This window comes from Neofelis nebulosa, chromosome 1, assembly GCF_028018385.1.
Source record: "Neofelis nebulosa isolate mNeoNeb1 chromosome 1, mNeoNeb1.pri, whole genome shotgun sequence".
NCBI classification, from domain to species: domain Eukaryota; kingdom Metazoa; phylum Chordata; class Mammalia; order Carnivora; family Felidae; genus Neofelis; species Neofelis nebulosa.
Genome location: NC_080782.1, coordinates 158776075 through 159064432, shown reverse-complemented (window position 1 = coordinate 159064432; position 288358 = coordinate 158776075). Strand labels below are relative to the sequence as shown.

At 50.3% G+C, this 288358-nt stretch overlaps 2 protein-coding genes and 2 long non-coding RNA genes across 6 annotated transcripts in view; 1 reads left to right on the top strand and 3 right to left on the bottom strand.

The window, feature by feature from the left end:
• LOC131518900 (uncharacterized) overlaps positions 1-50992 on the bottom strand; it is a 67341-nt gene extending 16349 nt beyond the window's left edge. For both annotated transcript variants that reach the window (XR_009265333.1, XR_009265334.1), the window contains exon 1: positions 49977-50992. This is a non-coding gene — a long non-coding RNA (uncharacterized LOC131518900). The remainder of the gene's footprint in view (positions 1-49976) is intronic.
• LOC131518876 (serine/threonine-protein kinase MARK2-like) lies at positions 31666-82230 on the bottom strand. 2 transcript variants are annotated; one of them, XM_058741351.1, is made up of 2 exons: positions 81770-82230; positions 31666-32790 (listed from the first exon to the last, which is right to left on the bottom strand). In XM_058741351.1, exon 2 carries the CDS (start codon positions 32686-32688, stop codon positions 31684-31686), a length of 1005 nt encoding a protein of 334 aa, XP_058597334.1. In that variant the 5' UTR covers positions 32689-32790; positions 81770-82230; the 3' UTR covers positions 31666-31683. The 2 variants fall into 2 exon arrangements, with proteins under 2 accessions (XP_058597334.1, XP_058597328.1); XM_058741345.1 differs by lacking the exon at positions 81770-82230 and adding an exon at positions 32827-33314.
• Positions 82231-155007: 72777 nt separating this feature from the next.
• Positions 155008-216483, bottom strand: LOC131488270 (nuclear pore membrane glycoprotein 210-like). The gene is given in 33 exon segments (XM_058689912.1): positions 155008-155090; positions 155455-155503; positions 156670-156854; positions 159024-159089; positions 162913-162985; positions 163088-163173; positions 163384-163505; positions 164610-164806; positions 164838-165069; positions 168211-168236; positions 176849-177048; positions 178822-179038; positions 180026-180276; positions 181833-181979; positions 183002-183119; positions 185917-186053; positions 187278-187498; positions 189481-189656; positions 191076-191250; positions 192866-192957; positions 196026-196184; positions 197297-197428; positions 198502-198582; positions 201625-201804; positions 201972-202034; positions 203637-203772; positions 203862-203989; positions 205071-205135; positions 205138-205198; positions 213327-213428; positions 213511-213615; positions 215383-215489; positions 216019-216483. Coding segments are annotated over 33 exon segments (4539 nt in total). The 5' UTR covers positions 216386-216483.
• Positions 216484-218622: 2139 nt separating this feature from the next.
• Positions 218623-257397, top strand: LOC131518871 (uncharacterized). Its single transcript, XR_009265315.1, has 6 exons — positions 218623-218746; positions 232243-232373; positions 235646-235792; positions 241184-241291; positions 248961-249066; positions 255351-257397. It is a non-coding gene; the product is annotated as an uncharacterized LOC131518871 (long non-coding RNA).
• The last annotated feature ends 30961 nt before the right edge of the window (positions 257398-288358 follow it).

Genomic DNA, 288358 nt, shown 5'->3' with positions numbered 1-288358 from the left:
CGACGCTGTCCAGAGCCTGCGATGACGCTGCTTTCCAGGGTGGCTTTTCTGCCTTTGGCACGGAGTCGTGCAAGCCATGGAGTGCAACAGGCTGGCGCCCTGGAGTCAGGCCCACCGGTTCCAAGGCTGGCTTTGACCCCTAAGGGCCTCCAGGCTGTGGACAAGCCACTTCCCTTCTGGGAGCCTCTCGGCTGATGCTATCGTGAAATGGGATCATAATGGCTACGTCACAGGGGTCCAGGAGGGCTTGTCACACACAGTAGCTGCACAGATGCATAGCTGTTATGATGTGTGCTGGCCATGTCCTGGAGCTAGGGAGAATTTCTGCTGTAGCTGTGGAGCCCATTCGTTCCTTCACCACTCACTCACTCATTTACTGTTTCTGGACTGGCAGCTCAGTGATGAATAAGGCGATGCTCTCATGGTGTTCACCTCTTAAGAGGGAAACAGGAAATCAACATGCAGTCACATGTATAATTTTACATGGTAAAGAGGAGGACAAAAAGTAAAGCCGAAGAGGTAGAAGGGAGGGGGACAGCAGGAAAGAAGGAGGAAGCCATCTACATCAGATGGGGTGCTCAGGGAAGGCCTCTCTAAGAGGGCACGTGTGGGCTGAATAATGGAAGATCCCCGGAAGGAGCATTCCAGGCAGAGGCAAAAGCTAGTGTCAAGGCCCTGAGGCAGGAAGGAGCGGAGTGTGTTTGAGCAACACTGAGGAGGCCAGAGTGGCTGCAAGTGGTGAGCCACAGGGATGTGAGGGTGAGAAGGCCTACATCCACCCTCTCCCCTCCAGATTTTCTCTTTCACGCGCACATCTCTGTCTTCTTGTCTGATGCTTCACTGATCAGAGTCTGTTTGCTCGTCTGTAAATCAGGAATCCAAAATCTATCTCGTATACGTACACACCTATAATTCTTATTTCCATTATAATCTTTACGACGTCAATGAGGTATAAGATTATCATCGTATTCTCCGGGGAGAAAACTAAGCCAGAGGTTTAGCAGCTGGCCCAGAGCCACAGAGCTGGTGAGTGGTATGCCAGGGGAGTCTGGCTCTGGAGTCCTGGCTGTTAAGCACCTGCAAATCTTCCTCTTTGGGAAGATCACATGAGACAATGGCTGTGAAAAGCCCACCCACCCTGGGCAGCTGTGAGGGCCATTCCCTTTTTCCTATTCTCTCTGGATTCTCAGACTCACTGAAGTTACGGGAAGGAGGGATCCTGCATCCTTAAGTTTTGTTCCTTCCTTTGGACAGTAGACAAAATGGAGCCCAGAGAGGGTGAGTGATGTGCCTGAAGTTGCACAGCACTGGGTGGCAGAAGTGGGACTGGGACCCAGTTCCTCTGGCTCCATGTCCCTTATGGGGCCAGGGTAGAGCGGAGCATCTGAGTGACTGGTAAATGGCATCAGAACAGCACGATGCTTCCTGATTCACCCTCCTATAACAAATCTTTGAATGACCAAGCTTCCTACACCGGGGGCTTCCCTCCCTGAGAATAATGCAGTCGTGGACATAATTGGTATTTCTGTGGACTTAACATGTTACAGATCCCCCTCCCCCCCCCCCCCCCCCGTCTCTCCTGGAGTTGGACAAGTTCTTTTGTTTTTTATTTTCGGACAAGACTTTAATAAGAATACAAACATAGCAGCAGCTACAACCACGAGGGCTTCAGGAGGATCATTTTGCTTCAGATCTGATCTGATGTTTAGTGAATTCGTAGAGGCACTGTACAAAGTAGGTTGATTTCCCCTCCTACGCAGAGAGGTCTCACCTCTACACAGCAGCAGAGCAGACTCGAAGCCACCTCTCTGTGACTCCCAAGCCTGGGCCCTAGCAACTCCCCGCATGGCCTCCTCCACATGGGGATTATTTTATCACCCCCATCTTCCAGAAGAGGAAACTGAGGCTCAAAGCCCAGGCAGGCCCTGATTGCAGTGCCGGCACCAGCATCCTTTTCCTGGGTTTCCTCTCCTGCCCCAGTGCCCCAGGGAGCCTCTCCGGGGTGGGGGGCAGGACACCCCTCTGCATATTAACTGCTGTTTGGCATTTTCTCCTTATAAACAAACTTGCATGTCTGTTTCTTGTATGTTACGCCGTTATTTCAAAATAGGGCACATTGCTAAAACATGGCATTCGGAAGCAAACGCCAAGAGCGTAGGCACCTGGGCTGTGTTTACACAGCCTCGTGGATCCAAGGCCCGGCAGGGAATTGACGTTGGGACAGCTGCAGCCGCCACTCACTCTCAAGGCCCCTCTGGAAATGCCTGCACACACAACCCGCCCCCCCAACACACACCCACACCTTGTACCTGTCTGTGGCCCCCTGCAAGCAACCCAGACTAGAATGAGAAAGTGGCTGACAAAGAGCAGGTGGGGAAATGTTCCACACCCAGGACTCCCCTCCTGGCCTGGAAAATTCCAACCTGCAGGCTGACAGGCAGATTCACGCAGGGAATGTCTGGCTCCTGCACCCTGCTGCCCATGTGCCCCCATCTGTCCCCAGCATGAAAGGAGGCACAACGGCATTTGGAAAGAGGCAGGACAGAAAGGGCTGGAACACAGAGTCCACAGATCCCCAGGCCACAGCACCTTTCAGGCTGGCAGCCCGGGAGTCCCAGAGATTGAACCTCTTCCACGGGGGCAGGATGGAGCTCCAGTCCTTGTCCTCAAGCCACCAACCGTTCTAGCCGTGGAAACACAGAACTGTCAACATTCTGCCTCTTCAAAGCTCAGAATCACAAATCCTTCAAATCCTGGATTTTTTTTTTCCCTTTTTAGCGTAAGCTTCACATTGGAAAGAAACAGAACCTTAATTGCACAAATAATCTGAAAATCTCTTCTCTTTCAACACAATGAAGTCCCCTTCACCGCACCCCTACATCTCACTCCCTTTGCCCACCTCCATAGAGGTAACTGCTGTCCTCTGTTTGGAGCACATGCTTCCAGAACTTAGCGAAGTCTCTAGCTAGCTACATTTATATGCCTATAGAAAATATGAAGAATTACATGGACGGACCTTAAAAAATGGCATCATATTAAGTTATGAAAGTTTTAAAACTTTAAATACACCAAAAGTCATAAAGAGAGATACAGTGGGGCACCTGGGTGGCTCAGTCGGTTAAGCGTCTGACTTCAGCTCAGGTCATGATCTCACGGTTCATGAGTTCGAGACCTCATCGGGCTCTGTGCTGACGGCTCAGAGCCTGGAGCCTGCTTTGGATTCTGTGTCTCCCTCTCTCTCTGCCCCTCCCCCGCTCGTGCTCTACCTGTCTCTCTCTCAAAAGTAAAATACTGAAAAAAGAGAGAGAGAGAGAGAGACAGTAAACTCTGTTGTCCGCAGGGCCTCCTACAAGAATCAGACCATCACGAAGCTGATGGAAGCCACGTCGCTGCCTCTCTTCTGCCTCCTCCCCAGCCCTTCCCTCTTCACATTTACACAGTGAGTTCACTGCAGAGTGAATCATGCCTATACAGCGTTCCTACTCAGACAGGTGCCCACAAAGGGCAGGGATGCTTGCACATGTTTTTAAACTTCCCACAAACAGAATCACACTGCACGTCGCTTTCTGCGATCCTCTTTCCCCAGTCAACATTCCACTCGGGGCACCGACTGATGGAATCTCTAAACCAGACTCTTCTTTGCTGAGTGGCCAAATCCTAGGCTTTTCTGATCACAGCCGTGGGCTGGGCTCTTGTTGCTGAGAGGGGCCTGGCAGGCTCCTGCACAGGCCTCATTTGGTTCTGAAACCGCCTCCCCCCACCCCCGCCCCCGTCCCACCCCTGCTCCTCACGTGCAGGCAGCGGAGGAAGGGAGGAGGCAGCTGCCTCCTACTGCAAGTATCTCTGGAAACGCGTGTGGACTCCTGGAAGCTTGGCAGACACCCTCTCTGCACTGCACCAAAATACCAAGGTGCCCTGTCCCCTGTACTTGGGGAGAAGACAAGACCCTGGCCCCTGGACGGCTGCAGGAGGGGGTCCCTGACATGCCGCTGGAATGCAATGGCTGCTGCTTCTCAGGGCCATTTGGAGCCCCGACCGATGGAGATTTGGAAGCCCACAGGGCTGGCATCAGTCTCTGCCCTCCCACTGCTGTGCCAGGCTTGCCAAGGACGGCCCTGGTCTCCGGAGCTGGCTGAGGCCCGTGAGAAGCGAGGGGGCTGTGGCCAGGAGGACGCTGCCTGCAGAAGCTCCTGCTCCATCTGGGCCGTGCTGGTGCAGGAAAGGGGGTGCGGGAGAGGGGTGCTGCTCCGTGTGTCCGCTTCTGCAGGGGCTGAGCCTCTGTGTCCCGCTCACCTGGAGGGCGAGAACTAGCAGGAGCAGAGGGTGCTGGGAACAGCCCCTGCCTTTCTGAGCCTCCACTCGTGAGCCTCCGAGAGCCCCCCAGCGTGATGGAGGGCTGGCGTGGCTGTGAACGAGAGGCACCACTGGTCAAGTGCAGGCGTCCTGAGGCCCGTGTAGGATGAACCAGCCACAGACACTAAGCCAGAGCTGATGGGTCTGAGTGTGCCTTGGGGTGTAGGCTCCCTCCCTCTCCTAACATACTGCCTCTCCACTCTCCCCCACCCAAGAACCTGCACCTGCTCAGCAGGCAACGTAGCCTGGTAGTCCAGGCTGGGAGCCACCTCTGCCACCAGCCATGTGACTCTGGGCGGGTGACCCAAGGTCAGCCTCTGCATCTATGCACTGAGGCTCACAGGGCATCTCCTTCTGCCTCCAGGCAAGGTCTAAACGAGTTACTGTGGGCAAAGCCCTTAGACCAAGGCCTGGTACTGCCTCCTTGTCCCAGAAGTGTCAACCAGGCTGGTTATTGTTCTCGAGCTGGCCGGGATGCTGGAAAGTTCACAGAACTGAAATTCGCAGGGAACTGGAGCTAGAAGATGGGGGTGACACCTCCCCACCACCCCAGCTGAGATGAGAGCCTGCGGTGTACCCCAAACCAACCTCACAGCACCTCCCGTTTCTCACCCTCCTGACGAATTTGACTAATAGTTTTCTTAAATCTAAAAATAGTTTTTATTTAAAAGCGAAACTTCCTGTCACTGTGGTAAATCGTGTACTTGATGGGCTAGTTACACCACAAATAAATACTCAGATAAATAGGGCTATAAAAGAAAAATTGCTCGCCTGAAGCCCTCCCTTGGCCTCAGGGGTCTGAATGTCCCTGGCTGGAAAACCCCGGGCTGATGCTGGGGACACCAGGCAGGGTGGGCACAGGGCAGACGTCGGGGCGGGCAGCGGGGATGGCCCTGCTCGTAAGCTCGGTCAGAAACGACCAGGGATACGTGTGGCAGTGTTGGGGAAGGTCACAGGGCTATCCGTGGTCACTGTGGGGGTGGCGACTCACTTTCCTGTTCAGGAATCCGTCTCGCTTGCCTCAGCTGTGGGGTTCTGTGTGCCTGTGTGTGTGTGTATCCACCTGTGTGTGTGTGTGTCAGTGTCTATTTTTGGTGATTGGCATCGCTCCTCGGAAACAGAGTGGAAAGGCCTCAGGCCCATATGAAGGGGACAGCAGTCCTCTATGGCCACCTTATGTCATTGCCACAGGCTGGTCTCCTGGGTGGTCTCCTCCTGGGTCTTCATGGGAATCTGCGAAGTCATGCTGGGCTGTGTGTGTGGCTGGGGACCAGCAAGTGTGCCCAGCCCCCAGCTCACAGGGCCATGAGCATTTCCTGACCACAGAGCAGCACTAATTCTCTATTTGCTTGTATCTCCATCCATAGAATGCTGACTACTTCTTGCTTTGGGCCTGGCCCAGTCTAGGCAGTGGGGGTACAAGGTGAGATAAAAAGCCATGTGTCCTGCCCGGAGGAAGGGAACACATCTTGAGGCCTTGACAGCCAACACCTCTCCCTGCCCAGCTGCCTCCCCTCCTGGCAATCACCCCTGCATCCCTCTCAGTGTCTGGGGCTCAGGTGGGCCTGACTCTGCTCCCAAGAACAGGCATGGCACTCAAGCTGGGCCCAGGAGAGGCAGGCCCAGACTTCACTGACACTGTCACGCGAGAGAAGCTCTGAACTTGAATTCAAACTTAAATCTGAAAGGGATGAGCCAGCACTTTCCGTCGGGCCCCTTGAGGAGGAAGCCAATGCAGGGGGAAGCTAGACTCAGAGCAGAAGAGGGACAGGTCCAGGGTCAGGACTGGAACTTCTGGATCTAGCCATGCCTGAAGCTTTGGGGATATGTGAGAATCTCATTTCATTTAGGCCAGTTTGAAGTGGGCACTCTGTCACCTGCAACCAAAAGTCCTAATCCATGTACCTTCTAATAGTTATAATTCTGAATGAATATTTTAATATTGAGTGATTGTTTCAATAGAAGGGTACACAGAAAACTGTATGGTATGAGGGAAGGAGGGGCAAGTTCTTTGAGAAAAGGGATATAGGAAGGAAAAATGGAAGTTTCCATTTCCAGGATGTTGAAGCTGAGTCTAAAAGGATGACTAACAGCTTGTCAGGCAGACAGTGCATGGAAAGGCATTACATCCATATGGAACAGCATGTGTAAAGGCGTGGAGGTGAGAAGCACAACAGCGAGTGTCAACTAACTGAAGGGCTTGGGCTTCTTCGGAAGGATGCTGAGGAGGGACATGAAACTAAATAAATCCCTTTGCGGGGTATGGGTTCAAGGGGGAGAGGTTAGAGGCAGGGGGACAGTGCCTCTGGAGAAAGGGAAGTGGAGCAGGTCTGGAGGCCTGTGGTGGACAGTCGGTACTTCTCTCTGCCCTGTATACAGCAAGGGGTGGGATGGGAGAGAAGAATGTGTTGGGGAGACGTATGGGTGAGGTGTGACGGCGACGCAGGGTCAAAGTCAACACCCAGGTTCCTAGCTTGGGCATTGGATGGATGGTAGTGCCATTTACCTACCTGGGGACCCAAGAAGAGGTACAGGGTGTAAGGAGAGACGACCCGGCCCCTTTTGGATGTGCTGGGGTACGGAGCCTCGGGGATGCTCAGGAGAAGCATCCAGGGGGCTATAAGAATCTGGCTGGAGGCCCGGCTCCAGGAGGGAGAGAGTGGGTTGAGGAGGGAAGGCCGGGCAGAGCCCTGGGCATGTGGATATTTATGGGCAGAAGCAAAGGCCAGCAAAGGAGAGGGAGAAGGAGCCGCTGGAGCAGTGGGAAGAGGCCTGGCGAGCTCCCTGCCCACAGCTGCAAGCTGCGTTCCGCAGCCCCTCCCCTGCAGGTCCTTCCTGGGGATCCGCCATCTGCCCTGTGCTGCCACAGTGAGTTAGGACCTGCTCCTGCCTCCCCGAGGACCTGAGATAACATAAGAATGGCATTTCATAGCAAAAAGGAATTCCAAATGAGCACCAAGCTTCATGTCCAAAGATGTTCATCGCAGCATTAAATATGAGAACAATGAGCAAACCAAAACTCCAAACAAATATTGAGGTAAATGTCCAACATTGGGAGTAGTCAGCATTCTATGGATGAAGATACAAGCGAATAGAGAATTAGTGCTGCTCTGTGTTCAGGAAATGCTCATGGCCCTGTGAGCTGGGGGCTGGGCACACACAGTTCGTGTGGGGCTCTGTGCTGACCACTCAGAGCCTGGAGCCTGCTTCGGATTCTGTGTCTCCTTCTTTCTCTGCCCGTCTCCTGCTCATGTTCTGTTTCTCTCTGTCTCTCAAAAAATAAATAAATGCTAAAAAAGAAATTAAAAAAAAAAAAGTAGGTTCTCAAAGTATATATGTAGTATGAGCCCTGTAATGTGAGCGTAACACGCAGCTAGAAAAATGCCCAGGAGCGCCTGGGTGGCTCAGTCCATTAAGCGTCTGACTTCGGCTCAGGTCATGATCCCTCACAGTTTGTGGGTTCAAGCCCCACATCAGGCTCTGCGCTGACAGCCGGGAGCCTGGAGCTTGCTTCGGATTCTGTCTCCCTCCCTCTGCCACTCTACCGTTCACGCTCTGTCTGTGTCTCTCAAAAGTAAACATTAAAAAAATTTTTTTAAAGAAAAAGAAAAATGACTGGAAGGACACATGCCAACCTGTCACCATTAATAGTTGCCACCTCTGAGTGTTGGAAGTACAGGCCAACTTTATTTCCCTTTTCGTTTTGTTTTTCACAATTTCTACAACATGCTTAAATATAATAAGGGAAAATACTGTTTTCTGCAGGGGCCAGCACGTAGGTTCGGAGTCACATGTACGTTTGAATCCAGCTCCCTGCCCTGCCTCGGCGCTGGGCGCCTTCTAGCTCCTTCCAGTCCGGTTTTCCCTCCAAAGGTTCATCCCAGCCCCTCGCACAGGCCTACGTGGGTACCAGACGGGTGGACGTGGGCAGCGTGCCAGGAAGAGGGGGTGCGCCAGACAGGTGTTGCACAAAGATGACCAGCATCCTCAGAGGTCACAAAATGAGGATGCTGTGAAGGCGACCCTTTGGGCACAATGTGTAACTGGCTGGGCGCTGGCCGCATCCTGAGTGGGTCCCGCTGAACCGAGCGTCCGACATGCACAAAAGTGCCACCTTCAGAGTCCCTGATACAGTTTTCAAAGTGGTGTTGTGGACGGTACCCTGGAAGCCTGGGAGGCAGACCCTGTGTTACCGATGGGGACTGAGGCTGGACATGAAGCCCCGAGGCCACGTCTGGAGCCTCCCTATGAAACTCGTTCCTGGGCTGAAGGGCGTGTGGGAGCCTGGGCCTAGAGTGAGGCTCCACTGGGCTCCAGAAGGTGGGAGCAGCTGTCCTAGTTTTTTCTGTCGGGCCCCAGACCCGGAGGCCAGGCAGGGCCTGAGGACAGGACCACTGACAAGGCTGACCCTGGGAGCCCGGGCCCTGCGGTCTCCTCTCCCCATGTCTCCAGGTGGCTCTGGGCCTGAGTTTTCCTGTCTGTCACCCGCTTGTCCTTACCATAGAGGGGATTTGGAAGGTGATTCTTCTCTGGGCTGGCTGGGGCTGATCTGGCCAGTGAGCTGGGCTGCCAGTGGGGCCCTTGTGGGAGGGCTGGGGTCTGGAGTCACCCCGCCCAGAGAGACATAGTCTGTCTGGTCTGATGAGGGCTGTTCCCAGGGCAGACTGGGCTGGGGCAGGCTGGGGGCACAGCAGACACAGACTCTGTTCTCAGGCCTCAGTTCCTCAGTTCAGGTCTCCACCAACCGCTTACCTGCTGTGTGACCTTGGGCAAGCGACTGCCCATCTCTGTGCCTCAGTTCCTACCCTGGAAAATGGGAAAAGCAGACCCCCACTGGGAACAGACACAAGAAGGGTTACAGGAGATGTGCCTGCCACAGCACACACTAGGAGAAGCCTGGGCTCAGGGAGGGCATGCAAAATAGTAGTCCTCGGCCTTGAGAGGTCTGTCTCTGTCTCCATGCTGGTTCAGCCTCGGGAGAGGGGTCTGGAGGAGGCTAGATGCGCAGAGACACCCCCAGGAGTGAGAACCAGAGGGGATCTCTTCTGGGAGGGTCAGGATCTTTCTCTACCCTAGTCGGGGTTACTGCCAACTCAGACTGTGGCACATCATCTCGCACAAACACAAATCACATCTGTCCTTCTCTAGCTTCCCATGGCACTCAGAATGGAATCCACATGCCTGGCTTGGCATCACGGCTCTGCCAGTCTCATTCATCCCTTCGCCCGCTCTGTTCCATGCCAACCTGTTCCTGCCTCAGAGCCTTTGCACATGATATTCCCCTTGTCAGAACACCCCCCCCCCCCCCCCCGCCCAGATCTCTGCACGGCTCACTCTCTAGGTCTCAGCTCAGAGATTACCTCTTTGGAAGGCATTTCCTGAGCACCCTTGGTGAAATGTTCCTCACTCCCTGCCCTGGGCCCATTTTATTTCGTCCAGAGTATTTTAAATCAATCTGTTTAGTTGGTTTTTTTCTTCTTCTTCTTTTTCAACATCTGTCTGCCATCAAGAGAATGTTGGGTCCCCAGGAACAGAGTCACCACCTGTCTTGGTCATCACAGCATCTCCCAGTGCACTGATGTGGCCCGGCATACAGTAGGTGCCTAATAAATGCTCACCAGCTGAAAACATAAATGGATGATCTCAAGCCACACTACCTGGCTCATCCCCACCGGATCCGAGGGAACATGGGTACCACCCCGTAGCTTCTCATTATTTCCACATGTCACAACCTCTGTGCGTTTGGTAAAAATCCCAGCCCAGACGAACGTTCTTCCCACAGTCTAAATCTGCACAGGGCAATTACTTGCGCATCCGCACCAATAATAGGTCTTATGATTATAGTTTATTTGCTGCGATTTTAGTTAATAGACCGGATGGAATATTTGCATGTGGAAAGTTGCTCCCAAATTCACCGCTCATGGGAGAAAAGGCTCTTGGTGCAGAAGGAGCCTCAAGTGCACGCAGGAGGCCTGGAGGCAAGCCCTTTACCTCCCTCAGTCTCCAGTTCCTCATCTGTAAAGTGGGGTGATAACACCTACCTCTCTGGGAAGGAGTCCATGAGCCATGGTGGCCTCTGCCACCATGAACACTGTGCCCTTTGCACCAGTATCCACGTAATGGCTCACTTTAAGCTGATTTTTTTTTTTAACTTGGATGTTTTTGTTTGTTTGTCTTAAATTTTTTTAACGTTTATTTATTTTTGAGACAGAGAGAGACAGAGCATGAACAGGGGAGGGGCAGAGAGAGAGGGAGACACAGAGTCTGAAGCAGGCTCCAGGCTCTGAGCGGTCAGCACAGAGCCCAACGCAGGGCTCGAACTCACGCACCGTGAGATCATGACCTGAGCCGAAGTCGGACGCTTAACCGACCGAGCCACCCAGGCACCCCTGTTTGTTTGTTTTTTAAGTAGGCTCCACACCCAGCATGGAGCCCAGCATGGGGCTTGAACTCACCACCCTGGAGATCAAGACCTGAGCTGAGATCAAGAGTCGGATGCTTGACTAACTAAGCCACCCAGCCGCCCCTTGAATGCATTTAAAAGGGAAACTTTGTTTCCCACCAGAGTCCCACCAACAGGGAGGCTGAAGGGTCCAAAGGAGCTGGCCACCCATGCATATGTTCATTCCAAGAGCACCTACTATGTGCCAGCACCTACTAGGTGCTGGGATACAGCAGTAAATGAGACTATGTCTTTTCTGTTCCCCTCTCCTTCCTCATCTCCTCACCCGGCTCCTCCTTGTCTCCGTGTCCCTGGCCTCTTATGTCTGCACTCACCCCCTGGTAGTCTCATCCAGACTCCTGGCTTTGTAAACCACCCAGACGCTGGCCACACCCATGTTTACACTTCCAACCTCTACCTCTCTGTTGATTCCAGACCCAAGGTCCAGGAAGGACTCCTAGGACACGGTAAGCTCAACATGTCCGGCGAGGTACATCCCATCTCTCCCCAAACCCTGCTCCTCTTGCGATCTCGTTTTCTCGGCAAGGCAACCTTACCCTGTCATTTCCTCTCTCCTTCTTGTACCCCCCACCCCACACACCTGCTCTCGCTACTCCGCACCTCCATATCCCACCCTGGTCCCGGCCTCCCTCTGAGCTCCGGATGACCGTAAGCCTCCCTGTTCCCCGGGTTGGCTCTCAATAGCCTATCTACAGAAGCAGCCAGATTGTATTTTTGGGCTAAAAGTAAGCAAGGCACGTTGACTGCTCTGCTCAGCACCCTCCAGGGCTCCCGGCCCATTCAGAGGAAAAGCCGAAGTCCTTGCAATGACCCACAAGGCCCTGAGTGATCCCCCTGACCTGTCTCCCACCCCTCTCCCCCTCATTCACTCTGCCCCAAGCGTAGGGTCTCTTCTTCCCTCCAGCCTGCCCAGCCCTCTCCTGCCCCAGGGCTTTTGCATGTGCTGTGGACTTCGCCCAGGGGAATATTAAAACAAGGGCACTGACCCTGAGCACTCAGAAACACCTCCTGCTCTGCTAAGTACTAACTCCTTTGTTGCAAGTCCTGGGGATGTGTGAGGGGGCCACTAGTGGGGCTGGACAGCACAGCAGCAGCATGGGGACGTTCTAGGGGCTCAGGCATGGTCTTCAACTCACTGGCATGAAAGTATTTTAATATTTTAACAAAGGTACGTACCTGCTGAACATCAGCCCTGCCTTGGCCCGGACGCTCCTCTCCCAACTATCTGCTTGTATCTTTGTCTCCTTTGGGCCTTTGCTCAGGGCCCCATCCTCAGTGAGGCCCTGCCGTATGCCCTCCTCAGTCCACACTGCCAGACCCCATCCTTGCCTTTTCTCCTTAGCGCGTATCATCATCAAAACTCTCCCTAGCCCCAAAGTGGAAACAACTCAAACATCCATCAACAGGTGAATGGAGAAAGAAACGGCCTGTCCATGCGATGGAATATTATGTGGCCATAAAAAAGGAAGGGCTGACATGGTACAATGTGGATGAACCTTGAAAACATTGTGCTTAGTGAAAGAAGCCACAGAAGACCACGGATTGTGTGCTTCTACTTATATGAAAGGTCTAGAATAAGTAAATCCATAGGGACAGAGTAGGTCAGTGACTGCCAGGAGCTTGGGGCCCGGGGAGGGTGAGGAGTGAGTTCATGGGTACAGGGTTTCTGTTTGGGGTGATGAGGATGTTCTAAAATTGATTGTGGCGATGGTCATGCAACTCAGTGATTATGGTATAAACCATTGAGGGGCGCCTGGGTGGCTCAGTCGGTTGAGCGTCCGACTTCAGCTCAGGTCTGATCTCACTGTTCGTGAGTTCGAGCTCCACGTCGGGCTCTGTGCTGTCAGCTCAGAGCCTGGAGCCTACTTTGGATTCTCTGTCTCCCTCTCGCTCTGCCTTTCCTCTGCTCACACTCCTTCTCTCTCTGTCTCTCTCTCAAAAATGAATAAACATTAAAAAAAAATTTAAACCACTTAATTGTACACCTTAACAAAATTCATGTATTTTTAGTTATGGATTCTAGTGTCTGGCCTGTCCCCTCCTCCCATTACTGTGTCAACTCCACGCAGATAAGGTTTCTATCTGTTTGGTTGACTGCTATATTCCCAGTGGTCGTGACACAGTAGATGCTCAACAAAACACTGAATGAGCGAGGGGATGAAATTTGAGCTCACGGCACAGCTCCATGGTGGTCCCACCATTCAGGCACATCCCCCACATTGTCCCTCACATTGTCCCGCTCTGTGTCGGCATCTGCCTCCCCTGCTGGCTGTGAGCTCTCTCTGCAGGTCATGCCCATGAGGCGTGGAGGGTGAGGACGCCACAAGCCTCTCGCAGGGTAGGTCCTGGCCCAGACCACAGGTCCTCCTCTGGCCCACACCCCCTCCCCATACCACTGCAAGGGGCACCTTTGCTCAACACGCATCTCCTGGGCACCTGCTGGGCATTTGGCGATACAGGGCAGAACCTCACACCCAGAGACCAGGAGAGTCTCAATGGAGAGCTCGGATCTGGAACCCTGGGCCCACGAGGTTCACCTCCCCCCCTCCCCCTGCTACGCTTGCTTGGTTGATGACCCCCGGGGCAGAAGGGCTGGGACTATACCCACCATCCCCCTGGCTGCCTTGACCAAGAAGCCAGGCTGCAAGGGCAGCACGTGGATGATACTGTCCTTCCCCTTCTCACAGCCCAGGTTTCTACCTCCTGGGCCTGACACCTACTGCCTTCCTCCCAGGTGGTTTTTATATAAGATTTAACAGAGGGGGTGTGGCAGGCCAATGATCTGCATCAAGGGAGTTCCCTCCTGGCTGAGTGAATGACCCAGACGAGGACCTCTGGCGGGGACGGGGTGGGGGACCGCGGTCACCCACACCAGCCAGGAGCCAACTGCGTTTCTGGAATCAAGCTTCAGCTATCACTTCCAGGGACTGCTGAGGGCTGGTCTGGATGACTTGGTGCAGTTTGCTCACGTTAGCTCTTTTCTTATTCTTTTTTTTTTTTTTTGTTAAAATGTTTTTTTTTTTTTAACATTTGTTTTTGAGAGAGAGCGAGCGAGCACGAGTGGGGGAGGGGCAGAGAGAGGGACACAGAGGATCCGAAGCAGGCTCAGCACTGTGAGTGCAGAGCCCGACGCGGGGCTCGAACTCACGAACCAGGAGATCATGACCTTAGCCGAAACTGAGAGTCAGCCACTGGACCGACTGAGCCACCCAGGCGCCCCCACATTTGCTCTCTAACACTGCACTTGCATGGTGTATTTGCAGGATTCAAAACCACAAAATATGAAAGGTTTATACTGAAAAGTCTGGTCCCCACCTCTCCTCCTCCCTTCTCAGCTCTGTGGCTCCTATTCATCAAGGCATTAAGTTTTCTGCAGGCTTCCTGTGCAGGAAGTCGCTTTGTTTTCACAAACAAGCAAATACGGGGCAAAGACTCTGAACGGACATTTCTCCAAAGAGAGGTCCGAACGGCCAAGAGGCGCACGAAAAGGTGCTCGGCTTCGGCCCTCGTTAGAAAAACGCAAATCTAAGCCACGATGAGAAACTAGTTCACACCCACCAGGACACTCAGACGAAAACTGGATGGCGACAAGTGTTGACGAGGAGGTGGAGAAGCAGGAACCCTCGCGCACTGCTGGTGGGAACGTGCACGGTGCAGCCACTGTGGCAGGCGGTCTGGCAGTTCCTCAAAGTATGAAACATGGAGCTGTCACCGGACCCGTGACTCCACCCCTAGTGCGCACAAGAAGCGGAGACGTGTGCACGGAGAAAGCTGTGCACGGATGCTCGCAGCAACGTTACCCAGAATCGCCCCAAAGTGGGAAAGACCCAAATGTCCACCGACTGACGAGTGCATCAACAAACTGTGTCACATACATCCAATGGCACGTGACTTTGCCGCACAAAGGAGTGAGGGGCTGACACATGTTACAAGGCGGACGAGCCTTGAAAATGTGACGTTCAGTGAAAAGAAGCCGGTCACAGAAGGCCACAGATTGTAAGATGCCGTTTACGTGAGATGTCCAGAAGAGGCCAATCCATAGAGATCGAGGGTAGATCGGTGGTTGCCGGGGGCTGAGGGGAGAGCGGGGTGAGGGAGACGGCTAGCGGATATGGGGTTTCTTTTTTAAAATAAACTTACTGTTGGGGTGCTCAGTTGGTTAAACGTCCGACTTGGACTCAGGCCACGATCTCACGATTCGTGGGTTCGAGCCCCGCGTCGGGCTCTGTGCCGACAGCTCGGAGCCTGGAGCCTGCTTCGGATTCTGTGTCTCCCTCTCTCTCTGCCCCTTCCCTGTTCACGCTCTTTCTCTCTCAAAAGTAAAGAAACATTAATTTTTTTAAAAACATTATTATTGAAGTATAGTTGAGGTGCAATGTTCTGTTTCAGGTGTGCAACACAGTGATTTGACACTTCTTGCATTACACGATGCTCGCCGTGATAAATGTAGTGACCATCTGTCGCCAGACAACGTTAATTCAAGACTCGAACCGTATCCCCAGTGTCGCACTTTTCATCCCTGTGACTTATTCTATAACCGGAAGTCTGTACCTCTTAATGTCCTATTTCACACCCCCCACCTCCTCCCCTCTGGCCACCACCAGTTTGTTCTTCGTACTTAACATTTTCTCTTCTCCAGCTTACTTTATTGCGAGAATACAGCATAAAGTGCGTGTAACACACAAGATGTGTCAACTGCCTGTGTATGCTACCAGTAAGGCTTCTGGTCAACAGGCGGTGATTAGTAGTTAAGTGTTTGGGGAGTCAAGAGTTACATGTGGATTTCTGACGACACAGGGAGCCCTGGCCCTCAAGCTGTTCAAGGATCGACCGTGTACCTAGTACATTGCCCTGGATTCTCACCCGGCCCGTTCTTCTCAGCATGTAGGTGTCTTCTCACAGGGGCTTTTCCTGCCCACCTGTCCCCTGACGTCATCCACCCCGTCACCCTCAAGCCACTATCTTCGGAGCACTTACCACTTTCTGAGAGCATCCCATTTGTTTGCTGACTGTCTCCCTCATTCAGGTATAGACTCCGTAAAGGGGAGGGGATTCTGCTTGTTTTACTCACTGGTATAGACTCAAGCCTCGGGACCGCGCCTGGCACATAGTAGGCACGCCTCACAGGCAGTGTGGGTTTGGCTCCAGGCCATGACGATAAAGCCGGTGTCGCAATAAAATCAAACGAATGTTTTGGTTTGTGCGTATAACAGTGCATCTAAAAGTTACGTTTAGGGGCGCCTGGGTGGCGCAGTCGGTTAAGCGTCCGACTTCAGCCAGGTCACGATCTCGCGGTCCGTGAGTTCGAGCCCCGCGTCAGGCTCTGGGCTGATGGCTCGGAGCCTGGAGCCTGTTTCCGATTCTGTGTCTCCCTCTCTCTCTGCCCCTCCCCCGTTCATGCTCTGTCTCTCTCTGTCCCAAAAAATGAATAAAAAACGTTGAAAAAAAAATTTTTTTTAAATAAAAAAAAAAATAAATAAATAAAAGTTACGTTTACACGCCACGGTTGACTCTCGAACAATGTGGGCGTTAGGGGCTCTGACCCCCATGCCGTTCGAAATCTGCGCCTACATTTTGACTCCCCCTAAACTTAACTGCTAATAGCCTCCCGCGGACCAGAGCCTTACCGGTAACATAAACGGTCGGTTAACCCATACGTTGTGTGTTGTATCTATTATGCACTGTATTCTTACAGCTCTAGCTGTAAGCAAACTATAGGAAAAAAAACTTTATTAAGAAAATGATAAAGAAGGGAAAATACATTTATAGTACTGTAAAAACTCCACACATACGTGGACCCACACAGTTTGAACACGTGTAGTTCAAAGATCAGTCACACTGTTGTCTATCGAGGGTGCGATTGTGTTGTGTCCAAAAAAGCAATATACATACCTTAACTTAAAAATACTTTGGGGGTGCCTGGGTGGCTCAGTCGGTTAAGCGTCCAACTTCGGCTCAGGTCGTGATCTCGCGGTCCGTGAGTTTGAGCCCCTCATCGGGCTCTGTGCTGACAGCTCAGAGCCTGGAGCCTGCTTCGGATTCTGTGTCTCCCTCTCTCTGCCCCTCCCCTGCTCACACTCTGTCTGTCTCTCTCTCAAAAATAAATAAAACATTAAGAAGAAATTTTAAAAAAAGTAGACAATACTGCATTGATTGACGCTTCCTTTCACAAGCCATTTCTCTGTAGCCTGCAATGCTGTTCAAGAGCATTTCACCCACAGGAGAACTGCGTTCAAAATTGAAATCAATCCTTGCAAACCCGGCCGCTGCTTTATCAATTAAGTTTATGTAATATTGTAAACCCTCGGCTGTCATTTCAACAATCTTCACGGCATCTCCACCACGAGTTCATTCCATCTCAGGAAACCACTTTCTTGGCTCATCAGTCGGAAGCAACTTCTCATCTGTTCAAGATTGGTCATGAGATTCCGATAATTCAGTCCCATCTTCAGGCTCCACTTCTAATTCTGGTTCTCTTGCTCTTCCCGCCACAGCTGCAGTGACATCCTCCCCTCAAGTCCCGAACCCTTAAAGTCCTCTGTGAGGGTTGGACTCAGCTTCTTCCAAATTCCTGTGAAGGTTGATATTTTTGCCCCTTCCCACGAATCACGAATGTTCTTAATGGCACCTAGAATGGCGAATCCTTTCCAGAAGGTTTTCCATTTACTTTGCCCAGCGCCATCAAAGGAATCAGGACCTATGGCAGCTATAGCCTTAGGAAATGTATTTCTGAAACAATAAGACTTGAAAGTTGAGGGGCGCCTGGGTGGCTGAGTTGGTTGAGTGTCCCAACTCTTGATTTTGGCTCAGGTCACAATCTCGCGGTTCGTGAGATCGAGCCCCACGTCAGGCTCTGCACTGACAGAGCAGAGACTACTTGGGATTCTCTCTCTTCCTCTCTCTCTGCCCCTCCCCAACTTGTGCTGTGCTGTCTCTCTCTCACAGTAAATAAATTAAAAAATTTGTAAATGTTTATTTATTTTTGAGAGAGGGAGAGAGAGAGAGAGAGAGAGAGAGCGTGAACAAGTGGGGGAGGGGCAGAGAGAGAGGGAGACACAGAATCCGAAGCAGGCTCCAGGCTCTGAGCTGTCAGCACAGAGCCCGACATGGGGCTAGAACCCAACAAACCGTGAGATCATGACCTGAGCTGAAGTTGGATGCCCAACCGACTGAGTCACCTAGGCACCCCAATAAATTAATTAACATATATATATATATATACACACACACACACACACACATATGTAGGGGCGCCTGGGTGGCTGAGTCACCCAGGCACCCCAATAAATAAATAAACATATATATATTATATATATATGTTAACAATATATAACAATAAATAAATTTACATATATTAATATATATATTATATATAATATATATAATATACATAACAATATATATAACAATAAATAAAACAATAATACATTAATAAAATAAATTAATAAAAAATAAAATAAATTAATAAATAAATAACATATAACAATAAATAAATTAATTAATTAACATATATATACACACACACACACACACGTAGGGGCGCCTGGGTGGCTGAGTCACCCAGGCACCCCAATAAATAAATTAATTAACATATATATATATATATATATGTATAGGGGCGCCTGGGTGGCTCGGTCAGTTGGGCATCCAACTTCAGCTCAGGTCATGATCTCACGGTTTGTGGGTTCAAGCCCCACGTCGGGATCTGTGCTGACCGCTCAGAGCCTGGAGCCTGCTTCGGATTCTGGTTCTCCCTCTCTCTCTCTGCCCTTCCCTGCTCACGTTCTACCACATTCTCTCTCAAAAATCAATAAACATTACAAACATATTTAAAAATATATAAAAGGAATCTTTTTGTGGGCTTAAAATATTCGGCAATCCACGTTGTACACGGATGTGCTGTCATTCAGGCCTGGTTGTTGCACGTAGAGAGCATTGGCAGGGTAGATAAAGCGTAACTGTCAAGGGCCCCGGGGTTTTCTGCATGGTAAGTGAGCACTGGCTTCGACTTAAAGTCACCAGCTGCATTAGCCCCTCACCAGAGAGGCAGCCTGTCCTTTGACGCTTTGAAGCCAGGCACTGACTTTGCTTCTCTCGTTACGAAAATCCGAGACGGCATCTTCTCCCAACAGAAGGCTGTTTCATCTACACTGGAAATCTGGTTCGTGAACCCACCTTCATTCGCGTCTCAGCCTGACCTTCTGGAAAACTCGCTGCGGCTTCTACATCAGCACTTGCTGCTTCACCTTGTCCTCGTATGTTGGGGAGACAGCTTCTCTCCTTAAACCTCACGAACCAATCTCCGCTAGCTTCAGACGTTTCTTCTGCGGCTTTCCCACCTCTCTCAGCCTTCACAGAATTGAAGAGAGTCAGGGCCTCGCTCTGGATTAGACTTTGGCTTAAGAGAATGTTGCGGCTGGTTCGATCTCTTATCCAGACCACGAAAACCTTCTCCATCTCTGCGTTCAGGCTGCGTGACTTTCTTACCGTTTTTGTGTTCACTGGCGGAGCACTTTGAATTTCCTTCCAGAACTTTTCCTTCGCATTCGCATCACAGCCACGTTCCTTGGCTATTTGTTGCACAAGGCCTGGCTTGGGGCCTTTCTCGGTTTTTGACACGCTTGCCTCACTAGGCGGAATCACTTCTACCTTTTCACGTAAAGTGAGAGCCGTGGGAGTCCTCATTTCACTCGAACGCGTAGAGGCCACTGTAGGCCTCTTCACTGGCCTGATTTCAATATTATTGTGTCTTGGGGAACAGGGAGGCCCGAGGAGAGGAAGGGGGGAAGGGGAGGGGCTGGTCGCTGGAGCCGTCAGAACACGCACATCTTTCGATTAAATTCCCCATCTTTTATGGACGCGGTTCACGGCACCTCAAATCAGTTACAGCAGCAACATTCAACAATCTCTTCACGGATCACCAGAACAAATAGATTAACAATGAAAAAATTTGAAATACTGCGAGAATTACCAAGATGTGACACAGGGACGTGAAGCGAGCAAATGCTGCAGAAGAAAGGGCGCCGAGCGACTTGCTTAAAGCAGGGTCACCACGAACCTTCGATTGGTAAAAAAAATAAATAAATAAACATGCAGTATCTGCAAAGCGCAATAAGGTAAGGTGTGCTTGTACTCAAAACATATTTGAGGAACGAGCAAATGAACGAGTCTGCTTACATGATGACGGATAAAGTCGCTGGGCTTTTTACTCAAGTGATCGGTCCTCTTCCTTCACCACCAAGCCTGCCAACTTCCCCCTCCCCTCTCCTTTCTCCTTGGCCTCCCTGAGAATACCCTCCTTTGTGGCTCCTGCAGGAGCAGGAACTTGGGCGAGGAAGGTCCTGAGAGCCCCCTGTGGGACCTGCCCATGATGCTCCAGAGAAGTCCCAGCTCCCGGCTGTGCTGCGGCCTCACCCTGGCTGGCCTCTCTGAGCCGGCCCCTCACCCCTTTGTCCATATCCAGCCATTCCTCAACTCCTGGCCCATTGTCAGCCTCCCTTTGGATCCAGGGACACTGAGCATCTCTGGCATAGAAACAAAGACACAGGCACGTCTGAGAGATCTGCAGGGATTTTCCTGAGAAAGCCTTACCCTCCAGGGGAGGGGGCAGTGCTCAGCTGTTCGGAGCTCCTGCCAGGTCTCTTTGGTCTGGAGCTCCCCCATGAAAGATGAACAGGCATAAGGCAGCTTGTGTAGGGCTAGGGTGGGCAGGGCCTGGAGGAACCGGACAGCCTGGTCTGGAGCAGGGCAGCCTGGTGGAGGGCAGCTCAGCACTCCCAGGCTCTACAGGCAGTCCTGAAACCCAGAGAGCAGAGATGACACCAGGAGGGAGCCAACTGCAACGCCTTCTGTGGCCAAGCTGATCCGCGCTGTGCAGGGTTGAAGCTGACTGCAAAAAGGGGTGAGCTCCCCGTCTCCGTGACTAAGAAAGCAAGGGTCTGTCAGGGGTAGAAGAAGGCCTTGGGAGCCTCTGCCAGCCCTGAGGACTCTGGATCCCAGGGATGTCCCCATGAAGTTCTCAGGGAAGTCCTGGTGTTGCCCCAAGCCCAATGTCATGGGGTGTAATACTACGATGTCCCAGCAGAGGGCAGCATGTGGCTGCCACACAGTCCTGGAAAGAGTTGCTGGCAAAACCCCAAACCTCTGGGACTCAAGGAGGTCCAGAGAGGCTCAACAGACCTGGCTCCCTCCCAGGCCTGCCCATGAGACCACTCGCCACCTCCACACCCACGCCAGTCCCTACATCTTGTTTCTAGATTGGATCCTTTTGGCAACATCTCCGTGCGTGGGATTGTTTTAGCCCCACCCAGGTCCAAAGTCACCCCTCAGTGGTCTCACCCATGCACTAAGTCAGACTTGAAGGTCCCACTCAGATACTGTCACTTCTCAGTGACCCACCCAGGTGCTAAGTCACACGGTGTCCCTCGGCAGTCTGCCCTGAGAGCCCGGGGAGGTGGGCCGGGCTGTGCCTGGTCAGCTGCCATATCCTGCCTTGAGGACACTAATTTCGCATTTATCAATTTCCACTGTCCGTTTTTCTTATGTATTTTAATCCAAGGCATTTTGAGTCCTGCCTCCCACAGCCCTGTGAGGAGCTTATAGGCCTGGCCCTGCCCTGCCTGTGCTCAGGAAGATCCTCACCCCGGCTCTGACACCAGGTTCAGGGTGAGCACAGCCCGCACACGGTCTCCCAGGAGGCCAGGAGCCTCTCAAAGCAGCTTCCAGAGGAGGAGCGATGTCTCAGGGAGGGGACTGCACTGTGTGACCCTGGGGACTGCCTCACCCTGACCCTCAGGCTCCTCGTCTCTCAGGTTTGCCATAAGGAGGTGGTGGCAGAGAAGCAGCCACGTCCACTGATGGGGGGTTGAGCGTGAGTGGTCACAGCAGCCTCTTTCGTCTCCTCAGGCCCATAGAACAGAAGTAGCAACTGAGGACAGTGAAGCTCGGGGACTGTCTCTCCCCACACGGCTGAGCAGAGGGGCCCACGAGCCAAACCCAGGCCAACTGATTCCAGCAACCACATGTTCGCGAGGGCCTTCTCTCAGTCAGTCCTACACCTGCTAAGCTGTGTGACCTGGGGTAGAGTGCATGCCCTCTCTGGGCTTCTACTGGAAATTCAGGGAGGGTGGGAGTTCAGTTCGATCATTACGTCCCCGGAAAGCAGAGGAGCACATTCAGATTATTCACGAACAAAGACTTCACTGATGTCAAATCAGACCCTAAGCGAGGTAGGTGTTCTGTACTTGGCGCACGGTTGGGGTTCAGAGGGGCCACTGCTGCTGTTTCACCATGGTAGTGACCATGGTCATCAGTGAGCTGGCACCAGTCAGATCTTGCTCTCTGAGCACCCTCCCTCTTCCTCACCTTGCTCTAGGCTTACTGCACAGGCGAATGAGCCAGAGACTGCCACCATCCCTGTCCGTGGGGTCCCCTGGGCTGCGTGTGACCCGGTCCAGATGGTCACTGCCTTCCCCAGAGGCGAGCCCAGCTGGGCAGGGTCTCGCCCTTCCTGAAGCCTCCTCATGGTTCCCCTAACCAAAGCATCAAATGTCCACCCCAGGCTTCTTGAACCAGAACCCCGGGGCAGGTCCAGCCCTCGGGGTGTTAACAGCCTTCCCGCCGCCGACATCCTTGCAGCCCCATTAGGAAGACACTATCTCTCGAGAGGCAGGAACACAGGCTTTGGCAGCTGATGGAACAAAGGATATTGTAATGCATGCCCTGCACTTCCCAGAGGCCAAGCTCCCTTCCTGCTCCGTCACCCCTCCCTCCCCAGCCATCTGGGGCTTTTTCTGCCACTCCAAGTCTCCAGGTAGGCCCCAATGGGGATGCTGAGGACACAATCACCAGCCTTTTAGGAACGTGTGTTTGTGAATGAAGCCTGCACGTCTTCTTGCAGAGAATGCTGAGTGAGCCTTTCGGGGCTGGCAATTTGCAGAGCAGTCCAGATGTGGCAGGACAATGGGGGTCTGATTGGCAGGGGAGCAGGAAGGGCCAGCAGCTGCAGAGCAAGGAAAGGTAGGGTGTAGGAGGGGGGCGGCGCACAGGAAAATCTGCAGGGAGGTAGGAGTCCTGCAAAGGCATGGGGCGGGCCAGGTCTCATTCTACAGCCCCAAATAAAAGTGCTGACCCAGCTGTACCGGAGAAAGGCCTGGGCAGGAGGCAGAGGGACTGGCGTGAGAGAGGAAGGAGGCAGCAGGCTTCTCCTGAGAACTCTGTAATTCATTCATTTATCTGTGTACTCATTAAGTCACTCATGCATGCATGAACGCCTTTGGAAGGCATCATCATGAAATGGCAACAGCTCTCAAGGGCCATTCAGACTCTGTGGTTTAAATTCTGGCTCCTGCACATATCTGGGTCCTTCTGCCCCAGTACCCACATCTGCGCCATGAGCTTGGCATGACGCTAAAAAAAGGATCATACAGGTGAAAATGCTCAGCACCACCCTTGACTCTTAGTAGGTGCTTACTAAGCATGGGCTCAGCTTTCCCGTCTCCTCTTTTCCCTCTCGGTCATTCTGACATCTTTTGAGTAGCTAGTATGTATCAAGAACGGACCTGGCCAGTGGGAGACAGACAAAGGCAAGACCCCTAGACCGGGCTCTGGCTCTTGAGAAGTTCACAGTCATGGAGGCAAAGGATGGCGAGGGACAGGCCTCTAAGTGACATCAGGGAAGGGGTAAATGGCCATTCATTTATTTGCTCATCCCTTTAGTTATTCATCCAATTAAAGGTATTATGTCACCGCCTGAGGCGGCACAAAGCAAGGCCCTTCCCACAAGGGATTCACAATCTAGCAAGAATCCAGTACGTTTGGAACACAGAAGTCAAGCAACTGACAGTACTGGGAAGGCAGCACAGAGGAGGTGCCGTATGAGCTAGGTTTTGAAGGATGCGTAAGAGTTCCCTAGGGGAAGGAGACAAGAAAGCACACTCCCAGACAAGAAACAGGACAAGCAAAAGCATAGCAGGCTTCTGGTACTTGGAAAGACTGTCCTAGCAGAGGGCAAACCTGCTTGGCTCTAGACTCAAAATACATCCTCATGCCCTCTGGAGACACGGAAGAAACACCAGCTGTGGTCTGTGACCGGTTCTGGGCCTTCAGAGATAGTTCTCATTTACTGAGCATCTATCCTCTGCCTAAAGTCTCCCAGGCCTTCGTATACGTGGCCTCCTTCCATGTTGCAAACCTTTGAGAGTGGTCTGGTTTTCTCCTGGCTCAGGAGGAAGTTGAGGCTCCAAGACAGAAAGCAACTTACCCGCTAATACCACTGGTCGGGAGAAGAGCTGGGATTTGAATCCAGATCTGCCTAACTCCAAAGCAACGGTCTTCCCCTGCCCTGCATTTGGACCTAGATCCGCTGTCCTCGGTCACTAAGTCCTCCACATGGGATCTTCGTTCTGTCTGCTGGCATGTTATGCAAGCTCCGCCCCCCCCTTTCACCCCCCTCCTGGGCTGGGGGCTCGAGCCTCTGGCCATGCTCCTGGGCTGGCATGAACCCTTCTGGATTTCACACCATCGCCCTTCACCTTTGAGGATCTGACCTCAGCCCCTCCCTCTGTGAAATGGAGCCTGGCCCCTCAGCTCTGCCATTCCTGACACCCCTCTCCCCACCCTTTGCCTCCGCATCTGCAAAACCCTGATAAACCATCTCTGGGCCTTTAAGGGCTTTTTATTTCTCCAGCCACGCTTTTCTCTACATTTTAATAAGCTGCCTGCAAAATTGGTGATTGATGAGTAAGAATGAGGAGGATGTGGGGCTGAACATTTTTTTCCTCGGAATCGCTTCTGGCTGCGCACTCGACTTTAAATCGATTAATAACGTGCGGGTCCAACATTAATTATCAGCCATTTGTCACCGGGGAAGGCTGAGGCCTGAGCCCTGCTTGCAGACCTTGTCCTCATGGCCAGCTCCATGGCACTGTGCGAGATGCCCAGCTGCCCTTCGTGGGCACCGAAGGCCCCGGACACTTAAGGCCCTTGCTGAGCTCGGCCCCTGGAACCCTGAGCACTGTGGCGGCATCTAGAGGCCAAAACTGAGCATCCCAGGGTGATAGCGCTCCTGATGCGTGCCTGCCCCCAGGTGGCCCTTGGCCTCACCAGACCCTAGGCTGGCTCTGAGTAAGGTTAAAAGGATCCCAGAAGACCCTGGAATTTCTTCATTCAACCAACACAGAGCAGCTATTACATGCAGCCATTTTTGGGGGCACTGAGCAGTGAGCGAGACAAGGTCCCTGACTTTTGGGGAGGCTGGTAACAGAATCATAGGGAAGTGCAGCGATGTCAGGGAGTGGGGGGAAGCTAAGATCTCTGAAGGAAAGCAAAGCTGGTAAGGTTGGAAGGGCCAGGAAGAGGACGAGAATTACCCATTTAAATAGGGGTTGGGGAAGCCCTTGCTGAGGAGCGGAGTGAAGGAAGGAGCCGCAGAGGTATCTGAGGAAGAACATTCACGGCAAAGGGAGCAGCAGTGCAAAGGCCCTGAGGTAGGGGGAAATGGATGATTAGAAATAACACTTTGCTCCATGAACGAAGTCGGTCACAAAAGACCACAGAGCGCATGGTCCCGTTTATAGGAATATTCAGGACAGGCGAGTCCACAGAGACAGGAAATGGGTAAGTGGTTGCCAGGGGCTTGGAAGACGGGGGTAATAACGGGGAATGACTATTAATGGGTATAGGTTTATGGGTGATGCAAACATCACAAAATTAGACAGTGGTGATGGTTGCACAACTCTGAATATACTAAAACCGTGGCCTTGCATGCTTTAAGCGGGTGGGCTTTCTATATGTAAATTACCTACCGAGGAAGCTGTTGCACAATGACTATGTCACATGTCAGGTAGCCAACAGTGCCCTGAAGGAGAAGGAACTGGGATAAGATGGGGAGGGGGGTTAGGAGGCGACACTTGAGCAGAGACCTGAGTGGAGTTTCAGGTCCAGGAATGGGTGCAGCTGGACTAGGCTGCCTGTGTCTGCCACCTGGGGAAGTTGATGCCGGAGTTGGGCACGTGGGCGTGTCAGACTCCGGCCTGGGGGTGCTGACAAGTACTCGGTGGGGTGGGAGGGGAAGCCGCTTCAGGTGTGCTGGATGGCATTTCATGAGAATCCGACATTTTAAAACCACTAAGACTTGCATCCTCTCAGAGCCAGTGGGACAAAGACTTCTCAGGCTCAGGTCCCTCGGGTGGTCACGGAGGTCACTACCGTCCTCTGTTCAGAAAGAGCGGAGGCGGCACCAGGCGGGGCTTACGGGTAGTGGCCATTCTGTGCCTGAGTGCTGGCCCAGGCATCCGTAGCCCTTAGAGGCCCCGCTTAAGTCACATCACTGGCAGAGCTCGATCTTTTGGGAAGCCACAGTCAGTATTTACAGGAATGAAGCAGGCCAAGGTAAATGGGACTTCTCCCAGATCACCCTGGGGCTCCAGCTCTGGGAGGGCTTCTTGGCCCTACGTTTTAGGAAAATAGCCATCAGTGTTCCCCAAAAGGTCTCCCTTGGGGCAGCTTTAGATACCAGGAAAGCCCCCTCAACCTCAAAGTGCTCCCTGTTCGTGCCCAATTCACCTTGTCTCCCTATACAAGCAGAACCAGCAAGGAAGGAGGTGGTTCTGGGCAGAGGGCTCAGCACGTGCAAAGGCCCTGAGTGAGGTAGGAGTGTGCCTGGTGTGTTCCAGGATCAGCGAGGAGGCCGCTGTGCTGGTGCAGAGGGAGTGATGGGGACAGTTGAGGAGGGGTGGTCAGAGGACTGGCTGGTGCAGGCTTTGGATGGCCTTGGCCTTTACTCTAAGGTGGGAGCCTTGGGAGGGCCCCTCTGGCTTTGTGCTGAGAACAGTTAGCAGGGTGGCAAGGGCAGGAACAGGGAGGGCAGGGAGGAGGCTGGTACAAGGGGCCATGGGAGAAGACTTCCCCATGACCTTGAGTGAAGCTCCACCGACTCCTCCTTAGCATAGAGTGGTGGGGGAGATCCAATGAGGCAGATGAAGACCATAGTCCTCCTTCCAAAATGAGGTTTGGCTGGCTCTTTCCTCTTCTGTCTTTATACAAGGCTCTTCCTACATCTAGGCCTTTGCACACACTGTTCCCTCTGCCCAGGACACTCTTCCCTCTCTCCTCATCTGCCTGGTGAAACTTCATCCTCAAGTCCTAACCCCTTGGGTGTTGGGGTGGTTTCCTCTGCTGGGGTTGGCAGCCCAGGGGGAGGCATTTCCCCTCAACACACACAGAGGGCTTGGACTTTCAGTGCAGACCGGCCTCCAGGACATCCCCTTGAGGCCCGCCCTCCGAGCTGGGACAGAGCCAGGGGCTGAGGACACCACAGGGTTACCTATCCTCAGGTCAGTGGTTTGGGACTGGTGGAGGGGGTGGCGGGCAGACCCAGCACAATGCCACCAAGTGAGGGTAAATCCAGCAAAGCCCAGGATTCCGGGCCAAGTCAGGTTGTGTCTCCGGCTGAATTTTTGCAAAGCCTCACACTCTGTTCATTGATTAATTGTACAAATGTTTACCAAACCCTGGCCTAGGCCCTGGGGATTGGGTGGTAAGTAGGAAAGACAGTTCCTGCTACCATGGGGGTAGGGATAGACGGGAAGCTTGTGCACAGGTGCACACTCAATACTTGGAGAGGGCACTACGCGCCGTGAAGGTGTCTGGGGATGGTCCGGGAGTGTTTCCCAAGGAGGTGACCTGTGAGCTGTGACCTGGATAGTGACAAGGCACCAGTCATGCAAAGACCTGGGATACTAGTGGTTCAGACAGGGAGTGGCCAGTGCAAAGTCCCTGAGGCCAGAGAACACCCTGTGTACTTGAAGAGCTGCAAGGGGAACGGAGTGTCTGAAGGGGAGTGCCCCTTCAGGGGAGGTAGAGGGGGAGGCAGGGCAGGTGTGATGGGGAATCTAGATTTTGGGCAAAGTGCAAAGCATCGGGTGTTCCAAACCAGCAACATGATGTGGTTTGTGCTTATAAAAGCTCCCCCTGCTGAGACAGTAGAAAGGAAACGGAGACCCAGGAGGCCCTTGGGTGGATGGGCAGTGTGATGCCTGAAGGGCCACTGGTGCTAAAAAGCCTGGAATTGGGGGGGAGGCGGTGGAGATATAGGCTGGAGATAAAAATTTAGAGGCCATCTTTCAGTTTCATTGTTTCAGAGATAAACCCTTATAAAGTCCAGCGATCAATAAGCAGACTAACACTGGCCATCTTCCCCACCCAAATCCTGAGAGAGCATTTCACGACTAAGTGCTTTCAAATTGACTCTGGTCTAGGGAGGGAAGGAAGGGGTGTGGTGAGACAGGAGACCAGGCACCAGCCGGAGCTTGATAAAGTCTGCCCACGCCTCAATGGCATCCACTCACCAGGGGCAGTGTGAACAGTCACCTGCCTACATTCTAGACCATCGCAGCCCAAGATGGGCCGGGGCTGCTGAGCCAGGCCCTGGGCCCAGCCCTGCTGTGATAGTGCGGGGACACCAAAGGAATACAGCCACGCCCGCTCCATGAGCTGTGGCAAAGCACTGCACTGGAGGCTCGGTTTCCTAGCTGTGTGGCCTTCAGCCCTGGCCAAGCGTCTCTGAGCTTTACTTTGTTTATCTGTGTAACGGGCATAAAATTACGTGTATGCCGCAGGGACTCCGTGAAAAGGAAACGAGCAGATCCACATCACTGGTTCTCCGCAATGGTGCCGCAGTCCCCTGGGGGTGTGGGGATCTGAAATCTGGGGGGTATTTGTGGATTGCCACGGTGATGTCTATTCACATCCCAGGCTACTGTTGCCAACTGCAGGCCACCGGGTCCTCCCCCCTCAAGGCCTTTGCACAGGCAGTTCTCCCTGAAACTGTATCTGCTCATTGTGTGTGGCACCCACTAGAGTGTGAGCTCCAGGAGGGCTGAGACCTGGGCCAGGGTGTTTACTCCCGTGTACCCAGCACTGAGGACGGGATTTGTCACAACCCACTTAACCTGACAATAATACCAGGGGTCAGGAGTTTCCAGATGAGGAAACTGAGGCAGGATAGGAGCTCCTCTGATGAGGACCCCAAGCAGAAACGCAGCGGGCTCCCCAGCTCTGAGCCAGAATCAGTACCCCAGGGCCCCACCGGGAGGCTGTGGGCACCTCCTCGGCCCTTCCCCGACCCATGTTCCCAGTGCACCTGGGACCGATCAGCTCAGGGAAGGGGCCACATCGATTCCTGCCACCTGCCTGTGCCGGAGCTGTCTGCACGCTCAGAAACCATCAGCTTCCCATTAGGCAGATCGATAGCTTCCACTGGTTTCCAATTTGTGTTTCCAGAAATTCATCTCCCAGCCACCTTTTTAATTAACCCCCCTCCACCACACCTGGGGCACAGATACATCACCCGCCCTGGGCCGCCTCTGCAGACCACAGACCACGAGGCTCCGCGGGCCACAGGGGAGCTGCAGGTGTGTTTAAAGCTGACCAGCTGCTTCCCGGTCACCGCAGGAGCTGACCCTGCTGGCTGGATGCCATCCACTCTGTCCCCTGCTCCTCGCTGAACCCCTGTGGAAGGGGCTGGGTCCTCCCTCACAGAAAGAAAGCAGGTGATGAGAGGCCAAGGCAGTGTCCTGAGGTCCCCCAGCTGGCAAGAGCTAGGACAAGTGCACCTTTGAGGCAGGCAATTGGCAAAGCGCTCCCCAGATGCCGCAGGACAATGGGGTCTGGCTGGCAGGTGAGCAGGAGGGGCCAGCAGCTGTAGGTTCAGGGCAAGGAAAGGTGGAGGGAGTGTGATCCCCAGGAGCCTCTGCTTTCCCACACCTGGGGTCTCCTGGGTATTCTGCACTGCTCACCTGTCTACCCCTCCGGGGCCTACTGCTGCATCCCTGGTGCCTGGCACATAGTAGGTGCTCAGTAATGGCCGCCAAATGAGCAGTAAATACTTGCCGCACTTTGCCCTGGGCAGTGTTCCCAGAGCTTCTCTAAATGACCTTATTTCAATTTCACAGCTGTCCTCGAGGCGGGCATCACTAGCGTATGCATTTTATAGGTGGGAAGACTGAGGCCCCGAGAGGTTAAGTGACTTCCCCAAGGTCACACGGCGAGTCAGTGGTAGAGCTGCGATCTGAACCTGACTCTGGAACTGCACTCCACGCTCCCTTACCTATTCTCGGTGGCCTCAGCTCTGAAGGGCAGGAACTGGGTCCTGTGCCCCATGGAACCTCCACCATATATACCATCATGTAAACGTGTTTGTTGAGTGAATAAATGAGTGAATTATGCACTCCTTGTCCTTTAAAACACAGTACAGTCAACCAGTCTGCTGGCACAAATCTGGAGTGTTTCTGGTCGGGGATGAAGGGGAGAGAGGAGTGAATCTCCTGGGGCACCCAGAGGTGACAAGCCTCTCAGTAGTTACAACTCGGGGGCCATTACTAGGGACCTCTCTGATCTCACCCCACCTCCTTCCTCACCAGTCTGTTATATTGGGGTTCTCTGTCATGTATACAGAGGGCACAGAGCCATGATTTGGTTTTATGTGGTGTCTTAAGACTTTCCAGTGAGATAAGTGGATTACTGTTGGCCCAACATCTGGGCAAAAAGAGCCTGCTATGCGTGGTCATCCAAGTCAGCTTCTGGAGGTGGCCAAAGTGAGACATGAAAGGAAGGGGGCCATGATGGACCCTGCACCTGTGGCCAGTGAGAGCAGGTGAGTCCGGAGCCAGGGCAGAAGGGAGGAGGGGGACAGCAGGGGGGAGGGTGGGGTAGGGAGAGCTGGGACATCCACCGGCTGAGGTCTGGTCCCCAGTGGGTGCACAGGAAAGAGAGGGTGATATCCAGAGTGTTTGCACCCAGCTCATTCCTTCCCCACCAGGTGGGCAGTCCCTGGAAGGGGACCCGGGGCTCCCGCTGCCCACACCCCATTGTGACCCATCCCCTGGACTCCCGCTGCCCACACCCCATTGTGACCCACCCCAGGGGCTCCTGCTGCCCACACACCATTGTGACCCATCCCCTGGACTCCTGCTGCCCATACCCCATTGTGACCCACCCCCGGGGCCCCCGCTGCCCACACGCCATTATGACAAATAAAGACAAATCTACTTCATCCTAACCCCCGCAGCATATATGCTGGCAATCATCCTCCACGCTTATGGCCTGCCCAGATCCATCTAAAGGGTCTCATGGCTGAGGTTTCATTAAACGGCAAGAAATGGCGTTTTCCTGGCAACAGCTAGCCCCTCAAGGTCCTGGAACCTTGAGTCCTAGAGTAAGTCTGGCTCTCTCCCTAACCCCCTCCCAACCTGAGGGTATATAATGAGCTACCCGTCACGACGCCAGTGCAGCTCTCCCTGCCCATGGACCTGTCCCCGTGCTTTAATAAAATCACCTTTTTGCACCAAAGACTTCTTCACGAATTCTTCCTTGGCCATCGGCTCCAGACCCACGAACCCCCCATCACTCCAAAACTTCACCACCTCCACCTTGTGCTTCCTACAACTCCACATCCAGCAGGTCACTAGCCCACCGACACTCCTCCAGCCTGTGAAGCTGTTCTGGATCTGGTCCCACCCGTCGCCCTGGCCAATCTCCTGTGCCATGTCCCCAGGCTTCCTGGAGCTCAGCATCGTTCCCTGCACTTAAAATGCAGGGACGGGGCTCCTGGGTGGGCCTCAGTGGCTCAAGCGTCCCACTCTTGGTCTTGCTCAGGTCGCCATCTCACAGTTTTGTGAGCTGGAGCCCCGCGTCGGGCTCCGAGCTTATAGCACAGAGTAGACTTGGGATTCTCTCTCTGTCCCTCCCCCACTCGCACTGTCCCTTCTCTTTCAAAACAAACATTTAAGTTCCTTTAAAGTTAAAAAACAAAATAAAATAAAGGCACGGACACGTGGCTCTCATGGCTCTCATTTATTTACATTTTTTTAGGGTTGTATTTTGTTATTTTTTTTAAATACATTTTTTAATTTATTGAGAGGTTTGAGAACCTGATTTTTTGGCTCTAGGGACATCCTCCCTGGCTGCCTGTATTCACTGCTGGTGTCGGAGTTTGTGGCTGGCAAGTTGCATCTGGGCCCGCTAATCGTGGTCCCTATGCTGGTCCCTTCGGAGGTCAGACTACTCCGCTCTGAGGACAGGCCTGTGCTGGAACAGGTTGCGAGGGAGCTCCAGCAGCGGACTGTGGTTGGTGTGTTGATCGTGGGCTGGATAGTTGTCAACGTGTACCACATGTTTTCACTCTCCAGGGACATGAAAACCAGAGCACTGTGCTCCCTGTTTTCGATATTTCGTTCCGCGTCCCAGAAGACTTCCCCCTCAAACGGCTCCAACCCGGTGGCCAAGCAGTACCAAACCACCCCCAGGTTCCAAGCGCTTGCAGAAGGGGTGTCCTCCCTTTGCTGCAGGAAGAGTCGCGGGGCAGAATAAGGGGGGCTGTCCCAGAAAGTGTGGAGTTTGTAGCCAGCAAACTGGATGCTCAGTCCAACCCCCGTGCGTTTTACCTTCAGCTTCTTGCCAAAAAGCAGTGTCTCCAGCTTCAGATACCCGCCTATCATACCTTGTTGGTGGCAGTACTCCACCACCGATAACAGCCGGCAGAATGTGTCTGGAACCTCCTCCGTCACTTGGCCATGGTGCGTAAAATCGTCACGCAGGTTGTCTCTGCTTACGTATTCTGAAAGGAGAACCAACGTTTCCTTGGTGTTGATCACCTCAAGTGACTTGACAACACTTGGGTGACTTGAGGTCTTCATATTCTGGGCTTCACGACAAAGTCCCTGGAGGCCAGCGGGGTCCTTCTGGGTTTTCTTGATGAACGTCACATCAGACTGCTTCCTGGGGGGGACGCTGCCCTCACTGGTGATCTCGGGGATCTCATAAATACAGAAGTCCTCCTCACCAGCGGTAATGGCCTTACGCCCCTGAAGCATGGTGACCTACTAACTATACTAACGCTAAATAATGCTAATTACACGGACTATGCTAACCAACAATAACAACCTACAAAATTTGCCAATACTAACAATACTATGCTTATGAACTATACTAACAACGTGAACTATACTAACGATATGAACTATACTAACAATATGAACTATACTAACTGTACTAAAACGCTAACACACAAAAAAAAAAAACAAATGAAAAACACACACGCGCACACACACACACACACACACACACACAAAGAAAATGAAGCGAGGAAACGAAGAAAAGTTGAGAAAAAGAAAAACTAAAAAAGGAGAAAAAAAAGAAAAAAGTAAAAACAGAAAAAGGCAAAAAAAAGTTGGGAGAGAAAAGGAGTAGAGAAAAAAGAAAAATTAAAATAAAAAAATAAACAAAATGAAAAAAAGAGAATCGAAATCAAACTAGCTAGGGTCAAAGGCCGACAGGTCACCAAGGCTTCCTGGGCTGTAAAGACCAAACACCCAGCCGAGCCAGGGTCTTATATAGACAGGTCTTGCCATGACTTCACCATGGGGCTTTGTGAGGGCACAGCAAGAAATGGGCCAATTATGCAATCATGGCTGGGGATGTCTGAGACCACAGTGGTTTCCTCACTTTTTACTCCTAAAACCCCTTTACTCAATAAAAAAAAAAAAAAGACCCCCAATGGGCTTTTTGTTTGTTTGTGTGGGCTTTTCAAGATTGATATTTACTTTGTTAGAAATCAAAATCTATAAGATGGTTCAGTGGCCTTTTCACTTCAAGTTTAGAAAACTGTAATTTTGGCTTGTATAGACCTCGTAATGTCTACACTTAAAATACTCAGTTCCTGGTCTCAAAATGGTGCTACAACGTATAAGGAAACGTTGTGTTGTGTAAAACACGATAAGGCTCATTATTAACATCTATAAAGCTCAGAGGAACATTGCTTTTCATCATATTTTCACTGATAAGGTTGTGAGGAGATTTCTCATCAGAAACCTTGGAGGCTAGAAGGCATGGGTTGATGTGTTGAAAGCATTGAAGGAAAAAAGCTGTCAACCAAGATTCCTACATTTGGGAAAACTGTCCTTCAAAAATGAGGAAGAAATGAAAACATTCCCAGATCAACCAAAGCTGAAAGCCTTGCCCTGATGACTAGACCGGCCCTGCAGTGAAGGGGGTCCTTCAGGTTGAAATGAAAGGGCACTGAACAAGTAACTCGAAGCCTTCTGAAGAAATAATCTCCGGTAAAAGTAAGCAGACAGACAATTATGAACGCTAGTATTGTTATGACTTTGGTCTGTAGCTCTACTTTTGGTTCTCTATGTTAAGAGACTGATATATTTAAAAACCTAATTATTCATCTATGCTTTTGGACACAAGATGCATAAAGATGTAATTTTGTGACATTAACAACTGAAAGAAGGTGGGGTCAGGGCTGTAAAGTAGCTGAGTTTTCATGTGTTATTGAGGTTAAGCTGGTATAAATTGACATTACAATGTTGTAACTTTAGGATGTTAAAAGCAATCCCACGGTAACCACACACAACCACACACACACACACACACACACACACACACACGCCACAGAACATACACAAAAGGAAATGAGAAGGGAATTAAAATGTTTCACTACAAAAAAAATCAACTAAATGCAAAAGAAGATAGTCATGCAGAAAATTTGAGACCGAAAGCAATTAAGGCATATAGAAAACAAAGAGCAAACCACAGAAGGAATTCCTTCCTTATCAGTGATGACTTTAAATGTAAGCAGATTAAACAGATTAGTGAAATGGATAAAAACATAGGATCCAACTATGTGTTACCTACAAGGGACTCAGATCCAAAGACACAAAAAAGTTGAACATGAAAGGAAGGAAAAAGATAATCCATGCAAATAGTAACCAAAAGAAAGGGTGGAGTGGCTGTAATAATACCAGACAAAACAGACGTTAAATCAGAAAATGTTACAAGAGACAAAGAAGGACATTTTATATGAATTAAGAGGTTCAGTACAGCAAGAAGAAAAAATGATAAACATTTACACACATAATGAGAGGCCATTATCGACAGAACTGAAGGGAAAAATAGTTCTATAATAATCATTGGAGCCTTCAATATCCCACTGTCGATAATGGACAGAACAACCAGACAGAAGGTAAGTAAGGACACAGAGGATTTGAAGAACACGATAGCCCAGCCAGATCTAACAGACGGGCACGGGACCCCACCCAACAATAACGGCACGAGGGACCTTCTCTGAGACAGACTTTGCATTAGGTCACGAGTTAAGTCTCAGTAGATTTTACAAGATAGCTATCATACAAAGTATCTTTTCCAACCACAAGAAGATGAAGTCAGAAATCGGTAACAGAAGGAAGAGTGGAAAATTTAAAAAGCTGTGAAAACTGAAAACACACTCTCAAAGAACCAATGTGTCCAAGAAGAAATCACAGTGGAATGCGAAAATACGTAGAGGTGAAGGGAAATGAAACACGACGCGTCAAAACTCCTGGAAAACAACAAAGCAGTGGTGAGGGGGAAATTTATAGCTGTAAACGCTCACAGTAAACATCAAGACAGATCTTAAATCAACACCATAGACGTGCAACTTAAGAAACTAGAAAAAGCCAAAGGTAGCAAAGGGAAGGAAATAATAAGGATTAGAGCAGAGATACATGAAACAGAGGGTCTTTCTACTCCTTACAGATGTAGAAAGGGTTAGAGTGCTATCAACAAGTGTATTCCAGCTCATTGGAGAATCCAGATACAATGGACAAATCTCTAGACCTAGGAAACCTACCAAGACTAAATCACAAAGAAAGAGAAAATCGGAAGAGATTCGTACATAACTAGGGAGGAGATTGAGGCTGTAATCGAAGACCACCTGACAAAAAAAAGCCCCGGATCTGACAGCCTCACTGGTGAGTTCTACCAAACATTGGAAGAATTGACACCAATCTTCTCAAACTCTTCCAAAAACTTCAGGAGAAAGAACACTTCCTAACTAATTCTATCAGGCCGGCATTGCTTTGATGCACCCTAAATATCTCTGGGCCACCTTCCAGACAGTCACCAGAGGAGTTTTCTAAAATATCCAGCCACATGAGTTATTTTCTCAGCGACAAAAGAGACCTTTCTCTTGTCTGTGGAAAGAGAGGACCAGTAGTGTCTCCAGAATCAGGCTGAACATCTATGGACCTCTTCTGAGAGCCTCCGTCCACAACGGATGGGCCACACCGCAGACTGGACACAGCTGAAGCGGGGCAGGGGGTGGGGTGGGGAGGGGAAAATTCACGGAGGTAACCTGGGCTTCAATTGGTCTGTCAGCTGCTTTGACTGCTTTGGGCATCTGTGAATACAACAAGCCATGTCCTCGTTGGACGCTGGGAAAGGACAATCTATCTGCACATCCAGCCCTATGGGCTGGAGTCTCCCAAACGAGGCCATCGTTTGTTTTTGGCAACTCTGCTCCACCACAATATTCATCAGACTCCTGAGAAAGACAACCGATGAAGGGATCCATAAATGGTAAGACCATCTTGCACTTAGCTGTGTTTTGGAAAAGGGAGATATTAGGCAACTGGGCCTTTAAGGTTTTGCTTGCACCCTGTTTGTGGAATGGTACGTGTGTTTATGTATGTTGTAAATGTGAGATAGTTTCTCTATCTCCGGGTGGTAGTTGTGAAAATTAATTTGTAAAAGTGCTCTACTTAGCTGGTTTGAAGGCAAGTGCTTGTAAGAACTGGGTGTTCTAGGGGTGCCTGGGTGGCTCGGTCGGTTAAGCGTCTGACTTCAGCTCAGGTCATGATCTTGTGGTCTGTGGGTTCATGCCCCACGTAGGGCTCTGTGCTGAGGGTTCAGAGCCTGGAGCCTGCTTGAGATTCTGTGTCTCCCTCTCTCTCTAATCCTCCCCCATTCACGCTCTGTCTCTCTCTGTCTGTCTCTCTCTCTCTCTCAAAAGTAAATAAACATTAAAACAATGAAAAGAAAACAAAGAACTGGGCGTTCTAAAACTCAGAAAGATAGAAACTAACCCCAGGTGTCTTTCAAGTTCAAGTGATCTTGGATAATATTTGGTATGAAAGCTAATGTAACGTTGTTCGTTTAGTTCAAATGGACATAAGTCTTTAGAATTGCCAACAATAAATATGATAGTTTCACTCTGCTTGTGTTTATTGTAAGTCAGACCAGCTGTTGGCGTTGTGACTGTCACAAAATGTGATGGAAAAGAAAAAGACGTTAGAGCCCTGTCCAATGGCTTCTGAAGCCTTATGGGCAAGCGAAGGACAGAAAGACAGATGTAAATAATTTTAATAAATGTAATTAATGCTACTTGAAAAAATAAGGGAAAAAATTCTGTATTTAATGAAAGTGAGACTGGTTATTCAAAGAGGGAAAACTTGGGGTACCTGGGTGGCTCAGTCTGTTGAGCATCCCACTCCTGACCTCTGCGCAAGTCATAATCCCAGAGTTGTGGGATTGAGCCCCGTGTCAGGCTCCAAGTGGAGCCTGCTTGAGATTCTCTCTCTGAGTGTCTCTCTGTGTCTCTCTCTCCCCCCCTCCCCCGCTTGTGCTCTCTCTCTCTCAAACAAAATTTAAAAAAAAATAAAGAGGGGAAAACGTAGGACAAAATCTGAAGGAATGCGAAAGGGAAAATTGCAGAAGGTTTGCGAGAAGGGAATCTTTCGAAAGAAATGCTGTGCATGGTCGGGACCGAGATTCTGGAGTTTCGCATGTAAGAAACAAGTTTATGAGGGCAGCGATCGACCCCTGGGGAAGAGAAGGGGGAGGCAGAGAACGATGTCAGGCAGAAGTTGAGCAGTGACACTTCAACGGAAGCCTTAGCCGACTCTCTGAGCAGTCTCGAAAGTTGGACTGCCCTTCGGAAGCATCCAAACTTAGGAGAAAGGGGCTGGCTCTTCGTTAGCGTCTTTGGACGTGACCACCTGGGCAGCGGGCAATGCCCTTGGCAAGGTCGCTGTGTACAGTCACGGTGATCCCTGATGATGTCTGAGCGTCGAAGGCTGTAGGCAGCATTGCTATGGCTGGGAGACCTTGGTTCCTGCCAGAGATTCTGGTCAGCACATCCCAACACCCGTCACAAGAACTCAGACCAATGCAGTGCCCTGGATGTCCTTGTCCAAATAAGTATGTATCAACGTGGGAGGTGACACGGAGGAAGAGAAGAAGGGACTGCATATCTTTTTAAAAATTCATCTTGTTGCAACGAATGAGTTTTAGTATCCAAAGTACTGCGGTATAAGACTGGAATTTGGGTTTTCTCGCTGTTAATGTGACAGAGGCTTCTTAGATGATGGGTCAAAATTATCAACAGAGGTTTTTCTTTACCTTTAATCTGCCTAGAAAAACAAAGTTTCTATGTCTTGTCTTTGTTAGGTCTTTGCTTACTTAAGGAAGTTGAATCTGCTCCGTGTTAAGAGAGCTAAGGTTTGCTCACAGCTCCATTTACCTTGCTGTCTGCATTTACCTTGAGAATCTCTTCTTGCCATCCTGGCTATATAAGTATCCCGTTTTGTAACGATCTGTAATCCTATTTAGGCACGTGTTTTGAAACCTTCTGGTATTTCCCCAACTTCCAAAAACCCAGCTTGTGAATGGAAGTCTTTTTGACGAATTAGGCTTATTCCCTGGTGTGTCAAAGGACATGGGAGGCATCATCAAATAAGCGATGAGGAACCTTCTTAGGCTTTGTTGTATGGGTGATTGCTCTAAGTGTCCTAGAGATTTTATAAGATTCCTAAGGTTTTGATATGTCCTGGTATAGCGTCATCGCTTGTAATACGAACTACTGAAGTATCGTGTGTCACAGAATCTCCTTGCCAGCTGCACTGCATTGACAAATACAGCTCTCTGATCCCTTCAGGATCATAAAGCTAAGCTTAGTAAGAATTCCCAGAACTAATGGGGAAACTGCTTTCAAACAGACACTTGTGTAAACATTGCTGGTCCTCTAATGTTTGCTCTTCTAAATTTAAGTCTGCCTATGACATTTGGTAGACGTTTGGTAAATAAGTTCCTCATAAACAGATAGGAAACATTTATCCCTTTCTCCCTACCTGGTACCACCAGAATTCAAAACTCTCAGGGAGTATTCTCGTATTTTCACGGCAGTGTATTTATTTGCAGAAGTTCGATACGAATCCGTTCTCCTTGCAACAGGACGCCACTGGAAACATTGGTCATGTTGCCAAGGCTTTGACTGGAGTGTCATAGTTGAGGGAGATATGCCTAGACTCAGCTACAATCAGAGAGCTTTAAGGAACTAATTAAGGTTGACTTTGCCGAGCCAATGAAGCCCCTTGGAAAACTTGCCTCGTACCTTGCGTACAAAGTTTCCAGCAGCCCTACCAGGTGAATAAGGAAGGTTGTCACTTCCTGGCAGGTGCAGGAACCTCAGGGTATTTGGGGGATCTCGAGAAGAGAGGGAGCCACCCACATCTATAGGTATGGCAGGCAAAGGCTGGTGGCCAGTATTTGGCTTGGCTTCTTGAGCCTGACAAGGCTGTTAAAAGTTCAATCTGACATTCCTTACGAAAAGTTCCAGCGAAGCAGATTGAAAAAACCAAACACTTATGTGACCAATCACCGTTGTGATGGCGCTTGTGTAAACAGGCCCAGCTTCAACTGGACAATTTTACAAACAAATGTGTCCTAATTTGGCGATCTTTGGTGGAGATGAGGGTGGTTTCAGAGAGAGAGAGATTGTTACAGTAACACACCTGTGAAAATGTAAGATCATAGTTCCGATGAACCGTCTTTGAGAGTTCGTTGGTTGTCTATACACCTGGGCTGGGTCCTGAATTCTTCTGGTTTCCTTGAATGTCTGACCCTGACTCTCCAAACTAAGGTTTCCAGTTTTCTCCCACTGTGTTGACTGGAAGCACTGAGAACGAAAACTGCTTTTCCCTGAAGCCCCGCAAACCGAAGCCAGACCACCCGAGGTACACGTGACAGAAAAGTGGCCCGGTGATCTAAGGGCCACTCAGAAAGATCACCAGAGACACACGGATAGCTGAACAAGCTGATCGCAGCCTTCCCGACTGGACAAGCTGCCATCGGATCATCCAGACGTGGACGTGTTCACGGATGGGGACAGTTTCACGGGTCAAAGACAAGGAAGAGCTGGGTGCAGTGGTGACCCATCAGCTATCGTCTGCTGCGGAAGATGCCACAAAGTGGACTGACTGCCCAAGGGAACCATGCTGGCAGCCCGTCAAAGACTCCAAGACCCTCTGGAAGAGCTTTAGTGCCAAAGATAGACTTAACTACATATCAACCCCAACGTCCCTTGGAGGACCAAAGAGGAGTTAAGTAAGGAGTGGGGGTTTGGACACCGTGCTGGCATTGATACTGGCTGGAAATAGAATGAATCCTTACCCTAGAGCATCTGATGAAAGAAATAATTAGCCACATTCCTCGAAGCACCCGTTATGGGAAAGATGCCACTCTCCAGTGGATCCAGAAGTATACTGTGGGCTCCGATTTCAGCGAAATGCTACAAAAGGCAACGCTTGTGCTAAAAACAATCCTAAGACTGGGTGCCCACAAGTTCTCAAGGGTATACAACTGAGAGGCCCCAAACCTGGGGAAGACCGGCAGGCAGCCTTTCCCGGAATGCAAAGAACAACGGGAAATTCTCGGGGTTTGCTTGTATCTGCAGACACCTTTATCAACGGGGTTGAGGTTCCTCCCTGCTGTTCAGAGAAGGCCTCAGGAGTTGTCAAAATGCTTTTAAGCGAGACCATTTCTAGGTTTGGACTGCCGCTAATAATTCAGAGTGACAATGGAGTGACAACCACAGCGTCCAAGGCCTTGGGCATTCAGTGGAAATCACACGCTTCCTGGAGACATCGAGAGAGTGGAAAAAGGGAAAAAAATGAACTTTGGCAAAGCTCTGCCAAGAAACCCACTTCACTTGGGAACAACCCGTGCCATCTGCCCTGCTTTGGGAAAGAGTGGTCCCTAGAAGAGGGCTTGGTTTAAGCCCCTGTGGAATGTTATATGGAAGACTTTCTATGTCCTTTTCGTGACCTAGGAGTTGCTGGCGGGGCTGCCACCAGCGATTTGGATACTATCAGGTACATCCAGTGCCTGAGTTTGCTTCCGGCAGGCTGATGTACCTCTCAGATGTGTCTTCACGCTGCCTGAATCCCTTAGTGACATCCAAAGGTGTGACTAAAGATGTCAGTAAAGACCTGAAGAGCGGGAGCCCAGAGGACCAGCTCCAGCCTCACTGGACAGGTCAGACCCTGCGAGGTGCTGTTGACCCCTCACTCCTCCAAAACTACAGGGAATTGAGCCGTGGATTCACACTTGAATGACAAGAATCCACAGGTTCCCTACACCCTGTCAGCAGGGAGGAGGTCGAAAGGGACCCGGCTCAGACCAGTGAGCCTCTGCCGGACCTGAACCTCCGACTCGGGGTAACTGGTCCAAGGGAATCAAGCCATGAGTACAACATACTACCTGTTGTTCTCTAGTACCCCTAAAACCCTAGACACAACATGGTCCAGGAACTATTGACCAAAGTACAAAAATCCTGGTAATGCAGAACATTCCTTTCCACCCCAAAGTTTCCACTTGTCTAACCCCAGTCTTCACCCCACCTCAGCAGGAAGTAACGGCCGCGGCCGGGTCGTGGTCCCAATACCCACAAGAATGAGGACGGATCAAAAGACCCTGGGGACTGAAAAGGGTAACCAAAGGGTTAGCAGCCGCAACTTTGTACCCTGACCTTTTTCCTTTGCCACTAAGTACCCCTGACTCTCCTCCTCTAGGGAGGTGGATGTGAGGCTCGCCCTCCTGCCTCTGGAATAAACTCTTGCTTTGCTTCATACTCCATGTCTCAGTGATGGTCTTTATGCACATCAGGCAGATGAACTTGGGTTCACTACACACGGCAGGCACTCAGTAAAGACCGCTGAACCCACGTGGACTCTGACGCTTGGAGAGTTAAGTGTCTGGTGCGTGGTGACACAGGGTAGGACGAGGAGAAGGCTTTGATTTCAGAACTGTAGTGCCTCTACTCCTATCCACAGTGCTAAGAAGTTTCTGTTCTCCTCCCAAGACCACCTGTTCAGCCCTCGGCACAGCACCTCCGTGGCCCCAGCCCCTGTCCCTGCTTTGGAGCCAGCTCCCCATTCTGACCTGGAGGTGACAGACAGCTCAGCCCTATTTACCCAGCTCCACCAACATCCCAGCCTCATCTGCCAACCTTGGCAATTTTCATACCACCTCGCACACAAAATAAATTGCACGCTCCCATTTTGGGTTTGGGGGGAGAAAAGGCCCAGTCAGTTAATTACAAAGGCTGCCTCGCCTTGGCACGGAGTGGTGGGAGATGTTCACAGGAAAACGGATTAATTTGGACTCATTGCTTTCCCTTCCACGTCCTCGTGCCAATTAAGACAACACTTGTAATCAAGCCCACCTTCTTCAGAAGCAGCCCCCACACTCCCCAAACAAGCAGTCCTCAGGTTTCACTGGCTGGCTGCTCAGGGTCCCGAGAAGCTTGCTGGGACCTTTGGAAAATGCCAGTCAGGGTTTTAGGATTCTTCTGCCAGGGGTGGGGTGTGGGGGGACCTTCAGGAACTGCTTGGTTCGGTGTTTCTGAGCTCACACTGGTGAGCTGGGCACAGCCAAATACTGGACGCTGGCCTGCTTGGACAGAGGCTGGGTGTCCAGGTTGCCTGCTGGAATCACGCGGGAAGGGGGCAAAATTCAGAGTCTCGGGTCCCGCCCCCCGACCCTACCGAGTCAGACACGTCAAGGACAGGGCCTGGAAATCTGTACCTTCCACAGGCACCAAGGACAGGACCTGGAAAGGCTTTGGGTGGGAAGTCTCAGATCTGCATTTGAAAGCCGTGTTATCTAGGGAAGCTGTTCAGCATTTCTCTACCCCAGTCTCCCAGAGCTCAAACACTGGGGTGCACCATAACCCTCTTGAACGGGTGGGGTTGGTTGTACAGGTGCGGTGAGGCCCCGACCCATGGCGGACACTCATTACGTGGTACTGATTCCTATCAGTGAACATGACTGAGTTCATTTCAAGGGGTTGATGAGAAGCAAAAGTGATGCTTTGGTGCTGCGGAAAGTCCTTGTGCCTTAACTACGGCATCAGCACTGGCCCCGGGCCCTCCACGCAGCTAATCATTCCTTCAGACTCCAAACTCTGCATCACTCTTCTTGTCCCACCTCCCCCCACCACCCCCACCCCGAACCCCCTGAAACCAGTAAATCATTATCATTAGAAGGTTCAAAGTTGGGAGCCTCCACAGGCTCCTTCGGAATGGAGTGAAAACCAGATACACACCCCCCGGCAACAAGGGAGCCAAGTCCTAGGTCTGCAACATGGTCAAAACCGAGTCGTTTCATTTGTGGAAAATGAATACATCTGACTTTGCACCTGTCTCGCCCGGGGGAAAAGTAGCGCGCGCGCCATCGCAAACGGGCGTCTCCCGGCAAAACCCGTTCCCTGCTGCTCGGGGAGGCTCAGACTGCCAGAAAGGCTGCGGCCTTCAAAACCTGTTTCATGTGGTTTGTCCATTTTTGGGGTGTTTCAGCTGTCCCATTCTGTTGGAAGCCTGGGTTTGAACATCAAATGGGTTTTGTTTCTCCAGCAAATTTCAGGGAACGCCAGGGGATCCTGGAACTGGATCCCACATTACAAGCAGATGCTCCCTTCACACCTGAATCTCCTCCCCATGACCCCAGAAAGTGTGGGTCACCCCTCTGCTCTCTGAATACAAAAACGGGGAGGGGGTTGGAGCTCTTTTGAGAGATAAGAAAATGACACGTGTTTCTCTTGATGTCAACATTGCCGTGGCCAATGAACTTGCAGTGCAGGGGTAACACTAGGAATGTCTAACCAGATGGGCCCTTTAGCACCTGTTGTGACCAGAGGGCTGTGGCAATGGAGGAAAGGCTGGAGGAGCCGTCCTAGCTGGCCAGCAGCCTTGCAACGGCCTCCCACTCTGTCCAGGCTGTTGCAAGCATGGATTCAGAACATGTACCCAGATGATGGAGCTGGAATTTGCGGGAAGCTAACTTCCTGTCAGTGTGAAATGTCTCAGGCAGTGATGAGCCCCCATCCCCGGAAAGGTGCAAGCAGGAGCTGATCCTCTAGCAGGGATGTAACAGGAGATGCTCAACTACACGGTGCGCTCTGCCTCTTCCATGTGGTACAGATCTCACGACCACGTGCTGGGAGTGAGAAGCCCACTTCGTGGACTCACAGACCCTTCTCCCTTCTGGGAGTGCATTTCCACAGAAATGCCGTGCTCAGACCTGCGGCACCTCCCTGCATTGTCCCCGTGGTCCTGGGTGGCTACCACCCACGCCAGGCCTGGCACACACTGCCTCAGTGAGGGGACCGGGCCATGCCTCACTCAGTCCGTTACATAACTGGCCGCTTCTGAAAAGGCGCTGTACCGAGTCACAAGGGTTAGCAAACTAGTTCAAGGTAATTTATGACTCTGGGATGCTCGGATTTCTAAATTCAACAGACCTCTACAAACTGCAAAAGCTTCAAGCTCTCTCCCCAAGGGAGACTGCCCGGCCCAGCCCGGGGCAATGGTGCTGATGCCAGGTTGGCAGGACGAGCTGGCACACTAGCAGGCCTGGCTGGCTTAACTCACTATGAGCCCCAGGGAGGCACTCCTGGAGGCCTCCTGAAGACGGCTCCCCTCCCCCCCCCCCGCCCCCGCACCGCCGCCATTCTTCCCTCCCTTGTCTCTGGTATGCATGAGAAGGTGATGAAGATTTTTCTCGTGTGCTGTGATGGCACCGAAACCACAGCGCATTCGGGGTTGCTACATCCTAGTTGGCTTGTTTCTCTTTTTTAATGCTAATAATATTGATTTTGGGTACAGTGGATCTCAGGCAAGGGAAACTACAGTAAACGAAAGCTGACTCTAGTCAAACGTGGCTAATGTTTCTTTTTTCCTCGGGGGTGGCAGGCAGGTTCAGGGACAAAGCTCTTCTGCACTCCGTGAGGGGTCCCATGGCAGACCCATCCCAGAGTCCTGGACCAGTCACCAGGAGGGAGAGCTAGGGCCTGGTTGGGGTCCAAAGGGACCATGCAGTCTCATGGTAAAGAGTGTGGAGTCTGGAACCAGACCGCCTGGGATCAAATCGCAGCTCACTCCATCACTGACCTGCTGAGTGACCCCAGGCAAGCCTCATAAGGGCTCTGAGCCTCAGCTTCCACATCTATAAGATGAGTGTAAAAACAGTGTCTCCTCACAGGGTGTTGAGGACCCCACGGAATGCTCAGGCCGGGCCCTGGCACATCACAAATGCTGCAGAAGTGAGTTGTCATCCACATCATCAGAGGCCATGACTCTGCATCACTCAGACCAAGGGTGGAGCCTTCCCGGCAAGGATTCGACTCTGTTCCAGGTTTGAGGGTGCTGGGGTACTGCTCCCAGGGCTCTCCCTCCCCTTACTGGGCAAGGAGCCGGTGGGGAGTGAGAGGCAGGAGTTAAAGCTCAGCTGCTTCATCATCAAAAGGACAGCAGGAGGGATGAGGCAGGAGTGAGAAGCAGAGGTGGCAGGAGGTTTTCAGGCCCCCAGGAACAATGTGCCCAAATGGCTTTCACACCAGCTCAGGGGAGCCCATGAGACGGAAATGGAAAGGCAGGCTGTCATGTCTGATCTCTCCACCCCAGGGTCCTGGGTCCCAACCCACCAGCCCTACTGTGCACAGCCAGACACCAAGAGGAAGGAACACAGAACCCGCCTTCAGAGAATCGGAGACAGACTCCACGTTGGGGTCACCCAACACGGTCGTTGTGTGGCCATTACAAACTCAACCTTCCTCTGTGCTCCTGTTTCCTCATCCTCACAAAAACATCCATGGATGGGGCGCCTGGGTCCGTCGGTTAAGCGTCTGACTCTTGCCGTCAGCCCAGGTCACGATCTCACAGTCAGGGGACCGAGCCCCACATCGGGCTCTGCGCCGACAGCATGGAGCCTGCTTAGGATTTTCTCTGTCCTTGCCCCTTCCCCACTCTCTCTCTCCTTCTCAAAAAACGATAAAGAAAGAAACATAGAAAAAAAAATCCATAGATGGCTGCACAGGGCCTCCTGGGGCACCTGCACGTACCAGGGATCGCAATGGTAAAAAGAGGGAGAGGGGAGAACACGCGGACAGCAGGCATGAATGACTGCAGGTGTGCTACAAATGATCAGAGATCTGAAGAGCTCAATACTTAGGAGTTTTAAAAAGGCTTCTTGACATGTGACTGGAGAAAGGCCGCCCAGTTAGTAAACGGTGCTGGGACATCGTAACCAATTCCAGACACATTAAAAATCTATATTTGAAAGAGAGAAGTTGAAGAGGGGGATATTTTGGGGGAATATCTTTCCAAACTTGGGGTTGGGAACAATTTCTTTAACAAGGTGTTAAAAGCTCGGTAAGCATAAAAAAAAATCGATAGGTTTGACTGCAGTAAAGTGTAAATTTCCTTTCACCAAATGACGGGTGAAAAGACAAATCACTAAAAGCAGAAGACCTCTGGCATATGTACAACTAGCAAAGGATCAGTATCCAGAATACATAAAGAAGTCCTACAAATCCACAGGAAGAAGAGAGGCAATGAGCAAAAAGACCACAGCAGGCATGTCGTAGAGGAGGAAACGGAGTGCACAGATGAACACGGGAAAAGCTGCCCGATGTCACGAGGATGCAGGGAAGTGCAAGGTAAGGTCCCCGTGAGAGATTTCACATCCATCAGGCTCACAGTGAGGAAGACATGTGACATCTGACAGCACCGAGGGTCTGAGAGGATGTAGATCAGCTGGCACCCACGGTTGATGAGCGTGAAACCTGGTCTGGCCACACTGAAAACCACTTTGGCCTTTTCTTGTTAGGTTGACCAGTCCCATAGCTTAGAATCCTGCAAATCCACTCCCAGGAGTCACACAAGGCACACCCAAGAAGAGTTCGTCGCAGCACTGTTAGCAAGAGGAGGGGGAGAAAGGAAATGACCCAGATACTCATTGACAGAGCAGTGCAAAAAGAAATTGTAGCACAGTCACACAATTTCTTTCCACACTGGTGACAGCAAACTCCAGCTACACAGCAGCACAGCTCAAGCGTAGAGACAGGGAAATGTTGAGTACAAAAATGCAAATTTTAGAGATCTACATACAGAGAGCAAGTTTTTAGAGCTTGAGAACAAAGAAGCAATCTAATGTTTAGGCTTATTCAGTCGGCCTGTGAGCAAGAGAATGGCAAACAAACAAACACCAAATTGCAGAGAGGGGTGACCTCCAGGCAAGGAGAAGATGGAAGTGACTGGGAATGTTCTAGTTCTGGAGTTGAGCTGCGGGCCCACGGATGTTCATTGTCCCACCATCCTTCATAATGCACGAAACACACGAAGTATTAAAACAGAACAGAGGCAAAGGAGAAAAGCAAGAAGAGAAACATGGTGTGGGTCCAGACACATCCAGTATGATTTCCTTGTCACACACATAGTTGACTGTTTTCACGTGGTGTCACGGGGGATACCAAGAGTTCCGTCGAGAGGCCAGAGCGGGAAGTGAAAGGACAGGCAATTGGACGAGGGCATTCTTCCCTCTGGGCCTCAGTTTCTCCATATGCAAAATAAGGGGGTGTACCAGGAGTGGCAAATGGCTGGCGTGCATAACCCAGGTCTCCCCTTCCTCACCCGCTGCGGACACTACTCATGGATTGCAGCACTGTTTCACATGGAACACAGACACGCAGCGTTGGGCTCCGCAGCTGGGCCCTGCAGGCTGTCAGGGGTGCCAGTCTGAGAGGGCACACTAAGTGATACCTACGTGCTGATCTGGAGAGAGTCCCTCCAGCTGTGGCCTGGAAGGTTCTGAAGCCTCACCAGCAGGCACTAGCTAGTCTGAGAGGCAGGGGCCCTAGGGAGGAGCCGACTGGCTTTGGAACTGACCCTAGCTGGATCCTGGCAGTGTGCAGCCTCAGCTTCTACACTGCCCACGCCTGTGGCCTCCGGTCCGCCGCGGCGGGGGGGGGGGACCCTGCCCCCACATCATCTGACCAGAGCCCGTGCTCCCATCCGTCGGGTGGGCAGGCTCATGTCTATGCTCTGCGGGTGAGCTCTGCTGGACCTGAAAACGGCAAGACGGGCAGAGGGCCGGGCAGGAGCTCAGCATCACCCTCGAGCCCAGAGAGTCGTGGAAGCGGCCCCGTTGTGCCAGATTCAACCAGCTCTCTGAGGCAGGAGGATGGCATTCCTTTCACCACCGCCTAGGCCTGCCTGGGCCTGCAGGCCTTTGCTCCTGTGCTCCCCTCCATACCTGCCCCCCCTGCCCCCGCCTGTCCCCTCTTCCTCCCCTTATGGTCCCAGCTCACAAGACTCCTCCTTGGTTGTGCTATTCCATCTACCTCCCACCCCCACCCCCCCAGTGAGCGCTGACGTCCCTTCCTCTAGACAACCACCACACAGAGGTCAGCTTTTCCGAGGAGAGCTTGTGTGCTGGGTCTGGTCCAGTTTCTGTGGGTGTCTGTCCCCTCCAGTATGGAGAGCCCAGCAGGGTCCACCTCACAACCCGCATGAAAATAATACCATCAAACAGCCACAATTCCTTGGAATCAATGGGCTTCTCCGAGAACTGTCCACCTACTGCCTAAGCCGCACAGCCAGTGAGGTTGGCAGTCGGGGATTGGTACCTCCCTCCCTATTCCAACAGTGAGAAACTCAAGGGCCACAGAGGGGGGTGACTTCTCCAGCATCACTGCCCACCCTCCAACCTTCTGGGAGGCTAAGAAGCTTTTCTGTCATGTCCCATTAGGGCCCTCAAACCCCAGGAAACACCTCATTTCCCCAGAGCAGGGGCCTGCTGAGTGACCACAGCCCCTAATCATGGAGAATCTGGTTTCATCCGTGTCCCTGCGGATTCTTGTAATAACAAGATCATGTGGAGAGACATCATACCCAGGGACGTGATGCTTCGGCGATTCGTGTCTCTTTCATTTTGTTCACCTGATACACGTTTTAAATGACTACTGGGCTGTGGACACAGGAAGCCTTGATTCACTAGAAAGAACCGTGGTGGGTTTTCTTAGAAGACAAAGTCAGGCATTTAAGGCATCCAGACGTGTCCAATGAGCAGAGTGGAGACAAAGATGTCTCTCCCGCTGCTGTGTCCGGGAACACAGCTGCCCACACACGCCCACCACACCCTCGGATCAGAGCCTGTCACTGATATCCACGGTGTGAAAGGGCTTGGAACCCACTGTCATCTTTATCACCATCCCTCGACCCCAAGAAGCAAACACCATGAGCTTGCAAAGGCACTCCAACAGGAATGCTCACTTGTGTTCCCAAGAATACACACAGACGCCAGATATTTACTTTTGGTTCCCACTTCTCCTGGGTTCATCCTCTTTCAAGTCCTGGAAACTCAGGGCACCACTTCTTGCCCTACAATCCCTCCATCAGATCCCCCCAACGCCCACTCTCCCAGGAAGCTCCCCCCACCTGGACACCTCCAAATCCTCCTCAAAGCCATCTCTGACTCCCCCTCTTCCTTGCCTTCTTGCTGGCCTCTTTACACTAATTTCCTGCTAGAACGATCATAATGGGTTCAAATGCTGCTGCTTGCACACCTATCTCCCCCATCACCGGGCAGGTTGTGGGAGCAGGGCGCAGGGCTGATGTACCCCCGTTACCTCCAGCCCCTCAGCATGGGCCCGGGCACATTGGTGGGGGGTGGAGTAGGGCCTCAAAGAAGCATGATCTAAATCCCTGGGCTCTGTTTTCCTCAAACTTAGAGTGTAGTGAAAGAGCTCTAATGACAAAGAAGGTAAATTCTAGGTATTCTGAACAGAGACCAGGCAATCCTTTCCTGAGTATTTCACAGTGAAGCCAAGACCTCGTTGGTGAGTAACTGTCAACTGCCCAACAATGGGAGTGAAGAACTTTCCCAGGAGAGAAAGAGTCACAGACAAATGTTGTAAGGAGGGAGGGAGCAACTTGAGTAAGGACCAAAAGGCCAGTGGTGCCTCAGCAAAGCAATGGGGCGATGGGCAATAGTTATGGATTATGCGTATCGGCTAGGTTAGGATGGGTTATGCTGCATAACACACAATTCTCTATATCTCAGTGGCCTACAATAAAGTTTCTTTATGTCTCAGACTATATGCACATGTGGCTCTCCTTCGTCTCCTCTCCCCTCTGGACTCAGGTTGACAGAGCAGTCTGTCTCTATGTGGAATATTGCCATTGTCGTGGAAAAAGGAAAAGAAAAGTGGTAAAGTACTCACTGGTTCTTAACGCGTGTGCTCACATCTGTTTTCACTGTTCAGCAGCCCCTCTGCCATGCCTGAGGATAACATGGGCCGTGCTGTATAATCCTCCAACCGAGCAGGGCACTTCGATACAGGGCACCGAATATGGGGGAGTGGTAATCCAGTTCCACACCGTGCTTATGATTTTGACGTCTTTCCTAGGATCAGTGAAATCTGTTGAATAAACTGTTCATTTCTAAAAATCCCTCTGGCTGTAGTGAGAGACACAGACTGGAAATGGGCAAGGGTGGGATTCGGGAGAAAATTCAGGAGGCTGCCTCAGTTTCCCCAGGCAATAAAAAAAAAGAAAAGTCCTTTACACTAGGGTCATGGCAGTGGAAATGGAGAGAAGCCAAGAGATTTAAAAGATGGAAGGGTCTAGTGATGTACAAAGAAGAGCAGAGGTGAGTGAATGTGTGACCCCAGAATGGCAAAAAGGTACAGCAGGCTTGGCTTCTCATGTCTTAAACAGTTGCTGGCTCCCATCTTTGGGGAGGACCAGCTACTCTATTCTCTACTTGTCCATGGGCTCTCTATGTTCTCCTAAGAAATCTCCCTTCTTGCTTGAAAAAAAAAAAAAAGGCTGAGCTAAATCAAGATGGGAAGACATGGATGTGGTGAGCAGCCGAGTGAGCTGACAAATGAGTGACACAATGACCAGGGGAATTAATTCATGTCTCCAAGTGTTCAAAGAGTGAAGAGAAACTAGACCCAAGCGGAAGAAAAAGAAAGTCCTCCCACTGGGCATGCCTCAAAAGGATCCCTCGCCTCCCTACTGACACATCAGGCATCTTTCTTCTCCCACGGGGCTATGACCAATTTCGGCTATAACAGAGAAAGGGGAGTGGGTGAGAGAAGAAGAAGGGAGGGACAGGGAGGCAGAGGAAGGATGGGCTCCATGGACATATAGCAACCTCTATAGAATCCTCTCGTCTCTTCCATGTGGCCTCCCTCCCTATGCTTTCTTTTCAGAGTTCCAGACTTGACTTTCAGTGGTGGGAGGCCTTGGGATTCACAAACACCTCAAAAGAGAATTTCTGTAGCAGCACCATTAGGCCACCTTACAGGAATTTAGAGCCTTGGGGTCCACAGAGGCACAGAGAAAGCCGCGGGGTCTCCTCTGCCCTGGGTGTTCTCAATAGCCAAGAAGAGGAAGGTTCAGACACAGAACTGTATGGTTGTGGACTCAGTTCAGGGCACCCACGGGGACAGCAAACAAGATGCTCCCTGTGGCAGCAGAGGGAGTGTTGTGGTCACTGTCCATGGTGCTTACAGGCTGACTCAGCTGGAGAGGCTTGTTCTAAGACCCAGCCACACAGGATGTCAGAGCTGAGAGGGCTCCAGGATTTCAACTTTCCTAGTGCCTCATTTTGCAGATAAGAAAGCACAAGTCCAGAGAGGGGAAAGACTTCCCTCGGGGCCACACAGTGGGTGGCACCGAGGGACTGGAAGCTAGCCTCTAGATGCTTGCTCAGACAAAACTCATTTCCTTGGAAGGCTCCTGGGATTTGCCCCCAGACACCCAGAATAATTAGACCCTGAAAACTTACGGGAGCACATAGTAGGTACTCAGTGGACACTGGTTGACTGAATAAACGATTATACCGGGGCGCAAAAAAACAAATCTTGAAGCTGGGCGTGGGCCCTGGATCCTGAATTCAAACAGGAAGTCGTGTTCCTTTTTGGTATGGGTGAAATGGTACAGAAGAAAGCAGTGGGGGAAGGGAAGAAGTGCTGCCACGAAGACAGTGGGGTGGCGGGAAGAGGATAAGAGCAGTTGCAACCCAGGATATTAAGCACAGAGGAGGGCAGCAACTGGACACTAACCTCTGTTCTCTCAGGTTCACTCCCACCCTGGAAATCAAGTTGAACGGCTCAGGAGTTTTTCCTTAGGGAGGGTGGTCACACGACCTCAATCTGGCCATCCTCCCTGGCCACAGTGATTGGCTCAGCACTGGGTACGTGCCAGTCAGGTCCCAGTGGGTCCAGACCTTAGGGCTGGAATCATAGGGAATGAGGGGTTCTTTTTCTGTTGGGAGGCTGAAGGTGACTGTTGGGGGCCATCTTGCTTTCCTAACAGAAAAGCCCAGCTGAGAATGACACCAGCACAGAGGAAAGTAAGCAAGGCCAAGAGGTCGGGAAAGATGATTGCTACTGATGTCATCAAGCACCCAGGTACGGCCTTGCCTAAAACTGTCTGCCCTTAGCCTTCTTAGGTACATAAATCATTCTCTCCTGCCTCGTTTGATTGCTTGTTTAGGCCTCTTTGGTTTTTCTGTCACTCAGTGGCTATCAAAAAACAACAACAACAACAACAACAACAACAACAACAACAACTCCAATTGCTCCTTGAAGTTGTCTAAATGGAACATCCTGGAATTGTGACAGTATGGATTTAGGCTAGGTTCAAGGGGGACTTTGAGATAACAGTGCAAAACTCCACAGTATAACCTGGAGAGCCAAATGGATTCAAACCGTATCTGTTGGCGGCCTGCTATAGGCTGGGCCAGTCACATTACCCAAATTAATCTTCATAGGACCGACCCTGTTAAGGTAGCAACTGATGACCCCATTTTAGAGGACGTGGCGGAGGCTCAGAGAAAGGAGGTGACAGGGCTATAGCTCGGAAGTGTGGAGCCCAGATTGCACACCCGGATTCTGCTGTGTGCAGCCTGAGAAGCCTCATGGTACGGCCTGTCCATGTGTCAGGGCACCCGGCCCCACACCTGGCATTCTGTGGGTGCCTGAGACTTGGTAACTGTCATGTGCCTGTTACAAGACTCAAAAAAGCAATGTGCACTGAAGGCAGGCAGGAACCTTCTTTCCCCAGCACTAACACAACTTCCCAGTTCCCCGAGGACTAGAATCCCTCTCTTTCCCTTGCTTTCCTTGGCAGAGTCCTGCTCATGTGACCACAGGGCAGTCCCCCATTCACAGCCGGCATTGGGAGCTGCTACAAGGGAAGCCAAGAGCCTTCACCTCTCGAACACCATGCCTGGGGACATCACTTTCCTTGGAGCCTTGGGGAACCTGACGCCCGACTTGCACACCCGAGGTCTTTTCCAGAACATGCCAAGAGTCTCACTCGGTTTGGAATGGGATGTATCCATCACTGCACTTTCCATGTCTCACTCGTGCACTCCTTTCTGTGCACGGTGGCCTCCCGTGCCTGCCACAGGAGAGGCCAAGATGACAAGAAATCAACAGCTTAGCACTTGAAGGGACACACTAGGCAAGAGCTGACAGCTGGAAAGCTCTATTTAGAAAAGACCTCACGTGGGGCGCCTGGGTGGCTCAGTCGGTTAAGCGTCCGACTTCGGCTCAGGTCACGATCTCGAGGTCCGCGGGTTCGAGCCCCGCGTCGGGCTCTGGGCTGATGGCTCAGAGCCTGGAGCCTGCTTCCTATTCTGTGTTTCCCTCTCTCTCTGCCCCTCCCCCGTTCATGCTGTGTCTCTCTCTGTCTGAAAAATAAATAAACGTTAAAAAATAATTAAAAAAAAAAAAAAAGACCTCACGCTTTACACTGAAGAGGCTGTCGAAGCCCTCGGGGTCCGGAAGCAGTGCTTGGGCCAAAGTGAACTGGAAGGCTTCATGATGGCTTGAGGCTCTGGCCATGATGGGGGAGGAGAGGATGTGGTGAGGTCCCTGGGGTGACCCGAAGGCCCACTGCATGCAGGCTCAGGTTGGCCAGAGAGGAAAAGGCAGAGGCTTGTCCCAGAGGTGTTCACAGACCAAACATGAATGGGCCAACCAGACAGACAGAGCACCGTAGCTCATGGGTGTAGAGTACAGGGACAGGGGCAGAGATCCAAGTCTCCTGGGGAACTAGTTAAGAACAGAGAAATTTTAACCGACACTAGAAGGCTGTATCAGTTGGATGTGTTTGGCTGAAGTGACAGAAAACCCTACCAAGAGTGGCTTAAACTCTGAAGGCATCTAACATTGAATGTTTAATGACGATGTGAGAGATAGGAGGTCCAGAGGTGGTCTGGTGGCTCACAATGTCATCAGTGACCCAGGTGCCACCTGCCTCTCCGTTCTACTGTTAACAGAATATTGGTGTCACTGGTTCACGGTTGCCATGTGGCTGCCTCCACTCCGGCCATCACATCTGCATAGTTAGCACTCAAGTCGGAAGCAAGGGGGCACCTTCTTGAACCCTGCCCACCTCTACTCAGGAAGGAGAATCTCTCACAGAAGCCCCCAAAGACTTCCTCTAATACCTCATTGGCCAGAACTGGGTCCCGAGCCCCTTCCCCAGCCAGTCACCAGCTGCAGGAAAAGTGGTTGCCGTGACTGGCTTGGACCAACCCTGATTCCTCCAAGTGGAGCATCCACAGGAAGAAGGCAGGGCGGGCTGGACAAAGGCTACTATGTGAGCATCTGACACCATCCAGCTCTAAGGGACAAGTGGATAAGGGAGCCGAGGGCTCAAAGCACAGGGAATGGAGAGCCGAAGGAATGGCACAGAGGTGCAGAGGTGTGGGGACAGTTTGGGTGCTCGGGATTACTGCTGGTTCGTTACCGTGGGAACACAGCACAGGTGGGAAAGGTGGGCAGGCCCTCATTTTCCAGTTTAGGCCTGGAGTGGGGCAGGCCTTAGGCTATGGGGAGCTCCTAGGAGACGCTGAGCATGAGAGTGAGTGCGGGAGCAGAGCGGAAATCGCAGTTTTGTACGGGCACTTTAGGAACGGAGTAGAGCCATTCTGTGACAGCCAATAATGTCGCTAATAAACTCTGGTGGCCTCTATTCAAACGGATGATTATAATTGACAAGAGAGAGCAAACATGACCTTAACTCATACATTTGGTAGTGGCAGCTACCTGTTTCTGGATATTAGAACACACACCCTCAGCCTGGTCCTTTAGACAGCTACTGTGTCACATCCGCGACCCTGTGGCCCCCACCGGTCCTACCTGCCCTCAGCCTGGCTTCCAGCCGGAGGCTCCAGGGGCCCTGAAATGACTCTGTGCCCAGTGTTGTCATGTACACAGGATGCCCCCAGCTCGAGGGTGGGGCTGACTGTGTCCCACTCTCCAGAAAAGACAGCAGAGGCTGGAAGTGAGTGGGGGTTTGCTGTGAGGTGTGGGGTAGGGTGTGACCCCAGAGCCTCTGCCTTTCCCCGTCCACCATGCTATGTATGACTTCAGGACTTCAGGAAGTTTGCTTATTGGCTAAACAAACCCAAGGGGGGCTCAGAACTCCTGCTCACTCCAGCGCTCCACCAGGGGGGTGCAGAGGATGGGAAGGGAGAGGACATGGGGAGGGGAGGGAGGAGGGCTCTGCTCTGTGCCATGCTCACCCATGCAGAGGGGCACACATGTCACCCCATAAACGTGTCATCCATCCGTTATGCCCTGGGGCCCTCCGAGCCGAGTGTGAAGAATGCCCTGCTCTTGCAGGGACCACACGGTCCGGGGGTGCCCAGGTGGGCAGGTGCACCGCGGGGGAGGCCCTCACAGTCCAGCCCGTGTCTGAGAGGGCAGCAGCCCTAATGAAGGCCCTCTGTTCCAGGAAATCACATCCTGGGATGGACAGGTGTCTGGGTTGCCAGGTCAGCCAATTCTGGCCTTAAAGGGCAAGCTGGTATCATCCAGGGGGCTGATTTTTTTTTTTTAATTAAATGGCACATTGAGAACCCACTAGTCAAGCCCCAATCCTGCTCTCTTGTAGCCCTCAGCCTCAGCTTTGATTTCTTCTGGGGCCACAGCTTCTGGGCTTCAAGTTGAGTCCCATTATGCACATCAATTTCGATCCCTTCCTGCATTGACTTTAGTGTTAAGAGGCCACCCCAATAAACTCCCCCTCGCACACAGGCCAGCAGGCCTCTTTTCATGCAGTTCTGTAAAACGTTGAGCTGAGGGTTTAGAATCATAAGGCTGGGAGGGGCCTGTCTGACCAAGCAGGGCGGGTGGGTGGGCACCAAGGATTCACCCAGAAAACCTCAGCCAGCAAAGTGTCAGGCCGCCAGGACAGCTGCCGCCAGGGATTGAGTGGGTTTAGAGGAAATCGATTAAGTGGATTCGTCCAGCTGCCTCCGGGACGGCAGGCCCCAGAGGGGGGCTGTATGTGTGAAAGATGGAGTGTCCCAGCCGCCTGGACCCGCCCCTTCTCCAAACCAGGTGGCGAGACACGGCTTTGAAATAGGAACACTGGCATTCAAAGCTGGCTCCATCACTTAGTCATCAAAAGGAAAACGAGCCTCAGTTTTCTTCTCTGTAAACTGGGACTCTTGAAAGACCTCCCTCTTAGGGTGGGGTGGGGGGGGATTAAGCGAGGTAACACCGGGTTAGCTCGGAAGCTGGTTGGGGCTGAGTGTGCTCCCAGACACGCTATCATTATTGTCATGATCCCTGTCTTCCAGGGAGGGTCGGAATGCTTTCTCCATAAACCATTTTACTCTGCCTTTGTGTCTGCCACAACTCCTCAGCTCTGCTGTTCTGGTGCAAAACAAACCTTAGCCATAGGTAGTCTGCACTCTCCAGCTCTGCTTTCTGGGTGATGGGGGTTCAGGCACCTGGGACCCGCCATGTGTCACAGTCGCATTTTAAGCAGTGGGCAGGGCTGTTTTCCCAACAAGTTGCACTTGGCCTTGGATCGCTAACCCTGTTCTAGGAGGCTGGCTGGGCATGAGTCCCCTGGAGTCCCCTAAAGTCCCCGGGCAGAGGCTCATGTGCCCTGGAATCCATACCTCCCGGCCCCCAAGCAGTGGGGCAATTAGTAAATCGTGCCCCTGGGGGCCTTGCAGCTAAGACCCGAGTGAGTGGCGCTCTGTCCCTTATTCAAACTACCAGGAAACCCAGTCGTGGGAGACGGGGGATTTGCCCAGGTCACACAAACTCAGTTCAGACTTCCTGGGGCACTGTGATCTGCTCTTCATCACTGTCAGTGACAAGGGAAAGGCCTCAGGTGGGAGGGGTGTGTGGGCAAGAGGACCTGTTGGGTCACGCTAGCCCCGCCTGTCAAGGAGCAGCTCTGGGTGACACATGGCCCACGTGTGTCACCTTTCAGCTCATAAGAGAAGGTCCCTTTGGAAGCACTGGCTTCTGTCCTTCGATGGAGAGCCGACTGCGTGCCAAGCACAGCAACCCTACGAGTCAGGTTGGGAAAGCCGGGCACAGAGAGGTCAGGGCAGTTTCCAGGTCACACAGCAGGTAGGGGCAGAGCTGGGGTCTGATGCAGACCTGATGCCCAGGCCCACACTCTCTACTTCCCCAGGAGCCATCATGACACATGCCAGTGTCCCTCGGAGAGGTACCAGCTATCAGCCCCGGGAGCCATCCCTGCCCAACAACCAGGCAGTCATAAAAGGGGGGAAGGACAGGGACGTCTCCTGGGTGCCAGGCTGGGTTTGAATCCTGGCTCTGTCTCCGGGTGAGTCGCCAAGTCCTCCTGTCCCCATGGTGCTGAAATCAGCAACTACTTTTTAAAAAAATTTTTCTAATTAACGTTTTTTTATTTAGTTTTGAGAGAGAGAGAGAGAGAGAGAGAGAGAGACAGAGCGTGAGCGAGGGAAGGGCCAGAGAGAGAGGGAGACACGGAATCCGAAGCCAGCTCCAGGCAGTGAGGCGGCTCTGCGAGTGAGGCGGAGACCTAGCGGCCTGCAGGCCACCGCACCCTGCCCAGGAGGCTGATTTTGGGGTGGTGGTGGTGGTGAAGGGGTGCCCCTGCATTTCCACAAGGAGGCCACCAGGTGGGGGCACAGGGGCTGCGCATATCCTGAATCTGGACCCTGTCTCGGGGCTCCTCGCCCTCAGCCCATCTCTAGTCAAGCGACTTTAACCAAGGGCCAGGAACTAGGCCGCAGGGGCCAAATCCAGACTTTGAAAGAATTAATTTTCACATTCAACATTGGGAGAGTTCAGATGGAAACCCAGGTGTGGCGATTTTAGTGGTGGCTGTGTGATCTGACATGAGAAGGTCTAGCTGGGGAGGAGCCAACAGGGAGGGAGAGCGTGCAAGTTGTTTTTGCATCTTGCATCCATGAAATACAGCCAGATCAACTCCAAACCATCCTGCACACCTAGAAAACTGATTTGAGTATTAACACAACAACATGCACAACCTGAACCACAGAACTCAGCAGGTACACGACACGGAGAGGCGAACTGGGGGAGAGAGAAGCCGCGGAGGGCAGGGAGCTGTTTTTGCATGTAGAGAGAGGATGGAGACGCGGGTGGGGGGGTGAGGTATGGGAAAAGCACTCCCCCCCCCAAAAGCATTTGGAGAGAAAGTGAAAAAGTGGAAACAGCCACAGTGACTGAACTAAAAAGGGAGAAAGGAGAAAGGAGAGGGCTTAAATTCCATTAAGATGCTATAAACAGGTGGAACACAGAGCCTGGAAGTCCGCAGCTCAATACCTGGCAGTGCTCTGGTGGGAAGGGCAAATCCCCAGGAGGAGAGTGAAGTCCAGAGGGTCTTCGAGCCACAGGGGAGAGGCGGTTCCCCTGCTGGGAGGACATCTGGTAGAGGCGGTGCGGCCCCCACAGAGGCAAAGAGGTACCATCAGACCCTGGAGAACAACCATATTCGCCGGTGCTGGAACAAGGTTGTCAAGGGTGAAGCCTGGTGCCAGAATTGTGTCGTGATTTTGCATAATCCCTGAAATGCTGCCGCTATATGATTGCGTGAACTTTTTCTGGGGCGGGCTGGCACCCGGTCGCAGTCTCTGCGCATCAGCAGCAGCACGGTCCTGTGAACGTTCCTGGGTGCGGTTGGCACCTGGCCATTGCTCAGTGAGACTCTCCTGAGGAAAGTCTCAGCGGGTCAAAGCCACAGACCCTCAGAAGTGAGGGGTTGGGAAACACCGCTGCATCTGAGATAAAACTCAGGAGGGAGGTGCCGCCTGGCAACCTGACGGCTTGGTCACAGACAGTGTAAAAGCAGGCAGTGAATGGAAGCCGGAGACAAAGGACAGGTGTGCGACTGCTGGTTGGGGAGAGCAGAGTTCCCATACTAGAGACTGGGTAGCCGGGAGTTGCCATTTTCACCCCTCCCGCTCATGAGCATACATACCTACAAGCGCCACAACAATCCACCCCAGTAAGCTAAGCAGCGCCATCTAGTGGAGAATGGAGCCGTTACACTAAGCCCCGCCCAACTGGGCCAACCTCGCTCTTCAGGAACACCACAAGTCTCTGCTTGCTTAGTTTATGGACTATAAAGTGCTTCATAGTTTGACTTCTAGGGAAAAAGGATGTAATTTCAACCATATTTCAGGCTGTTTGCTGGTCCATCTATTCCATTTTCTTTTTCTTTTTTTGTTTCTTTTCTTTTTCTTGACTACAGGAAGAGAAAAAATTTTTTTATTTTCAATTTTTATTAAAAATATTTTTCTTTAATTTTTCTTTCTACTATACTTTTTACTTTTTTGTAAATTTTCAAATTCTATTTTACTTCCATCATTTTATTTTATTCTATATTTTTTTCATTCTATATTCATTTTTTTCAAATTTTCCAATGTTTCCCCCCCCCCCTTTTTTTCCCTCCAATCTATCAATCTCATTTCAAGAAACAGAACAAAACACACCTAGGATCTAGCATCATTTATTTGATTTGTGTGTGTGTGTGTGTTTAATTTTTAATTTTATATTTTTTACATGATTAATTCCTCTTCTTCCTTGAAAATGACAAGACGAAGTTATTCACCCCAAAAGAAAGAGCAGGAAGAAACGACAGCCAGGGACTTTAACCGACACAGACCCAATCAAGATGTCTGAATCAGAATTTAGAATCACGATAATAAGAATACTACCTGGAGTCGAAAAGAGATTAGAACCCCTTTCTGCACAGATAACAGAAGTTAAATCTAGTCAGGATGAAATGAAAAATGCTATACTGAGCTGCAATCTTGAAAGGTGCCATGGTGGCAAGGATGGATGAGGCAGAGAAGTGATTCAGGGATACAGAGGACAAACTTATGGAGAATAATGAAGCAGAAAAATAGAGGGAGACCAAGGCAAAAGAGCACGATTTAAGAATTAGAGAAATCAGTGACTCATTAAAAAGGAACAACATCAGAATCATAGGGGTCTCAGGAGATGAAGAGAGAGAGAAAGGGGTAGAAGGTTTAAGTGAGCAAATCACAGAAGAAAAGTGTCCTAATCTGGAGAAAGACACAGACATCAAAATCCAGGAGGTACAGAGGACTCCCATTAGATTCAACAAAAACTGACCATCAACAAGGCATCTCATAGTCAAATTCACAAAATACTCAGGCGAGGAAAGAATCATGAAAGCAGCAAGGGAAACAAGTCCTTAACCTACAAGGGAAGACAGGTCAGGTTTTCAGCAGACCTATCACCAGAAACTTGGCAGGTCAGAAAGGAGTGGCAGAATATATTCAATGTGCTGAATTGGAAAAATATGCAGCCCCAAATTCTTTATCCAGCAAGGCTGCCATTCAAAATAGAAGGAAAGATTAAAAGTTTCTTAGACAAACAAAAATTAAAGGAGTTTGTGACTGCTAAACCAGTCCTGCAAGGAAGTTTAAGGGGGACTCTCTTGAGGGGGGAAAGGATGGAAAAAAAAAAAGAGAGAGAGAGAGAGACCAAAAGCAACAAAGACTAGAAAGGACAAGAGAACACCACCAGAAACTCCAACTCCACAAGAAACATAATGGCAATAAATTTATATCTTTCAGTACTCACTCTAAATGTCAATGGACTAAATGCTCCAACCAAAAGACATAGGGTAACAGAATGGATAAGAAGACAAGATCCATGTATATGCTGTTTACAAGAGATCCACTTTAGAACTAAAGATATCTTCAGATTCACAGTAAGGGGATGGAGTACCATCTATCATGCTAATGGCTGACAAAAGAAAGCCAGAGTAGCCATACGTATATCAGACCATCTAGACTTTAAAATAAAGACTGTAACAAGAGATGAAGAAGAGCATTATATCATAATGAAGGGTCTATCCACCAAGAAGACCTAACAGTTGTAAAGATTTATGCTCCAAATGTAGGAGGACCCAAATATATAAGTCAATTAATCACAAACAGAAAGAAACTCATTGATAATAATACCATCATAGTAGGGGACTTCAACACCCCACTTACAACAATGGACAGATCATCTAAACAGAAAACCAAGAAGTAAACAATGGCTTTGAATGACACACTGGACCAGATGGACTTAACAGATATCTTCAGAAAATTAAATCCTAAAGCAACACGGGGTGCCTGGGTGGCTCAGTCAGTTATGCGTCCGACTTCGGCTCAGGTCATGATCTCGTGGTCCGAGAGTTCGAGCCCCACGTCGGGCTCTGTGCTGACAGCTCAGAGCCTGGAGCCTGCTTCAGATTCTGTGTCTCCCTCTCTCTCTAATCCTCCCCCATTCATGCTCTGCCTCTCTCTGTCTCAAAAATAAAGAAACGTTAAAAAAATTTAAATCCTAAAGCAACGGAATATACATTCTTCTCCAGTGCGCTCAGAATTTGCTCCAGAAGAGATCATGTACTGGAACACAAATAAACCCTCAACAAACACAAAAAGATCGAGATCATATCATGGATAGTTTCAGACCACAATGCTGGGAAACTCAAAATCAATCACAAGAAAAAAATGTGGAAAGATAACAAATACTTGGAGACTAAAGAACATCCTACTAAAGAATGAATGGGCCAACCAAGAAGCTGAAGAGGAAATTTAAAAGTACATGGAAGCCAATGAAAATAACACCACAGCCCAAAACCTCTGGGACACTGCAAAGGCGGTCATAAGAGGGAAGGATATAGCAATCCAGGCCTTCTGACAGAAGGAGGAAAGGTATCAGATACACAACCTAACCTTACACCTTGAAGAGCTGGAAAAAGGACAGCAAGGAAAACCCAACACCAGCAGAAGACAGGAAATAATAAAGATTAGAGCAGAAATCAATGCCATGGAAACCAAAAAACAAAACAAAACAAAACAAAAACCCAGTAGAACAGATCAATGAAACCAGAAGCTGGTTCTTTGAAAGCATTAACACAATTGATAAACCACTAGCCAGTTTGACCAAAAAGAAAAAGGAAAGGACGCAAATAAATAAAATCAGGAATGAAACAGGAGAGATCACAACCAACACAGCAGAAATAAAAACAATAAGAGATTATTATGAACAATTATACACCAATAAAATGGGCACTCTCGAAGAAACGGACAAATTCCCAGAAACATATAAATACCAAATCTGAAACAGGAAGAAATGGAAAATTTGAACAGACCCATAACCAGTAAAGAAATCTAAATAGTAATCAAAAATCTCCCCCAAAACAAGAGTCCAGGGCCAGATGGCTTTCCAGAGGAATTCTACCAAACATTTAAGGAAGAGTTAACACTTATTCTCTTGAAGCTGTTCCAAAAAAATAGAGGAGTGGAAGGAAAACTTCCTTTCTATGAGGCCAGCATTACCTGGATTCCAAAACCAGATAGAGACCCCACTAAAAAGGAGAACTATAGACCAATTTCCCTGCTGAACATGGATGCAAAAGTCCTCAACAAGGTATTAGCCAACAGGACCCAACAATACATTAAAAAAATTATTCACCACGACCAGGTGGCATTTATACCGGGGATGCAGGGCTGGTTCAATATCTGCAAACAATAGATAGGATTCATCACCTCAATAAAAGAAAGGACAAGAACCACATGATCCTCTCAATAGATGCAGAGAAAGCATTTGACAGCATCCTTTCTTGATAAAAACCATCAAGAGAGTAGGGATAGAAGGATCACCTTGAGATCATAAAAGCCATATATGAAAGACCCAATGCTAATATCATCCTCAATGGGGAAAAACTGAGAGCTTTCCCCCTAAGGTCAGGAACAGGGCAGGGATGTCCACTCTCACCATTTTTATTCAACATAGTATTCAGAGTCTTAGCCTCAGCAATCAGACCACACAAAGAAATAAAAGGTATCCAAATCAGCCAGGAGGAGGTCAAACTTTCACTCCTTGCAGATGACATGATACTCCATATGGAAAACCCAAAAGATTCCAACAAAAAACTGCTAGAACTGACCCATGAGTTCAGCAAAGTCACAGGATATAAAATGAATGCACAGAAATCAGTTGCATTCCTATACACCAACAATGAAGCAACAGAAAGAGAAATCAAGGAATCGATCCCATTTACAACTGCACCAAAAACCATGAAACACCTAGGGATAAATCTAACCAAAGAGGTGAAAAATCTATACACTGAAAACTATAGAAAGCTTATGAAAGAATTTGAAGAAGACACAAAGAAATGGAAAAATATTCCATAGTCCTGGATAGGAAGAACAAATATTGCTAAAATGTCAATGCTATCCAAAGCAATCTACATAGTCAATGCATTCCCTATCAAAATAACACCAGCATTCTTCCTAGAGCTAGGACAAAGAATCTTAAAATTTGTATGGAACCACAAAAGACCCCGAAGAGCCAAAGCAATCTTGAAAAAGAAAACCAAAGCGGGAGGCATCACAATCCCAGACTTCAAACTTTATTACAAAGCTGTAATCATCAAGACAGTATGGTACTGGCACAAAAACAGACCCTCAGATCAACGGAACACAATAGAGAACCCAGAAATGGAGCCACAAATGTATGGCCAACTAATCTTTGACAAAGCAGGAAAGAATACCCAATGGAATAAAGACGGTCCCTTCAGCAATTGGTGCTGGGAAAACTGGACAGCGACATGCAGAAAAATGAACCTGGCCCACTTTCTTACACCATACACAAAATTAAACTCAAAATGGATGAAAGACCTAAACTTAAGACAGGAAGCCATCAAAATCCTCCAGGAGCAAGCAGGCAAAAATCTCTTTGATCTTGGCCACAGCAACTTCGTACTCAGCACGTCTCCGGAGGCAAGGAAACAAAAAGCAAAAATGAACTACTGGGGCCTCATCAAAAGGAAAATTCTGCACAGCGAAGGAAACAATCGGCAAGACTTAAAGGCAACCAACAGAATCGGAGAAGATATTTGCAAATATAAATACGCCATTACGTATCACATAAAGGGTTAGTATCCAAAACCTATAAAGAACTTATCCAACTCAACACCCAAAAATCAAACAATCCAGTGAAGAAATGGGCAAAAGACATGAATAGACACTTCTCCAAAGAAGACATCCAGATGGCCAACAGAAACATGATAAAATGCTCAACATCACTCATCATCAGGGGAATACAAATCAAAACCACAATGAGAGAACACCTTGTATATACCTGTCAGAATGGCTAACCTTAACAACTCAGGCAACAACAGATGTTGGCGAGGATGCGGAGAAAGAGGATCTCTTTTGCATTGTTGGTGGCAATGCAAGTTGCTGCAGCCACTCTGGAAAACAGTATGGAGTTTCCTCAAAAAATTAAAAATAGAACTACCCTACGACCCAGCCATTGCACTACTAGATATTTATCCAAGGGATACAGGTATGCTGTTCTGAAGGGACACATGCACGCCAATGTTTACAGCAGCACTGCCGACAATAGCCAAAGTATGGAAAGAGCCCAAATGTCCATCTCTGGATGAATGGATAAAGATGTGGTATATATATACAATGGAGTATTACTCGGCAATCAAAAAGAATGAAATCTTGCCATTTGCAACTACGTGGATGGAACTAGAGGGTATTATGCTAAGTGAAGTTAGTCAGTCAGAGAAAGACAAATTCCTATAACTTCACTCCTATGAGGACTTTCAGATACAAAACAGAGGGAAGGGAAGCAAAAATAATATAAATACAGGGAGAGAGACAAAACATAAGAGACTCTTACACCTGGAGAACAAACAGAGGGTTACTGGAGGGGTTGTGGGAGGGGGGATGGGCTAAATGTGTAAGGGGCATTAAGGAATCTATATTGTTGCACTATATGCTAACTAACTTGCATATAAAGTCAAAAAAATAAATATAAACAGAAAAAGAAGATCCAGACGCTTGGGGGACATTCCCTCCGGACCTCTCTCTTCTGGGGCTGAGCTGGAGCCATCCTGTGGACAGAGCTTGTCCCCCTCCACAGTCCCCACTGCTCCCTAAGCTCCCCCTGCCTCTCCAGACTCGGCCCCTGGAGTCATCTGAGTCTGCTGTCCTCCCTGCTGCCTCATGGAGCTTCACTTCCTCATCTGGGCATGAACCACAGCCATGTCAGCCTGCCCCAGTCCCTGGCCAGGGGTCTCAATGGGCTGAGAAGGTAGCCCTCAAGGCCGGCCCTGCAGAAGCAGCTGAGAAGGGGAGGAGGTGGGCCAGGAGTTGGGAACAAGGGCTCTGGGAAGTGTCCCCAAGGTATGCCACGGCTTCTGACTTCCCAAGATCCACCCTAACAGTCCCTCATACGGCCCTCCATCAGTCATTTGCAGACCCCAGCCAGAGGGTGTCTGTGGTCCCAAGGTCAACACTGAGGGCACACAGCAGCAGACGCCCGGCCCAGCGCTCCAGTTCTGGCATGTATAGCTCATGTATGGCACATGTGCTCATGTATAGCACAGCATCCTGTGAGGTGGCTGTGGCCAGGCCCACTTGCAGGGAGACAAGGGGCTTGCCCGAGGTCATGCACACTAATAGGGGTTAGAACCTCAGTCTGCCAGTCTATAAAGCTGCCCCTCAAAAAGCAGACCATGTCCCCAGGAGACTGGTCATCAGGCAGTTACAATCAGGTGATTTGAGTATAGATGGGGTGAGTGTGTCAGGGCGGGGGGTGGGCAGTGGGCAGGCAGGGTCGGAAGAGCAGAGTCCTGAAGGGGGAGGGGCTTTGCTAGGTGCTGAGGACCCAGCTTGTGCAAAGGCCCAGGGGTGGGATGCAATGGGGGCGACAGGGCTCGCATGCTAAGGCAGGAGCAGCGGGGTGGGACAGAAGGTGACGCTGGGCGCACTCGCCCCCATGTGTGGAAGCCCCCAGATTCCCCCCTCCTCCCGGCTCCACCCACGTCCTGGCAGCCCTGTCTCCACGTCTCCATCTGTCTCCTGCCCTGAGGCCCGGCCCCCTAGCCGTCTCCTCAGCGTCCTGAGCTTCCACACTGTCCTGTCTTGGCTCAGACACAACAGATGGATTCCCGCCCTTGAAGTGATAATTAGTTTCTCATTACCGAGAGGTACCATTCTGACATGTCCTCAAAGTTTAAAATAAATTAAAATTGGAAAAAAAAATCCAGACTCTTAATGGTGTAAATGAGCACGGGAGTAAGAGAAGGTCCCTCGGCTCCTATTAATGATGGAGCCCTTCTGGTCCTAGAGAGAGGGAGGAGGTGGGCTTGACCCACAGGTGGCCTGTGTCTATTCAGTATTCTATCTATCGTCACATTTTTCTCAGCCCGTTTCTGCACCTGGCCCAGAGCCCTTAGAGAGCTCACGGACTGGAGAGGAACCAGGGTGATCACAGCCCTGTGCCGGAGGGGTCTCGGTGAGGCCAGAGGGGGCTGTGGAAGGCGGTGGGAATCAAGAAGGGCTTCGAGGAGGAGGGTCTCCCAGGATGAGCCATCATCTGGCCACAGGGAAGCAATGGGAATACATGATGAATGAGTAAGTGAATGAATGAATGAACGAATGAACAAATGGGTGCCCATCCAACAGAGAGCAAGAAGGAGCAGCCAGCCCAGGCCCGGGTGGAAACGCAAGGCACCCTGAGTGGGAGAGCTGTAGTGTGATAACTGCCACACACCTGTCCTTATGGCCCTCTCGCTGCCACACCTAGCCTGAGCTGGCTGCATGGGAGCCCTGCTCTGTCTTCTGCTCCGGGACACTGCTCATCATTCCTAGCAACATCCCCCAGGGTGGTCTCAGTATCCCCACGTGTACTTGTACCTGCCCCCTGGGGTTGGCTGAGTTCAACAGATTGATAACGCAGACTCGGGTTAATTAGCTAGAAAGGTGAAACCAAGGAGTACCGAACGCACAAAATACAGACTCGAGACAAAGCTAAGATTCCACACTAATAATTAAGACACGGGCATCCCGCTGCAGCCTCAGGGCCTTTGCACTTGCTCTTCTCGCAACCTGGAACTCTGCCCAGTGCATCACTTGCTCCCGAAACACCTTTAGGAACTGCGTCCAACATCCTTCCTGATTTTATTTTTCTCCACTCTATATGCCGCCACCTGACTTTGCGTACACGTCACTTCTGTTTTTTTCGTCTCTCCCACTAGACCGTTGGCTACATGAGAATGGAGACCCCTGCTGGCTTGAGCCGCCACTGTGCCCTGGTGTCTGGAACCAGCCTGGCATGCGAGGGCCTCAGTGAATGTGCCCCAGGTGAGTGAATGTTGTAGACCACAAACCAGAATGTCCTGGGTAGTGCTGAGGGCTGTTTATTCACCTTTTGACCCCCTACGTGTGCCTGGCACCGACCTAGGTGTAGACACAGCAATGAATGAGACAAAACAAACAAACAAACAACAACCCCCAGATACCTCTGTGCCCTGCTCCTGAGGCAAAGACACTGTGGAGGGCAGACAGTGAGCACACTGTGTTAGAAGGGGCATGCGTGTCAGAGGAAAGGCAGGAGTCAGGAGGCTCAGAAGCGCCAGGGTGGGGCTGGAGGAGGCTGGGGGCCAGCCACGGCTGGGGCGTGGGGGAACAATCATGGGAGAAGAGATTGCACAGGACCTGGTGCCCTTGTGCATGAGGACTCTTTCTCCAGATGGGGGAGCCGTGCCTGGGTGCTCGAGCAGGGGTGGAGCCCTGAATGCCCCGAAGGGATGAAGTTGGTAATGGCAAGGGAGACTAGGGGTGGGGGACGCTGTGACTGGGGGTTGGGTAGGCGGGGATGGTTCCTCCGAGAAGGTGACATGTAAGATGAGGCCGGTGTGCGTGCATCTGTCTGCCTGACAGGTCGCGTGCTGAGTCACTTTGACTTGACCTCTCTGGCTTGTCACCACCCCCTCCCACCCCCAGGAAGAATCCTCCTTCTAGGGCCCCACTCGCCAAATAGAAATGACCAACGCAGAGCCCACACCCCCCCACCTCCTTTCAGGCTGTCAGACTCTCCGACCCCGGGCCACTGTCTACCTGGCGTCATCACCCCCGGGCCAGGTACCAGATCATTCGGGACAGCCCCCACCCAGGCCCCAGGGTCCTGAAATTATCCACACTAGCCAATCCTAAGCGTGTCACCTGCCTTGCTTGTTGCCTCCTGCAGAAACCACAAGGAAGGCGCCTGTCACAATTGTCCCTCCTCCTGGGGTTTCTTCACGTGGCCCTGCACGGTGTGGCGTGCCCCTTCCTCCTGGGAACCGTGAGTAACAAACTCTTCTCAAAGGCATCGTCTCCTGATCTGTAGGCCTTACTGAACCTCAGATTTTCTCTAGATACACTTTATTTTAAAGCGGCACTACCAGACCCTTTGCAGACAATTAAGAGTAACAAACAAATGGACTGTATACGTTGTCATGACATCTTCAGCAAAGTTAATGTTATTAGAAGTCCTTCCCCCCCATAAGATGCAGGTTCCGTAAGAGCGGAGGGCATATAGGAAATGACCCTGAGCAGACCAGGCACCTGTGAAGTCCTCGGTATCTGTCTCCCCAGACTGAGAGCTCAGGCCCAGTCGTCCTCAAGTCCTGGACTCCACCTTCCTACCGTGCTTGCTGTTTGGTCGGTTCGTCAAATTCAGCTTTTAGGCTTGTCAGCTTCGCAGGGAACTTGTCAGCTCCAAACTCATCTTTCGAGCAATAATCAAGTCACACCGTGCGCGAGATGGCCTGTTCCCGGAGTTATTTAATTAGAATCCGCAGCTATTAGCGGGGCGAGAGTCAGCACAGCCTATTTCAAAGCCAGCTACCTCTCTGGCGGAGGGTGGGAATGCACCGTGTGGGAGGGAAGAGGATGAAGTCCCTGAAGATACGAGGTGGACTCCTTACGTTGGGAGCGTGGAGCCTCTTGTATTTCCAGGGAAGCCCCTGAAGAGGGGAGGGCTAGAGCCGAGCTTGGCTGTTCACCCCACGGAAGGAAGGGCCGAGAATTTCGGAGGGCTTTGGTTCTGGGAGCAGCCTGCCCCAAAGGAAGCACACGGAAAAGCCTGCCCCAAGACTGCTGTCCTGGTTACGACAAGCTTCAGCTGCTGTCACGGAGGTGCCCCGCATGAGTTTGCATCTCTCTCCGGCTCGGTCTACAGGCAGACGGTCCAGGGCTGGCCTGGCAGGGCTGCCCCAGGAAGCTCCTCTCCCCAAAGCCCTGTCATCCCAGAGGAGCCGCCCTGGGGCCAGGGTGGGAGTTTGCGTTCCCAGCAGCAGGACAGGGAGAGAAGCAGAAAGGGCCTGGTTCTCTGCTAGGAGACACCCCAGAAGGACAAATCGCTTCCCGTCCCATCCAGTGGGGAGAGTCTGGTCACTCAACCGGCCCTGCCGCAGACGATGCCGGGAACCCTAGGGTCTTGGGCGGCCACACGCGCAGTTCAAAGTCCGGTGTCTGGTTACTCCGAGTAGTGGATAATGCCACCGGGAGCCACATGGACACGTCTGCCACATCCCCTTTAATGTCCTCTCTCGGCACTGACCACTCTCTACCCTGAGTTCATGTTTTACGAGAGACTGTTCATCACACAAGCTGCATGAAGTAATTTCATAATTCAGGAAGCAGGTGAGAACCCACCAGGGGTGTCAAATCGCTGAGGGACGCAATGACTGTCTCTGAAGCTCCCCAGCCAGAGCCCACTGTGCACCTGCAGCCAAAGGTGTCTTGAGTCGCGGAAGTGGTCACGTTGGTCCCCACTCTTTAGAACATGAAGACTGTCCCCGAAAACCCGCTTGGACTAAGGAGACCAGAGGCAGCCAGGGGCCCTGAGCTCACAGGAGAAAGTCTCATTGGTGGAGCATCCCATGCTCCCAGCAGACTGCTTCCCAGGCCCTGAGCTAGGGGACATTCAAGTCTGGGGATGCAGAGCAAAATGCACTAGTGGGCGTGGTCCCGGAAATAAGGGGTGCTGCTCCAAACGCCCACCCTTGCCTGCCTCCCCCACCTCTGTCCTGTATGTGCACAGCTTCCTTTGGTGTGAAAACCCTCCAGGTTCCTGTGGTGGGGGGCGGGGGGGATCCCTCCCCATGCGGGACATGGAAAAGCTAGACTCCTGCATTACAGTGGAGACTCAGCTGCAACGTTTGGGACCCCTAAGCTACTTTGGGGGCCCACCCCACGCCATTTCCACTCCCACACAGGCTGGTTCTCAGGACTTTGTTACCCTGTTGTGAACTCTTGGTCATAAGCAACATAGGCCACAGGACCTAAATGTTCCCCTTGGCCCTTCTGAAAATGTGGGGCAATGTTAGTGTAGGAAGGTAGGATACAATCTCTACATTGCTTTCTTTTTTTTTTTTTTTAATTTTTAGTGTTTATTTATTTCTGAGAGACAGAGAGAGACAGAGCATGAGCACGGGAGGGACAGAGAGAGGGGGAAGAGACAGAATCCGAAGCAGGCTCCAGGGTCCGAGCTGTCAGCACAGAGCCCGACGCGGGGCTCAAACCCACAAACTGCAAGTCACGACCTGAGCTAAATTGGGACACCTAAACAACTGAGCCACCCAGGCGCCCCACAATCTCTACATTTCTGTAAAAAAAAAATTTTGTTATAACATTTCTTTATTTTTGAGAGAGACAGAGACAGAGTGAGAGCTGGGGAGGGGCAGAGAGAGAGGGAGACACAGGATCTGAAGCAGGCTCCGGGCTCCAAGCCGTCAGCACAGGGCCTGATGAGGAACTCGGACCCAGGAACTGCAAGATCGTGACCTGAGCCGAAGTCGGCCATTCACCGACTGAGCCACCCAGGCGCCTCCAAGGTCTGCATTTCTGCCCTGCAATACTCCCACGACAAGTCCCTTAGGTGATTTTTCCATTTAGTTGTTCTGGTGAATTCCCTAGGACTGCATCACTCCACACTCCTCCGACCGGGACATGCGCGGCCCCAATTCTGTGCGGCGAGGATGCAAACAGAGTATCTGTGATACACCTTTCTGCGGCATCAACTTCATTACAAGATTTGGAATAACGGCCTCCCTCCTCCCCACACAAAAAACACAAGAGCAGGGGAGGAGAGAGATGCCTCAGGAAAAGCAGCCCAGTCTCTAAAGCTTCACCCAGCTGGGGACAGAAGGACAGACCCGCAGCTAGGGTGGCCTCTCCTCTTGTAGGCCGCGGACACGAGATACCCTCTTGATGGGAATCCACTGCAGAGAACTCTGAGGGGTGTGCACATTCCCGTTGTCCACGGGACCGTATCTGCTTGCCCAGGCCACTGTGTCCACACGGTGCGCGCACGTTGCATCACACACACCTGCGTGGGTTTGGGTCCGATTCCTGGCCAGTGTCCTGCACCTGTCCCGGGGCTTCCTGGAGCTCAGCATCTTTCGCTGCACTTAAAATGCAGGGACGGGGAACCTGGGTGGGCCTCAGTCCCTCGGCATCCCACACGTGGTTTTGCTCAGGTCGTGATCTCACAGTTTTGTGAGTTGGAGCCCCACATCGGGCTCTGAGCTGATAGCACAGAGGCTGCTTGGGTTCTCTCTCTGCCCCTCCAGCACTCGTCCTGTCCCTCTCCTTCAAAACAGGTATTTATTGAAGTTGCTTTAAACTTCGAAAATGAAACAAAACAAAACAAAATAAAATGGAGGCATGGAGCCGTGGCTCTCTCATTTGGGTTTTATTTTACTTTACTGTTTTGAAAAATCTTCTTTTTCAATCTGTATGCAGTTTCTACACAGCGGTTTTCTGGCTCTAGGGACGTGCTCCCTGGCTCCCAGCGTTCGCCGTGCGTGTCTGAGTCTGTGGTGAATGGGTCACACCTGGCCGGGCTAATGGTTCTCATGATGCTGGTTCCTACAGAAGTCAAAAGGCTCTGCTTTGAGAATATGCTGGAGCTGCAGAAGGCTGGAATGAGGCTCCGGGAGAGGGCTGGGCTCTAGGCTGGTGGGAGACTGCCTGGACATTTTGCCTTCTGCTCTGTCATTACCTGAGGCAGCCGGGGGTCCTCGGTGTCATGGCCTGGCTCCACATAAGGACTGAGTCCTTCCTCCTGCCCTATATTTTCCCATCGGTCCTTCATAACGGCTTTGAACTCTGCTCTCTTGCTTGGGTGGACGCTCATCAATTTCCTCCAAAGGTTTTCTCATTTGAGGGTCGCAAATACTAGAATATAGTTGCATTCCCTGCTCGGTATTTGTCCTGGCGCCTCCCAAAAGACCCCCCCCCCCACGCCCCAGATGGCTGGAACTTGGATTGGGGAAGGGCTGTGGCTCATGGAGTCAGCAAAAAGGAAGGGCCTCACCATGATGGTGTGGCCCTCCACCTTGTGCTTCCTACAACTCCACATCCAGCAGGTCACTATCCCACCGACACTCCTCCAGCCTGTGAAGCTGTTCTGGATCTGGTCCCACCCATCGCCCTGACCAATCTCCTGTGCCATGTCCCCGGGCTTCCTGGAGCTCAGCATCGTTCCCTGCACTTAAAACGCAGGGTCGGGGCTCCCGGGTGGGCCTCAGTGGCTCAAGCGTCCCACTCTTGGTCTTGCTCAGGTCGCCATCTCACAGTTTTGTGAGCTGGAGCCCCGCGTCGGGCTCCGAGCTGATAGCACAGAGTAGACTTGGGATTCTCCCTCTGTCCCTCCCCTACTCGCACTGTCCCTCTCTAAGTAAATATTCATTTAAGTTTTTTGAAACGGTATCCCTTCCCACGTGCTATGTGTTCAGGGGTGTATATTTCTTCTCTTGACGTGGGCACTCGCCCAATGGGACAGGATCCCGTCCTTGGTCTTATCTCTGGGGCTCTTTTTTAGGAGTTGGGGGGAGAGGGGAGACCCAGGAAATGGGAATTGACCTAAGCAGGGGCTGGCATGGCTGGCTGCCCAGCCTTCTACCCAGATCCATTCCTGGCATTAGAACTTCTGTTCCCAGGGAAAGTGGTCTCCTCTGCCCCACCCCTGGGCCCCACTGTGCGACGCTGTGTCTGTATATGGTATACAAAGGTACTTGTCTTTTCACTTTGTAAAGTACAATGGGCATGGATTAAACCAATATAAACAGATAAAAAGAATAATCAAATACAATAAAACCCAGGTAAAGTGAAAGAACAAAATAAAGACATGGACTGTGGCTCAGCTGCTTCCTTCGGTGCAGCTTCCTGACTTCCTTCAGTGTAGGTTTCAAATGGTGTTATTTGATGATATTTATAAAGGTCAAAGGGGTACGATTTTATTCCCTTTTGTAGGTGTCACATAGCAAAACGCTGTTACTAAGAATCTGAATAACCTTCGTACCGGTCCCTTTTGGCTCGTGTTACCAAATCGGGATCCTGGGGTCATTGTCCATGGGTCCCGGTATTCACTACTGGCGGTGGACCTTGTTCCCCATGACAGAGGCTGGGTCCCGTCGGTTCCCTCTGGGGCTCAGCTTAGTGCTGGGGGTGTTGCTGCCAGATGATGTGCCCGAGCTCCAGTGGGGGGGGGGGGCGGGGCTGAACTGGAGCTGGAGGAGAAGGCTCCAGGGCTCCGCTAGGGGGCTGGGCTCCCTTTGGGGATCCTGGACTCTAGGCTGGCTGGGAGACTGCCTGGCACTTTTTCCTTGTGCTCTGTCTCCTGGTGCCCTTCGGGCCTCGGTTTCTCTTTGAAGGGTTCGGCAGGTATAGCGGGCTCACCGGCAGTCTTTTGTCCTGCCACTGACCTGTTGTACCTCCTGGTTTGGGGAAGGACTGTGGCTGTGGGAGTCGGCAAAACGGGAGGGCCTTACCATGATGGTGTGCCCTGTGATGAGGGAGCATAAGGAAGGCTGAGGGCAAAATACAGGCCGGTACTGCACCCCTCCCGCCCCCCTGGTTGGAATATGTTTGATAACCCCAGACAGTCCTGGCTACCCAAGAAGAAAGGAAAGGGGTTTATGGGCTTGCCATGGTGATGTGTGGAAAGTAAGGCCAGTGGAAAATAAATCCCCTTACTGCCTACAGCCCATTGACAAGTCCTTGAAACAGGCAGAGCAGCCTCCCTGGGGGAGCTCAGCTGCCCCGAGAATGACATTTTGGTGGGGGACAAAAGAGAACCTTAGCTTCACATGATCCCAACCTCGAGGATCCTCGAGGATCCTTCCTTCGAGGAAGTCTGCTTCCTTTCTCTCAAGTCCCCCAAGATAGAAGCTGGCAATCATCCTGCAAGCTTCTACTTTTCTCTTTTCCTCCTTTACTCTCATTTCAGGGGCTTTTCGGGGAGTGTGGTCTTACGGGAACACTCTCCTGTCGATTGAGCAGGCTGCCACCCTCTAGCCCCGGCCACTCTGTGGGGAGGAGAGCGCCTGCCCTTTGGCTGCAAGTTGGGACCCTGGCCGGGATGGTAATGAGATCCAGAAACTTGATGTCCTGTCTTCACTCCTGTCCTTAGACAACGTTGTCTGCGTAGGGCACGGGACAGCCACCTAAGCCACGAAGCCTAACACTGCCAAGTGAGGTTTCCTCGTCAGGGGTCTAATGCGATCCCCTCCACCACTCTGGACTAGCCACCTCTGGCCGCAACAGCTCCACTGGGAGACGGCAGGAACCAGTACCTGAGTGAATTAAAACCCAACTGGGGACCGTTCCCTAGGGGAGTTGCTTGTGAAGACTCTATGGGTGGGACTGTCACTTGGACCATGATGGATTTCCACCTGTGCTGCTTTCTGTCAATGTCCTCTACTAACTACTACTGAAATTACAAAACTGGGCAATTGATTCCCCCTTGTGAAACTTTTCTAGTGTTTTCCGTGGGTTACAAACAGCAGGTTCTTCAAGAACCTGGAGCCTGGCCTCTGTGGAACGCTCTTCAAAGACCAGGGAATCAGGACATGACCATCAGGGCCCTTTTCAGGCACGGCCTTCGGGGTAAGGTATTTCGGTCCATTCGCCAGGCTCCCGTCTGCAGTCTAGAATGCAATGGGGAAGTGGGGGGATGCTAGCATCCCTCCTTCAGGAGCCCTTAGCCGGCCAGTTGGTGGCCATGGAGATTTTATTCGAGGGACGCCTGGGGCACCAGGAAGCTCTGACATACCGTGTGCATGGGGTGCCACCCAGGAGTCGGGGGCACGGTCAGCGGCAACGGAGCCTCTCTCTCTTTTCTTTCGACTTTTCTCTCTGGGAGGAGCATGGGGGCTTCTCCTCAGTCTCCAAAGATTCTCCCTTGGGATGCCTTTGTAACCCACTGGCAACAACTGGGCTTGCAAAATGCAGAAAGGACTGATCCTATAACACTGTGTGGCCTTAGTAAACGGACAGAGGTACCCACCTCCAGGCCTTCATGGCTACCCGGACCCTGGGGCCCCTTGGGGAACGTGCTCAGGAACCAGGTCAGGAAACTCCCTCCTGATATACCGGATGATAATTGTCTCAACAGGCCTCCTTCCTCCTAAGAGAACCCAGGTTAAGGGAGGAAACACAGGCCATCCCTGACAAAGGGGACGCGGACCCTTTCTCTCTGTTCCTCCTCCTACTAGATGTGAGGGCTTCTCCCTCATTTATTTCCCGGCTTCACAGCTATGATTAGAGCCACGTGTGCTTAGTCTTCCTTGGGATGGGGACTTGAAGGAATATTCCCGAGCAGCTGCTAAAACTCCATTTGTTTTCCCCTCTTCTCTGGCCTGACCCAGATCGCCCATTTCCACTTTGGGGGAACAGAAAACATGGCATCTGTGCCTCTGACAGAGCTGATGAGGTTGGAACCAGGAAATTGTCCTTGTCTGCCTTCTGCTGGCACCTCACCTCTTCTGCCTTCCCCTCCCCCTCCTCCTGTTTCTGCACCACCTTGGGTGTGGCCTGAGTACCTGGTTCCTATCCCATCCTCAGTGCCTCGGGCCCCGCCGGCTCCTTCTCCTACCCTCCAGGTCAAGGAGCCCAGAGCACCCCTGGGACCACCCGCCCCAGATCCCTCCCCACTGGCATCCCGGGAGAACAAACGGATTTTCTTTTTTTAAGTGGACGCAGGTGAAACAATTCAGTGTTGAAACTCACCTAAGTTTGGCGGACCTGTCTTTAGACTTATCAGCATTAAATAGAAAACGTTTTTTCTACCAAGGTTTACCAAACGTCAGAGAAGCTCATTTTATCTCGGTTGCAATTTGTTAGCACAAAGATGACTTAAAATAATGGTTAGTTGTGCCTGGTTCAAAGTTGTCACAGGTTAAGATAGCTTTCAAAGTCTTTGGTAACATGAAACTTTAAGGTTTCGTTGTTGCTGTTTTTTTGTTTTTGTTTTTTTTTAACATTTATGCACTTTTGAAAGAGAGCAAACGGGGGAGGGCTAGAGAGAGAGGGAGGCACAGAGTCCGAAGCAGGCTCCGGGCTCCGAGCTGTCAGCGCAGAGCCTGACATGAGGCTCGAACTCACGGACCGGGAGGTCATGCCCTGAGCCCAAGTCCGAAGCTCAACCCACTGAGCCACCCAGGCGCCTCAGTAACCTGAAACTTTAAAGTTTTCTTTCAAGTCTGCATGACAAAGGAGATGAAGTTCATTGGACATCTAGGTGTTTTTTTTTTTTCCAAATAGGACCAAGTGCTCAAGCATTGATTCCTAAACATAAGGTTTGTCTGCTTGGGAAACAAGGTTCATTTTCTCAGTTGTCTGCCAGGAGAACCAAAGCTTTCTAAAGATCAGGTCTCTGATGACCTCAAGTGAAAATGTGTCCTTGGTAAAGGAGCTAGGCTTTGCTAACAGCTCTATGATGCTACACGTTTGCCTGTAGGATCTCTCATTGCCACCTTCAACCTTGGTTGAATAAATAAAGTTGTAAGGTTTGTAATGACCTGCAATCCTATTTGGGACAGGCTTCATAACCTTCTAAGGTTTTAGCAGACTTTCCCAAGATTTCAATTGTAAATGAAGTCTTTCTGACCAGGTAGGCCTTTTCATTTGGTATGTTAAGTTACTCAGAAAAGCTCTATCAAATGATGGTAAACCTTGGGCTGTACTGCACGGGTAAATGTTGCAACTACCCCCACTCTACACGCGATTCCTAAAGTTTTCAGTGTTTTGGCATAAGGTCGTCAGTTGATAGTCCGATTATTGAAGTGTTATGTGTCGCAGAAATAACTGAGTTTCCTCGTCAGCTGCATCCTTAAGGACCTCTCAATTCGGAAAAAGGGCTCTGTGGACAAACACGGGTATTTGATGTCTTTAAGATGAACATGAAAACGGGTAAGAATGTCCAGAGTTCAGAATGAAAAAGACGCAATCAAACTGAACAAGAGTTGGGAACGTGGGACTGAACGAACTGAGGAAGATCAGAGTTTTGGGACTCTTGTCAGAGACACTGCTGGTTTTCCGATGTTTGCTCTTTCTGGTGAAGGAAACTTCCTCTTAAGATAGCTATGATCTACAGAAATGTCATCAAGCATTCCTTTGGGAGCGGAAGGATTTATCTTTTCTCTCTACCTAAACCCTCTGACATTCACACACTCCCAGTGAGTATCCTTTCTCTCGTGACAATCGTACTCATTTGCGTTAAGTCCTTGGAATGGGACACCATTGGAAATACTGGTTATTTTTACCAAGGCTTTGACTGGGACGTCCTATTTGAGAGCCATGCACAGACTCAGAGGTGTGAGCGTGTAGCTCCAAGGGACCAAGGTTGACTTTGGGAAACATGGAGCCATACAGCCCCTTGGAAATGTTGACCCGATACCTTGCTTCCAGAGTTCCCAGTAGCCTCCCCAGGTGAGTCAAGAATGTCACTTCCTGGCAGGTGCAGGAACCTCAGGATATCTCGGGGACTTCGTGAAGAGGAATTCGCCCAATTCCACAGATACTGCAGGCCTGTCTGACACAAGTAACTGTGGCAAGTAACTGTGGCCTCTGGCCCGGAGAGGCTACAAAAAGTTCAGTCTGGAGATTCCTGATAAAAGGTTCTGGCAGAGCAGACTTGAAAAGATCCTTATGATCCATCGCTATTCTTGCTGAACTTATGGAAACAATTGGGCCAAGGTTGTTAAAGCTGGACTTGTCCTACGAGCGAATTAGTCTCGATTTGGCCATCTCTGGAAATGAGGGTTTTTACAGAGACAAACTATGTTTCAAGAACGCATCGTTAGGGATGGTAAATCCTAGTTATGATTGTCTTTAAAAGTTTGTTGTTTGCCTAAGCTAGACAACTCGAGGTAAACTTTGTCACAGTAGCACAGGTATGGACAATCTTCTTGCTTGTTATTCTGCGGGAATAATAACCCCATGGGTATATGATTTAAATGACTGGAAGATGGGATGGATTCACCTATCAATAGACAAAGAGGCTAGTGGTTTATTCATCCTTCACTTGAGGCTGGGTTAATTCATAAATCTCTAAGCATGCAAACATGTCCCTCCTAAACCTGATCTGACAGTTACTAGAAACCTACCCCATAGAAACCCAAAAGACCTGGTTTATTCAAAGGATGGAAAGTCGAATACAACAGGGGATTTGACTCCAAAATAAAAGGGCTGCAGTCAAGTTACAGGGGCATTTTTCACGGGCTCCCGTATCTAAATGAAACCTGTACCCCCTTTCGCAGGAAATCCATGAGCACACGAATGTGCCTTCTTCTTCCTGTGAACCTGTGGAACACTTGTTCACACCTCTTATGATGATGGCAACTTTCTTTTTCATTCTTTCTTTTTCATTCTCTTTCCCCAAGTTCTACTAACAAGTCCTTCTTACAATGGGCCATTCAAAAGGACCACCACAGACATTTGAGGTACAAACCAGAAAGACCAACCTCATTCCTGCTGCCTCTTCCCACTCTCCTCTGAGGATGCTTCCCGCCCGACATCTAACATCTCACTGGCAGCACTGGGAAACACTAAGTTTGTGATTTGCTCTAACCAGTCACCCCTGTTTTTCTCGGTTCCAGAAGAGTACCTCTGATTAATTAGCTGATTGCTTACTGAACCAAACAGAGTCTACAGGATGGCTGTACATACATCACCTGTTACACAGTTAAGGACTTAAATGACTCTCAACATACCATTATACTGTTAAATATGAACATAACTCGAATGCAGAAAACAGTTCTACAAAATAGAACGGCCTATGTGCTAACTGCTGCACAAGGTGTAACTTGTACTCTCATCAAAACAAAATGCAGTGTGTACATTCCAGATGACCACAGAAACATTTCTGGATTTCTCACTGACATGAGTACTCCAACTTGGCACTTTAAACAATCCCTTTCCTGTAATGATTGGTTAAACTGGACTGGAGGAGGTGCGTCAGCTACCAAAGGACTTCCACTTGGGCTGATCTTTCTAGTGGTTCTCATTCTGTTCTGCTTTTTCTCCCATGTCTCTCTGCCTGGTACCAAGACTCCATCACTGCAATCACTTCAAGCCAACACACGATCCTTTTTACTCAAGGAGGTTCATACACATTGCCCACGGTGGATTCAGCTGCCTCTGCCTTTTATAACTCCCCTCTATGTTCCCTGACTGACCCATATTGACCGAGATAGGTGGGGACAACTCTATGCCCTTGCTCAGCAGAAAGAAGCTACAGAAGATGAGACCTTCCGCCTGCAGCAACCCTAAAGATTCCAGGGTCAAAACTGCTCAGGGGGCAGGGGGATATGATGAGGGAGCATAAGGCAGGCTCAGGGCTAAATCCAGGCTGGCACCGTCCCTCCCAGGTGGAATGTGTGTGTTAGTCCTTGGACACTCCTGGCTCCCCAAGAACAAAAGAAAGGGGTTTAAATGCTTGCCGTGGTCATGTGGGAAACTAAGGCAAATGAAAACTTAAATTCCCTTACTGCCTGCAGCCCATTCACAAGTCCATGAATCAGGCAGAGTGACCTCCCTCTAGGAGCTCAGCTGCCTGACAGTATGACATTTTGGTGGGGGCAAAAGAGAACCTTAGCTTCACATGATCCCAACCTCGAGGACCCTGCAAATCTACTTCATCTCAACCCCCGCAACATATATGCTGGCAATCATCCTCCACGCTTATGGCCTGCCCAGATCCATCTAAAGGGTCTCATGGCTGAGGTTTCATTAAACGGCAAGAAATGGCGTTTTCCTGGCAACAGCTAGCCCCTCAAGGTCCTGGAACCTTGAGTCCTAGAGTAAGTCTGGCTCTCTCCCTAACCCCCTCCCAACCTGAGGGTATATAATGAGCTACCCGTCACGACGCCAGTGCAGCTCTCCCTGCCCATGGACCTGTCCCCGTGCTTTAATACAATCACCTTTTTGCACCAAAGACTTCTTCACGAATTCTTCCTTGGCCATCGGCTCCAGACCCACGAACCCCCCATCACTCCAAAACTTCACCACCTCCACCTTGTGCTTCCTACAACTCCACATCCAGCAGGTCACTAGCCCACCGACACTCCTCCAGCCTGTGAAGCTGTTCTGGATCTGGTCCCACCCGTCGCCCTGGCCAATCTCCTGTGCCATGTCCCCGGGCTTCCTGGAGCTCAGCATCGTTCCCTGCACTTAAAACGCAGGGACAGGGCTCCTGGGTGGGCCTCAGTGGCTCAAGCGTCCCACTCTTGGTCTTGCTCAGGTCGCCATCTCACAGTTTTGTGAGCTGGAGCCGCACGTCTCGGGCTCCGAGCTTATAGCACAGAGTAGACTTGGGATTCTCTCTCTGTCCCTCCCCCACTCGCACTGTCCCTTCTCTTTCAGAACAAACATTTAAGTTCCTTTAAAGTTAAAAAACAAAATAAAATAAAGGCACGGACACGTGGCTCTCATGGCTCTCATTTATTGGCATTTTTTTGGGGTTGTATTTTGTTATTTTTTTTAAATACATTTTTTAATTTATTGAGAGGTTTGAGAACCTGATTTTTTGGCTCTAGGGACATCCTCCCTGGCTGCCTGTATTCACTGCTGGTGTCGGAGTTTGTGGCTGGCAAGTTGCATCTGGGCCCGCTAATCGTGGTCCCTATGCTGGTCCCTTCGGAGGTCAGACTACTCCGCTCTGAGGACAGGCCTGTGCTGGAACAGGTTGCGAGGGAGCTCCAGCAGCGGACTGTGGTTGGTGTGCTGATCGTGGGCTGGATAGTTGTCAACGTGTACCACATGTTTTCACTCTCCAGGGACATGAAAACCAGAGCACTGTGCTCCCTGTTTTCGATATTTCGTTCCGCGTCCCAGAAGACTTGCCCCTCAAACGGCTCCAACCCGGTGGCCAAGCAGTACCAAACCACCCCCAGGTTCCAAGCATTTGCAGAAGGGGTGTCCTCCCTTTGCTGCAGGAAGAGTCGCGGGGCAGAATAAGGGGGGCTGTCCCAGAAAGTGTGGAGTTTGTAGCCAGCAAACTGGATGCTCAGTCCAACCCCCGTGCGTTTTACCTTCAGCTTCTTGCCAAAAAGCAGTGTCTCCAGCTTCAGATACCCGCCTATCATACCTTGTTGGTGGCAGTACTCCACCACCGATAACAGCCGGCAGAATGTGTCTGGAACCTCCTCCGTCACTTGGCCATGGTGCGTAAAATCGTCACGCAGGTTGTCTCTGCTTACGTATTCTGAAAGGAGAACCAACGTTTCCTTGGTGTTGATCACCTCAAGTGACTTGACAACACTTGGGTGACTTGAGGTCTTCATATTCTGGGCTTCACGACAAAGTCCCTGGAGGCCAGCGGGGTCCTTCTGGGTTTTCTTGATGAACGTCACATCAGACTGCTTCCTGGGGGGGACGCTGCCCTCACTGGTGATCTCGGGGATCTCGTAAATACAGAAGTCCTCCTCACCAGTGGTAATGGCCTTACGCCCCTGAAGCATGGTGACCAACTAACTATACTAACGCTAAATAATGCTAATTACACGGACTATGCTAACCAACAATACCAACCTACAAAATACTAACAATACTATGCTTATGAACTATACTAACAACATGAACTATACTAACAATATGAACTATACTAACAATATGAACTATACTAACTGTACTAAAACGCTAACACAAAAAAAAAACAAATGAAAAACACACACGCGCACACACACATGTGCACACACACACTCACACACACACACACACACACACAAAGAAAATGAAGGGAGGAAACGAAGAAAAATTGAGAAAAAGAAAAACTAAAAAAGGAGAAAAAAAAAGAAAAAAGTAAAAACAGAAAAAGGCAAAAAAAATTGGGAGAGAAAAGGAGTAGAGAAAAAAGAAAAATGAAAATAAAAAAACAATAAACAAAATGAAAAAAAGAGAAGTCGAAATCAAACTAGCTAGGGTCAAAGGCCGACAGGTCACCAAAGCTTCCTGGGCTGTAAAGACCAAACACCCAGCCGAGCCAGGGTCTTATATAGACAGGTCTTGCCATGACTTCACCATGGGGCTTTGTGAGGGCACAGCAAGAAAGGGTCCAATTATGCAATCATGGCTGGGGATGTCTGAGACCACAGTGGTTTCCTCACTTTTTACTCCCAAAACCCCTTTACTCAATAAAAAAAAAAAAGACCCCCAATGGGCTTTTTGTTTGTTTGTGTGGGCTTTTCAAGATTGATATTTACTTTGTTAGAAATCAAAATCTATAAGATGGTTCAGTGGCCTTTTCACTTCAAGTTTAGAAAACTGTAATTTTGGCTTGTATAGACCTCGTAATGTCTACACTTAAAACACTCAGTTCCTGGTCTCAAAATGGTGCTACAACGTATAAGGAAACGTTGTGTTGTGTAAAACACGATAAGGCTCATTATTAACATCTATAAAGCTCAGAGGAACATTGCTTTTCATCATATTTTCACTGATAAGGTTGTGAGGAGATTTCTCATCAGAAACCTTGGAGGCTAGAAGGCATGGGTTGATGTGTTGAAAGCATTGAAGGAAAAAAGCTGTGAACCAAGAATCCTACATTTGGGAAAACTGTCCTTCAAAAATGAGGAAGAAATGAAGACATTCCCAGATCAACCAAAGCTGAAAGCCTTGCCCTGATGACTAGACCGGCCCTGCAGTGAAGGGGGTCCTTCAGGTTGAGATGAAAGGGCACTGAACAAGTAACTCAAAGCCTTCTGAAGAAATAATCTCCGGTAAAAGTAAGCAGACAGACAATTATGAACGCTAGTACTGTTATGACTTTGGTCTGTAGCTCTACTTTTGGTTCTCTATGTTAAGAGACTGATATATTTAAAAACCTAATTATTCATCTATGCTTTTGGACACAAGATGCATAAAGATGTAATTTTGTGACATTAACAACTGAAAGAAGGTGGGGTCAGGGCTGTAAAGTAGCTGAGTTTTCATGTGTTATTGAGGTTAAGCTGGTATAAATTGACATTACAATGTTGTAACTTTAGGATGTTAAAAGCAATCCCACGGTAACCACACACAACCACACACACACACACACACACACGCCACAGAACATACACAAAAGGAAATGAGAAGGGAATTAAAATGTTTCACTACAAAAAAAATCAACTAAATGCAAAAGAAGATAGTCATGCAGAAAATTTGAGACCGAAAGCAATTAAGGCATATAGAAAACAAAGAGCAAACCACAGAAGGAATTCCTTCCTTATCAGTGATGACTTTAAATGTAAGCAGATTAAACAGATTAGTGAAATGGATAAAAACATAGGATCCAACTATGTGTTACCTACAAGGGACTCAGATCCAAAGACACAAAAAAGTTGAACATGAAAGGAAGGAAAAAGATAATCCATGCAAATAGTAACCAAAAGAAAGGGTGGAGTGGCTGTAATAATACCAGACAAAACAGACGTTAAATCAGAAAATGTTACAAGAGACAAAGAAGGACATTTTATATGAATTAAGAGGTTCAGTACAGCAAGAAGAAAAAATGATAAACATTTACACACATAATGAGAGGCCATTATCGACAGAACTGAAGGGAAAAATAGTTCTATAATAATCATTGGAGCCTTCAATATCCCACTGTCGATAATGGACAGAACAACCAGACAGAAGGTAAGTAAGGACACAGAGGATTTGAAGAACACGATAGCCCAGCCAGATCTAACAGACGAGCACGGGACCCCACCCAACAATAACGGCACGAGGGACCTTCTCTGAGACAGACTTTGCATTAGGTCACGAGTTAAGTCTCAGTAGATTTTACAAGATAGCTATCACACAAAGTATCTTTTCCAACCACAAGAAGATGAAGTCAGAAATCGGTAACAGAAGGAAGAGTGGAAAATTTAAAAAGCTGTGAAAACTGAAAACACACTCTCAAAGAACCAATGTGTCCAAGAAGAAATCACAGTGGAATGCGAAAATACGTAGAGGTGAAGGGAAATGAAACACGACGCGTCAAAACTCCTGGAAAACAACAAAGCAGTGGTGAGGGGGAAATTTATAGCTGTAAACGCTCACAGTAAACATCAAGACAGATCTTAAATCAACACCATAGACGTGCAACTTAAGAAACTAGAAAAAGCCAAAGGTAGCAAAGGGAAGGAAATAATAAAGATTAGAGCAGAGATACATGAAACAGAGGGTCTTTCTACTCCTTACAGACGTAGAAAGGGTTAGAGTGCTATCAACAAGTGTATTCCAGCTCATTGGAGAATCCAGATACAATGGACAAATCTCTAGACCTAGGAAACCTACCAAGACTAAATCACAAAGAAAGAGAAAATCGGAAGAGATTCGTACATAACTAGGGAGGAGATTGAGACTGTAATCGAAGACCACCTGACAAAAAAAAGCCCCGGATCTGACAGCCTCACTGGTGAGTTCTACCAAACATTGGAAGAATTGACACCAATCTTCTCAAACTCTTCCAAAAACTTCAGGAGAAAGAACACTTCCTAACTAATTCTATCAGGCCGGCATTGCTTTGATGCACCCTAAATATCTCTGGGCCACCTTCCAGACAGTCACCAGAGGAGTTTTCTAAAATATCCAGCCACATGAGTTATTTTCTCAACGACAAAAGAGACCTTTCTCTTGTCTGTGGAAAGAGAGGACCAGGACCAGTAGTGTCTCCAGAATCAGGCTGAACATCTATGGACCTCTTCTGAGAGCCTCCGTCCACAACGGATGGGCCACACCGCAGACTGGACACAGCTGAAGCGGGGCAGGGGGTGGGGTGGGGAGGGGAAAATTCACGGAGGTAACCTGGGCTTCAACTGGTCTGTCAGCTGCTTTGACTGCTTTGGGCATCTGTGAATACAACAAGCTATGTCCTCGTTGGACGCTGGGAAAGGACAATCTATCTGCACATCCAGCCCTATGGGCTGGAGTCTCCCAAACGAGGCCATCGTTTGTTTTTGGCAACTCTGCTCCACCACAATATTCATCAGACTCCTGAGAAAGACGACCGATGAAGGGATCCATAAATGGTAAGACCATCTTGCACTTAGCTGTGTTTTGGAAAAGGGAGATATTAGGCAACTGGGCCTTTAAGGTTTTGCTTGCACCCTGTTTGTGGAATGGTACGTGTGTCTATGTATGTTGTAAATGTGAGATAGTTTCTCTACCTCCGGGTGGTGGTTGTGAAAATTAATTTGTAAAAGTGCTCTACTTAGCTGGTTTGAAGGCAAGTGCTTGTAAGAACTGGGTGTTCTAGGGGCGCCTGGGTGGCTCGGTCGGTTAAGCGTCTGACTTCAGCTCAGGTCATGATCTTGTGGTCTGTGGGTTCGTGCCCCACATAGGGCTCTGTGCTGAGGGCTCAGAGCCTGGAGCCTGCTTGAGATTTGTGTCTCCCTCTCTCTCTAATCCTCCCCCATTCACGCTCTGTCTCTCTCTCTCTCTCTCTCAAAAGTAAATAAACATTAAAACAATTAAAAGAAAACAAAGAACTGGGCGTTCTAAAACTCAGAAAGATAGAAACTAACCCCAGGTGTCTTTCAAGTTCAAGTGATCTTGGATAATATTTGGTATGAAAGCTAATGTAACGTTGTTCGTTTCAGTTCAAATGGACATAAGTCTTTAGAATTGCCAACATTAAATATGATAGTTTCACTCTGCTTGTGTTTACCTAAGTCAAACCAGCTGTTGGCGTTGTGACTGTCACAAAATGTGATGGAAAAGAAAAAGACGTTAGAGCCCTGTCCAATGGCTTCTGAAGCTTTATGGGCAAGCGAAGGACAGACAGACAGATGTAAATAATTTTAATAAATGTAATTAAGCCTACTTGAAAAAATAAGCGAAAAAATTCTGTATTTAATGAAAGTGAGACTGGTTATTCAAAGAGGGAAAACTTGGGGTACCTGGGTGGCTCAGTCTGTTGAGCATCCCACTCCTGACCTCTGCGTAAGTCATAATCCCAGAGTTGTGGGATTGAGCCCCGTGTCAGGCTCCAAGTGGAGCCTGCTTGAGATTCTCTCTCTGAGTGTCTCTCTGTGTCTCTCTCTCTCCCCCCCTCCCCTGCTTGTGCTCTCTCTCAAACAAAATTTAAAAAAAAATAAAGAGGGGAAAACGTAGGACAAAATCTGAAGGAATGTGAAAGGGAAAATTGCAGAAGGTTTGCAAGAAGGGAATCTTTCGAAAGAAATGCTATGCATGGTTGGGAACGAGATTCTGGAGCTTCGCATGTAAGAAACAAGTTTATGAGGGCAGCGATCGACCCCCGGGGAAGAGAAGGGGGAGGCAGAGAACGATGTCAGGCAGAAGCTGAGCAGTGACACTTCAACGGAAGCCTTAGCCGACTCTCTGAGCAGTCCCGAAAGTTGGACTGCCCTTCGGAAGCATCCAACCTTAGGCGAAAGGGGCTGGCTCTTCGTAAGCGTCTTTGGATGTGACCACCTGGGCAGCGGGTAATGCCCTTGGCAAGGCCGCTGTGTACAGTCACGGCAATCCCTGATGATGTCTGAGCGTCGAAGGCTGTAGGCAGCATTGCTATGGCTGGGAGACCTTGGTTCCTGCCAGAGATTCTGGTCAGCACATCCCAACACCCGTCACAAGAACTCAGACCCATGCAGTGCCCTGGATGTCCTTGTCCAAATAAGTATGTATCAACGTGGGAGGTGACACGGAGGAAGAAAGAAGGGACTGCATGTCTTTTTAAAAATTCATCTTGGGGCGCCTGCGTGGCGCAGTCAGTTAAGCATCCGACTTCAGCCAGGTCACGATCTTGCGGTCCCTGAGTTCGAGCCCCGCGTCGGGCTCTGGGCTGATGGCTCGGAGCCTGGAGCCTGTTTCCGATTCTGTGTCTCCTTCTCTCTCTGCCCCTCCCCTGTTCATGCTCTGTCTCTCTCTGTCCCAAAAATAAATAAAAAAACGTTGAAAAAAAATTAAAAAAATAAATAAATAAAAATAAAAATTCATCTTGTTGCAACGAATGAGTTTTAATATCCAAATTACAGCAGTATAAGACTGGAATTTGGGTTTTCTCGCTTTTAATGTGACAGAGGCTTCTTAGATGATGGGTCTAAATTATCAACAGAGGTTTTTCTTTACCTTTAATCTGCCTAGAAAAACAAAGTTTCTATGTCTTGTCTTTGTTAGGTCTTTGCTTACTTAAGAAAGTTGAATCTGCTCAGTGTTAAGAGAGCTAAGGTTTGCTCACAGCTCCATTTACCTTGCTGTCTGCATTTACCTTGAGAATCTCTTCTTGCCATCCTGGCTAAATAAGTATCCCGTTTTGTAACGATCTGTAATCCTATTTAGGCACGTGTTTTGAAACCTTCTGGTATTTCACCAACTTGCAAAAACCCAGCTTGTGAATGGAAGTCTTTTTGACGAATTAGGCTTATTCCCTGGTGTGTCAAAGGACATGGGAGGCATCATCAAATAAGCGATGAGGAACCTTCTTAGGGTTTGTTGTATGGGTGATTGCTCTAAGTGTCCTAGAGATTTTATAAGATTCCTAAGGTTTTGATATGTCCTGGTATAGCGTCATCGCTTGTAATACGAACTACTGAAGTATCGTGTGTCACAGTATCTCCTTGCCAGCTGCACTGCATTGACAAATACAGCTCTCTGATCCCTTCAGGATCATAAAGCTAAGCTTAGTAAGAATTCCCAGAACTAATGGGGAAACTGCTTTCAAACAGACACTTGTGTAAACATTGCTGGTCCTCTAATGTTTGCTCTTCTAAATTTAATCTGCCTATGACATTTGGTAGACGTTTGGTAAATAATTTCTTCATAAACAGATAGGAAACATTTATCCCTTTCTCCCTACCTGGTACCACCAGAATTCAAAACTCTCAGGGAGTATTCTCGTATTTTCATGGCAGTGAATTTATTTGCAGAAGTTCGATACAAATCCGTTCTCCTTGCAACAGGACGCCACTGGAAACATTGGTCATGTTGCCAAGGCTTTGACTGGAATGTCACAGTTGAGGGAGATATGCCTAGTCTCAGCTACAATCAGAGAGCTTTAAGGAACTAATTAAGGTTGACTTTGCCGAGCCAGTGAAGCCCCTTGGAAAACTTGCCTCGTACCTTGCTTACAAAGTTTCCAGCAGCCCTACCAGGTGAATAAGGAAGGTTGTCACTTCCTGGCAGGTGCAGGAACCTCAGGGTATTTGGGGGATCTCGAGAAGACAGGGAGCCACCCACATCTATAGGTATGGCAGGCAAAGGCTGGTGGCCAGTGGCTTCTTGAGCCTGACAAGGCTGTTCAAAGTTCAATCTGACATTCCTTACGAAAAGTTCCAGCGAAGCAGATTGAAAAAACCAAACACCTATATGACCAATCACCGTTGTGATGGCGCTTGTGTAAACAGGCCCAGCTCCAACTGGACAGTTTTACAAACAAATGTGTCCTAATTTGGCGATCTTTGGTGGAGATGAGGGTGGTTTCAGAGAGAGAGATTGTTCCAGTAACACACCTGTGAAAATGTAAGATCATAGTTCCGATGAACCGTCTTTGAGGGTTTGTTGGTTGTCTATACACCTGGGCTGGGTCCTGAATTCTTCTGGTTTCCTTGAATGTCTGACCCTGACTCTCCAAACTAAGGTTTCCAGTTTTCTCCCACTGTGTTGACTGGAAGCACTGAGAACGAAAATTGCTTTTCCCTGAAGCCCCGCAAACCGAAGCCAGACCACCCGAGGTACACGTGACAGAAAAGTGGCCCGGTGATCTAAGGGCCACTCAGAAAGATCACCAGAGACACACGGATAGCTGAACAAGCTGATCGCAGCCTTCCCGACTGGACAAGCTGCCATCGGATCACCCAGACATGGACGTGTTCACGGATGGGGACAGTTTCACGGGTCAAAGACAAGGAAGAGCTGGGTGCAGTGGTGACCCATCAGCTATCGTCTGCTGCGGAAGATGCCACAAAGTGGACCGACTGCCCAAGGGAACCATGCTGGCAGCCCGTCGAAGACTCCAAGACCCTCTGGAAGAGCTTTAGTGCCAAAGATAGACTTAACTACATATCAACCCCAACGTCCCTTGGAGGACCAAAGAGGAGTTAAGTAAGGAGTGGGGGTTTGGACACCGTGCTGGCATTGACACCGGCTGGAAATAGAATGAATCCTTACCCTAGAGCATCTGATGAAAGAAATAATTAGCCACATTCTTCGAAGCACCCTTTATGGGAAAGATGCCACTCTCCAGTGGATCCAGAAGTATACTGCGGGATCCGATTTCAGCGAAATGCTACAAAAGGCAACGCTTGTGCTAAAAACAATCCTAAGACTGGGTGCCCACAAGTTCTCAAGGGTATACAACTGAGAGTCCCTAAACCTGGGGAAGACCGGCAGGCAGCCTTTCCCGGAATGCAAAGAACAATGGGAAATTCTCGGGGTTTGCTTGTATCTGCAGACACCTTTATCAATGGGGTTGAGGTTCCTCCCTGCTGTTCAGAGAAGGCCTTGGGAGTTGTCAAGTTCGTTTCAAGGGGTTGATGAGAAGCAAAAGGTGATGCTTTGGTGCTGCGGAAAGTCCTTGTGCCTTAACTACAGCATCAGCACTGGCCCCGGGCCCTCCACGCAGCTAATCATTCCTTCAGACTCCAAACTCTGCATCACTCTTCTTGTCCCACCTCCCCCCGCCACCCCCACCCCGAACCCCCTGAAACCAGTAAATCATTATCATTAGAAGGTTCAAAGTTGGGAGACTCCACAGGCTCCTTCGGAATGGAGTGAAAACCAGACACACACCCCCCGGGAACAAGGGAGCCAAGTCCTAGGTCTGCAACATGGTCAAAACCGAGTCGTTTCGTTTGTGGAAAATGAATACATGTGACTTTGCACCTGTCTCGCCCGGGGGAAAAGTAGCGCGCGCGCCATCGCAAACGGGCGTCTCCCGGCAAAACCCGTTCCCTGCTGCTCGGGGAGGCTCAGACTGCCAGAAAGGCTGTAGCTCACATCCTCTGAGTGGAAAGAAAAAAACCCTCACCAAGCAGGGACCCCAGGGTAGGGGTGGGGTAAGGAGGGTCTTTCAGGGTTAATTTCCTTAACATTTAGCAAAGATCATCCGCTCTTGGTGTCCATCCAGACCTTGGCCAGTATAATGAAAGCCAGATGTCACCTTTTCTGAGTTCAGACATGGTCCCTTCTGCCCCCTGTGTTTGGTGTTTGTTGTGGAAGGGAGATGAAGCAGGGGAGAGGAAGGGGTCTCCACTGAGCAGGGCAGATGGTCCACTTATTTTTCCCTTCCAGTTCACAGCCTGAAAATATTTATGAGTTCCGAATCCAATTAAGCAAACATTAATTTGCGCCAGTTCTGTGGGCAAGGCATTGTGCCCAGGGTGCCCGGCGAGACCAAGGTGAACTCATTCCACTATGGCCCGGCCTGTTGGGGCCTGCCCTGTGCTCTGTGCTCTGTGTCGGGAGACAACCCGGGGCTTCATGCAGGCTCCTTACTCTGCCTGGGGCTAAGTGTTCAAGTCACTAGGACAGAAATCAAAGTGAACATGGATATCAGAAGCAAGCACAAGAAGCCAAAGAGGGCAAGCAGGGCCAGGGCACTTCAGCCATGACCCCCCTCAAAGCTTCAGTGGGGCCACGGCTTGAGGTTCTCACAGAGGTGTGGGTCTGCTGAACACAGGGGGCACAGGAAACAGCACTAGTCCCACAGACAAGCTGGAAGACAGGCAGGGAACCCATGGACGCACCTGGAACCAGAGGGAAGCACTGCTGGGCAGCCGCGCAAGGTGCCCCGGGGGGACAGGAGCAGGAAACTGGGCCGCACACGAGAGAGGCGGCCGGCTCACGGGGCCTCAGTGAGAGCCACAGCTAGAGAGTGTTGGGCAAAGGGGCTCCATGGAGGGCAAAGCAGGGAGGGTCACAGTCAGACTTGACTTTTAGACCAGTCCTTCTGGTGGGCGGGCCCCTGGGGGAACACTCAGCAGAAGATCAGGCTCCCTTTAGGAAGGGACCTCATGGTCCTTCTTCCCTGGGAAACAGATTTTGCAGCTGTCTGGGGATAGTGACCTGAATCGTGAAGAGTGGGTCAGATCTGAACCGTCCGGAGGGCTTCCTGGCCTGTGCCCCTGTGCCTACCTGTGTTGACCAGAGGGTGTGACATGTGACCAAGGTCTGACCCCCACCGTGACAGTTCCCTGAGGGCAAAACACGTGCCTGGCACAGGATAGAGACTCAGTCAACGCCTGACCCCAGCATCCTAAAGTCCCAGCAAGGTCTTCTACCACGACTCCTATAGGTGTCTGGGGCTGTCCCCGAGAGTCAGCACAGCAGAGTAGAAGTCGTTATGGGGTTGGGTTTTTGAGCCTCAGAAAAATCTCAGATGCAGCCTTCTCTGCCTGGACTCACATCAGTTTTCTTCCCTGCCTGGCTCCTCACCTCTAGGAGTCCTGCTGACAACCAGTTGGCTCCAGCTGGGGACACAGGTTCCAGTCTCCACACGGTCCCCACCCCCACGCCAGCCCCGGGCCCCATTCCGAGGCCATTCCTTATTCTCTCACCAAGCAGGTCCTTGGTGTTCCTGTCCCCACCACTGAAATGTCTTTCCCACCCTTCCTCAGAACAGAGAACTGCTCTCCTGCTTCACCTGGTCTGCAAAATCAGGTTCCTGACAGCCCACAGCAGGGACCCCTGAGGCAGGGGGTGGGTGGGGTTGGGCAGGGCTAAACAGCCACCCTACACACATCTCCCGGCACTTACAGGTGAAAGCCCACTGGTCTCAGGAGATCTCGGTGAAGGGCGCCCTGTCATCAGCCAGGGGCTGATTCTTCTGGGGGAGTGTATCAGACGGAGCAGGGAGGGCTCAGATCCTGGGGCTGAAGGCACCTCTCTTTCCTATTCCCCCTATGAATCCCCTTCCAATGTCTGTGCATACCCCAGGAACGGGATGCTCACTACCCCTCAGCAACCCTCCCTGTCCTCAGATAGCTCTTCATTTTTTTTTAAATGTTTTTTTTTTTTTAATTTAATCTTGAGAGAGAGAAAGAACATGAGTGAGGGAGGGGCAAGCGAGAGAGGGACACAGAATCCGAAGCAGGCTCCAGGCTCCGAGCCGTCAGCACATAGCCCGACGCGGGGATCGAACTCACAACTGCAAGATCATGACCTGAGCCGAAGTCAGATGCTGAACTGACTGAGCCACCCAGGCGCCCCGGTAAATCTTCATTTTTAACAAGTTTTCTGGACAGGTAATACATGTTGCATGGGTCCGAGCTGAAGCGACAGCATGGTGCACACTACGAGGAGGCTCACAGCCACTCTTATCTCTGCCTGCCCGGCTCCTTACCTCCCAAGGGATCGTTTGAACAGCTGTTCGGGTCTCCTGCCATTGCTTATGCATGCAAACGTTATAAGCAAGAAACCACATTCTTCCATGCAACTTTTCTTACCCCAAATGTAACGTGAGATACATGCTCTCCCGCACCTTGCCTTGCTCAGGAAACGGCGCACCTGGAGCCTTTCCCCATCAGTCCATGGAGGGCACCTTCACTTTGCCTTCACGGCTGCACATATTCAGAGGGGCCATGGCTCCAGAATGCGCAGCTGCCCCTCCTCCCGCATCTCCTGGCCTGGGCCATTCTCCGTCTCTCAGGGCATCTCCTCTCCCCTCTCAGGCCCGGGGGGCCACCTGGCCCTCACGCCATCCGTAGACCCTGTAGGACACTCCTCCATCCCCTCACCCCGCGTGTGCCTCTGCTTCCTGCTGGGACCCTGCCGGACTCAGGGTCTATAGACCCAGCCCTCCCAGTGCCCCCTATTCTGCCTTCCTGGCTTGGGACCACCACTCACGTGTCCCGGGTTGCGCCCAAGCCGAGTGCGCGGGTATACACTAGGGCCTCGCCACGCTGATTCCTGGAGCCTCCCCACGATGCAGCCTACCTGTCACCCATCTGCACTTCTCTCTCTGTAGGCTGCCCAGAGGACCCCACCCAAGCCCGAAACTCCCAGCTCCAGGCTCAGGATGCACAATTTGTGTTGTGCCCAGTCACGGAGCGATTTCAGAAATCTGAAATCTGCTGCCAGTGGGGCTGGACGTCCCTGTGGCCCTTAAAGTGCCTCCATGCTCCTCCTCTTCTCCCCCACCCTCATCACCAGCCCGCTGTCTCCCATCCCTCATGGCCGTCCTGGTCCCCCAACTCAAACCTTGAGACCTGCCTGGCCCCAGCCCCCTGGGCTGAGGCACTAGCACCCTGGGATTCTGGTTCCTAGCTGCCCCTCCCTTCATCCAGTCAGGAGCCCCAGCTGTGACCCAACTCCATGCCGAACCCCTCCACTCCACTGGTGGGGGTGAGGAGAGGCAGGGGTCTCAACTGCAGGCATCGTGTTCTCCACGGGCCACGGAGACACCGCATCATTCAAGGCTGCTAGGAGCCCGCCCCTCCACCAAACAGCCCAGAGATTTGCCCCATCTGGCCCCAGGGACTGCCTGAGCTGAGAAGCTTCTGGTCGTAGATATGTCACAGCCTAGGACACCGCCGCTGCCCTTGAGGGGATGGAACTACCACCAAGCCAGGTGACCCCCCACGAAGGTCACTCTAGAACCGAGTAAGCCCGCACAGTAAACCGGTGCTCTCTCTCCAGGACACCAAGCCAGCAGACGGCAGGGCCACAGTCCCCAGGTGGCGGGCCAGGGCCAGGCTCTGACCTGGTGCGACCTCATCACAGAGACACCAAAGCGCAAAGTTTCATTGAAGCCACCCGCTCCCAGGACCCAGACGCACAAACAGAGGCCGATGACACACATACCTGACATTCCGGGAGCTCTCACCTTCAGACCTGCAACGATAGAGAACACAAACTTAGGATGCAAGTACCTTCCACTATGGGAGATCCACTGGAGCACATGAGCTGTGGGGACATGTGAGGTCCCCAGCTCCCCTGGGATCCCTTCTGCAGTCTCGGCAGACTGTCCCCAGGCCCAGCCCCCAAGGTGTCACATTGCTGGTCTTCTGACCTGGAATCCCACCCTGAAAGCCACGTCCTCCCAGAAGTTGGGCAGCAACCCCAGAGGGGGGTTCCAGAACTCTGTGCCCTGGGCCCTGTGAGGCAGCAACGGAAGGAAAGAGTGAGTGGGGATAGTGTAGCTGGCCTCACTGCATCCTCTACTTGGTATTTCCAGCATCTCTCCCCACTGCCGGCTCTATTTTCAAGGACCCAGAAATCAATTACACCACTTTACGAAGGAGACAAGCCTGAATGTCAAGAAACTGGACAATTAGATCCTATCGCACACACTTGAACTTTCAATGGAGACTGTGAAATACCCGGCAGCCAAATACAAGACAGCGATGTCTTGCCGCTCTGTAAACCAAAGGAAAGGGGCTTGGGGATTAAAATGCATGCAGCTAAGGGCTTAAAGCCACAGCTGGGCTTCCTGAGTCTGAAGGAGCAAAGGACTGTGAGCAAGCACATTTGGGAAGCTAATCCCTGGACGTCCCCAATTGGATTTTATTGCCAGCGAGCTACAGAAATAAAAACACACTTAACTCAAAGTCTTTTTTGTACTTTTTTTTTTCTTCTGCAAATTGCCTTTTTCAGTAACTGTGCAGACTAACTGCATCGCCCCATGAGCACTCAAGCCCAGGGGACAGCTCCTCCCACAGAGCCACCCTCGCTGGTCTTAGGAGAGCACCCCGTGCCCTTTCCTATGTCCGCTGTGTCAATGACAGATTTTACCCCGGTTGTCTTTCAAGCTAATTGACAGCCCAGCCCAGGAAAGTTTCTCCAGGATGCCCTACAGGATCTTAAACACCAACTGTCCGCTGTCTGGAAGGCTCCCGTTGTCCCCAGCTCTCACGGCAGCTACACAACGCAGGCCAGTGCCATTGGCCACTTCCGGGCTCAGCCAGTGCAAAACCGGAAATAAAGGTCAACGACGATGATGATGATGAGAGACGCCCCTTTCTCAGCCTTTACTAGGTGCCAAGCCCAGAGCCGGGCCCTGACACAGGCTATTGATGATTTTCACAGCAACCTGGCAGGCCCAGCATGGCCCTCGCTGTGCCCAAGAGGGACCAAGGCTCCCGGAGGCTGTGTCCGCACACGGTCGCATGAGTGGTCAGCATCGAGGTGCTCTCCTGCCACACCTCGGCAGCCAGAGAGCAAACCAGACCCCATCCAGTCAGGATGGAGGTCACTTGGGTGAGTGACAGAAGGGGGCCCTGGGGGCTTGCAGGTGCTGCTCACGTTTAGTTCCCGATCCAGGTCCTGGTTACCCAGGTGCAAGATCGTGATTAATACAAAGGGCAGATTTGGCCATTCAGATTCCAAAATGTATTCCTCCTATCCATTTGGTCTTTGTCCACAGTTCCTGGCGCACACAGCACCCCGAACCCTTGGGATTTTCTGAGCAAAAAAGAGCAACGGGAACATCTTCTGTTATCATATTTGGTTGCATGTCCTCCGCCCCTGAAATCACTTCAGAGCCACGACGGGGGCAGGAAATGTTCCACCACACCCGGGATCGTGTCAATGCGGTGACTCTCGGAGAGCACCTAAGGATGCGAACTCACGGTCCCGCCCCCTGAAATCAATCACCAAAAGCCAATGATTCGATCAGTCGGGTCTAGGTGATGAAGCCTCCGTAAAAAACCCGAAAGGACGGGGTTCAGATTGCTTCCGGTTGGGACGGACAGTGTTTCCCCGGGAAGGTCAGGGCACCCTCGGACCCACAAGTTCTGCTCCTAGGTACAGCAGAGATTCAGAGAGCGTGGCGTGTCCAGAGGGCGTGGAAGCTCTGAGTCCCTTCCCCATGCCGTGCCCTGCGCATCTCTCCTACTTGGCTCTTCCTGAGTTACATCCTTTGAGAGTAAGTCAGTACTCCGGTGAGTAAACTGCTTTCCTGAGTTCTGTGAGCCACTCTAACAAACTGATTGACCTCAAGGGTTGGGGGCCGGTGGGGAGGAGTCACAGGAACCTCTGATTTCCAGCCGGTCAGTCAGAAGCGCAGGTTCACAAGTTAGGCTTGCGACCGGCATGTGCAGTGGGTGGGGGCAGTCTTGTAGGACTGAGCCCTCCACCTGTGGCATCTGAGGCCATCTCCAGTTAGAGGGTATCAGAACTGGTGGAACTGTAGGACACGAGGCTGTGTCTTGAGAACGGCCTGGTGGTGTGGGAACTCACCCCCCGGCATGTATGTTTTGGAACTGGGTACCAGAATCTCTACCAGCGGGGGGAGGGGGGGAACCAAGTGTGAAAACCCAGGCTGCCACAGGCTCACGACACAAACACGTTCAGAAATAGCGCGGTTTTATTTTAAAAAATGGGGAAGAATAGGGGCGCCTGGGTGGGTCCGAGTCAGCTAAGCGTCCAACATCAGCTCAGGTCATGATCTTGGGGTTCGTGGGTTCGAGCTCCCCCGTCGGGCTCTGTGCTGACGGCTCGGAGCCTGGAGCTGGCTTCGGGTTCTGAGTCTCCCTCTCTCTCTGCCCCTCGCCCACTCACGTTGTGTCTCCCTATCTCTCACAAATGACTAAACGTTTAAAAAACTTGGAAAATATACAATATGACAGGGATAAGGAGGGGGGATAAGGTTAGCTGTGAGCTGACCATTGTTGAAGTGGGATATGAGGGGTGGGAGGGTCTTACGCTGCTTTGCCTACTTTGGTACACGTTTGAAGTTTTCCACGAGAAGAAGCTGAAACAAACAACACACGAGGGTTAAGTGAATGTGGGTGCCCGCGTCACTGGACTCCTGCCAAGTGGCAGGTGGGGAGTTGGGCCCATGATAAACCATGGCTTCGCTGAGGTGGCCTCGGAGGGGCCAGACCAACAACTGCCTCTCACACCCATGTCACAGAGATAGATTTAAATCAGATGTATTGTCACGACCTTGGCACCCTTCTCTGGGGGAGACACCCATCAGAGAATCTGGTCCCAACCACGGACCTCACTCCAGGAAAACCCACACACGCCCCTACAACTCCAGTCGTGGGGTTCCTGTGCACTGCCCGCCAAGACACCAGCCCCAGACAGTGGCATCTGGGACGGCCAGCTCCAACTTCCACAGCTCTGGTGTGCCCCAGCCCCGTGACCTCACTCTCTGGGGCTGCACTGGCTTGAGGAGAGACCTGGCCAGCCTGTGCTTCAAAGGCAAGAGGATGCGTGACCTGGGAGGTGACGGCAAACACGGCGTTTCTACAGCGTTTACAAGTGCATGGCTGAAGGAAGACGGGTCCATATGCTCACCAGGGCCTGGGAGGCGGGGGAAACGGCCAGAGGTCGGTCAGAGGGTGCAAGGTTGCCGTTTACGTGGGATGAGGAAGTCTGGAGGTCCAATGTCCAGCATGGTGACCGTCGTTAACAAGGCCGTATGGTGTATTGGAATGTGCTAAGAACAGATTTCAGGTGCTTGCACCATAAGAAACAAAGACAATTATGTGAGGAGACAAACACGTTAACTAGCCTGCCTATAGAGATCATGTTACAATACAACACACTATACCCCTTAAATAGACACCATTTTTATTTAAAAAAAAGAAAAAGGGCAAGGTCTGTGACATGAGTGGTCAGTGGCTGCACCTGGACTCTGTGACATCTGTGATGGCAGAAATGACCCCCTTGCCAGGTTCAGGCCTAACCTTTGAAAGGACTGGCAACTTCTGCTGTCTTGCTGTTAGAAAGATAGAAGAAAGAAGATGCCGAGAGGAAGCCCTCACCACCACACGGGGGAAGAGGAAGGCTCCCGGCCCTCAGCCCCGCTGAGCTTCCGGCTGTTTGCCATGGTAAGCAAAGCCTCAGCTGATGTCACACACACAGCACAGAGCGGCTGTCCCCACGGGCCCCGCCCAAAGCGGGAAACCCCACGCAAATACACATGATGACCACTGTTTCCAATCACTCAGCTTGGGCAGGGTTTGGGGAAACCCCAAGCCCTGCCTCACCTCTTGCCCCATGAACGTTCCGGCCCCTCATATCCCCCTCACCCTTGCTGCGGACCAAATGTTTGTGTCCCCCAAATTCATACGCCGAAGCCCTACCGCCCCTCCCCCAGTGCGGCCCTACTTGGAGATGGGCCTGTGGGCAGGAGCTGAAAGTTCAGTGGGGTCCTGAGGGTGGGTCCCTGAGAAGGAGGCCCGCTGCAAGCCAGGAGGAGAGGCCTCGATAGAAACCAACCCTGCCAGACCTCCATCAGGGGTTTCCGGCCTCCAGAAACGGTGAGGGAGTCCACGTCTGTTGTGCAAGCCATGCCGTCCAAGGTGCCGTGTCAGGGCGGCCAGGGTCATCACCGTCTGCGGCCTCCGAGCCTCCACACACACTCTTCCTCCTGCCTGCGGCGCTCTGTGTAGTCTGCACCCCGACTACCGGTCCCTTTCCGCAGCTGGGTCCCTCAGGGCGGGGGGCGGGGCGGGGGGTGGGGGGGCGGGGAGGGCGGCTCTCACCACCCTCTGGGAACTCGGCCAGGCCTCCCTACCTGCTCGGGCCTCTCAAGCAGACTGCCGTCTTGCACAGCAGGGCCCAGTCTACTGCTCAGATGTCTTTGAGTCATGGTTCCCTCAGTACTGCTCCCTGCCTCCCTGGCTCTTCACGGGGCCCACGGAAGTGCTCCCTCATAGGACGGACGGTGTTCCCCCAGGAAGGTCAGGACACCCTCGGACCCACAAGTTCTGCTCCTAGGTACAGGCCCCAGTGAGACACATGACTTTGTGGTAGGAAAAGACCGGATTCAGTGGGCAGAGAGGGGACGTTTAGGACCTGAGGTCCCTGGGTGGGGAAAAACACGCATTTGGGAACAATGCTGGGAGGGTCTGACCATAGCGAACCCCTTCAGGTGTGTGGTTCCCCTCAAGCATGTACCACGCACCAACCTCCTCCCCGTCAGGTCCCCCTCAGGAATGTGACAAAAGACCTGGCTAAAACTAAGTAGCAGGCCATTAAACGTATGACCCACAAGGGATCGATACGGCCACAGACCACCCCACACACAAGGGGGTCGAGACGATCGGGAATGGACAACCCAGCACCTAGAGTGATCAAGTCAATAAGGGTGGGACCTGAGAAGGAACGAGGGGGAAGGGAAGAGAGGGCTGACTGGAACCTTTTAAAACAGAGACCCTCACCTAGAGGCCTCGGGCATTCACTTTTGAACGCCCCCTCTCTGCAAAGAGACCTTTGCTACTGCCCTTCCTTTCTGATCCTCTACTCTAATCAACTGGCCTGCTGCTCCTTTTGTGTCTCCTTCTTCATTCTTCGAAGTGGTGAGACAACAAACCCCGGGTACTGAGGTAATAAATAATCCCGCACCGATTTGGCCCGAGTGATGTGCTCCCTGAGCCCTGAGCTGCAAGAGGCCTCCTGTGTCTCGGCAGGAAAATGGGTGTGCCATCCACACCAAACAAGGGATGCTAAGCCCCCAGGAGAACACACAAACCCTGGCCACCCCCAGCACGGGGGGAGTGGCCGAGGCAGCCAGAGAAGGCACATGTCACAATCCACCTGAATGAAGCAAAGCAGCCAAAACTCGGTGCCTCTGCTGCGAGGTGCCCACCTGGGAGTTAAACCATGAAGCCACAAAAGTCGGGCCACCAGTCCTCCCCCAGAGAGACGTTGCTGTCGGGGGAACAGTACGTGGTCGCCGGGCTGCTGGGGGCCCCCCCCTTGTGGACTTGGGTGGTGAGGGAAGGTGTCTGTACCATAGTGAATCTGTGACCTACACACACACACACACACACACACACACACACACACACACCTACATATGTACATGGACACTTCGTATGTCCTCCATACATAGAAGCCGCAATTTTAAAATGGAAAAACAGGAACAGACTGTTCGGCAAGGTGACGAGTTATTTTCAAAAGAGGGCCAGAGCCCCCACTCTGTTCCTCAAACATCCGGGCCCACTGTCACAGGTGGGTTCCTCTGGCCACACCCAGACGCCCCTGCGCCCTCGCCGGTAGCAAGTAAGGTGAAAAGCAGGTGTCCCCCAGCCACGTGTGTTCTAGTTGCCTGAACCCTCATTCTAGAAGGGCCACGGACTCCTGCCTGGCAATTCCAAGTGGCATCAGCGCAAGTCAACACAGGCCACACTGCCCCCCACTGTGGCAGGTGATGGATGACCAGAAGGGCCAACAGAAGCGTGTGATGCTTCCTCACCCCGGGGGACGCAGCAAGGAGCCGATGAGGCCTCCATTAGATGGAAGACGCTCCAAAGCCGTCCTCCGGGGGCCTGGAGCCACAGGAGGCGCCATCCTTAGGAGCAGCTATAGAAGGTTCTTGTTTTGTTTTTGTTCTCCATTTCCTCAGAGCTGTGGCGGAAAAGCAAGCAAGCAGAGCCTGTGTGTGCACGCCCACGAGCACACGTGCATGTGCGCATCTCACTCTTAATGTCCACCTTGACCTCGCCCTGCGGGAAGCCAGCTGAACTGTCCTGTGAGCAGCCCCGGAGAGACCCACGTGGTAAGGTCCTGACGCCCCGGCCACCAACCGTGTGTTGGTAGCTTATAGGTACATTTCCCAGCCCCCCGGCTGATGCAGCCCCAACCGACACCTTGCTGGCGATCTCAGAGACCGTGAGTCAGAACCACCCAGCTACCCTGCTCCTGGGCTCCTGACCCACGTGCACCAAGACAAGAAAAAGTCGCCTCTGTAAACCGCTAAGTGTTGGGGTCGTTTGTTACACAGCAGTAGAAAATGCTCCTCAACGCATCTCCCTCGCATCACCCCACGGGGTAGCCTTCACTCCGCCCCATTTGAAGTGATCTTACTTGTTTACTGTATCTATTCCTCAGTAAGGGGGTGCTCCAAGGAGACAAGGGCTTTGTTAGGTTCACTGTGGCATCTCCAGTGCTAAGACAATGTAGAGGCTGCTGGTTAGTGGCTGAGTTACAGTGACGCGGCAACGCCAGGAGCCCATCATTCTGGGATGTCCCGTGTCTGAGAAGCCAGGACGTGCCAGGGAAACAAGAACAGACCCTTAGTCAGAGCTTCCTGGTCCCAGCCCCAGCACTGCCACTTACTGCTGCCCAGTGGCCTCAGAATGTCACTCAACCTCTATGAGCCTCAGTTTCCTCATCTGTGGATCGGGGATGATAACGACCCCCACGAGTGCTGTAAGGAGACAAGGCTCGAGTATGACACACAGCAGCTGATTGATAAAGCCGCTTCTCTTGCCACCTGCCTGAGGCGTCACTTGAGAACGCGGGCTCCCTGCCGCTAGGCTGCTGGGTGGTCGCTCATGGGCAGACCTGCAGCGCAGGAGGGAAGGAGGGAGGGGTGATTCTGTAGTAGATGATGTGTCCCCAAGTGCCAGAGCCCAGTGTGGGGCCTGGCATCCAGCGGGCTGCAGGGGGTGGGGGAATGTTTGTTACGTGAGCCCGTAACGGAGCTGGCTGCCACCTCACACGCTAAGAGCGGCGCACAGCGGTCCCTGTTTAAACCGAGGATGGTCATGCTCATGTTTGAACCTCAAGGCATAGCAGCACAGTCTTAGGGCAGAAGGAGTAATAAATGCTGTGGGAAGAAGGGGCAGAGAGCTGCTGGGCAGAACTCTGGCGAGGGCGACACCTACACGTGCACGCTTGGCCGTGGCGTCAGCGTGGGTGAGGTGGCAGGCGGCGGGGAGCATACTGGTTCCCTGCCGAAGGGGGTGAGAACCAGGAATAGGGCGCCTTTCCAAACTGGCACGAACAGATGCAAGGTCACAAACGCAGCCTCACACGTGTTCAACCAACACCCAGAGCCAGCATGAGGCGTCACATGTGTGCATGCGTAGGCCACGGACGCGTTAGTTTGAGTGGCCCCAGACATGCCTGGAGACAAGGATTGTGGCACAAGTTGTTTATTTGGGAGGTGAAGGCGAGGGGGGAAGCGAAGTGAGAAAAGGAAGGGAAGGCAGCGGATCAAGGCTATCAAGCCACCCACCGTGCAGGAGCCCACTACTGTGGAAAACAGGAACCGGGCCACCAGGAAACCGTGTGCAGAGCTCTCCCAGCCAAGAGGCAAGGCAGCTGGGGTACTGGCTGAAGTGCCCCGGGAACGCCGTCTCCACACTTCGGCCTACCGCCCAAGTGGCCAAGGGGTCTCCAGCAGCAAGGAGGTGCTGGCAGTTAGAAGTCAGGCCAGTGTGTACTGAGGAGGCTAGGGCAAGGGACGCTGGTGGCCAGCGCTCTCTGGACTGAGAGAAAGCCTCCCGTTGTCCTTATGACAACACAGTGGATGATTAAGCCTTCATGTGCCTTTCAGAAAGTCAAGGGTGTAAGGAACCATTCTGGTCACTCTTGTTTTGATTCTGTGGTGGACCTTGCGGACTGAGTCATTAAACAAGGGTGCCAAGCCCCTCCTTCCATGCCCTGTGGTAGTTGGTCTCTGCAAAAAACTGAAATCTACATTTCCCAGACACCCTTGCAGCTAGGTTTCTGTGGGTGGTCTCAGCTGCTCTAGGTAGATGCCTGTCCAAGGTATAGAAGGTGGAAGTGAGCAACACAGAGCGCTGGACAGATGGGACGCCCCGGCTGGCAGGCAACAGAAAGGTCTGGTTCTCCCACAGCAGCTGGCTCCAGTGTTTGGGCCCGAGCATCACAGACAGTGGTGTTTCCGTGGCAACAGTCTCAGGCAGGGTTAGCTGACTGTCCGGGCTATGCTGTCCCTGGCCATGGCGCATCAAAGTTTATTCCCCTGGTGGTTCTGGAATCTCAATCCGAACACCCAGGAATAAATTCCACTCTGCTCAAACCAGAAAGAGTGGATTCTGGTGTCTGCAGCTAATCACTGCGACTGGATACAAATTCAGATTCTGAAATCACCTCTACTGTGTTTTCTCGTGTGGAAGAAATACAGAAAAGCTAAAGAAAAACAAGTATAAATCATCTGCAATCCCACCACCTGGAGGTAATGACTATAACGTTTTTGCAGGTTTATGTCCAGGCTTTTTTTTTTTTTTAATCTTTTTATACAGTCAAAAGACAGTTTGTACTGTTCTATGCCAGCTTTGCTCACTTAATGTGGATTAGAAATGTACCCCAGTGACCCTGTTCCTGAGGCTTTTAGCAACCTGGACCGAATCAGAGTCCCCTCCGTCGACTTCTTTCTTTAACCTCTCTACTGAGGTGTAACTGACCTACACAAAGGTGTACGTATTTATTTTTTTATTTTTATTTTATTTTATTTTATTTTAATTTTTTTAACGTTTTATTTATTTTTGAGACAGAGAGAGACAGAGCATGAACGGGGGAGGGGCAGAGAGAGAGGGAGACACAGAATCGGAAGCAGGCTCCAGGCTCTGAGCCATCAGCCCAGAGCCCGACGCGGGGCTCGAACTCACGGACCGCGAGATCGTGACCTGAGCCGAAGTCAGCCGCTTAACCGACTGAGCCACCCAGGCGCCCCTAACCTGGATCAAGCCATAAGTGAAACCAGACCTTGTCCTGAATTCTCAGTTCCATGAACTGGTACATTAAGCTACTCCCCTCCCCAGCTTTTTTTGTTTAAGTCTGTTTCAGTTGGCCTTTCACTTGCAACAGAGTTCTTACATCCACCTGTGTACAGCTGGCCCATGTATTTTCTTTTTTTTTTTTTTTAAAGTTTATTTTATTTATTTAATTTTTTGGAGAGAGAGATAGAGAGCAAGTGGGGCGAGACAGACAGAGAGGGAGACAGATAATCCCAAGCAGGCTCCGTGCTGTCAGTGCTGAGCTTGACAGGGGCCCAAACTCACAAAGTGTGAGATCATGACCTGAGCTGAAACCAAGAGTTGGACACTTAACCAACTGAGCCACCCAGGCATCCCTCACCTATGTGTCTTCTTTCTGGACTCTGGTTCCAGTTGAGAACATAATCCCTTCATCCTCCTGCATCATGTTCTTTCTCCCTGAACCTTCCTTCTGTCTTCCCACCCCTGCCCCCTGGGGAGTCCTTTCCTGGTTTCTAATGCTACTGTTGGCTGTTCCTGGCGCAGGGCCTTGAATGCACAAAGCACATTCTTTGCCCAGGGCCTTTGCCAGACTTCCATGTGTCCTGCTCTCTTTCTTCACATCAGATTTGATCAAATATCATCTCATCAAGAAATCCACTCCTAGCCAGTGGGTCCTAGAGAACCTCTCAATGCCCATAACTCTTACTCCTGCCTCTGGCTTGTTTTCCTTCATTACACTTAGCACTACCTGAAATGATGTCCTGTTTACTTGTAGATTACCTGCCACCCACTGAAATGGTAGGGCCATGATGAGGAGGCCAGGCCCATCTCGACCCCATTGGGCCCAGCACTGTGCCTGCCTCTAAATGGAAGCTCTAAAAATATCCTAAAACTTGAGTTTGGAAAAGATCTTTTCTTAGACCATGAATTGTGATCAAGGAAGGAACAGTGACAGAATTTGTATAATAAATACGATCATTACCAGAAATGAAAAGTCTGACAAAAATGGTGTTTACAACTGCTTAAAATACCCCACACCTGGAAAGAAGTCATTTGGGGGTGGGAAAAGCTGGAAAATTGGGCTCTTTTACATTTTAAAGACTTGCCTACTTTCCTTACTTGAAAAAAAGAATCCCTAGTTTGGGTTGGAGGGTCCGGCACCCTGAGAGGACCCACTTGTCAGCCTGGCTGAAATGTCTCAGGCATTTCCATGCAGAGTGAGTGTCTGCAGAATGGCCTGCCAGTTCCCTGATGATCCAAGGATGTGGCAGAGGTGACCTAAAAAGCCACCATGGTTGGGGCGTCTGGATGGCTCAGTTGGTTGGGCGGCCGACTACGGCTCAGGTCATGATCTCGCGGTCTGTGAGTTCGAGCCCCACATCGGGCTCTGTGCTGAGAGAGCTCTCTGCTTCCGATTCTGTGTCTCCCTCTCTCTGCCCCTTCCCTGCTTGCTCTCTCTCTGTCCCTCTCTCTCTCTCTCAAAAATAATAAACATTAAAAAAAATTTTTTTTAAGCCACCGTGGTTGATCCCAGCAAGGAAGTGCTGGCCCCACCACTCTGCACATGGTCGAATGGTGTTTCCTTATCTATGGCACAGTGACCTGGGCACCCAGGAAGGACTTGAACCCTTTGACAGGCCCAAACTCCACTGGGGATTTAAGTTTTAGCTGGAATCCAGCCTTTCCTATAACACACCCCCTACCCCAAACCCCAAAGGAGACATCTAACAGCCAAGAATAGAATCCAAATACCCCGAAGTCATCTGATAAGGGGTAAGCACATTCAGATACTATAAAAATCTTTTATACCAAGATGCTCTGGACTTGCTGTCCCTTAAGTCTAAATATATAGGTTGGAAGAGTTTGGGAAATGGAGTAGGTGGACAAGTTCCTTCATCCATCTATCCTTCCTTCCTTCCTTCCTTCCTTCCTTCCTTCTATCTGTCCTCCTACCCACTATCCCTATATCCACCTATCCATCTACCCCATGCACTAATTTATCCATAACTTCCACCCTTTACCCACCCATCCACCTACCCATCTATCCATCCATCCACCATCATTTATACTCTCACCCAACCATCCATCCATCCATCCATCCGTCCATCCACTGATCCACCCACCCATTTAACCATTGCACAAACCCATACTGGGCATCTATCATGGGTGAGGCACTATACTAAGCAGAGATGCATCAAGCCCCTCAGGGAGTTTACAGTCCAGCCAGGTAGACAGACCTGTAGATAGATCACTCCTCCTGTGTCACGGGTGGTGTCATGAGACAGACGGAAGCAAATGGAACAGCAGGACCACGGAGGGGGGAGAGGGGCGTGAAGCTCATATACCCAGCACCTAGCTCCAGCAAAAGCCCTCAGTAAATGCCTGATGAATGAATTTGTTTTATTGATCTTGAATGTGTCTTGAATAATGATTTTAATATGAAGCATATTATGAAACATATTTTTAAATTATGAATATATTTTATTTGTTATCTCGTTCATTGTCCATCCACCACCCTGCCCCCCCTCCCCCCCACCATCAGAATGTGGCTTCAGGAGAGCAGGGACTGCTCCTATCTTGTTTACTGCTAAACCTCGGGACTCAGACTGATGGCTGGCACATAGTAGGTACTCAAGAAACATTTATATGCTAAAGAAACATCCTTTCTGCTTCCTGACCCGAACTTTGTCTCCTATTTTCAGCCATTCTTTTTGCCTTGGAGTATGTCAACCACTCTTGGTCTGCAGATCTGCCTTTTAGAGGTTTTGTAGGGCCTGGAATTGGAATCCTGTGGTTCTCCCTCCTTCCATGCCAGTCCAGGTAATCAGATCCCTGCCTTCCTGATCACCGGGACTAGTTCAGAGACAAGGTACTGTTTGAAGAAATTTTCATTTGCTGTCTCTCTCCATCCTTATAACAGAAACACTCTAAGGTAAACGTGCTATTATTATCCTCATTTCACAAATGAGGAAACTGAGACCCAGAAAGTTTAAGTGACCTGCCCAAGGTCACACAGCCCTAAAGTAGCAAAGCCAGGACCTTTATCCCTGCTGTCTGGCTCCAAAGTTCAAACTCCAAACTACCATGTCTTTTTTTTTTTTTTTATTTTAAGTTTGTTTGTTTGTTTAGAGAGACTGGTGTGTGTAAGTGTGACTGTGCACATGAGCAGGGGAGGGGCAGAGAAGGAGGGAGAGAGAGAATCCCAAGCAGGCTTCACACGATCAGCACAGAGCCTGACATGGGGCCGGATCCCACAAACCGTGAGATCATGACCTGAGCCAAGATTAAGAGTTGGATGCTTAACTGACGGAGCCACCCAGCGCCTCTAAACTACCATGTCTTTTGAGCAAATGCCAAACGCATACAATAGAGACTCGGTCCCTGGACTTGGGCTCCATCTACTGACAGGTGTCCTCTCCTCACTGCAAGCCTGATGCTCTCAGACTGACAAAGAAAGAGGCTCCAGAGGAAGAAACCAACTAGAGGCAAATGGAAGTTGAGAGCGGGAAAGCGACGCAGGGCCGGCCTCTGCGCCCCTGGATCCATCAACGCCTGAGGCCATTGGGAATTTTAATGTTCATGGGCCCCAATTCCTTTCCTGGCATTTGGAGTTTGGTTTCTGCTCAGACTGATAAGCTAGATCACTACCACTTGCTTCAAGCCTGAGACCCAAACCTGAGGCCATCCCCTCATGAGGAATTTAGATTTCCCATGCTGGCTTCTGCCTTGTCTCTCTCACCTGCATCCCCAGCTCCTTCCATCTCTTAGCCCAGCCTGTCCAGGACTAAGCCCACCCTGCAGCAGTCCCACCCCTTCCCGGGGTAGGCTGTGGGGAGCTGTGCTGTTGGGCTCAAAATTGCTAACTGGGGACCGCTAGAGCCCATAAGCTCTCCACACTGCAACCTCTCTGCCTGTGCCCCATGATATCGATTCCCACTGGGCTAATTAACTTCTGCCTCAGTCTCCCTTACAGCCCTACAACATCCCCCTGGGTTTGGGGATGCTGGTAGCTACTGCCCTAGAGCGGGCCCCATTCCCTACCCCCCAGACACTGCCTGCAGTCCTGCTCCAGGCCAATGGGCCCACACCGGCCTCCTTCCCAAATACCCTGGTCTGGAGACATCTGAAGGCCTTCCCCCTCCCTGCTCCACCGAGTCTGGACCCTCCTCCAGACTCCATCCCTCCCTGCTTCCTTCTTCTTTCCCATAACAAGTCCTCCAAAGACCCCTCGGGGCACACCCCGAGGCTCTCCCTGCACCCAGTGGCAAGCACAGCAAACTGCACAAGGCTCAGAGGACAGGCTGTGCCACAGCCCCGTCTTCTGGCATGTGCTCACACGAGTCCCAGCAGCGCCCACCCTTTGCCCTCCTGGACACCTTTGCCCTGCTGTCCGTCCTACAATGCTGTTGCCATGTGCCCTCCCACCTAGCTCTCAGCTCCAAGGCCGCTCCTCAGAAGATGGGCACCCAGCCACCCTCCACTGGATTCTGGCCCACGTTCCTCATGGTGCCTGCGCTGTTGGAAATGACTTTCTTAATTTGTGCACCAAGGACTGTCTCACCGTCTCCAGCTGGAATGCCAGCCCCCAAGGACAGGAACCTTATGTGCCCTGTTCACTGCCTTATCCCAGCATCGGTAATATAAACAGTCAGCGCTTAATAAATGTCTGCTGAATGAAGACATGGCCCACTCTGAGCCTGCTGCAGCAGGATGAGGAGAGGCCGCCCTGGTTGGTGAGTGCCCCGCCCCCCCCCAGGGCAGATGCACCTGGCCCAGAAACCTGGCTCACAGCTTCTGACTCTCAGCTCCTCCCGGGCTGCCCAGGGCTCCCTGAGAGTTACATGAATGGCAACAAGCCCCCAGAAAGGCCCAGGTTCCCCAGAGCAAATCCCAGGCACCAGGCACTGAGAGCACCCTGGGGGCCCAGCACAGTGCCAGACACACTGGGCCCCTTCGGCAGCCCTAGCAGAGGGACCGCTGTTGTTCACGCTCCGAGACGCAAGCTGGCACGGCCAGGTCAGCTGTGACCCAGGTCACAATGGCCAGGGAGCTGTGCAGCCTGGGGGACTCCCTGGAGCGGGAAAGGGTGGCACAACAGCCCACAGAGGCGACGTCGAGTCTCTCTTTCGGGCACCCTTAGTGGGATTTGGTAGTTCTTCCTGTTGGAAGTATCCGAGGGACCCTGCGTCCTCACGCCTCGAGCGGGCGGTTGGAGCATCAGAGAAGCCCGAGCCCAAACAGCTGCATGTCAAACTGGAAAAGCTGGCTCTCTGGACAGCAACACCACCCTCCCAGGAGGTCAGGATACCAGGCAGCAGGGCTCAAAGCAGAGGGCTGACCACGGCCTTGTCTGCATCCCCCACCCAGCCCCCAAATGCCGGAGACATGAGCCAGGTTGTAGCTGTCCCCATCCCTTAGCAGGCAGCCCACCTTGAGGCCTGGTCTTGCTCCTATAAGTCAATTTCCAAGCTCCTCACCTTGCTGCTAACCCCCGGCCCCTTTCATTGAGGTTCCCTTCTGCCCTTGGCTGTCCCTGAGAGCCAGTTCTGAAACTGCCCAAGGGCACAGAGCTCCACCTACCCTGACCGCCTGAGCTGGCAACTGGGACAGGTTGCACACTTTGGACTCAGGCAGTTTCCTAGGCTCTCCCCATCTCAGGCCTCCAGTGCCCAGGGCTGCATCTTCTGTCCCCGGACAGCCCATCTAGAAGCAAAACACCTCTTGGGCTGGGCCCTGAGGGGACGTTTCTGGGCCCTTCTCCACCGTGCCCCAGCGCCCAGAAGCATCCTCAGCAAACCGATGCCCCTCCGCCCAGCGCCCTGCCATGACACCCCTGCTCTGGTTCACCCTGTTTCTACTCTTTGTTCTCCTCATTTACCAGCTTAGACATGTAGCCTCCCTAACACCGGACCCCAAACCTTTCTAGAGCCAGGCACAGTCGGGGACTGTCCTCCTCACATTCCCAAGGTTCTTTTCATCATCTGATTGTTTTGCCTGGTGTGAGCCTCAGGGCACACCCACAGCTGTGTTTCCAGACGCTGTCTCCACCTGGACTTCTGAGCACAAGTTCATCTACTGTCCTGAAGGTCCTGGTCCCCAGGGCAGGCCTTATATTCCAGAGCAGCAGCTGGAAATGCTAGCATATCATTGGATAAACAGCAGCTGCCTCAAGCCCCCCCCCCCCCCCCACCAGGCGTCCCTCCCCCGGGGACCCAGGACATTCCCATGATTCAGAATTAACCCCTGCAGCAGAGACCCACAGCTGGCCCTTTGTGAATGGCCTGTGCTCAAGAACCACGGTTAAATATCTCAAACATGCACCTGCATCCCAGTCTGGTCCCTGAGTTGCGTTTATTCTGTAACCGTTCTTGGAACGCGTGCCCTCTGGTAGTCCTGGGGTGGGACCTTGGATGCAGGCTCTGAGGTCTGATGGAAGACAGTGTTGAGGATGCGCGCGCGCGCACACACACACACACACACACACACACACACACACATGATGGGCCTGTGTCCAGGATGCACAGCCAAGGGGGTGCTCTTGGGAAGGCAGAGTCTGGGGTGGGGGCGGGGTCTCAGGGCAAGCCTGGACACCCATCACGACGCTGGATATACCCCACTACGACCCCAGACATGTGACTCTTCAGAAAGCCCCCTCCCCCCACCCCCCCACCCCTGGCTTCACTGCTGTGAGGCTCTAGGTGGGGCTGACTCCTGAAAGTCACAAATCCCAGCCCACAAACCCCGGGGGCACACAGGCTCCAGAAGCAGCTGCGTCCCAGGGGACAGAGACAAGAGCTTAGCACTATCTTTCTTCTTTCCAAGACGGTGCAAACATTCTTCAGCTCTTTTATTACATTTCTCCTTTTTTTTCTATTAAATCTCTGAGAATCTTGGACGCCAGGGACTAGATGGTCCCTGAGGTCATTTGTCCTGATCCTCCCCAGATGCTTCAGTGTCCTTTTTGACTCACTTGACAAAGTCAGTAAGTATTTTTGAGAACAAAAACTAACAGCATGCTTCTAGGTGATAACCTTTAAGCTGCTGATCACTTTCACTCTTCCTTGTAGGGGTGTGGACCCTCCCGTGGGGCATTCACCTTGAAATGCAAACTCCAGCAGTATCTGTGCTGCCTAAGTGACCATGTGCCCCAGGCTGGGGACAGGGGTGGGGTGGGGTGGGGGGAGGGGAGCTGCCCCATTCTCACCTCCCACACGGGGCCCCATGAATGGAGACATGTCTGTCAGCCAAGTGCAGCTGGGACACACTCCCCACCCTCCAGTCCCAGAAAGCCCTCTCGAAAGGGTGGGGGCTGCAGAATTTTCCATGCCTATGAAGGATGCCAGGAATCATTTCCTTAGCCCCTGGAGACGGCCCTGGTGCACTTGGCTGTCAGGGTCCTCTTTCGCCTGCAAATATTTGCACACACACTTTTCCATCCTGCCAAAATGCTATTACATCTTCCCATTGGTCATCCCTATTGATTTCATTTGCCCTAAAGAGAAGAGGGGCATCAAGGAGAAGCAGGGTGTGGTGCTGGCAATGCCTGGGAATGAGTCTGTCTGCTTCATAACAAGCAACTTTGAGGACTACTGATGGCTTAAGGATGCCCCTATAATGGACTAGACGGGGTCTCACTTTCATTCCAAGAATTAAAACAAAACAAAGCGAAACAAAACCATGCACAGGCAGGAGACCAATTGTCTGTAATAACTATCCATTTCTGACTGGTATGAAATAGGCCCTTCAGGCAAACACAAGCCCCATAAACAAACCGCCAACCGCCCCAAAGCCCAAGACCATAATAATGATAATTATTATTACTGTTCTTGTTATAATAGTAACTTGCATTTTAATGGTACTTTGTACTAGAAACAAACATGTGCTGGCTGCAACCGAGAAACCCAGAGGAGCCCACTCTTGGGGAAGACAAGCGAACCCTCAATTTGAAAGACGCGTCATCGATCTGCATACGGAGCAGAAAAGTGAAATCCTTAACTCAGCCCAGGAGGTCAGAGAGGGCTTCCTGAAGGAGGCAGCCTCTCCGTTGAGCCTGGACAGGAAAAAGCAGACATTTTCCAGGGAGAAGAGCTGGAAGGGTTCTTGGGAATAGAGAACAGAACGAGCAAAGGCTTGAAGGCAGGAACAGCAGGCTGCATCTGGGAAACTTGGAGCTAACCAAAGTGGCTGGAGCTCAGAGTTTCAGGGGGTTCCGGAGGAAAATGGGTGCTGAGCTGGGCACAGACCAAAGGGTCTCACAGGCCGTGTGGAAGATTTTGGATTTTACCACAAGGCAATGGGAAGTCACAGAAAGATTTAATTTATTACGCTCTGCTCTGCATGTGTGTGTTTTACCGAAGAAGGACTTTTGAGTCCACTTAGTCTCAAAAATATTCAGACATAATCCCTTCTGTGGCTTCTTCTACTATTCCCTCAAATCTCAGCTTCTGGAACTACCACATCAGAGCCACTCAGCCTGGCGTCCAAGTCCCTCACCTGGCTTTTCACACATTTATTCTTAATTCTTTAAGAAACATTCTTAGATAAAGAGATACCCTGGACTGTGTTTTGGGTGAATTCCTCAGTACTCATTTCAAAGCTACTATTTCTGTCTTTGATGATTTTCTTCCTCTGACTGTCTATGGTGGTTTTACAGCTATAATTTCCGAGATGACGTTTTTAATGTTTAGGCTGACTAACTGGGCCTTTTTCATATCCCTCTATCCCTGTCTCTTCGGCTTTCCGTTCTGATTTTCACAAGTGTTTGTTCTTTTTGTAGATGTGATTCCTCCTTTTTCTCTTAAAGAATCCTGTTATGGGTTGAATTGTGTTCCTCCACAAAGACACGCTGCAGTCCTCGCCCCCAGAACCTCAGAATGTGACCTGATTTGGAAATAGGGTAGTTGCAGAGGTAATTGGTTGAGGTCATTGGGGTGGGCCCCCAATCCCACGTGACTGGTGTCTTTATAAAAAGGGGAAGGTTTGGGGGCACCTGGGTGGCTCAGTCAGTTAAGAATCTGACTCTCCATTTTGGCTCAGGTCATGATCTCGCAGTTTCTAAGTTTGAGCCCCGCACTGGGGTCTGTGCTGACTGCTGGGAGCCTGCTTGGGATTCCCTCTCTCCCTCTCCCTCTCTCTCTCAAAAATAAATAAATGAACATTAAAAAAGGCAAGGGGAGAATTGGACAGAGGTGCTGAGTGAAGACGGTGTGCAAACAGGAAGACAGAGGCCGCAGCCGCGGTGATGCCTCATCTACAAGCCAGGGAGTCCCAGGCACTGCTCACAACGCCAGAAGCGAGGGGAGAGAGGCACAGAGTGGGTTCTCCCTCGGAGCCCTCAGCACGACCAATGCTGACCCGCTGGTTTCAGGACTCCCAGTCCCCAGAACTGTGAGAGAACAAACTTTGGTTGCCTTCGCCATCCCCCTCCCCCGCCCCGTCTGTGACACTTGGTTATAACAGCTGCAGGAAGCTGACACAGATCCCAAACATCCCTCATGTCACGGACATTTTGGATGACCTTCCATGTGGTTTTGGGGTGGCCCTACCCGGCGTTAGTTTTGGAATTCTGGTGTACAGACTCATGCCATGTGGGATGCTTGGTCTCCCTCCCCTGCAGGAGTGCACTGCCCTACACCAGTACCCTCTCCGTCCCATGAAGCCTAGACTCGGCTAGAACCAGGTCTCACGCAGGTGCCCAGGACCCCTGCTCCACGGTGATGTCGGCAGATTGCACCTGTGGCCAGCAGGTGGCTTGCCCCGCCCCCTGCCACTGACTCTCTCCCCGCACCCCTGCCTTCAGCCTCTGGCAGCCGGACAGATGCCCCCGTCCCTGCAGTGGTAAGAGCACTCCTATGAGCTATTTTCAGTCTCCTCCTATGAGCTAGCTAGTGGGGCCCGCCCTGCCCAGAGCTCCAACAGTGGGCCTGGCTCCTGTCCCCCACTTGTCATGGGCCAGCTTGAGTCTCCACTACCCACCAGTTCCTGCTGCTGCATCTGAATCCTGCATCTGAATTCATCGGATCCACAGCTTCAGACTCACTGGCAACCTTGTGTTTCTGAATCTCGTCTGGTCCAGGGCAATGTCTGTCTTCGTTTGTGGAGATTTGCCCTTTCCAATTCCGAATACGTATTTAGGAGTGGGGTGGGGGCGGGGGCGGGGGTGGGGGGACAGGTGCCGACATCCACTGGTGAGCACAGACAAGGAGTGGAAAGACCAAGATGTGGTTTTTTGAAGGGGGCTCTGGCTACAGAGCAGAGGTGGCAGGCAAGGAGAGCAGGGGCGGGGGCCATGTGACACAACTCGGCACGGGGCCGTGGGAGCAACTGAGAGATCTGGAAGAAGAACCAGCAGCTCTCGGGTGATTCAGGGAGGAGGGAGGGGACAGCCAGAAGGGGGCAGACCAGGAGTTCCCACCTGGGCTGGTGGGTTTATGCTAAGAGAGGGAGGAGAGAAGCCATGCCGGTTTGGGCAGGCGGGGGAGAGAAAGTGTGGCTGGGTCCAGTTTGGGGCACGCCAGGCCAAGGTGTCTAGAACACTCTCGAGGAGCTAAGAGGCAGCCAGAGACGGCAACACTTATGTGTGAGCTTGAACTCCTCCTCTTCAGGCTTTCCTTGACCTCCTGTGCTACACGCTGTCCACGCGCCCTGCACCTGTGGCCTGAACACGTGACTCCACCAGTGGCCAACCGGCTTGCCATTTGCATTACCTCCGGCTGCCATAAATGATACTGCAGACCGGGGGCTTACGCAACAGCCGTGCACTGGCTCACGGTTCTGGAGGCTGGACGTCTGAGGTCAAGGTGCCCGCAGGGGTTTCCCCTGAGGCCTCTCTCCTCGGCTCACAGATGACCGTCTTCTCCCTGTGTCCTCACAGGGTCGTCCCTGTGTGCCGGTAGTGTTTTAACCTCTACTTTTTATAAGGATACCTGTCAGGCTGGATTAGAGCCCACCAGGATGACCCCATTTTAACTTCATTACCTCCCTAAAGATTCCACCTCCAAATAGGGTCACATTTTGAGGCATGGGGGGGTTAGGGCTTCAGTGTATGAATTTTGCCCATAACACAGCCAGCTCAGTCGCTGAGCCCTAGTAACAAGGCCCCCTCCTGGGACCCCTCAGCCTGGGGGAGCACGGATCCTGGGGGAACAGGGGGCTGTTGCCAGGCCCCAGTGCCATACTGTCCCTTAGCTCCACCAACACGGCCACACCAGGTTAATCTCTTCATTAACCTCTCTTCGGTTTCCCCTCCACTGTGTCAGCTCTTCCTTGCCAAGACCCATGACCGCCCACCCACTTTCCATCCCTCGGCTCTAGGCTAACTTCTACAGGAATCTTAGGAGCCTATCACAGACCTGAAATCCCAAAGGAGCTCCTAGAAACCCAAGGACCCACCCCTGTGCTGGTATTTCCCAGAGATTGAGGGGTGGGGTCTATGCTCCCGCCTTCCCTGCTGCCCTGACCAGTGAACATCGGGACGCTGAGTGACTTTCCAGTTCAGACACCCACAGGTGATAAAAGCAAACCGAGACCTAAATCTCACGCCTTATACAAAAATGACCTGTAAACGGGTCGTGGGCTTAAGTGGAAAGTGTGAATTCATAAAGCTTTTAGGTTTTAGGGACCTGGACCTGGGACCTCAACCCAGACCTAGGCAAAGAGCTCTTAGACTTTACACGGAAAGGGTGCCCCGTGGAAGGGAAAGTCAGTAAGCGGGACCTCCGAAGAATTCAACACTTTTGCCCCACGCAAGACGCCAGGAGGAGGGTGACGTACTGGGAAGCGCACCTGCAAAGCACACATCCGACAAGGATGGGCGGCTAGAACGCTCACAACTCCACGGTACGAAACCCAACAATTCAAACCGGAAGATGGGCACGAACAGACACTTTGCCCGAGGAGCCATACAGGTGGCAAAGGAGCACGTGAACACGCTCAGGATCGTCGCCCTTGGAGCAGCGTGGACTGCAACCACGGTGGGAAACCGGTGCACGCGCACGCTGGCGACGAACACGAACCACAGCGCAACACTGATGCTGGACAGAAGGTGCCGGCAAAACGGTGCGGCCCCTCTGGGAACCAGGTTGGCATTTCCTTTCAAGACTAAACGTGCAACTTACCGCAGAAGCAGCAGCGGCACTCTTGGGCATTTAGCCCAGAGAGACGAAAAGCTACGCTCACGCAAAGACCTCTACACAAACGTTCATCACGGCTGTGTTTGTAATAACCCTAGAATGGAAACAACACAGATGCCTGTCCATGGCTGATGGTGAAACCGTGATCCATCCATACCACAGGATGCCACACGGCAGTAAGAAGGAAGAATCTAGGGGGTGCCCGGGTGGCTCAGTCGGTTAAGAGTCTGACTCTTGGTTTGGGCTCAGGTCGTGATCTCATGGTTTCACGAGTTCGAACCCTACATCGGGCTCTGCGCTGGCAGTGCGGAGCCTGCTTGAGCTTCTCTCTCTCTCTCTCTCTCTCTCTCTCTCTCTCTCTCTCTCTCTCTTTCTCTCTCCCTTCCCCCACTTGCACTGTCTCTCTCTCAAAATAAATAAACTTAAAAAAAAAAAAAAGGAATAATCTATAGGTACCCACAACTACCTGGATGGATCCTAAAGCCATTTTCCGGGGTGAAGAAAGTCAATCCCAACAGGTTATATTCTATGAGTCCAATTATATGACATTCTCGAAATGACAACATTATAAAGATGGAGAACGGACAAGTAGTTGCTAGGGAGAGAGGGGCAGGAAGGAGAGGAATATGATTATAAGAAGGGCGCCATGAGGGACCTTGTGAGGATGGGAACATTCTGTATCTTTTTTTTTTTTTTTTTAAATTTTTTTTCAACATTTTTTATTTTATTTTTGGGACAGAGAGAGACAGAGCATGAACGGGGGAGGGGCAGAGAGAGAGGGAGACACAGAATCGGAAACAGGCTCCAGGCTCCGAGCCATCAGCCCAGAGCCTGACGCGGGGCTCGAACTCACGGACCGCGAGATCGTGACCTGGCTGAAGTCGGACGCTTAACCGACTGCGCCACCCAGGCGCCCCGGGAACATTCTGTATCTTGACTGGTGGCTGATAGGACGGAACGGTCCATCTCTCTCCCTCTGTCCCTCTGTTGCCTTCTGTCTTCCCCTCTCTCTCTGTCTTGAGACGCAGCCGCTATGCTGTAAGGAAGCTCACACCCCAGGGTGTGGGTGAGCCAGCCAACAGCCTCGGCTAGACCCCGAGACGACGCCAGCATCATCAGCAGGACACGACAGCGACAAAGCCTCCAGATGACCCCGGCCTCAGCACCAAGTCACCCTGAGACTGTGAGCCTTCCAGCCGGTGCCGCAGCTGTTGTGGGCACAGACCCACCGGGTGTGTGAAAGATAACACAGGAATATCATCGTTGGAAGGCATGAAAGGTTGGGAGCCTTGCTCTCCGGGCCGGGTCGGCACCTCCGGATCAGGCCTGCTGTCCTTGAGGCGTTACACGCTCTGCTCACTGGCACCATCCAGCCCTCACACAGCCCCACCTCCGAGGGGACGGCCGGGGGGAGGGCCGTGCGAGCAGCCTACCAAGGCTCCTCGCTTCCCTCCCCACTGGATGACTGTGCATTTCCAACCCCCTCACACACCACAGTGCAAAAGGCAAGCCTCGGGGGAACACTCCTCTTCTTGGAGTGTGCATCAATGTCCTGGCCAAGACTCTCTCTGGGAGGGAAGGAGCAAAGCACCTTGTCCCCGCCCTTCACACTCCCCACCCCACCCTGCAGCCTGTGGTCAGCTCTAGGCCCCACCCTGTGAGGAGCAGGGGGCTGGAGAGCCCAACCTAGAAGAGCCGGAAGTTGCAGCGCAGCTGTGAGGGGAGTCCCAGGCAGGAAAGACCACAGAGCAGAGCCAACAGCCACATTCGGGGTCCGGGTGGGGGTGACACAGGGCTCCAGACCCAGCCCAGAACCAGGCAGAGACACGCAGGGATCACTGAGGGGGATCCTGAGGGCTGCTGCAGACGGGACCCCTGCCCCTGAGGCCCACCCTGACCTGTAGTTGGAGGGCACCCCCCTCCCCACCCCCCGAGCCTCAGTGGCTGCAGATCATGGGCCAGGATGGCAAGAACTTCAAAGGCAGCCTCCTCTTGGTGCTGTAGAGATTTGTCGGCCTCTCAGGGGGACCCTGCAGAATTCCTGATGGGTTTTCTTAGAGGAAGATCCAGAGGATGCAAATGAACCCGTGTCTCCCTTCATTAGGATGGGAAATGCTCGCTCATGGCACACAAGTGGGATTTTACAAAATCCACTTTGCCAACCCACGTGGAGCGCCTACAGCAGCACGAGGAGCCATGCTCACGAAGGGCGGCCTCCTGCAAGAACAGGACCGGTGGAAGGGGCACTGGCAGGTTGGATCCCGCCTCCCCAGTCTAAGGCTGGGAGAAGGAGCTTTCTGTGTGAACCCTCCCTTGACTTCCTGTCTGGCAGACGGGAAACACCGCACCTGGCCCCGTCTCCTGCAGGGAGGGTACCGGCTTCCCCTCCTGGGCCGGGCACTCCCCTCGCTCAAGCTGACTTCAGGGCCAAGCTACAGACGTGACTTAGGAGCCTACTTCCAACTTGGCCACGGGGTCCTTAGGGCCTCAGACGTCATGGCTGGAGAATGACCAGGACCCCTGGGACGAAGCCACGCTAGGCAGTGGCCTCTTTACAAGTACCCAGATTCAGGCCCTGAGGTTATCGTGACTACGTCGAGGCGGTCACCAGGTGGGGCCCCATCTTACAAATAAGGAGACTGAGGTTCAGAGAGGTGACCTGCCAGGCACGGGCTGGTGTCTGGCATCCCAACCCGGTGGGGAGCTCCAGGCCCCTTTTACAGGTGGGAATGCTGAAGTCCAGAGAGGGCATGAAGAAGGTCAAGGTCACACAGCCTTGTGTGGCAGCAGTAGGGAGTGATGTTCTGTTTGCTGAATGTATTTGGTGATACGGTGTCCTAGCAAGGCCATGAAGGTCCAGCTTCTACCCTTAGGTGAGCCCCCTAGTGGCCGACCACCTATTCTTTCGTGCCCCGGCCTGCGGGGACAGCCCCACTCTCCCAGCTTACATGCCCGAGACAGGCACCCGGGAATCGAGGACTGCCCTGTCAGCCAGCTACGTGTTTCACCCCTCACAGCAGGCCAGCTCTTCAAGCTTTAGCACAAGGCTGGCGGTGAGGTTGGTAGGAGTGAACCCCAGTCAGTAGAAAGGGGAACCCTAGACCCAGAGGGCCCAAGTGACCTGTCTGTTTTCTCTAATTCTAACAATTTCTGCTGCTCCCTCCCACAGAGGATCTCTGTAATTTAGTCCTGGGGTCAGCAAGCTTATCTGGACGTTAAAAGTTAATTTCTTCTCTGTTCCTCCTACCTATCATGGCCTATGCGAGGGCTTTTTTCCCCCCAAAAGCACAAACCTTGCATCCTTGTAAAATAAAACATTCAAACAGCAATTCCATGGTTCGAGCTGAACTTGCCAACCGAGGCAGGCGTGGCACAGGAAGGCCCTCAGCCCAGGGTCAGAAGCAAATTCGGCACCCAGTATGTCATGGGGCCCAGCACCCAGATGGTGTTGGCCTGCTGGAATGTTCTGTAGCCACTGGGAGTCCTGTGCTTGATGCTCTGGGCACCCGGGAAAATATCCATGTTCTGGCAGTGAGTGTGGCCCCGTGGCCTACAGAGCCAAGATCCTGGCACAGCCATCTGGCTCTCAATTCTGGCCCTGACGCCAGCTGGCTGTGTCCATTTGTTTCCACGCGACCCTGGACAAGTCATGACAACTGTCCACGCCTAAGCTCCTTGGCCACAAAATGGGGTGAAGACTAACTACTACCCCCAAAGTATTAAGCCCACACCTGGCCGAGAGTTAACACCCACAGACTGGGTGTTATTATTAAAGCAGAGCCCCGAATTTTCTGCTACTGGGAAATAAAAAGCATGCTGAGGAAAAAATTCACTAGGAGGAAATACACCAGAGTGGTAATAGCTGTGCTCTGGGGAGGTGGATGGGTCTTTTTTTTTTTTTCCTTAGACATTATTTCCCAAACTTTCTGTAGTGTTTTTATCTTCTTTGATACTAAAAACACATTGACATGAAAATAGTGCATCTGAGGGGCGCCTGGGTGGCTCAGTCAGTTGAGCATCTGACTCTTGATTTCAGTTCAGGTCATGATCCCAGGGTTGCAGGATTGAACCCCACATCAGGCTCTGTGCTGAGCGAGGAGTCTGCTTGGGATTCTCTCTGTCTCTTCCCCTCTCCCCTGCTTGCTCTCTCTCTCTCTCTCAAATATTAAAAATTAAAAAAAATAGTGCATCTGATCATTCCTGCACTCAGGAGCCACGTGCTGTCTGCAGGTGGCACTGGGAAGAGATCGGGTGGGGTCAGGTGACAAAACAGACCGGAATCAACCCTGTGTCACAGGAAGCTACTGGGTGGGAGGAGGCCCCTGGCCCAGTGTAAGGTGGAGAGTCAGGTGGGGAGTGAGAAAGCTTCCTGGAGAAAATGACATCTTACCCCTTCTTAGAGGGGAGGAGGCCATTTGATGCAGTCCCTGTGAGAGGTTCACAGGTGGACACGAGGGCTCACGACTCAGAAATGTGACCTCTATCGTGAGGCATGTGCCAAGCACCCCCAACTTCCTCAGTGGGGACATCCCGGGGCGGGGGTCACACGAGCCTCACCCCAGAGTAACAGCCCCTCTGAGCCAAGCACCTCACATGGGACTTCGTGGCCAGCACCTCAGATTCTCCAACAGCCTGGTGAGGTCGGATTCCTCATCCCCCACTACAGTTGAGGAAACTGAGGCTCAGTGAGCTCTGGGGCTTATCCAAGGTGACTCAGGGCACAGATCCAGACCAGATCTGTGGGCCACCAGCACTGGCCATTCTTCACCACCTGCCTCCAGGGCTGTCTCTCTCCAAGTGCAAAAGTGAGCCCCTGCCAACCCTGCCCTTCAGTTTTCCTGTCCCCCAGCCCTAGAGTGGGTGGCCCCCCACCCTCTGCTCAGGGGGGTCTCACAGGCTTCCTTTCTCAAAGCCTGTAGGGGCCACTTAGGAGTCCTACCTGCTGCCCTTAGGGAACCCCCCTCCCCAGACCTCTCTGCCCTCACTCAGCTGGCTGTCCCCCCTGCAGTTGAGGCAGCTAGGCTGACCATGAACTAGGAAGGGTATCCTTCCCTCTGCCCAGCGTCAAAGCCTCCCCCTACCCGGGAAGGCCCCCTTCCCTGCAAGTAATTGGCACTGAGGGCAAAAACAATCCTAAAGAATTCTGTTTTTCCCCAGCTTTCCAGAAGCATAATTCATCGCACAACGTGATGATGTGATGCATGCATACACCGTGAAATATCTGCCATACTCAGGTTAATTAACACATCCATCACTTCATATTACCTGTTTGTTTCTGTGTGTTGAGAACACTTAACATCTACTCTCTTAACAACTTTCAAGTATATAATATGGTCTTCTTTTTTTTTTAAAGTTTATTTATTTTTGAGAGAGACAGAGACAGCACAAGTAGGGAAGGAGCAGACAGGGAGAGAGAGAGAATCCCAAGCAGACTCCATGCTGCCATTGCAGAGCCCGACTCGGGGCTCGAACTCACCAAACCCTCATGAAACCGAGAGATCATGACCTGAGCCGAAACCAAGAGTCAGACACTTAACTGACTGAGCCACCCGGGCGCCCCACCCTACTGTCTTCTTAACTACAGTCATCATGTTGTACGTCAGATCCTCAGCACCTACGCATCTTACAGCGGAAAGTCCGTGCTCTCTGACCAACACCACCCCCTCCTCCCACGCGACCCACAGCCCCTGGCAACGGCCATCCTGCTCTCCGCTTCTGAGTCTGACACTTGTTTTAGATTCCACATATAAGTGATGCCATCTTTCTCTGTCTGGCTTATTTCCCTTAGCATAATCCCCTCCAGGTTCATCCATGTTGTTGCAAATGGCAGGACTGCCTCCTTTTTATGGCTGAAAAACATTCACAAGAGCCAAGCCATGGAAACAACCTAAGTGTCCCTCGATGGATGAACAGATCAAGAAAATATGGGCTATGCCCACAGTGGAATATTATCCAGCCCTACAGAATTCTTGGGGAACACAGCTCCCTCCCGTCCCTGTCATTTACCAGCACTCTACCAAGTGTTTTCGACTCTGAAAAACCTAGAAATGCATAGAAAACAGACTGGAAGGGCCTTTGCTTCGCCTCAGTGGAGCCCTGCAAGGTTTATTTTCTTCTTTCTGCTCTCCCGGACTCTCTAAATCTGAAACGGTGGTGATCAGGCATTACTTTTGTAATCACCAACAATAACTCTTAATGAGTTATTAAGGAGGACTTTCATCAGAATTCAAGGTCGGGTCCTTTTATAGATGAGGAAGTTGAGCTGGTGAACTAAATGCCCAAGGTCACAGGGCTGATGCCTGGCAGGGAAAGGAGGAAACCCAGGTGTGTCTGACTCCCACCTGGCAGGTGACTCTGGGGCAGAGACAGGAGTAAGAAGGCCTGTCTTCCGCTCTCAGGACTGGGGATGTTCTAACGGGAGGTGGTCAAACAAGGAGACAGATCACCACACTGGCCCCCAGCCGTCTCCGACGCCTTATACCTTCATGCCCCATGCTGCCCTGGCTTTGTTTCATCTGCTCTTTTTACTTACTGCCTTGCTGTGTGATTCTGGTGAGTCACTAGACCTCTCTGTGCCTCCATGCCCTCATTTTTAAATCAGAGGTGACCATTTCTTGGGACAATCAAATGAGATCCTGAGTGAGAGAGGTAAGTGTGGAAGGCTGTAACACGGGCCAAGAAACAAAAGTGTGTGCAAGATGGGGAAATCGAGGCAAGACCACATTACATTCCAGGTTTCCTGCATCCTACCTTAGTGCACTGCTGCATTTAACTCACCTTTGGGGGGACCACCTAGGATCACCTCATACTGTTTTCAAGCAAACCTGCAAGATGAGTTCCATTGTTCTTACCCTGCACTAGACGCGACTGATGGTGCACAAAGAAACCGAAATCAGCTTGCCCAAAGCACACAACTAGGAAGGAAGGTGACTGGAAGTCAAACATAGGGGCCCCTAACTTCCCACTACACCCCCTAATTTCTCCTGTGCTCTTGTGGGCCATCCTTGTCTGTTGTTTCAAAGCTGGGCAGGAGGCCAAGAGAGGGGACACAGGGAAGGGCTGATTTAAGAGGATTCTGTGTGCAAAACGCAGACCTCGAGGTCACAGGAGGCATCCTGGACAGAAGCACCACACTTCTTTCCCAGGGATGGTTTAAGAATGAAGCTTTCTCTGTAGGGGAAACATCATATTTATTTCTAGCACTGTAACTAGGTGGGGTACATTCTAACAGCCACACCAAAGCACACCCACCAATTCAGTCTCGACGCCATGCATCTGCGTTGCTAAGTCGGTTCATCTACAGTCACAGATGCTGTGGCTTTTTAGATAGCTTCCTTGCATCAGAATTCTGTTAGTAGGACAAATGGAGAAAGAAGGGAAACTCTTACAGAGCACTTTAAAAGAAGTATTATACTGTTTTCTAATCCATAGAGACACTCTAGCTAACTGGTAGCCAAGTGTTACCAACAGGACTCTTACACTAATGAACATCTGCCCCATCCATCCATCCATCCACCCATCCGTCCATCCATCTATCCATCCATCCATCAGTCGGTCGATCCATCCATCCATCCATCCATCCATCCATCCATCCATCCACCCATCGATCCATCGATCCATCGATCCATCCATCCATCCATCCATCCATCCATCCATCCACCTATCCATCCATCCAACCATCCATCCATCCATCCATCTATCCATCCATCCATCCATCCATCCACCTACCATCTACCCATCCATCCACCCATCCATCCATCCATCTACCCATCCATCCATCCATCTATCCATCCATCCGTCAGTCGGTCGATCCATCCATCCATCCATCCATCCATCCATCCACCCACTCATCGATCCATCCATCCATCCATCCATCCACCTATCCATCCATCCAACCATCCATCCATCTATCCATCCATCCATCCATCCATCCATCCATCCACCCATCCGTCCATCCATCTATCCATCCATCCATCAGTCGGTCGATCCATCGATCCATCCATCCATCCATCCATCCACCCACCCATCGATCCATCGATCCATCGATCCATCCATCCATCCATCCATCCATCCACCTATCCATCCATCCAACCATCCATCCATCCATCCATCTATCCATCCATCCATCCATCCATCCACCTACCATCTACCCATCCATCCACCCATCCATCCATCCATCTACCCATCCATCCATCCATCTATCCATCCATCCGTCAGTCGGTCGATCCATCCATCCATCCATCCATCCATCCATCCATCCACCCACTCATCGATCCATCCATCCATCCATCCATCCACCTATCCATCCATCCAACCATCCATCCATCTATCCATCCATCCATCCATCCATCCATCCACCTACCATCTACCCATCCATCCACCCATCCATCCACCCATCCATCCATCCATCTATCCATCCATCCGTCAGTCGGTCAATCCATCCATCCATCCATCCATCCATCCATCCATCCATCCACCCACCCACCCATCGATCCATCCATCCATCCATCCATCCATCCATCCATCCACCTATCCATCCATCCAACTATCCATCCATCCATCCATCCATCCATCCACCTACCATCTACCCATCCATCCACCCATCCATCCATCCATCTACCCATCCACCCATCCACCCATCCATCCATCCATCCATCCACCTAGCATCCATCCATCCATCCATCCATCCACCTAGCATCCATCCAACCATCCACCCATTCATCCATCCATCCATCCATCCATCCATCCACCTGCCATCGATCCATCCATCTATCCATCTATCCATCCATCCATCCATCCATCCATCCATTTTTACTATGTACAAAAGTCTGTGCTGGAGCCTCACATCCATTAGATGGCTATCATCCAAAAAAAGCCACAAACAAACAAACAAACAAAAAATAACAAGTGTTGGTGATGATGTAGACAAATTGGGACCCATATGTCCTGCTGGTGGGAATGCAAAACGCTGCAGTTACTATGAAAAACAGTACGGTGGTTCCTCAAAAAATTAAAAATAGAATTACCATGTGATCCAGCAATCCCACTTCAGAGTATTTACTGAAAAGAATGAAAAGTGGGTCTCAAGCAGGTATTTGCACACCTATGTTTATAGTAGTAATTCTCACAATAGCCAAGAGGCAGAAACAACCCAAGTGACCATCAACATTTTTTTCCTAGTGATGAATGGATACATAAAATGTAGAATACCCATACAATGGAATATTATTTTGCCTTAAAAAGGAAATTCTTATACACGCTACAACACGGACAAATCTTGAGGACACTATGCAGTGAAATAAGCCAGTAACAAAAGGACAAACACCATGTGATCCCACTTACATGAGGTCCCTAGAGAAGTCAGATTCCTAGAGACAGAAAGTAGGAGGGTGGGTGTCAGGGCCTGGGGGATGGGATGGGGAGTTAGTATTCAGGAGGGACAGTTCCAGTTGGAGAAGATGAAAAGGCTTTGGAGAAGGATGGTGGGGACAGTTGCACAACAGTGTGAATGGGCTTGTCACTGAACTGGACGCTTAAAGAACGGTTAAAACGGTAAATTTTATGTCATGTGTATTTTACCACAAAAACGTCTGTACTGGATACTTTCTATGAGGGTATAAAGAGTTATAATAATGGGAAAGACCACTGATAGGAGTGTTCATGGGGGCCAGGCGCCATTACGAGCATGTTACAGCCAATACCTCATTTATTCCCTGCAACACTCATTAAGGTCTATACTCTTACTGTGGCCATTTTATAAATGACATTTCTGCTCAACCCCAACATGGAGCTGGGAGTCGACCTCCGGGAGGTTCATTTCCACAGATGGAATCAGCCAGGCTCCCCTGTGCTCTTGGCTGAGTTCTTTCAGCCCGTGGAGGCCCCGGCAGGAGACTGGAAGGACAGAGGAGGGAGGGGCTGGGGTATTTGTCCCAGGCTCCCTTCCTGCTGGTCTGGAGCTTTGCTCCCCTCCCTATGCACACAGGTCATGCTGTGAAGCCTTCTCTTAGAGCCACAGTGCTCACTGGATTCCATTAATGCCACACAGGCACACACAAACACCACCTGCACACGTGCACACACGTACTTATACATATGCACATGGCTGGCTGCCCACTGCTGCTCAACTCTGGGTGCCGCATCAGCCCTGCTGGCTTCCTTTACTTCACTCACATCTCTGAAACTTGTCCCTTCGTTAAACCTCCCTGTGACGATGCTTCAGTTTCCCTAGCACCCCTATACACCTCTCAGCCCACAGGCATAAGACAGATTTCTAGGGGCACCTGGATGGCTCAGTCGGTTGAGCATCCGACTCTTGGTTTTGGCTCAGGTCATGATCTCAGAGTAAGTGAGTTCAAGCCCCACATCGGGCTCCACGTTGACAGGAGGGAGCCTGCTTGGGATTCTCTCTCTGCCCCTTCCCTGCTTGTACATGCTCTCTCTTCCTCTCTCTCTCTCTCTCTCTCTCTCTCTCTCTCTCTCTTTCTCTCTCTCTCTCTCTCAAAAACAAACAAACTTAAAGACAGATTTGTAGTCGGGGTGCCCGCAGATTGCAGAGACTCTTGATCCTGTCCCTGCGATGCCCACACTCCAGGCCTGCCATCGGGAGTGGGATGTGAACAGAGTACGTGAGACACAGGAAACACGCAGGATGAGAAGGCTCCGCCGTCCCAGAACAAACCTTACCTCAGCAGCGGCAACAAAAATGTACTTGCCAAGCAAATTAGTAAGTTGTAGAGACACAATGTGGCAGGCTTAAAATTAAGTCTGGGAACCGATCTGTCGGCAAGTGATAAGTGAAGGATTCTGGGTAAACTGACAGAGGACCCTGCCCATCAGCAGGTGAAGACTGACCTTAGTCACATGGCCCAGGTCCAAAGATCAAGTCTTCCTTCTTCTGTGCCTCTTTTGTCTCAAGTTTACTCACCATGTGCCGGCCCCCATGCCGGCTCTCAGGAATGTGCCCGTGAACAGACAAGGACTTGGGTGGGTGTCTGTGGGGACTTGGGCATCCCTCTGTCCCTGTGCTCAGCTTCCCTGCCCTAGTCCCCTGGCCTGCGTCCAGGCCAAGCGGATTTGTGGAGGTGGACTCCTCCCCCACCACGCTCCAAGGGTAGCTCCAGTCGTACCTCCCCCCGCCCGTCTGTGAAACCCCTTCCAGAGTGGGTATTGTCCAGTCTTCAAAAGTGAGGAGCTGGCATTTCCCACCATAATAGGCTGTGGTGCTAAGTCCCTGCTGGTCGGGGAAGATTACAAACCCCAAGAGCACTCTCGCGGGGCTGCGGAGGGTGGGTGCAGGAGGTTCCAGCACCATGGCCAGGTCCCAGGTGGGACTGTGATAAAGAAAACCCTCAGCAAGCAGCTGGGGCGCCAGAGCCCCTGAGTCAAGAAGGAATTAGAAACCACAGTGAGCGGCTGTGCCCACTGGAGCTGCAAGCTGGGGAAGACCAAGAAACAGCTTCCGGGTCGTGGCTGCAGTGAGGGTGGCATCTGCAGTGGGCTGTGTGATCTGCAGAACCCCTTCCACGACTGTTGTGGTGCTTTGGCCCCCACAGTCCCACGAGGTGGGGGTGCCAGGCTTAGCCTCAGTTTACAGATCAGGTGACGTACCACACCCAGATGGCTCGAAACCAGCGAGAGGTGGCTGATGTCGAGCCTCAGTTTTCTGATCTCCAAAATGGGGACAGCGATGCTTGGCTTTGAGGAGCTCTGTGAGGCCCGAATGGCATAAGTAGGTGTGAGGAACTCTCAGCGCCGGGCCTGGCACTTTGCAGGAGCTCAGCTCAGCAGGAGCGGCTCCCTGTCCCCTTTCCTGCTCTTCTGTGCTGTGCAATCTCTTATGTCCACCCAGGTCACAAGTTTGATGCAGAAAATGTTTTCATGCTCATCCTGGCACCTGGAACTAGACAGGCATGTGTTTCCCATTCCCATCCTGAACAATAAGACAATAGCACAGGGGCGCCTGGCTGGCTCGGTCACTTAAGCGTCGGACTTCAGTGCAAGTCATGACCTTGCGGTTCATGAGTTCGAGCCCCGCATCGGGCTCTGTGCTGACAGCTCAGAGCCTAGAGCCTGCTTCAGATTCTGTGTCTCCCTCTCTCTCTGTTCTTCTCAGACACTGTCTCGCTCAAAAATAAATAAACATTAAAAAAAAAAAAAGACAAAAGCATAAAGGCAACGTGTCATCTATCCATTTCAAAATCGGACCCCCTGAAACAAACACTAGGGACCATCCTGTGCCACAAGTCCACCTCCAGGTGGGATATGCCAGACTAGTTCAGCCACTCTACCCATCCCAGAACCACTGTACTGGTATATAAACACTCATTTGCACCACATCCCAAGACCATGAAACTGAGGCCTCACAGCTTAAACGGGACCAATATTCATGTAGGAGATGCTTCCTGGCCACCTTGTCTATCCATCCATCCATCCATCCATCCACCCACCCATTCATCCATCCATCCACCCATCCATCCATCCATCCACCCACCCATCCATCCATCCATCCATCCACCCATGCATCCATCTGTTCAGCATCCATGTGCCAAGCACCGTTCTAAGGCAATGCAGACTAGCAGTGAACAAAACAGAGAGGAACCCCCACCTTGCAGAAGGTAACACAGTGGGGTGAGGTGGGGCCATTGCACATAGCAGATAAAAGATGAGGACACTCACATGATCACATCCATGCCCCTCCTCTCCCCTACCTCCCAATTTTCATGACCTCACTATTTTTACATCGTCCAGTTTTCAAACTCACATTCTGTTCATAACTTGGTTTCCTCTTCACTCTGTATTTAAATGGATTAATTGTTCACTACTAGCTTTTGCATAGATGCCTGGAGAATTCTTCCTCTTGTCTGAGCTTGGATCTATCTGATCAGATGTTTCTGGAACGCAGCGGGCTTGTCCAACCTTTGCTTCTCTAGTGCATCTTCTCCTGGATGCTTCTTCCACTTGAGCATTAGCCACCGTCCCCCTTCAGAAACGTAAACTAAGCTTCTGAGCATCACCGGTGTTTTCTTGCACACCGGCTGGTTCTTGCTAATTGCTTTTATCTCTTCCCCTCATTTTTTCTGAACCACATTCATTCTGGTTATCTTAAGTCTTCCGTTTCTGACATTTTCTCCATTTCAGCAGTATATCTTCTATTCCTCACTGCTCCTAATTTCTTTATTCGTCCTTAATAATACTGCCTTGATCTTCAATTTTGTCCTTAGGTCCTCAATCTCCCTTTTCATCTCACCCTGATTTTTTTAATCTTCTATTTTTTGAGCTCCTCAACTGCAGTTCTTATTAAGTTGCTTTATAGCATGGAGCAATTATGAGAAAATTTCATTACGTTCCTTTTTTTCGAGGTGAGATTCCTTTTTCTTTTTTCCTAACATCACATTACAAAAATTTTTAGAGAGTGCGATCGGAAAATAGCTTTAGGTTGAACCGTATGAAATTGCTGATATGTGACCATTTTCCATCTTTAAAAATAGTAATTTCATGGTTCAACCTAATACCATGAACACCCAGTTAAATACTTATCTACACACTTTTTAGTTCTGCTAAAAAAATAAGTTACCAGGCTCAAGATACTTCGCTCCTAAAGATTTGAGCAGGAGTCTCCTAAGAACAACCTTGCCCTATGAAAACCATGACTCTGCTCCCTCCATCTTCCCTTCCTTCCATATTTCTCACTTTATTTTACCCTCGGATGTATCTGCACAGCACCTATGCCATCTGGCACATGCCTGGGCAGCTCTGTGCAGACAGTGTACTTGCTCTGATGTGGTGGGTGTGGACCCTCACTCTCTCTCCATGGGTCTGCTGTGCTCTCCCAGGCACAGTGGAAGGGCCGAGAATCTGGGGCCCCACCCCCACTTCCACAGAGCCAAGGGAGACTGATCAGGACACCCAAGCTTTGCTCTGTGTGCAACACAGGGTGGGAACCAAATTCCCAAGTCATACTTGGGCCAAGGGCAGCAATCCTGAGTCATCCTGAGGCTCCCTACATAGGGCTAGAATAGCCAGGGAAGGGCATTTCAGAACTTTCTGCCTTTACGTGAATAATTCCTTCTGCCTGGACTCCTTCTTCCCTTCTCACCCTCCTCTTTGCTTGCCTAACCTTTTCTATCTTTCAGGGTTCAGCTAAGATGTCACCTCCCCCAGGAAGCCGTCTATATCCCCACAAACTGGGTTAGGGGATCTGCCTCTATATTCCCACTGCCCTAAGGATTTTCCCTGTCACCACCCTTATCACCTGAGATGTCACCGATGAATTATGCATCTGTCTGTCTTCTCTTAGGCTGTGGATGTCCGAACGGCAGGGGCTGGGTCTTTTTCACCATATACCTCTCGTGCCTAGCAGAGTGCCTGACCTATACTTCAAAATATGTTTCAAAGTCAATGAAAAAGCAGATGGTGTCCAAAGAAACCTGTGTCACCAATAAAGAATTATATACACCTACGCAGTGAAGTTTCGTAAAAGTAAGAAATTCCGTCCACCCTAACACCATAAACAGAATGAAAGAGAAACCACAGACTGGGCAAAGACATTCACCATACATAAATCTCACAAAGGGCTTGCACCCATAATACCTGTACCTCCTGCAGTTCAATAACAAGACAACCCAATAAAAACAGTGAGCAAGACACTGGGTGACGCATTTCATAAGGGGGAAGTTCTAACGGCTGCGAAAGCTTCGACAAGGTACACAAACCAAACCACAGTGAGATCCCAGCATACTCTCAGAGCAGCTAAGAGCCAGAAGGCTGACAACCCCAAATGTGGTTGAGACTCTGAAACAACAGGAACCCTCATTCTTTGTCGGGGGAGTGCAGAAAGCAATCTGGAAAACTGTTTCTATGAGAGCCCTTTGCAACTCTACTCCCAGTGCGCGTGCATCCACCAAAAGACACGGAATACTGACGGGCCGTGAAAGTGAACCAGCCACGGTTATACACAAAAATTGGCACCTCTCTCACAAAGGTGCGTGCAAGAAGCCAGACAAAGGGCTATATAGCACATGACTCCATGTATGTTAAGTCCAAAATCACACAAAACTCATCCATGCTGCTGAGAGTCAAAACAGTGGTTGGGGTGGGGAGCCAGTGGCTGGTCAGGGGTCAAGAGGGGGTCTTCTGGGGCCCTGGAGAGGCTGTCAGTTTTCATCCCCATGACAGGCACACAGGTGTACATGAAGGGAAGAACCAGCTAAGATGTGTGCCCTTTACTCTCTGCAAATATACTTTAATAAAAATTGTAAAATCATAGGAAACATTAAAAAAAAACTGGGGCACCTGGGTGGTTCGGTCGGCTGAGCGTCCGACTTCGGCTCAGGGCATGATCTTGCGGTTTGTGGGTTCGAGCCCCACGTCAGGCTCTGTGCTGACAGCTCGGAGCCTGGAGCCTGCTTTGGATTCTCTGTCTCCCTCTCTGCCCCTCCCCTGCTCGTTCTCTCCCTCTCTCTCCCTCTCTCTCTCTCTCTCTCTCTCTCTCTCTCTCTCGGTCTCTCTCCCTCAAAATAAATAAACATTAAAGAATTTTTTTTAATACTTTTGTGTGCATGATGTACTAAAACAAAACCAAGGTGAGGGTTAGACACAAGACTGAGGACAGCGGTCACCTGGGTCATCCCGGTGGAGCTAGGGGTAGGAGGAGCATGTGTGTAGGTACAACTCACTGATAATATTCTCAATATTGCTGCTGTTTGCTGTGCAAACCTCATCTCTCTCAGGAAGCCCTCCCTGACCCCTAACAAACATCCCTGCCACCCCAGTCGTGTTGTCACATCACCCCGTGTGCTCTGCTTTGACTTTTTTTTTTAATGTTTATTTATTTTTGAGACAGAGAGACACAGAGCATGAACGGGGGAGGGTCAGAGAGAGAGGGAGACACAAAATCTGAAACAGGCTCCAGGCTCTGAGCTGTCAGCACAGAGCCCGACGCGGGGCTCGAACTCACGGACCGTGAAATCATGACCTGAGCCGAAGTCGGACGCTTAACCGACTGAGCCACCCAGGCGCCCCTCTGCTTTGACTTTTTACTTACTTGTCAACTCCATTTACCTACAGCATAAGTCCCAGAGACAAGAGATCTTTCTCACTGCTATATTCCCAGCCTGGCACACAGTAGGTGCTCAATAAATAGACCGTGAATGAATCTTGAATGAATAAGTCACTGAATATATATATATATATATATATATATATATATATATATATATACACGCACACACATATATACATATATAAATGAGATTTTATTTTTAATATGTTATATATATTTTGTTTTTAATATGCACTAATGTACAGGTTTTATTTTTAACACATATTATATATATATATATATATATATATATATATATATATATACATATATTATGTATGTACTCTGACTCACCAAACACTTTGCCTAATCACACAACTTTAAAATTCAGGTTTTTAGAAGTATCTACTAGTTTGGAACCTAGTGAAGTTTGGGTGGGTGGGTGGGTGGCCACAGAGGGATATGAGCAAAGTAAAGAGTGACAGTTAACTAAGCTTGGAAGAGCCACTCAAGGCTAAACTGAACTGGTCAAGCTGGAGAATAGCTCGGCAGAATAAATTCTTCCCAGGTTTACAGACAACTTCCCAGCTTTCCACTGCTGCAGCCAAAAGCACCACATCCAGAGGGACCACGGGGCCCTTCAGCATCTGGCCACCAGCATCTTCTCCCTCCCAGTCCCCAGAGCTCTTCTCGGACCCTAATGTCATTGTTTACCCTCCCATGCTGTTCCCCCTGTTCCCTCTCACTCCCTGTCCACCGGGTGAACTCCTATTCACCTGTAAGAACCCAGGCCCAGGAACCCACCTGGGGATGCCTCCTTTCGTCTTTCCCAGCCCAAGCCCCTCAAACACACCCATGCCTCCGTGCCTGCACCCAGGCTTTCTTGCACAGGTTCATTCATGTCCACCTTCCCGGTCAGCTCACGCCTGACCCACAGCCAGGGCCACATAAACAGCTCCCGCGTGAGGGAACAAATGGAGGGTTTCCAAAGCGAAGTGGGTGGCTGAACTTTCCCCACCGTCCAACGGTGTGCTGATTCGGGCGAGCCTCTCCCCTCGCTCCCGTGTCTTATCCGCCTCCCTCCCCAGGCTGCCCACACAAGCCCCACACTGGTTTTCCAGTTGCTTCATATCCACCTCTTGAGGGTGGGGAGCTGGCAGGATTTGCCCTCTGATCCCTTCCTCCCGGGGAGGCAAAGGCCACATCTAAGTCAAGGCAGGGCAGCTGGACCAGGGTCACACCTGACCAGAAGGCAGACGTGGGGACAAGAATCATACCTGGACCGACGCTCTATGGGAAAAACAGCGCGTGAGTCACCCGCAAAGAGCGGCTTCCAAGGATGCGGTGAGCAACCCTGAGCATCGTCTACAGGCTAGCTGTCTCTGGCTGAAGCCAGGTGAAACAACGTTCAGGGGTCAGAGCGCGTGTTGGCAGACACTGGGGCCACACTCGGCAGGCCACAAGCTTGCAGCACGCGGGCACCTGGAACCTAGAGACGCCGCTTCCCGACTCTGGGCAGAAACACGCCAGGAGAAGCAGAAGCGAACAATGTCCACTCTTTAAGTCGTCCTCTGTCTTTCCACCCCTCCCCTCTCCTCCAGTGTGGTTAGAGGAGCACAGACTAAACATGCCTGTGCTGAGATCCCCTGTAATCCATTCCTTTCTGGGTCCAGTTAAGCAGCCGGGCCACAATTTGCTGACCGCCTGTGGAATCATTCCCTGGGGCGTCTGTGGAGAAGCCAGCCTCCCTGAGCCAGCTGGGCTGGCCCCTCTTGACCGGTTGAGTTTGGGTGGTCTGGTAGGGTATCAGCTCTGGCAGCCTGGCCCACCCCGATGCCCTCCCCTGCCCACAGCTGCCCCCACCTCCACAACCTTCCTCGGGGAACCACACAGGAGTCTTTCCGGTGGCCTGTGCTGTGCGTTGCTCATTCCAGCAGACTGGCGGCGGGGGGCTTTTCCAAGCTCACGGCACCTCCTCCTAACAGCCCAGGGCGGGTGGGCCTGTGCCGAACACCGCTGGGTTTTCTCCGTCGGCAATTTTCTTTCCCACTCTCCAGGTACTCTGCACGGGACCCACTTGGGCCTCACACCCCCCGAGGCCACGGCTCCCATCCCCTTGACACCTCTGGGTGTCGGAATGGAGCAAGGACATCATCCAGCCTTCACTAGACACACTGCAGTGGAAGCTCACTGAGCAACGTCATTCGATGGCTGTGTGACCTTCAGCAGGTCGCTTCACCCCTCCGAGCCTTGGATCCAAAGCCGGGGGGGGGGGGGGGCACGGCACAGCCTGGCAGGTGAGTAACCACCAGGTTTCGAATCCTGGCTCCGCCAAACGCCAGGGATGTGACCTGGGCAGAGTGGCTTGACCTTCCCAGCCCTTAGTCTTTGCATGAGTAAAATGGGGGGTTTAATAGCCACCCCCAGCTGGGGGATCCAATGAAGCAACACACGTGTCAAGTGCCTGGCGTATTCCCAATGAAGGCAAGTTGCCCTTATCCCCAGGCGACACACACAAGGACCTCAGTTCTGCCCCCATCTAGTCTCCCACATGCTCATGGTGGGAGGTGTTGCATGAAGCTGGCGGGGTCTGCACCTCCCTGTGCTGCCCTGGGAAGAAGGGGAACCCCAAGCCCCCCACCCCAACCCTGCAGAGGCGCCAAGCTGCCAGGCCACCTGCTCCTTCCCTGGGATGATTGTGCTGAGCCCCAGGGAGCAGGAGCTAATCCGTGCCAGGGTACATTAACCCCGGGAGCCCCAGCTACTACTCCAGATGATTCCAATTTACAAGATGAAGCCTGGCCCCTGAAAACTGTAGGCCGACCCTGTCACAGCATCCAGAGCCTGCTACAGCCCTCAGGCACCTCTGCTCTGACTTTGCCTAACAAGGAGGAAGGCTGGGTGGCAGATCTCCAAGAGGCACAGTGGACACTCAGGGATCCTCAGGTACCATGTAGGGGCGTTCTTCGTATATTGCATCCCAAGGGAGACATTCCTGGGAGGAGAGGGTGAGGAGACTGGCCCCAAGGCCCTTTAAACAGATGCCGCCGTGTGGAGGGCTTGGCCTGCTCTGGACTGAGATGACAATTGCCTGGTTAATGAGGCAGGTCCGGGAGGTCTGGCGGGAGGGGAGCAGGCTGTGAATCGACAATCACGGTGGCACAGACAGCAGATACATCCCGCCTGGTAACATTCTCGCTCAACAAACATTACCAATCTGTTCCCAGTGCCCAGGGGGTTGGCCTGAGGCTGGAGACTGGGGACAAAGAGACAACAAGAGTCCCCTGATATAGAAGGACTTTGGGTGCTCTGCTCCCCGTTGTAGCCTCAACGTCCAGCACAGTGCCTGGCACATATTAGGTACGCAGTGAAGGTTTGTTGAATGACTAAGTGACCGCCACCCTCAGGCGCTCACAGTGTGAGGAAAAGACAGAAGAGCAGGAGAGCAGTGCGCCTCCATTTGATCACGGCATGCTGGAAAAGCACAGCCTGGAGAAGTGAGGGTCCAGCCCCTGCTTTCATACCTGTGGTGATGAGGGCCTCACTACCTACCGGACAGCAGTGAGCTCTTCTCTTCATCTTTTTGTTCCTGAACCCATTATTCTCAATAATGTTCGTTCCATAACACTTACTGAGTTAGGAAGGGAGGGAGGGCCTATCCCTGCCAGCGGTCCCTACCCTGCGCTCTGGGCCCCCACAGACCCACCTGCTCCCTGGCCCACGTCATCTTACAGAGACCCCGACGCTGGGTCCGGGGCCCCTCTGGTGTCCATGCTCTGATTCCCTTTCAGGATTAGGGTCTTCGGCCATCCCCCCCTGACAGGTCCCTCCCAACCCAGGACGGGTGGATGAGGCACTCTCCTCGGCTCTCCAAGGGCCCCAAAAGAAGGACTAATCCCCTTAGCACATCCCTGAGGGCCAGGCCAGGTCCCAGGGCTCTGTTACCACCTGGGTCCTGCTCCTTAGCCACTGACAACTCAAACAGAGCCGCCCTGCCTCCAGGCCTTTGCCCTTGAAATTCCCTCCTCCTGGAATGCCTGGCCAGAGCCTCCAAGGGGTGGGGGTGGCCGCAGCCCCAGGCCAGCTCCCAGTTTCCCTTTAGGGCACTTTTATAAGAATCTGCACAGGCAGCTAAGCTCCTGTGACCCGGCTGTCCTCCTCCCTGGTCCTACTGCCCCTTCCGTCCCTTCTGCCGCCCCTCCCCCAGCCTCTCCCCTCCTCCTCCCAAGACTCTGCACCTGCTCCTCCTGGGGGCCTTCTGGCCCTCTGTCAGAGACCTTCTGAGTTAACATTAAACGACCCCCTCCTCTGTGAGGCCTTCCCACCCCTGACTGGGAGTTCTTCCTCTCTTTCCGGCCTCCTTCTGCTGGAATGGGTGGTAAAGTTCCAACTCAGAGCCGGCCGCCAGCCTCCCACTCTCCCTGCACCTGGATGGGCAGGCCTGCCGTGCATCCACACCCGAGGTGCACAGGTCTGGCGTGGAGTGGGTTTGTAGCAGGCAGGCAGGTCGGAAGGATGGAAGAGAGAACAAATGCCCTCCCATAATGGATAAGCCAAAAAGCAAGACAGACACCAAAGACATCACATTTCTACCCCCTAGTCCCAACAAGAAATCACACATACCTCCCCCACTGCAGGGCTAGGCTGCAAACCCAGTGCCTTCCCTGATGACCGGCAAAATGCAACTCACCATTATGTTGGTTATGTTTCACAGGGGACACCTGATGGGCGCCCTCCCTCAAGTACTAGGCAGCCTAGAGGTCACCACGCCCACCACTGTGGCTCCGCCCCCCCAGAGGTACAGCTGTGTGTGTGCTCACCTGAGACACAGCCCTGGCCCAGCAGGCACGTGCCGGCCCCTGTACATCACTTGTGCTGTCTCTGGGGCCCAAGCATCTGGGGCTCTCTGTCCACCATGGAAATGGTTCATTGAGTGTCCACACAGCCCACTCCTCCAGCTTCTACATCGACAGGACTGGGGGAGGCCGGGGTGGGGGAGAAGGGGGCTGGTGCTCATCTGGCCCGCCCCAGATGCCGGGGAGAGCACAGCCATCTCCACAGCAGCGACTTCTGGCCCAGTGGCCAGGCCTGGGGCGTCTCCATGTGCCCCTCGCGATGGCTCCACCGTATAGGGTCATCCCCGCATGTTGCTGGCGGGGCGGGGGGGCACCAAGTGAAAGGAAGGGCCTGGCCAGCAGAGAGGTGTTAGACTCTGCACAGCTCCCTCCATAAAGCTCTCAGCAACCTCACTGTACATATAAGGAAACCGATCCTCCAGGATTTTAGAAAGCCAGCCTATGGGATGTAGGCCACGAGAGGTCGGAGGCCCATCCACTTCTGTGTCCCCAGGTTCCCACGGCCAGCTTCAGCATAACTTAGCAGGTGTTTACTGCCCCCAATACATCATTAATCCCATTGATCTACTGGTCAGCAAATCAAAGAGGTCAAGGTCACAGGGATCCCCTGTGGGGCTGGGAAAGATTGAAAAGTTGTATCTCCATAAAGGTGTTTGAAAATGTCACCCATCCAACTCCCAACAAGGCCAGGCAGGAATCTCCTCTACAGTGAGCCATGAGATGCTTCTTGAACACCTCTAGGGATGAGCAGCTCACCCTCGTTCTTTTTTGACAAAAGCTTCATTGAAGTATAATTCGCATACCACACAATGCACCCATTTGAAATGTACAAGTCAGTGGTATTCAGTTGATTCAGAGTTGTGCAACCATTGCCCAATTTTAGAAGATTTTCATCATCTCCAAAAGAAACCCTCAATTCCCCCCCCCCCATTTCCTCCAGCCCAGCCCCTGGTAAACATCAGGCTACTTCTGTCTCTACAGATATGCCGCTGAACATTCCACATACAAGTGATCATATCGGACTTTTGTGCCTGGCTACTTTCACTCGGCATCGTGCTTTCTAGGTCCATCCATGTTGTGGCATGTGCTAGCACTCCACTCCTTTCCGAGCTGAGTAATATTCCATGGTATGGATAGGTCATATTTTTCTATCCATTCATCCGTCACTCACCATGGACGCTTGAGCTGTTTCCACGTTTTGACTACTCTGGATAATACTGGCGTGAACATTTGTGTACAAGTTTGTGTGTGGACATAGGGTTTACGTCTCTTGGGTCTACACCTAGGAGTGAAATTGCTGGGCCATATAACTCTATGTTAAACTGCTTGAGGAATTGCCAGGCTGGTTTCTGGAGTGGTGACACCGTTTTCCCTTCCCACCAGCAGAGTAAGAGGAATTTCTCCACATCCCAACACTTGTTATATTGCCTGTCTTTTTGATTTGAGCCATTCTATTGGGTGTGAGGTAGTCTCTCATTGTGGTTTTGATTTGCATTTCCCTGATGCTAATGATGTCAGACATCTCCTGTGCTTACTGGCTATGTATCCTGCTTAGAGAAACGTCTATTCAAGTCTTCAGACCATTTTAAAAGCCGGCTGGGTTTTTTGTTATTGTTTTGCTCACGTTTTAGTTAGGTTACATGTCTTTTTTTTTTTTTTAACGTTTACTTATTATTATTGAGAGACAGACACAGAGCATGAGCAGGGGAGGGGTAGACAGAGGGGAGACACAGAATCTGAAGCAGGCTCCAGGCTCTGAGCTGTCAGCACAGAGCCTGACGCGGGGCTCGAACTCACAAACTGCAAGATCATGACCTGAGCCAAAGTCAGTTGCCTAACCACCTGAGCCACCCAGGCGCCCCAGGTTATATGTCTTTTTAATATTCAATTGTAAGAGCTCTTTATATATCCCACATACAAGTCTCTTATGAGATCCATGATATCCAAATATTTTCTTCCGTTCTGTGTGTTGTCTTCTCACCTTCTTGGTAGTGTTCTTTGAAGCATAAAAGTGTTTTTTTTATATTGATGGAGTTCGATTAAATTTATCTAATTTTCTTTAGCTGCTCATGCTTTTAGTGTCATATATAAGAATCCCTCGGGCACCTGGGTGGCTCAGTCAGTTAAGCATCTGACTTCAGATCAGGTCATGATCTCACAGTTTGTGAGTTCAAACCCGGTGTCAGGCTGTGTGCTGACAGCTCAGAGCCCGGAGCCTACTTCGGATTCTGTGTTTCCCTCTCTTTCTGCCCCTCCCTGCTCATGCTCTGTCTCTCTCTGTTTCAGAGATAAATATTAAAAAAAAACAAAATCCTTCGCCAAAACCAAGGTCACACAGATCGACCCCAAGTGTTGTTGTTTGTTTGTTTGTTTTGTTGGTTTGTTTTGTTTTTGTAAGAGTTTTATCATTTTTAGCTCTTACATTCAGGCCTTGGATCACTTTGAGAGAGTCTTTGTTTATGGTGTGAGGTAGGGATCTGACTTCATTCTTTTGCATGTGGGTATCTAGTTGTCCCAGCACCACCTGTTGGAAAGACTCTCTTCTCCCACTGAATGATCTCAGCACCCTGTGGAAAACAGCTGGCCACAGATTTATGCATTTGTTTCTGGACTCTCAATTCCATTCCATTGATCTATATGTCTATCCTTGTGCCAGTACCATATAGTCTAAATTACTGTTGCTTTGTAGTAAGTTTTGAAATCAGGAAGTGTGGGTCCTCCTCCTTTGCTTCTTTTTCAGGATTGCTGTGGCTCTCCTGGGCCCCTTGCAATTCCACGTGAATCACAGGGTCCACTTGTTACCCTCACTCTTGATCAACCTGCACCTGCAGGACTCCTTTAAAACTTCATGTCCTTCGGATTCTCTGTCTCCCTCTCTCTCTGCCCCTCCCCTGTTCACGCTCTGTCTCTCTCTGTCTCAAAAATAAATAAACGTTAAAAAAAATTTTTAAAAAAACCAACAAAAAACTTCATGCCCTTCTCTTTGAGTCAAATGTTCAGCTATAAAAGATCCTATTAAACCTGATCAAATCCAATCAGTCGGCACATTTAGTAATGACCACACTGCAAATTAAAGTGACCGATGCCGCCCAGTGTGGGACTGAGAACATAAAGCCGTAAGAGATGGCTGGATGGAAAACAAACAGACGCCCGGGCCATGTCAGGAATGGCCATCACCCCCCATTCCCACCCCAGGCACCCAAACCGGGGACGAGCACCACCACAGACTCTAGCACTCCAGCGTCCGCCTCCTACTGCCAAATAGCCCCCAATCCCCAACATGACAAACTCCTCTCTCAGAGTTCATCTCTTCTATTTATGCAGCGCCTGAGTCAGGCAACATCAGTACTGGGGATACAGTGGTGAAAAGAGCTTCCTCCTTCATGGGAACTCCATTCTGGCAGGTAAGACAGCTCACAAGTAGACACCTGAACCCACGGAGGCGGGGGCACAAAGCACCCGTGAACTGAACAGGAGGAGTAAATGGCAAACAACTTCACCAGCCTTGTTGCTCTTGCCCCTGCAGGGGCCTGGGGGCTGCCCTGGCTCTTCCTCCTCACCAACTTGGTACAATCAGTCAACATCCTTCATCTTTCCTTTCCTTGATTACAAATGAAGTCAAGGGCGTCTTTGTTTGTTTGCCATGCATTTGCATATCTCATTTTGCAAAGCCCCACCTTCCCCCGGCCCCAGGTAAGGTTGACTGAGTCCTTACAGGCTCTGTGCCCCCAACTCACCCACAGAAACCTTCCTCAGAGGATCCATAAACGCGTATCCCCCTTGGCTCTCTGCTGCCCACACCGCGTCTGCCAAGGGCCATTTGGCAGCTCTGTGTGCCCCGTCTGCCGCGGCAAACCGCGGTTGTGACTTTTGGCCGTGACCTCGTTGCCAAGTTTGGGGGAACTTCTCTCCTTGTCAGCCTTCCCTTCTCTGAGGCATAAATGAGAAACTCACTCTCAGAGACCCCACCACAGCTCAGGCACAGCACGGCGCCCTGCTCTGCCAGGCGGGCACACCTGTGCAGGAACTGGGCCAGAAACACCTGCCAGGTGAGGAATCCATCCCAGCAAGAGGACAGAACACGACAGGGGAGACAGCTGGAGACCAGCGGGGCAGGGTTCCTGGGGGCAGACGTGCCGTCTCATTCGGGTGCTGTCCCTGACCATGCAGCCAGATTCTCTGGGCCTCCCGGGTGGCACAGAGCACCCGACATCCTTCAACAACTTCTCTGCTTAAACTTGAAAGAACAGCTTCTGCCGTTGAATGAATGGACGGGTATCTCACTACACTGTGAGCCCCAGGGCCTGGCACGGAGTAGCCCCAGGACACGCTTGAGGGCTGGCGGGATGAAGAGGGAGTGCCTACAGAAGGTTCGGGGATGCTTCCCGAGGGCTGAGAGGAGAGGAGCAGATGGCAGGGGCTCAGCTCCTGGTTCACCGTCTGGCAATAGAAAAGAAGGTGACTCCTGACTCACCCCTCACTTCCATTTGCACCTACAGAGCAGGTAGTATGACCTTCGTCCCCGAGAGACAGTCCCAAGGAAAGGCTCCCACAGCACATAAGACAGGAACGTGGGGAAAGATGAACGAAAACCCTCAACCTGGGGAATGAAAGAGATTCCAGAATAAGCCATCGGCCAAGGTGCAGAAGGGCGTGCAGATGTGCCCAGAGGACACGGCGTGCCACACGCTGCCGCCCGGTGAAATCAACAAGGAAGTTAGGGAGAACAATCAGCTCAGCACCAAAAGCACCACCCAGGGCCTGTGCTCTGGACACACAAACACACACACACACACACACACACACACACACACACACAGTGACAACGATCCCACCGGGCAAATTCGAGCTCATTGTGAAGATCATCCTTGGGATCCCTCGGAAAAGCAAAGGACCGCAAACAGCAGGATTTTTATTTTAAAATTATTTAAAGCCCAATGGCTTCCAAGTCATAAAGAGCAGACTGAGCATTCTGCACACGTGAGGGTGTTGATAAGCGCCTCTTTGAGGCTGGGGCAGGGGGAGGCAAAGCCACAGAGATACCAAAGAGCCGATATATTATAACACACTGTCAGCAGCATAGATATGTGGACGTGTCGACAGCTCAGAAAAGGCACACACACATCCCCTGTATCTTAACCGCCGGTATGGCTGGGCAAAGGGCTTGGCACGGTCCATTCATTTCAACTGGCTCTACAATTCCGCAAGGCTCGGAGCTCAGAGCGGAGCCCTGGACAGCCAATGTCACATAGCTGGAGCGTGGGCTCCTTTCTACCTGGGCTTCGCCAGGTCCCTCCAAAACACCTGTGATTTACTGGCGCAGGGCGCTCAAGGCAAGGCCTGCGCGTGAGCTCACGGAACAGGCATCATTAAGGCTCCCGAATAAACTGGCCCCCCAAACCAAATTGCTGTTTTCAGTTGTCACAGCTGGAGCCCGTGTTCCTAAGGGACTCGGGGGACCCGAGGGGGTCCCAGGGGACCGTGCCTTGCAGTGGTGCAGTCACACCCCTGGAGCTGGGCCACCTTCAAGAGCTCTGTCCAATATCTCCTGGAAATACATTTAAGTGGGCATTCCTTCAGACATTCTAGGAATCTATCCAACGCACATAATCATTGCCCAACATGCAAAAAAATAGTGGCAGTGGCCAGCTCTTCAACAGCAGAAGATTAAATATATAACGATACCACACGCGTAGTACGGGAAATGGTATGTCTACTTAAACGCTGCTGTAGAATGACCTTTCCCAAACGCAAGTCCTACACACCATCAGCCCATCTGCCCTCCTGGAGAAGAAGCACAAGGTCAACTACGTTTAGGGTATGACACCCATCAGGGAACACAAGGCCCTCAAAAGGGAGGGTCATCGGAGCAAGCTATTTGAAGGGCTCAGGTTAGGGGAGCCAACCAGAGAGGATAAAGCTCGCAGGGATGGCACAAGTGGGGAGCTGCTAAGCCCCTTGTCCTAAGAGACAGGGGAGGGAGCATTTACAGAGCCTGAAAGGTTTGCAAGGGGAGACCGTCTCCACAGCGGCTGTGGCTGGACACAGAGGGACGCAGCCGCAGCCTACGCCTGACCCAGCAGAATGAATATTCCAGCCTTTTCTCATCCCGCCCACTGATCTTGCATCCCCGCCTCCCCGGGTGAGACAAACAGGAGGTCAGTGGGCACAGGAGCCAGTGACAGAGGGTGTCCTTCCTGGGCACAGAGCATAGTGGAGGGGAGAGAACAGAGAATATCCAGATGGATGGATCTCTTCCTCTCAGAGACTCAAAGCTCAAGTTCATCAGTGCATACACATTGCACTTTGTATTTCCTCCAGCCTCTTCCCAAAGTTTTTGACCTGGGGCCTTTGGGTGACCTCAACCTAGAATAGTTGATGTCAGACACAGCATATCATTAAGGAAGCAAAATGAAGGAAGTACAAAACGTCACTGATGATGTGAGCTTAGTGTGGGGACAAAGTATTCGCCCAGGAGTGCATACTGAGGAATAAAGAATGGAAAATTCATCTGCAGCCTGCAGGGGCATAACCGCAAAGCCCCTGGCAGGACCTGAGGGAAGCCAGTGGCTGCGGCCGTGTGAGCCGTACCATCTAGGCATGGTTTGGGCCACCCTGCAGCTGGAGCCCCTCCTGCGCAAGGGCGGGGGCACTGCTCAGTGTTCAAGAAAAGCTGGAAATCTCAGGCTTCGCGTGAAATCTCTTGATCTGTAAACGTTGGCAACTAATGCAGGTTTTAAAAATACAGATCTATCATCTGGGCGTAGTCCGTGGGGCCGGATTTGCCAACTCAGAGGAAAAGAACACAGGAAAGGTTTTCAGAGCAGAAGGGATGTCCTCTGCTTTGCACATGGAAAGATCTGCCTGCCCAGATACAGTGGATGCTGTGGTGGCCACCGAGGTCCCACCTTGGCAGAGGGCTCGCATCCCACACCTGCCAGTGGGGCTGCTGGCTGGGGCCTCTCGCCTACGTCCCTTTCTGCAAGCTGCTTTTGACCAAGGTTAGGACTCGCTTCCCCAGGGGCAACCACATCCAACGTCTGGTCCATGCAGAGGGACAAAGGGCCAGTCTCCTTGCCTCAATTAGAGGCATCTCTGCAGGGTCATCCCAGCTCTGGAGCTGTCACTGGCATTGGTTGAGGAAGCCCTCTGCTGGAAGGGCCTCTGCATGGCCCAACATCGCCCCGGCCCTCCCTGCCCTCTGGAAACTCCCCACTGTGGCAACATGGGACCGTGCTCCTGTCCCCTGGGCTCCTGGGGCAAGGGGGAGAGGCCAGGAACATGGGGCCCCACAAGAGCTGAGAGCCAAAGCCTTATCCCCAAGGTCTGCGGTGAATCTCCCGCAGGGTGAATCGTTAACGCCAGGGCCTCTGTGCTCACACTGAATGCCTTCCCCCTCCACAGTCTTCCGAAGCACAGCCATTGCCCCTAGTTTACAGATGAGGAAACTGAGGCACAGAGGAGATAAGCGTGCCAAGGTCGCACAGCTGGCCTTGGACTGCAGGCAGTCTGGCTGCAGGGTGGACCCGCCCAGGTGGTCCTTCCGTGAACAGGTAGGAGCAGGTCTCCCTGAGCGCCTACAGGGCACCGGGCCCTCCTGACACTCAGTAACCCACTGGGTCCTCCTTCCAGCCCTACAGGGTGGGCTCATTTAACCCCCACTGAGCAGCAGGCAGGAGGGGAGGCGGGGGCACCCCAAAGACGGCTTTTTTTTTTTAATTTTTTTTTTCAACGTTTTTTATTTATTTTTGGGACAGAGAGAGACAGAGCATGAACGGGGGAGGGGCAGAGAGAGAAGGAGACACAGAATCGGAAACAGGCTCCAGGCTCTGAGCCATCAGCCCAGAGCCTGACGCGGGGCTCGAACTCACGGACCGCGAGATCGTGACCTGGCTGAGGTCGGATGCTTAACCGACTGCGCCACCCAGGCGCCCCCCAAAGACGGCTTTAAAGCCAGAAGGGGATGAGAAGCAGATAAACAGCAGGGAGGGGGACGATGCTCGGCACGGGTGTGGGGACACAGCCCTGCAACAGGAGCACAGCCTGGGCCGCCTTTCTGGAGAACCACCTCACCCTGCTGGGGGTGCTGCCCCTGCTATGTGTCTACTCCTGTGAAGGAAATGCTCACACAGACCCCTGAGGGGACACTCAGCAGGATGGCGATTCGTGAGCATAACCTGCTGTGGACGCGGTCCAGTGTCTGACCCCATGGGAGGGGCTGCTGGATCATGGCAGACACCCTACTCCCTGCCCCAGGGGATTCTGGTCAGGGAGAAGCAACCAGCGGGGTGCACGTCAGCCTCACCACGAACCTTGAAAACACAGAGCTGAGGGGACACGAGAAGGGTGAGATGTTAAGGGTGGGCTTCCGGCAGCAGGGACCCCGTCAACTGAGGGGGGCTCTCAGGGGAAGCCAGGCAGGGTGGGGGCTCCAGGAGGGGCCACGGGGCCCAGACAGTAAAGTCACTGGAGACGTCCTGCCTGGAAGCGAGGCATGGTCCACTGGGGCCCGGTGGGGTGAGCCTATCTGGGTGAGGTCCCCCTCACCATTTCTTCCAAGAAGACCCCCCTCCCACCGGCTGCAGCCCCTGGGAGTGAGGGTGTTAAGGGGGTCTGCCCACAACTAACCAGACCCGCGTACAGAAATCGTTATGGGTGCTGACGGCAGACACAGAGGGGCAGGGGCCTAGAAGAGCAGACGGCCACCACGCCAGGGGCCAGGGGGAGGGGACGGTCCCACGCGGAGCGGGCGCAGGGCGGGGGGAGAAACGAATGGATGAAGGCAGAGAGCGGCCTTGGCTGGACGGCGATGATAAATGCACCACGCCTGCTGAGTGTGATTAACTCTCCCTCCTCACGGGAGGTCAGCCGCGGAGCCGGGAGGGCTGTGGCCGCAGTCACTGTGCTGCGTGCACGGTGGGGACGCCCGCACACTGCAGATGGGGTCACTGCATCGCAGACGCTCTCAACCACCAAATAGCACCCCTGAGTCTGGAGCAGCCAGAGCCCCATCGGAAGCCGAGTTAATAACCGGAAGGGTAGAGGGATGTTCGTCACCGTCAGCCCTGAGCGCAGGGCCAGGCGGGGACCTGCGAGAGGCCACCAGGCCTGGGCTGCCCTTGGCAGCTGCTCCAGGTGCAGAGGAAGGAGCTCCGTGAATGGGGACACAGGCCAGGCGTCCCTGCAGGTGCAGGGCCCCTCAGCTGGGCTACCAGGGGCTCCCGCAGGGCCAGGGCTGTGCAGAAGCAGCAGGAGAGGGAGGGAATGCCCACTGTGTGCAATCGGTCACTGAGTATTTCCTGAGGGTCTACTGTGTGCTGCTGGGGCTTCAAGAATGAGCAAACAGGGACGCCTGCGTGGCTCAGTCGGTTAATTGGCTGACTTGGGCTCAAGTCATGATCTCGTGGTCTGTGGGTTTGGGCCCCGCATCGGGCTCCATGCTCACAGCTCAGAGCCTGGAGCCTGCTTCGGATTCGGTGTCTCCCTCCGTCTCTGCCCCTCCCCTGCTCACGCTCTCTCTCTCTCTGTGTCTCTCAAAAATAAACAAACATTACAAATTAAAAAAAAAAAGAATGAGCAAATGGAAAGTCCTGCCCCTATGAAACCAGCATCCTTCAGGGTAATAAGCAAACACCTCCAGAATATGGGGTGCAGGGCTCTGTGCCCAGAGGGAGAGCAGGGCAAGGGGGAAGGATCTGAGGGGAGAGCCAGAGGCTCAGACAGGGTGCTCAGGGAAGGCGGACCCCCAGAGGGAAGTGGGGGAGGGAGCCACGCACCTCCCCAGGGAAGAGCCAGGAAATGGAGGCATCGTATGGCTCCCCTCCAACCATTCCTACCTCCACCAGCTTCCTGCCCACTCTTCTGCCTCAGTTTCCTCATCTGTAAAACACAGACAACACTTACCTCAGCAGTTACGCAACAGCTCAGTTCCTATACCTAAAAGTCTCTAGGGGCGCCTGGGTGGCTCAGTCGGTTGAGCGCTGACTTCGGCTCAGGTCACGATCTCGCAGTCCGTGAGTGCGAGCCCCGCATCGGGCCCCTGTGCTGACAGCTCAGAGCCCGGAGCCTGTTTCGGATTCTGTGTCTCCCTCTCTCTGACCCTCCCCCATTCATGCTCTGTCTCCCTCTGTCTCAAAATTAAATAAACGTTAAATAAATAAATAAGTAAATAAATAAGTAAATAAATAAATAAATAAATAAAAATAAAAGTCTGTAGGGGTGCCTCGTTGGCTGAGTCGGTTGACCACCTGACTTCAGCTCAGGTCACAATCTTGCAGTTTGTGAGTTCAAGCCCCGCATCAGGCTCTGTGCTGACGGCTCAGAGCCTGAAGCCTGCTTTGAACTCTGTGTCTCCCTCTCTCTCTACCCCTCCCCCACTCATGCTCTGTCTCTCTCTGTCTCTCAAAATAAATAAACATTGAAAAAAAATTGCTTTTAAGTCTCCAGCACATCCCCATAGAACCCAGAAATTCCACTCCTGGGCACACACCCAAAAGAAGTGAAAGTATGATGTCAATGTCCACAGCAATATCATTCACAGTAACCAAAAGGTGGAAGCAGCCCAAGCATCCACCAACGAACAAATGGACCAAGTGTGGTCTCTCCGTACGGTGGAATATTACTCAGCCTTAAAGAGGAAGGAAGTCCTGACGCAGGCCACAGCATGGATGAACCTTGAGGACATTACGCCTGGTGAAGTCAGCCAGTCACAGAAAGATAACTATGGTACGATCCCACTTACACGAGGTCCCTAGAGGGGTCCGATTCCTAGAGACGGAAAAGTAGGGTGGTGGGTGCCAGGGAAGGAGGAGTGGGGAGCTAGAGTTCCAGTTTTGCAAGATGGAGAGAGTTCTGGAGTCGGCTGGTGAGTACTCTGTGTGTGTGTGTGTGTGTGTGTGCACACAACGCTGTGTGTTTAATGCCACTGAACTGGACACCTAAAAATGGCTACAAATGAGAAGTTTTATGTCATCTGTATTTACCATAGCTTTTAAAAATAGAGGCTCCTTAAAAAATAAAATAAAATAAAATAAAATAAAATAAAATAAAATAAAATAAAAAATAGGGGTCCTGGGTGGCTCAGTCAGTTAAGCATCTGACTCTTGACTGTGGCTCAGGTCATGATCTCGCAGTTTGTGAGATTGAGCCCCACGTCGGTCTCTGCACTGACAGTGTGGAGCCTGCTTGGGATTCTCTCTCTCTCTCTTTCTTCTGCCCCTCCCCAGCTCATTCTCGCTCTCTCAAAATAAATAAATAAACATGTAAAAATTTAAAAAAATATTTAAAATAAACCACACTCCTCTGGACAAGAAAAGTACCTGGCACATAATAAGTGCTCAACTAATGCCTGGTCCCTGCCAGCGCCCCACCCCTGCCTCCCCCCTCAGGACAGAGAAACAGGAGCACAGGGCTTGGCACACACAAGCTGGTGACTCTGGCCAAGTTCTCGGCCTGCCTGAGTTCAGGTGTGGATGAAGAGGTCCTTCTAGCCCTTCTCTGAATTCAGTCCTCGTCCCTCAGCCTGTCCACCCAGGGGGCCGGCGTGTAGAAGCCAGCACAACTCAGCTTTGCGCAGGATCACTGAGATCAAAAGATTTGCTGGAGTGGATGTAAATAGCCCCAAAGCTCTGGCTTTGCTGCTGAGCCGGGCACTGGTCGGGCAGACCAGGGGGCCCCCAGAAAGCCCGGCAGCAAACTCGTCTTCCCGGAGCGGCCACTGCACGGACTCCGGCTGCTGAGGCTGCATCCTCCTGTGTTCTCAGGGTTCAGGCTCCCCACGACCTATCACAATTCCTCTTTTAAAACTCAAATTGGCTTTTAAATCAAAGTAGTCTCTTCCCCTGCCCGTGGAAAACACCTGCTTTCCTATGTAAGGACACCTGGGGCACAGGGAAGGGGTGGGGCTGGGAGCAGACAGTAAAAATGTACCCCCTTTCAGGCTCGCTTTTACCCCAACTCTTATAATGATTCTAATTAGTCTCAGAATCTTCTGGCACATAAGGCACCTCCAGAACAAGCGGCAGAGGCCTTTTCCGATGGCTGTGCAGCAACCCTCCCCACCCCCACCCCGTCCACCTCCTCCCTCTCTCCCTCCCCCTCCCTCACACCAGCGGGCATCCCCCTGAGGGCTGACTCCAGCGTCGCAGGCTGCAGGCTGGCACTTAGGAGCCTGGGCGAGTGCTGGTTAAGTGAATGAATAAATGAATAAATCAATGACGAATTCAACACACGTGGGAAGAAAAGAAGGCAGTGCGAGAAGGACAGTCCCAGACATGTGGTTGCCCACACATCTCGCAGCCTCTGCCTCTCCCTGGGTCTCCCTCTGTCCCTCTGTCTCTATTTCTAAACCCCGCCACAACCCATCAGGATCTGTCAGCCTGTCTGCCTCTCTCCCAGCAGGCAGCTGTGTTGCCCCTTCTCCTTCCAGAAGGTCTGTCCATCTGCCCACCTCCCCACTTTCCGAAAGGCCAGCCTCTTGCCCCTCTTCTTGGCCGGAGCAGCGGCCACCCAGCTAACCCATCGAGTCTTACCCTGAGAGAACCCTGCTGGCCCCAGCACTTCCCATGGGTGCCACCATCCACCAGCATCAGGGGCCACGGGCCTCAGCCAATCCTCTGCCTCTGTGACTCATACTGTATGAAGTAACTGGCCTTCATTCACTCAATAAGATTAAATTTAGCAACTACCCCAACACTAGGGTCCCTGGGGGACCCACCTCCATTCCGAATGACTCAAACTCTGAAGCCTCAGGCTCCCAAGCATCTTCAAATTACGGCTGTAAAACCACCTTCATTGTAACCTTAGGACTGATGAAGAGAGGCCAAAACCAAAGACACTAACACGGGCTTCCACACATGGTTTTAGTCTCTCATGTAAGAGCCTCGAGGTGGGCAGTCCAGGGTGTGTGCTGTGGTTCCCCCAGGTTATCAGGGGCCCAGGCTCCCTGCAACTCACTGCATCCCTGTGGGGCGGCCCTTGTCCTCACAACCCATAATGGCTGCCTACGCATCAGCCATCACATTCTTATTTTAGCCAGCAGGAAGGAGCAAGGGGCCAAAGACCCACCCCTTCCTTTTAAAGACACTTCCTGGAAGCTGCACACCACACTTATGCTTTCCTCTTTTTGGCCAGAACAGAGTCACACGGCCATCTCTAAGTACCAGTGAGACTAAGAAATGCAGTCTGTATTTCTGACTGGCCTCGTGGCCATATTAAAAAACAAAAAACAAAACACATGCACACACCCAACAGAAGTTTCAATGTTAAAGAACACAAGGGAAAGCAGACCCTGGAGGTAGCTGTCTGGCTCATACACCCACCCTCATGCAGTACAAAGATCACGCCTTTTATCACCTCCAAGACCCCTTGTACCGTTTCTCCCACAATTTCCCAAACAATAATGGCTGTGGGCTGTCACAGCCAGTGCTGGACTTCCTGGAACGACAGCGCCGTTCCCTATCATTGTGCCCCCTTTCCGGAGGAGGAAACTCACCCCAGCTGCTCAGGACAGAGCCAGCCTCCAAACCCACACTTGCAAACACCCACCACCTCAGCGATTTTCATTCATCAAACTGCACTTGGCAAACGGGGCAGGCGAAGTGACAGTGTTCCATCCCAACCCCACAGCCCTTGACATCCCCCTGTGCGATCGAGACCACATCTAGGCCACTGCCTGAGACAGCGTCTCAACCGTGGAAAATACCCGAGGACCCAGCATGGGTCTCACTACAGCAGCACTGGCCTTTTTCAGACAGAAAGCCAAGCTCAGCCTGCAGCGTGAGAGGCACAGACCCCGGCCGGGGACTTTTCCATTGAACCCGGGAGCCCAGGCTGGCCACCAGCTCATACGTGGGGAAGGAAGTGGTTTGTTTCAATCAAATTAAAGCAAAGGAGAACCATTCGGGGAGAAAAATCGTAAGCTTCAGCTTCAGCTGTCACCTTGAGAAGAAAAAGAAAGTCAACCCTCCCGCCTAGAGGGACACAGGTAAAACCCAGGATGTGGGGTCCCTGAAGGGCAGTGGGGAAGGGCGTGCTGAGACTATCTGGGGCTCCCCGTCCCTCCTAACACTCTCCCTCACCTCCCCAGCCCAGCACACTTTCCAGCACACTCTCCTCACAGACGCCTGCACAGGGGAGAGGCCACCTGCTTCCCTACCAGGCCGTGAGGCCACCGCCCTGTGCCCCCAGACCTGTCCCCCTCCCTGGCACACGTCTGCATGCACAAGGTTCCGTAACCGCTTACTGGATTGGACCTCAAGTTCCAGTTCAGTAGAGAGATTAAAGACACTACCTTGTACAATAAAAACAGTCCTTGCAAAGAAGAGGGGCTGACATTCTGACATGATAAAAGCTGCCGTTCCCATCCCTCTGGTCTCCTCCAGCTGAGGCGGACAGGGCTTTTGGCATCTGGTGAAGGGGAATCTGGGAAGACACGACGAATCAGCTCCCGCCATCTCACCCCCATGCCGCCCTGAGCTCCCGGGGGCCGGAGTCTGCATGTTTTTTAAGCAAGAGGGCCGTACCCAACAGACGTTCCTGCTGAACCACTGTCCTCCAGATCTGTCCGTGTCCTCTCCTCCTGGGCCCCTGCTTTCAGGTTTCTGGGGAGACGAAAGAGACCACGCTTGTGGAGTCCTGTCCACGAGGGAGAAGGCTTTGCATGCCACATCCAGACCATGGCTAGCAGGACCACCCCTCTCTCCCGGAGGCCACAGAAACACACAGGAGGCCAGCTCCCATCACTGCCACTGCCCCACCACAGGCACAGCCCGAGAGCTTGGCCAGCGGTGGGCCTCGGGGCCACCAGACACAGAGCAGAAGGGAAGAGCACTGGTTTGGGAGTCACAGTTCATGGTGGGCCCTGCCCTTACTAGCTGTGCAACCGCAAGCAAGATGCTTCACTTCTCTGAGCCTCAGGGTCCTCATCTATAAAGTGGGGCCATGCAGATAAAGAGGGGATCAGCCAGCACATAGCAGGTGCTCAAGAAAGGCTTATTTCAACCAGTCTCACGGTGGAGGCCAGGAAAGTAGCTGCCTGGAGGAGGAAAGCAGTAGAAAGTCAGACACTAGACTTTTTAATGAGAGTCTGAACACACGTCCGCACAATAAACGTAAGCCCACTGATAACACATCGCCACGCCACGATAGCACATCGCCAGTCCACCAAAATGACATTGAAGATGAAATTAAATAATCAAGGGAAACAGAAGCTCCAACATTTTTGTCCTGTACCTCAAACGATGGTGGTTTTTGCCCCCAAGGATGTGCCCACTCCATTTTGGAGACCCTGGACATGTCCACATAACAATCAAGGATTTATCTAAAATATCCGATTTTAGGAGCGCCTGCGTGGCTCAATCAGTTGAGCATCCGACTTCGGCTCAGGTCATGATCTCACGATTCGTGGGTTCGAGCCCCGTGTCGGGCTTTGTGCTGACAGCTCAGAGCCCGGAGCCTGTTTCCGATTCTGTGTCTCCCTCTCTGTCTTCCGCTCCCCTGCTGGTGCTGTGTCTCTGTCTCTCTCAAGAAATGAACAAACATCAAAAATATGTCTATACAAAAAAGAGAGCACTGATTCCGACGTATATGAAATTAGGAAGAGTTCTGAGATGGGAGCCTGTCCTTAAAGGACACGTGGGGTTTCTGGAGGCAGCCGTGGAGGTGTGGGAAGGGCATTCCGGGCAGAGGGAGCAGCGTGGGCAAAGGCACCAAGGTGTGACAATGCACAGGTGGGCGTGGGTGGCAGGTAGCCGCCTGGCCACCCCACCTGGGCAGGTTTCAGAGCAAGAGAGATCCCCGTGCCCGTGGCTAGGACAAACAGGATCGGGGGAGGGTACACGGCCCCTGCCTGCTCACTGAGTGGCGGCTCAGGCCTCAGTGCACTCTGGGGCATCCTCTCCCAGGAGCTAGTCCAGGACGTGTGTGTGACTGCCCTGCCCAGAGAGTCCCCTGAGGTCCCCAGCAAGACAGGAGCAAGTCTGTGGGAACCCCCGCCTGCCCCCGCAGGACAGCAGCCTCTCCAGGCAGGAGTGGTGCTCACACAAGGCACCAGTGGTGGGGGGGCAGGAGTGGGGGGAGATGGTGGGAGGAGAACGCCATGCTCTTAATTGCTGCAGTTATCCAAAACGCATTAGCGGCGATGATTTCCTCCAGATCCCCTTTCTCCTCCCTGGATGTTTTGGCTGCTTCGCCATATGGCGGGAGTTAAAAATACAGCTCAGAGGGAGGGGGGCCGCAGGCAAGCTACTAGGGAAACTTCTGACAGCCTTAGGTTGGGGAAGCGACAACACGGCATGAGCACACCTGACACGGCAGATTAATAGGGCCGGCTGCGGACCCCTGCTCCTCCTCCCATTGAGACCAGCAGGAGGGGGCAGAAGTGACCGTCCAGGGCTCCCAAGGTCGAGTCACACAAAGCCTTGCGGCTCCCACCAGCCTTTTTGGAACACCGGCTCTGGGAGCCCCGGGCCACCACGCGAGAAGCCCGACCCCCTGAGACCGCCGTGTTGGAGGAGCCACACGCACACCCTCCGGTCAGCAGTTCCGGCTGAGCCCAGCCTTCCAGACATGTCCACAAGTTCCCAGATACGAACATGAGGTCGTGCTGCACCCTCCAGACCAGCTCACCTGCTACGTGAATTCCACTGAGTAACTTCCATGGACAAAGAGAGCAGAAGAAGCTACCGATGAAGCCCGGCCCACCCCCCGACCTGCAGAATCTCAGGAGTATAATTTGTTACACAGCCACCGATGACCAGAGCTTTTGCAGCGAGTGGGAGAGTGAGTCATTCATTCATTCATTCGCTCATTCAACACATTCATTAAAACCCACCCTGAGGCAGGGCCCCTTACAGGAACACCAGAGACAAATCATTCTCCTCCTCCCCAAAGGAGCTTCTGGGCTGGATCATCAGCACCCACCCAGTTTGTCTGGGTCCATCCCATCTACCCGTCTCCCTGATTGGCAGCTTTCTCCCTGGGGGCCTGTCACTTCTGGCCTTTATGACCAACGCACTCTTGTCCAGTTCCCACCCCTGCCTTCATTCTCTCTGGGCAAGGAGATGTTCTGCCTCTCAAACAGGTTTTAGTATGCTTGGAAAAGCCATCTGCGTACTAAAACAACAAGGGTATTTAAATGTCGCACTAGAAAATACCTTTTACCAAAAAACAAAGTAGTAAGGGAGGGACAGGGGAAGAAAAGAAGAGATAAGACATACTGAGAATGAGTAACAAAGTTGCAGACATAAATCCGAACTTATTAAGGATTACTTGAAATATATGAAACACTTCGATCAAAAGGGAGAGACCAGAAGAATGGATTAAAAACACATAATCCAACTATGTGCTAAGAGAGCCACTTTAGATTCAAAAACACTGTGGTGCTGAATATAAAAGATGGAAAAAGGAGGGTGCCTGGGTGGCTCAGTCAGATAAGTATCTGACTCTTGGTTTCGGCTCAGGTCATGATTTCGCGGCTCATGGATTCGAGCCTGGGCATCAGGCTCTCTTTATGGACGGCGTGGAGCCTGATTGGGATTTCTCTCTCCCTCTATCGCTGCCCCTCCCTGGCTTGCTCTCTTTCCCTCTCTCAAAACATAAATACGCATTTTTCAAGCAGATGGAAAAATGGATATCATACAAATAGCCAAAGAGAGCAGATATCAAACACAGACTTTAAGACAAAATCTGTTATTACAGACAAAGAAGGACATTTTATAAGGACCAAAGGATCAATCCATCAGGAAGATACAACATTTACAAACATACATGCACCAAGCAACAAAGCCCCAAAGCACATAAAACAAAAACTGACAGAAATAAAGCGAGAAATAGACAGTTCCCCATGGACAGTTGGAGACATCAATGCCCCGCTTTCAGTAATGGGTAGAACAACCAGGCAGAAGGTCAGCAAGGAAACAGCGGACTCGAACACCGGAAACCAACCAGACCTAGCAGACAGACACAGAACACCTCCCAACAGCAGGTGCGTACTTCCCTCAAGTGTACTTGGAACATTCTCCAGGGCAGATCCTATCTTAGCCCTCAATAGGAGTCTCAGTCCGTTTCACAAGGTGGTCATCGTACAAAGTGTATTCTCTAAGCACAACAGGCTGAAATTTAAAGAGCCCCCTACCGATGTCTAGATGATAGCTCTCGGGGGAATGTGCTTGGCTCATCCTTGCTCAAACCACAACCTTCCCCGCCACCCTCGCCTCTCTGTGCCTCAGTTTCCCCACCTGTACGACAGTGGTACCTCCCAGAGCTGTAGTAAGTGGGTGTAATAAACAAGTCAGCTGTCACTACTATTACTCATTGTCGACGGAGGGTGGCAATGACAATCCCTCACATTCCATCTCGGGGTGAGGAGACATTCATTCATACAACGGGTTACGGCTTTCAGAATGCCTTCGCTTTTCCTGTTTCATCTTGTCCTCACTGCAGTCCTGCAGGATCACCCGCTAAATGGGAAAAAGTTGGTAGTGGTGAGGCCCCAGTATGGTGGCACAGTGGGCGCCAGGAAGGGGGCAGGTTGGCCTATGGGTGGGCATGGAGTGGGGGCTGATCAGCTACCCGGACACCCCTTGTGGGTGTGGAGTATCTTATGTACCTCAAAGTTTAGAGGTGCTCAACTGGGTGACAGTAAAGCCTCAAAGAAGTCTAGACAGAGTTGTGAGCCTATAATGGGCTGGGGAGGGTGGGGGCAGGCAGAGCATTCCAGATGCCTCTGCTTTTTGTGGGGAGGCCTCCATTCTGTTGAAATAACCTAAGTTTCCCCTTTCACTGTGGGTTACAGGGATGGCCACGGCCTCTCTTACAAAGGCTTGGGTTTGTGATCGGCTACATTAAATGTGCAGAAGTCAGACAGACGATAGAGAGATAAACGCCAAAACCCACTCACTGGATCCTAAATCCCGCGACTTTTCTCGAACATCAAATTTCTTCTCCGCCTAGGTAAGAGGGAACAGCAGCGACAAAAGCTGGCAAGGATGAGGGGCAATGTGCTTCACCCGTAATACAGATTTATCCTCACAGCCCCTCTCGGAGGGAGGTGATATTTTATAACCCCGTTTTACAAGTGAAAACACTGAGACCCAGAGAGGCTGAGTAACCGGCCAGAGGCAGTACAGCCAGATCATAGTGGAGGGGGTGGCCTGGTCCCACAGTGCCTGTCCTGCGTATGAGCATGTACTATGTGTGTGCCCCAACCAGGAGCTATCTAGACCAACCACCCTGGGGGAGCTGAGTGTCCCTGCATGGGCTGCTTCTCCAGAGGGGTGAGTGAGAGGGGCGGGCTGGAGGCAGGGTCCAGGGACGTCAGCCGGCCCCCACTCACTCCCCTGTCCAAGAGCACTGCAGGCAACAAACACCTACATGCACTCTGCCATCTGGAGGCTTTTCTCCTGCTTAAGCAACGCTCTCTCCTTCCCATCTGGACAGGTAGTTGTTGGGTGAGGGGAAAGGATGGGACCACGTTCCTTTTATCCACAACCCACGTGTTTCTGCTTAGCTCCACCAGCACCCCATGCCCCCAGTCCTGTAGCGTCTCCTGAAGCCTCCTACTCGCTGGCCCCTGCTTCCGCCGGGGACAGGGGTCCCATCCACACCTGAGTCCAGTCCTGGCCCTCCTCTGGGAGGCACCCCCCAGGGACGCCTGTCTCCCAAAGTCCCTCTGGGACTCTCCAGCCCTGCTTGCCCTGCCCACTGCTGTGCGTCCCGTACCCCTTCTCTCCCTTGTTGTCCCCTTGCTCACTCTGTTCCAGATACACCTGTCTCTTCATTGCATCTTGGCCATGCCAGGCACCCTCCCCTCTGAGGGCAACCCCAAAAGGGAAATCCAGTCGTCCCCCTGGATCCACTCTCCCCTGTTGGAGAAAACGAAGCCGAGGCTCAGAGAGGTTCATTTCACAGGCCCGGGGACAGGAAGAAGAGCTTGGTGCCCTGGCCAGGACCCTATCAGATTCTTACCCCCAAGTTGACCACATGGACCACCGGCCCATTCACGTTCAGTTTCAGGCTGTCCAGAGACCCTTGCAACCTGTCCCCGAATAATCCACACTCATGCACTCGAGGATGTCTCTGCAAGGCTCCCTAGCAGCTGCCCCCTCCCCCGTACCTCTGGACACGGGCTGAGGACTTTCTGTGTGAGCACTGAGACCATCCAGGCAGGCAGTGGGGTCTCATGCAGCACCGCATCTAAGTCTGCGACATCAGACACTTCACAGGCAGGTTGCAAATGACCTGCCGCGAGGCTCCTCCGGATCTGCCAATCCAGGACACCTTCCTCGGAAGCCCGCTTCCCTGTGGTTGAGGTGAGGGGGGCCAGGCCCAGGTGCCTTGACTCCCCAGAAGGCCTGACACTCTTCATGCAAGGGCTGCCTCAGAGCAAGCAGGCCATTCAAATCAACAAGGGGAGGGAGCAGAGCCAGAAGAGGGGCACATATGTCCACCCTACCGTACGACCAAGCGTCCCAGTGTGTCCTGATGAATGAACACATGGAGAGAGGCCCGAGGCTGCTTCACGAAGAGCTCTCCAGCAGGCTAGCAAATGCCCGCATGTTCCGAGTGGGGAAGTGAAGCCAACTCACAGCGGAATGCCCGGCACGGGCTGGGTGGCGCCTGACAGCTTAGAGAGACCCTTCCCCCGCACATGTGCACCTGCTGTCCACGACCACCCCGCCAGCGGCAGGCCTCCATCAAAATTTTGCCAAAAAGGGATTTGGGCTCCTGGCGGCGAAACAAATTCTCCAAGGGGACCACAACAACGAGAGGCCGATTCTGACACCTAGAGGGAAAAGCCATAGCCGTCCCCTGGGCGGGTGACCATGCTGGAGTTAATTCTGGGTGGTCTGGGTGAACCGGCCATACAGATCTGGAAATAGCTGCACACGTTTCACAAAACACTTACTCAGAGCAGCGAACGGCTTCAAAGGCACACAGTGTGGCTCCGTGAGCTGCGTGAGCTCTGGCGGCAGACAGACCTGCGTGGGAACCTGGCCTCTGCCACTGGGTGATGGCGCACAACCTGCTTCAGAACTCCCTGAGCCTCAGTTTTCATATCTGCAAAATAGGATGTCAACAGCTCACGGCTGTCACAGGCTTGGTGCGTCAATGGAGACACAGAGGAACAGGCTCAGTTATTACCGCGGTTTGACTACAATCGAGTATTCTAAGGTTAGGCGCAAAATAACCCAGGGTTTCTGTCCTGCTGCTCTGTGAATCTCGCCTCCTCCCAGAAGGAAAGGCAAGCATTTCACACGCAGGGCTCAGACACGGCACGCACAGCTTGGCAGGGGGGAGCCGGTCTTGTTCACCAGCCCACCCCCACTACCCGGCTGAAATCTAGGCCCTAAGCAGGTGCCCCGGGGCTGGTCCCTGCCTGTCTGGACCTCACCTGGCCCAGCTGTTCCCACTCACAGGCCTGGCGTGGCCATATAGCACCTCCCACCCTCCAAACCTGCCAGGTGCCTCTCGCCTCCCCTTTTACATGTGCTGTGTCCCTGGCTTGATATCATCCTCCTCCTTCTCTTTCTAGCTCAAATGTCACCTCCTCCAGGAAGCCTCTGTTGATGCCCGAGGGCGGCCATCTGCTTCCTGCTCTAGGGCGCCACACCACTAGACCCCACTTCCTACCCGGCCCGATATCTCCACAACCTTCTTCACAGGCTTATGTCCCTGTTCAAGGGTGTCCAAGTAGAGGCAGTGGGGGCGCTGCCCGGATCAAGGACAAGAATCGGGCTCAGGTGCCCGAGTGTTCGACAGTTCACGAATGAAAGGACATGCAGACTGCAAAGCACGTGTGCACTGTTCAGCCTGTTCCTGGTATACAACAGGCGCTCCATAAATGTTCCTTCTCCATCAGCATGGTTCCAAATACCCTCAAGAACGGACAGGCATGTAATACGGCGGAGAGTACAACAAACTACGATTGCGGAAGCTGAGAGGGTGTTCTGCCTTGTACGGTTCTTTCCATTTCTCTGCATATTTGAAAATTTTCGTAATAAAACGTTAGGGAAAACAACCCTCAAAAGCATTCTCAGTATGCTAGCTGTTCTTGCCCCTGGAGCTACCAGCTATCAGCTGACTCTGATCTTACCAAACAGAAGCAGCCCTCCCCCACTTTACATGGGAGAGGAGGGAGATACTCAGCCTCAGGAGGCCAAGGGCAACGCTTTGCCTTACTTGGAAAGCCTGCGCTGCTGGGAGGTGGCGGAGGCAGGACGGGGTTCCTGCACCCTGGCTACTGGAGCAGGGTTTAACTGCTCAGGTGTTGGTCACTGGGCGGCCTAGAGGGTCCTGAGAGCAAGGCCAGGGCAGCTGGGGTTGGGGACACATTGGAAAAACTCAAGGCTGCAGCTCCTCACCTTTTAAAACAGAAGCACTCGGCGTTTACAATAACTGGTCTGGCATATCCTCCTGGAAATATAAACCCTACGGAGGCTCAGGATTCAGACTCCAAAGGCCACTCACTGATGTTGCCACTCAGCCAAGTCTGGTTCACAGCCGGGCCCGTGTCAGCCACGGCCTGGCCTGGGTCTGCACCGGGTGGGGAGTGGCAAGGTCGAGGCCCAGATTACTTCCAGGCCATGAGTGCGACCCCGGACCGCCTCTCGGCCTCATCCGCCGCTTCTGTTCTGCTTCAATTAGGTCAGTGCACTTTCCCCACCCCAGTTCTTGCTGAACACCCAGCTTGTCTGTGTTTGTTTGTTTGTTTGTTTGTTTGTTTTTTCTGCTGCTCTGTGGCAATTATTCAGATGACACTTACCCTGACAAGCTCAGAATGGTGCCCTTCCCAAGTTAGGCAAAGCGTCGCTCTTTCTTACACAAACAGCAAGCAAAGAACAAAAACCACGATCAGCTGTCAAAACACTGTCACAGACAAAACAGCTGACTAGTAGCCACCCAGATGACAAAAAATGCTGATGCCCCCAAGTTCCCGATGCTCACCCCCCCCCCCCCCCCACGGCACAGCCCCGAGATCTCTACAGGCTCCGGGAGGCCTGAACCCAGAGAGCCGAGGGGGAAACAGACATGGGAACGAGAACACGCACGGCACTGCTCCCTGTTTCTTCCCAAGCCTAGCCAGATAAAGAAGCTTTTCACGATTTATCTTCCAGGCTGTAAAATAATAATTTGCTTAGCTTGTCAGACGGCTGGGGGAGAACTTCAGAGAAACGCTCTTCCTCATCTTTCTGCGGATTCTACCATCTGCTGGAAAAATCAGAGCGCCTCACCCCGCGCCCTCGGAGCTGAATGCATTTTGCCCAACCAGGACAAGCTTCTCTGAGCATGTTCTAGCTCGTGCTGGCCGGGGGACATCCTCCCCGGCACTGGGTACTCGGCTTTATCTTGGCCGGGAGAACAAGAACATTCTTTCACGAAGCCGTGAACACAGTGTCTCCCTCGGCCACCTTCTCCGCCGCCCTCTCAGATCAGGAAAACCCTTGAGGCCTCTCTCAGCCCGTACGCAGTTCCCACTCTCTGCTAAGAGGGGGGAAAGGAGACAGGGACAGAAGGTTCTCGGGGCTTCAGACCCTGAAGCTCAGGTCTGGTACTTCCAGCTACCCTGAAGAACAGAACGGCATGCTTTCAGAGGCGTCTTGCCGGGACCCTCCCGAGTACAGCTTCTTGCGTCAGTGACTTCTTGCCTGCCACCCCCTCTCTCCGCTGGCCACCCTTAAGCTTCCCTCTGAACTGCTACACCACCATCACCACGAATGTCACCACAGACCCGGGGAGAGCGCTCGTTTGGTAAGTCAACAGAGACTGAATGCCACTGGAAGCCTCCCCCAGAGTGAGTCACCAACTCAGAGCTTCAGCAAAACGTCCTCTTGGAGTGATGTGACAGCTCTTGAGGGCCGGAGGGGACGGGGAAGCGAGGGAGGCCGCTTCACAGGGCCCTCTCTCCAACCTCTGCAGGCTGGTGTCTACGTCTGCCGGGAGACTCTGGAAGATCGGAGGCTGGGAGGGGTCACCACGCTCAACCCTTGCCCCACTCACTGCCACCTCGGGTGATGCTGAGGGCCCGGACTCGGTGATGGGATCCCACACGGCAGGACAAAAGCCACGTATGCTGGGCTTCCTCTGGCACTAGGAGTCACGCAGGATCCCGGCAGGGGGAGGGTCGCCTGATCATTCTGCAGCAGGGAGGGCTGTTGGGGGGTGGGTGAGAGCAGGGGGCTAGAGCCAGGCCACCTGAGCCCCAATCCCGGCTCCGTTACTAGGGGGTGAGAGAACCTGAGTAAGTCACATGACCTCTGAGCTTCAGTCTCCGCATCCATAAAATGGGAGCAGCAGCCGTTCCTGCCTCGTGGTAGCGCCGTGCCCTTGCAGCGCACTGACACATGCACACGCCCGCAGCAGTGCGGGGCACATGGGAGGCCTTCAGTGCATGTAGCCATAATGCACTCATCCCTGCTGACCAGAGATCTGGCTCCGTGTCAGTGGGGCCGGCTCAAGTTCAAGCTGACTTTGGAAAGGAAAACACAGCAGTTCTAATCAATCCTGCCTACCTTCATCCACTCAACAGGTATCTATTGAGTGTCTATTATGTACCCCAATCTCTAGCGGGAGGGAACAGTCCTAGAAACATCATGAGAACGTAGCCCGCTAAACACTGGATATGAATTCTGATGTCAGAAAAACGTCAACTAAATAATCCAACGGAAACAAAGTTACCCTCTTTTTTTTCCTGTCATCTTCCCGTTGTCCCCAAACTTGAGAAACTCACAATGGTATCTTCCAGCAGAGGACTTCCGAGGAAGGGTTTCAAGTTTGGGGTTTGAGAGTATCTACCACGCTCGGGGGAGGTGGTACGAGATCACTGTTGTCCCAGGATGAGCCTTTTCAGTGGTCTCCCCCTGCATCTATCTGTTCTCCCTTCTGGATACGTAGGTGCAGCCTGTCCACGTGGTGGCGGGGGCCAAAGGGCTCCTGACTCCAGCCAGAGCAGCTGGCGGCTGCTGAAGAAATGGGTAGCCAGGCGTGCCTTAGCCTGACACGCTCTGTGCACCCTTGCCTACAAGGACCCCTGTCTGCAGGCAGGAGGGCCTGGGAGCCGGCACGGGCAGTGCCCACTGGTGGGTGCACCAGCACTGGGAGAAGGTGGAGCCAAGTGCCCCAGCAGGAAGTCATCCCGACGCTGTGGTCTTGCACTGCCCGTCGCCTCGGGAAGCTCACGCGCAGGTGTTCCCTGCTCCATCCCAGGTGGCCAACCCCAAGTTGCCCTCGAGTTCTGGACAGCCGTTCTAGCTCCACACCCCCTGCACCGGGCCCCAGGGGGTCTCAGGCAGGTTGTCAGGAAGTTCACTCACCTCCTGCCAGGGCACCGTGGGCCCCAAAGAACAGAGAAACCGATGGACAAAGGAAGAATCTGAAATGCATTAGGCACCTACTGTATGCCAGTTTCCTCCATGCCCATTATCCTCCCTTAACCCTCAGAAAAAGTATGGGAGGCAGCTGTGATCGTCCCTGCTTTGTGTGCATTAAAAACAAAAACAAAAACAAAAACAAAAACAAAAAAACAAAAAAAAAACCCTGAGGCTAAATGAGGAGGCATGACTTGTCCCATGGTCACTGGCTGAGAGCCGGCCATCGGTCCCAAGTCTGCACGTGTCCCCTTCTCCTCTTCCTCTGTTCTCTGCCCTTGCCTTTGTGTCTCCAAGCACATCACTAACAGTTCTGCACACAGTAGACACTTCATAAAAGTTGGCTGCTCTCAAGGGGGTTGGTGAAACCATGCTCCTCAGGCATAGATCATTTTGCTACATAGATGGACAGTGGGTGGGCACGTCAAAACCAGGTGTGGAAAAGCAGCCCTCAGCTCACTCCCCCTACACGGTCCAGTGACCCAGAATCCCAAGGGTGTGAGAAGGCACGTATGATACCACGTCCCCCCAAGAGCCTCCTATGAAGGGAGGGAGGCGGCCTCCCAAAAGGCTGGGACATGCAGTGGATGCTAGAAATGGGCCGGCGCGCTCCATCTCGACGGACCAACCTGTTCTGTTAATATGCTGGTGCCACACAGTCTCGTTTGTCACGGTGCGTTCTGGGGGCCAGCAGCATCCACAGCTCCTGGGAGCTTGTGTGCCTGCCCTGGGCCTACTGGTCAGAATCTGGATTTTAGCAGGATCCCCAGGCACTTGGTGTGCACATGCAAGTTGACTTAGAACTTGACTGGTTGCGGTTCCTCTGAAAGGGGATGCCATCACAGGCTCTGGCTGTATCTCAGTGGAGGGAAGCCAGTGTGACAGAGCTGGGGACTTGTGAAATAAACCCCACACCCACATCCCCAGCTCCCCCCTCCAAGGCCACCGCCCAGATGCAACGCTGGGGATTCCCCACAGCAAGCAGGACTCACAGTCTCCATCCTCCCTCTTGGTCACCAGAGGTGACTCTGAAGAGAAGAAAGGAATGCATTCCCCAGGACGGTGCTGGGAGGCATTTGCCAACAGCGTGTGTCACTGTTGCCTGTGAAAGTGGACCGTGCGTCCCTGCCCTTGTGTGTCGCCTCCCTGAGCTGCTGAGGACCTCACCTGGGCCATCCCCAGCTTCTCTTTCAGTCCCTGCAGGAGGGTGCGGGGCTCGATCTCCTGCAATAGCACCAAGTAACCCACAGCCACTGTGGGAGGGACTGAGTGACACCTGAGTGACACCAGAGAGCCAGGGGTGGGGCGCACGGAGGGAGCAGGGTCTCTGCTTTCTCTCGCTGACACCAGCTAGGAGCTATCCACACGCCTCACGAAACCTTCCCAGGATAAAGAGAAAGCAGGAGTTTGCTAGTGGGCCTGCCACCCCAGAGCCATGAGGCTGACCCACGCCCTGACCTCACCCTCACAGCCCTCCTTCTTCAGGGCCCACGAAAGCCCAGAAGCACTGCCCAGAACCGGTGCAGGAAGCAGGGTGACAGGCAGGGGTCCTCTGTCCCACCACCACAGCCTGGCACAGCTGCTCCTGGTGGGGGAGATACCAGGTCTGAGATGGCTGTACCTGGACTCTGGGAATCAGGAGCCCCTCCCCCCCACCCCCAACAGGATTTGGGAGTCAGGGTCAACTCCTCCCCCATCATCCCTGCCTACCCCCAGCCTCCCAGGAAACCTTTCCTGAAGCTACTGATCACTATCCTCCTTCCTCCCTCCGTCCCCCCCACCCCGCCCAACACAGTGTTTTTCTCCTCTGCCCCGGGTCCAAACCATGGAGTGTGGCCAGGTGGTCCCAAAGACAGAAGGACGGAGAGGGCAGACAGGCTCACAGCACCCCGGAATCCAACTCTGGAGTCACCTGAAGCCCCCGTGCCCCCTGTCTCTCCCCAGAAAGGCACCCGGACTTCTGCGGAGAGGAGCCCCGCACCCGACTTGGGCAACCCTGGAAAGCGAACGGGCTGCTTCACGCAAGCTGTGAGCTCACCCCAGGACGCCTGGGGCCAGCGCGGCCGGGCAATCCCGCCCCCATCCTGTCCCCCCGCTTAATCCTTGGTCCGAAATAGCCAGGGGTAATCCCAGGGTGAGGCGGGCGGGGTATAACCCCCGGGCCGCGAAGGAGGAGACGGAGGCGTCCAGAGGGAAGAGACTCGCTCATCTCCAGCTAGAGGGAGTATACGGTCCCTCCCGGAGGGACAGAGACGCGAGTGACCCAGGCCCGCTCGAGGGCGGGATCTGCGCCTCCCGCACCCCCTTCCCACTGGGTCTCGGGCTCTCAGGGTCAGGAGTTCTGGCCCCACAACCCAGAGCCCCAGTTCTGCGCGCGGACAGCAAGCACCCAGTAGCGAGGCCGATCCCGCCACCGAGCCTCGGGGGTCGCTGGAGCCCGAGTCCGGAGCCGTCCGTCCTCGGAGAGCGGGCGGGTGGAAGCGCCAGGCAGCGCCCCAGAACCTCTTTCCCAGGGAACCCGGTCCCCGCCCCAGCTCCAGCCCCGGGTCTGGGGTCCACCGGCGCGCCCTCTGGACTGGCTTCTCCCCGCCTCCGCCCAACTCCCCGCCCAGCCCCGAGGGGAGCGGGCCCCCCTCCCCAAGAAGTTCGCGCACCCTCGACACGCCCGCCGCCCCCGGTGCCTGCTTACTTGTCGCGGCGGCAGCCGAGCTCCGGGATGACGCTGAGCGGCTGCGGGCCGGCGCCAGGGCTGGGGTCCGGGCGGCGAGCGCACGCGGCCAGGTGCCGCCGGTGCCGCTCCAGCAGGTCGGCGTCCTCGCGGCTCAGCCGCGCCACTTGGCGCTCCAGCTCCTCGATGCGCCGCCGCCGGCGCGCCAGCAGCTCCTGCTGCGCCGCGACGATCCGGGTCAGCTCCTACAGGTACTCGGCCGCCATGCCGGGGGGCTTGGCGGCGCTGGTCATGGCCCCCGCCCGGCGGCCGGCAGCGCCTCAGGCCAGCGGGCGGCGGGGCGGCGGCGGCGGCGGGGCGGCCATGGCTGCGCGGCGGGGACGGTGGCTCGGCGCGGCGCGGCGCGGGGCTCGGCCCGGGGGGCGCGGCGGCGCGGCGCTGCGGCCGCCGCGGGCAAGCGAGGAGTTTTGCAAAGTGCCGGCTGCGACGCGAGGGGGAGAGGGATCCGGAGCGGCCGGCGCGGGAGGAGGCGGGAGGGAGGGAGGGAGGGCCCCGCGCCCCCGCGCCCCCGCGCCCCCGCGCCCCCGCGCCCCCGCGCCCCCGCGCCCCCGCGCCCCCGCGCCCCCGCGCCCCCGCGCCCCCCGCGCCCCCGCGCCCCCGCGCCCCCGCGCCCCCGCGCGAACCACTACCGCCTCATCACCCGCCGCCTCCCAGCCGCTCTGATGTATACATTTAATTTAAAAAGAAATTCGGCAAAATATATCTTCATATTGCCATCAGCAAACGATTTTCAGGGTGAGTAGAAAAATAGTTAATAAATTCAGAAGAACTTTGAATTTTTAAAAAACATCGATCTCCTAAGCGCCGGGTTTGTTTGGTTGCAGACCTCTACAAGTTTCCTAGACCGTCCATTCTGCGTTCTAACGGGTTGGTGGCCCTGATGCCTCCAAGATGTCAACCCAATATAAAATGCATCATAAGATTTAAACAGACATTTTACCAAAGAAGACAAACCAGTGGCAAATAAGCCCATAAAAAGATGCCCAAGGGGCACCTGGGTGGCTCAAGTGGTTAAGCATCTGACTTCAGCTCAGGTCATCATCTCACAGTTCATGAGTTCGAGCCCCATGTAGGGCTCTGTGCTGACAGCTCAGAGCCTGGAGCCTGCTTCAGATTCTGTGTCTTCCTCTCTCTCTGCCTGGAGAGAGATAATTCTCTCTCCGATCTCTACCCCGATCATTCTCTCTCTCTCTCTCTCTCTCTCTCTCCCTCCCTCCCTCCCTTTCTCAGTCTTTCCCTCTCCCTCTCCCTCTCTCTCCTTCTCCCCCCCCTCAAAAATAAACCTTAAAAAAAAGATACTCAACATCTTTAGTCATTAGAGAAATGCAAATCAACACCACGGCGACTTATAAATGACACCCAAACCGTAAGCAACCAAAGGAAAAGCAGATCAGTTGAGTATCACCGAAATCAAAAACGTTTGTGCTTCAAAGGACACCAGTCAAGAAACTGGAATTGACAACCTACAGAACAGGGAAAAAGAGTTTTTGCTGATCATATATTTGATGAGAGACTTGTATCTAGAATATCTAAAGAGCTTTTATAGCTCAATAACTAAAAAGGCGGGATAACCCCGATGTAAAATGGGTAAAGGATCTGAATAGACATTTCTCCCCAAGCAGATATAATAAGCACATGAAAAGATGCTCACTTTCAGTAGCCCTCAGGAAAACGCAAATCGAAACCACTGAGATATCCCTTCACACCTTGTGGGTGTGGCTAAAATTAATTTAGCCCGTAGGTTGGCTAACATTAATAATACAAAAAATAATAAGTGTTGGCAAGGATGTAGAGAAATTGAACACTCAGACACTGCTGGTGGGAATGTAATATGGTATGGCTGCTTTGGAAAATAATCTGGCAGTTCCTCAAACATTGAAGCCATATGACCCCGAAATTCCACTCCTAAGTGTACAGCCGGGAGAACTGAAAACATACATTCACACAAAATCTTATACATAAATCCAAAGGTCCGTCAATTGAACAATGGATACATAACAATGGTATATCCATACCATGAGTATTATTTGGTAATAAAATGGAATAGAATACTGACATGTGCTCTAATATGGATAAATCTTCCAAACGTTATGCTAAGTGGAAGGAGTCATGCACAAAAGACTATGTATTGTATGATTCCATTTATGCACAATTCCCAGAACAGGTAAATCCACAGAAACAGAAAGCAGATCTGTGGTCACTTAAGGGCTGGGCTGGGGGTAGTGGGTAGGTGAAGAATTCTTTATGGGGTAAAGAAAATGTCCTGAAATGGACTGTGATGGTGTTTGTAAAACTCCCTGACTGTACTGAAAGTTGTTGAGTTGTATACTTTTAAAGGGTGAACTGTGTGGTATGTTAATTGAACCTTGATGAAGCTGCTAAAAGGAAAAAAAAAATGATTATTTACTAGAATGGCTTTAGTTAAGAAGACTGACCGTTCTTCCAGAGTCCCCATGCGGTGCAGGGTGGTGGGGTGGGGAGCCAGGGGTGGGTAACCAGTTTCTCCAGGCTCAGCATGAATCCCTCCCAGAACCCCTGCCCAGTTGGGGACATCGATGTGACCGTGGGGGAGACCCGTCCTGCCTGACCCCAGTGCACATCTGCAACCTCCCGCCAGAGGCCTGGCCCAGAGGAGCCGCAGATCATTGTGTTCCTGTTGAAGAAATAGCATTGCTGGCCTGTCACTTGGACACATTCTGTTGGCCAAAGTCCTGAGTCGAGCCAGGTTCAAAGGAAGCCCCTGGATGGGAGATGCCGTGCACCGCCAAGGGTGTGGAGACAAGAAGGGGGCAGCATCAGGCCGTTGGTGTAATTGTGGCTTACGTGGCACCAGGTGCGCAACAGGGGCTCCGTAAGTGAGGCTTACATTTCATTTCAAGGGCACACCCATCTCTTCCTGCAGCTTGAAGCCAGGACTGTGGTGGGATGAGGGAAGGGGCTTTTTCTCAGGACACCCCAGCGGCCAGGGCCCCTTGATGGCATCGTAAACCAGCCCCTCCTCGGCAGGACCAATCTCTGTTGTAGCTGTCGCCTTCCATGTGCCATCACATGCCCTCCATTGATGTCGGTGACTATGACGTTAGGTGCTACTGCGGCCGTCTGCCTACCCGGGGGGACACTGTGTCATGGGGCTCCCTTCCGATCTTCCCACTCCCGGCAAGCGTGAGGAGCTAGCGGACCTGCTGAAACACGCAGTGTCTGCTTGGTAAGTTGAGTCTCACTGTAGAAGGCCATGGGAAGAGCACAGAGGGCTCTGGAGGTGGAGGCAAGATGAGTGGAGCCTGAGGAGAGCTGAAGTCCCCGCATGCCAGGACAGCAACTGCCTGCTAAACCCTGGCTCCAGCCACCTTCCCTTCACCCCGAGCTGGGGCCGTGCCAACAAGCCCAGCATGGATTCCTGGGTACGGATGATGAGGTTGAAACCCATGACAAGAGTCACTTGCCCAACGCCACCCAGCAGGTTAGAGGCAGAGGGTTTTGTCCTTAAACTCCAGGCTCTATATACATGGTTTCCCCCCACCCTGCACCATTTCCAGTGGTTTATTATTTCACAAGACCTCACCTTGAAGTGAAGCCTTCTTTCGTACTCTATCATAGAGGGGACAGAGAAAAGGGGTCAAGGTACAGCTACCAGTGCCCCCCCCATTACTGGACACCCACATTCCCTCCTCCCCACTCTACCATTCTGCATTTCCTCACATTAGACACGTCACATGCTCTAATGCCTTTGCTTTTTTGCACATGCTGTTCCTTCTCCCAGATACTCCTTTCCCTTTCCCGTACTCCCCAGACTGGCAAATTCCTACCCATCCTACAAGACCCAATCCAAGTGACTCCTCCCTCCAGAAGCCCTCTCAGACTTCTTCCCTGGCCCACTTGAAGGCTCCTTTTGGTTCTTTGTGATATTTAAAAGATGGTCTTTACCAGTTTGATGGGGCTGTAGAGAAACAAGCACTAACTCTTAGTCACTGCTGGAGTGACAATTGGCACAAGCTCCTCGAGGGACAACTGGAGAATCGAACTGTCCTCCAGATGTCAAATGCACGCACCCTTTGACCCGAAAGCTCCAGTATTAGAAGCCTAGCCCATGATAAACTCACTCGCGTGCTCAAAGGAATCATGGAGAGTCTGCTCTGAGGACCTTCTGCGGCCTTAGAGGACATTGGGTGGCTCCCTATGGATTGACGAGAGTGACCTCAGGACAGAGGGAGTGACAAAAGTTGGGCACAGGAACGGTAGACACGGATGTTTCTACCAGTGTGACGATAGGAAGGGATATGCAGATTGAGTGCTTGAATATGTATAGACTATTTCCAGAAGGATACACTCCAGATAGTGCTGAAAGTGATGCCTCTGAATTCTTCTACTTCCTCATGTATATTTTACCATTTTACAAAGTGTTGAGAGCCTAGCAGCAGGAAGAAGACTGACCCTACAGACTTTCGTAGAGGTCGGATATCGTTTTCCATTCGCACATGTATTGCCTTTTCAAAACACAGCCATAATAATTAACTGACAGAAAACAAAAAATCTCAGGGCATTACATTCTCTATGCACATCTGTCTGTCATTTCCACCACATTCTGCAGGCTGGAACCATGTATGATGAATCCCTGTACCTCCACTCCCACATCCTGCCACAAAGAAGGGCTCAGGAGATATGTGATGAATAAAGAACGAACGAATGAACAAACGAATGAACGAATGCATGGAGGAGGGAATAAGTGACCGAGAAGCCTGCAGTGTTACGAGGCAGGGGCAGTCCCTGAGCTCCTAGTGCAGACCCGAATCAGCACAGGGATCCTTCCCAGAGCTCTGCTGGGCTCCCTGGTTCCCTGAACCCTCGCTGGCAGGAATTAGGGGCCAGATGATCAGGGAGGAAGCTCCATCCTCCCCCTGCACATCCTCATCCCTACCCCTGGCATTTCTGTCTTCACTCTCTGCTTTGCCTGACCCTTTATTAAGCACAGACAAGTAGGAGAAAGTACAGACAGGCAGACAAACAAAAAATGGTGGATCAGGACTCAGAAATTCCGTTTGGCCACCAACTTGCTATTTAACCCAGGGTAACTCTCCTCTCAACTGTCTCTTTAAACTTTACGTTCCTCATCTGTAAATGGGCAGACTAAGCCCCCTTTCCAGGCTGCTCTGACGGCAAAATGGGGTCACGTATGGAAACGCTTAGAAAGAACCTGGCACATGGTAGATGTTGTAACATTGTCCCCTGCTCCACACTCTGATCTCCGCACTCCACACTCTGATTTGTCAGTGTCACCACGATGGAGTTGGAATAGAGACACCACTAAACAGTAAGCATGATTAGGAAACTAAGTATGTATGTTAAAAATATCAAAGTAGCCATTAGAAAAATAGAGAAGGCATGATTTTCAAAGCAGTAGGGGGGAGAAATGGAACAAAACCAGTTTGATCGGTTTACAAATGAAACAATGAAATTATAATTAAAAACATAAACTAAGGTGGCCAAATGAGTCCAAACAGATCAACAAGTGCAATAAACATTAATGTTTTCAACTCCCTTATTAAAAGGCTGAGACTCTCAGGACTGTCCCCATGCCCAGCTGCCTGTATTTACAAGAGGAAAGGCATCGCAAGACCCCCTCCAGGTTGGAGCTCCCGCCTCCTGCCCCCCCCGCCCCCCGCCTCACCTGTGCTGATGTTCCAGACCTCCAATCCTCAAACTTGGCCATTTGGCCCTGCCCGGTGGGGGGCTGGGGAGCACTTTGTGGTCAGCCCAGATGAGGGCCCGCTGGTGGATGCAGTCAACTTGTCAGTCATCATTTTTCTGCAAATCAGAAGGGTGCTCATCCCTCAGCTGTCCCGCCTTTCACAAACAGGTAACTGCTTTCAGGGCCCCTGGGAGCAGCTGCCCACAACAAGTAGGATTGAAGACCCTCCCGAGGTCTGACACCCCCAGTGCCAAGCTCCTGGAGTGTGTGAGCACAGAGCATAGTATCAGGACTCAGGCCTGTTCCAAGTGCCCCTGGTCCACTGTCTGCTGGGCCTAAATGGAAGCCTTTGATCTTCCCTTCAGAAAAAGGAATCTTCAGAATTACATTGTTAGCACTGACGCCTGTCTAGGCAAACAATCCCTTTATGACAAATGAAGAGGCCCAGAGAGGGGGTGTGGCTTGTCCGAGGACACGCAGCCCACCCTCAACGTAACCCCAAATTTGGTCATTAATGCTGCCTTTGTGAATTTTGCCATCACCAGATACTCCTAAATGCATTCTTGATTTTTTTCTTTGATTTACTTTTCTTAACAAAATACTTTTAATTTAAAAGTTTTGTTACCGAAACATATTTAGTCTGCAATAAAGCTTTGTTGGGGCACGTGGGTGGCTCAGTTGGTTAAGTGTCCAACTTTGGCTGAGGCTGTGGTCTCACGGGCTGTGAGTTCGAGCCCCGCGTCGGGCTCTGTGCTGACAGCTCAGACCCTGGAGCCTGCTTCGGAGTCTGTGTCTCCCTCTCTCTCTGCCCTTCCCCCACTCGTGCTCTCTCTCAAAAATAAATAAACATTAAGAAACTTTTTGAAATAAAGCTTTGTAGCACTTGCCATAATTAGAAGTTTATCTATATAATACAACAGGATGGAAAAAATGTTAGTATCTGGATAGAAGGTGTTGTCATTCTACACTGTGAGTTGATGGCTGTTCTTTCTAGATTAACAAGGGCTAGAGAGGTGTTAAAGGCCCAGTAGCACATAGCTGAGCCCTTCCCTTCATATAATCAGAGGGACTGAAGAAGAGAGACCTTTCTCTCCCTATGACCCTATGCTGTTTGGTGTGCTTTTGTCCGCATCTCAAACGACCCTTGGGGACTTGGTCTCAGGTGTATGAGGGCCCCGCAGGGCTGGTCCTAACCCCACCCCAAATCTCCGTCTTTCATCTGTAAAATGGACATAAGAATATCTACTTCTGAGAGCTGGTGGAGGCCATGCAATCAAATGAGGAAATAGGGGCGCTCAAGTGGCTCAGTCAGTTGAGCATCTGACTCTTGACTTCGGCCCAGGTCATGATCTCATGGTTGATGGGATCGAGCCCCACGTCGGGCTCTGCGCTGACAGTGAGGAGCCTGCTTGGGATTCTCTCTCTCTGCCCTTTCCCGGCTTGTGCTCTCATGTGCTCTCTCTCTTTCTCTCTCAAAATAAACAACAAAGAGAGAGGGGGGAGGGGAGAAGGAAGGAAGGAAGGAAGGAAGGAAGGAAGGAAGGAAGGAAGGAAGACGTGAGTTGCCCAGCACAGTGTCGCCCTGGGAGGGACTTAGAGTTGCCATTGCTGCAATAAATCTGAGGGGGAACAGCTTTAACAACACCCACCATGGGAGGCATGCGTATCTCTGCCCTTTTACAGACAGGAAGCCTGAGGCCCTGAGACAAGGCCTTCTCCCCTAGGCGTCTTCAGCCAGGAGCCTCTGAGGGGCCCATGAATATGTTTGAGAAGGGGAGTGGGGAAGGGAGGAAAGAAACACACTGACAAACACGTCAAAATGAATGAATGTTTAATTAAATGTCCAGAGAACGTAACATTAGTCAACTAGTCAATGGCATTTCAACTCAGCTCTGATACAGTTATATATAAATTCTATTTAATGAGGCATGTGGGTGCCTTTTAATACGTTTGACGTGATGTGGTGTGGATGGGCCAAACAGGACCTGGCAGAAGCCTTAAGATAGGCCTGCCCACACAAAGGAAGAGGTTTGTCAAGGAGTCCACTTGCATTCATTCATTCACCCATTCATTCATTCGCCCAGCAAGCCGAGAGTCTGCGAACTCAGCAGAGCCCACATGACAGTCCCTGATTCTGCTGGGTGGTCGCTCAGAGTCACTGCCTCCCTCCAGTGCTCATCTCTTAGTATCTCATCCTGAACTCGATTCCTCCCTCCATCTCCCCCCAGTGCAGGGTCCCTCCTGTACACATGGGGAAACGGAGGCTCGGAGAGAGCAAGGCAGGCATGAGGTCACAGAGGCTCACCCCGTCGGTGGCAGAGCAGGGATTAGCACCCACGCCTCCCCGCTGTGCCTCTCCTGCAAGCAGGCAGGCCTACGTCCCCCAGGGACCCTCTCCTGGATCCTCATGAATATGTACGCGGCTGACCCCATCCAGCCTCCCCTCCTTCCAGAAGTCTGCCAGGAAGCCCATTACGGATTCATGTGGCACCGCCTGCATTTCTAATTAAGAGAACACGGTTGTTCTAATTTTAACATCAGTCCCGTACTACCTCTGACCCTCCCTGTCGCTTCTACAAGGGATGTTTTCGCCTCCAGAGACCACGTGCGGCCCTAGCTCTCTTGTCTGGTACTTGGGATGAATCATCTTCTGGAGGGCTCTTGGTAACGTGGGCGACTTGAATCCCTTGTTCTGGGGTCCCCGACGGATGCGTCCTCCATTAAGTGAAGAACGCCCACCCAGTTAGCACCTGGGCCAGGCTGGGGGCTGGAGGCCACGGTCCCTGTTAACCATGACCCTAAGAATAAAACCCAGCCGCCTCCCCAGGCCCGCCAAGCCTCTGCTGCTGACTTCTCTCTTCCAACTCTCCCTCCTGCCCCTCCCCCCCAGCCTAGGATTGCCAGAGGAAATACAGGGCGCCCAGCTACATTGGGATCTCCCAAGAAGACCAAATGATTTTTTAGTATGAGGATGCCCTGTGCCACATTTGGGGACATGCTTATACTAAAAGCTCTTTTGCCGTTTATCTGAAATTCTCATTTCAGAAATGTAACTGGGGGCTCTATGTTTGTATTTGCTAAATCTGGCAGCCCTATTCCAGCCACACTGTCCCCATGCTATTCCACGATCACACCCGCTAGCATTCCCACTTCAGGGCCTTTGCACGTGCTGTTCCTGCAGTCCGGAACACTCTTCCTGCCCCATCTTTGCAGATTCCTCAACTCAAACGTCACTGCTGCGGAAATCCTCCCTGACCACCAGACTGGAGCACTATCCCACCGTCACTGCCATCGTCCTCTCTTCCGCGATCCGGTCTTACGCCTCTTGGAGCGTTCAGCATGATCTCTGAGGTGATCTTACGTGTCTGTGTTTTTCTGTCTCTCCCCCCACGGCGTCAGCTCCACGGGAGAAGTGAGTCTGCCCAGCAGGGGGCCGGGCACACGCCTGCATCTTGGATGTTGTTCAGTATGTACAAGTTACCCCCCCTTGCAAGGAGCTTTCGTTTCGTCTACACTGTAGCACCGGAAACCCGAGCAGGGGGGTGACCGATATGTCCTTGGCCTCCAGCTGGCCCTTTGTAGGCCAGCAATTCCGCCCAGTACTTTCCATCGGTTGACTCATTTAACCTCAAATCAGCCCAGGTGACGGAGGCACCACTACTGCTTCTATTTCCCAGGGGAGGCAACGGAGACACAGAGAGATTCAGCCGCTTGCTCATAGTCACAGAGCTCAGGAGAAGTGGAGTCAGAATCTAAAGCCGGGCCTCCTGATTCCAGAGCCTGCACGTGGAAAACAGCGGCCCGGCCCAGCGCCTGGCTTCATTCTCTTACGTGTTTACAGCAGACTCCCAGAAGCCCCGCCCCCCGCCGCAGAACCTCAACACCCTCCTGACCTCAGCCAGACACTTCTCTTCCCCCACCATCGCCCACCCAGCGCCCACGCAATCCCCTGTCTTGTCCCCGTCAACTTAGCAACTGCCGCCCCTCTTCTTGGGGACCCTTCTTTCTCTTGTTTACCAGAAAATATTTTACTATTTCATCGAGATGTCTGACAAGCGTCCCCTCTTCCAGGCAGCCCTCCCTGACCATCCCCTCCGTCCTAGCACTAGGCTGGGGCCTCCTCCGGGGCTTCCTCAGGACTTCTCCCACTCTGGCCCTGGTCCAAGCCTGGGCTCTCTCCGTGCTAGACCATGAGCTCTGGAAGGGCAGAAGTGGGCCGGAGGCCTCCCAGGGCCCCAGCACCCAGTACAGACCGGGCTGAGAGGGTAATAGAAGTTCAGGACTGTGAGCACTACCCCTCCCATCAGCAGGGAACCTCAGTTGCTTCTGTCCCTTCTGTCCTCAGCAGGACTTTGGTTCCCATCTCGGGCTGTCCCCGGCCACCTGGAGCTGACTCCCCCGGTTGAACTGGAACAGGGACAGCCACTGAGTTGGGGCAGCTGGTTCATGGAGGGGCTTCCAGAAATTACATCCAGGTTGGGATTTTGGCTCAACAACTCTCAATACCCACCCAGAGGAAAGCCCATGCCCATATTTAGAAAGGTATCCTAGGGAGGGGCACCTGGGTGGCTCAGTTGGTTAAGCATCTGCCTTCGGCTCAGGTCATGATCTCACTGTTTGTTGAGTCCGAGCCCCACGTCGGGTTCTCTGCTGTCAGTGTGGAGCCCGCTTTAGATCCTCTGCCTCCCTCTCTCTGCCCCTCTCCTGCTTGCATGCCCTCGCTCTGAAAGACAAACATTAAAACAGTTTTTTTAAAAGAAAGTTATCCTAGGGAAATAATCAGACAAGTGCACAGAGACGAATGAGGATGCACATTTCGGGGACCAGCAAAACAGTGGAAACATTTATAACAAGAAAATGGTATAGGGGCAGCCGGGTGGCTCAGTCAGTTAAGTGTCCGACTTCTGCTCAGGTCGTGATCTCGCGGTCCGTGGGTTCGAGCCCACACCGGGCTCTGTGCTGACAGCTCGGAGCCTGGAGCCTGCTTCGGATTCTGTGTCTCCCTCACTCTCTGCCCCTCCCCCACTCACTCCCTCAAAAATGAACATTAAGAAATTTTTTTTTAGAATGATAAATAAAACATCGGAGACCAGCTGCTGCCCACTCCCCAGGGACTGGTTTTCTGACTTGTGCTGCATCTATCTGCCTGCATCAGCTGTTTCTCTTGTGCCGTTTGTCAGCCACAATAGCCACATCCCCTCCAGCTAGAGCCTTTGCTCACGCTGTTCCCCCTGCCCGGATCACTCTTCCCTCCCTTCCTTGCCTGGGTCACTACCACTCACTCCTCAAATCCCAACCCAGTCCTCACTTCCTTGTGGGGGCCCTCCCTGCCCAGATCACATCCCGCAATAATGTGGGCCTCCCAGGAACCCGTCATACGCGCCGTGGTCCCTGGATTGATTGGTGTGATTCTTGGTTTATCTTTTTCCCCGATTGGACCGTAAGCTCCACAAAGGTAGGAACTGATCTGTTTCACTTCCCCATCTAGCGCAGCGCCTGGCACACAGTGGGTGCTCAATATTTGTTGAAAGGATGTTTACATTAATGAATCACTAATGGATACAGACCCACACTTGCCGATGTGGCAAGATGCCTGTGATATATTTACATGCATGAAGAACATAGGTTACAAAATCTCTACTGCTTGCTGATGCTTTTGCAAGAAACACAATTTTTCTGTAAGCATTTATATAAAAGAAAAAAATCTTGGAAGGAAGAACAGGAAATCGAAATGCAATCAGCAGAGGGGCTGTGAGGGGATGTTTCTTTTCTTCTTGCTTATCTATAGTTTCTGCTTCAACTAGCTCAGATTACTCGGTAATTAGAAAAGTGCATACGAGTCCCCGGGGGGTCTCTTTGAAGCACAGGTTCTGATCCAGCAGGTCTGGGGCGGGGCTCCAGGTGACGCCCATGCTCTCAATCTAAGGGCTAGTCTCTCTCTCTCTCTCTCTCTCTCTCTGTCTCTCTCTCAGATGTCCAGAATCAGGCAAGGAGAGCCAGGGGCTTCAGCCCCTCACAGTGGTCATTATTGGGTAAATGGGGCCAGGGTTTGGCGGGGAGCTGGCCTGCTGGCCTGTCCAGCCCAGCTCAGTTATCCTTCTGCCGTCTAACCTCTCTGCTGCGGAGGACAGGGCAGCCCCTTGAGGACAGCAAATGTGCTGCCTGAGGACCTGGCTCAGAAGGCAGCCTGGGGCCTGGGCACTGGGGCTACTCCTTCACTGGACCCTCAGCACTGCAGAACTGGGAGCACCTGATCAGAACTGAGGGGGACACTGAGCCCTGGACAGAGGAGGGGACTAGACAGAAAGGACCAGAAGTAGAAGCCTGGGGAAGAGAAAGGGGCACAGGCGAGACAGTGTTTTCCCCAGATACAGCCCATCCACTCCCTTGATTCACCAGTCATCCCGCCAGCTACCACCAAAGCGATTCAACCCTCACATTCACCCCTAGGATACCCTTATTAGCCCAAACATATCAGGCTCCTGCTCAAGCACCATCCATGGCTCCCCATTGCCTGTGGGAGAGAGACTGTGTGGTAGGCTGCAAGACAACATGGCTGGTTAGAGTTGGGGTCAGGGGTGGGGGGCAGCCCAGGGGACACAATGCAGCCCGCCTCACTTATGATCATGACAGCAGTCCCAGCCAGCAGGGCAAAAAGTGTGAAGAACATGACCTGGTAGGAATCCAGGAAGTGCTGGAAAAGGCTGGCTCCATCTGTAGTCAATGGAAAGACAAGTTACCAAATGGCCGCATGGAGTCCCCTTGCGTCTGTGCGTGGCTGGAGGGTGAGGCGGCCTGCCTGAGGCCTGGGGCAGCAGCCGGTCCTATGGGGCTGTCACTCCAGCGATCCGTCCTATTCCATCTTGGGCCACTTGAACCAACCTGCGTCCACCCGAGGCCCTGCTGGGAGGAGGGTTCAGTTTCCATACCCATTCCAGGGAAGAGCAGAGCTGTCTGGGGGAGTTCGGAGGGTAAGGGTGGCCCGGGAGTCAGCCACGTGCCCGGAAAGGCAAGGCAGTGTGGAAGATGTCAAGCCAGGAGCTGCCGTCATGAAAACGGAGGTCAGGGTTGGGCAGAGGCTCTGGACAGGGATGTTGCCGCCCTCAGAACTGAGCCCCATGCACCACGGGAGCCCGGCATCAGCTGTCCCAAAGCCACTCCTCCTTTGGGGCCCTGCCTCGGGGTGGCCCAGACTGTGGCTTCCTCTTGCATCTCCCTCTGCCTCATCCTGGGCCCCTCCTCCTCCTCTAAATGGGCTGTCCTGAGTCAGGACACATCCCTGCTTGATGGGGGGAAAGAGGTGGCCTCTTCAAGTGCCCCTGACATTGGCCTTAACCCCTCAGGCTGTTCCTCTCCAGACCTGACCAGGCCACTTCCCTGCTCTCAAGAAAAAGCCCAAGCCCCTGGCCGGGGGTTCAAGGCTCCTCGTGGCCCGCCCCCTCACCCTGCACCTCACCCCAGGGCCCTTCTGACTGCTCGGCCCTCCCCCTGGCTACTCATCCTTCCAGACCTGAAGGAAGCAGTCCCTTTGAACCACACCCTCAGGCCAGCAAGTGTAAAATCACCCGCTCCGTGTGCCCCCCACTTCTTGAGCCCCATGTTTAGGATCATTCCTTTCTCGCTGCGTCTGTAATAGTCCATGCCCTGTTTGAGGTGAGGGCTTCTCAGGCATCTGCCCAGCACACACGCTGCTGTGCAACAGGTGCTCGTACACGACTGTGGGATAAATGAAGCATCCGTTACTGAGCACCTACTGTATATGCTAGGTAGGCCCTGTTCTAAGTGCTGTCCCCACATGCAGTACTCAGCTCCCAGTTGGGGAAGACCAGCGGAAATTATAATTAGTTGGGGAAGACCAGCGGAAATTATAATTAGTTGTAGTAATTATTCCCTAGGCTGACAGTGGGGAACAGGGCTATGGAAGAAGGAGAAGGATTTACGTGGGAGTAAGGTTCAGAATTTCCTAATATCTGAGCAGGGAATGTGTGAGGAAAGGCGGGTTTGACTGAGGTGGGGATGTGGCCAAGGGGCTATCGGGGAGAGAGGCGTCCCAGGCAGAGGGAACAGTGTATGCCAAGGGCTTAGCTGGGAGTTGCACGTGTTCCCAAAGTAGGAAGAAGGCCAGCGTGGCTGTAGCAAGGTGCCCAAGCGGGGAGACAAGTCATCAATGCTTTGGGGAGGCAGATTATGTGGGGCCGGCCTTTCAAGACACTGGAGAGGCTTGGGCTTTATCCCCCAGGGGAGGTGGGCGCCAAAGCAGTGTTGAGCAGAGGAGGGGGTACAATCCAGTCACATTTCAACAGGATCCCTCTAGCTACCCGAATGGGCCAAATCCACTTTGTGGGACAATCTGCATTTCTGAGTCCTCCAGGTCTTGACCCGCCCCCCCCCTGCTCTCCTGCCCAGATTTCCACCCACAGCCAAGACCACCCGGACCGGCCCTCCTCGCCCAGGTCCATCCCAGCGGTGTCCCATCCCATGACTCACGAGGACCAGGCCCTCGGCGATCCATCACAAAGGCCACGGTGACCGGAATGGTGAGGGCTTGGTTAGTCATGGGGCTGGAGAAGGTCAGGGCGGTGGACAGAGGCCCCTGACTGCCAGCTGTGGGATCCGAGATGCCGACTGTGTATGTGATGAAGCTGGGGAGCCCCAAAGACTTTTCCTTCTCAAAGGCCAGCACAGCCGGGGACCCTGATTTCACCTGGGAGAGACAATGCGGCTGGAGAGCGGCACCCCCACCCCCGCTTCCACCTGACATGCTGTGCTTCCCTCTGGGGCCCAGACGGTAGGGGTGGGGACCCTTCCCTGGTCCACCTTCCTAGGTAGGCGATGACGCCTGGGTACTTCTAAGTGACAGCGTGAAATCTGCAAAGTCAGGGAAGGAGCATACTGTCTACACTTGGGAGTGTTTTTAAGGAAAGGACAAATCAATATCATTGAATTCTAATCAAGTGCTCTTTAAAAAAACGCTAAACCAACATGAACTACCACCAAACGCCAACTTTCCAAGGCAGCAGCCTGGAGCTCTGTTAATGGCCGATCGCCAGCAGCTCAACCCCTGGACTGGCAGACCCTCCATCAGCAGCAATGAATTCATCGCCGTCTCGCTCCAAGAACGTTCATCCACGTCCACGTTTGCTGCAGTGAGACCAGGGATACGGCAAACGGAGGAGCCAAAAACCCCTTTGTCACATCACCCCAGATCTCTTACCGGCCTGCTGGGCTGCGGGACCTAGGACATCGTTCACCCGGCATTCAGCAGATGGGGACACTGAGGCCCAGGGCTAGGGACTCGTCCCCAGTTGCGCGGGCATCGGTGATAAGTTAGGGATTATAGCGTTTCTTCCTCCCCCATGTCAGTGTACGTTCCTGCACTGACTTCATTCACTGAACATACTAAGTGTTCACTGAGCACATACTATGTGCTAGGTACGCTCTGTGCTAAGTACTGCCCTCGCATACCGAGCTCCTGGTTGGGGAAGTCTGGCAGCATTCCCAGTAACTAATTCAATGATACAAGCTCACAGATAATGGTATGGGGGAAAAGAAAAGGTTAAGGGTATCTACGTTTAAAAAATCTTTTTTTCACTTTTAAAGAGAGGTGGTCCACGACTTCCACGTTTCACCTCGTCTTCCCTGCCTTCCGGTCCTTTCCAAGGCCCCCGGCTCATGCATGGACGCCACTCACCTCCAGGTTCTCGAGAATCTCCACGGTACCAAAGACCTTGACCTCAGAGCTGGTGAAGTGGTTGCTCAAAAGGATTTCAGCCTGGTCAGTGTAAAGCCCCGGGCTGAAGGGCACCTCGGCACCAACGTGCTCGCCAGAGATGTGGCTGCCGGGGATGGAGGCGGTGACCAGCAGCGCTGTCTTCTTCATGCTGAGGTGTTTCAGCTGCTTGTCCGTCAGCCTGTGCATCGTGACTGAGCAGAGGTACCGGCCTGTGGAGACAAGCAAGCTCTGAGTTGTCCCCTCTCCCACCCACGCCCGGACGCTGCACTCTCTCCTTGCTCTTCTAACTGCAAAACTCCTACGCATCCTTCAGAGCCCAGGTGAGGCGTCACCTCCTCCAGGGACCTCCAGGGACGTCCCTCTTCAGCACCCCTGATCCAGCTTGGACACCCTTTCTGTGACCAGCACTCTCGCTCACTCCTCAGAATCCTCTGCTCGCCAGATCCCCACTGCATTGACGTTGCCTGGGGAAGGAACGTCTGGGCCAGCTCTGCACTTCAGGGCCTAGCCATCCTGGCTCTCAGGATGGGGGTGAGTAAATAATGAACGGATACCGTGACCCGATGCTGAGCTACAGGCTGAGCTGGAGCGGACTCCCAGGATGGCCCGTGGCCCCAGATAACAGCAGGAAGTCCTGTGAAGGTGTGGATTGGGGCTACCTTGGTGTTTGTTGGACCCTCCACGCCTGGCCCTGGGTAGATAAATGCGTTCAATGCACACTGTTGAGCAATGCCCTGGAAAGTACCTGGAACCCGGATGCCTGGGCTGGAGTCCCCTCCGTGCCCTTGCCAGCCAAGTGCCCCTGGGTGAGTCAGCCTCCTTGCTGGCCTGGTTTTCTCGGATCAAGTGGGAATAACTTCACACCCCCTCACGGGGCTGCATTAGCCAATAAACAGGGCACGGGACCATCAAATACCTGTTCTGTCCCTGCACTTGGGCCCCACACAGGTGCCCTGAGGACATACCTCCTGCATCTTAGGCAGCGGCCTGGGTGCTGACCCCGGGCCATGGCAAGCTGCAGGCTGGGCTTATTATGGTCTGGTGTTGTGCCCTCGCTAACGCCTCCTAATTAAGACCGGGCTGCATGTTCTTGGAAGGAACTGAAGAATGGTCCGAATGCTCATCGACACTCATTATCATAATGACACTGGGCAGCTACTGTCGAGGACTCGATAGTATATGCTGGGCACTGTGCTCAGCATATGGCAGGAACTATCCTACTGAACCCTCGAAGCACCCCACGTGGGCACCCCCCTTCTCAGACACTCCGCACCACGTGGCCGGCATGCCCGGGGCCAGGCAGTCACTCCAGCCCGTGGCGCGGGCATCAGGGGCAGTGGAAGTTCTGTTTGGACACACTGTGGGGCCCTTGGCTAGTTAACGAGGGCCCTTCTGCCCAGCTCTCGCTTGCACCGCTCAGCTCTAAGGCATCATCCTTCCCATTTCACAGAGGGAGGCAGCCTTAACACCCACTGGCCCTGAGGCAGGAAGAGCAGAAAGGGACCTAACCCCGGCCTTTCCAACTCTGAAATGTGTCCTGCCTGCTGCATGTAGGTGGGTGCCGAGGACAGCCAGCGCCCAGCATTGGACCGCCAACCCCGCCCGGCGGCCAAAATGAATGACAGGCCAGAGTGGTGGCATCGACCGCCAGGCTGGGCTCCTGACAGACATGGCCCTTCCGGACAGATGGCTGCCGTGAGCCCGGCACGCCAACAGGAACCTTCCATGCAAGCCAGTCGTCCCATGCAAACCCCTGCAAACGTACCCAGGGTGGCGTCAAATCCTGGTTCTGCCGTGAAAACGTCACGCGCTGGGAAATCGAAGGCATCTTGCTTGAACTGGAGGTGGCAGCTAATGAGGGATTCTGGGTGCAGAGTCTCAATGGTTTCCATCTGGGAGGGAGAGCACTCACCTGGAGAGGGGAAGGGGTGAGAAGGGCATGGGCCAGACCTACTAGGCGCCCCACCCCGGCCCCCCTGCACAGGCTTCTGCATCCGTCTGTTAGAGCCCCGAAACGAGGGAGCAAGAGCAGGCCAGGTGCAGGCTAGCCGGGCCGTGAAACGCCCCACATTCCTTCCACACAGGGCCCCCCGAGGGCTGCCCAAAGCTTCGTGACAGCACCACGGTTTATAAGAGCTGGGGAGAATTCTATGGGGGAGGAGGGTCATTCCGCATCGTGGGCAATTTCAGATCAGAATTTCAGCATTTGGGCTACAGAGCCTGCGTCCCGCAGCATAGCAGATGGGTCGGGCCCACTAATGCACATCGTCTGTTCCTGTCGGCAGGGGGAAAATGGGCAATTTATTTCTCGACTTCAGGAGGGCAACAGTTTCCCACTAATACACTGAGTATCATCTCGGCAATTGTGCAGTATTGGCCCCGTGCCCTGAGGTAGGAAAAGAGAGGTTATATGATGCAGAAAAGCTACGTCATCAATCAGAACAAGAACAGTGGTATTTAATTCCACTGGGTACGTGGTTTAAAACAAAAACAAAAACAAAAAACACCAAACCAGCCCACATCGATGTATTTACTTCTGGCAGTTGCTGTCCAGGGCTGTCACGGGCAGGGCCAGGGTCGGATGTTCTATGCATGACTTGGAAAAGGTAATCACAAAAATCAAAATCGGCGGCGAGGCCTGCTAAATCATTACTTTCTTGGGATTACCAGCAGTCAACTGGGGCTTTCTTTACTCGGCTGCCCTGGGGCTGAAGTGGCACTTCCAGCTCAGACACAGGCAGCTTCTGGGTGCTGGGCTCTTTTAGAAAGAACACTCGGATTTCGAAAAAGCTGGAAGGAATGGGCCAGCAGGGGTTAAATGCTCTCTCTGCCTTTGGCGTGAGGTTAAGCAGGGCCACGGGGAGCCTCCTCCCTGCTCCTGCGACTGGACTGGCGGGGCCCCTCCCCAGACCAAGCAAGCCCCTCACTCTTTACCTCTCAGGTTAGAGCCTCTGTCTCCCAAGGTGACGGTCACTTTGGAGGCCTCCTGGAAGCTGGTCTGGCCTGGGCGGACGGAATGGGCCACGATCCTTTGAGGGACACCGATCGCTATCTGGGGAGGGAGCCGAGGCAGCTGCACTGAGCACCGACCACGTGTGGGCTCAGTGACGGGCATTTTTGTGACCTCACCCCGTTGCCCGGGATGCAGGCACTGCCCATTGCACAGGGGACAAAACTGAGGCTCCACGTCTTTTTGAGACTTGGCCAGATGTGGCAGATCTGGGCTTAGACCCCAGGCCGGTCAGACTCTGCCTCCCTCTGAACGAGCTGCTTTTCCTAACAGCAGAGTGCGGTGCTGAACAGCAGGTGTGAATGCATTCAGTCCGGGGTGGGCTGTGGGGTTTGGCTCCTGGGACAGCGGCAGATCACTTCTCTGTTCATCAGTTTGCTTAATTAGTCTTTCAGCAATGAGAGAAGGAGCCATTTTACTTTACCGTCATTTATTCAAAATAAATCAACTTGACCAAAAGGCAACTCACATAGCTTGGGTATTGAACGCCCCTCCAGACTCCAGTCTTCCCAGACTTTCCCCTGCTCACTCCCTTTGGCCCAGCCTGCACTGGCTGCACCCAAACATGCCAGTCGTGCGCCCCTCTTAAGCTGGGATCACCCTCCCCCCTCCCCCCACAGAGCCTGACCCCATCGGCCCTCACAGGCCCAGCTCCAGCATGGTCCCCTCCAGCCGGCAGCCTGTCCTCCCACCTCTGGGCAGGCGCTGAGCACTTCCTGCCTCCCACAGGATTTCTAGCGGGACGTGATCTTGTAAAGAGCAGGGATGGGGTCTCACTCCTCCCCAAAGCCCAGGCAGCTCCTGTGGCTGACACAAGAGCACAGGCAGGCCATCAGGCTGGCCCCATCACCTCCACGCTCGCTGGTGGGCACTCACATCCGGGCCCTGGTTCTTCCCACCTTCTCCTGTACTCCTGGCTGCCTGCCATCTTGTCCCTGCTTCCTCTGCCTCCTCCCCCCACACCTGGCAGAGGGGGCCCAAGGCCTTGCCGTGGTATGTGCTGCATGTATGTGCACCCGTCCACTCTCAGGTCTTCCAGAACCACGTCTGTGCTGTGGACTCCCACCCCATCTCCAGCTTGCTGTCTTGGAGCTCCAGAAACACCTGCCGCCTCATCACCGGCCTCACCTAGAGGAGCTGCAAAGGCCTCCAACTGGCCACGCCTCCAACTGGCCACGCCTCCATCCACTCATCATCTTTCCCCAGTGCCGGCCCCTCCTTCTGCAACCCCCTACCGCCATCAGGGCAAAGGACCGACATCCACCTTGTCACTCAGTCCGGACGCCGGGGAGGTCATCCCCCAAAGGGTTCTCCCTCAACCCCTACTTCCAAATGGTCACCAAGCTCTGATGACCTTCCCTTAGTTTCTGCCCACCCAACAGGGCCAGCAGAGTGCCCATCCTGTCTCCTGGCTCACTACCCCTGCAGCTACTCCCCATCTCTTGGGCTCTTAGACTCCACCAGGCACTGGATACTCATTCCAAACATTACCTCTGATTGGGATCACTCTTTACTTAAAAAAAAAAAAATTCTGATAGGGATGCCTGGGTGGCTCAGTCAGTTAAGCGTCTGACTTTGGCTCAGGTCATGATCTCACGGTTCTTGGGTTCAAGCCCTGCATCGGGCCCCGTGCTAACAGCTCAGAGCCTAGAGCCTGTTTCAGATTCTGTGTCACCCCCTCTCTCTGTCCCTCCCTCCAAATAAATAAACATAAAATTTTTTTTACAAAATTAAAAATAAAATAAAATAAAATAAAATAAAATAAAATAAAACCCAAAACCCTGATAAATCCCTACTGGGTCTGGCATAAGCTTCTCCTCTTTGCTCCGGAATAGTAACAGGTGCAGCTAATACCTACTGAACATTTGCTAGGTGCTGAGTACCATTCTAAGTGCTTCACATAGGTTAACTCTTAATCCTCTTGGCCCTCTTACCTCCATTTTACAGACACAGAGAGGTGAAATAACTTATCCAATGCCACACAGCCTCTCAGTGGCCTGGCTGGGATTTGAACCCAGGCAGCCTGGCCCCAGAGCTCACGTGCTTAACCAGGAACTACCCAGAACACAATGTGCATCACACGATCTGACTGCAACGCCAGCCTCCACACTCCCCCCACTGCCTATGTTCCAGCCATCAGGGCTCGACTCTTGAGCCCTGCACACTTTTGCCTACACTGTGCCCTCTCCTCCAGCCCCCCTCCCACCCGCCCCTGCCCACTCTCCGCGGCTCCTCCTGGGAGAGCACAGCTTTATTAGTCACAAGGTGCCTCTATCTGCAATCCGCTCACCCACTGCAGAGCCCTGGCACTAAATATGCAAGCTATTAGGTTAAACTGCTGGATTCGATCACGTGCACGCTGGCTCTAAAATGAGACACGTTTGGAACGCAGCCAGACGCTGCTCATTGATTCATTCTCAGCTGGAGATAAATAGAAGAGAGAACGGTTTTGTTCACCTCCAGAAAGACTCAAAAAGTGACTTTGCCGGTGATGCCAAATGGCCACGCCGGCCCGCCCGCCCCGAGACTCCTGGGGAAGCGCCCACAGGGGACACTCGTGCCCTTACGCCAGCGTGCGTGGGAGCTGGGGGGCGGCCCCAGGAGGTCAGCCCTTGTCATGACACCATTTTGAGCGTGGGAGGCAGGGGCCTGGGAAGGAAAGGGCACCTGTTCCAATCCCGGAGGAAGTGGGGAGCAGACCCCAGACTCACGACTCCGGATCCTGACTGCCTAGCAGGGTGCTGGTGCTTCTTTTTTTTTAAGGGAAGGGTGCCATTCAGGATAGAAAGCCGAGGCTTCTACCCCAAGAGGGTGAGCCACGTATGCCCCGAAGCCCTACCTCCTTGTAGGTTCTCAGGTGCCCAGCAATCTCATAGTAAACCGTCACAGATCCCGCCTCTTGGGCCACAGCCACGCCCGTCCTGGGGTCGATGCGGAGGATGCTGTGAGCTGAAGAGCTCCAGGTTCCGGAGAGGCCTGGGAGAGAAAGCCCTGGCTGTCACTCATCTTTCCCACGTCTGCCATTCCCGCCCAGCCCTGTCATCTGGGTGACACTGCCCCACCACCATGCTCCACCCTGCTCCCGGGGGAGCTCACTCATCACCCTCAGGGTAGAATCCACGCCACTGGCCTCTGCACCCTGGCTCTCGCCCCCGCCCCTCACCTCCCCTGGCTCCTGGCTGCGGCCCCCCGGAGCACACCTGCTCTCTGCCCGGCTGTGACCCTGCCCAGACTGAACCTCTGGCCCTATGTTCACTCCAGTGCTTCCCTGCTTGGAATCTCTTGATCACTTCCTTGTCCCGGGATGACCCGGGTGCCGAACCTCCCCACGCACCACCCCTGCCCACCCCTGACTGTTTATCAACCCCTTTGTGCAAACAAAGCAAGTGTCAGGTTCAAGAGCGTTTCTCAGTTAAAAGCCAATTGCATTATATAACAGATACAACAAAATAACTCAACAGCCACGTTCTATTTCTGGCAAATTGTATTTGCTTTCTTTTAAGGGCAGTGTTGAATGTCTTTTTGAAATGAATTTAATTAGGTAAAAAAAAAAAAAAAAAACCAGGGAGTCAAATTGAAAAAAGAAGTTGAGTAACATAGGTGGTGAATCTACAGGTGGCATGGGAACAGGCCCGATAGCTGTTCTCTCCTTACATTTCCTTCCAGATGTAGGCTGTTGGCGATACATGGTAACCACTAGCCACCAGATGAATTAAAATGAAACACATAGCTCCTCGGTTGCATTAGCCACATTTAGAGTACTGGATCGTGAGTGCCCCGTGGCAGACAGTGTAGATACGGGATGTTTCCACAGTGCTAGAAACTTCTAGCGGACAGAGCCATACGAGTGCACGGGTTGGCCAGCCTCCTCCACAAAGGGCCAGATGGCACATCTGTTGGGCCGTGCGGGCCCAGAGGTCTCTGATGCCAGCGCTCAAACCCGGCAGTTGGAGGGTAAAAACGGCCCCTGACAACATGTAAATGAGGGTGTGCCAGAGTTCCCAGGCACTCGTGTTTGCAAAAAGAGACAGCATGCTGGATTTGGCCTGTGGTTTTCTGACTCCTGCTCTTGAACGTCATGCCAGCCCTGCTTGTCTCACCCCCACGACAGGAGCCCGCTCCCACCTTTGGGGCTGCCCCGGACTCAAAAGGAAGCCCCTCACACCCACCCCGGCCAGTATCTCTCTCTCTCTCTCTCACTTTCCAGGCCAACCAGAACTGTGGCCAGACAGAGGACGTCCCCCACCACCACCACTCCGGACAGCTCCGGGGAGATGGCCTGTAGGACGGGCAACGGGACGAAGTCGGACAGGCCGACGTGCTCCGTGTCCCGCACGCTGAGCAGCGTCAGGCCCACGCTGATGGTCCGGACGATGCAGGTGTTGTTGGCGACGCCCTTCCCAATCTGCACGAACTCGTCTCTAGGCACAGGAGGGGGATGCGGGCTCTCAGTCTCAGGAAAGAGCCCCCAACTCCGGAGGGAGAAACGTAGTTGAGTCCTCTGCTGGGCGAAGCTTCTTGCTAACGGTGGCTCCAGGGCGTCCCTCCAGCTTAAGTTTACCAAGCAGCTGCCCAAACCTGGTCTCATCTCATCTCCCCCGGGGAGGAGCCCGTGGCCCACAGCACATGCCCCACGTCCCAGGAGGGAAAGCTGAGGTCAGAGGGCAAGGCGAGCTTCCAGATGCTTGCTGGTCCCTTCCCAACAGGGAACAAGGACATTCTCAGGAGGCATGGCCTCTGCCCACTTCCTCATGGGTAAAACGGGGATAATATGTACCCACGTCCAGGGCTGGATGTAAGCGCTAAACCAGGTCAGTAGCTATAAAGCACCGAGACCAGTGCCTGGCACAGTGAGTGCTTGGTCAACACCAGCCAATGTCGCTCTGGTGGAAAGGCCCAGACCGGCAGGTCTGAGGGGTAGGGTCTCTGGCTTCGTCTCCTCCGCCACGCCGTCTCTCTTCGGAGCTCCCGCTGGTCTCTAGGAGAGAGGCTCAAGGGCTGGCGGGACTTCTGTGGGGTAGCTGAGGGGCTGGGAGGAGCTGGCTCCATTTCCTCCAGGGTGGCCTAGATCCCAGACTCATGGATGGCCCGTACAATGTGCAAAGAGCTCCACAATTTGCCAGACGCCTTCACGACTATGGCTTCAGCTGCCGGCCCCGAGGATTAGGCATGTTCCCCGCATGACAGGTGTGGAAACAGAGGCCTGGAGTGGTGAGCCGCCTTGTTTGGGAAGGTGCCACAAAGGCCAGAGCTAGGGCTTGAACGGGCTCCAACTCCAAGCCCCAGTTCCCCCACCATGCTAAGCCCCCCTACGCCTGGCCCTGGGCGCGCTAAGCAGGCCTGTGAGGAGGCCAAGTTGCAATGGTCACCCACACCTGAATACAATCTTCTGCCCCCCCATAGGCCCTAGAACCCCTGCCCAAGCCGTTCTTCTTCCTATGCCTGATGCTTCTCTCTCCTCCTCTGAGCTAGTCTGCATGCCCCCGGGGCAGTAGTTCTCAACCTTTAGAATCGCCTGGAGGTCTAATTAAAACAGACTGATGGTGGGGCCCCTGGGTGGCTCAGTGGGTTAAGCGTCCCACTTCAGCTCAGGTCATGATCTCCCGGTTTGTGAGTTCAAGCCCCGCTTCGGGCTCTGTGCTGACAGCTCGGAGCCTGGAGCCTGCTTCGGATTCTGTGTCCCCCTCTCTCTGCCCCTCCGCACTCACGCTCTGTCTCTCAAAAATAAACATTAAAGAGAAACCCCAGGTTGTTGGGGTATTTACAGGGCCAGCCAAAATGAACCTCATGTGGAGCCTGGTGTTCAAACCCCGCGTGACCCTGAGCAAGTGGTTTGACCTCTCTGGGCCTCTACAAACAGGCGGCAGTGAGGAGTCAGCGAGATGTCACGTGGAAAGGCCTGTACACCCACAAGGGGATGCAGTGAAGGTCAGACCCCTTCCTCCCCGGCACCAGAGCATTGGAATGTGTGTGCCTTGCTCTGACCAACTTTTATAAAGTCTGTGATCACTGATTTGCGTCCGCTGATCACAGGGCCAGTGCAATGGCCAGGGTGGCTACGTCTCCCCTGCAGTCGGCTTTCACGGGTACACCAAAGTTTATCACAAACCCCAACACCTGTGTCTCACCTCCGGCCCGCCACGGGATATCGCCAACAGCTTCCCGCCACGAGGTAGTACAGGCTCTGTGCCCTGCCTTCCCCTCACCGCTGCCTCCTGCCCAAGCCCAGTGCTCCCCCTGTGGTCCTGCAAGCACGACACGCTCCCTCCTCAAGACTGCAGGGAACAAAGCTCTCCTTCCAGTGGCACGGAGGGTCTAGTGGACTCAGCCACCCCCATACATCAAATCCAAGTACAACTGACACACATCTTCACGGGGGAGATGAGCATCACCCACATCCTACCTGTTAGTCGCAAAGCTGAGGACCCAATTGTGAGCATGGAAGGTATCTCTGGAGTTGTCGTGGAAGTGGACGGTGAAGGTCACGGTCATTCCCAAAGGCAGGGCTGCCAGAGCCTCCTTGTTCTGGGTGTGCAGGGTGGGGCTCATGGAGAGCCTCAGGTAAGACACAGGAGATACCTGGGGACAGTGAGCAGGTGTGGTGATGACTGCCCTGGGGACCAGCCTCCCAGGGAGGAGTCACTTGCCCCCAGTGGGGCCCGCCTCGGGAGGGATCGGGAGGCTGATCGACTCAGGGGTCATGGAAAGAGAAAAGGCCTTGGTCCGCTAAGCGTCCCAACCTAGCGACAAGAATCCCACCTTCCCACACAGTGGGCGGGCCTCACTAGAAGAAAACCCCCCAATCTACAAGAGTCAAAACCCATGACTTTGAAAAATTAGATCGTTATTCACATTGGCAAAAATTTCCCCTGGGCTTTCGATGTTCAGTTTCCTTCGAAAACCTGGCTCTCTGGGTGTTTAAAGTGGAAGTAATGCCCACTTGGACGGCAGAGGAAGTATTAACCAGGAGCCACGACGTGCTGACAGGTGCTCCAGGGAAAGAATCCCAGAGCCCAGAAACCCAAGCTCCAGGGAGAGCAGCCCTGGCCCTCCAACTCCGGGTAAAATCTATCCTGGCCAGAAAGTTAGCTCCGCTCAGAAGACCCAATTTCTTGGATAAAGATCGGCGGGTGCAGCGACCTCTACTCAGCTGGTGCTCAGTACATACTTGCTGAGGTAGGATGAGCAGGAAGCTGCTTTCACCGACTCAAAAACCAGGCTGAAGGTTCCCTGCCAGGCATTAATTACGGAAACAAAAAGACATTAATTAAGGAAACAGATCTGTGACCATGGCAAAATCTCAAACGTGAAGTCATGTATCTTGTCTGTCACCCAGGATTCAGAAAGTGGCTATGACGAGATAGTGGAAGGAAATTCCGGGGACCCGACCCGAGGATGCTCGAGGAGGAGAAAGTCCCCGTCACCACGGAGCACGGAGGGCAGAGGGACATGGGAAGCGCCGTGATGCGGCCGGATGACACGACCTGACTCCGGCTGACCAGACCCTGACTCTCCACCACTGAAGTGACTCACTGAGCGAGTCATTTCCATGGTGAGTCCCAGTGTCCTTGCCTGTAAAATGGGTCACTGAACTGCACATGCTGCCACATGTATAATGCAACCATTTCTGTGTCGGGTGCCCAGCACATGCAGTCAATGTGCATAGGCACCTATCACGTTCCAGGTGCCGGCTGCCCAGTCAGGACATGGGTGCTGGTCCCAGCAAATCACGGGCCTCGCTGGGCCTCAGTTTCCCCATCTATGAAATGAGGCCACTGCAATCCATCTCCAAGGATCTTCCGCTCTGACATCTAGAAGATGCTAGAACTTTTCAGCTAGGACCTCTGCTCCCAAGTTATTCTTCAATAAATTCTTACCTACAATTTCTCAGCTGGAAGGTGATAGATCTATTTTATACCTGCGAGGGGAGATTTTTTTTTTTTTTACCTCGACACGATTGCTTTTATTACTCCAAAAAGCAGGAAAGCATGAACCTACCTTTACAGCAAAGAGGATGGTCTGGTTGGCCCCAAAAGGCTCTTGGGAAGTCACTTGGATTGTGGACATCCCAATCACAGACCCTGACGTCAGGCAGCCTTTCTCGTCAACATGCACGACAGGAACCTTCTCCGGCCCGTCCAGGACGCGGCAGCTCAGAGATGCTGCTCCGTCCCTTTGGAAAAAAAAACAGACTCGGTTTTTCAGAGTGTGGGAGCCGGTCACAGCAAGGGGCCCGAAATCCCTGCCCTGAGATCCAGCCATCTGGGCTTCCCGATGGCTCCTGGGAGAAGGAAAAGGCCTGATCTTAGCCCCACTGTGCATTAGGACCTGGGTGCTCAGCTCAACTTCAGCCTCATCAGTCACCCACGGGAAACTTAATTTGCAAAACCGATGGTTCCAAAGAGGGCGCTGCTTCTGGGAGAAGAGGCTGAGGCCTGAGCTCCTCTCATCAGCTGCATGGGACATATGCTGTCAAAGATCGTTTCTGGGGCAAACTTCCCCATTTGCTGCCATAAGGCAGCCTGGCACAGTGAAAGACCATCGCCAGGCAGAAGCTGAGTGCAGTCCCAATGCCCCGCAAACAGCTGCTTGCCTCCTCTCTTGGCCTCGGTCTCCCCAGCTGTGAAAGGGAAGCAATGGTGTTGCCCTGTCCTGTTTCCAAGGGCAGGGAACGGGATGAAAATGGGCTGCTGGCTCAGAAAGTGGTTTGGGCTGGGTGGGAGACACATCTCAGTGTTTCATACTCTCTTTCAGGCTTACTACAGAACAAAGAAACAGCAGGGAGCAAAGGTGTTCAGCCCCCAGGGCCTGTCCCCCTCCCCGTGCTCTTTGCGTGCAGGCCGACAGACCCTCCTCAGATGACCTTAAAGTAAATGTTACTGCTTCTGCTTCAACTTTCTCCCCCATCGGTAACCCCTTGCTGGGAACCTGCAGAATTCCTCTTCATCCTTTAATAGCTCAAGCCTCACTATCTCAGACAGGCCTCCCCTAAATCCTTGCACAGAAGGCCCTTCTTTGGGCCTTGGCTTAACCGTTATACCTTGTTTCGTTGTCCCCTTCTCGTGCCGTACTTCTCGCTTCCCCACCAGCACGTCATGCACCTGTTCCAAGAGCCTAGCACACAGCCTGGCATCTAGACACGTGCACGAATGACCACCACATGTGTGCGCTCCACGGAACACGCGAGCACTCCTGTGGTCCTTACAGCCCCTCCCCCACCGTGCAACTGTAGGTCACGTGCAAGTCATTGCCACCAAAGGCGCCCCATTTGAATGCAAGGTGGGAATGACATTGGCAGACGTGTTTTACACCTGTGCCTTGTAGACAACGATGTGCATCCCCATCAAGTGGGGGTCTTGTTACGTGCAGGTCTGGGGTGGGGCCCGGGGTCTGCATTTTAACCGGCTCCCAGGTGATGCCCATGCTGCTGGGTCAGGAATTATTCACACTGAACAGCAAGCCTTGAAGACAAAGGGGCATTTGAAAATTTAACTCTTCCAAGGTAGCACTTCTTTCCCTTTAAGGTAGCGGGTTTGAGCAGTGGGCATTAAAACCTTTCGAGGCTACGGGGAAGATAAGAAGGACCCTTGGGAACACGTGATTCGGAACAGCAGAAGACGCCATCCATGGCGGAGAGAGGGGGAAATGCAGAAGCCGCACCCACTTCAAGCCCAGGAAGATGCCGTTCGCTTGAAGCACCCGCGGCTCCTGACAACTTTGACAAATGAGCCGTCGGGTGCCGAGCGCAGCGTCTCAGCCCAGCTGCAAACAAGCGCTGAGTCACGTACCTGTTTGTCGGAAGCTTTATAAACGAGTTGGGCGACATTAATATTTGCTCTGCTTCTATTTCAGGGCTCAGCAGCAGCAGCTTTTCGAATACCTAGAATGGAGGGAGTTTTGTTTCCTGTCATGCGACTGGAGTCACGGCCAGGCACCAGCTCCCCTCCAGGGAGGGAGACCAACGGGGTGGAGACAGGAGGATCACTGTTGCCAGCACCTGTCAGGTGGCTGGGGATGGGACGGGGAGGGCTGACTTTTAAGAGAGGCCCCGACGGCATCTGCTTCACGGAGCCAGGAAGCACGGGCCCCTCCCTAGACTCCCGGTGGTGGGGACATCTCTCTGGGCACAGAAGGCAGCGTAGAGAGTTACAGGACCCAGGGTCTTGCTCAGCTGCTCCTCAGTGTGCCCATCTCAGAATAACCCCCATCTCACTCCCTCCTGCCACGGTCCTGCGGGATCCGCACAGTGTGGGTACGGGGCATGTTGGCGAACCAGGGCAGATGATAAACCTGGTAATGTCCGAGTGAATCTGATCATCGCTCCCCAGGAGCCCCGGGGCCCTCGACGGCTCCCCAGCCCATGGTTGCTGCACTTATGGTAACTCCAGACCCCTCCCTACATGCACCCTAACTGCCCACCACCCTTCCAAGTCCCTTTCTCTAGGAACCCTTGGAAGGACCTTCCTTGGCACCCGGGTCTGGATGCTGAGCACAGCTCTGAGCTCCCCACTGGCTTCCGATCTGATCAGACTGGCTGGATCCCAAGGGCTCGGTTTTCCAAGAAAACTCCCTCCCTCCCAGCACTGCTATGTTCTGATCGTATATGTAAGTCTAGATTTCTTCATCTGTAAAATGGGTCTAAAACTAATAATCCTTGCCATGTCTGTCTCAAAGAGCCGCAGGATTCCAGTAGCAATGTGCGTGGCAGCACTTCCGAAATGGTGAATGATAAATGACCTTGGGAGCTAGATGGGCTTCTGGCATCAGGGGAGTCCTTCCACTAGGCAGGTGGCACCCAGAGTGGAGCAGCCTGATTTTGACTCGGATGCATGCACTGCACAGGAAGTACATGCAAAAATGTCTCCTCCTACTTCCTATTTGTCTTAAATGCATATTCTTTATTGTCCCTCTTTATTTTATTTTTTTTAATGTTTATTTCTCAGGGAAAGACAGAGAGGGACAAAGCATGAGCAGGGGAGGGGCAGAGAGAGAGGGAGACGGAATCCGAAGCAGGCTCCAGGCTCCGAGCTGTCGGCACAGAGCCCGACGCAGGGCTTGAACTCACGAACTGCAAGATCGCGACCTGAGCCGAAGTCAGATGCTTAAGTGACTGAGCCACCCAGGCGCCCCTATTGTCCCTCTTTAGAGGTAAATTAAGGTGCAAGAGAGATATTACTTTCCTGTTAACTCAAGTTTAAGAAAAGGAATAATGCAAGCACCACGGTCAATGGCAACTGACAGGTGGTCTCACCATCGGGGAGAAGCGGGGGGCAATGGGGCCAGGAGGGGCTGCTTCCCATCTCCTGCTGATTTGGGCACATGTGGAAAAATGCCATGTATCTTCAGGACAAGCTGCCTATTGGATTTTTATACATCTTCCTATTTTTCAATGTTCGCAACAAATAAAAATGGTTTCAGAGCACAGAATGAGCCAAATCAAATACATCTGTGGGCTGGATCCAGCATCGCTAAGTCTCTGACATACCCAAACCTCCAACTGCTATCAGCTAGGGAAACTGAGGCACAAAGATGCTCAGTGACTCATGCAAGGTCACAGAATTCGAAGGCTGCAAAGCCCCGTCTTTATCCAATGAGGAGGTGCCAGACATGCTTTCATTTTTAACTGGGAAGAACATCTATTTGCACGTGTCTGTGTTTGTATTTATCTGTGTATACATACGTGTCTGTGTCTCTGCATGCGTATGTATGTTACGTGTCTGTGTGTGTTTGTGTCTGTGTGTGTGTGCATGCACACATGTGCGGCCCGAGGTGAGGGGGGTTGGTAAATGACAGTTTCTTTCTTTGAAAATCTTTACCCCTGACTAGGTAGGCACCTAGGTTAGAAAATGCTTTATTTCTTCTTGAAGAGGGGACCTGATCTGTTTCTTTTCTCACGTTCAGGAGCTGCTTTCAATTTTTTCTTGCAATTTTTTTAACGTTTATTTTTGAGAGAGAGAGAGACAGAGCATGAGTGGGAGAGGGGCAGACAGAGCGGGAGACACAGAATACGAAGAAGGCTCCAGGCTCTGGGCTGTTAGCTCAGAGCCTGACGCAGGGCTTGAACCCACAAACCGTGAGATCATGACCTGAGCTCAAGTCGGACGCTTAACTGACTGAGCCACCCAAGTACCCCCAATTTTTCTTTGCCATTTAAGGTATCCCAGAAGTTATTGGGTCCCAGATCCTTAGTTTCACTGAGGGGCTCCGATAGTCAGGGGAGGGAGGAGGGCAGACTGGAGAGAGAGATGCAGGCACTGAGGCCTGGGTGGGAGAAAAACTGCTGAGCTCCTGGTCCTGACTCAGTAGGGCTCCTCTGGAGGCTTGGAGCAGGCCCCCTCCCTCTCTGAGGCTCGGTTTCCATCTGTGAATCGATGGGTCACACCGTCTCCCAGGCCGTACACACAGCACAGCCCTCCAGGCCTTTCAGGACCCACCACCCACTCACTGCAACCTGGGGACACACTCTGACCCCTCCCCTCTAAGGCCTCGGGCTCATCATCAAGCAGCAACGCCCACAGCGCCTGCCCCACAGGCTTCGGGAGGCACTTCACGGGTGAGGCAACACTGGGGACTGGGGAATGGCAAGTCCGCCTCTGGTAAGTGGTCTGTGAGTGTTTGCGAAATAAACACAGACAATTCAATTAATGCCCCACTCAGACAGTTCTCTGGCTTCTTTCTACCATGAAGGTGCCTCAGACTCCCAGCTCAGGATTACCCGCTCTTTAGGGAATACATCAAGCTATTTCGGACCTCCTGGACTGCCAGCCACCCGCTCCCACCCTATGCCCTCAGGCAGCCCCATCTGCGGGCTCCCCTGCAGCCCGAGAACTCCTCAGGTGTGGGGTGGCAGAAGGGCTGATGTGCCCCCGAATGGTCCCCGGGGGGAGAGGCTGCTGGGTTGGCACCTCCTCTCCCTCTGACGGCGGCTTCTGCCCACCTGTCCTTCACCTGGATTTGGATCTCGTCAGTGAGCTCTTTGGCGAGGCCGTGCAGCTGTCCAGCAGCGGGGTCCAGAGCCTTGACCACCACCCTCAGCCCGGTCCGGCCTTTCACCCGGCCGTGCACGTTCATGGCAAAGTTGTACTGTGACGGGAGCCAGAGCGAAGCCTGGGATGGACACCAAATAGGTTCTCAGGGAGGGCCAGGGGCTCCAGTCCCCCCGACATCCACCTGCCTGTTCTCAAAGGCCGTTGCCTCACCGCTCCAGCCAGGGCCCGCTAACCCGTCACGGGTGCGGGAGGCGGAGTTTCACGAGGTTCATGGGTGCATGTTGGGGATGTTGGCCCAACCTAGGCGGGCAGAGCTTCTCAGAGCCCTTAGCATGTGGGGTGGGTGATGAACCGAGAGGTATTTGCTAGACCTGGCAGTTTTCCGCGAAGGGACCCTCTATTCTGGGATGTCCGTGTTATGGGAACAGTCTGAGGAAGCCCCTGGCACTGGAGACAGGACCCTCCCCACCATGCACAGACAAGGCAAGAAGAAACCTCTCAAAACCACCCCACACTCGAGTCCTGTATGACCCAGGGAGGGCAGACTAGAGTCACCAGGGCTGGAACCTGGTCCCATTGTCCCATTTCCCCACTGGCTCCCTGGGCCAGACAGGCATGTCCCTTCCGTATGGGCTCGTCAACACAACGAGGGGGTTATAACTACTCGTCCAGCTCTGAGGTCTGAGGAGAGGCCAGGGTCCCTCTAAGAAGGGCTAAGGGGAGGGGGGTGGGGGTGGTTGCCCTCTGGGGTAAATCTGGAAAAAGCCCCAGGGCTGTGAGGCATGGCCTCAGAAAGAAGGTCAGAAGTACAGAGTAGGGGCCCTGACCAAGACCCTGTGACGGCCTGGAACTTTTGTGACTTCCCCACAAGGCTGCCTTCTGAAGCGGGTTACCCGCGACGCCCCTCTCTGGCACTTAGCAAGAATGTGCTTAAAGTGGAAAGGGTTGCAGGCAGTCCGGGACCGGGAAGGAGGGAGAGCTAGGAGCCCATATTCCTGGTCACGAGAGGACTGGGAACGGAGGCAGGTCACTGGGGGTGGGGGGTGGACAGTGCGGTGGCAGGATCTGGGAGAAGGTGTCCCAACGAGCCCTGAGAGAGAGCAGGACAGGGCCAGGACCAGCCTGGGAGGGAGCGGGCAGAGCTCACGTGCAGAAACGTGGGGAGAACCCTCCCGGCTCCGGACGCCGGTGCATGCAGGGGGCAGGGGACCCCGGGGGGGGGGGGGTTACCTCCTGGTGCCGCCCCCGGATGTCCAGGATGTCCCGCTTGGTGACAGACCAGTGGAAGGTCAGGCCCGGCACGGCATTGCCAAAGGAAAAAGGGTTCTGGCTGTTGGTGATCCCAGTGATGTAAACAGGCATCTGCAGGAGAGAAGCCAGGCCTGTGACCAGCAGAGTCCCACCGCCAAGAGTGCCCCCCCCCCAAGCCCTGGGCACCTCCAAGCCCAGGCGCTTTCCTGTCTCCTTTGTGCAATGGGGGCCCTTCTTCCCTAACCAGAGAAGGGCCTGGCACAGGGGCGAGAAGCTCTGGTGAAATAGCAAATGAGCAAACAAGAGACAGAGCCAGCCCCTCCGCACACGGTCCTTCTTGAGCTGTGCACGGCGTCTCACCTTGGCTGACAGACCCCCTTGGTGACGTGGCCCCCTACAGCTCCAGGGGGCCTGCAGCCCCCCGGCCAGCCCAGCCCAGGCCACCCTGCCATCCGTGCCTCTGCTCCTCTCTCAATCTAGCAGGGGCTCCCTGCTCACGTGGAATGGGCACAGGTGGGGTTCACGGGCTCCCTCAACCCGTGCTTCCTGAGTGCCCACCAGGGGAGGCAATACCGCTAACGGGAAGAATGGACTCCATGCCAGGCCGCCTAGGTCAACTTCCAGTTCTGGCACTTACTAGCCATGCGACCTTGGGCAGAGGCCATAAGCTTTCTAGGCTTTCATTTCCCCACCCGTAACATAGAGACTGACACCAGGAGCCACCTCACAGCTTGTTGATGAGTGTCCAATGAGTCACCGCACAGAAAGCCCTGAGGTCCTGCTATCCAAGCGTTGGCTCCTGTTCCCTGCCAGGTGCTATTCCAGGTGTGGAAGGGTGACAGACTCGGGGGAGGGAGACACAGGCATCACTCAATAACTGTGCTGAGGGAGGGGGACCCAGAACTGGAGAGGGGTAAATGCTATGCCCACGAGGGCTTTGCACCGGGAGCGAGAACACACAGAATGCCTGCGAGGCCTAGAGCAGGAAACGGTAGGGCTCCGTCCTAAAGCTCAGTCTGACCCCAGAGATAAGCGGGGGTTGAGCAGGAGAGGAAACAGCGACCTAGCAGCAACTTCCACTCCCCACAAGCTCAGCCTGAACCAGAACTCGGAGCCTGAGACCCGCCAGGGGGCTGCTCAGACAGCGACACCGGCAGCAGGTGCTGGAGGGGTCCCCGTCTCACCTGGGTTCCCGTCCTCATCCGAGTGATGGGGGCACGGATCCTCACCGCCTGGAGAAGCAGCACCTCCACCTCCATGAGGTCCTAGGGAAAGGGCTTTGGGCTCAGGCTGGCTGGGGCAGAGGGGTACTATCAGCCAACAACAGGTGTTTCACCAAGGGACCCCTCCAAACAGGGAGGCTCTTGCCAAGGCCAGCTTGGGAGCTGCATGGCTGGAAGGTGCTCACGGATGTCCAGCATCACCCTCCTCTTCCCAAGGCAGCCTGGTTTTGTGGGTGGCTCACCCCACACAGATCTGGCCACTGTTCCTCCCGTTCCCTTGGGGCTCCCAGCCTTGTCCTCTGAGCCTGCAGACCTATTAGATGGAGTTGTTCTGGGTCAGCACCAGAGAGACTAGGGGGCAGTGACCGGACACTGTTCTTCTCTAGGTTGGGTGGCCCTCACAAGACAGGAGTCCAGATGCTCCCGACCCTAAATCTAATGTGTTACTCTCCGTCAATGATCAGGGTGTTGGGACAAATGCGGGATACAGATAGAGTCTGGTTAGAGCCGACTGTATATTTTCCTTCATTCTGAAGTCTATACTCTTGTTAATCTGGTCAAAGATTAACCTTATCTGGCTTCTTTATAGTGCTATTGACTCTGTTGAGCCCAGGCTACTAAAACCCTTAAGCCTTTTTTATATACTGAGCCCACCCTGTGTCTTGTGATCCAGGCTAATGCCTGGCATATAGTAGGTACTCAATAAACATCCATCCTCTTCCTTCTCTTCCTTGCCTTTGTCCCTTTCACTGCCCAGTCTCCCTTTGCCAGTCCTGGCCCATGCTTTGGCCACGGGTGCCTATTCTATGATCTGGAGCTACTGAGCAGAACCCCCTACACTTTGTGGACACGTGGGCCTCAGGCTGAACCACTGCCTGCCGGGGCTCTAGGAGATGGATTTCAGATGGAACTGCTGGCAAAGTCACTCCACCTGCCCAGGGGTGCCAGACCCTCCCCCAGTTCCTCTCCCACCCCACCCGATGAGAGACACACGGAGAGAGGTGGCCCAGCGAGGTCAGACCACAAAGAGAAGTGGGATGCCTGGGTGGCTCAGTCAATTGAGCGTCCGACTCTTGGTTTCGGCTCGGGTCATGATCTCACGGTTGATGGGTTCAGGCCCCACATTGGGCTCCATACAGACAGTGGGGAGCCTGCTTGGACTCTCTCTCTCTCTCTCTCTCTCTCTCTCCCTCTGCTCCTCCCCTCATTGCACACTTTATCTCTCAAAAAAAAAATTATTTAAAGAAAAGAGAGAGAGAAGTGGCTGGGAGGGAAATGCATGGCCGTCAGCTCCTCTGGCCATAGTTCCAGCCAGCTGCCATCTCAGCCACCTGGGCCCCCAGGGGGGAGAAAAATAGGCTGGTTCCCGAAGCCCTAATCCTTTCTTCAGAAGAAAAGAAAAAAAAAAAAGGCGAGGCCTCGTTGGTCCTTCATCTTCTCCTCCAAGACGTCTATCTGAATCCTGCTGTATGCCACAGGGCAGATTTCACGTTCCCGACACTTTGTCTTTATAAAAATCAATAGGTACAATCAGGGCATCTACCTCCACGATGCAAAAGGACTTTGTGGCTTAACCGGTTACTTGCAGAGACACTGAAACTCGGGCAAACAGGAGTAAATCAATGAACTCAATGTCAGATCAAAGTCAGCTGCAGGGAAGAAGGGCACATCTCCAGGGCAGTGCACAGAGCCAGCTCCCTTGGGTGACCTGTGTTCAGATGCTATGAGCTCATGGGAGCTCATGGACTCCTTCCAGGGGGCCCTGAATGCTGGACAAGGAGCAGGGTGACAGGGTTCTGCAAAGGCCGTCCACAGTCACGTTACACAAAACAATGCTCTTCTTAGAGCCCAGATTTCTGGCACGGTCATGTCCACGCTGCAGTCTCCCCTGAGACGCTTCCACAGGGCACCGTCAGGGAGAATCCAAGCACTCTGAGCCCTGCTCAGGAGGTGGAAACCATCTCCCGTCTCCCTTCCGGACCCCGGTGAGGTCTCCACCCCCTGGGAAACAAGGGAAACTATCGGACTTAGAAACCGACTTTCACCCGCCTAGTGTCAGTGCCACTAATGAGGGGCAGGAAGACCCTCCTGGGGGGAGGACTCCCCTAGCTCGGCCTTCCATTGTCTCCGCTGATCCAGAAAAGCGCTTAGCAAAAGTCCCCGAGTCCAGCCGAGAGGCTTGGGGGATAACTTAAGTTCATTGCTGCGTGATTCAGGGTCTCCTTTTCTCCTGGAAATAGAACTCTGGGTCTGAAACACTACTGATGTCCGATCGTCCACATGCTTAGAGCAGCCTGGCTACCCACGCCCCTGAAAACACACACTGCGATCCACGAAGCGTGTCGGAACTAACAGTAACCCCTTTTCCATCAGAATGTCCCCAAGCCCTGGCCCACTAGCTGTGCCTCAGGACCGTCGTCTGGAAACAGGGTAGCCGTAGACACCCTGGGGCAGGGGTGCTGAGAGAACTAGAGGGCTGCAGGCTGCGTGACCATCATGCACTAGAATGTCCCCAGGGCAGGGACGGGGTTGAAGACCAGGCTCTGTCCCTTAAAGAGCAGCTGTGGAGGGGCGCCTGGGTGGCTCAGTCAGTTAAGCGTCCGACTTCAGCCCAGGTTATGGTCTCACGGTTTGTGAGTTCAAATCCCATGTTGGGCTCTATGCTGTCAGCACAGAGCCTGCTTTGGATCCTCTCTCTCTCTCTCTCTCTCTCTCTCTCTCCCCCCCTCCACCACTTATGTGCTCTCTCTCTCTCAAAAACAAACATTAAAAAAAAAAAAAGAGCACTTGGGGAGACTCAGTCTGGAGAATTCTGAGCGATCTTGGGGTCCCAAGTTGGCTAGGCTGGCCCTGGTGGGTGGTCAGGTGGCAGACAGGGGCTGTGGACTCAGAGGGCAGAAGCAGGACCCTCAGAGAGGGGTGGTCCTCATGAGCAGAGCCAGAACCCAGTTAACAGACTTCCTCCCCATCCCAGCTGACCAGCACCCCAGCTCTTGAGGGGCACAGTGCACCCCAGCACTTAGAGGGCTCATGCCCAGGGAGGCTTCGGAAGCACCCACGTCCAGTGGAGCCCACGCTCGTTACCTGAGACACGATGACAAGCTTGCCAGTCTCAGCGTCCACGGCCTGCACGACCCCAGACACGGTGCCATTGCCGACGGCCAGCCCCCGCACCAGCCCGGCACTGTTTACCACGGCAACGGTCTCATTGCTGATGGAGAAGAGGATGTTGGACTGGGGCTGGGGGCCACCCTCCGAGGTGATCTGGCGTAGGGGGAAATAGCAGTGCCCATCAGCCTCCGCCTCATCCTCAGAGCTCAGGGCCCGGAGCGCCCCATCTTAGCCCTCTGGCGCCCAGGAGGGCAGGCCAGCCTGGAGCTAGGCAGGGGCCACGGGTGGGGGTGGGCGAGCACGCGGCCTTTGGTTCCTACCTGCATCATTGTCCCAATGATCAGCGTCACCTTCCTGGGTATCAACCTAAACGGGGGAAAGACCTGCGTGTGGAGACACAAGAGAGAAGGGGGCCATCGTGTTCCAAGCTCGCACAGCTGGGCAGAATTCACCCCTGAATATTTTCAGGGAGGCACGGTGCCTGGACATCCCTCCTCTGTTAGAAGGGACTGGCGAGGGCCTGGGGTCCTGACCAGCTCGGGGGGGGGGGGGGGCTGAGCGCCCCCCCCCCCCCCCAGGATTTCAGCCCGCCCATGGGCCTGAGGATCTGTGGTTCTCAGGGGCATGTTCTGTTGTTTACAACGATGCTTCATTTCACCAGATGTGAAACCCCATGAAAACAAAGACAATTTTATTCACGTGAGACCCCTGCGTAGAGCAGTGGTTCTCATGGCACGGTCCCCTGACCAGCAGCACCAGGGTCACCGGGCAATCGTTAGAAATACACATTCTCCAGCCCACCCCGGTCTATGAAACCAGAATGAGGCAGGGCGGTGGGGGGCGGGGGGAGTCCTGAAATCTATATGTTAACAAGTCTTCCAGGGGATTCTGATGCACGTCAAGGTTTACATTCCAGTGCCTTCAAGATGTTCCATTTCGCTGAACTTCTCCAATTTCTACTGATAAATTGCCTGAGAATAGTGCTCTACTTCGATGCCCTCAAAACTTCTCAGATGAAGAAAGAGGGGTGTGGGGGGTCAAGGACAAGGATGTCCTGGTCTCTGCAGCACAAAGAAGCCCAACACCATCGTCCTGCACCCCCCCACAGTGCCCGCCCGGCAGGAGCACAGGAAGAGCCTGTGCAGTGAAGGGGTGTGGCGGTCGGTCGGCCGAGGGGCTGCTTTGTGCATCAGGATTAGTCTCCGCAGGGCTGAGCTATTTATGGCAGAAATGAATTCTTCTTCACCAGAAGAAAGGAGCCCTTCCTTCTAGAGGCACGAACCAGAACCACCAGCTCCGGCACAGTTTAATATAAAGTCTATCCGCCCCTGGGTGGACGAGACCCGTGGAGGACGCTGGCAGGAGACAAGCAGCTGATGGAAAAACTTGGCCGGGAAATTTTGGCCAGCGGGGACTGGGAGGCTTGTGTGAACACCTAATGCCACAAGACGAGTCCCAAGTCACACACTGAGATGACTGCGGGGTGCCCCAGAGCTCCCTCACTCAGGACCTGCTTGCTCCAGGAGCTCACGACAAAAGCCCACTGCTTCTAAGGGTGGGTTCAGACCGACTGTCAAGATGGGCTTCCACACAGGAGCCTAAATCTGCCCACGGCTTCTACCCAGCCGCTCCCTTCTGGCACCAAAGGGTTTCAAGAGTGTTCTTCCACTCCCCGGCTGTGTGACGAGCGGCTCCCTTTCTCTGAGCCACATCCTGCCCACTCTGTCCCAGAAGGAGGTAAAAGCCACTCAGATCCCTCCCTCTGGAGCTGCCTCCCCAGATCCCTGGGACTGGTGATGGCTCCCTTTTAATCAGGGGACATTGCAGGGTATAGATTTTAACCTGGTTTCTCCACGGCAGCTTCCTGGGCTACCCCCATAACTCCCTGGCCCGCCACAGAAATGACACACTTCCCACCCCGTGCACGCATGCAGTAAGGGCAGGACTGATCCCACACAGGAAGGTGGGAAGGGAAACAGCTTTACCTCAATCTGCTGCGGGGCTGAGTTGATTCGCTGTCCAGCTTTATCACTCACGGTTGCGGTGAGGCTGGTCTGGCCAATGGCCACACCGTGGACGCGGAACGTGGTGGTATAGTTATCAAGGGCTTCATCGAGGGCCCTGGAACAGAGGGAAGGGCTGGGACCTCTCCCCTGGACCTGCCAGTCCTGTCCCTGTGATGCCTTCCTCTGACCCCTAGGAGGACTCACACCAATGTAATGATCTGGGAGGCTGCTCAGAGCTTCAGGTCCATGAAGGCAAAGTATTTGGCCAGGAAAGCCTTCGTGTGAAAGTCCAGCACCCGGACATATGCCTTGACCGTCTTTCCAATCTCCACCTGCATCATAGGGGACAGAAACTCAGGGTAGCCTTTGAATGACCAGTTTCATCACCTACTGTACCCTAAGGCTTTCTGTGAAAGCATCGTCAACCTTAAACCCACAGACCTAGCTTGAACTCCAGACAATCAGCCAATCAACAGATGAAAATTAATTAAGTGCCTACTGCACACAAAGAGCTTTGGGGATCCTTAAATGCAAAAATGACGCTCTCCGCTCTTAAAGAATTAAGAATCTAGTTAGAGTGAAAAGACACAGCCAGAATGGCATACAGTAGGAGTTCCATAAGTGCTTACTGACTGAACAGCTCACATCTGGCACCATATAATATGTACAGTAAGAACTTTAAGATACCAAGAGTCAGAAATGCTTAGTGAAGAAGTAGAACTCTCATCAGCAAATTACCAGTGGAAGTAAAACCACAGAAGGAACATATGAGGCGGTGTGAGAGAATAGTGGCTTTTCAAGCACTCTAAGCTGCTCGAACATTCCCCTTTTAATTACTAACCATTCTCTCCAGTCAGGAAGATAGGAACCTGACAGCAGCCCTCTATAAGCCTGGCTGCAGCTCCTTCAGGTATTTGCAGTAATAAAAATTCCCTGTTTACGTTAAAGAAAAGCCTAGACCTATTACGCATTCCTTTTGCAAAAGCACTTGGCATAGCTCATTTTACTCATTTGCTGATGAGATTCCAAAACCCTCACACTAGGGAGAAAATTCACCATCAGCAAGGGGTATGCCTGGCCAGTTAGTAACTACACCAGCTAGAGACCGAGAATCCCCAAGTCGGGGCTCACGAGGAGACGACGTCGGGCGGGATTCGCAATTGAGCTTTCCCGATGTCAACTGGCAGGAAGAAGTATAACCTCAGAGGTTGCTTGACATCACACACGCGGAGTGACAGAGGTGAGACAACATCATAAGCTCAAAGCAACTTGGCGGGGTGGGGGTAGGGGGCAGGCGGAGCTGGGTACAGGGACTCAGAAACAGGGCACGAGGAAGATAACTCCCACAGAAACACCGCTCTCCCAGCCTCTGTGAATCAGCAGCGAGGGGCCTTTTAGGGAGTGGCTACTGACCTTGTCAACCACACGGACGTACAGCTCCTGAATGTCCGAGACGTAGACATCGGCCTTCGCCGGGCTGGGAAGGCCAGGCACAGGTCATGGATCATGACGGTCGACACGCCCGGGAGCAAAGGGAACACCTGGAAGGTTGGAGTGGGGCTCAGTCCTGCAGCCGCTCATGGCATCGGCCCATTGCCCATGGGACACCATCTCCAGGAGACGGCTGGGCCAGGGCTCAGAGGAAGATCCTAACCCAAGCATTGCCCTGCCCACCCCTCGCCATGAGCCCCCACTGCCGACCAGGGGAAGTGCTTGAAATGTAAAATGGTAAAACTGGGATGGATCTCCGAGAGCATTTACTCCAATTTATGAGAAGGAGAAAACGGAAGCTGCTTAAAGCAGGGCAGTCGATGGCCACGGGGCACAGAGCAATTCGGAGGCAGAATGAGGATTCCAACCCGGGATTTCCCAGCTTCTGTGCAGGCCACTGCCTCTGCAGCTCTGGTGACGGAAGAGTGTCATGCATGACATAGCTCCTTTCCAAACAAACCTCTCACTCGGAAGTCCTAACCTGACCTTGCAGAATCTCAGAACCTGCAAAGAGACCATAGAGGCCACCACAGTCTCAAGGTTTAGCTCTGTGAGTCTCATTCATCTCTGCCTCAGCCGTGCTTGACGTACAGACCTGGTGAACATTCCGAGGAGATGGACACACCCGGGTTACTGTGTTCCGGTCTTCACTGCAAAGACCCCCCACCCCCAATTTTAAACCTCCTTCTTTCCCTATCTGCTTCCTGGGACCACACGTTCAGAAGCATCTCTCCCCAAATAAACTGCACCGTAATCACTCTCCCACGCTGTAGATGCACTTGTAGTGACATGTTGTATTGTTAAGGCATGTATCTCAACTACGTGGTCTGGGGGCTGGGCAAGTGGGGTACGCCACAGAGCTGGTGGGTGAATCCAGAGCGGCGCTTCCTGTCTCTAACCCTGGCTTTGCTGCCTGCAGCTTGTGGTGTTACATTCATGGGGGGCAGGGGATGTTGACAGTGAATGGTTCAGTGCTTGCAAAGCTAGGATTTCAATATCAAGAACCAGTGGGGGAAATAAAAAGCAGATTTCTGACCCTAATGAGATAGCCAAAAATGATCACATCATATCCAGGTTAAAATCCTTCAAAAAACGGGGCACCTGGGCGGCTCAGCTGGTTACGTGTCTGACTTCTCGCTCAGGTCATGATCTCACGGTTTGTGGGGTTGAGCCCCCCGTCAGGCTCTGTGCTGACAGATCAGAGCCTGGAGCCTGTTTCGGATTCTGTGTCTTCCTCTCTCTCTGCCCCTTCCTTGCTCACACTCTGTCTCTCTCAAAAAATAAATAAGCACTCAAAATTTTTTTTTTCTAAATCCTTCAAAGACTGCCCAGAGAGTGAGTCCAAATCCTTAGCCCATCCTGGAAGAACCTGGCATGAGCTGGCCCTTGCCCATGGCTCTAATGTCACTGTAAACCATGATCCCTCACCACTGTCAGGCTCCAGCCACAGTTCTGCTCTGTTCTCCAAAGCCAGCTAGCACCTGCCTGCCTGCCTGCCTGCAGACCACACAGTCCATCTTAATGATCTGGGGTTCTTCCCCTGCACCCTGTCTTCACCTGCTGGCTCCTGCTCATCCTTCAGGCCCCTGTTCAAGCATCCTTCCTCAGAAAAGTCTTCCCTGACCAGACAGCTAAGAGCTACCTCTGTTCACTTCTCCTAGTGCAGCTTTACTGCATATAATTTGGCCATGATGGAGACCGTGGTCTAGTGTCCATCCTCCCTCAGGCTGTCTTCTCGCCAGCTGTAGCCTCAGGGCTGAGCCTGGCACCCAGCACAGTACCAATAAACATGTACCAATCAGGTCAAGATCCAGGATCACAGCTCTAGGTCACTGCAGTTACACCAAAGAAACCTGACTTTCCAGCTTGCTTCCTTAGCTTTACTTTTAGCTTTGCTAAAACCTAGAAATTCTAGGGAAAAAAAAAAAAAAGTCTGCAAACCCCATGTACCCTCATCTCTTTGGGAAGTGCTGTGATCCAACTCCTTCAATGCACATATGGGGAAACTGAGGCCCACTCAGGATGGGCACCCAGCCTTGGAGGGGCAGCACTGGGGAGAGAACCCAGGTGCCCAAGCTCCCAGCTCAGGGCTCCTTCTGCCACACTCTGCCAGAGCAACCAAAATGGAACTGGGGGCAGGGGAGGAGGGCGGGGCCGGCCGGAAAAGGCCAGAGCTGAGGCAGGCCCCAGCCCCATTAGCAAGCTCGGCCAAGCTGGAAACCCTGCCGGTGTCATTGAGCTCAAGGGCACATCAACCCGGATGAGGTGTGCCTGAGTTATTCGTCTTCCGCTTGATTTCCCAGAGGCTGGAGGTCCGGCCACCTTCCGGGTGACAGACACGGAGATACTGCGTGGCCTGGCCGGCCGGCCTGCCTGCTGGCACCCATCAGCTCGCCTCACCACCCCCCCCCCCTCCCGAACAAAGCTCTAAGGGAGAGAGTTCACCAGGCCCCTTGGGAGACGAAGAAGCTGCTCTGGGGGAAGCGGGGGGACATGCCAGGCAGCTGGAGGCAGAGTGGGGGCCTGCCTCACTGCAAACTCTAGACTGTGCACGTCTGTTTCTGCAGGCATTCCGGGTCCACTTGCTTCTTGACCGACATTGAGGCACGAGTATGAAGGAGAGGAGGAGGAGAAAAATCCAAGCCCAGAGCGAATTCTAATTTCCAAGTGTTGAAGGTGCCACCTGAGAACTTCAGCGAACACTGAGTCCAGAGGAAAGTCCTGTCATCTCTTCAGAGGCAATGAATGCATTACTGCTCAGTAAGACACTGTCAGTGGCACCGGAGGCAGCTCGTGAGTGGGCTGGAGCCGTGACGTCTACTGGCCCCCGTCAGGCCCCGAGGGTCTGCCCGCATCATCCCGGTTCCTCGCTTCCCTGGGCCCCCACACACTTCAGACTTGTCCCTTGATAGGTAGCATTCACAGAAGAGTAAGGACCGTATAAATATTTCCACACGTCACAGGAGCCATCAGCTCCCGCTTCCTATTATATAGCGTGCTTGTCAATGTTGTGCGGTGGGTCAGGCCGTGCCACGCAAGCACTGGGGTCTGTGCCCCCGACTGGATGCCATCGAGACCCCGAGGGGGTGACCACGAGCCCATGAAGATCACAGACACCGAGAAGAACCCTGGCTTGGATGCTGGGTGGAAATCCAGCCAGGGACCCCAGCCAGCCCTATGCCTTCCTGCAGGGCCAGGACTGGGACGGGTACCTCTGTCCACGGGTCACACTCAGGGGGAAAGCAGGACACACCCAAGTTCAAACCCTAAGGCTCGCACCTGCTACCCGCCTCATCTTCCTTCCTGACGCGCTTCCACAGACGTACAATGTCACCATGATCGGCTATGCATCACGGGACCAAGGAAATGGGCAGAAACACTGTGGCTCATGAGGTGTTCCCCACGGACTCCCAGTGCCTGGACCGGGACCAGGCACATGACAGCCACCAATCTTTGAGAGATGAATGCGTTAGTTACAGGTACAAAGTGCTTGGCGCACAGTAGGGCCTTCCCCGCTGCTCTTATAATCGCATGATTATAAGATCCTTCTGTTGGAACGACTTGGTTTGAAACATAAAGAATCGGTGAGAAGAAAGAAACCCTAAGTTTAACTCGGGTAAACACTCCTAGGGGCAACCCAGCCAAAACTGAAATGAAGGCCCCTTGCAGAGTTTTAGGGGGTGTGAGCAGAATTCCGCACAGCCCTCCATGCATTGTGGGGACATAATAGCCTCCACAATGGGCCCGGTGCGTGAGCTCCGCGGCTGCCTTCCAGAGACAGACGCTCAGAAGCCGAAACACCCAGAAGCCATTCTTGCATCCCGAATGTGTATCAATAGGAAAGAAAGAAACATTTTCTTTTTTTTTTTTAATTTTTTTTTTAACGTTTATTTATTTTTGAGACAGAGAGACAGAGCATGAACAGGGGAGGGGCAGAGAGAGAGGGAGACACAGAATCTGAAACAGGCTCCAGGCTCTGAGCTGTCAGCACAGAGCCCGACGCAGGGCTTGAACTCACGGACCATGAGATCATGACCTGAGCCGAAGTCGGACACTTAACCGACCGAGCCACTCAGGCGCCCCAAGAAAGAAACATTTTCTATGAGCTAATTGAAAAACTCCTGTGGGCTTTCTTGTCTCTGTGATTAAGGGAAATGAGAATGTTGCTAATTAGCAGCTGGAAAATGCCAAAGAAATGTGTAAACGTCCTTCAGAAACAACCGTCTGAGAGAAGCTGCTAGGATCTGTCACAGATTGTCAACGCTCCATGAAAAACTTCCCTGGAAGGTTACAGAAGAGGCAAGGGGGAACCGGATCCCAATCTCTACCTCAAGGTGCAGAGGTCTCTGCACAGGTGATGGGAAGCAGAGACACCAGGGCTCAAGGTGCCTTCAGGACACCTTCTGGGGCAAAAGCGACTCTTGTAGGGCCTGTCACATGGGCTGCTGCTGGTACGTCCATAGTGTGCTAGGCTTGTCCTGTGGGATGTCTGCACTGGGCACCGTGTCCCATTCCATAAGGGCCACGAAGCAATGAGACATGCGAGCAAAGGGCCAGTCCACAGGCAAGAGAGAAGGGCTATAGCTCTACTAGAACCATCTGTAAAATGGGGACATTAATATTTGTCTTGATTCGAGAAGCCTAGCATCTGTTGCTGAGGGGGACTGCACAGGGAACTGCAGAATTGTAGGACTGAACAGGGGCTCACAGGTCGCCTGGGGAAACTTGCCTCTGATGCTGAAATCCCATCTCTAGTCTTCCAGACAAGGGTCCCAGCTCCCATTTGGTTGCCTCCAGAGACGGGGCACTCACTACCTACAGAGGCAGCCCAGTCCAACACGGGCTCTTCAAAGCAGTTGTTCTTGGAGGAAAGTTCTCTCTCTGGCTGTAGGTTTATCCTCAGGACTTACTCAAAACGTATGGTGCGAGGTAAATATGAGTAAAGGGGTCCCCAAGTATTGTTGGCACTGTGCACATTTTTCTGAACTGCAACTTCCCTCTTCTTCATTTTTTTAAATGTTTATTTTTGAGAAAGAGAGAGAGCGAGCGAGCACGAGTGGGGGAGGGGCAGAGATAGACAGGGAGACACAGAATCTGAAGCAAGCTCCAGGCTCTGAACTGCCAGCACAAAGCCCGACGTGGGGCTCGAACTAGTGAACTACGACACTTGAGCCAAAGTTGGACACTCAACTGACTGAGCCACCCAGGGGCCCTGAAACTTCCCTCTTCCTGATAACAGGGGAGTTATTTTTAATTTCCAGAAGTAAAGCAAAGCAAGGCATATCTCAAGCAGTCAGAATTATTTACGATTTGAGCTTTTCCTTTTAATATGAAGGATGTGACAACAAACACTCATTTACATGGCAGGAGGGATGGCCAGGGAATTATTCTTTCTTTCATAAAGGGAACAAAAATGCTCAGGGGACAGCTTCCTATGATCTCGGGCTTCTAGCAGCACACATTTATTCCCAGGTGCTGAGAGATCGTGTTTTCTTGTTCTGATTTACGGCCACACACCTCACAGGTCCTGCCATGTGAGACTGTGCCTCTGAGAGGAACAGGAACATTATGACGTGTTTCCTCACCCTTCACTGAAGGGCCATACCAGGGAAAAGCGTCCTTTCCACAGACAGGTAAAGACCAAGGCCGACCACTGGAAGAATGTAAAACAATGTAAAAACAAATAACAAAAACAAAGAAAAACCTCAACTGTCCTCAAAAGACCCAAGCCACCAAAACTGACTCAGAAAGAAACAATGTGAATAGGCCGATAACAAACGAAGAGACTGAATTTATAATCAAAAAACTACCCACGAAGGAAAGATGATGGCCCAGTGGCTTCACCGGTTAATCCTACCAGACATTTAAGAGTAATTATTAGCTGGGCGCCTGGGTGGTTCAGTCAGCTGAGCGTCCGACTTTGGCTCAGGTCATGACTTCACAGTTTATGAGTTTGAGTCCCACATGGGGCTCACTTGCTGTCAGCTCAGAGCCCGCTTCAGATCCCCTGTCCCTCTCTTGCTCTGCGCCTCCCCTGCTCTCTCTTTCTAAAATGGATAAACATTTATTTTTTTTTAAAAGAGTAATTATTACCAAGTCTACATAAACTGTTCCAAAAATAAGAAGGAACACTTCTAAGCCATTCGGTGAGGCCAATGTTACCCTGATACCCAAACTGGACAAAGAAATCACAGAAGAGAAAAGCACGGACCAGCATCTCTTACGACTCTTAACGACACAAACCCGCCAAATATTAGCACGCCAAAATATTAGCCCAGTTCCATATAAAAAGAACTATATGTCACGATCAAGTAGCGCTTGTCCCAAGAATGCAAGGTTGGTTTAACATCTGAAAGGCAACTAACACCATTCATCATATCAACAGAATAAAAAACAAAAACCCACATCAATATTTCAAGAGACACAGAGCATTTGACAAAGTCCAACACTCTTGTGTGTGTGTGTGTGTGTGTGTGTGTGTGTGTGTGTGTAAAAGCAGGGAGGAGATGGCTCAACCGTCCGGGGTTTCTGTTTGAGGTGATGAAAACGCCCCAGAACTGACTGTGGTCATGGCTGCACCTGCCTAGGAATGTATTAGACACCACTGAATCGCACACTTTAAATAGGTGGACGGTATGGCATAGGAATTATACCACAATATTAAGCTGTTGTTAAAAACCAACAGAAAGGGATGCCTGGGTGGCTCAGGTGGTTGAGCGTTGGACTCTTGATTTCAGCTCAGCTCATAATCCCGGGGTTGTGGGATGGAGCCCTGCCCTGGGCTCTGCACTGATCATGGAGCCTGCTTGGGATTCATTCATTCATTCATTCATTCATTCTCTCTCTCTCTCCTCCTCTGCCCCTCACCCCCCCTTGTGTGCTTTCTCTCTCTCTCAAAAACAAAAATAAAAACCTTTTTAAAAATAACAAAAGGCCACTAGAGGCACACCGCAGCTGTCCCTTAGACACAGTCTCTGCTTTCCACTCTGCCACAGTCCCCACCACCCCCTACTACTCTCTGACACTGAAACTAAGCCTCTCCCACACTTCCAGGTACGTTCCTCATGGGAAACCCTGCTCATGTCCCTCATTTACTTTCCACCTATCCCACTCCAGAGGCAAATAATTTCGTGACACCCGTGTCAAGATGGTCAGTGAATGCAAACCGAGAAAAGGACCTCTGGAGCCGCCCAAAGGCAACAGCACAGTGGCAATTTAATGACACGACTTAGGTGTCATGTCTTTGTTCTTGGCCGCCTACATTTATGACTTCTGGTAGTGGTCTGATACGTTCTCTGACACATTCCGTAGTGAGTTTATTTTAAAGGAAGTTCGGTTTTCGTAACTGCAAAAATAACTCATTGTGCAGATATGCAGACATTTAGGATACTGGCGTTTGTTTTTACCCTTTGTTACAACTATACGGCTATTTAAAAAAAGAGAGAGAGAGAGATTTAAACAACCGAAATGCTCTACAAAGAGAGAATGGCTAAGTACAAATGACAGCATAGAAATAATCAGCCAGCCTACAGAGCAACACGGAGGGGGGGGGGTGGAAACTAAGGGTGTAACCGCTGACCAAAGCAGAATACTAAATTCTTCCATATCACAGGCACAGCTAAGTCAATATTTGCAAGAATAGGAAGAAGGTCAAGAAAGGAATATGGAAAAACACAAAAAGCAGATACATCTTTCAAAAGCAATCTTCCTGGGGGGCCTGGGGCGGCTCAGTCGGTTCAGCGTCCAACTCTTAATTTCGGCTCAGGTCACGATCTCACAGTTCGTGGGATCGAGCCCCGTGTTGGCCTCTGTGCTAACAGTACAGAGCCTGTTTCCCACTCTCTCTTCTCTCTCCCTCTTTCAAAATAAATCAGTAAACTTTGTTTTAAAAAAAGCAATCTTCCTTATGGTGGTCAGACTTGTGTTTATATGATAATGTTTTAATTCACAGACTGATTGACAGGAAACCCTTAGCTAACTAAGAGTGTGGGTAGTTTGCAGAGAAGGAACAAAAGTCACAAATGATGGAAGTTTCGCGAACAATGAGTCAGAGACTCTAAAGACGTTACAAGTCGCATCTGCTGCGATTGAGCACCTGCTTCTGACACAACCAATCTGATAACCACAAGGCCACCGGACGAGGGATGACAAGGACGGTGGAGGTGGGCCCGTACTCACCGTGGCCACGCCCCTGGCCTCCTGGTAGGTCACCTTGATGATGTCTGTGGTGCTGGTGTTGAGGAAGAAGTAGCCAGAGCCTTCTCTGATGTGCAGCTCAGCCTGCAAGGAAGGGTGGGCCTGGGTGTCGAAGGCGAGGCCCCCCCGTGGGTCACGCCCAGGTGGCAGGTGGAAGGGACCGTACCTGCACATGGGGGTGGTTGTAGATGGTCCCCTCTTCCGGGCTCACCCTCACGTCCTCCACCAGGATGAGTTCTATGGAGGCCGACACAGGCGTGAGAGGGTCGTGCTGAAGGGGTGAGGCAGTGCTATTAGATCCATAGGCAACGGCCCAACCCTGGCCAGTCTGCGGGTCGCCCCCCCCACCGACCCCTGCCCTGAAGGAGCATAGAGACCCCAGGTCCTGGCGTCACCCCAGGGCACTCATTATGTTGGGGATATAAGCCCCAGTAAAACCATCATGTTTCAAGCCCAGCTTAGAGGACACATTCCTTTGAGGCAACCAGAATTCTGCCAAGGCCGGTGCCCCACCCCAGGTGGCCCGGCCCCCTGAGAGTGGTGATTCCCACGCACTCCAGGAAAGTGGGGGTGCACAGCAGATGACCTGCTGCAGTGCCCTGTGTGAGGGACGGGGACACGGGCAAACAGCATATAGGTGCTGAGAGGAGGGGGCGTGGAGGCGTCCTCACGGGGGGCTCATGGGGGATGCAGCACAGCCCTTACTCCCCTGGGTGCTGCCCGTATCCGTATGCGAAGCTGCTGCCTGTCCTTCCAGGGAGACTGCTGGACCCAACCCGGCCCTGTACTCACCTGCTTCAGCACCCGTCCCCGCCCAGCCCTGTGCTAGCCCTGGGGGTTCGACAGCGGTCCTCAGGCAATGATGCCGATTTAATCCAATGACAGGATTACATTATAAGGGACAGGAAACCAATGGCCTGTGTCAGCGCGTAGGACAGGTTGTGAAGGCGACGAAGGGCCAGGTAGGCGCGAGGGGGGTAGGGGGGGAACTCTCAAATGAGCAGACACCCAGAAGTGAAGGCGTGAGCAGTACTGCTAGAGAAAAGCCCACAGGCCAACGAGGCTAAGTGCAGATGCCCTGGAGGGGGAGGCCCGCGAGGCCACCCACAGCCAAGGGACTCCCTGTGCAGGTGGGGACAGACGACCTCGGGCTGAAGCCACCAGGGGTGTACAGGTGTGCTCCTTCAGGGCCAGCCTCAGTGCCGCTCCCACTGGGGTCTCCACCCCCTTGCTCCCCCCCTACCCGGGAGACAATTTCAAGCCCCGTCTGCTGGAACTTAGGGTCCCTTGGAACCCCATCCCACCCTCTCCTTCCAGCCATTATCTGCTGCCTTCACCCTACTCAAAACCCACGTTGGTGTGGGTATCATTCAGCAGGACCGCTCTTGGGGAGCCCTTCCATGCACCCATTTGCCACCCAGGAGCAGTGCCTCTGCGGGGGGCCCATGAGATGCTGGGGTGGGGAGGCTCGGGTCAGCGGGCCTTGACCCAAGCGTATGCAGACGATGGCAACAGTCTGTATGTGCAGGGATGTCTGTACCATACCAGGGGGCGCACAGGGGGATCTGAGGCCTTGGGCAGCTACTGTGTGCCCAGGGTTCAGGGACTGCTTCCCAGAGGCTGACACTGTGGCTGAGCCTAACAAACAGGAAGTAAGGGAGTGAGGGGACAGCATTCCAGGCAGCGGGGACTGGAGCTGCAAAGGCACAGAAGCCCGAGCCACCTGGGCACAACCTCGGGCGGGGTCTGAGGTCAGGGCCACGGGTGGGGGGCGGGGGGAAACAGGCTGGACAGACGAGGCTGAGGGCTCCCAAAGCTGTGCGCCGGGGCCTCGAGGTGACAGGGCCAGACTGCCTGAATGCCAGGCGTGTGGGGCAGGGGTACTGGCGGCCAGAAGCCAGAGGGAAGGCGCTCGATTCAGGGATGGGTTAGTGAACAGAGGGTGCGACCCAGCAAAGGGACTCAGGACACTGGGAGGCCAGACAGGATGCAGGCAGACGCGGGGGCCTCCCCGCCACCGGCGGGCCTGGGAACGCACCGGCTGCACCACTCTGGCCGTGCTGAGGTGGGACTGCTGGTAGCCAGTCGCAGTGGCGGAGATGGCTGTGGTTCCCGACGCCTCGTGCACCGAGATGGTCTGCAAACCTGAGTCCCGGGAGAGGAAAACGGGTGTCGGGTTTTGCCCCCTGCCTCCCTGTGATTTGCAGTCTTAAATCTCCATAGTCCTAAACATACATCACTGAGTCTGTTTAAACTGCATGCACCATAAGAGTTAGCGGGCCCTGAGCAAAAGGCCCACGGTGCAGCTTCGGGGAGCTGCACAGGACTCCATGTGTGGCTGCCGAGGGGTCTGTGAAGGCAGCATGACTCAGAGCAGCACGGGTCCCAGAGGCTGGCTGATCCGTACAACCGGGGATGGGAGACACACCTGCTGTGCACCCTGAGCCCGTGTCCCCATCCCTGAAATAGAGATTCCAGTTCCTGCCTCACAGAACGTCTGTGCAGGATCAAAGCAGAGGAGTGAACTTGCTTCCCTTCCGTTCTGGATAAAGGGGAGTCCCCGACGAAAGCCCCCAGTAGCCGCCAGCCCTCCTCAGCACCCCTCTCGTCTGTCTGGGGTTTCACGACACCCTGTCCTTCTGACCTGGGTCGTCGGGCTCACCACCCAGCTCACCGTGCAACTTCTTCTGGCTGCTCCCATCGTCCCGGGCCACCAGCTGCATGGGCAGGTCAAGGTTGATGCTGGCCAGCGACGGCCTGGTCGACTCCCACTGGATGTTCAGAGAGCTGAAGTTGTCGAATCTGCGGCCCTGCTGGTCGTAGGCGGCCAGGTCCAGCAGGGGGTTGCGGTGGCTGGAGACTGGAACCTGCGAGAAGCAAAAGTCAGATGTCGTGGCCAAGCCCAGGCCTGGACACAGCCACTCTTGACCATGCGGTGCACCCTGAACCTGGCTGACTGCCTTCGGAAGGGCTCCCGGCATCCTGGCGATGGAGGGGGGCAAGTCACTAACTACTGCTGTGCAGCGGTCAAGATGCTTCATAGGCTCGTCCAACCTGGTGTCTTAGTCCACCCCGTGGTCCTTTAGGGGGGACCGGTTTGCCCTTTCAAGGAGGCCTTGGCGATATCTGAAAGCCTTTTTGATTTTTATAGCTGGGTGGGGGTGCAACAGCATCTAGTGGGTAGAGGTCAGGGATGCTGCCTAACACCCTCTAACGCACAGGACAGCCCTCAAGAAGTAAGGATCTGGCCCCAAAGGTCAGGAGTGCCAAGGTCAAGACACCCCGCCCTAGAGCCCTCCCCCAGCCAGGCTGCTCTCTCCTTCCTCTCTTGGCCTCACCTTTCCAAATCCTTGCTACCTCCTCCTTGCCCCACCGAGCCCCTCCAACCCTCCAAGAGGAAGGCTGCCCCCACCTGGGTTTCATAGGAACGCCAGTTACAGCCTCCAAAATGTTCCAGAGCCATTTGGCTTGCAAGGCTCCTTGCAGAGCCAAGTTCTCACCTGATCCTTAAATATCCCAATGAGATGGGAGCTGTCGTCCATACATAAAGGGTGAGGAAGCAGAGTCCCAGGGAAGAAAAGGAACAAATAAAAGGCAACTCCGAGAATGAGTGGCACACCCTTCAGGGTTCGGCTCCAAACCCTGAATTATTAACCACTCTACCATTACCTCTTGCTCCCCAGGCAAACCCGCCCTGGGCAACCCAAGCCAAGTCGCCCTCCTTCCTCCCAGACGCTGCTTCATCCCCCACCCTCCCCGCCTCCTGGCAAGGGGGCAGGTGGGGCAGGTAGTGAAGCAGGGACCCTAGGTACATAGGCATCCGCGTCCCCCTGCCTGGCCTGGAAGCTCGGCCTGTCACCACCCCAGGCAAGCCAGTGGGAGTCACAACAGGGCCCACCTCCCAGGACTCTGTTTTAACCAAGGGTCGTATGAGACCATTTGCAAGAGGTCGGCTCACTGTAACAAACGTGCAGGCAGGGACACGGGCGGTCGTGCGCATTTTTTTAAAAGATGTCCTGTGAAAACCAAGCCACAATAAGTTACTGTTTTCCATTAAACATGCTGAATTATTTGATCCCATATCCATACACTTTTATTGTGTTAAATCCTGTTGTGACAGCATGCTTAGCAACTAGGGTACATTAGTTTACATCTTTTTATAGATAATCTAAGAGGGTTAATTTTTCTTTTCCAGTTTTTAATCTTCTTCACCTCTTCCAAAGAAAAACAAAGGAAACATTCCTAGAATACTCACACCAACAGCTTTGCCATGTTTCCACGAACACGTATTTGCCACGTGTCCACTTGTTTTGTTGTAAAATCAGGAACTGACAAGCCTAATCTGAAAGCAAAAGCTTCAACTGGGCCTGCAAATTCTAGTCCAGATAAATCTGACACAAGATTTCCCAAAGCAGCAGCTGCCATAGTTGATATTCCCCCCAAATTCCAATAGACATCTCAATATGCCTGCAACAATCGTATTCGCATTATCCAAGAAGCCAAGCACTATGAAAGATATTGCAATGTGGATGAATACCTATCTCAGTTATCCTGTTGTGGGTGATGGCGCTTCCAATTTTTCCTGGGCGGTGGTAATGGAATGGAGGGGGTGTGGCTCCTTGAGCAGCCAGCTCCTCTCAGTGGAGTACAGGTTGTACATGAAGTTGCACGCATGCCCGGTGCTGTGTTCAGCACCTCCATGGGCTCCTTGGGGCTGTTTTACCAGGGGCCGCTAGAACCAGCAGCCCCCACCCACAGTAGCACCAAGACTGCGGGTGGGGCGCAGCGGCCTGATCAGGCCTCAACCTGCAAGGGTGTCAGGCTCCTCAGCAGGCAGAGCAGCCTGGACCTGGCTTGCTGACGAGCAGTGACAGGGAGCAGAGCAGGGACCGCCCACCCCTCCCCCCACCCCCCGCCCCCGCCTCCGTGGCAGTCCCAGAGAGCAATTTCTGGCAAGGCGGGGGAAGAAGGAGCTTGACTCCCCCTCATATACATTCTTAAGAAGACCCAGACTCTTTGTTCAAGTTCTTCTATAAGCGCTTCCCCACTTACAGTGGACCTCCCGTTTCTATCTCCTACTGTCTCAGGATGGGCTCGCTGCTGTGTCCAATCACCAGGTGGCTCTTATCTTGGTGTCACTCCTGTATCCAATCAAGAGGAAGTTCTCAACGTATCTTGCTCACTTGCCCAGTCACCAAGAGCCTCTCATATTGATCCTAACCAGGTGTCCAATCACCTGGTGGCTCTCACCTGGCCCTCCTCCCTTCCTCCCCCAGGGGCCATCTTGGATCCCGCAGTGCAGGGACAACACACGACGGCATCTTGAGCGTCCTCTTTCAGCGCAGAGCCTGGCTCTTTCTCCCCTGTGGCCCAGCCTTCCTGTCCCAGTTGAGAAACTGGAGGTGAGGTCAGTGACCCGAGGCTCACAGGCCCTGGGAGATGTGGTGTAAACAGGGTTGGACATGCCCTGCAGTCGTGGTGTTTCGTTTGTCATCAAGTCAGGTTATTTAGTCCTACAAAGAGGTCAGCGCCCTGTGGTTGTGCCTCATTTCAGGAGGTGGGGGTTCAGGTGCACCAAAGTTGGGGTGTACGTGTTTGTATCAGGATGTTAAGGGGTGTTTCCGTGGAAACAAAAGGACAAAGGTTAAAGATTGGGGCAGATTATAACCCCAGTTCTGAGTTCTGAAGGCAGCAGGTGGAAATTCCTAGATGTTGGTTTGGAAGCCTCTTGTTGTCCCACCTCAGCCTGCATGGCTTTGGGAAAAGGCCAGTTTAGTCCTCAGTGATTCCAAATCAGAAATAGGAGAAAATTGCACACGTGGGTTTGGAGACTTTTTGTGAGATGTTGCAAGAGCGTGGAAGGATCCAGCCCTCACATAGTTTATAGCAAACAGTTCACAGCGAACAGGTTTAGAATCCAACGTCCACACAACTGTGTGGTGAATCTTCATTGTTCTCTTAAGTTAACCACCCCAAATATGCATGCTAATGGTCTCCAAACTCACTCTGTCATGACTTGAATTCCATTTTCTGGGATCCCCGTCCTGCCTGTGGGGACTGAGGACCATGGTACTGTGTCCACTCATCCTGTCTGTCTCTGTCAATTGAGGGTTTTCTTTACAGCAACTGTAGGAAGGTCTGTACACAAGAAACTCTATTTGCAACTACTCAGGTCATGGTAAATGCTGAAATCACAACTACGAAAACCTAAATTATTCCCCTTACTTCCAACTGTGGTGCAAGTGAGACTAATTTGTTTGCAAAGTAAGTGTATTTTCACGATTCTTGTCCTGGTTCTTTACATAAGTGCAGCAAGGATAGCCCTCGATCATGTAGGCTATTTTCAACCCACTTTGCTGGAACTTATCCTATGAAATCTCAGATTAATTTCTAACAGCTCCTCAAGGGCAGAGGCCAAGCCAGATATTTGCCATCAGACGTTGCCTGCAGTTCCCACTGATTTGGGTTAACTCTTTTCTTCTCAAGGTCTCCAAAATATCCCGAGGTTCTGGCACTTTCCCAGAAGTGGGTCTTTCACTCACCTGAATGGGCTGCTGGGAATCTTGCAAGCAAGGTATCTGGCTGCTGTTTCCTGGGGCTTCATTCCTTCAAACTGTCTGGTCACACCTGAGAGAGAGAGAGAGAGAGAGAGAGAGAGAGAGAGAGAGAGAGAGTGTGTGAGCAGGGGAGGGGCAGAGACACAGAATCCCATGCAGGTTCTGTGCTGTCCCCACACGAGACTCAATCTCACACACCCTGATTTCATGACCTGAGCCAAGATCAAGAGTCCTACACTTAACCAACTGGGCCACCCAAGCACCCTTCGGTTGACTGTGATTCATGAATATTGTGTTGGTATTATTTTGGTATCTCCTCTGCAATGTCTAGTAAAGATTTACTGGGGCGCCTGGGTGGCGCAGTCGGTTAAGCGTCCGACTTCAGCCAGGTCACGATCTCGCGGTCCGTGAGTTCGAGCCCCGCGTCAGGCTCTGGGCTGATGGCTCGGAGCCTGGAGCCTGTTTCCGATTCTGTGTCTCCCTCTCTCTCTGCCCCTCCCCCGTTCATGCTCTGTCTCTCTCTGTCCCAAAAATAAATTAAAAACGTTGAAAAAAAAAAAAGATTTACTAGCCCATCATTGCCTTGCACGTGACATGAAGAACTTCTGGGCTTCTCACTGAATCATTGTGTGCCTGGCATGGGTCCTGATTCAGTTCTTTGATGAGACCTAGTGGGTGTGCCCCTGAGGGCCAAAACCATGGGTGGGGTTAGGATCAAGCCACTGGAGGACATAGCCTCAGAAATAACAGCCATGTAGGGATTAACCTTCCCAGAGGAGTGAGTTGAGGGTGTGTGTTAGTGTTCTGGTCAGGCATAGCATTTGGCTCCAGGGTGTGGCCAAGCGTTTCTGAAAGGCTGAGGTCTGGGCTCATGATGAACTTCTGCAGAGCCATACAGCCTTGTATTTGTCAGGACAAACTTCTGGCTTCCTCCCTGAAAAAATCTCAGGTGGCCATGAGCACCAATTCAGTTCCTGGCCCACAGACTGCATAGCTTAGGAACAAAATCAGCTTATTTCTTAGAGTTCTGGAGGCTGGAAATGTGACATCCGGTTGTGGTATGGTCAGGTTCTTCTGAGAGCCCTCTTTCAAGGCACTGATGACTGTCTATGTGCTGTGTCTTCACACGGTGGAAGGGACAAGGGATCTCTCAGGAACCTCTCTGAAGTGGGCACTAATCTCATTGATGAGGGCTTCACTTTCATGACCTACTAATTTCTCAAAGCCCCTTCCTCCTAACATCATCTTCTTGGGGGTTATCATCTCAATGGATGAATTTGTGGGAACACAGACATTCAGAGTGCAGAATGATGAGTAAAATATTGTCAATCTGCCAAGAAAAGTTGGGTCACCGAGGCACGAAAGTCACTGTGTGCATCAGACAAGGAGGTGGGAGAGGGAGGCATGGAAATCCCAAATGTGGCCAGAGTTTCAATGGCCTCAGAGACAGGCCATAAAGAGAATATTTGCATGCCAGGGGAACAGATTTCATTCTACATGATTGCATTTTTGCAAAATCCATTCTCTGCTGTGGGGACTCATTGCATGGGAGCTAAATCAAGGAGAGGAAAATCAGAATATATCAATAATGCAGTGTGCTCACAAGGTCCCCAAAATAAATGGATCCAGAGGGATGCCAAGCCAAGAGGGAGCAAAGGAGAAGTCGCTCCAATTGGAACAGTCATGCTCTAGGAAACAGTGTGGTTGATTGCTTTTAATTTATCTGGGCCAAGTGGCCAGATAATTGTTCAAACATCATTGTGAATGTTTCACTGCGAATGTTACTTAGATGAGATTATCAGTGAAATCAGTGGACATTGAGTCAAGCACACTGTTCTTCCCAATGTGGGTGGACCCCATCTAATCAGTTGAAGGCCTGTGTAAAAGGCCAAACTCTCACAGGCCATGAGGCTCTCTCCAGCAGAGTACCCTTGGGTTCCATCTGTAACACTGGCTCTTCCCAGTTCCATGGTGGAAAGCCTTCCAATTTGAACTTCAACTTTCTCTTGAGTCCTTAGCCAGCAAGCCTTCCCCTTCAACCGTAGGACTCACCAAACTTCCACAGCCCCAAGATACATTATTTTAAAGGAATCTCTCCAATAGATAGATGATAGATAGATAGATAGATAGATAGATAGATAGATAGATAATATATACATAGATAGATACTAGATATATAGATAAGATGATAGATAATTGATGATAGATAGAAGAATAAGAAAGATAGGTGACAGGAGGATGAGAGCTAGCTAGCTAGATTGATAGATATGTGATAGAAAGGTGATAGGAAACTAGATAAGATAGGTTATAGATAATAGATGATGGACGGATAGATGGATGGATGGATAGATAGATAGATAGATAGATGATAGATAGATAGATAGATAGACGATTTCCTATTGGTTCTGTTTCTCTGGAGTTCCTGAAGGCAAATTGCTTAGAGAGAAAGAAGCAGCATCTCGGCTCATTCACTCCATACAATGAACACCGAAGTGCACAGCTGAGTGATGCCCCATAAATGACATGGGAAAATCCAGGCACACAGCAAGGGTGTGTGTGGTGACAGTTATCTACCCTAGACTGCCTTTGATGACCTACAGAATGAAGACTACCCTCTGCTTCCACAGCTTCTTTGTTCTTTAAAGAGCTCCTTGATGGTGAAATGGGAATATTGGAATAAAATCCCTTCCCAGGGGCAGGGTCCTTGGACATGAAGATGATGTATTTGGTCCAGTTGACACACGGGCCAGTGACGGAAGTGCCCCTCAGGTTGACCTGGATCATTTTCCTTTTAACTTTTCAAATACTTATTTATTTATTTCCTTATTGAAAGAGAGTTAGAGCATGACCTGGAGAGGGGCAGAGGGAGAGAGAGTCAGAATCCGAAGCAGGCTCCAGGCTCTGAGCTGTCAGCACACAGCCGACACAGGGCTTGAATCCACGAACTGTGAGATCATGACCTGAGCCGATGTCAGAAGCCACCCAGGAGGCCCAGTCTTGGGTAATATTCCATCCACTCCCTTTCCCTGCCTGTGGCTGTAAAACCCATCTTGTATTCAGAGTAAAGTTCTCTCTCTCTCTTCCCTGTTGCAGGAGTCTTGAATAAAGTCTCACTTGCCTGTTCAGCTGGCCTGGTGTGATTTCTCCTATACAGGTCTGTGACCCATCTGGAGTTCTCTTTGAGTCCTGTCTCCATACAGCACACAGATCCCAACACATGTGACTTTCCTTTGCCAGCACATGAATGATTCCTAATGCTAGGTGTGTTTTTATTTTTGGCGTGTTTAGTTTTCAGAGAGAGAGAGAGAGAGAGAGAGAGAGAAAGAGGGGGAGGGGAAGGGAGAGGGAGAGGGAGGGGCAGAGAGAAGGGAAGACAGATGATTCAAATCAGGGTCAGTGCTGTCAGTACAGAGCCCAATGTGGGGCTCAAACCCATGAACCACGAGATCATGACTTGAGCCGAAGTCGGATACTTAACTGACTGAGCCACCCATGTTCCCCTGGATATGTTTTCATGCCTAGAATTGACATATCTCCTCTTGTTTAACGGTCACTTTTTACTGTTGCCCCTTTTGTATCTTATGCAGAGGAGGGAAGTAAAACCAAATGGGCCTGCTAGGAGGAAGCAGCTAAGAGTCCTTGGTCATCTGGTACTCACCCCAGTCCAGAATGGGAGCACCACCAGAAGCCTGGCTGCCTGGCAGTCACTTACAAGCCACACAGCTTGGGATCAATTTTAACCTATTACATGCTTTGGATATGTCATCTGTACCAAGGGCTGTAAGGGGTAATCATGTGAGCCATAGGGTTTTGGGGATTCGAGATAGCACCTGACACTTGGAATTGCCAAAGTGTGATTCTGATCTTTGTGCATCAGGTGAGTACCTGGAACCTAAGACTTGGAACAAGGAAGACCTTTCTAATTTGTGGGATCATCAGACAGTGAAGGGGCTGGTCTCTGAAGCAGTGCACACCCTATCCTGCTGCAAGATTTCTTGCTGACTCAGCAGGCAGCAGAAATGCTCCCCATGGTAGCCCACACAAGATGTCAGACAGTCCTCATCCCACAAAAGCTGGAGGAAGAGGTCAGGCAGAAGCAATATCCTGCCCACCCATGCAGCTTCTGTGTGGTCTGTGGTCTCACCTCACTTGTCCTTTAGCTAAATTATTTCTCTAGGACCTGACAGAGGTAGGGTCCTCTGGTTTTGGGGGAAAGGTGTCCTACTGTCTGGATATTGAGAGTCTGAGACCAGGATGCCAGCATGCTGGCATGCTTGGGTTCTGGGGAAAGCTCACACAGCTGAGAAAGAGAAATCAAAACAGCAAGCTGTGTACTGACTTCATAAGGCTGCTGATCCCATGGGCTCCACCCTAACCACCTCTCCAAGGCCCTGCCTCCTAATACCTTCCCAGTGGGGGGGGGGGGGGCTGGGGCTCCAACACAGGTGCTTGTGGGCAACACAACTCAGTTCACAGAAGAGGGGATCTCAGCTGTGCCCTGCCTGCAACTAAGGATCTCACCTTAAGAAGGCACCTAATGTCTCACTTGTCTCGGCCGATCCAAGCTTAGACTGGGAGCTTACAAAAGAAACACTTGCAAAATCCCTTGTCCCTCAGAGTGCCCATGCATCTGTGCTGGCCACTCGCGATGTGAAAGAAGTGTCTTCATAGGACCCATATAAATGAGGAGGACATGATACAAGCAAAAATGGGCCAGAAGGACAGCCAGTGGTCAAGTATGTAGTTACCTACTGGGAATTCTTCCTCTCCCTGCACCCCAGCTCCAGAATAACCCCACTCATCTCCCCCCACTTTCTCTCTTTCCCATGGTGACCCCATACCCTGAGAGCAGATGCAGGAGACATCGGCAGAGATGTGCCTCCACCTTATTGGGCCTGAAGTAACCAAACAAGGAAGTAGACAACTCCTCCCCCTCCAATTTACCCAGGAAACACCTACCTCATTTTATTGTGCTTTGCTTTCTTGATCTTTGAAGACACTACGTTTTGTGCAAATTGAGGGTTTGTAGGAACCGTGAGTAGAGCAAGTCTATGGGGGCCACTTTTCCTAGAGCATTTGCTGCCTCCAGGTCTCTGCTAACTTTTGCCCTTTACTATATTCTTTTCATTATTATATGTGCTCTGGTGATCTACAATCAGTGATTACCTATTGCTGAAAGCTCAGGTGAAGGTTAGCATTTTTTTCTAAAAAGAACGTGTTTTTTAAGGGGCACCTGGTTGGCTCAGGTGGTTAAGCATGTACTTCAGGTCAGGTCATAATCTCACAGCTCCTGGGTTCGAGCCCAGTGTTGGGCTCTGTGCTGATGGCTCAGAGCCAGGAGCCTGCTTCGGATTCTGTGTCTCCCTCTCTCTGTGTCACTTCCCCACTCATGCTCCATCTCTCTTTCAAGAGTAAAATGAATATATTAAAAATGTTAACGAGTGTAAAGTGCTTTTTAATTATGGTATGTACATTATTTTTTCAACATAATGCTATTGTGCATGATAGACTCCAGTCTAGTCATGACTTTCATACCCATTAGGAAACCAAAAGATTCATTTGAGCCGCTTTGTGGTGGCATTCATTTTTTTTTTTTTTTTTTGCAGTGTTCTGGACCCAAACTCACAACTTCCATGCATTCCGGAGAATTTTCTCAATTCAGACCCCTCGGAAGAAGCCTGCAGTGGTTGTGCGGGATCAGGCATTGCAGCCAGATTTGGATGGAGGAAATGACTCTGGACTGTTCCTTCCTCAGGAGCTAAGGAATGACCACGGATGGAAGGACTGCACTGGCTCTCAGTGAACCTAACAAGGAGGCGGAATGTATCACATGCTGACCTCATCCCCCAAATCCATCCCCTGGGTGAGCTGGAGTAATCCACCAGTTAACATGCTGGACCACAAGGGGGAAAAAAAAAAAGATTATGATTTTGTGTTTTAATTAAAATGCAATGCTAAGCTGTGAACACAAGCTGACCTATTTCATTTTCATTTCTTATTGTCCCTCAAGTTGCCAGGCCACGCATTCTTTCTAAACCTGGTGATCTAAAGGACCACCTTTTCCTCCTGCACACTGCATTGCTGACCTTGCCGCACCAGATTTCTTCTCAAAGCTAGAACAAACAATCCTAATATTTGTATGTAACCACAAAAGACCCCGAATAGCCAAAGTAATATTGAAGAAGAAAACCAAAGTGGGAGGCATCACAATCCCAGACTTTAGCCTCTGTTACAAAGCTATAATCATCAAGACAGTATGGTACTGGCACATAAACAGACACATAGACCAATAGAATAGAATACAGACCCCAAAATTGGACCCACAAATGTATGCCAACTAATCTTTGACAAAGCAGGAAAGAGGAGCAATGAGTAAGACAGTCTCTTTAACAAATGGTGCTGGGAGAACTGGAGAGGAACATGCAGAAGAATGAAATTAGACCACTTTCTTACACCACTCACAAAAATAAACTCCAAAAGGACGAAGGACCCGAATGTGAGACAGGAAACCATCAAAACTCTAGAGGAGAAGGCAGGAAAAAAAACCCTCTTTGACCTCAGCCATAACAATTTCTTACTTGACACATCTCCAAAGGCAAGGGGATGAAAAGCAAAAATGAACTATTGGGACCACATCCAGACGAGTAGCTTCTGCACTACAAAGGAAGCAATCAACAAAACTAAAAAGCAAAGGATGGAATGGGAAAAGATATTTGCAAATGACATATTGGATAAAGGACTAGTATCTGGTATCTCCAAAGAACTCACCAAACTCCACACCCAAAAAAACAAAGAATCCAATGAAGAAATGGGCAGAAGACATGAATGGACACTTTTTCAACGAAGACACACTGATGACCATCAGACACATGAAAAGATCTCAACGTCACTCATCATCAGGGAAATACAAATCAAAACTACAATGAGATGTTATCTCACGCCAGTCAGGGTGGCTAAAAGGGACAGATCAGTACACTATAGGTACTGGTGAGGACGTGGAGAAAAGGGAACTGTCTTGCACTGTTGGTGGGAATGCAGACTGGTGCAGTCACTCTGGAAAACAGTGTGGAGTTGAGTCCAAAAATTAAAAATAGAACTACCCTATCGCCCAGCAATGACACTGCTAGGAATCTGCCCAAAGGATACAGGAGTGCTAATGTATAGGGGCACTTGTACCCCAATGTTTATAGCAGCACTTTCAACAATAGCCACATTATGGAAAGATCCTAGTCCAACCACTGGTGAATGGACAAAGAAGATGTGGTTTATATATACAATGGAATATGACTTGGAAGTGAGAAAGAATTAAATCTGGCCATTTGCAGCAATGTGGATGAAACTAGAGGGTATTTTGCTAAGTGAAATAAGCCAGGTAAAGAAAGACAGATGCCATATGTTTTCACTCCTATATGGATCTTGAGAAACTTCACAGAAGAACATGGGGGAGGGGAAGTGGAAAAAAAGTAACAGAGAGGAAGGGAGGAAGACCATAAGAGACTCTTAAGGACTGAGAACACACGAAGGGTAGATGGGGGTGTGGGGGAGAGGGGAAAGTGGGTGATGGGCAGGGAGGAGGGCACTTGCTGGGATGAGCACTGGGTGTAGTATGGAAACCAATTTGACAATAAATTAATAAATATTAAAAAAAATAAAAAATCAAACCTTCAAAAAATAAAATAAAAAATGACCTCCATGCAGGGGAAGGGTTTCTCCCCATGTGACCTATGGACCCCTTGGATCTCACTGCGTGCTTCTGAGGATTTGCCTTGCTTCCTCACCAGAGAACCACCTGGTATTGAGCTCCAGAATTTCTGACTTTGCACTCCCCTGTTTATAGAGTCCTAACGGTATTGAAACCATCTCCTTTATCACTGTCAGTGGTTTTGGGGAACAGATTTCTTGTTCAGTCCATTGTGACTGTTTCTACTCTTTCTCTTTCTGTCCAGCTACTTTTGTGGGGAGTGCTTTTCCTGTACTCTCCCTTTGTACCACACCCTCCCCCCCCTTCTCTGTCCTCTTGCTGCAAAAACAGCTCCTTACCCTCCATGGCTTCTCTCTCCCAGTTCACCTCTCCAGAGCACATTCCTGCTGAATTCTGAGGCCAAGTTATGCAGATTGTTAATGTCAATCCTCAGATCAATTTCCTGGGTATGCAAAATGGTTTGGAGATGATGTAGCTGCGTTTCAGAAGCTGAGAACATCCATGCTGTTCAGCCATCTTGGCCCCCTTTAAAACTATCCCTCAGTGGAGATTTATCTGATGTGTTCCGTCATAATTAGAAAGGGGTATGGGTTTGAGGAAATAACAGAGATGAAGTGTCATTCTCCTCACATATCAAGGGAGCATGCTATCAACACGATGTATCACTGTTGATAGTGACCATAATCACCTGGCTGAGTTCATGCTTGTCGGTGTCTCTACTGTGAACTGACTCTTTTCCTCACATTTCCATACTGTATTCTTTGGAAGGTGTCTCTACTGTGAACTGACTCTTTTCCTCACATTTCCATACTGTATTCTTTGGAAGGAAGCTACTCTCTGCAGCCCATGTTCAAGGCTCCTGAAAATAGAGTATTTACCTAAATTATTTAAAAATTTCCTACATGGAGAGTTGTCTCTTTTCTCCCATTTACTTATTCATTTATTAAGTCATTTATTTATATCAGTATGGAGCTCTAAATATGTCTTATTCTTGGCTTAAATCCAATACTAATTTACGGTTTTCCCCCCTCAGATTGTTTAAGCTTTGTCTAGTGAAAGCTCTTTCAGTTGTGTCTTGTATACCTTTGACATGTCCCCCATCCTTTTCCAAGCTCTTCTTTCTTTGTGACACTACAAGATGTTCTTGTATATTCCCTGCCATAGCCCTGGAATCAGGCATTTCTCCTAGGACCCTTGCTTCCTTTTATTGAAGAATGGAATTAGAAACCAAGATATGGGTGAAAAGTGTGCTCCTCTCTACTCATGTATTTTTGTTTCTTGGCTCTCCCAGATGACAGAGAAGAAAATAGATCTATAGTTATCACTCTGTATATATACCCATGTGGATCTATCTATCCATATATATATATGTGTATATATATATATATATATACACACACACACACACACACATTTATGTATATTTATTCCCCCCTCTATATCTAGTATATCTGTGTGTATCGTCGTGAGGGTGTGAGGGGCTCCAAGACAAAGCAAGTAATGTCAACAAATTTCCTCAATTTTTGTTTTTCTGAGAAAGTCTATTTTTATTTCACTTAAAAGCATTTTTTTTCTTTTATTAAATTTTTTTTAACGTTCATTTATTTTTGAGACATAGACAGAGCATGAATGGGGGAGGGTCAGAGACAGGGAGACACAGAATCTGAAACAGGCTCCAGGCTCTGAGCTGTCAGCACAGAGCCTGACGCGGGTCTCGAACTCACGGACCGCGATATCATGACCTGAGCCGAAGTAGGCCGCTTAACCGACTGAGCCACCCAGGCGCCCCTGAAAAGCATTTTTTAAAGTTTTGTTTTTAATTTTTATTTTGAGAGAGAGAGATAGAGCAATAACTGGCCAGGGACAGAGAGAGAGAGAGAGAGAGAGAGAGAGAGAGAGAGAGAGAGAATGAATGAATATCCCAAAGCAGGCTCCATGCTGAGAGCAGAGAGCCCATTGCAGGGCTCAGTCTTCCTAAGCATGAGATCATGACCTGAGCCAAAACCAAGAGTCAGAACCTTAACTGACTGAGCCACTCACTTACCCCTTCTTTCTCTTTTTAAGAATAATTTTGCTGTCAGGGTGCCTGGTGACTCATTTGGTTAAGCGTCTGACTCTTGATTTTGATTCAGATCATGATCTCATGGTTTCATGAGACTTAGCCCCATGTCTGCCTTCACACTGATAGTCCAGAGACTGCTTGGGATTCTCTCTCTCTCTCTCTCTGCATCTCCCCTGCTCATATGTGTGAACTCTTTGTCTCAAAATAAATGAATAAACATCTAAAAAAAAGAATATTTTTTTTCTGGATACAGAATTCTATGTTAACTTCTTTCTTTTTTTTAAAAAAATTTTTTTTTCAACGTTTTTTATTTATTTTTGGGACAGAGAGAGACAGAGCATGAACGGGGGAGGGGCAGAGAGAGGGAGACACAGAATTGGAAACAGGCTCCAGGCTCCGAGCCATCAGCCCAGAGCCCGACGCGGGGCTCGAACTCACAGACCGCGAGATCGTGACCTGGCTGAAGTCGGACGCTTAACCGACTGCGCCACCCAGGCGCCCCTATGTTAACTTCTTTCAATACGCTAGATAGTTCACTCCATTCTCTTCTTACTGGCATGGTTTCTGAAGAGAAGTCCAATGTAAATATCACCCTGTTCTTCTATAAGTAAGACACTTCTTCCTCTCATTTCTTACCAGAGTTTCTCTTTATCTTTGATTTTCTACACTTTGAATATGATGTGCTTATGTATATATGGAGTTTTTTTTTTTTAAATAGTATTTGGTGTTTCTTGAGCTTCCTGTATCTGTGATTTAGTGTCTCTCTTTGATTTTGGAAAAGTCTCAGAAATTATTACTTCACATATTTCTGTGATTCCTGTCTCACCTTTCCTTCCAATATTCTAATTATATTTATGTTATTCCTTTAGTAATTGTCTTACAGTTTTGGACATTCTGCTCTTTTTCATTCATTCTTCATTTTGTGTTTTGGTTTTAGAAGTTCCTGTTGACTTGCCTTCACACTTACTGATCCTTTTCTTCCTTCTGTCCAGTCTACTGATGAACCCTTAAAGACATTCCTCATTTGTTACTATACTTTTTATTTCTAGCATTTCCTTTTAATTCTTTCTTAAAGTTTCCATCTCCCTGCTTACATTGCTACTGCTTTCTTGCACATTGTCCACTTTTCCCATTAAAGCCCTTATCATATTGCATATATTAATCTTTAACTCCCCCATATAATATTCCCAAAATGTGCCATATCTGAGTCTGGGTCTTATCCTTTCTTGGTCCCTTCTGACTGTTTATTTTTACTTTTAGCATGGCTTGTATTTTTCTGTTGAAAGGGGGATGTACAATATTGAGTAATAGAAACTAGAGTACATAGGCCTTTAGTGTGAAGTTTTATGTTTATCTGGTTAGGGGTTAGGCTGTGTTATAGCTGTAGGTGTCAAAGAATAAAACTTCTAGCATCTTTGTTTTGGTGTTCTCTGTTGTCAGCATCTTTGTTTTGGTGTTCTCTGTTGTCTTTGGGTTTTCCTAGAGACGAATTAAAGAGAAGCTGCCTTCTTTTCACAATAACCACCTATTATTTTGCACGAGTGCTCTTCATACAGTGTTAAGATGTGGTGGGAAAGGAAACCTTGGGTGGTTGTATGATTAGGTCTCAGTCTTTCAGTGAGCCTGTACCCCTGGGATATGACCTTCACAAGTGTCTTTCAGTTCTCTGTTCTGGTATTGCAGGGAAGGTATAGAGGGCCAGAGGTGGGTATTACCCTTCGCTCACATTTGTTGCCTTCCAAAAAAAAAGTTTCTCTTGAGGGCAGGCCTTGTTAAGAGCAGAATGCTGTGGGGGCATCTTTGTTTTTGTGTTCCCTGTTGTCTTTGGGTCTTCCTAGAGACTAATTAAAGAGAAGCTTCCTTCTTTTCACAATAACCCCCTATTATTTTGCCGGAGTGCTCTTGATACAGTGTTAAGATGTGATGGGAAAGGAAACCTTGGATAGTTGTATGATTAGGTCAGTCTTTTAGTTAGCCTGTACCCCTGGGATATGACCTTCACAAGTATCTTTATTTCAGTTCTCTATTCTGGGGTTTCAGGAAATGTGGAGAGGGCCACAGATAGGTATTACCCTTCCCTCAGGTTTGTTAACTTCCAATAAAATAGTTTCTCTTGAGGGCAGGCTTTGTTAAGAGCATAACGCTGTTGGGGGGTATTTCATAATGGTTACTTTCCCCTCCACTTGCCAGAAGCAGTAAGGGATTTTCCTCCCATCTTTCACATGAGAACCTGATTTGCGACTACTGGAGGTAAAACTCACAAAAGTGTGGGTCCCCCATAAGACCAGATCTCCAGGAGTTTTTAATTCTCAACTAGTTCTCAACTTACTTTTATTTGGTTCTCAATAATTTTAATTCCCAATTAGTTCACATGGTGCCTCCAGCAACTCTTGAATTACGGTTTAAAGTGTTCCTGTCAGCAACTCCTACTTGTGTCTTTCTGCTCAAGTAAGCTGTGTTTCTCTCTGTGTGCCACTCCAGTGTTGGGGGCAGCACTCTGCCCTGTGACCTCAATTCTCTTGTGGATCCTAGAAGAGTTTTGATTTCAAGTTTTTTTTTTTTTTTTCTTTTTGTGAGAATGGGAGTGATGACCTCCAAACTCTTTACATGCTGGACCAAAATTTGGAAGTCTACAATCAATCGCCTCTAAATCACGCAATCAACGTGGCTTATGCTGAGCACTTGCCTTGCATTGGGGAGTCGTTTTGGTAAGTACAAGGCAGCGGGTGTCTAGATGGCTAGAAGGCACCTTAAGGTGCTGAGTCTCTGGGGACACGGTGTAAAGACCTGTGTTGTCACAATTCATTGCTGGAAGAAGTAAGCATGGCCTTTGTGACTCCACTGGGAGACAGTCCTTGGCACCTGGCACCTGGCTTCCTCCTGGCTTTGATCTTATGCCTACTTCTTTTGCTATTTTTCCCTTATTTCCTTTCCGTGTAATAAATCTTAGCGACAACTATGACTATTTCATGAGTTCTGTGAGCTGTCTTGGGGGATCAGTGGGGGCCTGGGTACGTAAAAACAAAACAAAGGAAAACAAAAGAAAACCAGCAAACATGTTCAGATTTTAATAGAGGTATCGTTGAAACTGAAGATCACTTTGCATAGTGGTTCGTCCGAACAATATTAAATCTTCTAATTGAGGGAAATGAAGATTTTTTTTTTTTCATTTTATTCAGGCCTTTTAAAATTTCCTTCAGCAATACATTATAGTTCTCAGTGCACAACTCTGTTGTCTCCTTGGTACTTTATTGCTATTTTATTCCTTTTGATGCGATTGTAAGTGAAATTGTTTCCTCAATTCCATTTTTGTAGTGTTCATTTCTACTGTATAGAAATGCTACTGATTTTCACATATTGCTTTTATACCCTGAAACACTGTGGTGTTTGCTTTTTAGCACCAATAATATGTCAAGTTTTTTTCTTTTTTAAATATATAATATGCCGGGGTTTTTTTTTGAGGGGGGGCAGTGGGGAGGATGTTAAATCTTTGCATGTGTGTGTTCCAATCAAACTTTATTTATAAAAATAGGCTGTAGCTAACTGATTTCTACCTTAAATCAAAAACCTGGGGATAATTTTATCTGACCATGCAAGAGGCACTGAGGACAGAACCCAGTTGTGCTTCTTATGTAAGCAAATAAGTCTTTCTTCCTCCATTACTGCCTTTTCTTGCTTCATAGCTTAAAAGTCATTTTATTATTTTTACTTTATTTAATAAAATGTAAATATTTAAGGTATAAAATAGTATACTTTGAGATATATTTACATACATACATAGTTATGTTATATATATATATATAAATATATATAGCTATATATATAGTTATATATATAGTTACATATATATATATACATATATATATAGTTAAATGATTATTACAATCAAACCAATTAACATGTCCATCTCACATAGTTACTTTTATTTTTTGGCAGTGAGAGCATCTGAGAACTACTCTTTTTAAAATTTTTTCACCATTTATTTATTTTTGAGACACAAAGAGAGACAGAGCATAAGCAAGAGAGGGGTAGAGAAAGAGGGAAATGAATCTGAAGCAAGCTCTAGGCTCTGAGCCCGATGTGGGACTTGAACTCATGAACTGAGAGAACATGACTTGAGCTGAAGTCGGACACTTAATCGACTTAGCCACCCAGGGGCTCCTGAGAGCTACTCTTAAGGCAAATTTCTAGTACGCAATAGAATATTATTAACTATAGTCAATCTGATGCACATTAGACCTCCAGAACTTGTTCATCATGTATAACTGAAACCTTGCCCTGTTGACCATAAGGTAAACCATCCTTGCAACTGAGAATTCCACTTGTTCACAGTGAATTCAGCTTGCTAGTATTTTATGGAGGTTTTTTTGCATTTTTATTCATCAGGAATATTGGCCTGGAGTTTTCTTTCCTTATAGTGTCTTTTTCTGGCATTGGTATCAGGGTATTTTTGACCTCATCGAATTAATCGGGACATATTCATTCTTCTTCAAAGAGTTTTTATGGGAGGGATGATTTTGAGAAGGATTGGTGAAGTCATTCAGCCCCAGGCTTTTCTTTGTTGGGGGTTTTGTGATTATTGATTTAATCTCTTTACTATTTATGGGTCTATTCAGATTTTTTACTTCTTCATGAGTTAGTTTATGTTGATTGCATGTTTCTAGCAATTTGTCCATTTCACCTAGGTAATCAAATTTTTGGTGTATAATTTATCACAGTATTCTCTTATCCTTTTTATTTATGTATAATTGGTATAATCACTTTCATTTCTGATTCTAGTAATTTAAGTATTTTTCTGTTTTTCTTTTTTTGGTCAGTCCTGTTTGTCAGTTTTGTTGATTTTTTTTTCAAGGAACCAACTTTGGTTTCAGTGATTTTCTGTATTGTCCTCTTATTCTCTCTTTTATCTGTATCTGCTCTAATCTTTATTATTTCCTTCCTTCTACTAGTTTTGAGTTTAGGTTACCCTTTTAAAAAATTCCTTAAGATGTACAATTACGGTATTGACTTGAGATCTTTTTCAGTGTATGCATTTACAGATACAGATTTCCCTGCACTACCTTTGTTAAGCCCATGAGTTTTGGTATGTTGTGTTTTTGTTTGTCTTTGACTAAAGGCATTTTCATTTTCCTTGTGATTTCTTCTTTCACCCATTGGTTGTTTAAGCATGTGCCATTCAATGTCTACCTATTTGTGAATTTTCCAATTTTTCTTTGGCAACTGATTTCTAGCTGTGTTCCACTGAGATCAGAAAAGATGTTGTATAAGTTTGGAATCTTTTAAAATGTATTAAGACTTATTGTGTAGCCTGGGGAACCTGGGTGGTTCAGGTGGTTAGGCATGTCACTTTGGCTCAGGTCATGATCACTCGATTGGTGGCTTTGAGCACCATGTCGGGCTCTGTGCTGACAGCTCAGAGCCTGGAGCCTTTTACAGATTCTGTGTGTGTCTCTCTCTCTGCTCCTTCCCTGCTCTCTCTCTCTCTCTCTCTCTCTCTCTCAGAAAAATAAACAAACAAATAAAAAAACCACAGCAAAAAGACTTATTGTATAGCCTAACAAATAGTATCCCGGAGAATATTCCATGTTTTCTTGAGAAGAATGTGAATTCTTCTCTTCTTGGGTTGAGTATTCTGTATATGTTGGTTCTGTATGTATACAATTGGTTTATAGCATTGTTTAATTCCTCTGTTTCTTTATTTCTCATCTCTCTGGTTGTTGCATCCATTATTGAAAGTTAGGCAATTTTAGTCTCCAACTACTCTTGTAGAAAAGTTTATTTCTCCTTCAGGTTTTGCTATATATATATATTGGGGGCTGTGTTGTTGGTGCCTGTATGTTTATAATTGTTATATCCTCTTGTTGTGTTGAACATTTTATTAATAGTCTCTGTTTCTCATAACCTGTTTTGATTTAGAGTCTATTTTTTTCTTTTTCCTTTTTAAAAATATGTTTAATATTTATTTATTTTTGACAGAAAGAGAGAGAGAGCACGAGCATGAGTGGGGGAGGGGCGCAGAGAGACACACACAGAATCTGAAGCAGGCTCCAGGCTCCAAGCTCCAGTCTCCGAGCTGTCAGCACAGAGCCCGAGTGGGACTCGAACTCATGGATCCCGAGAGCATGACGTGAGTCGAAGTCAGATGCTCAACCGACTGAGCCACCCAGGCGCCCCTAAAGTCTATTTTTTTCTGATAGTAATATAGAAACCCAGCTGTCTTTTGGTTACTCTTTGCATGAGATACATTTTCCATCTTTTTACTTTCAATTTGTTGTGTGTACTTACATCTAAAGTGAATGTCTAGCATCTGGATGGAGGATGTATTTTATCCCACATTTCAATTTATGTTTTAATAAGAGGGTTATATTTTCATTTAACAAGTTTGGTAATAAAGAAGGATTTACTTCTCTTTACCTGTTTGTTTTTAGTACATCTTTTATGCTTTCTGTTCCTCAGTTTCTTTATTACTGCCCTCCCTTTTCTGGGTACTATACCACTTTGATTCCTTTTTTTAAAAGTTATTACAATTAACATATAAGAGTGTAATTTACATAATGCTGATTTAGTTTCAATAGTGTATACTCTGATCCTGTATGTCTCTATTCCTACCCCAACTAGTGTTGTCACAGATTAATCTTTATGCATTTCATAGCCATTAATATTGATTTAAAATAATTGTGTTCTGCATTTGGCTATTATATAGGAAAAAGAGAGAAGTTGCAAACGATACCAAAAGTACACTAATACTGGCTTTCATATTTACCCCTGTGGTTACCTTTACCAGTGTTCTTATGGTAACCTTACCTTTTTTCTTATGACTTGGAGTTATACTCTTTAGTGTCCTTTCATTTTAGCCCAAGAAATTCTCTTTAGTGCTCCTTTTTTTTTGTATTAATAACTTTTTAAACGTTCTTAAAATTTTATTTTTGAGAGAAACTGGTAGTGGGAGAGGGGCAGAGAGAGAGGGAAAGAGACAGAATCTCAAGCAGGCTCTACACTGTCAATGCAGATCCTGATATGGGGCTCAAATCCACAGCCATGAGATCCTAACCTGGGCCAGACTCAGTGCTCAAGCGTCTGAGCCACCCAGGCACCCCAAGGGAAATCAGCTCTTCATTTTAGGGAGGATCCTTTGTAGGTGATGAATTAGTTTTCTCTTCCTGCTTTCTAAATTCCTTCTTTGGGTTTCAACAAGTTGACTGTAAAATGTGTCATGGTGTAAATCTCTTCGAGTTTATCCTCCTTGGAATTGATTGATCTTCTTGGATGTATACATTCATGTATTTCCTCAGACTTGAGAACTTTTGGAACGTGATTTCTTCAAATATTTTATCTGCCCTTTCTATCTCTCCTCTTCTTTGGAACTCCTAAAATGAGAATGTTGATGACTTTGATGATGTCCCACAGACTGTTCATTTTTATTCATCCTTTTTTTCCTTCTTCTCTTCAGACTGGATAATTTCAAGTTCACCAATCCTTTCTTCTGCTTGCTCAAATCTGATACTGAACCTCTCTACTGAGTGTTTAGTTGTAGCTATTGTACTCAGCTTGAGAATTTGTTTGGTTTATTATTAAATTTCCTATGTCTTTATTGATATTCTCATGTTTTTCTTACATTATTTTCCTTATTCCCTTTAGTTCTTTGTCCAAGGTTTCCTTTAAATTCATTGTACATCTTTAAGAGAGTTGATTTAGCATCTTTGACAAATAAGTCTAATATTTAGTCTTCCTAGAGGATGATTGTTTCTAAATTCTTACATTTTTCCTGAAAATCAGCTGTATTTGCCTGTTTCTTTGTGTGTTTTACTATTTTTTGTTCAAAACTGGACATTTTGAGTGTCGTGTAATTCTGAAAAAGTAATCCTCTCAGCCTTCGGTGATTGCTAAGTCTTGCTTGTGAAGGGTTGAGTTTATCCATTTGTGACTTTTCCAAACTTGTTCTTTCTTTTCTTTTCTTTTCTTTTTTTGTAAAGTGTCAATTCCTCATTGTATGTAGTAATTGAAGTTTACTTTCTGTTATCTCTGTGATCAGCCAGTGGCCTAAAAACAGTTTTCTTAAATGTCAGACTCCCAAAAGAGCAGGGGGAAAGTACTGCCTTTTTAAATCTCCTGGGAGCTTCTCCAGTCTTTGAGGGTTAAAACTGTGGCTGCCAGTTTTTGTGCTGGCCCCTCAGTGATCAAAAGGAGCATCGGCCCGAAGAACACACAATCTAGATGTAGGGAGGGGAAGGTCCTTACTGCCCACCCTGGCTCCAGAAAGCTGTACCAGGAGCAAGTTCAGCTTCCCCCAATGCCTCCTACCAGGAGGATGGGGAGTAACACCCCACCAAATGCTGAAATTTGCTAACATTTACCAGCCTCTTCATCATCTTCTTCCCTGGGTGTTTGAAATGTTTGACTTACTCGTAGAGTTCCAGAACATTTGATTCAGGACAATTATGCCAGTTCAATACCTGTTTATGTGGAGGAATGGATCTTTGGAGTTTCCTACTCTACCATTTTCTTTCTGTAGGTAGGTTTTTACTTCTCTTGAGTAGATATCTGGGAGTGAAATGGGAAGTACATGTTTAATTTTTAGGAAACTGCCAAACTGCTCCACAGCATGGTTTCCAAAGTACCATTTAAATTTTTTTTTTAAGGTTTATTTATTTTTGAGACAGAGAGAGACAGAGCATGAACGGGGGAGGGGCAGAGAGAGAGGGAGACACAGAATCGGAAGCAGGCTCCAGGCTCTGAGCCATCAGCCCAGAGCCCGACGCGGGGCTCGAACTCAAGGACAGTGAGATCGTGACCTGAGCTGAAGTCGGAGGCTTCACCGACTGAGCCACCCAGGCGCCCCCCAAAGTACCATTTTAAACAATCCCACCAGAAGTGTGTGAGAGATCAGTTGCTCTGTATCTTTACCAGTGATACATATAGTCAGACTTTAATTTTAGATATTGTGGTAATTGTGTAGACATATCCCATTGTCATTTTAATTTGCATTTCCCTAATAACTTGTGATGTTGAACATATTTTCATATGCCTTTTCCATCTGCATTTCTTCTTTGGCAAAGGATCGGTTCAATCTTTTGCCCATTTTTACTTGGATTGTTTGTTTTTTTCTTAGTATTGAAAGTTGAGACATCTTTATATATTCTGAGTAAAACTCCTTTATTAGGTATTTTATTTGGAAATATTTTCCCCTAATCTGTGGTTTGCCTTTTCATTCTTTTTATTATTATTATTTTTTAGAGAGTGAGAGAATGAGAGATTGGAGGAGAGGGGTGGAGGGGGAGAAACAGAATTTTAAGCAGGCTCCACGCTCAGTGCAGAACTCAGTGTGGAGCTCTATGCCATGACCCTGGGATCATGACCTGAGCCTAAATCAAGAGTTGAACTCTTAACCTCCTGAGCCGCTGAGGAGTGTCAACCTTTTCATTCTTTTAACATATCTTTCAGTGTCTATTCTTAATCTCCTATTGATTATTCTCAAAATGTAGATTATCTCATTTACTTATCAGAAAATAGTAGAGGAGCTATTATTGCAGTTTTGCAGGTGAAGAAACTAAAGCTCGGAGTTTTCCACTTGTTCAAGGTCATGTATTAGTAAGTAGTGGAGCCATAGGTTGAAACTAGGGCCTTGTGAATCCATGGACTGGGCTCTTAACCCCAGTTCAAGATTAACACCGACAGTTTGGTTGTGGAGATGAAGTTTCCTTCTGGATAAATGTTTTTGGCACCATAACCTCTGCCGCTAGAATGATGCAGGTCTGCCAAGCCTCTTCCATGCACCCACTTTCCCATCTTCTTTTCTCCAGACTGGTTGAGGAAATGAAGGAGATGTGTTATGAACTGGAATTAGAAAATGAGGATGTTTATGTGGCAACAACCTTTGGGGGACTTCATCCAACTATTAGTGAGGAAGCTACAAGGGGACAACAAAGAGAGCGAGTGCATCATTGACTCTGTGAGTCCTGGGCCCCTCCACGTGGGCTTGGCCCTGCAGACCTCTCAAACACTCACATCCGTGATCTCAATGACACATGGGGAAAAACTGAGCATCCCAGAATCCAGGGCACTCAAGAGCCCACCTTCAATATCCCAAACTCTCCCTGGTAACTCTGATAGCCTGAGGCTGCCAGCACAGTTAGGCAAATGCAACAGAGGAAATTGTTGTCTATGGGACAAAGTCTGACCCCCAAAGATATGAGAGTAGGATATTAAGAACTGGCATTTACAGAGTACTTCCTACCCTCTGTGTCCTATGGTGTTTTTTCCAAGCAGTTTCCTCCTTGCTGCTGTGGCTCCAGCCTCCGCCAGATCACCCTTCCAGTATTCTAGTTTTGCTGGCGGACCCTAAACCCTAGTTCTGGGACCACCACTTCCTCCATTTGTCCTTTTAGTCTAGTAATGGCAGGGGCTTCCTGCTGTTATTAATCTCTGGTTTGACTCATAGCTTCTCAGCTCTTTCATCACCTGTGCAACCAACTGCATGCATTAAATTCTTTTTGTTGAAATGTCAAAAGAAAGAGAGAAAGGGAGAGAGGGAGGTAGCTATATGGAAAGAGAAGGAGAGAAAGAGACAGAGAATGAGTAATTGAGAACATTTTCCCAATAAGGGAAACAAGTGATCTTATACATTCAACTTGCATATATGGAAGTGTGATGGTATAATTGCAAACTTATTTTTAATTTTTAAGTGTTGTATTCAATTTTTAGAGAGAGAGAGTATGTGGGGAGGGACAAAGAGGCAGGTGGCAGAGTATCTGAAGTAGATTCTGTGTGGACCGTGGAGAGCCCAATGCAGGGTGCGAACTCCCGAATCTTGAGATCACCCAAGCACCCCTGCAAGCATATTTTTAAAAGAAACTCTTGAAAAATCATCCTGAGGTGTCTTGGCAGGCTACGAGCTGCTATAGGAATTAAATTTGGGATAGTTTGTTTGGATCAAAAGCTGATGAAGAAAGTGTAGGTGGCCAGGATGGATACCAGGTTGGCCTTAGGATTGTGGTCAGATGACTGATGAACAGATTTCAGGAGACAGATGGTGTTTCAGAGGATGCCATTCCGTCTGGAATTTCAGGTCTACAGGGAAGTGAGCGATGGAGTTGGTGTCATGTCTGGTGACTCACAAGTGTCTGTCTGCCAACTGGCACTTCCTACTTGCAGATGCCTAGCAACCAGTCTGAGATCACACAGCGGGTAAGTGGCAGGACAGGGGTTGCAGCCCAAGCAGCCTGACCTCAGATTCCATGCTCATCATCGCTTCTTATTGCTCAGCTGCCACCGCTGCCTACATAATATCTCCCTGGGATAAGGAGGGCAGCAGGACTGGATTTGGCTAAAGAGACCTGACAAGGCCAAGGGGCCTTGAGCCCTGGCCCCTTGGCTCTGTGTGTGTGTGTGCGTGCACGTGTGTGCATGAGTGGATATCTGTCTGTGTTTCCTGTGTCTCTCTGTGGGTTCATATCTGTCACTAATGCACCTTGTGAAGACTCCACACTGCACTGAATCTGTGCAAAAATTCCCTTCCCAGGTGGAAAAGGTGGTGAAAAAGCTGACCCTCCAGATGCCCACAGCTCTTCACTGGGGATGTGTTTGGGGTGCCAAGACCTAGGAGACCGTCAACCCAACGGATGGATGTGTGAGTACACTTCCTGCACTCCCTCCTGCTCTCCCTCCACCTTCCCCCTCCAAGGCCTCCTCTCTCATCTACTCCACTTGTTGTCTGGGATCCTGGCTTAGGGAGCCTCTACTTGCACACAGAATGGTTGCAGTCAGTTTACACTCCCTCCACAGGAATGGCCCAGAGGGGAGCTGGAGCTGGGAGGAGGGAGGATTCCAAAGGTCTGGAGCCTGCTTCAGAGACTGGGACCAGAGCTAACATCCCCATGCAAGAAATGAAGCCATTCCTTCCCCCTCCACGTGTCAACAATAATCTCAGCATGGGCGTTCCCTTCTTGAATATGTGACACCCCACTGTTGGGAACTCTTCCTTGAATCCCATGTTTGTCAGATTTTCTGGACCTTGACCTTTTCATGTCATGACCCAGTATGCGCATATCATACTCACACACACACACGCACGCACACACACACAAACACACACCTACCTGAAACAACACTTACTCCTACAGGTGCCTACTCAGTTTTCCGTTTTGCCCTACGTATAGCATCCCTCAGGGGCTGCAAAAAACAGCACGCTCAAATGGGTCAGTTGAAGGGAGTTTAAAGAAAATAATTGACAAAGGGGTAGACCGGGTGTGGGGACACAAACAAGGGGATCGTCAGGCAGAAACATGAGCTGCTACCACTTTGAGGCCTGTTTGGGGAATCCCTGAAGGGAAGCTGTGTGGACAGGGTTGCCTGGGTGCTGGGCCCTTGGGCAGGGAGGGTGTACCGTGCCTGTGGTAACAAGCAGGGTGCTGGCCTTGCTGCCTCATTCGACCTCCCAGTCCCCATGGTGGAGGTTCGCCCATTGCTGGCTCAGAAGGGAGCAGCCCCTGGTTCAATGAGGAAACTAGACCACCATGGATACATATTATGGAATACAGAATACATTAGAGGGTTGAGACATTATGCAATTGTGAGAGATACTAGGAAGAAAAATCCAGAAAAGTGGTTAGAGAAAGTCACGAGACAGGCCCCAAGAACCATTGAAGGAGAAGATAGATCCTCTCAGGAACCTAGAGGCCAGTGTCCACAGCTGCCAGAGTGGGGCCACCAAGAGCTGGTGGCAGAGTCTGTAGGAAGCTGTCACCTTTTGTTTAGACACTTCCTTAGGTTCACAGACAAGAATCTGGTGGTGGCCCAGGTTGATGGGAGTGAGGCTGAGCCTGTGTGGCACCCCACACTTGCCATTCCTCATGACTGTCCTGAGGACCTCTGGGATGATGGTGGTTGCTTCAATGCCTTCCCCCCTGGTGCTTTCTGTAGACAGGATGCTGGAGGCAAAGGTACAGCTCAACAAAGTTGACAGTGAACAATCCTACTCAGTTCTCGTTGAGCCTCCCGAATGGTGTGCTCAGGTGATAGTTACTTCAGGGCTTTATGAGATGGCCACATCACGTGCAAGTGACATTGTCTGGAAGAATTGGAGGTATTTGGGGCTGATCGAGGGAAAAGATAGGACTATGAGAAGTAGAAACACGCAACAGGCTTCAGGATGCGACATCCCCTTAGTGGGAGACCATCCAGAGACGGTAGTGGGGTGGTCTCTACTCAAAATGGGAAGGGTGCAAAGGAACTTTTGGAGGTTGGGTGATCAGACAGGGCGGGATCCCGAGTCCTCGCAAAGTTATTCAGCAGCAGAGCAGTGATCTTTGGGTCAGAGGTCTGGGAAGGCAGCAGCTGTAAATGCATAGTCCATCTCTCCCAACGATAATAGCTGTCAAGTGGGTGATGCAAAGCAAGAAGACTTTAAACAGCTAAAGTCTGCTTGTTTGGACTACATTTAAAATAATTGGAGACATAAATGGGTATCCAGCAAGCATTTAAGCTGACAGGTCTCACCCTGCAGTGAAGACTTGAACAACTAGAGGCCAATACACAAAGACCAACTTTGGCTTGTTTATAATACAGATTTATACCTGTGACACATCTGTTTTTCTAGTTGATAGAACCCTGGTCTTTGAAGTGCCACAACATGGTGTTTTTCTTATTTGGTCTATAAAGCTTCTCAAAAAGTGATTTACACCTTTGCTATTCTTAACTAGAAAATTACCTGGGTGTGTCACTGTGTGTGAGGTAACCGTGTGGCTACGCCACTAGATTGCTTGTGTCTGTCCAGCCCACAGTTTCACTCACAAGCCTTATGCTACATACTGACTGTGTGCCCCGTGGGTGTAGCAGATCCAGTAGGGAGCAGGGGACCAAATCCTGTCCCAGGCCTCAGGGAGAAGCAAATAATACTGGAATGCTCAACTAAGTGAATATCTGTAACAGTCATGCAAGGTTTGAAGAAAGGTAGAGGATGCTATCAGGACACTGGAGGGATATGTTATTGGTGAGGAGTGGGCAGGAATTAGGGTTGGCTTCCCAGGGAGTGTGAGTGTGTACTTGGGGTGTTTAGGCCATGCCATGGCTGAATGCAGAGAGGAGCTGGTCAGCAGTCTTTGGTCCCAGACTTATCTCTGGGCCAGAGCTCCCCCATGCACAAGTTTGAGAGCTGCTCTGGGTCTGTGGCCTCCACCTTCCTCTGGACACCCTGTCCCCTGGGCACTCTGCTTTTTGGGCTCCGTTATATCAGAGAAGGGGGCACAGTCCTAATTCCTAGGCTGTCCACAGAAGCACACCCACCGGAATCACAGGAGGGCAACTGGATTTCATAGAGCTCACACTTCAGGAGGCCTGTGTAGACGAACCTTCCCTTGAATCTCTCCCATCATCCCCCCTCTACCTCCCGACAGATGCCATCCTTGGGGGCTCACTCCACTGGATCTGCTGGTGCTTGAGCTGGACATGCTGTCCCCTGGTCAAGGCTGTCCAGAGACAGAGAGGGTGGCCTTTTTGGATGGTGACCTCCTTATTACAGAGGCAGAGGGACTGCTTTGCAGAATCACGTGCGTTATAAAATAGTTACTCCATCCATATTTTACAAAGGAAGAAAGGAAAAGAGAGGAGAGGAGAGAGGGACAGAAGGGCATCATCCTCATAGCCATCCAGCAAAGTAAACCTTACTGTCCCATTTCATAGATCAGGAAACTGAGGTCAGCACATCTGAGTGTGGCAGAGCTAGCTGTGCAGGCCAGAGCCCCTTGTTCATTGACGAAGGGCCCTGAAAGAATAGGCAAGGCTGGTCGCATCCTGAGCCAATCTCCCTCCCCTCCCCCACCCCTTGACCTCATTGGCGGACCTCATGGAAGAGCATAAGGAAGAGCTGGCCACCATCAAGGCTCTGGATGCAGATGCTGCCTACACACTTGCCCTGAAGACCCACCTGGTCATGTCCATCCAGACCTTCCACTACTTTGCTTGCTGGTGTGACAAAATTCACGTGGGACTGAAGCTCTTGCCCACCAAGTGAGAGCTCACACAGGCAGGCTGGGGTCAGCAGGAAACTAGGGCAGTGTGTTAGCCTACATGCTGCATAACAGATGACCCCAGTTTATTGGTTTAAAACAACCCATCAGCTCTCATTTCTGCAGATGGGAAATTCAGGCAGGCTTGGCTAGGTTCCATGCCAGGATTTCACAAGGTCAGTGTCAAGGTATAACCAGGCTGGGCTTTATCTGGAGGTCTGGGGAAACCCTGCCTGTAGGCCTGTTCAGGTGTTGGCAGAAATCAGCTCCTGTTGTTGTACGACTGAAGGTCCAGGTCCTTGCTGGTTGCTGGCCGAGGCTATTGCAGGCCCTGCTCTGACCTCGCTCTGGCCCCCCAATCCCCTTGCCTTTCTCAGGTTTGGCGTCCTTCTGAGTCTCTTAAACTGGAGAAAACTCTGACTTTATGGAGGCTCCTGAGGCCATGCTGGGGTTATCTGCATCGTCTCCCTATCCTCAGGTCAACTGTGCCATTCTGCATGTTTGCGGAAGGGGTAGCCCACAGCTCCTGGATACTAGGGATCAGGATGTGACCTTGGGAGCCATTTTCAGAGGTTTTCCCACCAGAGGCAGGGATGGGTCAACCCTTCCCCAGAGATATCCATCACCAACAAGTTCACTGGGGTCTGCCAGAATGGGCTCCATGCCTCTTATCCTCTCCATGGGGCTGAGAGGTGCATGTATTATGGCAGGCCTAACATCTGTTTCTCCTGCTGCTGCTGCATCACTGTTGGCTGGAGCCAACCCCCAGCTGGGGCCTCCTGGGCCAGCACAGCCTCCAGAGACAGCTTGGCCCCCCAACTCCTCCCTTCTCTGCACCAGTTTCAAAACCAGAGGCCTTACCTGTACCCAGACCAGCTTCTTGTCTGAGGATTTTGCCAGGCTCAGTGCAGGAGGCACCTTGCCCCTCATGGCTGCCTTCTCCACCTGGACCTGAAGTCCTCAGATACCTCTGTCTGGAAGGTTTTGGTCTCCTACCTGTCTCGGTCATGGAGATTTCAGGATGGAGACAAGACCCTGTTCCTTTCTGAGCCCCAAGCACAGTCTGGCTGCCCAGGGGGAAAGGGGAAGGCAGCAATGGAGCCCCCTACCAGTGACTCCCCTTGCTTCTTCCAGGGCTCCACCATCCCCATCAACCAGGCCAGAGCAAGCCACAACCTGGCCTTGACCAGGAAGGAGCCTATTGGGTGAATCACAGCGCCAGGCAAAGACTCACCACACACTAGGCACTTTTTGCGCCATTTGTAGTGTGAGTGTTCATCCCCTTTTTCCGCATCTATCAAACACTATTTATTCACCGATTACTAAATGCCATACATTTCAGGCGCAGGATATACAACGATGACCAAAACTGATGGCATTGCCTGCCCTCGGGGGACTTATATCCTAGCAAATAAGACAGCTTTCACATTTAAAGTACCTGCTCCGTGCCAAGCACTGTTTCAATGACCTTATGAGTATAATTTTACTTAAGCCCCACAATAGCCGTGTATCAGTCAGCGACATAGTGGGAAACAGAGGGCACACCTGAAAAATTTTATGTGCAAAGATTATAATAATGAATATGCATAAAATTAAGAACTACAGGGCACCAAGGAGCAGTGTAAAAATAATAGAGAAATAGACAAAGGATGGGAACTAGTGCTCAACAGTAGACAGGCACCTGCCCAATCAACATAGAAAAAAGTAGGAATTGGGGAAATGATGTTAAACCCAGACGTGAGGGGCTATGCCTCACCATCAGATGGTCCCAAGGCCTAGGGAGAGAGAAGTCTCCTCACACTGCTTGTGGGGGGTGGGAGAAGCAGAGGGTCCACCTTTGTGAAAGGCAACTTGGCAGTGACTTTTCAGTCTCCAAATGTACCCTGCCACAGGCACAACTATGGTGACTCACTGGCACAGGTGCTCAAGGAGACAAACCCAAAAGCACTCACAGAAGCTGTTCTGGGGCCTTGACAGCAAACCCCTGCACAACCCATGCTGAACTCTGCGGCCTCCTAACCAGGGCATGGCGTGTGGCTGTGTGAAGGCATGGGACAGTGAGAGCTATGAGGACCACGTGGAACAGCTCCAGGAGAAACTCGTGTGAGGGAAGCACACTGACGAATGCCCTCTAAAATCACCAAATGTGCACCAGAGGCCCAGTGTGGTCAGCACCCAGCAAGCATTCCCACCTACCCTGTGCCCCTTACAACATGGGGCCTCTGGGATCCACCAGCAGGGACCTCACATCCCTGTGGATTGTGTTCAAGGGCACTCAGCTTCTTTGGGAATGTGGGGGGGGGTGTCAGAAGGAGAATGTGTTCAGATGTCATTTGCATTGAGAGAAATGAGTACAGATGACCACAGCAGGTCCTGAAGGATAGGTCTGCTGGTGAGAGCAGCCCCTGTTGGGAGAGTGGGCTGTGGATACAGGAAAACCCTGTCCTGTAGCTCCCAGAGAGGGGGCAGCCTGGGTGGGATGTGGCACTGACTCAGGGCAGGGCTCCCCACCCAGCCTGTCCCCCAGAGGACACAATATGTAGACAGTGCACCAGGACAGGCCCCACAACAAGGAACTCCCCTGCCCAGGTGTCAGAGTGTAGAGTGAGAGCCCTGCATAGCCCATGTGCTTGGAGCCCTTTCCTTGGGCGCAGGCCTGAGAAGGGCTGGGCAGGGGGACCAGGGGCCACCTGGCTGACAGCCACAGGAAATGCATGGTCACTGCTCTTGCAGATGCCTCCCGAGGAGTCTGTCCCCATCAGACTGAGGAGGATACTAATGCAGAACCTCCCAGGAGTTGGGGGACTGGGAAAGTTGTCCCTATATGGGCGGGTTTATGTGTCTGCTAGAGTTGCCATAACAAAGTACTGAAACTAAGAGACTCAAGCAACACACATTTGTTGCCTTAGCATTCTGGGGCTGGAAGTTCCAGATTCAGGTGTCAGAGTGTTGGTTTCTTCTGAGGGTATGTGGGAGAATCTGCTCCAGGCGTCTCCCCCAGCTTCTGGTGGCTTACTGGCAGTCTTGGGTGTTCCCCAATCTCTGCCCTCATGTTCACTTGGTGTCCTCCTTGTGCATGTCTGTCTGTTCACATGGCTGTTTTTTGAAGGACATCAGTCCTATTGGGTTAGGTACACACCCTATTTCAGTATGACCTCGTCTTACCTAATTACATCTGGGATGGCCTAATTTCCAAATAAGGACGTTCTGGAGTTAGGATTTCAACTGCGAATTTTGGGGAGTACAGTTCAGCCATGACAGTGGGACTTCCTATGTCCATTCTCCTTTGGAGCCCCCACAATCCTGATGACCTCACCCTCTTCTCTAGACACTCTCACCGTGCTTCCTCTGCTTTCTCATCCTGTTGGGTCTGCTGGGTGTACATGGGGTGGGGAGTGGCTCTCCAAACCCCTGAGTATACCCTGTTGTTCCCAGGATGGTGTGCTGGTCCCCAGATTGTCCTAACCTCAGCCTTCACACACGCTCTTCCCCCTTCCTGGGTTCAGCTAAGTCATCTTTTGGGAAACATTCTGTGGTGATTATGATCATTAATATGATGAAGAAATCAAGCTAGGTAGCCTGAGCAATTCTGTGTGGATGGCCTCATTAATTGTCTGACACTGATAAAGACAGTGCCCTGTGTTTTACAGGAGTCAGGGGAAAGCAGGCTGCTGGGACCACACGTGTCATCATTAGGCCCCCCAGGACCATGAGGGGCTTCCCTTTGATGGAGACATTGCTCACCCAGAGGCTTTGTCTGGGACCAAGAGGGCACAGAGATGCTGGGTACAATCTCTTAATGCAGAGCAGACAAGCCTTGTTAGGCCTTCTCAGCTGACTGCTTCCTTTTCTCTATGGAACTACACCCTGGCCTCACCCAAGAGGACTCTCGCTGACTTCCTCCTGGCCCACCCATTTCCAACTCTCTCCCATATTCTCTCTGCCCACCTGGGTGATCCCTGTCCTTCTCCCTGGCCCTGCCTGCTGTCAACCCCTCACTGCCTGGTGTCATGCCCGACTGGACTGTCCTTAGGCAGGTCTGACAGTTGCAATGAGAAACCATGTTCCCTGGCATTGTGCCCTGCCAGGAAGAGGGGCTATTTCCACGCCGGACATACTGCCCCATCAGGGACTGGAAGGCCAGGGATGAGCTCTCTCAGGGGGACCTTGGGCACCATATCAAGATGCTTGGAGTGGAAAAGGGGTCAGGCTTGGGGAGACGAAGCAGCTGGCAGGTGCAGTCTGGCACCCAGGCCGAATGGAGAGACAAAGACCCACTTCTTTGTACCACAGGGTCTGTGGCATCGTCATACCCTGGAACTATCCCCTGCTGATGCTCTCCTGGAAGACGGCTGACTGCCTGGCTGCTGGGAACACAGTGGCGATCAAGCCTGCCCAGGTGGGTCTGGGCGTGTTCCAGGTGGGGCCTATGGACTGTAGAGGAGGAGACAGGTGCCCCGTTGGGCCCTCTGCCCACCCAGGACTGGTACCTCCTCAAGGGAGGAAGGGTACTGCTGATGAGGGCTGGCCTTCCGTGGGCTCCGCTCACAGTGGCAGAGTCAGCACGCAGCAGGGGTCAGTGTGGGCTGTATGCAGTGTCTGTCCACTCGACCATGGGGTGGCTGAGTCAGGTTAGCTGTGTGTGTACCTGCAGCTACTTGGTGAGCAGAGTTAGGGATTTTCCCATAGACACCAGCCCTCTGGATTTGGGAGAGGAGAAACTCTGTTTGGTATCCCTTGTCCAGGCCACAGGCTCTGAGAGAGCTTTGGTGCTTTATTTGGCTTCAGAGCCTGAAAGTCCTGGAGGGAGCAAGGGAGTGGTGGGATTTGTACACCTGCACCCCCTCCAGCCCCTCACACAGAAGCTGCATAGGTAGATGTCAGGGTCACTCAGGCAGGCTGGAAGGGCCTGAGCAGCGTCCCCTGGGGATGAGGACACCCCCTGCACGAGCCTCAGCTTCTTCACCTGTATACTGACTGTAACAGCCTGTCCCCTGCCTGCCCCCAGGGGTGTTAGGGACTGAAGGCAAGATGCTCCATCATGTGGCTCTGGACAGCATGCTCAGGAGGTCTTCTGGCTGCTTTGGGGCAACTTGGACCTAAGAAAATTACAATTTAAAATCCAACAATAGCGACAGCTAGCATTTACAGTATTAACCCTGTGGCAGCATTTTAGTCCATAACAACTTACGTGAAAAGTAAAAGTTTGCATACGTTTGCTTATTTGATTTTTTTTAATGTTTATTTATTTTTGAGACAGAGAGAGACAGAGCATGAACGGGGGAGGGTCAGAGAGAGGGAGACACAGACTCTGAAACAGGCTCCAGGCTCTGAGCTGTCAGCACAGAGCCCAACGCGGGGCTCGAACTCCAGACCGGCAGATCATGACCTAAGCCGAAGTCGGCCGCTTAACCGACTGAGCCACCCAGGCGCCCCACGTTTGCTTATTTGAGCATGGCAACAACCCTCTGAGATGACCCATAACCTCTCGCATTATTGGGGTTTGCTGTGCACAGATCCAGGAATTGTCCCTAGAAGGCCCAGTAGTAGGCCCGTGCCCTCCCAGGGCCAGCACCCCACAGATTTTGTGGCTCAGCCTAAGACCACGTGGGTGGCGGGGCACAACCCAACCTTTACAAGGAAAATTACCTGGGTTAGAAGAGGAGCCACTGCTCACAGGGCTGAGGAGGGCAACGGCCTCCAGCCACGAGGTGGTAATTAGAATCTCACACCCATCAGGGAGCTCTTGGCACTGCCTGGCACTGAGGTGCTTCCAGGCAGTCCTGGATCACTCCACTCCCTGAGTGAAGTAGGTATGAACATTCAGGAAGGGGCCAGGCCTGGAGCCTGCTAGGAGAAGGCACTAGAAGATACAGGAGGGAGCACCTTTACTCCCCACTTTCCCCTGGAGCTGTGAGGAAGCTACCTGGGGTAGCTCTCTTCTTCTTCTTCTGGAATTCCTTTGATATGGATATTGTTCCATTTGATTGCATCACTTAGTGCTCTAATTCTCCCCTCATACTTCTGGATTTTTTTTATCTGTCTTTTTCTCAGCTTTCTCTTTTTCCATAATTATCTCTTCTAATTCACCTATTGTCCCCTCTGCCTCTTCAATCCGTGCTATGGCCACCTCTATTTTATTTTGCACCTCATTTATAGTATTGTTTAGCTCCTTCTGACTATTTCTTAGTCCCTTGATCTCTGTAGCAATAGATTCTTTGCTGTCCTCTATGCTTTTTTCAGTGCCAGCGATTAATTTTATGACTATTGTTCTAAATTATTTTTTCGTTATATTGCTTAAATCGCTTTTGATCAATTCATTAGCTGTGGCTACTTCCTGGGGTTTCTTTTGAGAAGAATTCTTCCGTTTCATCATTTTGGGTAGTCCCTGAGGTGACTCCAAACTGCAGCCACTTCCCCTGTGCTGTCTGGAGTCACTTGTGTTGGTGGGCAGGGCCACAGTCAGACCCGATGTCTGCCCCCAGCCCACTGCTTGGGCCACAGTCAGACTTGTGTGTATCTTATCTTCCCCTCTCCCAGGGGCAGTACTCACTGTGGAGTAGTGTGGCCCTTGTCTGGGCTACATCCACACTGCCAGGCTTGTGGTGCTGCTTCGATGGGAACTGGCCAAGGGTGTATTAGAAGGGGTGGATCTGCGAGGTGCACAGGGGCTGGAGGGTCAGGCTTAGCTAGCTTTGCCACCGGTGGTCCCCTGTGGGAGGGGCCCTAGAGCACCATGAGGGAGACAGGCCAGTGAGAGAGATGGATCCATAGAAGCACAACATTGGGCATTTGCCCGCTGCAAGCAAGTTCAGTGATGGAAACTGGTTCCCTTTGGAATTTCAGCTGGGGGATGGGAGAGGGAAATTGCACTTGCCAGTGCCTTTGTTCCCTGCTGAGCTGAGCTCTGTCTTCCTGGGCTCAACAACTCTCCCTCCTGGAGTCCTCTCACCCTCCCTCCTCTCTGAGAGCAGAGCTGTTGACTTTTAACATTCCAGATGCTAAGTCCCACTGGCTGTCAGAACTCACATAGTCCAGCCCCTCCACTTTTGCAAGCCAGAATTCGGGGGCTCTGCCTTGCAGGGCGGGCTGCCCCTCCACTGCCCTGGCTCCCTCCCGCCAATCCGTGTATTGCGAACCACCTCTCTGCCCTTCCTACCCTCTTCCGTGGGCCTCTTGTCTATACTTGGCTCCGGAGAGTCCGTTCTGCTAGTCTTTTGGCAGTTTCTGGGTTATTTAGGCAGATGTGGGTGGAATCTCAGCGATCAGCAGCACGTGGTAAGCCCAGTGTCCTCCCACACCGCCATCTTCCCCTCTGGAAGCAACGTCATAATAGACATGTCTCTTTTGCTAGAGAAATAAAAAAAATAGAGTATTGGGAATTCATGTATATAAAATGTTTCTGCGCAGTGAACTAAATTATCAACAAAACTAAAAGGCAACCTTTAGAATGGGAGAAGTCATTGCCAACATCATACCTGATAAAGGGTTAGTATCCAAAATGGATTAAAAAAAAACCTATAAAAATGAACACCAAAAAACAAATAATCAACTTAAAAATGGTCACAAGGCAGTAATAGCCATTTTCTGAAGAAGATATAGAGATAGCTAACAAACACATGGAAAGATGCTAAAATCACTCATCATTCATTCTTTTTTAAAAAAAAATGTAATGCGGGGCGCCTGGGTGGCGCAGTCGGTTAAGCGTCCGACTTCAGCCAGGTCACGATCTCGCGGTCCGTGAGTTCGAGCCCCGCGTCGGGCTCTGGGCTGATGGCTCGGAGCCTGGAGCCTGTTTCCGATTCTGTGTCTCCCTCTCTCTCTGCCCCTCCCCCGTTCATGCTCTGTCTCTCTCTGTCCCAAAAATAAATAAAAAACGTTAAAAAAATTAAAAAAAAAATTAAAAAAAAAAATGTAATGCTTATTTACTTTTGAGAGAGAGACAGAGGAGTGAGTAGGGGAGGGACAGAGATAGAGGGAGACGTAGAATCTGAAGCAGACTCCAGGCTCTGAGCTTGGCAGCAGAGAACCAGATGCAGGGCTCAAACTCATGAACAGCAAGATCACAACCTGATCTGAAGTCAGATTCTTAACCAACTGAGCCACCCAGGCACCTCAACTCATCATTCATTCTTGTGACTGCTTTTGCTGCATCCCAAAGGTTTATTTTTTTTTTACATTTATTTAGTTTTTTTGAGAAACAGAGTGAGCCAAAGCATGAGCGGGGGAGGGGCAGAGAGACAAGGAGACACAGAATCTGAAGCAGGCTCCAGGCTCTGAGCAAGTGGTCAGCACAGAGCCTGATGCGAGGCTCGAACCCATGAACTGTGAGATCATGACTTGAGCCGAAGTCAGATGCTCAATCGACTGAGCCACCCAGGTGTCCCCCAAAGGTTTTAGACTGCTGTGTTCTCATTATTATTTCTTTCCATATATTTTTCATTATGTTTTTAAATTTCTAATTTGGCCCATTTATTCTTTAGCAGTATGTTAACATTCACGTATTTGTGGTTTTCCAAAAAAAATATTGTGGCTGACTTCCAGTTTCATAGCATTGTGGTTAGAAAATAATCATAGTATTATCTAAATCTTTTTGCACTTATTGAGACCTTATTTGTGACCTAGTATGTGATCCTCCCTGGAGAATGTCCCATATGCACTTGAAAAGACTGTGTAGTCTGCTTCTTTAATATGGATAGTTCTGACTATATCAGCTAAATCCATCTGGTCCAGTGTGTCTTTCATAGCAAGTATTACCTTGTTGATTTCTGCTTAGATTATTTGTCCACAGCTGTAATTGTGGCATTAACATCTGTTAATACTATTAATGACTTCCTGTGTATTTGTTACTGTTCTGTGTATTTGAGTGTTCCAATTTGGGCATAAATATTTACAATTGTTAGATCTTTTTGTTAATTAGACCTCTTTATTATGATAGAGCGACCTTATTCATCTCTTGTTAGCCTTTGGTTTAAAATCTAGTTTCTCTAATGTAAGTATTGCTCCTCTGGCTTTCTTTTGACATCCATTTTCATGATAAATATCTCTCCATCCCTTCACTTCCAGTGTGCAGGTGTCTTTAGGTATAAAGTGATTCTCTTAAAGGCAGCATATTCACGGGTGTTGTTTTCCTTATGCATTCTGACACCCTATGTCTCTTGATTGGAGCATGTAGTCTACATTCAGAGTGACTATTGACAGTTATTAATTTACTGCCATGTTTGTTTTGTCATTGCTTACGGAGATTTTCTCTTTTTCCTTCTAGTCTTTGTTGTTTTTGTCTTTCTCACTCAAAGAATTCCCTTTTACTATTTCTTGAAGGTCTGGTTTAATGGTCATGAACGAATATAGTATTGTTTGTCAGGGAAACTATGTATCTCTGCTATTCTGAATGACAGCCTTCATGTATAGAGTATTCTCAGCTACACATTTCTCCCATTCAGTGTGTTGAATATATCATGCCACTCCTTTCGGCTGGCTTGGTTTCTGTGGGGGACGTCTGCTGTTAACATCATTTGTCTTTCCTTAGAATTTGGATTTCTTTTTTCTTCTACTTTCAAGATGTTTTTAGTATCTCTATATTTTACAAATTGTATTACAATATGTATTTGATTTTGGCTTGTTTTGTTGAATTTGATGGGGTTCTCTATATCTTTTGGATTTGGATGTCTCAGATTATGGAAGTCTTCAGCTATAATTTCTTTTTGGAGCAATTGTAGGTGGGATTTTTTATCTTTTTGCTACATCATCACGAGTATAGAAATGAACAGACTCCTGCATAATAATTGTGTATTGTATAACTTTATTGAATTAATTTTCAATTCCAGTGGTTTCTTGGTAGATTAATTAAGGTTTTGTATATAGTATCATATCATCTGCAAATAGTAAGTTTTCATTCTCCCTTACCATGTTGGATGACTTTTCTTTTTTTTTTTTTTTCTTATCCTATTGCTATGTTTACCACTTTTTGTATTATGTTGAACAAAGATGGTGAAAGTTGATATCTGTACTTCCTTCCTGATCATAGAGGAAAGGTTTTCACTTTGTCACCATTGAGTATGTTAGCATGTTTTATTTTTATCCTTTTTCATGTTGAGGTATATACTTTCTTTTTTTTTAATTTTTTCAATGTTTATTTATTTTTGAGACAGAGAGAGAACATGAGCAGGGAAGGGGCCGAGAGAGAGGGAGACACAGAATGTGAAGCAGGCTCCAGGCTCTGAGCTGTCAGCACAGAGCCTGATGTGGGGCTCGAACTCACGAACTGTGAGATCATGACCTGAGCCAAAGTCGGATGCTTAACTGACTGAGCCACCCAGGTGCCCCAAGGTATATACTTTCTAAACCCACTTTGTTGAGTTGTTAAAGTGAACAGATGATGTATTTTGTCAAATGCTTTGTCTGCATCTATAGAGATGATCGTATGCTATTTACCCTTCATCTTTTTAAGTATGATTTATAAAATTGTTTTACCTGTGAATTGTGAACCACCCATGCATTCCTAAAATGAATCACAGTGGATTGTGATTAATGATGTTTACATTTTAGGGGCACCTGGGTGGTTCTGTCGGTTAAGCGTCCGACGTCGGCTTCAGGTCATGATCTCACGGTTCGTGAGCCATTTGCTGAAGGGGAACATCTCTATGGATTTGTATAACTCCACAGTGCATTCTCCATTTTCAGAGAAGAAAGAAGATGTCTACAAAGGTTTCTACAATGCAATCATGGTCCACCTTCAGCTTCACTGTCCTGTGACACACTCACAACCCTGTTTCTGGTGAGTCTATTGGGGCCATTGCTCAACTGTACCTGTCTCAGCCCCTCCGGTCCTCCACCCTGCAGTCCGGTCCTCCCATTGCTGCCACACCGAGGGGCGTGCAGCACGAACAAGCTGAACTCATCTTCAGGTTTCCCATGTGGAGCTGAAGTATCTGACTTTGAGAAGTGGTTATAGACGTCACTTCCATTTCAGGAAAATGACTCCTTGCAAGAAAGGGTCAGGGTTAATTTTGGAAAAAACAAAAAACAAAAACAAAAAAACTTCCCAAAGATATGTTTTACTTAGCCCATAATGAATGAGCTCCCCCATCTTTGGGGCCAGACTGATGGAATATTGGGGAAAGTTCTGGTAGGGAGATATTTGGGTTGAAATGACTGATCCATACATTGGGAGGTACAAGGATATTCCCCTCATCCTGTCTAATTGGGGTGATCTGAAAAGTCAACTTATTGCAGCCATTCTGTGTTGCTGTGTTCTCCAGTGTAAGTGAAGATGCTGGTTTTGCCTAAAGAGAGGAAGAATTAACCTGTCAGGAAACAGGCACATGGGGCATGCTCCCCAGAAAAGGCTGGACTAGGGATGGGAATGGTCTTGGGTGTATGCCTGAAGGAAGAACATGAGACCCCGGGTCCTGTGATTAATAGTGAATGTTCCACATCTCCTATGGAGTGCCAAGGTGAATGTCAGAGGACCCCACTCCTGTCCCAAGTTTATGCAGAGAGAGGGAGGGACTGGCCTTGAGGTTGCCAGATGAGCTGACCACCAGCATGTTCCTCTGTGACTCCACTGTGGTGTGGGCATGAGGCAAAGTTCATTCCCAAGCAGGCATTCAGGAAGTGTGGCTAGAGTGGATGTGTCATGTCTCATACAAGTCAGCACACCAGTTCAGGGCTCACTCCTCTATCTGACCTGGCTCCCTTTGGCAGGTCTTGGGAGGGATGATATTTAGGCTAAAGACACCAGTAAGAGGAGCCAATTGGATGTAAGTTTTGAGCAAGCCCAACATCAACGACAACCATCCCATTAAAACCCATCATTACCTACTTCTACTAGAATAAACTAAACTTCTCAAATGCCCTCAACACACACAACACACTTTTCCTCAATAATTCCCACTGTCAACCAGACTTTTGGTCTTTACAAGTACTTATCCTTCCATCTTTGGAAATACATTTGGCAAACAATGTGTTTTAGCTACCCGATGCACTCATCGTTGCCTGTAGAGAAGAAAGCCATGATGATGTGACTTTCCACACAGGTTGCTGTCCTGTATCTTCCCAGCTGTGTCTGGCCAGGGCTCACTGTGCTCCTTCTGGTTTAGGCACAGAACTGGGGCTACATTTGGTAGTCACAGTCTTATTGACCCACCACTTGCTAACACACCGGATTTAAGAACATCCAGAGTCTTATGACACACCCTAAATATGAAAGGTGAATAATTAAGAACACTCGCCAAATAAACCCCAGAGAAATGTCATCTTTAATATGTCACACAATTCACAGACCCCCAAAGCCAATGATGACCTAGAGTTAGGATTCCCAATGGATTTGAAAGGAGACATCATTAAAAACATGCTTTGGCAAGCAATTACAAAAGTGTTTGAAACAAATGAGAATAAGTCTCAGGAAAGGAAGAAAGGTGTAAAGAAGTACATAATGGACAATTACAACTGAAAAGGATAATGACTACAATTTTTAAAATACAAACATACACACAGACAACACAAAGAATAAAACTAATATTTATGTCACAGGAGTCTCAGAAAGAGAAAATATAAAAAAGTAGGGACTAAAAATATTTTTCAAGAGAAAAATAAAAAAAAAATTGTTTCAGGAAATCATGGCTGATTTGCCAAATTTGACAAAAGATATGAACCTAATGATCTAAGAAAATGCGTAAATACCAAAGAGTTGAAACCTCAAGAAGTCCACCAAGAAACATGCTATGGACTACACTATGCTCCCACCCCATTCACAATTTTGCAGTTCTATCCCCATAAACTTGCATGTGGGGCCTTGGAAGATAATGAGGTTATGTTAGGTCACAAGTTTAGGACCCTCATGATGAGGTTAGCATGCTTACAAGGAGAGATGCCAGAGAGCTGGCACACTCTCTCCATGCACACATACAGAGAGAGGTCATGTGAGCACAAAGCCAGAAGGTGGCCATCCGCAAGCCAAGAAGATGAGTCTCCCCAGAACGTGACCACACTGGTGCCCTTGTTGGATTTCTACCCTAGAAACTGTAAGAAAGTGCATTATGGATATTTATCCATTGGCTTAAACTTAGTGCATTTTTACACATTGCAATAAAGCAAGATTCAGAAACTAAAATACATGGTGAATTGGACTTTATCAAGATTTAAACATTTTGCTCTTTTTTTTAATTTTTTTTAACGTTTATTTATTTTTGAGACAGAGAGAGACAGAACATGAATGGGGGAGGGTCAGAGAGAGAGATGGAGACACAGAATCTGAAACAGGCTCCAGGCTCTGAGCTGTCAGCACAGAGCCCGACCCGGGGCTTGAACTCAAGAACCGCAAGATCATGACCTGAGCCGAAGTCGGATGCTTAACCGACTGAGTCACCCAGGTTCCCCATTTTTGAAAATTTTTTTAACGTTTATTTATTTTTGAGACAGAGAGAGACAGAACATGAACGGGGGAGGGTCAGAGAGAGAGAACATTTTGCTCTTTTAAAGACCCTGTTTGTTAGCTAACAATATAACATATATTATAATTTTATTAATTATATAAATAATAAATATAATTATTATAATTATAATGATGATACTATAATGTAAATTATATTGAAAATAATGTAGGGGCACCTGAGTGGCTCAGTCCATTAAGTGTCCGACTTTAACTCAGGTCAAGATCTCCTTGTTCATGTGTTCGAACCCTACATCAGTCTCTGTGCTGACAGCTCAGAGCCTGGAGCCTGCTTCAGGTTCTGTGTCTCCCTCTCTTTCTGCCCCTCCCCCACTTGCACTCTGTCTCTCTCTCAAAAAAACTAGTAAACATTAAAAAAATCCTGTTAATATGATAAAAATGCAAGCTATACACTAGACGAACATGTTTGCAAACCACACATGTGACAAAAAGAACTTGTATCTACACAGTATAAAAAAATTCAGAATGCAACAAAAAATAACAAAAAATAATAAGGAAAACATTTTCCAAATGGGAAATGGACAAAATACATGAAGAAACATTTCAGCAAAGACAACATACAGGTGGCATAAGCACATGAGAAAATGTTCTACATCGCTAGCCATGAGGTAAATACAAATGACAACTGACTGAGTAATCACTCCCTGCCTGTTAGAAGAGCTAGTTCAACTAATACAGTGAAAAGATAAAATGTTGGAAAGAGGCGGCTCTCTCATGCATTGCTGGTGGGAATGTAAATAGCACAGCCACTCTGGCAAGACAGTTTGATAGCTGAACATAAACCCTACAAGCTAGCGGTCAGGTTCCTGGACATTTATTTATCCCAGAGAATTGAAACTTAAAATCCCACAAAACACTGAGCACAAATGTTCACTGCAGGGTAATGTGTAATAGCCAAACCACTGAAAGCAAACAAAATGTCCCTCAAATGGATAAACAAAGCATTCCATCCACACTAGGGAGCCCTACACAGTGATAAAGAACATATATACATATATATGTATACACACACACACACACACACACACACAAAGTAAACTCAGCTAAACAGTCTTCTCAGTGGAGATGCAGAGCCAGGAGGGAGGCATCAGCATAATGTTCAAAATGAAATGGAAACATCATTCACTTACATTTCAATACGTGCCATGACATGGAGACACACGTCAGGGTTCTGGTAGGTAGGAAGCTGCTTCCAAGGAGAATGCAGGCAAATGGTGTGTATAGAGCCAATGAAGCAGGAGTCCACTTCTGGGATGAGACTGATCAATGAGGCAGAAAACTGGTAAAGTTTTTAATGCTAGCAGAGGTCATTGGCTTTTGTATAGCATGAGATCATTTACATTGCCCCTGGGGGGAGAAAGGTTTTGCATCTCTATTCTCCTAGGCTTGTGGCTTAGTTTTCTCTTCACTGGTGCACTTGAAAGAGTCCTAACAGGTCCTCATTGTACACAGTATGTCCAAGTTGCCAGAGTCCAGAGTCCCTTGGTGGGCTTGTGTGATGGCGCCCTTACCATGACCATGAAGTCCACAGACGAGTTTTGTGCTTTTCCTGTAAGTCCTGCTTCTAACCGGTCCAGTCTGGGGGTGCCTATTTGCAAGTCCTCAGGTGAGGACATGTGATGAAGGCTGGAGATTGGGACTAGCCTTCAATGATCTATATTTCCATGACTCCCTGCTCTCCTTCCAGTGCTGCGTAGGTTCGTGCCCTTGATGCTCCTTTCGTATAAACCCTTGACTATTTGGTCTCTCTACTCCTCCTCACCCTGTATGGTAGTCCTGTGGCTACCCTTGAAACCTCAGGCATAAGTTTTCTTGCCCACCTCTGCACACTGGCCCGCCAGATCAGGGTCTGGTACACCTTACACGTTCAATAGATGCCTGTTGAAAAATTGCACGTAGGATGCCCTGTCTCTCTCTGTCACCAAAATAAATAAACATTGAAAAGAAATTGAAAAAAAAAGAAAAGAAAAATCACACGGATGAGTTGGGATCCGAGGCACACTGTGAAGAAAACATGGGGGTTGGGAGGTAGTGGAGGTGGAAAGGCAGTTCCACAGAGTTGAAGGACATGACAAAGTCAGCGATGGCAGAGTGGACTTGAGGGTGGGACCAATGGTGGTGTAGTCCAGGTAGGGCCATGGGAAAGGCATGCAGAGCTGAAAAGCACCGACATTTCAAGGAGGAGGGAGGTGGAAGGAGTCTCGTATTCCCAGTGTGTCTCCCTGTCCCTCAGGGCTGCCCTTTCAGTCATGGGTCACGAGTGGGGAGGGTGCACAGCTGCAGATGTCCACAGTTAGCAGGAGCCTGAGGGAGACTGAGGAACAAACACAGAGGCCTAGGATGCAAGAGGGAGCGCTAAGTTCATGTACAGCCACCTCCCTGTGAAACCAGCTTTTCAAAACCTTCCTGGGTCTCTTCAGGGATGACAGGGAGGTCTCCACCTGGGGAAGAGACACCTGACAGTCCCTCTCCCACTAGCCTGGTCTCTGGAGCCCTCTCTCTGGCTCCTGGCTGCCAGGCTGGTGGGCAGGCAGTCATACCACGTGGTGGGCGCACAGAGGTGCGGTGTTGCAGACCCTGGCACCCAGCAGCTGTGTCCCCCGCGGGGGGTGGGGGAGGCGGGGAGGGAATTGGATCCTGGATCCAAGAGGTGTGCAGGAGTGAGCCCACGGGTGCGCATAGGAGCATGGGTCAGGGGCGGAGCCCGGTGAGGGATGCGGCTGAGGGTGCAGCTGTGCTATGCATCCTGGCTCCCAGACCACCTGCCACCCCAAGCTCCCAAGTCTCTCTGCCAGCCAGGGGCTTTCGCCCACCCCACTCCCCCACCAGGGACATGGCTGCTGCCTGGCACCTGTGTCCAGGTAGCTGTGGAGGTAGCGGTAGCGGGGCACTTGCAGGGAGGACTGGGAGCCATGAACCTCCAGCCCCGGAGGGTGGTGGCCCTGCTGCTCCTGCTGCTCCTGGAGGCAGAGGCCAAGTCCCAGGACGTGCTCCCAAAGGCGCCTCTCAGCTGCAGCTGCACTCCTGGAGCACCAACACTGCCAGGGGCTGAGCATGATGCAATGCCCCCAGGTGCCCCCAAAAGACCATCTGGAGAAGCCTAAAGGTGGAGCAGCTGAGACCCACAGCCTCCCTCTAGGACCTGCCTCAGTCGCGGCGCTGCCAAGGTAGGGATCCTAGTGACAAGGTGCCATGTGGCCTTCCCCCTGCCCCTCTCTGTCTTCCCCTTTCATCCCCATCCCCCTCCCTCATGCTACGGGGTTCTTCTTGGGCTCCTTTCTGGCTGCGGTCATAGGAGTGACCTTTATGGGTTGTACCCTGGCTCCCTGGAGGAGGAGGGTCCGAGATGGAGTAGGGGGTTAGGCTCCGGTGGTGGGGAGAAGCACAGGTACAGAGAGGGGACACCCTGAGTGCCCTTGGAGGTCTGACTGGGTTGGTGGCTGGAGGGTGGAGGTGCAAACAAACGGAAAGAACGCGTGGACTTGCGGTTGTCAGAAAATGTCAAGGCAGGGCCAGGGAAGTCGCAGTCATGAGCAGGATGAAACAATCCTGCCTGTGAAAATGAAGCGCAGGGACCTCAGTTTGCAGAGCAACATTCCGGGGAGAGTCAGGGTGGTGGGCTTGAGTTGCTGGAGCCCGGCCAAGGAACTTGTTGAAGCCATTTAGAGTGGAAGCGGCAGGTCAACACAAGCCTCCTGCCTCCCCCCTCCACACCCCCTGCCCTGCCCCACCCCACCCCTGGTAGCAAGGTTGCACCCTCTGATGGGGCAGGGAGATCCCACCCCACTTTTGGCTAAAGGCGGCCCTCTAACATGGGAGTTAATGGGACTATGGGGTATGGAGTCTGAATTAGGGGTTGTGCAACTCCCTTTGAGCTCTTCATTTCTGAAGGCAATTTGCATTCAATCACTGAACTCAAAGCAAATGGGCGATGAACAAGTGGAGCTTCGTTCTTTTAGAGGGTGTCCAGACTCTTTTGTACTTGGAGTTGTGTGCTGGAGAGGACTGGGTTTTTGGGATTCAGCACAAAATAATCTTTGGGAAATGTTCGGTGGGAACGTCTTCTTCGCAGTCTCCCAAGGAAGGCGGGTGGAAAAGCTCCTTGTTCCAGGCAGACTTGTCGGTTTTGTTCTTCATATCTGGGAGGCGTGGTGCTTCATGTTTCTGTGGAGCACCTCCTCTCTTGCATTCATCCCGTGTTCCAAGAGTTTCATACCTTAAGAATCACATCTCCTCTGGGACTCACCAGGCAGCATGAGGGAGAATTGACTCTGAGACCACCATGTCCTAGAAACCAGTGCATGTGTATGTCAGCAGGCACTGCTTACCTCTCAGCCTCCTTTTGAAATCAGCTCTTGAGAAAATGCTCTTTCATTCCATGGGTTCTCCCTCTCCCAGGTTGTTGGTGTGTGTGTGTGTGTGTGTGTGTGTGTGTGTGTGTGGTGCTGTGGACTGTATGTAGTCTGGACCACGATAGGGTCCCAGTTCTTTCCAAAGACACTGTTTTGTTGCATGGGAATATCTCATTTCAATAGACTGTTCCAATATTGTCTCAAAGGTTGAAAACATCCTGAAGGCAGCACCATGACCTCACTGAAAGCAAAAGCCTAAGAGCAGAGGCTTTCACAAACTTACATATCAAGATGACTGGTACTTTAGGTTTTCAGTAACATGGTGTGGTGTAGGCCACTTTCAGCAGCAGCTGCTCCTAAGCATCTGTTTTGTCCTTGCGGGGCAGGGGGTGAGTTGTCTCTCTCAGAAATTAAGGAGATTATGATTATCTTGAATATTGTTATTTTCATGATTACCATGATTGCTATATTCTTCATATCCCATCGCATGGAATTTGATACATGTGCTCGATACCCGAAATGTTTTCATCACAAAATGCTCGCTACAACAAGGAGGAAAAACTCACTGTTGTGTGATGGACAATGTACCTTACCTTTATTGTACTGTTTTAGTGGTATGTACATATGTTGACTGATGAGAGTGTCCACTTAGATCTAAGGAGATTTTTGTGATATAATGATACTTCAATAAACCATAAAAATAATTGAAAATCTGACATAGCTAGTAATCTAAGCACTCTGTCCTCTTTGATATGAAATACTAAGTAAAGAAATCATCTTTCAAAAACTTCTGAGTCATCATAATTCCTTATTATTCAGGTAGGTCTGGTGAATGTAATGGAATGAACTAAGGTCTTTGAAATAGAGGAAGCTAGAATTTGAGCTATGGAAGTCATATTTACTCTCTATTTCCCTGTTGACATGGTCTTTTTTTATTTGCTGATGTCTTTTGCCCTTTATGTCTTTTGTCTATTTCCCTCCTTCCTGCCCCTCACCTTTGCAATCATCTTTATGTATTTATGAGTTTGTTTTATTATGTTTTGAGGATTTTTGTATTTTGTTTTCTTATTTTTGTTTCAGTTTCTACATATATGTGTGAGCATTTGGTATTTGGCTTTCTCTGTGTGATGTATTTCACTTAGCATAATGCCCTCCAGGCCATTCAAAACAATGTGGCATAATACAGGTGTGAAGGTATTTTGGGGAGTTAGTGATTTCATGTGTTCTGAGTAATACCTAGGGGGGTTATTGAGGGAAATTGCTGGATGATATGGATGTTCTAGTTTGAATTTTTTGAAGAAACTTTATATTGTTTTCGACTGCTGCTGCAGCAAGTTCCAATCCCACCAACAGAGCACAATGATTCGCTTTCCTCCACAGTTTACCCAACCCTTGTAATTTCTTGTCTTTTTGATAAGATCATTCAGACAGGTTTCAGGTGATATCTCTTTGGCTTTGGCTTTTCATTTCCCTAATGTGGAGTGACATTGAACATCTCTTCATGTATGTGGTGGCCATCTGCATGTCTTCATTGGAAAAATGCCTCTTGAGGACTCTGCCAGTTTCATCATTGCTCTTTGCTTTTGCATTGTTGTCCTATAGGAGTTCTTCATATCTTTTGTGTATTATCCCTTTACCATGTATGTAGTTTGCAAGTATTTTCTCCCATTAACTATGTTGCCTTTTCATTCCTTTGAAGATATTTTTGCTGTGCAGAACTCATTTTTATTTAGTTTCATGTAGTCCCACTTCTTTATTTTTCCTTCGTACCTTTGGCTTCTGGTGTCGAATCCAAAAACTCAGTGTTTAGACTGAGATGAAAAACATCCTCGTGGTTTTGACATTTGGGTTTGTCCAGCAGAGCCAAGGAGAGCAGAAAGGATTGCTTAAGACTCCATGCAAGTCAAGAGAGGTGAGAGGGAGTTTATTTATTTATTTTTTTCAACGTTTTTAATTTATTTTTGGGACAGAGAGAGACGGAGCATGAACCGGGGAGGGGCAGAGAGAGAGGGAGACACAGAATCAGAAACAGGCTCCAGGCTCCGAGCCATCAGCCCAGAGCCTGACGCGGGGCTCGACCTCATGGACCGCAAGATCGTGACCTGGCTGAAGTCGGACGCTTGACCGACTGGGCCACCCAGGCGTCCCATAGAGAGAGAGGGAGTTTAAGGGACATCTCCGTGAGCTGCTCTCAAGCTCCCATATTCATTAAGCCTACAAACAATGTACAACACGTCAGTGGGCCACATATTGGAAAGAACGTAGTGAAGACATGGTGAAAACCAAATATAGATAGGATAAAATATTCCATGCGACAACATGTTCTAAGGACTTTGTGAGCACATGCAGAACCCAACCCCTAGATACACATCCACTGGATCAGTGAAGTCTAGCCTGCCCCCCAGATACACACCAAGTAGGTGAGTGAACTGCTGCTGGCTGTTTGCACCAAGGCCAGAGAGCAGTGATCTGCTTTGCAAAGCCTTCCCTATAATCTCCTAACGTAGGACGTAGTTGTGTGATACCCCACCTTCTGCCCAAGTTTGTATCCAGGATATTTCTGGTTTTAGGTCTTAAGTCTTTAATACATTTTGAATTTGTTTCTGTGTGTGGTGTAAATTGACGTCAAGTTGTTTTTCTGTGCGTGTTGTTTTTCTGTGCCCAGTGTTTCTGACACCGTCTATTGAGGAGATTGCCTTTTCCTCATGTTATATTCTTGATTCTTTTGTTGTGAATTAATTGGTTACATATGTGTGGGTTTCTTCCTGGCCCTTCAGTTCTGTTCCAATGATCTGTGTGTCTGCTTTTACCCCAATACCGTACTGCTTGGGTTATTGTAGCTTTGAGATCTAGTTTAAAATCAGAAACCATGATGCATCCAACTGTGTTCTTCCTTCTCAAAATGACTTTGGTATTCAGAGCCTTTTGTGGTTCTGTCCACATTGAAGGATTATTCTAGTTTTGGAGACGTGCTTAAACTTTGATAAGGATCGTACCTAGGGAATGTGCAGATGGCTTTAAGTAGTGTGAATATTTTGACAATCTTAATTCTTGGGATCCACTAGCATGGAATGTCTTTCCGCTTATTTCTGTCTCCAAATTCTTTCTCCACTGATTTCTTGGTTTAAGTACAGAGGTCTTCATCTTCTTGGTTAAAGTCATTCTTTTCTTTTTTGAGTTTCCTATGTTTATTCTTGACAGAGAGAGAGAGAGATACATAGACACAGAGACAGAGAAAAAGAGAGAGAGAGCGTGGATGAGTGGGGAAGAGGTGAGAGAAAGGGAGACACAGACTCTGAAGCAGGCTCCAGACTCTGAGTTGTCAGCACAAAAAATTAACCCTCTTAGATTATCTATAAAAAGATGTAAACTAATGTACCCTAGTTACTAAGCATGCTGTCACAACAGTTAGGATTTAACACAATAAAAGTGTATGGAATATGGGGTCAAATAATTCAGCATGTTTAATGGAAAACAGTAACTTATTGTGGCTTGGTTTTCACAGGACATCTTTTAAAAAATGTTTAGTATCATTTGTATGAATTGGTGAAATGCTTTTTTATCAATGGCAGTCAACATTTTAGCTTTTCTTTAGATATCAAAATATCATTTAAGTATCAGTCATTGATGTACTGTACTGAGTTGGAGTTTCCTTATTTGTTATTTCATGTGTGTGCATGCATGAAAGGGTCTTCCTTTGTGGCTGTTGTTCTCTAGTTACTATTCAACCTTGAGACCTTTTTCCACAGTACTGAAGATATTTAGTCAAGTTAAAGATTTTTCTTTTTTCCCCATTTGACAACATCAATCTTGTACTGTTTTACAGTAAACATTTATAATCACATAATTTCAGTCACTTTATTAACTCATCCTATTCAAGATAGATGCACACTTCAAGTATTTTACATATCTATTACTCATTTTAATTTTCTGACCTCACTATCTCAAGAGCCAGAGGTTAATCAGAATGAGGTATTATGTGGTGTCCCTACTACATAAAAGTATAAATGTTAATAAGTGTATTTTCAGTTGATTTTTTAACTTTAATTCCTTAATTTTGAGTCAATGCATGGTCATTTCTAACTGCTTAGGTGAAGAAAATGATTACTTTAGCGTCTTTTATAAATCAGGAGTATGGAATGAGGGTAAAATAAGGGGGTTGAAATGTCACTTGGAAATTAGGACTCTAAAACCTTTTTTTTTTTTTTTTTTTTGAGAAGAAGAAAATGGGAACTGTTGAGAAGGCTTATGGTATAAGCGGTGAAGTTGTGGTGTTTAGAGGGTTGAGATAAAATTATATTGTTTGGGATGGATTTCGTTTCCCCAAAGTGTCTTCTCATCTGCTTTGAACGACTCTGAGTACTCCATACTCATAATCCTGGTGTCTTATCTCATTTAGTGAATTTTATTTCCGGATAATTACATGTTGCTGAAAACTATATATTTTATATTTTGCTTTTTTTCTATGAATAGTCTAGTAGTCCAAGTGATGTGAGGAGAAATCTTTTTTGTCTTCTTTTTTCTTTTGTGATGTTCAAGTAATGTTCTAGGTTGAAATTACTTATGTTCAGCCTTCCATACCTGAAATATAGCATAAGTATATAGGAATCATAAGTTTTATTTTTAGCATATGCTAAAATTACTCTTACTTGTAAGAGTAAACATCATGGAGAAGAAAAAGTGAAGTGAAAGTTATTGTTTGGACTTTTAAAAACTGAGAACAAACTGAGGATTGATGGGGGATTGGAAGGAGGGGAGGCTGGGTGATGGGCATTGAGGAGGGCTCCTGTTGGGAGGAGCTCTGGGTGTTGTTTGGAAACCAATTTGACAATAAACTTCATATTTAAAAAAAGAAAGTTACTGTTTGGGCCACTGAAATTATTTATATTCTAAATAGAGACAACAGAAGGGACACTTCTAAGAAGGATATATTTTCAGCTACCTTATTTTGAAGTTTTATTTGCACATAATTACTTAGACCTCTTATTTTCAGAGGGGCTGTTTTTTCCTACAAAGCCATTTGACATAATTTTTGCTCTGTGAGTTTCAAAATAATTTGAAGCTATCCTTTAATCATAGATTTCAAGGAAAAAGAAGAAAATAAATCATATAATGTACAAATTAATGTATAACTTTCTTATTATGAACACGTAATACAACAGACTCATTTGATCAAATTAGAATTACAGAACTTGACTCCTTAAACGGAATTGTGGTTTTATCTTCCACCTAGTACTACACACACACACTCACACACACACACACACACACACACACACCAAAAAGAATTTCTTTGTTACTTTAGCTGATAGGATTCAAGTGCTTATTTAAACAATTTGGGGAGTGGGGGTAAACATATACATGCTTTTGTTCCTAACTTGTATATTGCCAGTCCTTTCTGTTTTCTAAAAAAGTATTTTATTGTGATACTTAAATTTTCTTATTCATTAGATCCCATATCCAGAGTCCTTGTCTTTGAGTATTGAAAGGGCTTTTGATTGTTGGTTTCCACTTTTTGGTCTTGAAAGTAGTCCTACAGAAGCTTTCAGCTGAGCTGAATGTCTGCAGAATTAGTTGAGGTGTCAGAACATAGTATATATTTCCTTCATGTTGAAAGATCTTTTAATTTATTGAAAGAAAAATTCAAATCATTCAGACAATTAATTTTCAAAAAATGGAGACCTTTTGCCTTAAGTTTATATCTTTTCAAGATCTTATTCTACATGAGTATTGGTGCTTTGTAACTTCTGAAAAATGGTACTCTTTAAGATAGTGATGTGATAAAATCATTGTTTCATGGTACTTGTCACAAATAACCTTCCTTCAGATTGAAACTGGAATCTTCTTTCTCATGTTAGCTATTTCTTTGTTGCAGCACCATAAGTTTAGTTAAACAGAATATGAGCTACTTTAGTACTGTTTGTTCAAAAATCATGTATGACGATTTGTTGACGTGTTGATTCATGTAAATTGGGTGCATTGTAATTATCAGGGAATACTATGAAAAATTATATGCGAACAAACTGGACAACTGGGAAGAAATGGACAAATTCCTAAACACCCACACACTTGCAAAACTCAATCAGGAGGAAATAGAAAGCTTGAACAGACCCATAACCAGCGAAGAAATTGAATCAGTTGTCAAAAATCTCCCAACAAAGAAGAGTCCAGGACCCGGTGGCTTCCCAGGGGAGTTCTACCAGATGTTTAAAGCAGAGATAACACCTATCCTTCTCAAGCTATTCCAAAAAACAGAAAGGGAAGGAAAACTTCCAGACTCATTCTATGAAGCTAGTATTACTTTGATTCCTAAACAAGACAGAGACCGTTACGAGACCGTTTACGAGACAGAGTAAAAAAAGAGAACTACAGGCCAATATCCCTGATGAATATGGATGCAACAATTCTCCATAAGATACTAGCAAATCGAATTCAACAGCATATAAAAAGAATTATTCACCATGATCAAATGGGATTCATTCCTGGGATGCAGGGCTGGTTCAACATTCACAAATCAATCAAAGTGATACATCACATTAATAAAAGAAAAGATAAGAACCATATGATCCTGTCAATCGATGCAGAAAAGGCATTTGACAAAATTCAGCAATATTTCTTTAAAAAAACCCTCGAGAAAGTCGGGGTACAAGGAACATACTTAAACATCATAAAAGCCATTTATGAAAAGCCCACAGCTAACATTATCTCAATGTTTTTCCCTGAGCTTTTTCCCTGAGATCAGGAACACGACAGGGATGTCCCCTCTCACTGCTGTTGTTTAACATAGTGTTGGAAGGTCTAGCATCAGCAATCAGACAACAAAAGGAAATCAAAGGCATCAAAATTGGTAAAGATGAAGTCAAGCTTTACTTTTTGCAGATGACATGATATTATACATGGAAAATCCGATAGACTCTACCAGAAGTCTGCTAGAACTGATACATGAATTCAGCAAAGTCGCAGGATACAAAATCAATGTACAGAAATCAGTTGAATTCTTATACACTAATAATGAAGCAACAGAAAGACAAATAAAGAAACTGATCCCATTCACAATTGCACCAAGAAGCATAAAATACCTAGGGATAAATCTAACCAAAGATGTAAAAGATCTGTATGCTGAAAACTATAGAAAGCTTATGAAGGAAATTGAAGCAGATATGAAGAAATGGAAAAATATTCCATACTCATGGATTGGAAGAATAAATATTGTCAAAATATCAATACTACCCAAAGCACTCTACACTTTCAATGCAATCCCAATCAAAATTGCACTAGCATTCTTCTCGAAACTAGAACAAGCCATCCTAAAATTCATATGGAACCACAAAAGGCCCCAAATAGCCAAAGTAATTTTGAAGAAGAAGACCAAAGCAGGAGGCATCAAAATCCCAGACTTTAGCCTCTACTACAAAGCTGTAATCATCAAGACATCATGGTATTGGCACAAAAAGAGACACACAGACCAATGGAATAGAATAGATACCCCACAACTAGACCCACAAACGTATGGCCAACTAATCTTTGACAAAGGACAGAACATCCAATGGAAAAAAGACAGTCTCTTTAACAAATGGTGCTGGGAGAACTGGACAGCAACATGCAGAAGATTGAAACTAGACCACTTTCTCACACCATTCACAAAAATAAACTCAAAATGGATAAAGGACCTGAATGTGAGACAGGAAACCATCAAAACCCTAGAGGAGAAAGCAGGAAAAGACCTCTCTGACCTCAGTCGTAGAAATTTCTTACTTGACACATCCCCAAAGGCAAGGGAATTAAAAAGCAAAAATGAACTACTGTTCATTTATAGTTCAAAAATGAACTATCTTTATGAAGATAAAAAAGCTTCTGCACAGCAAAGGAAGCAACCAACAAAACTAAAAGACAACCAACGGAATGGGAAAAGATGTTTGAAAATGGCATATCGGACAAAGGGCTAGTATCCAAAATCTATAAAGAACTCACCAAACTCCACACCCGAAGAACAAATAACCCAGTGAAGAAATGGGCAGAAAACATGAATAGACACTTCTCTAAAGAAGACATCCAGATGGGCAACAGGCACATGAAAAGATGCTCAATGTCGCTCCTCATCAGGGAAATACAAATCAAAACCACACTGAGATACCACCTGACGCCAGTCAGAATACCAAAATGAACAAATCAGGAAACTATAGATGCTGGCGAGGATGTGGAGAAACGGGAACCCTCTTGCACTGTTGGTGGGAATGCAAACAGGTGCAGCCACTCTGGAAAACAGTGTGGAGGGTCCTCAAAAAATTAAAAATAGACCTACCCTATGACCCAGCAGTAGCACTGCTAGGAATTTACCCAAGGGATACAGGAGTACTGATGCATAGGGGCACTTGTACCCCAATGTTTATAGCAGCACTCTCAACAATAGCCAAATTATGGATAGAACCTAAATGTCCATCAACTGATGAATGGATAAAGAAATTGTGGTTTATATACACAATGGAGTACTACGTGGCAATGAGACGGAATGAAATATGGCCCTTTGTAGCAACATGGATGGAATTGGAGAGTCTGATGCTAAGTGAAATAAACCATACAGAGAAAGACAGATACCATATGTTTTCACTCTTCTGTGGATCCTGAGAAACTTAACAGGAACCCATGGTGGAGGGGAAGGAAAACATAAAACAAAAAAAGAGGTTAGAGTGGGAGAGATCCAAAGCATAAGAGACTCTTAAAAACTGAGAACAAACTGAGGGTTGATGGGGGGTGGGTGGGAGGGGAGGGTGGGCGATGGGTATTGAGGAGGGCATCTTTTGGGATGAGCACTGGGTGTTGTATGGGAACCAATTTGACAATAAATTTCAAAAAAATTTTTAAAAAATTGGGTGCATTGTGTTGCCACTGTATGTTTTCACAAAGGATTGAACAAAACACCTTTGAGGAAATTTGAAGAAAAAAATAAAAGAATGTATATCAAGGGTTGGTGATGGGTGTTTTTTTTTCCCCCAGGGATGTTGAAACCAAGAAAAAGAAACAAATTTTATGTGTTTGTCATCAAAGTTACATGTACACAAACCTTAAAATACCAGTCAGCAGTCTACAACAGTCAACAGTATGTTTTCCTACAGGCAGCCACTTTCAACCTTTGCTGCTTCATGAGTTATTTCGTCATTTCTCCAAACAACTTCTTATGCTACCTTGCAACTTTTTACTCTCGGGTGTTACCTTTGACCACAGTGTTTTTAAAACAATCTGTTTATGTATCTGCCTCTCCCACTATATGGGCCCTTCGATAGTTCAGATATTAAATTTCTTTATATCTCCAACTCATGGTGGTGTTCTGTAGCCTCAGTCGATGAGAAATGAGGGCACTTTGTCTTAAGCTGTTTTCAGTGATGAAGTTCCAGACATGTGTTTCCCAGTACACCATGGCCACAAGCTTCATGACCACTTTACCTGGACTGAAAGTGCAAAGCCAGGATGCAGTATAGGACACCAGCTTCTCAGTATAAACTGACCCTGCTAATATTAATTGGATCATTTTAGGAAATGCCCTACAAATATGGGACAGCATCTTACAACATTCTCAGTTCCTTCGGTACATCTTTTAACTAAGGGAATTGATTCTGGAACTGGATTTGTATCATGTTTTAGAGTAAGAGGTCAGAAGAGTTCTTTCCTTCTCCTACTATGTCCATGCTGTGATTTTTTTCTGAGCACTCAACTCATCCTGTATTCTGGCTATTGCACCTATTTCTTCTCTAGACCAGCAGTGAAACAGGGGACCATGTCTGGAGGACATCTCTCTTTGAACTTACGCATACAGGTTATGGATTGCCAACTTGCTGATGTTAAGAACGTTGAAAATATAGGGGATTAAAGTGAAATATAAAAGGACATTTTTTTTCAATCATTATTCCCCAAAGTGACCAGTTTATGCCTGGTTACAGAATTAGGTTTGACTATCCAGTTTCCTTTCATGCAGTGCCTATAAGCACTAATTTATGATGTCTTTAATTATCAATGTATTTTTCAACTGGGTATCAAAATTTTGCATTTTTTTGAAATCTAAAGCTCATTTTACATAAATGGTAAGGGAAAGAGTTGAGTAAGAAATAAATTCATGAACATAGACAAAAGGAATCTAGAATTTATCTTTTACTGCTTAAAGCTCTTTCTGAAAAGAAATTTTCTGAAAGTCATTTCTGGGTTAAATTCTGAATAGATCTCATAAGTTTGACTTTTGCTCTATGGTAATAGAAGCTCCTTAGTAAGAATGGAGGATCTGAAAGAAGTGTTTAGTTCACATTTACATGGGATGAAATAATGACTTTGTCTTTCTCTTCCTATCTGCAGGAGCATGTGCAGTGGCATCATGGGGTTAGGGTTCGGTTCCCGGAGGTGGCAAGGGGAAAACAGCCAGCTGTGCAGTGATCTCCAGGGCAGGGTGAGTTGGGGGCAATGTGAGGGTGCCGGTCAGCCTTAGGATTTGGGTTCAGGCGTTGGTTGATCCTGTGGGAAAGGCTTATGCTTTAGCTGGGGATCCCTTTCTGGAGCTCCATCCCATACATGAAAATGTCATGGTGATCTTCCCCCTTCTTCCCTGACAAGATTTGCGAGGTCATGGGCCTCAATTCCATTGATTCCTCAGAGCTAGGACGAGGGACACCTAAGGCCAGAGGCAAGGCTCTGGTTAGGGTAGGTCCTGGGCGGAGACATGATCCAAAGCAACAGCAGGCAGTGGTTCCCCAGGATGCCTGAGATGAGGGGAGGTTCAGGTTGCAGTTCAGGCTGAGAGCTTGGGCTCGGGGGCCGGCCAAGTATGTGGGCAGTGTGTAGGACTGAGTTGAAACTCCCCTTCTGTAGCCCCATCATTGCCTTGGAGGCAGCATGGGGAACGTCTTGGCTTCTCACTGAATCATTCTGTGCCAGGCTTGGGCCCTGATTCTGTTCTTTTCATAGATCTAGCGCGTGGGAACCCTGAGGGAAAAATACATTGTTAGGGTAGGTGTATTTCTGGGACACAGCACACCTCAGGGTTCCCCTTGGCATACCTGCCTTCTTGAATATATGGAATCAGAGTGTGACCCAGTGGGTGGATGAGAATTCCCCTCCCTGTACTTACATGAGCACAGAAGGTGATGGTGAAAGACAAGTGCCTTGATCACTGCAGTGTAACCCCTGTACTTCCCAGTGTTATAATTAAAGACTCTCAGTCTTAGTGACATAAACTTCAAAGTTTTCCCAACATAGAAAGGGTTAAGGGCATTTCTGGTTTTACCAGGCCCCTTACACAAATTAGTATTAATTGGATTCAAAAACAAAGAAAGATGGATTGAAATCCAAATAGAATTAATTTAAAACACTTTGACTTCAATGGTTTTTTGGAAACAGAACTATTATTTTAACATGTTTATTGAATATATTTGGCTTACACTTGTGAAAACAGACAAACAACAACAATAAAACAGCAAACAAAGTTTTCCTGGGCTAGGTTTAAATAAGGAAGGGATGTATCAATATAACAGGTGTCCCTGGTGGAGAACCTCATCATTGATTACTTAAATGTGTATCTATGGGTGCCTATCATTTACAACAAAATAGTATTATATACAAAGAAAAAGAAATCTGTCTAAAACTATTTTTTTATTCTTTAATTTTTCTCTGTTCTCTGTTAGTAACTCATTTCCCCCTTCCTGTCCCCAAAGGTTTTCTGTTAAGTTTCTCAAGATCCACATATGAGTGAAAACATATGATATCGGTCCTTCTCTGCCTGACTTATTTCACTGAGCATAATGCCCTTCAGTTACATCCATCTTGCTGCAGATGGCATGGTTTGGTTTCTAGAAGCACATTCAGCAATAGCCAAATTATGGAAAGAGCCTAAATGTGCATCCACTAATGAATGGATAAAATAGATTTGGTTTGTATATACAATGGAATGCTACTTGGCAATAAGAAAGGCTGAAAGCAACCAGTTCATGTGTACAGGGTTAAGGAGTTTCTCCTCATGCTTAGGGGAAACAGCATCGGTTCATGTGGTTGGGGCTAAGGATTTCTCCTCACACTTAAGGCAAACAGAATCAGTTCATGTGTGCATGTGTGCTGGGTATAAGGAGATTCTCCTCAAACTTCGGGGAAAGAGCATCAGTTCATGGGTGCTGGGGGTAAGGAGTTTCTCCTCAGACATAAAGGATACAGCATGAGGTCATGCGTGCTCCTCAGACGTAAGGGAAACAGCATCACTTCATGGGTGCTGAGGGTAAGGGATTTCTTCTCAGAATGGAGTGAGACAGCATCAGTTCAAGTGTGCCTGGGGTAAGGATATTCCCCTCAGACAGAAGCGAGACAGCATCAGTTGAGGAAGCCAGTAGTGCAGAGTTTCTCCTCAGACTTAGGTGAAATAGCATCCGTTCATGTGTGCTTGGGGTGAGGAGTTTCGCCTCAGACTTATGGGAAAGAGCACCAGTTCATGCGTGCCATGGGTCAGGAGTTTCTCCTCAGAATTAATAGAAAAAGCATCAGTTAACGTGGGCAGAGGGTAAGGAGTTTCTCCTCAGACGTAGGCAAAACAGAATCAGTACACAGGTCCTGGGCATTATGGAGTTTCCCCTCAGATTTAGGGGAAAGATCATCAGTGCATGCGTGGTGGGGGTAAGGAGTTTCTCCTCAGACTTAGGGGGACAGCATGAGTTCATGTATCCTGGGGGCATGGAGTTTGTCCTCAGACTAAGGGGAAGCCGCATCAGTTCAGCATGCTGGGTAAGGAGTTCCTCCTCAGAATTATGGGAAACAGCCACAGATGATATGTGCTTGGCATAAGGAGTTTCTCCTCAGACTTAAGGGAAACAGGTTCAGTGTTTGTGTGCTTGGGCTACGGGTTTCTCCTCAGAGTCAGGGAAATAGTAGGAAGTCAGGTGTGCTGGGGGTAAGGAGTTTCTCCTCACACTCAAGGGAAACTGCATCAGTTCACGCGTGCTGGGGGTAATGAATTTCTCCTCAGACTTGAGGGAAACAGCATCAGTTCATGGGTGCTGCCGGTACGGAATTTCTTCTCGGACTTAGGGGAAGCAGCGTCATTTCATTTGTGCTGGCGTAAGGGGTTTCTCCTCAGACTTGAGGGAAACAGCACCAGATCATGTGTGCTGGGCATCAGGAGTTTCTCCTTAGACTCAGCGGAAAGATCATCAGTTCATGCGTGCTGAGGGTATCTTCTCCTCAGGCTTTGGGGAAACAGCATCAGTTCATGTGTGCCGTGAGTAAAGAGTTTCTTTCTCCTCACATTTAAGAAGCCTAGGAGCTATAGATGTAGGAAGAATGGAAGTTCCTGTGGTTAGACTTGACTTAACTTCTTGCCCTGAGAAATGGTTTGATTTTGAGTAGATAAATTCTCTCCATGGTTTGTGATGTATTGGTATGAAGACTCCAGTTAATAATTTATTGCCTGTATGAGCTGAGGCACCAGGAAGGCACGTGACCCATTTCCCCTTAACGTTTACCTATATATTTTTAAATGCTTGATATTTTACCTTCAGAACTTTCATGTGTTGCTGGTTTAACCTCTTGATACTTATGGAATATCTAACTATTCCTTTGTTAAAAAAAAGAAGTAAGGAAAGGAATAAATAGAGGAGTAAAGAGAGAAATAAAAGGAAAGAAGTAAAGAAAGAAACAAGGAAATAAAGAAATAAAAGGAAAAGAAAAGAAAAGACCAATCCTTACAGAAAGATGAAATCCTAAGTATCTCTTGAATTTCCTCATGCTCAGAGAACCAACAGCTATGTTTGTAGGTAGGTCCTTAAATTTGTACACACTTCTAAAAAGGTGTCTGGAGGTGAAAATAGTGAAAGTTTGAATAACTGAGTTAATGTTGTAATGGGACATTACATTGCAGAGAGTTAAAATATTTACTGTGGCACTGAAAAGAATAAAATACCTAGGAATTATTTTAACCAGGAAATAATAGCTCTGTACTCTGAAAACTGTAAACACTGATGAGAGAAATTGAACACAACACAAACAAACGCAAAAATATTCCATGCTCATGGGTTGGAAGAATTAATACAGTTAAAATATCCACACTACTGGAGCACCTGGGTGGCTCAGCTGGTTGAGGGTCTGACTTCTGCTCAGGTCATGATCTTGCAGTTCATGAGTTTGAGCCCCGTGTCAGGCTCTGTGCTGACAGCTCAGAGCCTGGAGTCTGCCTTGGATTCTCTGTATCCCCCCCTCTCTGCCTGTCCCCCATTTCTCTCTCTCTCTCTCTCTCTCTCTCTCTCTCTCTCTCTCAAAAATAAATAAACATTAAAAAGAATGTCCACACTACCTAAAGTAATCTGCAGGTTCAGTGCAATCCCTATAAGATGCCAACAGCATTTTTCACAGAATCAGAACCAATAATCCTAAATTTTGTATGAAACCACAGCAGACCCTGAGTAGCCAAAGCAATCTTGAGAAAGAACAAAGCTGGAGGTATCACCCTCCCGGATATCAAGATACATTACAAAGCTGTAGTAATCAAAACAATACGGAGCTGGCACAAAAACAGACATGGAGATCAATGGAACAGAATAGAGAGCCCATAAACAAACTCACATGTTTATGGCCAACTAATCTATGATGAAGGTAGTGGGGAAAAGAGTCTTTTCAATATCATTTTTTGAATGATATTGGGAAAACTGGACAGCTACATGCAGGAGAAACTCGACCATTTTCTTATACCATGCACAACACTAAACTCCAAATGGATTAAAGACCTAAATGTTGAGACCTAAAACCATAAATCTATTAGAACAAAGTATAGGCAGTAATTTATTTTGACGTGGTCTGTAGCAGCATTTTTCTACGTATGTCAGAGAACAAAAATATATTATAAAATGGCTCTCATTGTGTCTTGTTGTTTAGATACTGTCTTTAATCCTATTTCCAGCATTCTTCCCCACTTGGTCATTTGGGCAACCTGTCGACCTGTTTACAGGCTGGGAGGGTCCAGCTGAGGCTAACTAGGGCCCTTTGCAGCCCCCTGAGGACCCTTTGCTGATTTGCTATATTAGAATCTATTCTCCGAAGTAGAAAAGATGTATCTTATCACAAAGGCCAATATCCTCATTTTTTCTTACTATTATTTTCATTTAACAACAAAAAAAGCAGGAAACAGCAAAATATTAAGATAATTGCAAAATCACTTTCTTTAGACTCTAAGTTCTATGGAGGCCGAGACGATGTCTGTTTTGTTCTCTGCTCTACCTTCATGGCCTCACACAGCACCAGAGTCCAGGCATACTTAGGAAATGTTTGTTGCATGAATTAATGAGTGACGGTTGTCCAGGAAAGTATGGTGAAGGCTTGAAGGTGGCACAGTGGCTTGGCAGGCAGAGAACACCACTGTGAAACGCGATTTCCAGCTGTCAGCCGAGCATCCATGTGTGTTGTCAGAATGCGAAATGTATGGATGCCGAGAACTGCCTGTCATAGGTGGGTTTGGGGTCAGCAGGGTTGTCGGCCAAGCACCTGGAGCCTGTAAGGCAGACTTCACCTGCCTAATTACAGATGTCCGTCTAGCCACTGGACTTCTCCCTGGCTGTAATTATGGCCTTTGAAGCCACTATACTGCCAGGCGAACTAGAAAGACCTAGCTTGCACTGCAGAAGGACCTATTTTGTTCTTATTTTTAATTTTTTTAGAACATAAATCAAACCAGAGTACTTTCAATTTCCTTCCCATACTGCCCGAGGCCCTCACCAGACTGTCTTGCCTTAGAAAATGAAAAATGATCATTTCTTGGTTTGACTGGAGGAAATAAGACCCTCTTGTGATCTGTTTCCCTTGTATCAATCTCTCCTTTGAGGTTAATTTAAATCAGCCTTACACGCTCTCTCTCCTTTACTCTCTTCCCACTATTTTTATTTGGAAATTATATATTATATATCATGGGTCATATGTACCTATGATCCAGATAGAGAAAAAGCACATTTCTGGTGCCTTTGTAGTCCCCTGTGACCCTTTGCTGATCTTGTCTTCACCATTTATCCCCAAAGGTAACTACTGTCCTGAATTGTGTGTTGTTTTCTCCCATTTCTTTATGATTTGACCACCTGTATGTATGTTTCCTTAAATAATACATTGTGTGTTTTTTTTTACCTACTTAAATTTCTTTCTTTCTTTTTTTTTTTTTTCCTGTTTATTTATTTTTGAGAGAGAGAGACAGAGCATGAGTGGTGGGGGAAGAGGAGAGAGAGAGAGGGAGACACAGAATCCGAAGCAGGCTCCAGGCTGTGAGTTGCCAGCACAGAGCCCGACGTGGGGCTCAAACTCACGAGCCGTGAAATCATGACCTGAGCTGAAGTCAGACGCCTAACCAACTGAGCCACCCAGGCACCCCTGTTTTTACTTACTTTTGAAGGTTTATTTAAGTGGTAACATCCTATGTAAATTCTTTTGTGGTTCATGCAGTGTTATATTTTTGAGATTCATCCATATTGATGTGGGTGGCTGTAGTTCATTCATTTTTTATTCTATTACATTAATATATTAAAATTCATTTAGGTGTTCTATTCAGGATACCTGGGTCGTTTTTAAGTTTTTGCTATCAGGGACAATACTGTGTTCTGGGGCATACTTGCTTCTACAGTTTCTTTAGGTTTCTTTTCGTGTGGAAATGATGGCTCAATATTTTTGTGTATGTTCAACTTTACTAGGTAATGATAAATTGTTGTTCAAACTATCATGCCAGTTGCTGCTACCACCAGATATGTTTACGGTTTCCAATCGCTTTATAGCTTCATAGTTGGTATTATCAGACTTTTACATTTCTGCTAGTATGGTGGGGAATGCTTCCTCGGAGTTTTAATTGGTATTTCTCTGATTATTAGTGATATTGAGAAACTTTTTATGTATCTACAGGTTTTTGATCACTCCTGAAAGATAGTTGTTCGTTACTTTTTAAACTTTTACATAGCTTTTTTCTAAATCTTATAGCTTCAGAGTCAGTTACATTTGTTGTCAATATCTTCCCCTAATGTTTATATGAGGCTGATATTTACATTCTCTCTATGGCCATCTGGTAAATAGAGATCCTAGGAGTGAAACGTGTGGACCTAGAACATGTCATTTCACACGGTTGGGCTTCTGTTTCTGCTCAATCAAGTGAGCGTCCTGATGCATTCCCATCCTACTCACTAACAGAGAGTGACGGCGGGAGGGGTTTATATGCATGAAAACCCACTTTGAAAGTCAAGCACCATACACATAGATGGAAAGTGTACTTTTTTCTACATTGTCATACAGTCTTCATTTCTATACCATAACATCTTCTCTGGAAATCTTTTTTGTTGTTGAGTTGCTTTTTTTTTTTTAATTGCACTGGGTGCCTTTTGAAATTATTATTGACATTTTTTTTCACTTGTTATCTATTTGCTTTTCTAGCATAAAGGCTGTAGAGGGCAAATATTTTATCTTGCTGGGTTGTCATTGCATTCCTGGCAATCTGGATTAGTGCCTGGCACAAACTACATGCTCAAAAATGTGCAGTGAGTTTGAGCCAGTGGTATTCGTAGCAGTCATGGTATCATCGCAGTGTGATCGTCCCAATGCTGTATTTAGGATTTTCTCCCTGTTCAGATAACTTTCCAACTTGTGTAGGGCATTATTCGGTGTATTCTCTGGCCCTCTTCTTCCAGGGAGGGTAGGTGGAGCCAAAGGAAGGGAATTGCACCCTTGGGAGCAGAGAGCTCAGTTTTTAGATTTGTAGCTCTGGCCCCTGGTGGGCTGGCACTCCTCTGAGGGCAGATTGCTAGGAAGAGGCCAGAGTTTCCCAGGATTTTTTCTCTGCCCATCTGCATGGTTGCCATCAAGTGTGCTGCTTTTTCAAACCCTGTTGGCTTTTGCTTTGTTGCTATAGAAACCAGAGCTGGTAGTTTGGGGGAAATGTTTGTGCATGTGAATGCTGGGGGAGGGGTGTCATGGAAGTGGCAGAGCTCCAGAGCTGGGTGGTGGCCCAGGACACGGAGTGAGGACCCTGCAGACCTCTCTATGAAGGCCCTGCCTGCTTTGGAGGGCGCTCTCCATAGAGAGCTTGTGATTTAGAATGGCGCACACTTGGGGAACAGGCGTCCCTTTGTAGGTCTGCAGGGCTTTCCTGGAGCTGGTCCAGCCATTCCGTGGAACATCTGGAAAGTCTTGGCCCCTCTTGGTGCCAAAGCCACTGAGCCCTGGAGACAGAGATCAATGAACTCTTCTTGGCTGCTCCTTAAGCCGTGTCCCAGACAAGTGCTTTTCTGGGAACCAGTGAGTAACACGGATCTTTGAGGCCAAGGCTTGTGTGCTGTGGCAGTGACTTTCACTTTTGATCAAAGGGTGGGTGCAGAGAAAGGGTCTGCGTGGGGAGAGCAATGAAAATTTGGCTTTGTAGGAAATCAGAACCCAAGTACGGAGCCCTGCTTCCTACTCACTGGTTTTCCAGCTGGAAAATCAGCAAGCTGAACTATTGCCTGATGTTAATGTTCCTTCATGCTGGGGTGGTATGAGGGGTGGGAGTGGGTTTGAGGCTACAGACTAATTTGGTTCTCACCCACAGGCAATTCTTGAAACCCCTGGGAGAGAATTCTAAAAAAGTGAAGGTTAAAATTTTTTTTTGCACATAATTTAATCTCACACTGGGTTGTGCTGAAGACAGTGAAAAGAATTTATGATGTGTACTAGATTGGGGTAAATATGCCATGTAATTACCTGATATGCACTGATGTTTCATAACTCACATGTTAGAATGCACATTTAATATTTATAATAAAATATATATGTGCATGCAATAGAAAAATATATACAAAGAGTAGAAAGGCCCTGAACTCATCCCTCAATAAATGGTCTCCTCCTTGTTGGGGTCAGTAGCTCAGGATCAGTTCACTTTCAGTGCCATTAAAAGCCGTTTTATTTTACCACTTGTGTACACATAGCAAATGCTCAGTAAGTGCCATTTGAACTGTTGGTAAGAATGTACTTGGAGTTGCCCCTGACCCAGAAATTCTTCTGTAGGGTTATCCCACTGGCAAAGACAAGTTGCTGGATTTGAAATAGCAGAATATTGGAAACAAACAAAAATCCTACAGCTAAGGGGCATTCCGTACCCTCCTGTAATGGAATAAGCAACCATTACAAGTTTTCAGGCTGATTTTTATATATTAACAGGGAGAGATGTTCAAAACTAATGGTTGAGTAAAGTAAGTAAGTTGAAATCATAGATATGGTATGATCGTGCAAAAAGAAACACACACACATATATGTGCTGGACATGTGTACACACACAAAATTTTACCTCTGACAAGTTGGAATGGGAGCAAAAGGACTCTTTCCTGCCCCCATGTCCTTTTTATCTTGAGAATATATTTGTAATCTGCTCATCTGCACTCCTCACCATGTTGTCTCCTAGCATACATGACTACTACCTCCTCCGTCACATTTGCAAGTTTCACACCCCGCCCCCGCCATAGCACCCCGGGACCCCTCCGCAAGGTGCAGCTTGGCCTCATTTCTGAAGCCCCACAGAACTCTCTGACTGCACAGCTTACCAATACATTAGGCCTCTCTTAGGTTGTTCTCTGCCTTATTTCACGGTTATCACTGCTCTTCAAATAGACTGTCAGGAGAGAAAGTGACACTGTACGAGGAGACATCAAGTTGCAGCCTGAGGGGCAAGGATCTCTTTGCCTGGCGTTTTGGGCTGTCTGTGCTCCTGGAGCTGAACTTGAGTCACAACCTCTGAGGCCCATTCCCAAGGGCTGCTGTGCTGGGAAACGTATACTACCTCATCCCCTTACAGGTGATAGGAATAAGGGCGCAATACCCAGGGCTTTGCTTGCTGCTAGGACTCAGGGCAGGCAGCCAGTTACTAAAGTCAACTGTGTTCCAGCTCCCAAGAATTGTGCTTGTACATGCTTGTGCACATTCACGTACACACACATTCACATGCATTCACAGTCACCTGTGTGGTGTGCCCCTGGGCTCCAAGCTTGCCAGATGCCATGTCCTCCGCAAGCTCTTCAGAAGCAACATTGGTGCTGGAAACACAGGCACCCTCCCACCCCAGGTCAGAGCGTGATGGATGAGAACAGTTTTGCAAAGAGCAGCCTGCTGGGGCTCTGCTGGAGGAGAAGAGAGAAGCTGGGGACAGCGTGTGTGGTTTGAGGAGCTGTGAGGCTGTGGGAGAGGGCGGCCGGACCTGCAGTTTGTCCCATTAATGTGTGTTTGGGGTTCCTGAAAGGCGGGTGTGTAGGATTAGGCTCCCCATTTCCTGATATCTCATTAGCATTCAGCCTAGACCCTATGGCTACTTTGTTTGGAAGAACTTGACTCTTCAGGAAAATGGAGGGTCTTAAGGCCACCCGCTCTATATATAACACCTATACAACATGGCCCTTGGTACTTCTCACATAAAGGTAGGAAACTCACCTGCGTCCTCAGGGGATTAAAGTTTAGTCCTGGAGGCAGCCTTGTCTGCAAACACAATACCAGGGTAAACTAACACTTGCAAAGGCCTGAAGTCTTCTCCATTATTCATCTCCACAGTCTGGAGTGGTGTCTGACCTCCCTGCCTCATCGGTTGGTTGAGTGCTCATTGACCAACTCTGGGGATGCAGAGATGAGGCACATGACTCTACTCGTAAGGATCTCATGCTTTTAGTTGTGGGAAAAGGCATTACAACAGTCAGCACCAGAGTGTCATTGATTTAAGACTTCTTCCTGTTCAGGATTCATTGAGGCTTCAAGGATGGGCTGGCCAACCCTACCCAGCTTGGAATAGAGGCTTGGAGGCAGAAATTGGCTTTCCCTGGTCAGGAGGGGACAAAGGGTAATGGATGGCAGGCTGTGACTGTGTGTGGGAGATGGGCTCTAAAAGGTGGGCAGTAAAGAGAGAGAGACCGGTGTGCCTGGCAGTCCTGGAGCTGTGAGGAAGGCAGAGTTCATGCATCCTAGTATGCAGGAGATGGGCCAGTGGAAAGCCCGAGTTTGACTGTCACTGGCCCACCTAGACTAGCCTCTCACTGTTCTGGATTTCAGTTTCCTTACTCGTAGATGGCAGCAGTAAAACCGGCCTTCCTGCACCCACTTTTTCAGTGGAATATGAATCTCTGATTGTTGTTTAGCTGGTGAGAGAATAAGCTAGGATTTGGCAGGGGTCTGATGGTTCTCCCCCGGAGACAGCTGCATTCTCTTCTCTCTGCCTGCTTTCTGTACCGGAATAGGCATCCTCAGCATCATACCCATTGGCCTAGGGGCCTTGACTCCTCTGACACTGTGTGAAAAATTTTATGTACATTCTGGACACGCATTTTAAAGGCAGAAGGTTTTTGCTCCAATTCTCAGAAGAATTCAAGACCTCAAAAAGCTTAACAGGAGCTTCTCCGGAGAGTGGTGTTGGGTCCTCCCATGCCATCCTAGAAGGACTTTTCTTCTTGTGCCCCTCCCCACCTCTCCATTTTAGGAATGAACTATGTGACACAATAGACTATTCTAAGCAATTCTTTTTTGCTTGGAAGAAATGTACAACATTGTAATAGAACTATTTCTAAAATGTAAACTTGGGTGCCTTCTCAAGGAGAATGTATGGAACATCACCGACATGTTTAGTATCTTGGATGCTTTTAGGAACATCAGTTATTGGCCTATACTTTCCTAAGGATCCCAGGTTGCTTTGTTTTTAATTGCACTCCTTGTTTTCATAGGTCAAAGAGTTAAAAAGAGATATCTTAATTTATGTAGAATTGTTTGTGTAGAAGCCCAAGGATGGCTTCAGCTTCTCTTTTGAAGTGAAGTGTTGTTTTTGTAAGCAGTACTTGCTGCTTGGGCAATACAGCCAAGTTCTAGACTCCAGAGCAGTGGGTCTTGAACTAGAATGTGCCTCAGCATCACCAGGAGGGCTGGTGAAAGTACAAATAAAGCTTGCTCTGCCTGCCCCCCAGCGTTTCTGATTCTGTTTTCTTTTTTTTTTTTTTTTTTTTTTTTTTAATTTTTTTTTTTTTTTTTTTCAACGTTTTTTATTTATTTTTGGGACAGAGAGAGACAGAGCATGAACGGGGGAGGGGCAGAGAGAGAGGGAGACACAGAATCGGAAACAGGCTCCAGGCTCCGAGCCATCAGCCCAGAGCCTGACGCGGGGCTCGAACTCACGGACCGTGAGATCGTGACCTGGCTGAAGTCGGACGCTTAACCGACTGCGCCACCCAGGCGCCCCATGCGTTTCTGATTCTGTAGGCTTGGGATGAGGCTCCAGAACTTATACCGTTAACAAGTTTGCAGCCCAAGGGTCCTGGTCAGGGGACCACACTCTGAGAACCACTGCTTTAGAGTAGTACTCCTTAAACTTCAGTGTGCATGTTCAGTGTGCATCTGGGGAAGCTTGTTAAAATGTAAATTCTGATTCAGAAGGTCTGGGTTTGGCCCCGACATTCTGCTGTTTTCAACCAGCTTCCAGGTGAGGCTGGTCTGTGGAACATGCTTTATATAGAAAGACTTTTAAGCAGTGCTTCTCAATTCAGACTGAACATTAGAATCACATAACGAGCTTGTGGGAAAATGGGGAAGGAGCAAGAGGAGGAGGGAGAGAAAAAGTTATCTCCCCAAATCCAGATCTCTGGGAGTAGAGTCTGGGCTCATCAGGTGATGGGATATGCACTCAAGGATAGAACCAGGTTGTCAAGGTTGTGAAGTTGCTGAAAGTCCCCTAAGTAAACGAAGTGTTACAGTTTTGAGTATTTGATAGACTAGTGATTGGTTTCCAACCGTGGTTTCACAGTTAAATCATCTGGAAAGCTTTAAAAGATACTGGTACATGGATTAAATAATATGTTTGGGATTTGCTTTAAAACAACATGGTAGTATGTTAACTAACTGGAATTTCAATAAAAACTTAAAAATGAAAAACATGGTGGTGGGGAGAAATGGGTGAGATTATTGATCTGTGGTATTCAATATATAGCCACCAGCTGCCTGTGACTTTTTGATTGAAATCAACTAAACATTTTTATTTTTTTTTTATTTTTTATTTTTTTTAAAGATTTTTTTTTTCAACGTTTATTTTATTTTTTGGGACAGAGAGAGACAGAGCATGAACGGGGGAGGGACAGAGAGAGAGGGAGACACAGAATTGGAAACAGGCTCCAGGCTCTGAGCCATCAGCCCAGAGCCCGACGCGGGGCTCGAACTCACGGACCGTGAGATCGTGACCTGGCTGAAGTCGGACGCTTAACCGACTGCGCCACCCAGGCGCCCCTCAACTAAACATTTTTAAAAACCAAAAAAGCAGTTCCTCCACGAAGTGTTTTAGTTTTTTTTTTTTTAATGTTTATTTATTTTTGAGGGAGAGAGACAGAGCATGAGCAGGGGAGGGGCAGAGAGAGAGGGAGACACAGAATCCGAAGCAGGCTCTAGGCTGTCAGCACAGAGCCCGATGCGGGGCTCCAGTCCACGAACTGTGAGATCATAACCTGAGCCAAACTCAGACATTCAACGGACTGAGCCATCCAGGTACCCCTATCATGAAGTTTTTTTAAAAGATCCCCAGGCATTAGGAGTGGGGCCCAAGCCTCAGGGGCTTTTGGCAGCTCGCCAGGTGATCCCACGTTTCAACCACTGGACTAATTGAACAGGTGCGCTAAGGCGTAATGAGAGCCAGCTGTGTTCTTGACTCTCACAGTCTTGGCTCCATTGCTTGGTGCTTGTCTTCCCCCTCTCCTCTGGTTAATGAGGGTGGAGATTGTTGTCTTGTTTTCCTCTCAGACATGTAGCAAATCTGGAGAAACAGAGTTGAAAAAGCTTTGAAAAATATGAAGCACTGGGTACAATAACAGGTTTGTTACTTTGCCTTGTCTTCCTTCCTCCCACCCCCAGTCTGGCTTCAGTGAGGCCTTGGAGTAGGGTTGCAAGATACTGCAAATAAACATACGGGAGCCCCAGGTAAATTTTAAATTTAGCTTTAGTACAAGTTACTGTTAGGATGTCCCTGGAGGGGGACGGCCCTCTCGCCAGCACACAGGAAGAAACATCGCCAGCGGGCCAGAAGAAACTGAAGGGCAACCAATCACCGAGCGCCAGCACAACCCAACAGAGAGCTCCCAGCGGCTCTCCAGAACAACTGAAGGTCAACCAATTACCGAGCAACAGCACAACCTGGCAGGAGAGAAAGACCCACCTGAGCCTAAACCCGGAACTGCTACAGCTTAAAAACCCTACCCCACCATACCTGGGTGAGACTTCCCTGATTCCCTCCTTGAGTCATGGAACCTCGCCTGGAACCTTAGTTCCCAATAAGGCCTTATACTGCAAAAATTGTTTTTGACTCTCACTCCTATCTTTACCCCGCACAACGCCTGACACTAACAGTTACCTTCTAATTTTTTAGTGTCAATATGTTCCATGCAATGTTTGGGACGTATGCATACTAAGAACTTATTTGTATTTTACATGCCTTCGCCGTTGGGCACCTCTTTCCCTGCCACAGCCCACAGTAGGCAGAGGGCCTGAACTTTGTAGCAGCACATCCATGGGGCTACCTCTGCTTGGAGATTTTGTCTGTTAACTATTGCTACAATTTGAGATCGGGGTAACAGAGGGGATTGGAGGATTTGCTCTTCAAGTTCAACGAAGGAATAGCCATTTACGAAAATCTTTGATTTCTTTCATCAGAGGCTCATAGTTTTCCTCCTATGCATCATGTTAATATTTTGTTAGCTTCATATCTGTTTATACCTGAGCATTTTTTTGGTTTTTGTTTGTTTTTTGCTAATGTGTTTTTAATTTCAAGTTCCAATCGTTCATGGCTAGGATATAGGAAAGCAATTGCTTGTATTAGGCAACCTTGCTCTAATTGCTTATTAGTTCCAGGGTTTCTTGTCATTTGGGATCAGCGGTTCCCAGAGGGTGGAGTTGTGGAGGGGGGTGGTAGGGAGGAATGAGCAGGTAGAGCACAGGGGGTTTTTAGGGCGGTGGACTCTTTTGTATACAGTAATGATGCACACGTGTCACTATATATTTGTCCAAACCCATAGAACATAATACAGAGTGACCCCTAAAGGAAGCTGTAGATGCTAATGTATCAATATCGGTTCATCAGTTATAACAAATGTACCACACTAAGACAAGATGTAAATAAGAGAGGAAACTGTGTTTCTGGGGACAGGGGGTATTTCGGAACTTTGTACTTCCTGTTTAATTTTCCCATAAAACTAAAAGTACTCTAAAAGCTATTTCAAAGACGATAGAGGGCCTTGGTGAACTTAAGGTGCACAGGGTCAGCATCTAATTTTGAGTCATATCAGCTAAGAGGCTGACCTGCCACATTATTTGATATTGTGATGAACCTGAGTTTCTTCAGATTCTTTCTTGGTGTTTAGGCTAAGCATGCTGTGGTTTTTTGTTTTTTTTTTTTCTCCCTGTCTTTGAAGACTTTAGTGTGTTTACATGTGCTAGCCTGTGTTTCTAGAATAAGAGGTAAAGAGATTACAGTCATGGTTGCAGCGTTCCTAAAATAAAATGCCGCATTAGAATCCACGTCACAAGGAGAGCGACTAGGAAGGGATGGAAGTAGTGGAAGCCTCCGTTTCCCCATCTGAAAATGGGGATGGCAATTCTCTCCTCAGACTAGAGTAATTAAATGAGGTAACTTATGTAAAGTGCTGGGCACAGTGTGAACACTCAGTGATTACAAAGACCCAGGATCTTTGAAAAGAGTAATCCGGGGGGACCAATGGCACTTAGGAAGAACAGGCTTTCCAGAAGACGGGGAGTGAATGTCCTATCCCCAGAAGCATTTGGGAAAACAGTGGACCTGGGGTCCCGGTTGTCTGGGACATTGTACAAGGGACTTCTCAGAGAGTAGAGTGCCTCAGGGCCTTCCAGGTGCTTCTTGTCTT

What these genes read in the sequence shown, in the direction of transcription:
- LOC131518876 (XM_058741351.1), bottom strand. Translation starts at nt 32,688, where the DNA reads ATGCTTCAGGGGCGTAAGGCCATTACCGCTGGTGAGGAGGACTTCTGT.